The 288,358-nt window shown below is 40.4% G+C and overlaps 5 protein-coding genes and 1 long non-coding RNA gene across 22 annotated transcripts; 2 read left to right on the top strand and 4 right to left on the bottom strand.

The window, feature by feature from the left end:
- The first annotated feature begins 80,085 nt into the window (after positions 1-80,085).
- Positions 80,086-85,619, top strand: EIF3F (eukaryotic translation initiation factor 3 subunit F). Its single transcript, XM_048946791.1, has 8 exons — positions 80,086-80,389; positions 80,464-80,534; positions 80,672-80,751; positions 81,791-81,928; positions 83,776-83,867; positions 84,075-84,211; positions 84,324-84,437; positions 85,196-85,619. The coding sequence occupies exons 1-8, from the start codon at positions 80,101-80,103 to the stop codon at positions 85,271-85,273; spliced, it is 999 nt and encodes a 332-aa protein (XP_048802748.1). The 5' UTR covers positions 80,086-80,100; the 3' UTR covers positions 85,274-85,619.
- Positions 81,935-92,112, bottom strand: LOC125694076 (uncharacterized). Its single transcript, XR_007377377.1, has 3 exons — positions 91,690-92,112; positions 87,950-88,101; positions 81,935-82,570 (listed from the first exon to the last, which is right to left on the bottom strand). It is a non-coding gene; the product is annotated as an uncharacterized LOC125694076 (long non-coding RNA).
- Positions 92,113-92,147: 35 nt separating this feature from the next.
- Positions 92,148-108,040, top strand: ANXA7 (annexin A7). 3 transcript variants are annotated; one of them, XM_048946787.1, is made up of 13 exons: positions 92,162-92,260; positions 95,948-96,002; positions 97,558-97,756; positions 98,064-98,162; positions 99,296-99,336; positions 100,265-100,367; positions 100,645-100,739; positions 101,969-102,082; positions 103,326-103,496; positions 104,960-105,130; positions 105,239-105,314; positions 106,476-106,588; positions 107,079-108,040. In XM_048946787.1, exons 2-13 carry the CDS (start codon positions 95,949-95,951, stop codon positions 107,199-107,201), a joined length of 1,359 nt encoding a protein of 452 aa, XP_048802744.1. In that variant the 5' UTR covers positions 92,162-92,260; position 95,948; the 3' UTR covers positions 107,202-108,040. The 3 variants fall into 3 exon arrangements, with proteins under 3 accessions (XP_048802745.1, XP_048802744.1, XP_048802743.1); XM_048946786.1 differs by having other exon boundaries at positions 99,293-99,336; XM_048946788.1 differs by lacking the exon at positions 97,558-97,756 and having other exon boundaries at positions 92,148-92,260; positions 99,293-99,336.
- A 2,528-nt stretch (positions 108,041-110,568) lies between these two features.
- Positions 110,569-155,621, bottom strand: PPP3CB (protein phosphatase 3 catalytic subunit beta). Of its 4 annotated transcripts, XM_048946774.1 has the most exons (14): positions 155,445-155,621; positions 141,900-142,100; positions 139,618-139,742; positions 136,456-136,567; positions 134,945-135,090; positions 127,697-127,836; positions 127,522-127,599; positions 127,333-127,427; positions 125,772-125,897; positions 123,779-123,856; positions 119,397-119,481; positions 118,332-118,429; positions 113,221-113,250; positions 110,569-111,535 (listed from the first exon to the last, which is right to left on the bottom strand). In XM_048946774.1, exons 1-14 carry the CDS (start codon positions 155,512-155,514, stop codon positions 111,357-111,359), a joined length of 1,563 nt encoding a protein of 520 aa, XP_048802731.1. In that variant the 5' UTR covers positions 155,515-155,621; the 3' UTR covers positions 110,569-111,356. The 4 variants fall into 4 exon arrangements, with proteins under 4 accessions (XP_048802731.1, XP_048802732.1, XP_048802729.1 ...); XM_048946775.1 differs by lacking the exon at positions 113,221-113,250; XM_048946772.1 differs by lacking the exon at positions 155,445-155,621 and having other exon boundaries at positions 119,397-119,478.
- An 8,674-nt stretch (positions 155,622-164,295) lies between these two features.
- USP54 (ubiquitin specific peptidase 54) lies at positions 164,296-259,975 on the bottom strand. Of its 11 annotated transcripts, XM_048946746.1 has the most exons (24): positions 259,846-259,944; positions 258,436-258,609; positions 213,529-214,390; positions 210,995-211,087; positions 200,969-201,103; positions 198,542-198,655; positions 198,334-198,416; positions 195,865-195,970; positions 193,138-193,284; positions 191,178-191,327; positions 189,535-189,703; positions 187,662-187,832; positions 183,436-183,567; positions 182,817-183,197; positions 181,164-181,394; positions 180,069-180,212; positions 178,882-179,055; positions 175,850-175,969; positions 174,425-174,617; positions 170,836-172,283; positions 168,383-168,501; positions 167,410-167,550; positions 166,455-166,641; positions 164,296-165,732 (listed from the first exon to the last, which is right to left on the bottom strand). In XM_048946746.1, the coding sequence occupies exons 3-24, from the start codon at positions 213,673-213,675 to the stop codon at positions 165,074-165,076; spliced, it is 5,244 nt and encodes a 1,747-aa protein (XP_048802703.1). In that variant the 5' UTR covers positions 213,676-214,390; positions 258,436-258,609; positions 259,846-259,944; the 3' UTR covers positions 164,296-165,073. The 11 variants fall into 11 exon arrangements, with proteins under 11 accessions (XP_048802703.1, XP_048802706.1, XP_048802699.1 ...); XM_048946749.1 differs by lacking the exon at positions 258,436-258,609 and having other exon boundaries at positions 180,069-180,208; positions 181,163-181,394; positions 259,846-259,975; XM_048946742.1 differs by lacking the exon at positions 258,436-258,609 and having other exon boundaries at positions 259,846-259,975.
- A 7,325-nt stretch (positions 259,976-267,300) lies between these two features.
- On the bottom strand, positions 267,301-282,109 carry MYOZ1 (myozenin 1). Of its 2 annotated transcripts, XM_048946619.1 has the most exons (6): positions 281,915-282,109; positions 279,729-279,830; positions 278,308-278,489; positions 269,779-270,013; positions 268,494-268,650; positions 267,301-267,648 (listed from the first exon to the last, which is right to left on the bottom strand). In XM_048946619.1, the coding sequence occupies exons 2-6, from the start codon at positions 279,802-279,804 to the stop codon at positions 267,417-267,419; spliced, it is 882 nt and encodes a 293-aa protein (XP_048802576.1). In that variant the 5' UTR covers positions 279,805-279,830; positions 281,915-282,109; the 3' UTR covers positions 267,301-267,416. The 2 variants fall into 2 exon arrangements, with proteins under 2 accessions (XP_048802576.1, XP_048802577.1); XM_048946620.1 differs by lacking the exon at positions 279,729-279,830.
- Between the last annotated feature and the right edge of the window lie 6,249 nt (positions 282,110-288,358).

Below are 288,358 nucleotides of genomic sequence, written 5' to 3'. Positions count from 1 at the left end.
GGTTTTATTTCATAAGGACAACTTAGCGGTGAAGGCTGAAGAGCTGGCTTCAGATTTCTTTGAAGAAATATTTCTAAACAATTTGGACAAATCATTTAATCTTAGTGCCTTCTACACTGCAATTCAAAATTTAAGAGTAGCATTAATGTTCTGCCTTCGGGAATCCAATATCTGATTCTGCAAGGCAATGGCAGCTTAAGTCTAAATCAACAGAACAACCTAAATTGTTGTCCTACTTGTTAGCACAATGCACGCTCTACAACAGTGCACAGAAAGGCAATTTGTAATTGTGAGTAAAGTTTCCATCTTTAATAATTTTTTCTTCTTCCTTAAAATGAACCAAGCCTCTAACCACTGCATGAAAAAGGGTGCAGAGTACTTACCAAGGGCAAGGTGGGGATCCCAGGCACCAGGGGGTCAGAGGGGGTTCAGCGAGCGTTGCCCCAAGGCAGTGACTCTGGGACAAGGCACTCCAGCAAACGGACAACCAGCAAACCAGACCGGCACCCAGAAAGGAAATGTGTTTGGCAGGTAGGATACTGTCAACATTTGGTCAAAATTGAGCTCTCTCTGCAACACATTTCAATTTCAAGGAATTGGTGACTTGCTAAATATATTGCATTGGAATTTTTCCAAAACATTGCAGTCACTGGAGCAAAACTGTAATGTTCTTTAGTGTGTATCAACATTATCTACGTTTCAGATAGTATTGATCAGTTTAACAAGAAGAGTTCTGATGATTTCTTGGTTTCATGCACTGGCTAGGAATGCTCATTCTAGTGAATGATATTTGGGTATAACTTGGGTAATTTGAGTTTTTGTTTTTCTTAAGCTGATGGTGTATGTCTTGCTTGGCAGGAGTCCATCTCAGCTAGAATTTCCTATGTTTTGCTTTGGGACCATCTGAATAAAAGAGGTACTTACTGTTCAATACCTCAAATAAAAAGGCTTCAACTCCTTCATTGGATTTAAACCACAACTGACTCAGCTATGCCATTAAAAAAAAACAAAAACAACTACACAATGAAAAGCTTATTTGATATTAGAAGGACAAGATATTCCCCATGGAAACATATTTAGTATTTTGCTAGATAGATATAACCAAATTCTAGTGACAATGAAGAAGCTACTGTAACAGTACTACAAAACACAACTTTATGCAACATATATATGCTTGTCTTAACTCCTTAGGACATTACAGTTCTGCCACTCTGACAAAATATTTTTCCTTTTTATTTAAACTGTAGTAGGGGCTTGGTGATTTGCCACTAAACGCAAAGTCAATGTGATTTGTTGAGTTAATTTAACTTATAAAGAAACGTCCTCCCCTGAGTAAGCTCCTAACAATATTTTGTCAAGCGTGTACTGCTGTACTAAGAACTTGGAGTGTTGCACTTGCTCAGAAAAAGTTCTCAAAGCCACAATGCTTGAACTCATTTTGCTTCACTATGTACATTTTATGGTATGCACAAGACAGATAGATCTGTTGCATGGCTAAAATTAAAACTCTTTACATAATGAAACATTTTTAAAAATCTTGCAAAATTGATTCTAACAGCACAGCCACAATTCAACCCATAGTTTCAGCTGTACTGTGACTGTGCACACACAGTAATGTGTATGTTCAAAATACACTGCAAATTGAGCCAGTGTAGAAGAAGTCAAAGGACTTCACAAATGAAGGTTTTTTGTTTTTTTTTCAAACCTACAATATATTCAGCTTCCATTGCTGAGTTAATTTTGTTGAGCTCATACAACATTTTACTTTAAGAGTGGCATTGTTGATAGTTAACAGGTAGTTAGTCTTAGATTCAGGATGTAGATGTCAAATTAAGTGAGAATAAAACAAATGGAAGATATTTGAGCCAAAACTGGATAAAGGGAAGTTGAGTAGAAGTTATTGCTACAATTTAAGAGTGTGAGAAATCACTCCACAATGTCATAAAGAAGAATTACACCATATTGTTTTAGGCCAAGGGAAAATTGCTGTCCACTTCTTCTCAAGCTTACACTTCATTATTTTATTCTTTAGCTAGACTGAAGGTAAGGGTATTTTTCTTTGGTTACAGACAAAATGCATTTGCCCTAAAATGACTGGTTGAACTATAAAATTCTGGGGGCTAGAATGAGATTTATCTTGAGATTTATTTTGTTCAGGGCCTAAGAAAGGGAAGCAGTGATCCTGACTGTACCCTACCACCAATGCTGCAATACAGAAGATAAAAAATTGCCCCCTGTCCAATTGATACCGAATCACATTTGGCTACATACTAAAATTTCTTTGCCTATGTACCAAAGGTCGATAACTCCCTGAATGTCGTATGAAGCTATACACTGAACATTCCTGATCAAAACCTGAATGCATATTGATGTTCTGCTTAGTTCACAAGACCCAGTTCTGGACATCCCACAAAGAAGAAATTCTGGCAATATTAACTTTGGCTAAGAGCTGAATTAATGATGGGAACCTAAAATGCATTTAGGCAGTGCACTTTACAAAGAAACAGGATGACAGGACAGTTTGCTTTATTAAACTTGCCTGCCTCTTTAGATCCATGGAATCAGAATCAGGAACTTGGAGGAATGGTTCTACTGGGAGATCCAGGTTTGCCCTTATGATATTTGTCCACACTATGTAAAATTCACATAACTTAGAGACCTAGTGAAATGGCTAATAAACAAAGAGGACATCAGTGATGAAATCAAGTCTTTAACTTCATTTAGTACAGTAGTTAAAAGACAGCTTCAGTTTTTCTTCCTAGCTATGAGGTATTGCATCTATCAAATACAGCCACTTAGAAACAGGAGGTACAGTACCTTTTCATCCTTATCACCCTTTGTTGACATCCAGACTGCTCTAAAAGACAGCTTATAACTTTGCTCATTCTAGTCAAGGAGCAGATGACCTGAGAAAAACACATAAGCTAGTGCCAAAATTAGGCCCTTTTCCTTTGACTTGGTTTCTAGTGAGAAAAGATCCAAGACAACAAATAAAGTTAAACACCATTTCCTAAGTCTGGATCTTGTTCTGGGCACAACACAAAGAATAATATCCACAGATCTTTACAACAATGGGGCTAGGTTTTGGTTTATTTGTTTGGTGGTTTTGTTTTGTTTTAAAAAGCTGTTTTTTTCCACGATACAGAGATTTCCCACAGCACATACTGAGGTATCTGATCAAAGTTTTAGACTCTTATTTTACAGTCCCTGTCTCTTGTTTGTGAGCTCATCTCTCTGGGAATTAGGCTATAAAAAAAAAAAACACTGAAAAGAACAAGATGTTACAAAGGAACTTGCATGAAAAGCAATTTTGCTATTTTGTGTTTTAAATTTTTGCTATTGAAGTGTTTTAAATCTAAACGGCTTTTCATTCTGACTCCCAAACAAATCATTTTCATTCATGTTTAATTAAAAAAACGAACAAACAAACAAAAAACAATATAACTGTTCAAGGAGAATTATTATAGATGAATTACTACTGCCAATGAATCATTCAAGCTTTCAATAGGAAAGCACAAAGCCTGTCAAATAAATAAACATAATATTTAAGGGAGGCCAGGCATGCTATCAAATGGACAGATCACTTCACCTAACAGAGAAACACAGGAGTTACTCTGTTCTCAAGCTACAATGTCCTTTATCAAAACACTGTTTGTCTGAGCACTCAATGCCCTGTTTGTAGAGATTTTGGACTAGCTCACAATCCACATCCACAGGCAACCTGTTTAATCAGACTGGTTGAACCACAACACAACCTGATGCTGCATACAGAAGAGATGCACGTTCATTTTTCTGACAGTTTGAGGTTTTTTACCCTTCATTCACCTGTACTTGCTCCACATCTTGCACAAACTTCACTTCTAAGTCTCTAATGTTTGGTTCTTTTTCTGTTTCCATGTGTCTCTACGCAGTAATGAAAGCTGAAATTAGTTTTTCATTGCTTGTATTATAATATGAGAAACAATTATCAATTTTAAACACCTTACAAACACATAATATGTACAGCTTTTAAGACTGCCATTTTAAGAATCAAACGTTACAACCCTTTTCACTATTTTGATCTTTCTTCTTTTAGCATGCTCAGTAATCAAGCAGCACTTTGCCCAATAATGGCCACAAGAAAATCACAGTAAAAAGTGGAGCTTTCACACCAAGCCATTTTAAAGGTAACTCAAACTGGAATAAACTAACAAACTTTCCAAAAATGGACTTAAAATAAATATTCAGAACCCAATTTCCAGCATAAGGAGGGGTCTAAGGCTTTTCTTGAACAATATATTGTCCTATGTAACAAGAGTTACATAGCATTGCATACATTGCATTAATGGCAATTAAATATTCACTAACAAACTGTAGTTGGAATTCAAGCCAGCACAAACAAAAACTATCGTAGCAAAACAAACAAAAAAAAAAGGGGCAGACACCTTCAAGAACCTACAATGGAAAGCTTTAGAGGCATATTAATGGATTTCCACTCAACAGCTTATTACAGAATAAGTATTTTCAAATGACAGCAGCATGCCATTTTAACTATGAATAAAATAGTATTTTCTCAACTCTATTTACAGACTTTTGCAAAGCACTGTTCAAAAACAGGTGTTTTGTTCTATCCATATGCTATATTCTCAGAAGAACGTTATTGACATTTTCAACTCCAGATATCCAGATAGGCCCAAGGTATTTGGGAACACAGCTGTTATTTGCAATTTCATATCTTTCAGCATTTGTGAAATTATCAGTCAAAGAAAGAAGAAAATTTGTTTTGACTTTTCAAAGTAAGTTTCTGAAACACAACAGTTGGAAATAGGAGTGTGAGACTGACATTTGAGGCATGGTGTATTTCTTTCAATATCACTGTCCTTATACTTACAACTTTTTGTTGGTATCCTGCTACTTATACTTTTTATCAAACAGAAAAATGCCCTCAGAACATCAGCCATATAAGCACCAAAGCTGGAACGCTGCACTTGAAAGCATGAACCTCTGCTGCTTCAGGTTAAAAAGATTTTGTCCAACAGTTCAGAGGAAGCAGCCAATACGCAAAGCTCCATATGTGGTCTTGCTCTGGGCTCTGTAGAGCCATCATTTACTACTGAGTGTTATTTTAAAATGATACTGTTGTACCTGAGTAAAGATTACACTGGCTTCTCTACCCTTATCCCTTTTAATGACAGCGATTCAGTATTCAGTGAATTCAAGGTGTATTTGACAATGAAATTATTTCCAAGGGTTGCAAAGGAAAATGAAGTATCTGACATTTAATAATACGTAAGGAAAAATACCTCTCCGCAGTGTTTATGACTGATAGCTTTACATTCATCTCCAGAGAATTCACAACAGAGAATGAATAAACACAGCCATGCAGTGATGCTAGAAAACATAAGAAAATACAGGCCACTCCAAAATTCTCTTGGAATTCCCTGCTCACCTTGAACAAGCTTGTTAAATGGGTATATGTATATCTCAGAGATCAGTGTTTCTCAAACTCATTCAGCAGCTTTGAGACAAAGAGTATTGTTCAGACTACCCTCTACATGTGCCTAACTTTGGCGTTGTGACTACTGTGCAATTTAAGACAGCAGTGGGCACTTCAGATTACCTAAACCTCCATACCATCAATGGAAGACAATAACAGCGTGCTTATGTTGCGCACCTGTAAATAGCAGTTAAACATCCAAACACCCAAAGTGATATTCCAAGTAGGTGCTAAGATTCTCAACCCACATAACACACGAGTTTCAGTGCTGACATAAGTGGGTACAACATCAAACTGAATTATAGGTGAGCTGGATCAACTTACAGCTTAGCTTAGTCTCATGTTTGAGGACAAACTTCTCTGTTGTTCAAGAACCTTCCCAACTGCCTCTCAGTAATGCCACTCTGAGACACATGAATTTGATAATGAGCATATTAAGTGCAAATATCTACAAGTCCAACCAGTTACACAACTGAATTTTTTAAGACCTGTTCAGTATTTGCAGGGCTAATCCCACAACCTCTTACTTCTTCTTTTTTTTTTTTTTTTTTACAATTTTTTTTTTCTTTTTTCAACCCGGAGAAAGATCAGGATAAGTACTAGTCTTAATGGATACATTGAAAATATTTTCAAGAAATTTCTTTGGAAATAAACAGAAACTCCCAACAGCCTACTGACCATGTACCTGAAAGACAAACTTACATTTGCAAGAACTTGAAGTTGAATAAAAGCACTCCAAGGAAAGGCAATATTCCAAGGAGATAATGAAGTCCATGGATTTCTCCAATAGTTGCTAAGAACTGTTCAAGGACCTTATACATATCTATAGGAAGAAGCATGACATGACTTCAAATCACAGACAAGCTGATACTGAATGGGCACAGGCTACATGCACATCCTTTCAGCCCCACGTCCACTTTTGCCCAGCCCTACAGTGTGAGTTCACTCAAGCTAGCTATTCACAGCACCCTGGAAGACAGAGATCAATAATAAAATCCTGAGCCTTTCATACCTTCTTTAGTTATCTAAATAAACACTAGTAATTTCAAAATCCATCAAAAACTACTGTGCTCTGACTTGTTTAATGACCTTTAGGGAACACCATATTGCCTTTAGGCTAGTTCCTACATCCAGCAGGCAGCTATCCAAAGGTATTTAGGCACCTACAGATACATGAAGCCTCCTAATCAGATCTGCATTGTGAATTAGGAGTCTAATTTACTTAGGCAATTCTGAAATCCCATTTAGCATCTAATGACTCTTAAGCAAATAAATACTACCGAAAATCTGACTCCAGGTCACTTAAAGTATAAAGATTGTAACAACAGATGACAGTAGTTGATAGTCTAAATGCAATGGCTACACAGCTTGTCAGACGTGCAACTTGGCCTTTAATTCCAGAGGTAAATCTCCTGGAGAAGGAATGAAGGACTTACTAGAATATATATGAAGAAAACTACGCCACTATAATAGAATGGTATAATTATATATAATATTGTGCATGTACACAATTTTACTAACATTTCCTCCAAGGCAGAAGATCGCATCGTACTATCAGTGAACATTCTGAAAAAGCACCAAGTGGTGCCTCAAACATAAAAGGACTCAGAATGATTTCTTCAGCATGGTGCAATATCAAATTAAAACTACAGTCAACCAAACATTCTTCTCTTACCACTGTTCAGGGATTCAGCCTATTGGAAGCTGTCCTGTGAGCAAACACACTGCTGCTACTGCTTGAGCAGCACATACCTACACTATATCCTCACACTGTGCTTCCACAGAAGTGCCACAGTAGAGTCCCAACAGCTTAAAACAAGACTTTTGATTCCACTGTTGATCCAGCAGACATTCTTCAACCATCTATCACAGCATGCTAGCAAGAGAAATGAATGAGTTTATGTATGCTGGAACCAGTACAAGTAATGGTTTAAAACCAGTCTGGTTCTGTTAAAGTCAAAGTCGATGAACACCAGCAGTGTCTATGAGCTTTTTTTTTCTTTTTTAAACAAAGCCTCTTCTAGGCACATCACAGTTTCATTCCCAGTAGCTAAACTGAAAACACAGTGATTTTGAGATGTGTTCTTAAATGAAGTGTTTAAAAATACACAGTTCCAGAATGCAATTGAAAATTCCTGTCTCTTCCCTGAAACATAGCAGAGCAGAATTGCAGAACAATGTAGTTCCCTCATCAGGCCAGCCAATCCACATAAACACAAATGAAATTATGGCTCACTGAAAAACATTTCCTAGCTACCCACTAAAATAGCTCCGAGAGGCCAGGTCCATACATGGAATAAAATGCCTTTCACTGCAGTCCTAAGCCAAACTCTCATCTGGAATGACATTTTAGGTAACATAAACAGTTTAAGGCAAATGTCGAGTAGAGCAGACTAGTTTTATACAGTCTGAGCAACAAAACCGAGATACGCACTGTACTGAATTAAATTCTTTATATTATTTCTACTTAAAAAGGAAATGCATTGATTGCAACAGTTGTATAAATCTATCTTTCATGACAAACACTTCCTCATTTTGCTTTAGATTTCACCAAACAGCAGCAGCATGGATCAAAGCAAAGGCCCTGCTCATTTGAAAAAGCATAAAAGCTTTGCCCTTCCTACTCTGCGAGCTGCTTCACTGGTGACTTCTGTCCTCCCACCACTGCTGCAATGAACTTTGAACAATACTTAGAAGGAGCTCTCAAGGTACTTGACTCAGACGCAGACAGATTCTTTTCAAAACACCTGCAAGGAGGTGGGATTTGCATTTAGACACAAAAATCCTCTAATACATTTGTATGTATTCAAGGCATGAGTAACTAAACCTTGTAACTTCCTGCGGCACAGAACAATCCCCATTTTATATGGGAGCAGAGGGGGGAAACAAAAGAAAACAATTGATCAGCAAGACAGCACCTAATAATGGACTGTTATTATGCTGAGATACTGTATGAGTATGAGATACTGTTTGTATCTCTCAGCCCTATTTCACAGTTTTTACTGAACGCCTGAAAATCAGACTTCCCTGGCGAGCTGGGCAGGACAGTACAGGCGCAATTGGGATGCTTCGACATGTATATTCAGCACAGCCTGCAACACCTGCCTGCCACACCGCCTTCTGTTCACGAATTGGCTGGCACAGGATTGAAGGAGTTTGCCTAAGGTGACAGAAGAACGTAAGGATCCAGAGCCCCTCACTCTAAGTACCAGCTTCATGCTTTCCCTATTGCTACCTATGAAATACACGGCAGAGAAAACAGCGCAACACATGCTGAGGTGCAATAGGACATTCTTATGTTTAGCCTGGACAACAGCAAAACACAACAAGCAATTGTTGCTAACTATTACCTTAGATAAAAGTGCAGAATTGCAGCAAACACACACGAGTACATTCATGCCAGCAAAGAGAGAGAGAGTTTTCTCTAAGTCAGAGGTCAAGAAAACACAAAAATAATACTTTAGAGGACAAACTTCTTGCAGATTGTCTGGAGACAGCAATTGCAATCACTGATCCTGAATAGCTGGGTTTGACAAACATTTTTTATCTTTATTGGAGAACTTCAATGGATGATTTTTGATTTTTACGCTTTGCAACAGACATTCAAAGCAGGACTTGCTGCATGGATTGGAATTACAGCCCACTAGAGTAACGAGTTACAACCATGAGTTCTCAATTAAGATTTATGTGGCACAAATGATTCTAGGCTTCAAATTGTAGAATTTGATGCTTCAAAAAATTTCCTCTGATGCACTGCAGAGGGAAAAATAGTCCTCCAGAAGGAACCTCAGTACTGGCATTAAAGAACCTCTTCACTTTTCCTTTTTCAAGGAAGTTAAGGGGGGGGAGGAGGAGGGGGGAAGGGAAAAAATACCCTATTTAATCATCTGAAGTACCTACTAAATCATTTTAAATGCCTGAAGAACATGAATAACAAATAAATTAATTTAGATCTGACCATCTGAGCCTGAACCATCCAATCTTGATCAGCTTTAAAATACCACATATAAACAATTTTCAAGGATGCTCAGATGAGGGATGCTAATTCAGGTCCCACTGGTGAAAGAAGAGGAAAGATAAAAAGGAATTTTGAGAGTACCCACATTACACAGATGCAGTTTTGAGGGATCAACTCTAGTGAGAGCCAGATACAGAAAGAATTTGTGTAGATTTCTGTCATCACTGAACAATTTCTTACTGCCAGTGAGCCCTTGTTACTCAACAAGATGCTGCTCAGGATGGGAAATATAAAGACCAATGCCAAGGGTTCCAAATAGAAATATGACAATATGTAAATAATACTCTGAATTTAAATTCTGGTAGATTGATCAATAAGAAAGAGAAGTAAGAGTGTAGTATATCAGGCTGAGCAAATCAGGAGTAAAGGTATTCTGGATTACACTGACATCTTTGCCTTGTCGAAGGAGTCAGTAGCTATATTGGATTATGTCACCTGAGACTTTAAAATATAATCATACATTTCTAATGAAAAATTGCACATGTGCTCCATATTACCTTAATTACAGACTACAATTACAGCAGCACCACAACTGGGATGAAATCACTATAACTGAACCTCTCCGTATTCCGTTTCACACAGACATTCCACAAGAGCCTCATGCAGCCTCAGCTGACACAGGTCTTCTGCAAATTCAAAGTGCACAACACGAATTCTGTCTGGACGTAAGGAGAGGGCTTCACTGGTCTTGAAATGGCTCAAAAATGAAAGAACATTTAATTTCTATATAGAACACAAAGGTTCCTTGAAGCAGGAGCTAAAAATAACTGGAAGCATTTTCCCTTAGAAAAAATGCACAGCCCTGTACCCTCTGGGAAAACACTCATCAGTGATCACTACAGACTCATGATGATGATGTCCTTAAAGCCACAAGGACTGACTGATACACTGGGACACCCATATCTCACAGAACATGTACTTCAACAGCAGCATTACAAGGATGAAAATCTGTTCCTAACTATTCCAGATACCTCCAATTCAAACTCAGAGGAAGAGGAAATTCAGACTCACATTTTGCTTGTCCAGCGTTAATAACAGTCCATATTGATACTACTACATGAGAAGCTCTAGTGATAGCAGATTGCCCAAATCCAGGTTAAAACTTTGTTCTTAATCCAGACTGGTCCCTAAACCTGAGTCTAACATGAACCAGTTACATAAGGAAATCACCTCCTCACCCATTTCTTAAAAGAATTCAGCAAGAACCTGAGGAGTCCGGGTTGTAAAGGTTCAAAGAAACTCAGATTCTCCTCCTGCATTTTGCATTCTCCTCAATGTCCCCTTCCTGTGGTTGCTCTCTCTCTTCACAATGAAGCACTAAGACACATTCTCCATGGTATTTATAAAGTAATAGCTTGCACAAAGAGCACCCCAGTACAGTAACACTTCTTAACCTATGCTTAGTTACGGAAACAATGAGCACTTTACCTGTGGCTTCACTGGCAACACAACACATCACATTTGCAGTTCCTCAGTGAGGAGGGCAAATGTACCCTCTTGCTCCAAAAGCACCAATCCCAAAGTTCAGAGATGGAGACCATTCTCCAATAGTTACTCCCAAGGCAGCAGAGGATGTAATAGAAACTTAATTTATATATCTGGGAGCCTAAGGAGAAAAAAAAAAAAAAGTTTTCCTACCTCCCCTAAGCTTCTCAAGGAGCCAAATCAATTAAATTGGTTATCTACTTTGAGGCAAATTAAAAACATTACCCAGAAGAGGCACATTCACAGCATTAACAAGATACATAAGGAGGGAAGCAGGAGTCTAGAGCTTGTTTTTTGTCTGGAACCAAAGGACAGGGTACAACTTTATGACTTGTTTCCTAGGCAGGGAATACAGCCCTGTGCCCTGCCACCAGCCAGGCTCTGCAGCTGCCCAGCCCTTTCCTCCCACCTTAGCACAGCTCTCCAACAGAGCACTGGCCCTTTATCCAAGTCAGCTTTAACACAGCAAGCCTCTGCCGTGCCACTAGGACCTGATAAAATGAAAAACAAAAACCTCACACACCAAGAAATTGAACTGTTCCCTGATGCCAGAGTAATTACAATCAACAGCAGGGAAAAAAAAAAAAAAAAAAAAAAAAAAAAAAAGAAGAAAAAAAAAAGAAGAAGAAGGAAAAAAAAGGCTGTTCTCCAAACTCCTTCATTTTCAATGGCCCAGAAATTGCAAAGCCATCCATGTGACTCTTGAAGGACAAAAAAAAATTGCAACTCAGATTTTTTTCCACTTAGAGCAAGCAGTGGCAGCCTAGCTTCAAACAAAAAGACTTGTTCAACATATTTAGTTAATATTTACTGACATAAATAATATCTTGCTTAATGGTTTAATTTACTTAACGTTGACTTCCACAGCAAAATACATAAAAGCTGACCTTTCAAGTTCTGTGTCCTCTTTCTCTAAAGAAAAATTCCTAAAGGTCCGCAAAGTATTCAAAATAGTGAGAGAGGTGTTTGAGATTTCTTTTGCTGCCTGTCCTCTTCATTTAAAAATGTCACTTGTCTCCTTTTTGAGCTCTGCAGTTTCCTTAGAGGTCTTAGATTTAGACTCTTTAAACCATTAATGTGAGCAAGCTCTTACCGTTTGGAAAATAGCTTTTCTCCCCAGTATTTTTCCACATGTTTGAATGCTTGGGTTTCTTGTTTGCTTGTTTTAAACTTTTAAGCGAGCTGAATAAAAACACCTCTTCCCTGGAGAGTTAGTCATTTTTTGTTCTCTCAGTAGCCTCGAGATAATTCTACCTGATAATCAGTTATGATCATACATTCTGGCAGAAGTAAATAAATAACAGAGGAAACAAAACATGCTTTTTCTCATTTAGAAGAAAAACAGAGGCAGCAAAAAAATAGGGACCTTTCAGCCTTTTTTTTTTTTCACATAGAGAGAAAAAAAGGAAAAAACACAAAAATATGACAAATGTACTTTTTATCCTCTAGAGACTGCTTAACAATAGGTTGCAAAAGTCTTCTAAAGGACATTAAAATTTCATTCATTTAGTTCATCCACTTTGCATATAGGGGGAGGGTACATAAATAAAACCCCTCTGCTCGAGGACAACCATCTAGCAGGCAGTTAGCTTTGCAAGTGTATCATAAACAAAATTTTTAGATTCAAAATTACATTATCTTATAAAATATTAAAGTGGCAGGAAAAGGAAATTATCATAAGATTTGCATAATGGACTAAATTACTTTAGATTAAAATCACTGAAGTACTAGACAGTTTTTTTAATAATTTATTTATTTGTCTAGATTAAGGAAATAAAACAGTTGCTGCATGAGATACCAGCAGACAGCAGTTTTGTGCACCCTCAGTTTCTTGTTCCTCAGGCGGAGTCTATTTGTTTCCTATTTTTCTTTGCGCTCCTTTGCTTGAGTGGTGCCAGCTTTCCTAATTTGGACATCCAAAAGTTAACCAAAGACTTGTTATGCAGATTCCTTCCATAGTAAATTGAGTTGTAATAACTCATCCTTCAGAGAAGCCTACAGTGCCACTGTTCAGTCTACAGAGTGAACTCTTGTAAGACAGACTGTCATGTGCTCTGGTTGGAATACTGGTAATTTTCTAGTAGGAACACTACCCATCTTACTCCAGTTCACAGTGAGCTTTGAATACAGCCCTTCTCTCAGCATAAACCCAAACTTGCAGGATATGCCACATGGGCAGCTGCCACAACAAAAAACAGTTAATTCTGCCACTGCCCTGCTTGAACTGACTGAAGAAAACAAAAAAAGAGGGACAAATACTCTTTAAGCCCAGACTAGGGGCTGGTCACCCTGTAGTAGAATAATACTAACAAAAATTATGTAAAATTGTATTAGTACATTGGAAGGGTTCAAGCATGTAATTCACACACAAGGATGTGAGTGCTGTGTGCAAAAGGAGTGAAATCAGTATCCCCATGGCTACAATGCTGAAATTCAGGAAATACCAGCTCTGCTTTAGCAACCACCGTGGACTTTGCGATGATTGGGACTGTTAATTTAACTTATTTATGTGGCAAGTAAGGCAAGTGTTCTGGGGTAGGAATTATTTTGGGGAAAGTGACAATCTGCTATTTTAGTTTTTTTGACATGCAGTTATCCAATGTACTGAATGGATGTCCCTCTATTTCACCATGTCTGCCTCACAGCCCCTGTGCTGTTACATGTTCCAGGAGCATGGATGACTGTCCTCTAACCTTGGCCATACCAAGACACTCTTTTGCATGAGTTCTCTAAAGCCATTTTTCTCATATTCAGATCTGGATTCGTGTTAGGCTCCTGAGTACCTGAGGCATCAGCACTGTACTGAGCTGAAGTTAGAACACAGCACTTCAAGTCAGTAGGTATTCCACCACCTAGCAAGAATCCAGAACGGCTTAAAGGAACAGAAGTTCTCAGTGGGAAAAGATAGATTTTTACAGGAAGATATGGTTCACAACCACTCAGTGGCTATGAAAGTGCTTATCGCAACATTTCATGGAGGGGAAAGCAAAGCAGAAATGAAAGATAGCACACATGACTTCTGAAAAATCTCATGACTTCTGGACTCACACAAAATACTGACCAAACTAAACAAAACATAAAATGTCTCAATATTTAGATCACAAGCTTATGGTAGTAAAGACCATTAAAACAACTACAGCAGTGAGTGCTTTCAGAGGTAGTGTCTCACATGTCCATTGCATTTTCTGTTCATGATTACTCAGAAAACACTCCCACAATCCACAAGCAGAAATTCCTGTACTCCAGGGAATCCAAACGCTTCTGGGGTAGGTTACAGCAGATGCTTGGAATTGTGCCTCCTCTACATTATAGCCAAGCAAGGGGATATCATCTGAGTTAATGCCTCTATACAATTGCAGAGTGCCAGGTATAGGCAGATCTCTTTCTCACATTTACTCTTACAGGTCCACCAACTGCCTGCCCTGGGTGTGTTACCATGATCAACATGCACATAGCAGGACTGCCTCAAACTGAACCACCGACATTGCTTCCCATATCATTTATGTTTTCATACATATTCAAATATTAGATGTGGACAAAACATCCCCCTCTTGACCAGAAAAAAACCTACAGCCTCGAGCACCAGCACGCAAAAAACCCCGATGTTCTTACTGTACAGCAGAACACAATGTTGAATTTCAGGCAAAATTTCTGAAGCTGCATCATAGATGGGAAAGTGGAAGCATAGAAGAATGTTGTGTAATTTACCCGTCACCCTGCTCTATATCAGTAACAGAGCTGGAAATAGAAACCTCCCCTATTAACGATACCACATCAAGAGGCATGACAGGTGCTTCACGGAGCCCTGTTCCAAAGCACATGTAACTAGAATGTGGGCGTAGTGTCTTGGGGAGGCAAGAATGGGTGCTGAGACATGCTCAGTGAGGCTTGTCGGTGAATGCTTTCCCCTGCATCTATCCTGTAAGCAGTCAACAGCTTACAGGAGGTGAATTCTATCATTCTGTCTGCACCTATGTGATGACAAGAGGAGATAACATAACAGTGACTTGCTTCTGATAGAGCCTTAATAATGAAAGGCAATAACCCCAAGGTTCTTCAGTCAAGTAAAACGGTCTTCGTTCCAGTGGGAGCCTTCCCAAATACAAAATGAATTCCATTCTGAGATCTGACCTTAGTTTACAAAGCCATTAGAAACAGAATTAATTCTGAATTAATGCAAGGACGGACCGTGGTTTGTCAAGATGCCAAGTCAAGCAGACTTTCCAGAGCATTAAGCTTTGCTTGAGCAGCTAACTGTCAACCAGTAACTGGCTCAGCAACAATGAGTCTCCTACTGTAAGGAGGTCTGTAGCAGCCAGCAGCTCACGAAGGCACGATTTCTGTCATTCACTTCTAGCAGGATCTGGTATGTCCTTGTACTCACACCTTGGAATTCACAAAAGACTTCTGTTGCCAGGTGACCCAGTTCTTGTTTTAGCTGACATGCCAGAGAAGTTGGCATGACATTCCTGAAGGTCATGAGTTTATATAAAATTATCATTATTATTTTCCAATTCAACTGCTAGATTTCACTTGTAAAAATTTCCCTGAATTAACTTGTGTGTGTATAAATCAGATAGAATACAACTGATGAAACATGAGCCACTGTCCACTAACAATTATTTTGCTTTAGCTTGAGTAACTGGGAACATATTAAAGCATATTTAAAGCCTATAATCTCCTGAAGTTCCTACAGACTTTTCTGCCTTCTAACAAAGATGGAATTGCTACAGTACTGGCAAACACTGGCAGAGGACTAAAAGCTATGATACACAGGAAATTATTTGTCATTAAATTTTAGTCTTACTGTAAAATAAAAGGAACTATACTATCTAGAAACATCCATCATTTCTCTTCTCTGATAGCTTATAATCTTTTCTAAGAGAAGAAGGGCATGTTGGGAATTAGTATTTCTTACGGCTGAACCACAAGCCAGGCTTTGTAAGTCAGATGATTATTAACTTTTTAAAAACGAATGAACAAAACAAAAATACTCCATATTTCACCTAAGAAGGAAGCAGGATAAAACTAGCCAAAAATAGCCAGAATGTCTGCATCTGGGACACTTGGCAGCAGTGGAGGTGAGCTGTCTGCTATTGTGCAGGACATTCTGCTGCACATCGTGCTGACTGTGGGATGGCAGTAAGGGGCTTCCACTGCCAGAGCCTACAGCACTGCTTCAAAAGTAACAAACAACTGAAGTGCCACTGCAGCATTTCCAAATTCTCTCACACTCCCTATCAATTCCAGGCCAACTTCTTTCAATTTAAAAACCAAAAGGGGAATTCATTTAACATCCTGTTCTGACAACTCAGCCCAAAGCCTTCCTGGATGAAGCCAATGAGATTGTTTCCATCAGCTCCAGTAAGTTTGGATCAAGATCTTGGGTCGCTTGCGCTGGCAACAAGAACCTGAGGCTGGAACGCAGCTAAAAGAGCCTGATGAAGTATGAGTCACAACATACCACAGCTCACAGTGTCTGAGCTCTATTGAGTGCACTATCAGCAGCAGAACATTTGTTTGGGCCAACACAATGAACGCATGCCTGACACCATGGTTTTCAGTGAGCACAAATATGCAAATTTGAGTGCTCTCATCGCTTGTTTGTTCCAGTAAGAGACAAAGCAAGACAGCAAGAAAGAACAAAAGTGAAGGCTGTGAGATGGCAGAGGGTTGTTGACCTCTCTTTACCGGTGCCTCACAAAATAGCCAGCGGTTATCCCTCCCAATCTTACAAAAAGACACATCAGAGAAAGTAATGTAATAACCCTGTCTCCATGGGAGGAGATGGCAGGAGATGGAGGAGTCCAGCGGCGATGCTGAGGTGCTGCTACTTCTGCCAGCAGTCTGATTGCAAAACAAGACATCAGGATTCCTTTTAAGCAAAATTCCACCCAAGCAAAGGCAGACATACAAAATATGAAAATCGAGGAAAAAGACTTACCAGCAGGAGTGCCCTGAGTTAAAGCCAGCTGCAGCAAGAAGGAACACCCCTGCCTCATTCATTTCCTGCACTGAACAGAAAGATTTTATGCAGAGCCTGACTGCTAAGTCTATTCCACTTTCCATCTTTCAGAGCTGAATAACAGGATTCTCTTCTGTCCCTCCATGGCTAAGAATCTCCAGCAAATGTATTTGCTTGATATACCATTTCTCATAGATTTCTTACTGCTTGTTTTTTTGCACCAAGATACATGTACCACATTTTTCACCCAGTCAGAAATAAAACATGAACAGCATCACAGAAGTATAGTAATCTCTCATTCAGTATCAGAAAAGACTCATTGCCAGTCATTCTTCTCCATTGGTATCCATTTGGTGTACAAAGACATTTGTTGACCTGGGAACTCTAATACAAAACAGCCTTTCAGAGTTTTCTTTCTTTCATTTTTCCATGTAAAGAATTTTTAATAAAAAAGCACAGTCTTGTGATTAAAATACTGACGCTATTTTAAAAGCAGTTTTCCAGAGACTGCCTAGCAAGCTGAAGCTATAAATGATATATATTTGAAGAACATTTCTAATAAAAACTTCATTGTTAATAAAGGGCAAGTATACTCAGGCTTGAAGATTTGTTGTCACATGTATCAGTCTTAAAAACACTCAGCCTGCATCTTATGGTGAAGTTGTTAATTCCTTCTTGCAAGCAGTTTCAGCCATTTTTTCTGTGTATCTCAATATATCTCTATGTATTCCTCTATATATCTCATGATTGAATGATTAGTGTGTTATTTATGAAAGCCTTCATTTCACAGGGGGAACCCTCACAAAACTAGACAGTCAGCTAAGAAAGAAAGGACAGAAAGCCTGTGGTTTTCCTACTGCTAGCTTTGTTGCACCTCTTCATGGCAAGAAGGAATCGCTGAACACATACATCGCCCATCTGGGCCAGATCGCAGACCAAAGCCTAGCTGCAAAGCCATGCACAGGGAAAGGCAGCAGCCCTTACTGTCCGTGCCCCCACCTTGGAGTCCATGTTAGCAGCACAGTGCCCCATTGCCTCTCTGGCCCCTCTCTCTGCCCTCTTGCCCCAGTCTTCTCATGCACGCAGACCAAAAGTGTGCTAGGTCAATGCCATCTCTGACGTGTTTGCACAAGGCCTGCTGTGATCAGGACTTTGGTCCTGGTTGGTGCCAGTGCTGCCTGAATCCAAGCAATGAAGAAGAACCTGCTGCAAAAGAGGTCGAGAGCACCTTACAAGTACAATAATATATTGTTCAAATTACAACGTTGCCGTGATATGTGTAATTAAGCACCACTTTTAGGAAAACCATGGCACAATTTGTGCAAGCCTTCAAATCATCCAGATATTACAGCACTGAGCAAAGGCTGTATTTTGTTCATGTGCACCTTGTGAGCAGATCCAAATATTTTGGGCTTGATGAAATGTGATTTCCAGGTTCAAGATCTACGAATCTACAAGTTTTCACACATTTGTATAGTTGGCTGTAGAGACTCCTATTTCACAGATATGTGAAGAGTGAGGTGTATGGGCAGCTGGGAGATAGCCAATAAATTCTTCATGACTGTGTGTCTCCCCTCACCTGGCAGCACCAAGCTAGCCTTGCTTGGTGTGTCTCATCTCATAGGGAGTAAGCCTTCTGCCACAAATTTGCTGGACATACAAATGTACAAGAGAAATCTCTTTAAAAAAAAACCACAAAACCACACACACACAAAACCACTGCCCCCAAAATAGTTTCCTTGGTTACTTACCCAACAAAAAGACTCAGAATGGTACTGCAGGGAAAGTGAACAGGAGGAAACTGAAGCAAGGTTCCAGAGAGGAAGCAAATATTTACAGTCTTTGTTCTTTTTGAATCTTTTATAGGAGCCCTACAGGTTCTTAGCACTTATAGTGAGCAGTTTTTCCTCTGCTGTTGTAAAGTCTTAGCAGAGGAAAAGTATCAATAGATAAGATAAAAAGATAAAAAATAAAAAGATGTAAAATATTTAGAGGGTGCTTTTAATAATTAATCAACCCAAGAGCTTTTCAGTCTATCTATACTGACAGTACAGCCAAACCTTTGAAGAGAAGAAACAAAACTAAGTATCCGGACGCCTATTAAAATGTGCCATCAGAGTGCTGTTCCTGGCTCCCTGAGTGTCACACTGCATCAAAGAAGCCACAACACCTGACCACTTTTTTCTGAGATCGTAACTCTGGGGCATACACAGCTTTTAATGGCAGGCTTGGCATGTGACATATTCCTTCCTTACTTCTTTGTGATGCTGACTTGTGGCAAACACATTTCTGAGAGGATTTCTCCTGTGAGAAGTACCTACATGGTCACAAGTACCTACAGAGCTCCTAGCTCTGGTCAGGCTGCCCCTCATGATGACCGTACCAGCCTCAATGAGGAGTTAAGCAACACATTGCCACCCACATTTCAGTGTCCACCAAGCGTCTGTGGAGCTCTCTGCTGCATGACTGCCTGCTCCCTCAGTCCAGTCCATGCTCTGTGACTGACTCATCCGCAAAGCACAAGAATGGCTTTCCACAAGGAAAGCAGGCAGTTTATATGCAAATAAATGCCACTCATTTTTTTTTTTTTTTTTAAAAGCAACTGTTCCCAGGAATAATACTTAATCTATAAAATTCTACACAATTATGAAGGAGAGCTACAAATCAAATCACAGCAAGATATCTTACTTGAAGAACTGCTTGCAAGTAATTTTTGTCATTACTCAGAGCATGTTGCAAAAAGGAACAGGAAGAGTAGAAAACAGTTGCCTGTCGAGCAGAACAGACCTGGCACAATCTACTTCTACCCCTTGTTTAAATGACGCCAGGGATATAAGGATAATAACTACAAATTCTCCTAGACTGGGACAGTTTATTGAGTATGTTATCATCTATGACAACTACCGTGCAAACTCTCAGATGAGTTAACCTCAATATTTTCAGGATAGTGACAGCTACAATCCGATATCACATCAGCTAAGATGCTGATCAGCATCTTCGATAGCTGATCAGCTTCTCTTCTATAGCTGTTTTTCAGCTTTTCTAAGGTATGAGCTCGAGCTGAGCAAGGACTAAGGCTACCTCTCACACCACTACTGCTGTTGACATGGCTGGGCAAAACTCCAAGCAGACCATCCCTAAATCTGGCCTCTTCCTCTCTTAGGTCTCACATGACGATCTGGCCCTGCGTGACCTGGAAGAGCCATGGCTATGATTGCAAAGGGCATGTGACTGCAAGGGCCTTGGCCTCCTTGTTTGGGCACTGCTGGAGACTTCTCTAACAGCGATGTTGCTGGCTCTGAAAAGTGCAGAAATGGCAAAACTCCTAATGACAACTGCCGCTTCTGACCTTTACATGCTAGGATCAATATAGACATAGGAACAAAGCAAAGCAGATTGGCGTTCTGTTGAGTCTTCCTTTCTACAGCCATCTTCATCCCAACTGTGTTCATTTGGTTTTAGGAAAAGGTAACTACTGCTGTTGAGGTGAACAAGTACTGCAGTGTTTATTCAAGACCACAACAGCCTCAGGGTCTTAGGGCATATTTCATTGATACTATGTAAATAATCAATTATTTGAAAGACTGGAATAGCTGTAAACCAGACCTGTAGGCAAACCACGCTTTCATGCATGCTGCTAAGTTTCCTGTTTTTTTTTTTTGTTTGGTTTTGTGTTGTTGTTTTTTTTTTTTATGAAAGCAATGAAAATCCCCAGCCATTACAGCACTGAGTAACTTTCTCTTGGTTCTCAGGATAAGAGGAAGTGGAATTCCTTCAACAGTCATCCTAACAAAGAGTAATTTTATCCAGAGTTTGCTCTCTAAGATAAGGCTACTCACTTCAAAGTTTGTATTGTTTATCAAGAGGGCGAACATCAATAAACTATTACAATGGATATAAAAGACAGTTTCTTGTAGATCTAAAAAATTCCTTGCAGAAATTGCATCACGGCTCCAGATCTTATTTCCCTCAGCTGTAAAATGGTAGCAAGGTTGCCTGCTATACTGGTGTCTCCAGATAAACAGATTTAGCACTACAACATAATGCTAGGGAGACTGTGCACAGGATATGGGACTAAAATTCTTTAAAAATCAATCCAGATTGTTTCCTCATACTGTGGATGGGTATGAAGTCCAAACCTTCAGTTTTACATTGCACACATTGAATAGGTGTAAAAAAATAAAGGAAGAGGGAATGAGAAGACAACACTTACTGACATACAGGCATTTGTACATCTAACATCAGACATGAAGTGTCTCACTGGAGAAGAACACCACAAAATCAGTTCCTCTATCTAATAACCCTTAACAAGTATTATTTGTTTTTACAAATATGTTCCATGGCATCTGTGACACAGGGATCCAAAATTATTTAATTATGTTTCACGTCATCTTAATAAGACCATAAGAAGGCATACATAAAGATACCATTCCTTCTAGCTTTTAAACAACATTTATTGCTGGGACAGCACATAGCAACACTTAGCACCCATACACATCAACGAGAGCTAGGCCAATCCGCACTGGGTTGGCAAAGCTCTCGCTGTGTGACCATCACTGATACCCAGGCTACAGCCTGGCATGGACCAACTCTTACACAAAAACAATGGTGGAGTTCTGAGGAATGCAAGCATGCATAGCATCAGTGGGATAGCTTCTTCAAAAGACATCTCTAGTGGCACTTCTGCCTTTGCTGCCACACTTGGGTGAGCACTGTCAGCTGAGTGTGAACACGTGGCATCATCACGTCCTGAACCCTCTCCCAATACCAGCTCAGTCCAACACCTGCGTGGAGATGGATCACAGCTCATTCTGCACAGGAACAGAGGGTGAGATCACACTGAAGCTGAAGGTCAGGTTGGTAAGTCCCTATTAGACATACAGATTAAGTGCCACTCACTCAAGGAAAAGGAAAGCTCTGAGTACTTAACTTTGTTGAAAACCAGCCTTTTGTTAGGGTCCCACTTCAGAAATCTTGAGCATCGAGTAAAAGCCCAAGCATATCCCTTTACACAATAAGGGCAACGAATAAAACAACGCACCAGTGCCAGAGAACTTCAAAGGCCTGAATTAAAAACAATTTGCAAAGCACACCGGCCATTATCCTTGCTGCCAGAGCACTTCCTAACGCTGGATAAATCCAAAGCAGAAACTCACCAAAAAAAAGCTTCTCTGTCAAAAACTTCTTGTCTGCTTTTGAAGGCAGAAGCATTTTCCACAGCCCCATGGGCAGCTTCTACTATGCCATGAGTTACACTGAGCAATGAAAGTGCTGATCCTGCCATAGCACTTGCGCTAGAAACAACACGTACTGTACAGCCTAATTCCATAATGCTCATTCTCAGATATAGCCCCACAGAAGTTAATGGGATTATGGAGGGGCTTGAAGACTTCAGGATCTGACCAACAGAACCTCTGGGTCACTGCAAAGGACTCAGCAAAAAAAGAAAGCGCAATGACCATTCATCTTAGGAGATACACACTGCAGACTTTGCTCAAACAAAACCAGTAAAAACATCAACAGCATGGCTCTGGTCTCCATCAGGTCTGTTCTGTGGCCAAACAAAGAGGCATTCAGTGAAGCGAAGGACGAGGAAAATGAAAAAGCAGCAGTGAAACACACAGGCACAGATCATTAGCCAGTGTAGCTCTCTGCTGCAGGATACCATTCAGACAGCATTTTGTATTAATATCATAAAGTAATTGGCACACTGGATATAGCAACACAACAGAATAAACACATGCTGTGACCAACATCTGCTGCCATCAGTGCGCAGAGTGCCTGCACACGCATAGGCACCACAGCACACACACACACACAAAGCATATTCTTACAATCAGGACATGTAACTCACGTGAAGGTTTGATGTTCCTGTCTTTTCCCCTGGGTTCAGTCTCCACAAAAGCCATCAGCTCCATAATTCCACATTTGCAAAGTGCTTGCAGAGTGCTTTTCCCCCCACCCCAAGTATTTCCCCTACCCTACAAATAGGGAACACAAGAAGAGACCTGCTCATCACATGACCTTCCTCAGGAGGGCATTTCCATGTGCATGCTCTGAAGTGCCTGTGCATTGAACAGAAAGGGCCCATGCAACACACAGTGCATGTCCTCCTGACTCCAGGTCAGTCTTTGGGGAGCGCATGCTGCATTGGGCACCATTTCTTTCTTCTTGAACACAGGTTAGGCACGAGCTCATGTGTATGAGTTTATCTTTGTCAGAAATCCAGTGCATTACAAAGAAGGCAGTCACTGTGTTTTGACTGCCTAAATATCAAAATCTCCATTTTTTATGGAACTATCCAAATGATATTGGCTTTATTGAACAGATTTACCTTTAAAAGTACTATCCTTATTTTAAGATAATAAATGCAGTTACTGAACCAGAGAAGCATAAAAGAAACAGGAGTCAATAAGGGCACCAATATGACACACACCTATTTTCTGTCTGTGCATACACATAGCACACCCAGCCCTACAGCTGAGGAGGCAGCAGCTCCATGGGTAACCTTGAGCAGGCTGAGCCTCCCCTTGTCCTTCCTGAGCCTCCCTGGATGAGAAGGATCTGGGACAGACACTGCTTCACTGTTTCTTTTTTATGGCACAGAAGTATCAGCTACACCAGAAAACAATCTTTCAGTGGCACAATTCGTAAAAATGAAATACTAATGTACCAGACACTGCCTTGGAAGAGCAGCACGGTCAGCAGCACTAGGCAGGATAAAGAAGCAGGAACCTCAAGTAGGCAAACATTGCTCTTAGGGAGGAAGAGTGAGGAGCGCCCTGCTGTGCACAAACCCTTCGGACAGCCCCTGCCCAGAGCTGACCCCTCACCAGGCTGTGCTCAGTGCCTAGAGGCACAGCTGGGGCAGACATGAGCGCAGGGCACTCACTGGTTAAAAATCAAACGTGGGTAACAGCAGGAGCTCAGGCAGTTTGCTGAAATGAGATCTGCACAGCAGGGCATGTGTGGCTTTTCTTCATTACTCTAATAGCCTAATAAATAAATAAAGTCCATGGCAATCATGCCGGTGATTTTTATTTTTTTTTCTCCTCTCTTTTCCAAGACACCTTAGGAGAGAGATGGCTATACTGGAGCTGCAGAATCCAGTACTGGAAAAAAAAAAAAAAAAACAACCGAGAGCTAAACGAAGCCCTTTCTGTGACAGGACTAGAACTACTGCAAATTCTTAGCACCTGAGCCACCCACCATTCACAAACACCGGCAATACCTGAAGCTAGCATGTAGACCTCTACAGAGTAGCACACCAAATACAACCTGAACGCAAACGGCAGCCGCCAAGAGCAGCCGGCAGCCTCCCCTCCAGCTGGGGACGCAGCGCTCCCGGCCACGCACCGCGGCCCCGGCTTCACCCCAAACGCAGTGAGTGCGGTACCCGGGGCCGCTCTCGGTGCGCCGCACGCAGGGCAGCTCTCGTGCGCTGCTGACTCGGTAATTGCATTATCTGCAGCCGCTGATGAATGAACAACCGTAATGCATACATCCTGGCCCAGCTCTCCCGGGACAAGGCGACGCGGAGTCTGAGCTCCGGTCCCGCTCTGTGCCGCGTCCGAAGGGCACGGAACGTGCCCGTGTGCATTCCCTTTCATTTTAAAAGCAACGTTACGTTCTTTCTCTATTCCCACGGAAGGAAAAATAACATTTCTATTTACAAGCAAGAGAAAGTCCTTCTCAAACCTACTTCTCTACATCTGCGATGTATTTTACCTGCAAACAGTGAGGCTTAAACAGAAGCTTGCAAAAACTACGGCGTACCGCGGATCACATCTACACCGAAAGACAGAGCGAGAGGCCACTACCCCGCAGCAGAACGACCCTTTACAGAACCTCCGTCTTTACGGCTATTGAATAAAATGGAGCCAGAGAGATTTCCGCGGCGCAGCCGCCGCAGCAAATGCGCGGAGCTCATCCGCTTACCGCCAGAGCCGGCCCCACGCACCGCACCGTACCGCAGCTCCTCCGGCCCCGCGCCGCTCTCCCGGCTCCGCCGCCGCTGCTCCCCGGCAGGCGGGGGCCGATGGGCGCCGCCCCCGCCCGCCCCCCGCCCGCCCCCCGCCCGCGGCGCGGCAGCCTCCGCCCGGCCCAGCAGCCTCGGGCCCGGCGCTGCGGGAAATACGAAACGAACGGGGATCCCAGCAGCGAACCGCGCTGCGGGGAGGGTGGCCCCAGCCTCTCGGCGACCTGTTGAGCGCGTGCCCGCAGAAGACGGAGTGGCTCTGGGGGCTGCGGGTGGCAAGCTGTGGGCATTTCGGGGGCTGGGACGGGACTGCATCCTTCCTTGGATTTACCGCGTGTTATACAGCGAGAGGAGAGAGGCGAAGGAAGCTGGGAGAAAGAACTGGGAGATTGCTGAATGCTTCACCCGGAAAAAAATAAATGGAATCAAATAGAGGAGAATGAAAATCCTTACTAACTCCCTGCTGCACTTGCCCTGCGTTATGTGAGATTAATACTACAGTTTAGTTTCGTTAATGCTTAGAGGCACTGCATCGGCTTAGGCACTCCAAAAAGTGAGAGCAAGCCAGCCCGGCACATGCACAAAACACACCAGTGGATCTAACATCGCAGGGTCTGAGTGAACTCCTTTGTGTGAGGAGGAAACGCAGTGGACAGGGAGGGAACTTCATCCTTCACAGGCTACCGTGCCATCTTGCCATCCCTTCCTCAGCAATTGCAATTCTTTCTTTTTCTCCTTCCAAATTCTTTTTCATCTCCAATATGCTAATAGCTATAGAAATCTCACTTATCTGTCTTAACTTGAACCCATGGATCAAAAATATCTGCAAGTAATTCAAAGCAATTGCTCGAAGAAATGAAGTAGACATCAATCAGTTGATGTGACAAAAGATCAAACGTATTTTAGCTACAATTGCCAGAAGATGCAAAGGAAGTCCGGTACCAAACTTCACTCCATTTGGAAGGCCAGCTGGAAAAAGCCCTTAATTTCAGGGCGATGAATGTGCACAAAGGCAGGCGTTCTGCCCTCCAGATGGGGACGGAAGTTGCAGCAATGCACTGAGCAGCCCTTGGCTTCTCACAGTCCCCAGGGAAAGGAACGTGACCATAATCGCAGAGCAATCAGCCAGCCCAGAAATCTCAGAACTGAAACCTGGCCTGAGTAGAAGACAAACAGTGGGGCAAGAACTCCTGCCACACCTGTCTGCTTCTCTGACCCAATGCAAGCAGGGCAATACAAACTGTGGCACCCTGCCAAACCCACTTAGGCACCAGCCCTCACCTTACCCAGGCTGAATGACATCAAGGAGAAAAACTGTTGAGATTTTACCCACTGATTCCTCCCTCTCCCTTGCAAAGGACTCCCTGTGCTGCAAGAACAGCAGTCGGGGAAGATAATTCAAAGGCCGGGGGTTGACCTAATACCTGAAGCACTCAGTTTCAATTTAGAGACTCACTGAAGTGGAGAATGTGTGTAAGGGTGCACATGTGTCCATATGCACACAGAAGAGGCAGAACTCAGGGTGAGCATAAGGCAGGCAGCAGCCAAGTGGATGGTACTGTTCATCCCTCCTGACTGCCCAGGGCTCATGAGGTCTGTTTGCCTGTACAGAATTGGTGCCTTTAGGGACTAGCTCAAGGGCTTCAGGTGGATTGGAAGCGTGTTAGTTGGTCCCTAGAGCCAGGAATGTCAGTGCTGAATTAGAATATCTTCTTTGTTACAGGCTTGTGTGCGGGGAATCATAGAATTGTTGAGTCATTAAGATTGGAAACCACTAAGATCATCTAGTCCAACATCAACCCACCACCGCTGTGTCCACTAATCCCGTCCCTCTGTGCTCCACCTGCCCTATGCCTGAACACCCCCAGGGACAGTTACTCCACCACCTCCCTGGGCAGCCTCTGCCAGTGCATTGCCACTCTTCCTGAGAACAAATTTTACCTAATATCCAACCTGAATCTCCTCTGGTGCTACTTAAGGAAGGCAGATAGGTACTAAGCACAACAGGTCTGTGCATCACATATACACTGGAGACACAGCATGAAGCTGTGGTACACTACTGCCTCATTAGCACACCCCAGGGCAAGAAGTCCTGGGCCTTGTTGTGTCTGCACTGTTCATGGACACCTCTGCTATCCTTAGGAAGCTGCTTTCTGGACCTTCTGCATCAGTACACGGACTTGATGGGATCCCAAGGAATGCACAAATGACTCCTTCCTGCTTGCAGCAAAGACAGACACTGCTGTGGTTTAAGCTGAGCACCAACATCTGAGGAATGGCACCAGATGTTCCACCTCCAGCAGCAAGCAACTGGAAGTCAGAGCACAGAGAAAGTAGGACTGCAAGTGAAAGCATACTTAAATATACAGCCCAATACTCAAAGCCTGTTGAGCTTCTGTGAATATCCACCTCAATTAGAGCAGACATCCATCAAAAGATGCCCCAAAAACAAGCCTGTACCATCTAGTTCATACAGATAAAAACCAACCACAGGCTATCTGTGAGAAGCCAGAATTTCCTGAAGAACAGGAGAGGGCTTTGCACAGTACCACTGTAAAGGTGACTTCACAGATGCCCATCTCTTAAGAGCTTTGGAAGCTACAAACACTCATCTCCTGAAATGTCCTATCCTGGAGATGCCTTCCCGCTTGTGCGCCTGCTGTTTTAAAGAAGGCACAGGGCTGGCTGCTGTGTTTCCACTTCCCAGATGGCACAGGGAGAGAAGAGCATGAGAGACAGCAGGTATGTTGCAGGGCCAGTTGTGTCATTGGGAAGTGAATCCAGCTCCTCCCATGAGAAGCCAGAGAGAGCAAAGGTGCTATCACCAAGCACCTAATGGCCTTCCCAGTGATACTAATGGGCAGGTATTTAAGGCTTTGTTCTATGTGCTAACACAAAGCCTGCACCACATTTGCAACCCTGAGACATTACCCAGGAGCTCTGGAATTTTAATGCTAATCTAAATAACCTCACAGAAACAAGATAAATGTAATGGCTAAATAGCTGGTATGAGAAAACAGAGATAAATGGATTACAGCACAATGCAGACAAAAAGCAATCAAAAGAAGATCAGAATCTTTCTTACTGGGAAGACTTTGGCTACTATACACAATTGCTTTATTTTCCCCATTACACTCAAATTTTGAACCATGAACTGAAAAAAAAATTGATAAATGTGACCATTCAAGAGTCAGCTAGTGTTTGAGTCCACATACAGGTTGCAGGAGCTGTGATACAAAAGATGTAAAATTGCAAGTTCACAGTGACATATATTCAGATGTAATAAATATGTAGGCACAGATAATCCTAAGTTATTGAAGTCTGTGAGACTTCTGAGATCATTTTCATGAAAATGGAGGTTTATCACATTGACCAGAAAATACCCCAAAATGTGCCTCTGGGGTATGCTGGAAGAGGCACATGTCAGCTCTTTTCAGCCAACTGCTGCAAGATGGTGGAATGGGGATGTCCTAAGCAGGGTGGCATGGGAATTGGACAGGATCACTCTTCGTGTCACAGCCTCAATGTGAGGCACCTGTGCCAGGCCTCCCAGTCAGCATTACACTGCTCAAACCAGACACACAAAGTTGCACTGATTCCATGAAGGCATCCAGACAGAACAGCTGCAACATTTTCCAAAGGCAAAATCATAGAGTGCAGTGAAATGGAAATTGTATTGTATTTTACATTGCTAACAGAGGATTTACAAGCACACAAGCTATGTTTGTTCAGTCAGAGTTGAAAAGGAAACCAGAATCATATGAACCATCCCTCTAATCCATGGGCCCAGTGAACAGGATGACCCCAGCTATTGTCTCAGTACGTGTGGCTTGGGGTCCTTAATCCTTCAAATTACTGGCATGGTGCACTCGTTCTGTGACAGCTCTTTCCAACCTTCTTCCTAACTCTACTGTTTTGTTTTCTGCTTGAGTAAACAGCTGTGGTAAAAGTGACATGCTTGCCTTCTACTGTCAGGGTGAATGGGCCTGGATCTACTAACTTTGCACAGGCTAACAGGGTAGCTGCTCTCTTGAAGGGCTCCCTTCTGAGGTGATCTTGAATAGTTTTGTGATACAGTCTTCAACCTTGGAGGCCTCCAGCATTATCTGTGGTACATGCTGAAGCATCCCAGCTGATACAGGAAAGCTAAAAACAGCCTCATCTTCTGTAAAACCTAATAATCAAGATTTGCACTTGTTCTTTGAGCAACCCTTATCTATCCTTGAAAGACTGAGAGTTGCTTTCAAACCATTTAGAGTCTCTAGAGAGTTTCAATACCTTCATTCTTCATAATATAAATGGAATCACAGTAAAGAAACCATAGTTCTTGTTGATGTTGATAGGAAAACGTGAAGTAAGCAGCATTCTGTCTGTGCTTGCTCCAGAGACTTACTGGAGAGAGAAGACGAAGACAACCTTGGTATCTGTTCAGTTCTAACTGCCAGGAGGAATGAGGACTCTTAGTGTTGGTTTAGCACATCTTTTGCTGGGAACCAGGTAAGGGAAGAAGTGGGCTTTGACACTCAAGACAGCCTCTACTGAACAGAGAGATAGTCTGACTTTTCCTTAACTGGCACACCATGACAGGCTATTCCTTCTCTCTGCCTGGTGGATGGGGTAACACGGAGGAGGAAGTACTGACCTAATCTTTCAGAGACCTGGCACTGCTTCCAGCTTCGCCACCACTTCTGCATGCAGCCTTTTATAAGACACCTCTATGGCACTGCCTATATTTCTAGACCCTTCAATTCAAGCAGGGTCTGCCACGCATACTAATTTCCACCAAGACATTCCATTCCTTATGCAGAAATTCAAGGAAGTTTGTATTCAGCTGATAATATTGCAGACCACACGTACAAGAAACACGTCCTTCCTCAAAAGGAGTGTCTTGCTGTGCAGTTGTGACAGGGTGTGTGGGCGCATATTTCTGCCTGGCATAATTAATCATTAAACAACTTCAACAAATGATTCTTCTTTGGCAGGCTGTGCAGGGTCATTCAAATACATAAACACACACACAAACACATGCGTACACATAACACAAAGCCACCTTTGTTAGTTTAACACAGTTCATTACTTTAACAGGTAATGTTTTACTCCTTGATAAGAAGTAGATAATGCTTAGAATAAGGTTTTCCATACAAACAGCAATTACTTATGATCCCGAAAAGCTTTCTATAAATGCATTATAATGATTTCTCCCTGTTGTGAAGAATAGTTCTGACAACAGACTAATGTTTCAAGGAGCACAGAGACTCTAAGCATATTTCCAATTTTGGTTTAAGCAAACCTCAACGTATTTTTTCTTTCACTGATATGTTTATGTCTCTAATCAGAATCTATAGGTACAACCAGAATGATAAGATCTAATCTAGGGAACAACAATCACTAGTAGGGGGAATTTTTTTTCCTCTCTCTGAACACAGCAAAATACCAAGGCCCATCCTCAAATCACCAACCTGTAGACCCTCACACAGAAGCACTGGCTGCCAGGTTCACTCCTCAGCAATTGCACTTGAAAACCCAAATCTGGGACAGAAGCAAAGCAGTTATTCTCTGCTAGGAGACAGTTTGTTTTCTGACTGTACTTTTGTAACCAATGATGGAATCTTCCTCCATTCACAGCAAGCCTAAAGCATTTGCAAAGTGAAGGAACATTACGCAGCCTAGAAAACCAGCGCTTATTTCTGACTGAAAAGTAAAGGGGAAAATTTGGGGCAGCAGTGATTTAAGTTCTCACAACTGGTTGACCAAAACTCTGAGATTTGAACATTTGTGTTCATGTCTATCTCAGTCAAAAGCTTTAAAACTGACAAGTGCAAAATAAGTTCTGTTTATGGGATGCCTAATGTTCTGAGTTATTTAGATAATAAAATGTCATTGTGTTAGCATTTGTTTGAAATAAACTTATACAAATGACAGAAAATTGCTGAAGAACAAACCCTCCAGGATCCTCTCCAGGATCTCTGTTATACATTATGAACAAACTTCTCCATGTGGGAGCGTCAGTGCTTTGCATCGTATTCACAAAGGATCAAAAAGACACATTTTTATGACATGCACCTTGTAAGTACATAGAAATATTTCTGCTAATTAATTTGGGATACCCTTAGTGACTAAGACGGGAGTCACTGCTCCTCCGCAGCTTTCAAGTGGTTTCAGATGGAAAGCAAAGCTCGTTGTTTCTGAGAGAAAAACAAATGCCAGCATGCAGTTTAAAATCAAGCCAGGGACACAGGACAGAAACCTGCTTCTCTGGTCCCAGTCTGAGGCCCTGGTACAAACCTTCACTAGATGCTGCCTGCATAATCCTTCCTGTTAACACAAACATAGACACTTTTTGTATTCCAGAATAGAAATCTGTTCTTTTCATATCTCTGAATTACCCTCAGAACTCCCTTCATCATTTCCAGCCATTGGCACAATCTGTTTTATTTCACAGTCCCAGCACTTCCATTAGTTGCTAGCCTAGTGCTTTCCTTTGGGATTGCAGCATTTCAAGAAACGTATTTGTACAAAAGCCTTTGTCTGAGGGCTGTTATCAAGACCAACCTTATCTATGACAAATAAATCAGCAAGTGTTTAAAACAGGTAATAACACAGTAGAAGGAGGAAAATAGAGCTATCACCTAAGGATTACAGGTATGAAAATGCACTGGCTTAAACATTGTTCCTATGGGGATATTTCAGTGGCGTGTATTGAATATTGTCTTTGTGCTCAGACTGTTGTAAGACAATTCCTAACAAAGCAGCTTCCTTATTTAGCCAGCCCTTTGCTTGGTGACCCCAATGGGAGGCACAAAGACAAACAGACCAAGTGCCACTTAGCGCACACTGCAGGAGGACAGCTCTGGGGACTGCTGTGAAGCCCAGGGTGCTGGGCTAGACTGCAACAGTGACTCACGTGCCAAGGCAGTCTGACTGCCATTACAGCCCAGAATCTTGAGAACAGATTCTTGTCTATTATGTAAATGCCACAAGCATTGAACACAATTGGTGTACAGCTGGACTTAACAAATACATTCAGTTATAGCACCAGTACAACTCCTGCCATTCTGATTGTGGTAACCATTTTAAGAACATTGCCATGTGTCATTTTATAGCACTGTGTTCAGGGAGCACACTCATTTTCTCTTCAACTAGAACTTGGCTGTAATCGATATAAAGACATGTTCACTAGCAATTCTGATAGATGCAGTCTGACACAGTCATATCACAGACTGGCTTAGGTTGGAGGGAACCTTAAAGATCATCCACTTCCAGGCCCCTACCATAGGCAGGGCTGCTGCCCACCAAATCAGCTGCTCAGTGCCCCATCCAAGCAGGCCTTGAATGCCTCCAGAGATGAGGCACCCACAGCTTCTCTGGGCAGTCTGTGCCAGTGATTCACCTTCCTCTGACAAAAACATTTCTTCCTAACATCTAACCTAAATATCTCCTTCTCTAATTTAAAGCCATTCCCCCTTGTCCTATCACTATCAGACCGTGTAAAAAGTCAGTTCCCCTTCTGCTTGTAAGCTCCCTTCAAGTACTGGAAAGCCAAAAAGAGGTCTCCCAAGAGCCTTTTCTTCTTGAAGCTAAACAAGCCCACGCAATTTAAGATACAGAGAAATATAGGTCTGCAAGTTTTATTTATAGAAATGAAAACCTATGTATGTTTATGCATGCGTATATTGTTGTGCTCATGCCACACAATGCATTGTGTAAAAATCATTATCTTCTGTGAAGATCACCTTCTGGTGGCTTGAAGCTACACAGATTAAAGAAATTGCTTTGTCTTTCACTGCACACTTAATTTGCCTGAATGTTAGCTATTACGGTAAACAGATTGTAATAAATGTGGCCTTGGAAAATTTAATCCATTTCTGTTATTTCCCTACAGCTTAAGTCTATAAAATGTGCCCAGTGGCAAGGGAAAATTAGCTACGTATAATAGAGAATGTCTATTACCAGCTTATCCATGGTTCAAAACAATGAAGATACACATCCCTTCATGATCTGGGTACATCTACAATCATTCCTCATCCCACGCCTTCACTGACAAGGTGAAAACAGTCTTTGTCAAGAGGAGAAAGATGCAACAGACACTACTGCAGCAGAATCGGAAAGAGACCATGTATGTGGTTTGCAGAAAATATCAGATGTTAACATAATTTGAATGCACTTTTCATATAACCAGAAATTGCTTGAGGAGATTGCTTGAGCCTGTTGTCAGTGACACAAGCCCTGCTGCATCAGGCTGTATGGGGCTAAATTTCCAATGTTTGCAGAAGAAAATAGGTTGAAAAAAAGACTGCCCTGGCAAGAAGAATAGTGATCTGATGGCTACTCTGGAGACCAGCTCTCAACCTCAAGGTGTACCTCCTGCCACTGCTGCCAGTGTTTTTGATGGTGCAATTTTGGTGAACGTGTTGAAACCCGATGTTAGCAACACACTTAATGACTATGCTACAAAATGTGTTCTGTCATACCTTTGAGTTGTAGCAGCAGGATTGTAGGCTGAGCTGGTTTTACTGCCAAAAGTCTCAAGGCTCAGACTAGAAGCAGAAAAGGAGAGGGAGTCAAGAGGTTTTCCAAACCTCTAGCACAAAGCTAGCAATATTTTTTTCAGCAGTGATAAAAAGAACAACCCCACACAACTCTCCATTCTAGCGGGAAAAAAAAAGATCAGTAAGCTGACTGTAGAAAGCAAAGGTGTAATTACTGCAGGTGATCAAGCTGCAGGGCGCAAACACATTTTAAGGCCTACCTTTCCTTCTGTTAGCAGGGAGAAGCAGACAACAGGAGCACCATGAAAGTCCAGCTGCACCAGAGTTCTCATGCATGGACAAACAGTCTGTGCAGAAGGGCATATGCACAGGCCAGGTTCCTGAGACATAGGAAGGTCTAGGGACACTCAGTAAAGACATGGCTTTTTCCCTAAGCATGTCAAGGGCTGTACCATTGTGCCATGGCAAACTGACTGCAGCACAGCTGCTCTCATTTGAAAGAGGGAAAAACAGGTACAAGGCAGGCACTAGAGGAGTGATCTGTGCTTTCATAGGTTGATCTTCAGGTAAATCAACAGACAATAGAATTCAGTCTTTGGCAGAGACCTCAAGATACTGCTGTACTGATGCCACTAGCAGTACCAGTAAGGCCACAATGCAGGGCAGTGCTCTGAGGCTGGGCAAAGCTGCTCTGACCCAACATAGCATGAGAGCAACAAACAGGACTCTGGTGGGTTTCTGCACATCATGCCTGCACCCAAGTTTCCTTTGTCTCAGAAAACTAATGGATTGAAACCACACTGAAAAAAGCCCCTTCATAAGTATGAGTGTGACAACACCAACTCACACTGCCCAGGGGAGCATACAAAGCAGACACAGAAGACTGAGAAAGACTTCATTGCTTCCTTATTCATTTGCTGCTGCATGCTTCTGTAAATTGCAAATTCCTTTTCCTGTCTCTTCTAAATGTTTATAAAGTTGTGTATATTACTGAAACCCAACAATATCTTCTTACACATACACCAATTTGGGTTACTACTATTAGGAAAGGAAAAGTCAACTTATCAACATCATAATTATTAACAGAAATTGCATAGATGACATGCCACACAGTATGTTAATTCCAATTTTTTTTTATTCAATTCACTACTTTAGTTTTCAGGAACCTTAGACAAGGCTATATGCATATAAAAAATAAGTGGGATGCAGCAACAGGCTGTAGTCAGTAGAGGGAAAACACCAGGACTCTGATTTTAGGCAAACCTCTGCTGGCAACATGAAAATGTCTAGCACAAGCTTCTTATATTCTTACTAGATGACATCCTAAAATGGTCACAAACTTCAGCCTTCATCATGAAACTCACAACTCTCTGTAAGTTTGTGTTTGCGTTTGTTGTTGTGATTAGACAGAGTAGCAAGAGGAAGGCAGATCAAAACCCAGTGTTTGAGTCTTGCTAAACTCTTGACCTCAGTGACATTAATCAACTGTAAGTCACAAGTTCTACTCCCTAAATGCTTGCTGTGTTAAAAAATTACTTATTTTATTGCTATGTCAGCACACACTTATTTTCTTTGTTCCCTCTTTCTTGCAGCAGGCTTATTATGAACCCAGAAGAGCCATACAATTAAGCAACTCAGATGCTGAAACCAAATGAACATCTCAAAGCAGCTGAATGTTATTTGTACACACGCTGGAATGTGCAGATACATTTGCATCACCTACATGAAGCACGCTTTATTCAAAGAACAAGAGACCAAAACCCTGCCTTGTGAAACTCCGGTTAAACTGATGCGGTTAACCTCAAGCAGGCTACACACTAAAATACATTCCAAAGAGCATAGTATCAACAGAGATCTGGCAAGATCTAGTGTAAAATAAATCACCACGTAACCAGTTCCTGTGCAAAACCAAGAGGCAGTGTTCCCCCTATCCTAGACTGTACAAAGCTGCTCCATATTAAGGGAACGGCCTCTCCAGAGCGTGCCTGTGTGTGGTCTGCTCGCCCTGTGCAGTGCGACCAGCAGCTCATGTGCATCAACCACGTTTGCTCAACTGCCATATGTGGCCCCAGGTCTGTGCTGCCGAATTACACAGGCGTGGTCAAGATTAATGGCACTGAGAAGTAAAGGAACTGCTCAAGTCACAGGGGGGCTTTGGGAAGGGTACCAAAAGACAAGAACAGTTCCTCTCATGTTAGATCATGCATTCACTCTAATGGTACAGGACAAGGAAGAGAATGCCTACTTATTCCTAGAAGTGTGAGAAAACAGGTTTGATGAGTACATTATGACTAGGATTTATAACACAATAAAAATGAAGAATATTTTATCAGGAAAAGATCATAATAAAAGCATCACTAGAATATTAGAAAGCTTGAGACAGTAACTGATAAGTAAATAGCAGGAGAGTAAGAAAAAGAGCATCCCTTACGTTAATCTGCAGAGCTCTATGAACTTACATTTCAGATTGCATCTTTCCCCTAAAAATACCTGTAAATTGTTTACAAGGTACGCGTACCAGGACACAGATGCGCACAGAAACATTCTATGTGGGACTGGGGATCAGCAACACTCAAGATTTGTTGGCCATAGTCTTCTTCCTTCTGCCATGTCTCTATACCATTTATCGGCAAATATTATATTTTCATGTGTGTAACAGGGAAAAGCTGAGTTTACACAGCTGCTGAGTTTGCTTGTGGTGCCCGGCCCAGCCCTACAGCACAGCCATCCCACCCACAGACATGGGAACTGGAAGGCAGTGCTCAGCCCTGTGCCTTTTACTCAAGGGATCAGTACATGCTGACCAGTGTCTGAGATCTCTCAAAACAGAAGAAAATACTCTTGAAATCTCTCTCTTTTCTCCTGTTTGACCAGACCAACTATGACATACTGGTCATTTGCTGCTGATTACAAGATGTTCTCTGGAGTGGGGCACCATTTGGTTGTTCATCCTGTCCACTGCACAGACAAGGGTCATGAAAGGAGTCCTGAAACCTTTCTGAAGCAGAAGGCCTTCTTACATAGCAAATCTGCACATAAGAGGAAGCAGCAAGCAAGCAAGCTTTCATACGACTTGGCTTTTCAACTTTTTTTTTCCGCTTGAAAACCTGTATATATCGCAGCAACACGGATGAGTAATAGACAGCGTAAGCAAACTTCTCCACATATCACCACCCCCAGCACTTCTCTGCCTGGGCTGCAGCTGTGACAAGAATTATGAGACCATCCAGGTCCAGTTTCTGTGTACATCATCAGCCTCATGCAGTTCTTCTAATGCTCAGCCAAGAGAGGTTTGGAGACGCCTGGTCATGTGCACAGTCATTTTGAGTAGGGAAGAGGATATGATATTGTTTTTAAAAATGGCCAAAGGCAACAGCAGAAGTTAAGTCTACTTCCTATTTTTTTTTTTTCTCCTGACATTTATAATCAGCTGTATGTTTTTAGCTTCTTGGCTGCTTCAACATATTCAAGCAGTTGTGGTAGTCAATGGCATTTTGTATTTATCCATTTTTGAGGCAAGGGGCAAAGGCTGTTCCTTTTCCATTTAGACATTATTGACTGTCTCTCAGCTGAGATGGATTGCAGCCACTCCAGTGAAATATACTTTAGTGAAAAACCACTCTGAAATTGCAGCTAATGGAGAACAGTGCTGTGTGGGGTTGGTATTTTCATTACTGTGAGTACTACCTTCTCCTCTGTGTGACAGCACTGCTTTAACGCCGACTGAAATGGATCATGAGGGCAGTGCCAGGATATAAGTGTCAGACAGGAGATCCCTAGGAAAGAGCATCCCCCTCTAACCCGGGACCCAGCAGCCTCTTCAGCAGCTGGCAGAGCAGATAGGTACACCTCTGGAGAGGTGATTTTAAACAACCTCAGATATTGTTCATGAAGAAATTATCTCAAAGTATAAATTAGCATTACTTGATATCTCTCATCCAAGTACTACCTGGATTGCAATTTTTAGTAAACCTGAAACGTGATGCCACGGCAATTATGTCTTACTGCAAAGTACAATGCATATAAAAGCAGGATATAGTGTATATTTGTGTATATATACAGATCTGCAGCACATAAAATCTCTGCTCACTGCTAGGGTGATAAAACACTCGTACTGTGCTCTCAGGTTCTGTGACATGAGCAGAGCTCGTTCAGTGAATTATGACATTGCATTAATTCATTTCAGGCCCAGCTATTAGCAAGCACAGCTACAGCTCCATTTCCATGTTCTGAGGTTTGCACATACAATAAATCACCATGGCAGCAGAGGGATTTATGGGGGCAGTTCCACACACACCATTTCATACATCTATCAAAGGCTTGTTCTGCTCCTTGCCTCAGCCACCACCCACAAAAATCTCTCTGAAGCTGCAGGTTCTGACATGCTCAGTGGGTCATGTTATGCAACTAGAGAGCGCCAGCGGTACCAAGGATTCGCAGGACATTTTGGAGAAATGCTTAACACACTCTTGCTGCTGCCTCCTTGTTCTTCCTTTACATTCCCAAGCACGATCAGCACACTCACATACTGAAATCAGAGTTAGGCAACCTATTTGTGTTGACCATTCCTACATCTTAAGGCCTTCCCCATGTGCCTGTTACCCTGGCATGGTGGTTTTAAGCAAGCAGGCACATAATCAGCAGATACAGAAGAAATTCCTCTCATCCCTAAGCAGTGCTTAGGAACAAAACAGACAGGACAGGGTTTTCAGAGAAACTCAGGAGCTGGCCTCCTAAGTCTCATTAAAATTGTCCAAGTGACTTCATCTTTTTTAAAAATACTAGCTGTAATTATTCAAAGAATGCACCAGTTAATATATTTGGATGTCATGACACTGGTTTATAAAAATAGGAGCCTCAACCAGGCTCCTAGACCCATACTGAGGCACTGAGGTAAGCATCCTGGTTTGCTGAAGTGCTGAATACCAGCCACTCCCACTGACTCATAGCATGTGCTCAGCACCTTGCTAGAAAAGCAGGCTCAAATTAGAGCAGTGAGATGAAACTATTAATCAGCAGAGCCTCAAACCAAACACAGTTCATCAGGGAAAGCAACGAACAGAGAAACATTAAGACAACAGGGAAGAGTAGAAAGATTGCTTTGCAAAGACAGCTTTGGTTTGCTTCAGGAGACTTTCCTTCAGAAGTTTGACATCATTAGCATATGTAACAAAAAACAGTTTCACAAAAAAGCAGCCCTTTGCTTGAGTCTGCTAGGACAACAGTAACACCAGTTTCACATAATGCACAAGGCATCCCCAGAGACTAAATCATGCACTAAATCATGTTGACAAGAAAATCAAGACAGAAACCATGCAGGAGAGCTTTGGGAAATAAATCAAAAAGACTAGGTTGATTCTGCAATGCAGATCAGTGGTTATATAAACCAGTTTCCTCCAAAGTCATTTCAAATTGCTGCTATGGTATGTAAAAATGTAGAAAGGAAGGACAGAGGCAACGTGTCATATATGGCTATGAAAAATAAATAATCCTTGCTTAACAGCTTGGCAATTCTGTCCTGACTATGTCACCCCACTGCTATTGCTTCAGCAATGGGTGCCTGTTGAATATAGCATGTTTCTCAAAAATGTTTGAACTACCACATGCATTCCTAGCTTGCCTTTATATAGTTTATAAAAGGGTGAATGCTTGGCCTCTTTACAGAGACACATGGTAGCCATAAAGGTTTTCCAACTAGCTTCATGAGAATTCTCCAAGTCAGACGAGGCACAGGACAGGTCTACAAGAAACATCTGTTACCCAAGCCCCATTCTCTGCCACTGTGCTGGGGCTTGAGCCACATGTCCCAAAAACCTCTGCTCAGCCCTGGGAGCCAACTGCACCCTGAGAGCAATGAAAAACAAGAAAATACATCAAAGCCACGAGGCTACCCTCAGTCAGGTGGAGGTTTGTCAAGCTTTGATGGTAACAAGAGGCCTCCATGATCCTTCCAGTCTTTAGCATGATCAGCGATTCTGGCCTACGTAGCTTGGTAGATTTGTTCTCCTCTATAATTATATTTGATACAATCTTATTTTGACAAGTATCTACTCCAAACATACTATTATTTCTCAATATATTTTTCACAAAGCCCTACTTCATCTATTTTGCACCTCATATTCATTGCTTTAGGCAGTTCCCACCCCATTGTCCTTGCACTCCATGTTCCCAAGACAAGACATTCAGGGAGTAAGGGAAAAATGCATGAAAAAGGTGGCATGAATAACAACAAAGATGGGTGTGCTTCCATAAATCAGTAGTCACTATGGTCACAGATGGCCTCCAGCTTCAAGACTATCAGGTGACAGTGATTTGTGGGCAGTGCAGCAGAGAAGAGCCTTGGGGAGGCTTGAAGGACAGCTGGGGGTGGCTGAAGTGCAGCAGCATTACAATAGAAGGTGCCTGAGTGGAAAAAAAGCAATCAAACAAGGAGATACTTATTGATGGTACAAAGCAGAGGCATGGAAAATTGGGGGCAATTGCTTAAAAAAAAAAAATAAAATAAGGGTGAGGCCTTAGCTATTGAAAAAGAAACTGCTTCTCTGGCTTTGCTTATGCACCAAAGCTGATATTCTTCTAGTGAAATAAGATTTTTGGCTTGTTTTTGGATATCTAGCTTAACTAATGTCAACAAAATTTTTCTTTTCTTTCATAGAGAGATGAATATCCACATTCTGAAAACCATAACTTTCACCAGGACAGCAGAGAGAGCTGAGTATATTAGTATATTAAGAAACAAGGTACACAAGAAATTAATCTGGTTCAATATGATTTAATAATTGGTATCCTTGCTTAAACATAGCATCTTTCACTATTACCATGCTTCGGTTTGGGTAGTTCTTACTGAATCCCAGCTGACAGTTGTGCTACTAGCAAAATCCTTTGGAGCAAGTTTTGTAGACAAAGATAGCATCTCTTCCTAAATCAAGTAATACAATTGACAAAAAACAGACACATTTCTGGTGATGTCTGCTTCCTAAGTCTTTGAAAGAAACACTCCATCATTCCCAGTGCATTTACTCTCTCTGACCCTTTGACACAAACCTGTGACTATGCCATTCAGCTTGCTAGCAATACAACTACAGAGAATAATGACAGCCTGGATGAGACACAGGCATGTACAGACTTCTTAGGATATGTTCAGTCTGCTTATGTGACTGCTTACCTCTGTAACAAAGATGTTCTTTGAAGAAGTTTGTTCCAAAGGACCTACCATCTAAGAAGCCAATATCTAATGTTTCCAATAAGCACTGTTCTGGGGTGAATCTCCAAGCCTGAGCCCCAGCACACTCTAGGCCTGCCAGAGACATTTCAGTTGCCTCTGGGAGTGAACAAGAGAAGGGAGCCCCATTCAACTATCACTGAAGAGCTAGCAAACTGTTACCTAGCTTTTCTCTGCATCCACGAACAAAAAAGTGGTAAAATCCTGTTTGCTGATTACCTTGCATTTCTAGAAAGATGGAGAGTAATTTCACACCTTTCTTACTACCAGGTACTGAGGATAAGCATTAAAGCATAAGATGCTATGGCTTTAGGAGGCACACACTGGCTCACCTCTGCATTACGCTCACCTACAGCACCTGCTCTGTTTTTCCAAGACCAAAATTCTGCTTCTGGGCACGTATCAGAAAGTGACAGCCCAAGTGGAGTGCTGCTGTTCAAAGAGAAACTTCAAACGAGCTTACTGTACTTGAAATACAGACACTGCACACCGTTACCTTGAAAAATAAAAAAGAAAGGAGAGAAGGAGCACCTCGTTGTTACTGCCGTGGTAGGACAGTCTCTTCCAGCAGCAAGTATCTGCTATTGTTACTTAATGACCAACTCTGACTTTAGCGCTTGTAATGAGGAGGTAAGTGGGAGGCAGCAGGAGGCTTTCCCAAACCAAAAGTTTGTGTGTGCAAACAAGCTGGAACAAGGCCAGAACTGGTAATGCAATCTATGCACACATGAATAAATCTAAATGCTAGCTGCTATTTTCCCTCCCTCAGCTATTTTGAGTTTGTGTCACAGGGGAGTTTGTACATGGCTCATACTTTTTCCAGTTGTAGACTACAAAGTGCTGCAAAATCCAGGAATCATTTAAGGACAAATTTCTCCAGAATCAAAAAGCAAATAAAGTTGCAAGTCACAAGGCCTACAAAATCCCAATCCAAATCCAACACCCAAGTGCTGCTTTCTTGCTCTACATCTGAGAGAAGAGAGGAAACCAAAGGCATCCAAAGCAACATTAAGTCTTAGTAAGCCAGTCAGTCCGGTCAACCTGTGAAAAGGTGATCTAAGGGAATACTGAGGTTCTTTTGGGACCCCATCTAGTAATCAGAACAACCAATGTCTCTTTGGAGCCACAAGTGCAAGTTGTTGGAGCACAAGTGATGTGCATACATTATATTTTCCCTTCCTGTTCCACAGAGGGAAGATCTTGTACATCATTGGTGCCTAAAAGTACAAGTTTCTTTATTTTCCCTGCCCTGTTTTTCAGCACGCATGATGTTCATGAACCTATGTAATACAACCTCAGAAATCCCAAGAGAAAAGTTCTAGCAGCAGCAGCAGCAAGTGCTCACCTCCTTACAGGAGAAATGGACATAGAATTGTCAAGTAACTGATAGGGTCTTAATTGCTTTTATATAAATGCCATATTCTGCCTGTTTTCTTTCCCCTTTCTTTTTTTTTCCTAGTTTCTTTCTGTACTACAAGGTATGTTTGCTCTCCTTCACTGTTTGACTTCCTTAAATTTCTTTTTCACATAGCTTCTCTTCACAACCAAACTCCCTTTATTCTGACAGAAAGTATTTTCTATCCACCTGCAAACTCTCCTAAATGAAACAGCCTTGCTCTTTGCCCTATGTGATTATCATTCCCATAAAAATGAGTAATATTTTGTACATACTCTTCCTATTTTATCCAGGCACCTGTGAAGCACGCAGCACAGAGGGGTGGTTTTGCCTTTTCTATAGCAACAAACAGCCTTTCTGCTTTAGAAGCAGCAGGTAATAGGTTTCACACAGTGCAGGGTCAAACACATGAAGTGTGAGTGATCTATCACACATAGACTTCTTTTTACACTCTGTTATCAGATGTACCTCTTTCAGAAGATGTCTGTGTAGATCCCTATTATCCAAATATAAACACAGAGGTACTTAGTTCTGAACCCCAAGACTCAAAGTTCCTACAACATTCCAACTTTCAAATGACTTCATGTAATCCCAGGTAACCTAAGAGTCTATTAATTATTCCTGTTGACAAAGGAGGAAGCCCTTGAAGAGACAGGTGAAACCTGCTCAAGGCCAGCTAGCACGCAGCAGAGCTACAACCATTATTTTCTCACCTCATCAGGAGTCTCAAACCATGCAGGCATTTGTGAGCCTGAGCAAAAGCTCAGCACATGCAGGCAGAGGGCAAACTATAACCAAACATAATTAGCTTTATTTTGCAAAAAGCATTGCACTTAGTGGGCTCTTTTTCTACTGCTGTGTATCAGGATAATTCAATGGCCGCAGTTCCCAAAAACAGTGCTGGTGCAAGTTGTAACACTCACAGCCTTCTACAAAGTACCAAAATCAGAAATGTTTATTTAAAACTGACACTCCAAATGCACAAATCACATATCTCAGCGATATAACCATCAAATAAATTAAGCGTGGTGAGAGAGAAAAATGCTTTTTTTTTTTTATTTGCATGGCATTAGGAATGCAGTAGCACAGAGCTAAGAACACAGCCGCACTGGGGAAGGAGAAGAAATAAAAGAAAAAGAACAACAGCAACTGCAAAGAGTAAAAACTGAGTGTCCGTGATTGCAGGTGCCTAACGTGAATATTCTTGAGCCTACATGACTTTCCTCACAAGTACTGAGTGCCCACAATATATAGAATTTTTGAAAATGGCTCTTAAGTGTACATGGATATCAATTTCAATACATCAGGGGTGACAATTTGTCCAAAAGTTACTTCCCCCCATCCCATTCAACTCTAGCATCAGTGGTGTCAGCAATTTCTCTTTTTTGCTTAGTTTCCCCAACAAAAAGGAATGACTTTCCTGTATCTTAACATTTTGGCCTCCCTGGTTGTGTAACAAGAGATATTTAAAACAAGCCAAGGATGGGCCCTGTGTAGGTACCATGGAATGGGAAAATGAAGTCAATCTACCACTGCCTTTTTGGTGGCAAAGGAAAAGGGCCTTCTCTGACTCTACTTCCCCCTTTGCATAATGCTGGAAAGATTTACCCCTCCACTGTAATATTGGGGGCGATGCTTTTTCTTCCTTCCCCTCACTTCTCCACAGATAGAAGCAGATCTTACACAGATTCTTCTTTTTAAGATTGCTGCTAGAAAGCGCTTCAGAAAATAATTTCTGTTTCTTAGCACTTCTGCTGAAGGCAGCACCAAGAGCCCAGGCTGGTGGTTCCAGGGAGCAGAGTCTCCTTACCACAGCTTTCAGGTCACATCACACAAAGCTGGAGCACAAGGAGAACACTGAAGCTTCTCCAGAGACATTATCTGATGGGAAAGCACAGTGTATGCCTCTCAATGCCATCTCTCAATTTTATGGCCAGAACTGAGGAAGAGCTATTGAGCTCCATTACAAACTTGTTTCCACTTTGTGCTCTAAATTAAACTTAAGTTAAATATAAAAGTCCCCCAGCAACCCATCACCACGCACCCCACCTCCCACATGCACACCCTGTTTTCTTTAAGATAATTTAATTCCTACATAAAGACTGCAAGTCTTTCAAATATAATGGGAATAGGAAGGGTAAATATCTTATAGTCTTGTTTCAGAGGAAGAGGGTTGTTAAGTACATGCTTTTATATTCCACCTAAAGATTGGACCATACAGATTAAAGTTCATGCTCTGTCATATCTCAAACATGGCTTTTCAAAATAAGCACAAGCCTTTTAAAGCAACAGCAATAAAGAGCAGATCAAGTATCAATCTGTTTGCTCCCTGCTAATCCATACTTAGTACAGCACCTAGTACAGAAACCTTGCTCTCCAGCTGCTGGTTGCACATTGCAAATTTGCATTTGTTACCACTTTCTGCAAGTTTCACAAACTGAATGAGTGCAACAGTATTTGAATGAGCACTGGCACAGGAAAGGAACTTCATCACTGAAGTGGTGCTCCAGCCTCAGCTTTTGAGGGGGGTGTGAAGATCATAGTGGTCAGTACTGATCTGGCAAATGCAGGGCTTCTCCTCAGCAAGAGCTTCTTACAGCTATGCAAGGGACTTTCTAGGTGCTAGTGCTCCAGCCAATGCAGCTGCCACAGAGACTTTTTTTTTCTTCACAGCCTACAGTCTTCCAGACAAAAGATACTAAAAGCCTCAGGGACTGTAAGCCAGCTCTAGCCAATTGACAGCTGTACTATTTATCAACCCTCTGAGAATCTGTCCCCAGATGAGCTATGACTGTCATTACAGCTGAAGTTGCATAGATGGCATGAACTTTGCTGCTACATGCTGCTACATCTTCTATAATTTTGCCAATGAGCATATCCAATCTCAGTTTAAATTCATTGGAGGTTTTCAATGCAGTAAATCACTGCAGCACGAGACCGCTAGCTCTGACAAAGAGGCATCAGCCTAGTTTCTTCTATGGGAGTTCCAGAGATCAAATCTCTTCCTCCTGCAGCACATCCCAAGAGGCCTCAGTGAATGGCTTTCCCCAGAAGAGATGACCCTGGATCTGCTCAACAGTGATAAGAGTTCACTGAGGGACAGCCTTTTCCTTGCTTTCCTAAGCAACACTGATATCAAAATCAGGCTTGATACCATAAGAACACCTGGAATCCTAGATAGGCTGTTTTAAAAGAGGAGCATGGCTTTGTTTCATTAGCACTGATACAGCCCCAAAAAATTCTTCAACAACCTGCCTTCTTTCAAATGGTTTGTGCTGGCAGCTTGTTCCTATGCACCTCTGCAGCTCTATAAGCCAAATGTTGCCTCATTCTGTGCCTGCCGCTCTCTGGTTTGGGCAACGGGGCAGGAATTGTTTTGAAGCAATCCCTCCTGCTCCCTTCCCCCTTCCAGTAATGAAGGGTCTCAGAGATAAGCTAGGAGGAGATGTGATGCACTGCAATCCTCCCACCACCATGTATTATAGCTCCCTGTAAGTTACACACTGGCAGTTTGGCTTTGGGCAAGTCCCTTTGACCCATGCTCATTTCTCTTGCAGTTCACAGAACAAAAGGTGGGATGACACTTACTGGCCTGAAGATCCTGGAGTTGGACCAGACATGGCACAGCATCTCTCCAATGAAGTCACCAGAAATACTGCCCACCACAGTTCCCACTAATGCCTGGTGCAGCTGTCAGCTCCATGCGCTGTGGGCTTTACATAACCACACATATTGCCACAGCATTAAGCCTGTTTGGAAACCTCTGATCTAGCATGTGTTGATTTGCATTATAAAGCATTTGATATCAGAAGTCTACAGGAATTAAATCCTAGAAAATGTGGACATCATACTGCTGTTTGCTACCACAGTAATTACGTGGCTTGCACTGTGGTTTTACAGCTACTTTCCAAACAAACAATCAGGAAACACGAAGGAATTTTCTACGCTTAAATACTGTTCATGGAACAAGATCACCTCCAGCAGTAGTGGGAACTACTGCAGTTCTAGCTGGAATAAATGCCACAGTATTTTTTTTTTTTTTTTTTTTAAGAGGAACAGAAATGGGTTGATAAAAATTCTAATCCACATGATCTGCATTCAAGGACTCCGTAAAAGACTCACTGTTCAAAACATGACAAAATTACAATACTTAGTCATGCCATTTCCATTGTTCTCACCACTCTTCTGGAATCTGCAGATGTTCAAACATTTTGCAATACAGACAAACCCTCCCATCACTGTCGTTTACTCATCTTACTATCAAGCCATTGCTAAGCATTTCTGATCCCAAAGATCTGTATCCACGGAGCAAGAATGTAGAGGCACTGCTGGGGGCTCCTCATGTCCCAGAAGCCAGAAGGACCACTTGAACAAACAGCAACTGTTTCTGCCAGTAATCTCTCCAATTCTTTGTGAAAACAACTCAGTCAATGTTGTTCATTTTTATTAAAGAAGAGATCACTGGGACTGATGGAAGAAGAGTCTAAGGTGAAATTCTTAAGTGATACATTTGGTTAGCTACCAATGACACTGCTAGGAATAAGATGGCCATAGAAGATGTGAGGAGGCAAAGGCAGTACATAAGTTATGAAAAGGGACTGTTTAGTTAGATAAGAAGCTTGAAAAAGGATACAGTTTCATATCATACTCCCAATCAGAAAGACAAATCTTTTTTTTTTTATGACAGCAGAGCATTACTGTGAAGAGACAGTACTAATCATAAGGCCCTGAAACCTTTATAGATTAACTGTGCTAATTATAGTCAATTGCAAGCCACATACTTAAGTCCCAATGGGATGCACAGGGACTATATGCTGAAATCTACAGAAGAGGAACATCCATAAAGGTATTCTAACACCACTTCTCAGAAAACAGCTGTTCTATACCTTCTTTGGAAGATCCAATTCTGAAGCTATTAGGGCTGCTTGACATCTGATGCTCAGTTCTCAGCAGATTTAAAAGTCCACTCAGCCTGGGAGTTCTCCCCTGAAAGGGAATCCTCCTGAATCCTTCTTTCTTCTCCAGCTCTTCCAGCAGGAAGCACAGCTGGGAAAGCTAGCAAAGACGTAACAGCTCCTCTGTTCCCAGCTTTGGAAATAATGGGTCAGCAACACTCTATAGAATTCTCTGAGAAAGGTGCTCCAATACATTTTTTCCGGGACAACTTCAGCACAGTTTGCCACAAAGCTGGGAACCACTGTGTTCCCTGCAATCCCATCTTCTCAGCCCTAGTCCCATCTGCATTCAGCATTTAATTACATTTGAGAACAGTCTCACGGGATACGGGTCTTTAAGGGTGCTGGTGTTTCCAATTAATTCAGAATCCCACTAGATAACATCTGCTCACAGACACACAGTGGCTGGCACAGAGCACAATGCTTGACTACCATTTCATACACACATGCCAAGAATGCCTGCAGATGGAAAGCAGAACTTTGTTAAAACTCACGAAGTTTTTCCCCATAATTTAAAGATCTATTTTGAACACTGTAGCCAAACATTTGTAGATATACCCATACAAAGAGAAGCCCTCTTAGTTTACACTGGATGACAATCACTCCAAATAAAAAGGGCTGCCCTATTTTTATTGATTGCTCAAAGTGACTAACTGGGAATTTTGGTAATATTTTCAGAGATGCTTTTATAGTAATAGGGAAGCCATTTTAGACTCTGCACTGTGTCCTCCTTATCTTCTGCCCATCACTCCACTGTAAATATTCAACACCCTCCCTTAGCTAGGGCATGCTGTGAGGCTTTGCTCAACTTGTTTACTCATCTCTCTTAGCTTAGATCCAATTTTTGGGAAAGTCCTAGGAGAAAAGCACTCAAACCCTGCTGAAAGTCAGGAGAAGTAGGCATCTGGGCTGTTGCAGCCTTCCTCACCAGCATTCATTCAAGGAACTATAGGAGCAAGGCATTAGGTATAGCAGAGTTTCTGGTCCAGCCTAGAGTTGAGCTCCTCAAGCAAACAACTGGGATTCAAGCAAAACAATAGTTCTCAGACTACTAAATTAGATTATTCTGAACTACATGACTGCAAATTAGGGTTGCTGGTACCCAATCTAGCTTAGATAGGTCTCTTTAGAAGTAATTTTCTCTCTACCTTCCTCTTGGTCATTGCCAGCACTGCAAAAAAAGAAAAAAGGCAAGTGCAGGATTCTGACAAGAGCACAAACAAAACATGGGTCAAGAGACATAAGAACAAGAAAATTCAAGCATTTTATTTTCTTTTGAGAAAGTGCTTTCAGCTACAGCATCAATCCCTTCTTCAACTTATTCAGCTCTTCCTTGGCTACAGTAGTCACGGACCAGCAAATATAAGGCAATGCAATGGGGAAAAAAAGAGGACAAATCCACTTGTATGGGAACTCCACTAGCCCATGGTATTATTTGAGGTGTGAATTAGCCTAAGTAGTTTATCCCCAAGTCATTTCCATTTTCAAACTCCTATGCCAGCTAATTCTTTCCAGAGGCAGAAAGCCAATTGCCAAATCTTATCTTAGTAGTTAGTTAAGCACAATGCTACACCTTGAAAACCCATTTTGGGTGAAGAATTGGGCTTAGAAAATGATAAACAGGATAGGAGAGTTCAATGCTATGTAACCACTCCTCAAGCTCCTTACAAAAATAAACCACTACACCCCTAAAGCAAAACCTTGACCATGCAAGATACCAGAGCTCTTAGCTTGAGCACTCTTTATACACAGCAGGAGGAGATGTTATCAGGAGCAGGTCAGCCAACAGAAACAGCTGCTAACACAAAACACGTTTGTGTCTGATCCATTGTTTCTGAACACCCAGGGAGAACCAGAGGGTGTCCCTCACTGGAACAGAACGACCCCATGTAACAGCAAGAAGCTTTGCAAATATCATTAACTACTATTGAAATCAGCAAGACAGTGAAAAAACAATGTGAAAGCATACGTATGCTTTATCACAGCTCTGCCACTGCTCCTCCCTACAGGCAAGCACTGTCCCAAACAATAAGAGGGAAGGAAGCTGCTGTCCAGTGCACTGCAAACTGATGCAAAATGCACAGCAGGAGCCTGCATCAGACTGAGGTGCCAGACACAGCAAGATCTGGTGAACAAGGGTACATGGGGACAGGTATCATGCCTCACACAGACAATCCACATTTGGAGTAACACTGTTTCCATACACACCCTGATAGGCTATGGCCCACACAGGTGGGTTTCTGTAGTGTGGAAAGCCACCTATGCCAATGGAAGATGACTAAGTGTTTAATCAGAATAAGATACAAAGATGTCAAACTTGGTGATGATCTTTGGCACACCAAGAGCCATGCAAGAGCCTGCAGAAAAGTCACCCAGAGGACAAGCAGGAGTTATGTTGCTGTAGGTCATGTGGCCAGAATAAGTAGAGGTATAAAATAGGGAAAGTAGATCGTAGAGGAGAATGTAAGAAGATATGAGATGGAGCGGTCCCACCCAAGGATGTGCTGCCAATATTTTAAAATAACAGCTCCCAGAAGCACCACCTTGTCACGTGAGGGAGCCCACGCAGCAGGAGCGGCCGTGCTGCAGAGAAGCGCTGGGTGGGTTGAGGAATGTTTGCTCTTCCCTTGTTTTTCCCCATTTAAACAGCGTTTTCATAAACACTACCAAGGAGGGAAGTGACTCCTCTTGGCAGACAGGTTCCTCCTAGTTAAATTGGCTGGAAGCATGTATTCTCTGCTCCTGAAAGCCAGAGTGAGAATGCTTGATTGCTGTGTGCAGTGCTCAGCAGGCACAACCCAAAGAAGCGCTGGAGCTCTATGCAGGAAGTGTGTGATCCTTCCCCTGCAGTTCTCCTTCCCCTCCCCAGTTACCTGCTCTTCCAGGGTAAAGAGATGCATTTTAAAAGCAACATAGTTTTACATTACAAAATTCTGTGCATGAACCTCAGATAACTGAGCAATAACCAGAAAATGCAGTGTGGCCTCTTCGACCTTTGCTGGTTCCTGACATTTCAGGGACTACCCTGCTAAGGCACCATTGCCCCCAAACTCACAGATTGACACAGACTTACAGGGTGCAATAAGAAGGCCTGAGACTTGCCCCACAGCCCCTCTTGTTGGGCTTTCAGTTGTTTCTTGAACACTGTAAGTCTTCAGAAACAGAAGAGATCCCAATTATCGGTCCCACACCAGGTTCTGGGAAAAAAAAAATAAATCAGGACTCATCAGCTCATTTTATGCTTGGTAAGAAGGGGACAGATTAATCTATCTGGTATCCTTCTGCCTTTCATAATTCATAGCCAGGTGTTGAGTTGTCCTCTAGGGAAGGATCCTTCAGGGCTGAGATACTGAGGTATTACAAAGCAGTTTATGTTGAGGCTTCTTGTGATTTATGCGCTGTATGATCAGCCAGAATCAGTCTCTAGGGTTAAGCTTGCAGGTACTAGTTTGCCATAGACAGAAATAGTAAGTGATCTAAGCAAGTATTTTGCTGTTTAATATATAACCTAATTAAGAGATTATAATGTATTTAGGAAGCAACGTAAGGTCCATGCCCTGTAAGACATTTCTTCTAATAAGGGAAAATCACTTTTGTATAGGTTTAGAACGATTAATGAAAGGAAACCAGCATTAGAAAAATAAATAAGAACCAAAACATGCAGGAATTTTGGCAAAGAAATAAAGAGACCCACTAGCAAATGAAAACAGCACTGTGATCTGGGCTGAAAATAGTTCCTCAAGGAAATGTATCATCTTTGGTATATTAGTAAATCCATGTGCACAGCATTTGGGAAATGTCACACAGTGCTGAAGATGCTGAAAGAACTGATAAGAGAAAGTCAGTGTTACCATCAGGTATTCAAAAGGGTCAGGTTTTTCACCCTCGAGTGAAACAAAGGTAATCTTGTTTCAAAGAAAGCATGATGAGAAGAGATTCGTGCTGACTGCAGTGTAGGACTGCTCTTTGCGGCACAGAAAATAGTGACAGCAGGCAAAGCCTGGCAGCTTAAACATAATCTGCACTAATAGGCTGAACTTGTCTAAAGGGCCCGAGGGAGGGTCACAGCCAGAACCCACAGTCTGAAAGGGCTAAAAGTCAGCTTTGGCATCCTTATCAGAATCCAACCATATCCCATCAGAGCCAGGAAGAGGAAACCTATCTGTAACAAACTGCTTTCTATCCAGAACACACACAACCTGAGCTGCTTTGCCTAGCCAGCTTCCCCAGCAGACAACAGCATTCCTTGTTTCATGATGCTGAACACCCTGCTCTGCATTTTGGAAGCAAATCATTATTGGTAACTGGAGGCCAAGACTTCTAGCATGCAAATAAATCACACCAAAGCACCAGGCAGTCTCGAAAAGCTGTATTGAGTTTCTACTCTTCCAACTGCAGAGCATCTGTTTCTATAGGCGGCAGGCTAGATGGCAAAGGACAAAGCACAAAGCAGAATAACACTAATATGCAGTTTCCCACGGCTTGCATCAAGTTCAGCAATGAGCTATGCCACTGCTGCCTTGAGCCAACCCTGATGCATCACTCAGCTCTCCAGAGCCACCTTCCCCTTAACCCTGCTAACAACAGCACCTGCCAGGGGTCATGCTCTGCAACTGCAACTCAAAACCACACACCTTCAGTTCAGGAGGAGGAAGACACCAACCCTGATAGCTGAGGACTTCAGAGGGAGAGTTTGTTTTGATATAAAAGCGTGAGATAAAGCTCATTTCATTCACTTCTTGCAGTTGTTCATTTACCCACAGTATTTATAGTTCATACATCATTTCCAGTTTAAATGTGCTGACTTCTGCTTGCCACTGCCATTTTTGAACAGCAGTTACTAGGATCCTCAACAGATAGCTGAAGAGCAACTTTTTTTCCCCCCTCCTCTCATCAAGAAGGAAATCTGGCTGCATGAACCAGACAGAAGGCAGGTTCTGGCCTATTTCAGAGGCTCCACCTCAAGAATTCCCCTGCAGGATGAGGCCTGGCTGCTGACAGGATTGAGTCGGTGTCTGATAACAGCACTGGATTGGAAAACACTACTGACTGTGTATCCACATGCATAAAGCAGTATTGCAGTTGTAAGGCCTTTTTTTGTTTAAGTACAGCAACCTTGTCTAGTTATCACCCACCTTTCAAACTTTCTCCTTAAGCTTTTCAGTCTCAACTGCTTCTTCATCACACCAGGAGGAGGTTTTTCCATTAGCTTGCACCGTATTCTCTTTTTTTAAAATTGTTTGTCACTACAGCCAGCTTAGAAGCTTTATCTTAAGTGTACTTTAACACAATTTCACATCAGCTGCCAGGTCTTAGTAACACAAAGAGGGCAAAACGTTTAATACAATTTTGTTCCTGAGACACAGCTCTATACTATGTGACAGTTATCGCAGCTTGCCAGCATAAAGCAACCTGATGATCTCAGGTGCTTCCTCAGATTTTGAGTCATTTGTTCAATGTTTCAAGTTAGTGGGCAAAGTAATTGCTACATGAAGGATTTCAGAAGAGAAAAAAAATTTCAGCTATTACACGGCATAATTGAATATTCATCACATCAAAGGCAGTGATCAAACACCTTTTGCAAGGAGGGTAACATGAAATGACCAACATTTTACTTTACACAGATAGTGATGCAGTGAATGTCACTGCTGAGCCCATTTAAGCAGCATACTGTAGATAACAAGGCCAACCTCACTGTTACCTCACATCAGAAATTAGGAGTTGATAAGCATATTGATGTAGTCATTTTTAAAACATACATTTTAAGTGTTCCCTGAGTCTAGCAAGCCTTAAGGAAGCAATCCCTATAGAGAAGATTCAAATAGTTATTTTGTGCAGTGTTACTAGGCAACATTTGGATCATCTTAAGCAGCTGCCCACACTTCCACAGGATCAAACAAAGGACAACACCACACAGCTATGGGCAGAGCTGGACCCCCACAGTGCAGACAACAGAGAAGGCAGCAACATAACTGTAGGAGTGTTGCATAACTCCCACTTTGTGCAGATTAGGTGGTACTATAGGAAGCCTATGGTCTTTTAAGTCTCCAATATGCTTTTCGTCTCACAAAGTTTTGTCCTACTTGTACAAGAAAGTGACTGATTTCTCATTGGTTATCTCTCATGAAATCATTTTCATGTCTCCAACTGAGGACAATATAGCTATCTTTTTAGGTTTCCTTTCCAGATCTGCAAAAAGATGTGAGCTAGTCAGACTCTGGTAATCTCAATGAAGCAGTAAAGATTTTTTCCTAGAGCTTTTGCATCATTCTTGGGCACAGACATTTTATGACCAGGTAAAGTAAGAGGTCCATCTTCCTTCAGATTTAGCTTTGGAAAAAAATGTAAGCTCAGTTCTTAAAGTTGGGAAGCAATGGAAGACGATAAAGTACCAGCAGGTTTGTCATGTTACTGTTACAAGTGCTCTATGCAAGGAGTATGAACAGCACAAATATTTCATAGCAAATAGGTGTAGGAGGACCCAATTAGCAAACCCACATCCCTTTATTTTGCAAAACACAACTGATTGACACATCTACAACTACCTTACTAAAGTCTCTACATGACACTGTACTTACTCTGTACTTGATTCTGTTTAATTCAATGGAACTATTCCTGAAAAGTTGTCAACTGCATTGGGAAGTATATAGAATATAAATGGATTTGCAAAAGTTGTGGTTCAGATTTTTGAGTGTGCTCAAAGTCATGGTTCTAATTAGTTTTGCAAAATACGCTTGAAATCTCACATTAAAAATTGCTTGTGACAACAGAATTCCTCAATGATTTTTCTTTTTCCTAGAATTTCTGCTTTAAAAATATACCAGACTTTGAATTTAGAAGTGAGCTTTTCCACTATTTGAACTTCTGGAAGCATGAGTTAATTGACAATTTTAAAGGCAGCCAATTCAGTCACCAACCACTTCATGTCCATCCTCCCAATCTATACAGTATCCACCTGTGGCTTACTGCACGATTTGAATCACACATGAGTACACAAAATAATGTGCAAGTACTGATGCAAACAATTTACAGAGATTTCAGTCTTCTCTTCCCAGAAATATTCCTGTAAGTAGAAAACTGCATGGTTAAATACTAATAAATGGCAAGTAAGATTCAAGGATTGTTTGCTTTGCAGGTTGGTTTGTGTTTTTTGTGCCATCTTTTATTCTTGCAGAAAAGAAACTGGGGCACGTTCTTATTTCTACCATGCACAAATCCAATACAGCTGAGCTGTTACCAGCTTATGGCCTGAAACTGTGGCAGCTCTTTTGACCCAGGTACTGGGATGACTAACACCAACCAGGGATCCAACCCATTACACTCTGTCAAAAGGGGAAGATTGAAAAGTGATTCCCACATTACCAGGTTGTGTACTTTTCTTTCTATTCTTTGTCCACAGTTTTCTATTGGTCTAGTTCATAATTTAGTAATTGGAGTGACATTTTACATTTGTTTCTACTGTTATGCAAGTCCCCAACACCTCCCCCCAAATTTCTTTAGATTCAAGTTTAGAAACAGTACTCTGCCTACTAGACTCTACAGAATTATACCACCTTCTGTGGCATAGTAACTGATGAGGTTGTCATCTGAACAGATCAGGGGAAAAAAATAAGCAAGAGAAAACCAACTCAGACAAATAAAAGGCTCCAAATCTTTGCTGCCTGTTAACACAGAGCTGTCTCAACAGAAGGCTTGCTGGATCCAATAGCACTGGATGCATAATACCCACTGTAACTGCTGTGATTATCAGTTTCATGAAAACAGTAGGATGCAATATACTGAATGAATATCTGTATTTGTCACAATCATTTAATACAATAAAAAGTCAAAATTCCTACCCTGCAAACTGCAGGTTGTCTGCAGGGCACCATGAAGAATCAAAGACTCAATTGCATCAATTGTTACTATAGTAGAATCTACTTTTTTCCTGAGTCCATGTCCAAGGTGGAGCAACGGCCTCATAAAAGACTACTACTCTTACCATATCCATTAATTACAGTTTTAATGATTTGTTATTACTGTTTTTTTTTTTTTTTTTTTTTTAAAAAAAACAAGGTTATTAAAGGCTGTTGCTATAGCTTTATTCAGTCTGCTTGCGCAGCTCCCAGACAGGTGACTCTTTATAATGTAGTATTTTGCATTTACCATAAAAAACAATCCTAAACTCACAGATGCCTGTTCAGGAAGTGCCTAAAAGAGGACATAATCTTCAGCTGAGATTTCTGAACTATGATTGCTGAGCTAATCTGAGCCACAAACACATCCACAACCCTAGCTAAGGTACCACATATTAAAGTTCCACCTCCTGAATGAGAGTCCTTAGCATTTGACCCCCTCACGCAAGCTATTTTTCAAATCTGACCTAGTCTGCCAACTCTTTTAATCCACCAGCCTTAGAGAAACAAAGGAAATACAACTCACAGAGTCAAGACAGGGAGTCCCACATGATAACCTGAAGGGCTACAAAACAAAATTCTAAATCAATGAGAACTGGCAGTGACTTCATGCCAAATATTTCACTAGCATAAACAGATGCAGTTTCCAAAGCTATGCCAAGTTGTGGCCACTTACTCTGAGAACATGACCTTTTTCACTCCAGCTATTCCTACTCCCCCCTGCCCACAGTCTCTTCTTTGTTTTGGCACACAGCCCAGGACCACATGAACCAGTTATGCTGTTATAATACTCCAGTCTTAGTTTCCTGTAACTGGTAAAAAAAAAAAAAGTCAAAAGACACATCATGGAGGCCTCATAAAGAGTTAAAATCTAAAAAGCACTCCTAGAAAAAGAACAGGTTGAAAATAGCAGCAAGGGGCTAGATCTTACAAGACATAAAATGCTGAAAACTGAGGATTCAAGCTCAGTTTGACTGTAGAAACAGTACAGGAGGCAGTACAGTTTCAAACATGCTTCAGGACTGATCAACAGTAATGAGTTCAAAACTGCACTACATTTTGGTCAAGCAAAGTGCTCAGCACGCAGGGATGTTTGTTAGACATCAGACTAAAGCTTGAAAAGGGATTCAGTTAACTGTTGCTACACAGGGACTTTGTTAATTCAAAGATGCCTCATCCAAATACCCACATACTCAAGGACTTTAAGTCTAAACAAGCCAATAGGTCAGAAATGTAGGCTTTTCTCTTAATCTAATAGGGGGGAGTTAAATGTTATCTAGATTAGTCACCATTTAAGGATTTTGCTGTCTCTTTTCAGGCCGCGTCTTCAATTTCTCTAGGAAAACACTTAAAATAGCAACTTTGAACAAACTTTGAATAAAGCATCCTTATAGCTAAGACTGTTTCTTGACTTGCAAGTCCATTTATGGTCTGAATCAAGACTCCTATCTTACATCCCTCCTCTTCCAGTTGAACAAGGATTTGACAGTCTCTCTTGCAGAATGTCACTTGATTTTAGTTTTATAACCTAGCAGTTCACAAAGATCTTAATGTCAAGCTGCATTAGTACAAGACTTATTGGATTAACAGCTCTGACAATAGACCCAGCCACAGAGAGCACCCCACAGAGCAGTAGCAGAGCAGATTTCCACTCCCCTAGCCAGGACCCAGCTGGCAGGTATAAGTATGCTTCAACAACACATCTCTCTACATACTATAACTCTCTAGAAAGCTGCAGATATGTGATTTATGCACACAGAGTCAAACAAACAGAGATAACAGTAAGACACCAAGATATAAAAGCAGTCCTCAAAATGAGAGGCCCACATGTTGGCATCCACCACTGAATCAGCTATTTTTCCACTTCACAGAAGGTCACTCTGCTAAGTTGCAGAGCTGGTAAATTCAGTTATACATAGCTTTTAAAGAGTAAATAATACATGTATAACTAGATATATGTGCATTCTTGAAGCTGGCTTGTGACTGCCAAGGCCATTTGGATGTAAATGCTAATTTCATAATGGTAGTCTGTTGTTCTCTACATCATACCTGCAATATCAGGCCTTTAGAACAGAGGAACCCTGAGCAGCTTGAACACTGGCAGAATTAACCATAAATAACCCATTTCCAATGGAAATGGAAGTTAGTTAATCAAAGAAAACTCACATCACAAATTTGTTACAAACAGCTACCATACACATATGAAGGCTTAGGGCTAACAAGACATCATGGGCTGTGTTTTGTCGGTTTCAGATCTAAATTCAGAATAAGTTTCTATGGCAACAGGATTGCTAACCCATGTGAGTTCTATTCCAATTCATGCTGAAGATCACATTTGGCAAACCTAATAGGCTATTGGTTTACGTGTAGTTGTTTCTCCATTGGAGGATATAAGTACCTTTCACATGGGTTGCAGGGATTACATGGCTTTTACCTTTCCACATGCTGCTTCTTTTAATTATAAAGATCTAAAGCCAAATATTTTTAAAAAAATTAGTGGGGCATTAAAATTCAATTAAAAAAAGTAAAGGAGGTCAGTAGTTGCACTATTGAGTGGCTACAGAGTCCCTTCTATTACTCTTCCTACTCATATCTTCTCAAACCGGCACGCAGAGGAATGAAGTATCTTCACTTTCCAGCTGCTGGAGCTCTGGTGTAGAGGAAAATGTTCACAGTGCTCCCAAAACCTGGCTCCGTAGAGGGCAGCACTGGTCACCAGCACCTCTTCTAAATCAGAATTATTTCTTCACAGTTAAAAAAAAAAAAGTTAGCGCTCCTCTTTTAAAAGGGATATTTTACAGCAAGCACACTCCCCTTAAGGAATGATGGCTGTTTTTCAAGAGTTTTTACTGGCTTCAAATTGTGAATTATTTTAAACTATTAAAACTTGGCAGTTGTATTCCAAATGCAATCAATTTTATAAGGCTGCTTAAATTAAAAATGAAGTTAAAACTGGAAAAAAAACAAAAAATATTTAGCAGTCCTAAAATGGGAACTTTACATTTTTCCAAAAAAATCACTAGTATAATCAGTGATAAGCTAGTGATATAAACTAGTATATCACTAGCATAATTAAAACTTGCCTACCATTTCAGCAATCCTTTGAAGAAAACTTAAGTGAAGATAGAGAGCCCTTATCTGACACACAAGGATGTTTCTGACTGGGGAAAACACTCTAAGTCCCTTCAGTCTCAGAGTTTAGCACTGGATGCTGGAGGAGCAGGGATGATGAAGACACTTCCAAGTATTTAAAGCTTGCAAAGTGAAATATAATTTGAGCTCGTAGTCAGATGTTGTCAGAGAGGCTCTATCATTCAGAAGCTATTTGAGTCAGTAAACAGTCAGTACATTCATCACTGCAAAACTTCTATGAATTCTGACTGTTCTCAAAGCCTCTCAGGAAGGGATTCTATGTTCCAAGTTCTATCACTTCATGCCTAAGCTCATCCTCAGGCTGCTCACCACCAGCCAGTCCCCAAGAGGTAAAGGTTCCAGGACCCAGAGGCCCCCATTGAAACCCTGGCCCAGTCTGAGGAGTTCTTGCAAAACCATTTCTCCACCAAGCCCTGCCCTGGACATGGTATCAGCAGAGCAATTTAAGACAAATCATTGTCCACCTGCTGCTTACGTATTAGAGTCTTTTCAGATGTTTGTACATGATATGCCATTTCCTTATCTGGGTTGTAAGTACAAAACATGGTACCCTGGCCTTTTAATTTCAGCAGAGAATTCTCAGATATTTGTGATTTATTATTCCCCACCCTAATTTCTACTGCTTTTGAGTGTTGTCTTCAGACAACATAAGATGGCACTAAGTTGGTATTATATATTAGTTTTAATACCACAATTATTTTTTCTTCAGGCTGATATCCCCACTGAGAAGAGGTTGTACTCAGTAGCCGTATTTCTCAGTATTTTTCTGCCCAAGTTTGAGTGACTGAACAGCTAACTCATTTATTTAGCACATGAATAAGATTATTTTATATATATATATATTTTAAATACAAGGCTTTGCACACAAGCCAATTTGAAGCTGTAGGGATCCATCATGAAGTCTGTTCAGAACAGTAGCTTCTGAGACAACTTTATTTTCACAGAGTGGAAACTCCACTAATAAATCCAAGGTTCAGTAATTTTCTTCCTTTACTGTCTGCTGTGCCTCTTTTAGTTCAGTGACTCTCCACTTTCAACTACACAGCCTTCCAAAAGCAACACTTTCCTGCTCAGATTATTAGCATGTAGCATCTCTCCCTTAAATACACAAAAAAAAAGTCAAGAACTTAAATCACACTGCAAGCTGGAAGTACCACAGAACTTGGGGGAGGGGAAGATTCTTCATAAAGCTTTTCAGCAGAGCTATACAATTTGCAAATCAGTTTTGTTGTGCCAACCACTAATTTGTGCTTTCATACTGTGATATTATTCTGCAGTTGCCAGCATATTTAGCAAGACAATGCTTTAACCACATGATCAATTGCTTTAGAAAGATAATAGCATCGATCTTTTTAAAGACAGATTATGTAGATTAGTCTTCATATGATTTTGGATGTTTAATACAACACAAATATTTTCAGCTGACATTGCCCTACATCCCATCTTTCACTTCCTTTTCTACATACAGCTACAAACACCTGATTCTTGAATGAAAAAAAATAAAGCCAGCAGTTTAGGGCAAAAAACCTGCAAAAAGATATTTGAGAGCCTAGTAACAGTACAAACAGAAGTCATCTCTCTGCTATGGGAGAACCAAGCAATTTCACCCTTGCAAAAAGTCAGAATTCATGCTCTGTGATGACCTGGCAAGTGTCATTCCTGGGAACAGGAGGTGGTTTTGGATATTGGTAACCAGCTGGAGAAAGCATTCTTGGTAGATCCAGCTACTTTTTCCTTCTGAAAATAGGAAGGAGGGACCAAGAAAATTCCAACAAGTGGTACAAATTCTTCTAACAGAATTCAACACATTTGCAGGAAAGCATTAAACAGAAAAATAAACAAAACAAGAAAAAACAGGATTCTTTTAGCTCATAAGAACAGTTGTGACTCTATGGGAGTTTCCTTAAACTGCAGCACATGGATAACAGTGCATTATGCATTACGTATCACGTTACGTAAAGCATGACACTGAAAAGCAACACAAAGCACAGCAGCTCCCCATACTGCACATTATGTTATGCAAGCATAGATAACAGCATGGTGATGCTATTCAGCATTCAGTGCTTAGCCTTTAGTTCTGTGTTTTTTTTCCCCATTCCTTTCCAGCTTTCACCTTGCAATAGTGCTGGTGAGGAATCTTAAGAATGAAGAAAAATCATAAGAGTGAACAAGAACAAAATACAACTTAGGCTACTTCTCAAATACGTCTTTTGACAAGTTTGCTCAATTTGGGCAAATCAAGATCCCTCTTAACTCATGCCACTATCAATTAACCCACATATAACCACCTCCTTCCCACTGCTTCTACAGAAGGGCAGATTAGATACGTATTGTTGCCAGCCTGGCTACAAGCTCATTTCAGGCAGCATATACACTGGATCAGCCTCCAGGAAGGCCTTCAAACATCCACCAACAACTTAGTATCTTCACTACACATGGTACTGCTCTGAGTTTGCTGTGATGCATCCTGAAGTCTCTTGCAAAAGCCTTTACCCCCAGCACTTCCATAAAGAAAGCTCTCTCCAACATACACATACAGCTTCTTCCAGAAGAGGTTGAAGTCTTATCCTCTGCAATGGTGCTACATTACAGCTCCATAGTGGGGATACAGATCCCACCCCCCACAGCTTTAAAAAAAAAAAAAACAACCCAGCAATTGCCTTTAATACACCACTGGGGCTTCTTTGCAGTCCCAGGAAAACCCAGTCAAGCAGCTTGGCCAGAGCCAGCACTAGCTGATACACTAGCCAAACCACAACATTCACAGAGCATTCTCTCAACTGCCTGCAGGGTTATATCTTCTGGCAGAATGCAAATGAGCTAACGGTCTAGAAAAGAACAAATCAAACAGTGTAAATTTAATAGCATGGGCTATCAGGTTTCCAGGAGGCAGCAAGAAACCTATGGTTTTGTACCCTGCAAACCACTGTGCTACCAGAACCAACCAGTTACTGAACAAGAAAAGCAAAACAGAGATGGAACCATCTGACAAAACCACATCTTTCACTTCCACTCAGCCTGGGCAGTTTCCTGTACTGCCCCCTGCATAATGTGAATGACAGAGTGACACCAACACTGCCTTCACTACTGAGAAATATTTGTTGTAAATGGTGAAGTGATCCTGGGACTTCAAGCTTGTTCATTTTTATTGGTTTGTTAAGTGCTTATTTGGGAAAGATCTTTGGTGTTTAATTCACAGAACTTGTTTGAGGTTACATAGAACACCCACCACTCTTCTGACATTAAGTAGTTGTCAGTTTATACGGCAAGCATGGATTGTGTCAGCCAAGCCAGAACCATTCTCCATTTACATGTGGTAGGAACTTCCAGAGCCAGTTTTTTTGTAAATAGGTGAATATTATTGCCATCATTTAATATTACTTACCAGCTATCAAGAGAAAGGATATATTTACAAATTGGCTATAATCTACATTACATGGTAGTTAATGGGCACCAGATATACAAGATATAAAGCAAGGAAGTATGCATTTGAATCAATACTTATGTCATGCCGAGTCTCGCATGTCCCATAGGTGCAAGACCAAATTGACAAGGACTAACAAGCAGGGCACAGTCAGAAATAGACTGAATGTAGCTAACTGGGGAATTCTCTTATCTGTTGTCTTCTGCCAACAAAGCTTCCCTTGTTTTCTGAAAGTCACCACTCACTGTTCCCTTGAGAGTATGATTTAAAAGAGTAAAACATGTAAACCATCTTCTTCCTGCTTGTAGGCCATCTCTAACAAAGTAATATATATGTAAAAGACAAAAGAAATAGAATTATTTTCTCATCAGTTTAATTCTCTAAAGAATGAGATTATTCTCCTCAATAAAGAATAAGGAGTTGCATCTCAAAACAACTTAAAACTAGATACTTTAAATCTGAACCCTTACTAAGCATGGAGTCAACTCAGAAAGTTCTTGAGTAGGAATTCACTGGCTTCTGCCTACTTCAGAAAATGTTCCCCACTGCAAAAGGAAAATGTTAATCCCCAGAGCCCACAAACTGCATTACACTGTTAAACAGTATGATCTCTCACATGCCTATCACAAACCACCTTCTCTATTATCCAGATGACCTCTGTTTGCTGATCAAATATTTGAGTATTTTAACAAATTTAGGACTCATGACTATATCTGAATTTTACTAGTGCTCACCCTGACGGAAGATTAAATGAAGAATAAAGGGAAGGACTAGATGCTAAGTTCAGGTACTTCCATGTCTTCTATAGCATTCTTATTTAGTAATTTCCCATTCTGTGGCTATTGCTTTGATTTTCTGAAGAACTTTATGCTCAGCAGAACAAGCCTGTGTAGTTCCTGTCAGCACTCCCAATCAGCTTTGCAGTGACTTCTGCTGTTCGTACCAAAGATCTCATATCATATTAGAACTGATTCAGATCTCCTCAGGAGGTATCATGGCAAAAGGGAACTATATAAATACACACACATACAGTTTCTCTCTAGCCAGTTGTTTAACAATTGCCAGAAAGCCCAGGCACACAAGAGTCTAATACTGAATCTCCAATGTAGAGCTTTACTGTTTATATTCTATTAATATCTGATTATTTTGCAAATATGATGCTGAACTGCTTCTTGGAGAACTCCTATGAATGAATTTTGAACCAGCAGACACGAGAACTAACAAGCCAAACTGCTTTCTCAATCATGTTTTAAACTCAAACAGGATCCAAAACTCCAAACTAGACTCCAACTTTAAAAAATAACTTGGTCCAAAAGACACAAATCCAAACTTCGAGAGCTATTCTGTTAAAACTTTTTTCAGCTGGGGATGGTGTTGAACTGCTTTAATTATATCAGTTATCTTTTAGATAAGTGCTAGATATACGCAATGTCAAAACAGAACTGTATATTCCATGTAATCTTTAGTTATTTTTTTGGAAGCTCTCAGTCCATGCCAGTAGAAACCGCACTTCCAGGACAGTAAACTTAAACTGGACAGAAGAGGATGATTACTTTTTTCCCCCTCACTTGCTAATGCAACAGAGTGCACAATGAAGAAATACACATTAGAGAAAACAAGCTTTTCCCCACCCTCCAAAATATGTCTGGCTGCAAAAAAAGAAAAACAAAAACACCCCACAACAACAAACCAAGGTAATAGCATTTAGCTGATGTCACAAAGAGTGCTTTGCTTTACACAGTTCAATTAGGATACACTCCCTGCAAGTGTTGAATCAGACTGTGCTCCACAGCTTGAATATTGAGCCAGTGGCCAAAATCTTTAGATCATTTAATTGGTGACAACATTAATACTGTGCTTAAGGGTCACAAGAGCCCTCTTAGCCTTATGAACCAAAACATCACTATCCTAAAGAGTTTGTAACTGCATGTAAGACAGAAGAAAAAAGTATTTATCATACCTATAGATAGGAAAATAGACATAGATACATAGAAAATACAGACAATATTTAGAACACGATTAAAAGTAGTTTGATGTTAGACCCAGGTATTTAAACCACCACAATTGTTCACTTGATTTTGCCAGACCCTTCCCTTCTCCAGTATAACAGAAACTGAGCATCCTGTCTAGAGAATAAAAAGCAAACTCAGCAGGAACAAGTAGTAGACATCAAAGCCAGCTTCTACAACCATGATTTGGAGGACTGGGAAGGTTACAAGCCTTTTTCTTGCAAGCCTAACATTAAAACTAAAGGAAATCAGGGATTGGTTTACAAGTCAGCAGGTAAGCCAAGTTAATTCTTTGCAGAACTGTAAACACAATGCTTTCCTGAACATAGGCAGTTTCATAGAGCTTTTTTGAGAAGCAGCAGGAATTCAGTAGAGGAATTAGCAAGTAGATATGCTAAGACCAACTTCATATTTCTAGCTCTGTCAAGGATTCTAGCACACTGTCTTGTAGTTTTGTATGTTTCCTTCTTCACAAATCCTCTCTCTTACTGTTAAAAGATTCCCAGCAGCAATGGAAACCTGACCTTGCTGCTCATCCAGAGTCTCAGAGACACAAGCAGTACTGGTTGTTCTTTCATCTTTTCCTTGACTCCTGAATCTCTACTAGAACCAAGACAAAAGCCTTCTCACCTGATATACACAATTTTTTTTTTTTTTATAGACAAATCCCCAGAATGCTTCAGCTTTGATGTCTTAACATTAGCAGCACCATCATTAAATCAGTTATCCATTAGACCAGATATATGAAATCAAATTCCAGGTTTGTTCTGAGGTTCTCAAGGAAACACTTTAGTCCTCCTTCATCTCAAGAGGACGGACAACCTACTACAGAATAAAACTACAGTACATATATCTTCAAATACATGGTAACATACATGCAGAATTGACAGACCACAAAATGCTACCTTTCTACTGTCACATTTCCCACTCTAAATACCCTCAAGTATTGATTTTCATTAGTATCGAATACCATCCCAACTAAACTGAGAACCTCTGAGCTAGCTGCTGGCATCAAATATCTGGTGACATTTTGAAGATTTATCCTAAAAACTAATATATGCATAAACAACAGTCTTGCATACAGAAAGCACAGCTCAGGATGCTCTACAAACATTGCAGACTCTCAGCAACTCTGGCTTGCTATTTTGTTTGCCAGCCCTGCCTTATGGCTATTTCCTGCAAGCATCCCTTCTTGTGGGATCTCAACAGTGCCACCCACCATGGTGTCCCATATAGCTTTGCACAATCATTTAGATGGCACTCCTCTTGACCTCTCCAAAATGTAGATGAGGCAGCCAGAGTTCAGAGTAGAGGCAAAGGTTGGTCTCTTGAGCAAGCTGGAAACATCAAGATCACCTATGGGAAATGTTTTGAATGCCTGGATGATCAAGTTGCATAACAAGTTGGGGAGTGCCCTCCTGGAATTGGTTCCCTCCCACTGAGCCACCCAGAGATGTTTGGATTGAGGGTGGATCTATCAATTTTTGAGATGCTCACAAGGCCAGTCATTAAGCTGCATTTCTTGATTTGAAATGGCAACAGATGACACACAAAGGAACTTGTACACCAAAACTAATATGAAATAACATTTTTTTTTATCCTTTCAGGAGAAGAACTTCATGGCATAGAATATCTTACAATTTCTTCTAGGCCATTGCAAAGAATGGTATGTATTAATACAGGCAAGGGTGCTGGCCTGGAAACCCAAACTGACTGAATGTGGTAGTTCCTATTCACTTGCTATACATTTACAGCTGTAGAGACAAGGAAGACCTACAAAGAAGGTCACTTCCCCAAATAAAATCTTCAGAACAAATACAATATAAAGCCATCAACTTTGATCTATTCAGACTTTGTCATATGAACAGGCAACTGGAGAACTGATATACAGCAATCTTTGTCTCCTCCTGCAACTCAACTGCGACCTCAGGTCCAATCACTTAAGCATATTTGCTTACACCATGAAGACATATCAACTCATCAAGTTATCCACATGGGACAGAAATACCACTGAGTCCATCAGCAAAACTTAAAGCAGAAAGTGTCAGGCAAAATGGAAGATGCAACATGAACAATCCCATTAAAAAAAAAAAGACAAAACCTTCAAGTTCATTCTAATTAAGAAAAAGCTTTTGAATTCAATACTGACTTACCCTCATGTTGTATTCTGATAGCCAGGTGGAGTTACGATAGCTCTCACAATTTTCTAGAGAGAACACTTGTACATTTCTCACTAAATTAGCACTTAAGTAACATGTAGAGCAGCCTGATCAATGCTTTAGAAGACTCAGAAGAGCAAGTACAGGATGAAAAAAAATCTTACATGCAACAGGATACTTCAGAAATAATGTTTTGGATACCTCCAAATGCAACTGATTTAATTAATAGAGAAAGTCTTGGATCAAATCAAGAACATCTGAAATTCCATTATTAGATGGATCAAGATCAGCTGTCAGAGCACTAAGGTCTTCATTAACCTAAAATGCATCCCATTCATAAAGAAATTTCCAAGTTTATATATATTTATGATCTTTTATATCCACTTACAGACATAAATTATATAAAGACTGTCAAGAAAAAGGTCCATTTGTTATCATCATCTTTAATTGAAGAAGAAATTGCTTTCATTTGTATCCTGCTAGATTTTTGTAAGCATACTCTGATTTGCTAGGAGAAGCAAGAGCAAAGCAATCCTTATGCTTCTTACTGTGTCTTCACTCCCCTCATTCCCAACCCACACAACAGTAACTGAGTACAGGAGAGGATCACAGATCTCTAATATAAGAACACATCTCAGTGATGTTACTGCTATGTGTATAGCATCTCTAATTGCCAGTGCATTTACTTGTGCTGAAGTTTGAACTGATTTCAGGATGGAGAAAACTGAGAGACCCAAGAACATCTTCAGGTAAGATCATATTCTTGGCATAGAAAACACTGTTAGAGCTGGAGTTACAGGCATGATTTAAGCAACAACAAGCAAGCCCCAAAGGGCTGACATCTATGGATTTAGCAGAGAAAAGACACAAGATTTTATATTTTATCTTTGGACAACACAACACACCTCATAGTTCTATGAATGTATAATACTTCTGTTTGGTCAGTTGCTAGAACATCACACTGCAGACAGAACCTCTCTCATAGATATGGTCAAAAATTGAAAAAAAATTTTTCCCCCTCATGCCCTGTCTACATACTGTTTCTTAGTCTCACCTGACTAGCACAGTAGTCTGGCCACACACTCACCAGGACTAGAGAAAGCAAGAGCTTTTAGGCTTCCTTTCCAAGGGAACATGGAACCCAAAGAACTCAAGGCAAACTACAAACTCTCTAGGTTCCTAACATCCCTCCTCCAAAAGCAGAAGGACTTGGCTAGAGATTTCAGATCATTGTATCCTGTTCAGCTGTTCTGTGTTGCTCAATACCTCATTGTGTAATGTGCAAACAGGTGATTTCAATCAGTAACTGCAATTTCCAAAGGGGGGTATGTAAAATTTTCTGATTTACAGATTACTGCCAGCAGTGGTTCTATTCTGAGCTTGCATACAAATGAACTAAGATTTCCTATGTGCCAGGAATGCTGCAAGTTCACAGTGCTCAAGAATAAATAGTGCTTGTATACTGGTTTTGTACAGTAAATGCTTTGAATCTTGCAGATGTCAAATTAATGGCAGCCCTCAAAAAAAACCCTAAAAGCCACCAAAGAAGTTATCCTCAGCAATTTAGGTTTTGTTGAATTGAGATGTTTCACAAGGTAAGAAATGGAGAGAAAAAATGGTGCTAAATGACAGCAGTGTCATTTGAAACACAGTGCCCTGAGCTTATAGATCACCAGTTAAAATAACACAAGGAAGAATAAAGTCTGAGGTCAAACCTCAGACTAAGAAAAAAAATTCATCCCCTCACAGAAAATAATATGCCTACTCCTTTAACTACATTTTCTTTTCAGTGCATTTCCTATCCAATAAGCAGCATTTCTTTCTTGTTGCCTAAGCTTACAGAGATGGCTGGTCTCATATTAATGCTTAGTCTTTTTCCAAAGGCAAAGTCTCCTCAGAGGAACCACATCTAGCTTCTGCTAGATGAAAGCTTGATGGCTTATTTATGTCCAAGACTTCTTGCTGTTAAGTGCAGAGCCTTAGCCCAATTTAAAATCAAGTATCATTTTTATTCTTCCTTCCTTGGAAGCTAAACAGTTGTTATATGTAGCCTATGCATTGCTGCATCCTGTGGCACGTTGCTATGGTTTCATTAACTCAAAGCTGAAACCAATACACCAGCTTTTACCACAAACCTCTACAGTTTTTTTTTTTTAATGACATAAAAAGCCTCTTCTTCTACCAGACCCCACAAGTTCTAGAGCAAATCAAACATCCCCCAACAGCATCTGTAGCCAAGCCACACAAACCAAGCAGTTTGCAGTGCAACAATCTTGTTCAGCATGGGCCCAAAGCAACTCCCAGGAAAGAGTGGGAATGAGGTTTTTCTGGCAGTGTACTTTCCTGAGCACACTCTTGAAACCTAACACTGCTACATATTTAGTACAGTCAGATTTCTAGGGAGTACCAGATGCTCTTAAGCTGAGCTTTTCAATGTTTTACCCTGAATCCTACCTTCCCAAGAACTTTTCTTGCTATTGCCGTGTCTACACTAACCTCATTAGAATTACATCAGGATAGTAACTCAACAGAATAACTATAAACCCAACGCAGTGTTTCTGAAACCTGAAGCTCAGATAATAGCAGTAACAGTTACGGAATGAGATTACCTGTTACTTGGATTCAGAGATGCTGGAGATATACAAAGGAGCATGAATCACACTGCACTATTTCTGTGGGCACAGGCTACGCAGGAGCAAATAAAGCAAAGCTCCTTCTGAATTTTGCCTGGAGAAGAGGCTCAGTGTCAAAGCTAGTCTAAATAAATAGAGCCACACATACAAACACTTGCTTCTTCAAATTAAGAGATTTTTAACATCATCACTTGCTCTTCTTTCCTCACCATTCCTCTCCCCCTCAAACTAGAACATTTTATTTCATAAGACAGCCTGGTATCTGTTATACCAGACAGAAGGCCTCTTCCAGGCATGCACCAAAGTTACTGAGATAAGAATCTGCCCCAGCCTCTCTTGCAGCAAAAGCACCACTAGAATATATTTAGCTTTTGCCTTGAGCACTGACACTTGGTATTTCTTAACTTGAACAAAGCTATCTAGACTGACTACCTGTTTCCAAAAGAGCAGCAGTTGCTGTCTATGTTCTGGTAAGATCTGTGATGAGAGTCTGACTTAAAAACACAGGCCTTCAGTTCTGGTTACAGGACAAGCATGTCTGTACCCCAAGAAAGCTTTCTAGATTGTTTGTCCTCACCTCCGCTCACTGTCAGGATATGAAAAAATGAGAAGTACTTAAGCCATAGTTTCACAGAAATTGCCCTAGAGCAGCACAGTCAGGTGCTTTCACAACAGCCAGAACTAACCATCTGCTGGGCACTGCAGTCCAGCTCTGCCTTTGCCTCAGAGTCCCAGACCTCATGTCTACATCAGTAGAAAACGCACCAAGAAGTCTATTCGGTCTCTCACCAGATCCGAGATTAACAACAGCCCTGTATGAGGACAAAGTAGGCCAGAACTGGCAAGGTGGAAGGAAGGAGAACTTTAGCCAATTAATCTCAGTCAGAGGAGCACAGTTTTCACAGTTCTTAAATTTCACTAGCAACTGATTTTTTTTTCTTTTTTTCCCCCCAAGCTGCAATACTAGATGTGCTATGGAAAGTGTGAATGGACCAATGCAACAAAGCTTCTTGATCAAAAGGATTTCCACTATTCACGTTAAATAGAATCCTTTATGAGAGGATGGCATTCAGCTCCACACCTGCTCTGAAGAGGTCTATTGCTGACAACAGCAGTACATACAGCAAGAACTGAATCAACTCTGGAAGGTGTCTGCTGGGACTTCTAGCTGGCAGAGCAATAGGACAGAAGGCATGCAGCTTATCCACCCAACAAATCAGAGCTAGTGAGCTGCCCATCCCATTCTTTCAACAGTGTTATTAGCCATGCTGTCTAGTGCTTTCTAGGCTAAGCATCTGCTGGAGCTTATTTTGGCTCAGTTTCAGGTCTCAGCCTTGTTCTTTGGAAGGTATTTTGCCAAATGAAACAGCAACCTTTTGGCTCCAGAGCTTGTGAGCAGATATTTAAAATATTGTTTTTGTCAAGGACAACTTCTTTTGATGGGCTGCAAAAGAGCCAAATTCAACTGAAGACCTTATTACAATCCCTGGAAACCTCAGTTTGATTTTGATTAAAGGACAGTGGAAAACAAATATTTCACCCTAAATGGAATTGTCTTGAGCCTCTTCAAAAGTCCTACCCCAACCCTAGACAATCATCTCCTGCGGTAACAGCATCTGGACGTACTGCCCAAAACAATTAAGTGCCATGTTCTGTTTGCATAGCATGAGTCTTGTTCTGTGCATTTGTTTTGTCAGCTGAAGGCAAATTACAACAATTAAGGATGCACTCAAATCAGTGGTGTTATAAACTTGTGAACAGAATTATGTTTTCAAAAACTTTTATGCAGGAAATACAGTTGCCGTTCCCATGCTGAACAAAGATGATAAAGACTGAACAACAACACCTTAAGTAAACCCTGTTGAAAACTGGACTGCACTATGAGTCACTACGCAGGCGGTCATATTTGCTCTGAGTTACCTCAGATGCAACAGTTCTCAGTGGAAGGGATATTTTTCAACACTGGCACAAAATATAACAGGCAGCTTCTATGAGCAAGCAGACCGAAAAAGGCACATCAAAATTTGTGTTTTGAAGGAAAAGGCAAAGAGTCTAACAAGGGCTTCTGCAGTGCTCTGGCTAGCATGCAGTCTCACCCAATTTGAAGAGTTCTGTCCTAGGATTCACAGGCACCCAAGGCTAACAGGTGCATCAGGGGAAAGCTATAGCACCTTATAGAGACAAATATGTAAGTTGTTGGTAAGTGAGAACTAACATACCTGCAAAAAAGTACAGAAATGAGAGTGCTCCATGCAGCACCTTTTCACCCACAGACCCAGACTCACTGTGGGTAGCGGTGGGACTGATCACTTGACTACCATCTGCCCAAATCTGCTTTTTGGGACACATCCATCCACCCTCCCCTAAATGTAATAAGCCAGATCTACACTACAACTATTCAGAATGAACACTCTCCTGTCTATTGACATTATCACATGCTATTCCCTTGAAAATAGAAATTTTCAAGGGAGTAGCACACTAATCAGAACCTGGGATTCTCTGCTGTTTATTGGTTCCCAGGTGCTTGTCCTTTTGTGCAGTTACATGCCAGCACTACAAACACTGCCGTCCAGCAGTAGTTATGCTGTCTGACTAAGTTAGCTTGAGCATAGTAAATGACAAAGCTGCCTGAGCACAGAAATTAAGTGGCCCCGGTGAGAATTATGTATTAGTCCAGAGAAGCTGCTGTACTAACATGGCCTCAGGGCCTCTTGCATTTCTACGTATTAGCCACTGTAGTGGTCTTACCATGTGTGTATGCTCACATGTTGTTATTTTCCTCTTGACAGCAATGTTTGATTGCCATCAGCTTTCAACACTCAAACATCCTAACTATAACTCTCAAAAACGTGCAAGGGATTTTGAAATTCAAAGGAGAACTGAGTGAATGCATATTGACTATAATACAGAGAAGAGTATTAATATTTGATACAATGTAATAATTAAAAGCATTTTAAAACTCTAAAAGCTAATACCATCACTTACCTCAGGACTCCAGCAGCATTTAAAAAAAGAAAGCAACAAACAAACTCAAAACCCAAAAACAGAAAAACAGCAAATAAGGCAAGCCTCACAACAAAGCCACGTGTTTGACATCACAGTTCTGGTGGCAATACTGTAGAAACAAAGAGTTTAGGCTTGAGAACATCTAAGGCCAAAGCTGCTCACACTTCAGCAGTTTTCATTCCCAGAGCTTGCTACAAACTGCATTTAGGAATACCCTCCTGAAAGCCAAAAGGCATAAATGCACCCAAACCACTGACTACTCCCAATTAATATCTGGACTGTAAATCCTTTGGAGCTGTATGTCCTTTGGTGGGCTACTGAATGATTAAGGTTCCACAACACAATTCTGTTTGCACAAGTTTCTTGCAAACTCCCTCTAGACTCATAAACACTGTTCTGTTTCTATTTAAAGATGTTTTCTGCATTAGAAGTATAATCCTTTGATAACTCTAGGAATATTTGGAAGAGATTAGAAAAAAAGATTAAAATACTAAAGAAAGCAGTTGGGCATCCCTGAAGTTGATTGTTTAGATGAAAAAAAATGTGGAACAAATAAAAGGCCAAAGTGACCGTGGTAATAACTCCCAATGTTGATTCAAATAAATTAAAAGCAGTCCAGGAAGCTTAAAAATCTAAATGTGTTCTCAATTGATCTTTGTTCTTTACCGTGTTTAATGGTCAGCTGTTTGAGAAACCCTCTGGGGGTTGATTTCAAACTGAGAAATGGCAATCTACTGGAGAGAGAGATGCTTTTCTTTTCAAGAGACTGAATTTAAATGCTGCTGAAAGGCTGCAGACTGCCAGTCTCCAAAACGCTTCACAGAAGAAATGTGGAGAAGTTTTTTTTCCAATCCCTCAATTTATCTGCAGTACTCATACATCACCCAGGACTGAATATTTAAGCATCTAACAAACTAACAATTATTTCCATAATTCTCCTGCAAAGAAAGGTGCTACTAGCATCCATATCTTCTGCTCCTGCAAGACTACATTCCAGTGACCAGTACTTCATTCGGTCCTCTGAGCTTCCAGGAGCTAGAGGTGCAATGACCGAGGCAAAAATCTGACTTAGTTTCACTGGGCATTACTATTATATATCCAGTATCCACTGTGATGTTTCTTAGTCCAATGTTCTAGAATTTCATTTTGCTTCAAAGATGCTGTGCTATCCCCCAAACTTCTCTGTAGCTCCTGTTCTTCCATTTCTAAACACTTATTCAGCTGTTGAAAATATATATTTTTAAAGTAGATAACTTTTTTGTGCTATACAGAAAACATATCTGAAACTGCAGGAAGAGGCATGCTCAGAACGACACAGAGCCCATGAATGAACTGGAACATGGTGATCAGAGTACAGAAGCAAGAACAGAAAGGCAAGCTGTCAGCACAACTCCCCATTCATTCCCAAATACTCAGAATACAGCTGCCCTGCTGCTGGTCAGCACTATCACACCTTCACCTCCCAGTCCTTTGCTTTGTGCTGCATCCCTGTTTTCACAGGTTAGAGCTGCACTCTGATGGTTTGTATTAAGCAGGTCAATTGAATGCTTACACTGGACATCAACGCTCAGCAAACTCTTCTTGCAATCAATAAGGAAAAAAACTCTCCAGAAGACAACTAAGGGCATCTACATTGCACTGCATAGTGGTGCCAGAATTGCCTTCTGCAGGCATTTACTTTAGCACCAACCACAGAGCAAGCATCCAGAGTCCAGGCTCCAGGCACAGATCCAAGACAGAAGATAAAGTACAGAAATATTCCAAGTCCATTTTCCTTGGCCTAACGTTATTAGAAAAGCATTGCCCAATGACTTTTCAGCTACCTAATTTTTAAAGTGTCAAGTGAGATATAAGAAAAACAAATTCAAAGTAGTATTTATCAAGGCTGCAAAACTCATACCTTTGACAGATATCTTGAGGAACTTCTCACAAGAAAGTCAAAACAATGGCTTTTTCCAGGTAGGCATCTCCTACCATTCAAAAATATTTCGTTTCAGAAAAGAAGGGATTTATTTCTCATATCTGCTAAGAAGGGTCAACCAACAGTAAGAAACCAAGTGCAGAAATGCAGAAGATAGTGATTTTTTTCTGTCTTTAAGATAACGTGTACTTAATAACCCTGACCTGTCTGTTGAAAGGCTCTACATAATATTACAAGACATATACAGCTGAAAAGTATGACACCGGCACCTATGTTTTAAAATAAGGCAATTTATTCATATTTGGCATAGGAAATTGCTAACATTGGGAGAGGAATTTTACAGTATTTTCAGAGAGACAGATGCACTGTAGACTTGAGAGGGCGCAGAATGAAAGACAAATTTCTAGACAGAGCTGGCTGAGAGATGACTGGGCCTGGTGAAGGATGTGTCACAAATTCTGGCTCTGGCAGAAGGCAGCCTTGCTGGCAACTATGGAAACAAATGACCGGGATGGTATTTCAGTGATGGATCAGCTCTCATTATTTGTTCCAGTGCAAAAAAAGATATGCAAAGGGTTGTCATCCAGAATAGTACGTGGCAAATTCCAAGTGTTTGAGAGAATTAGGACAGAAAATCCCCAGAACATCTAAAATCCACTCTGGAAATGTTGAACTTCTCAGGTCAAATTACACTAGGCATAAGAAATCACTTGGGAAGTCACATCTGTAAACAAAGTTCAGCTTTCCATAATGGGACTGAAATTCTCACCAGAACAGCCTAAGTACTGTTTGTGTAGTCCCCTATCTGCCACAGTAACTAATGCTGAACAGAGCAGTGGAGGCTTGCGATTCTGCTGGAGCGCTGGGCAGCTTAGAACTGTGCAGATCAGTCAGACCAGTCTCCAGCAGATCACTCAGCCAGCAATGATCAAGACAGACCGATTGGCAAACAATATAGAAGGTGAATTTATATGTCAGTGCTTGGGGTATTTCAAATCTAGAGACAGACTGACTAAGACAGCATTTAGCAAAAGCACCCCTTGCAAGTACTATAGCACAGTCCTAGCTTTTCTGATATAAACTGATAAAATGCAATCATATTTTACTGCTGTATCTCACATCTCAGCAGCATGAACTCACCTCAGCTGAAGAATTATTTATGCTTATTATGAGAAAATACTACAGATAGCTACTTTCTCCCTCCTAAGTAGTCTAAAATTCAGTCTGTAGGTCAGGAAATGCACTCTCCAGATCCCTCTCAAAGCTGTTTCCTTAAAGAGCAAAGACTTTCCTGTCTTCCCTCACCAGATTGTCTGTGGATGTCCTCTACACAAACCTAGCCAATCAAACATCAGTCAGATCTGACACCTGTGGAAAACTGAAATACAAATGTTAAATGACTTCCCAAAGTCAGTGGCAGAGATGGAGTGAAATAACATTATCTAATTGCTATGAAACACTACATTGGAAAAGCAAAGATACTACCCAAAGCACGTCTCTGCTACTTGCTCAGTTATACAAATGACTTGTCCAACATAACCCAAGGTGCCAGCAACAAAAGCACAGTGGGCACTCAGGTCTTCCAAGCCCCAATACGGAAACCATCCCCTAAGTTTTATTACTCGAGTTCCTCTTCAGCTCCCATTACTGCAAGCAAATGAAAATCTTTACTTTCTCCCTCACTGTCCCTATATTCATCACAGTGTAGCTGCTTTATACTAGAAAAAAATGGAATGCAGAGCTGTGAACAGTCAACGCTATCTGACTCTAATGGCATCAAAAATAACATCAGCATTCACAAATAAACACCCTGGAGTCTACAAAATAGCAACATTTTTGCCATTCTCTCTCTAGGCAGCTTCCCTACACTACTTAGATGAAATATGTACTTCCCGATCTAGTCACTTCCCTTCTGCATGCAGGTCCCATCTCAAGACACAGCAAAGCAAATGTTTGTGCCGGCAGACCCAGCTAACAGCTCCAGTCCTAAAGGTCTGCTAGGGTTGGATGTAATTCGGGTCTAGGCTCCGGTGGATGGGAAGTGCTGATGTTGACCCAAGAAACACTGAGAAAAGGACACACTCATCCACGAGAAGCAAAGCTGGAAAATTATTTTGTAAAAACAAAGGGCTGGGACAAATGGCACATTAGCTGTTACACATGTTGCAGCTTTTTAATATTCGAAATCTGCCTGCACAACGTCTTCCACTTTTATCTGCAATCAGTGACATTAAGCCTCATTTTATTCAGATGCCAGTGGGTTTGCAAGGACACAGCACCGCCACATCACAAGTGCTCCCACATCGAGCGCAGCAACAGCCAGGTACGGCCAGCAAAAAATAATAATAATGAAAGAAAAGCCAGGAGTCATAGCTAAGCCGCCCTTGCTTTGCACGGCCGAACGGCACTCCGCACAGCCCACCGCCTGCACTCAGGGCCGCCGCCATCCCGGCTCGCACCGACCGCCGGGAGCCGCAGCCGCGCCCCGCAGCGCCCAGCCCTGCGCGGGGCCGCGCCGCCACCTGGTGGGGACGTGCGGGGCTGCCTCTGCAAGCACGGCGGGGGGCGAGGGAACGGAGAAACGCCGCCCAGGGGGAGTTTGAGTTTCAGTACGAAATGCAGCGCAGTCATTCAAGACAGACTGTACCTGATGAAGAAGTTGGAGAGCTCTTCTCTAAGCCTTTCAAAGAATACATTTGATTGCGTAAAGTTACTGTTAGCTGTATCTCTACTCTGCATGAAAGCACTACATACAATTCTAAAAGATAAAAAAAACGAGGCAGAATCCCCCAAAACCTTTAAAACCTCACATCAGATCCACTGGGCAAGTGATTGTCTTGAAACAAAAAAAGCTCATGGTTTATACTTTCCATTTAACAACTTTTCCCTCACTGAATCATGCAATCATTGAGGTGGGAAAGCCCAATAAGATTATTCAGTCCAACCATCAACCCATGTGACCATTTCAGATCATGCCACTCAGTACCACATTCACCTTTTTCTTCAATACCCCCAGGGGCAATGGCTTCACCAATTCAGCAGTCCATTCCAGTGTATTACCACTCTTTCTGTGAATAGGTTTTTCTAATATCCAACTTGAATCTCCCCCAGTGCAACTTGAGGACATTCCCTCTCTTCCACAATTCAAGAATTTCCACATTAGTCTGAGCCAATTATTATTGTACAGTTGGGGGTTTTCCTACAGTGTTTTTTATCTGTATCTGGCCTTTGTTCAGTAGGTATCTCTGTCATACTAGAATGTGATGGAAAGTACAGCAGTAATAGCAGATGGGAACAATTCCACCTGCAGCAAATGAGAACAAGCCCAAATGCTACAGGCATGGACACAAAAACAAAGGAAGAAAAATTGCTTACCTTTGGAAGGCCTCCATTAGATAGAGATCTCCAGTGATATACCTTCACCTCCTCTGCCAACCCTTAGATAAGGTCTGTAAGGGGTGGATCATGGTTCCATCCCTTCCCATCACTCAGATGCATTGCATGCACCTGAGCTCCCCTGGGCTGGCCCTGCCTTCCACCAGGTGCTCAATCACCGCTTCAGGCCATGACCCAGCATTTCCACTACACTCTATTTTCTCATCTTCAGTGATTTCAAAGTCCTGGCCACTGAAGTCTCTGCATACATTTCTCTATATTAAGTTTTCACTACAAGTTATTCTGTGAAGTTACTTGTTTTCAAGCTTGGATTTCTGTATTTCTACGTAGCAGCTAACAAGCACACAATAGTTGCCACCATGCAGTTTTCTGAACACCTGATGAAAACTTTCATTACAAGTAACTTTAGAGAAAGTAAGCACGTGCAACTAGCACCATACCTTGTCATTTTTCTGTAGTACTGTGATTGCCATACTAGCATCAACCTCAGTAGTTCCTCACATTAGTACAGGCTCTCTGATAATTAAAGTGGCCCAATAAAAAAATAAATACCCAAAGAAAAGGTTTGAATTCCTTTTGCTAATACAAAGTCAAAAAACACACTAGAAATTAGGCTGCCAACAGTAGCCTTTAATCTACTGGCAATCACAAATACACAGGAAGCAGAGGAGTATCTAAAACACTCCCCTAAGGCTGAATAAGAAACTACTAATTTTTTTACTTAAAATCAAGCAAACTAACTAGATTAAAAACAAACAAGAAATAACAGAAGACACTATCCGTAACTATTTCACATTAGAGCCCCTGGAGAAAAGGTAGACCACACAAATCCTTGTAGAAATTAGACAGACCAATATATTGGGAAAGACACTACAACAGAAATGCAATGCTGGAAGGAGCAGCACAATGTAAAGGCACTATAAAGGAAGGGAAGACAATTACTCACCTGTAACAGAGGACTCCAGGTTCATAGAAGAAAGCTTCACCAAGAAGAGACCTCCAGAAAGAGATCCTTCCCACTGGCAATCAGCCCTTAAATGGGGTCTAAGAGAGGTGCAGCCAGGCTCCACCCCTTCTGGTCACACAACTGAATTGCCTTCACCTGTGCTCCCAGGGCTGACCCGCTCCTTTCCCCAGGTGCTCAATCAGTGGTTCAGGCCATGACTCAACAGTTATCATACAGTCCTGAAAAACACAGATAACCAACAGACAACTAAAGTGCTGGCAACATGACCATGAGAAATGGCAAAGGGGGAGTTCCATGAACACAGTGAAAGCTGGAGACACAGACCTGATGTTCCAAGCAGGAAAAGAGACTTCCATCCTTCGATCCCAAGAGATTCAGAAAATCAGTCTTGCTATTCTCTTTTTCCTAATTAAGATTGACTACATGAAACGCACATCAAATTCAGTGACTGACTTTTCCCTTGGTAAAAATAAATGAAAGGCTGTCCTAATTTCTTAGGCTCAACAGAAAATTATTCTTTTAACAATGGGGGAAAAAAAAAAAAAATCAGTTCTAATTCCATGAAAGAAATCAGATAAAATTATATCCTGATATTGGAAATCAATTAAATTCTAAATATTTTATTTTACCTGTAATGCAATGCAAGATTTTTAATGCAATGGAAGTTTTTTTGCCTTTCAACAAGAAATGATGTTTTTTTCCAGTAACACAAGCAAGATGAGGTGATAGCTACTGATAAAATGCAGCTGGCATAACAGCACATGCAAAAATAATGATTCAGTCACATGTAAGAACTGTAAAGAGAAATCATACAAAAGCAGGGCTAGAAGGTCAATTACATTCATTGTCAAAATCAGATACGGGGAAGCCAAGCAAGGGAAAGTGGAAAATCAGAAGGTATCACATTGATCCACATTCAAGTGACATTGCATCCTTTGTTTCTCCTGCAGGCAGGCAGATCTCACTGTGGTGGGGTGATACACAAACATCTTATGGCTGTGCAGAGATGAACACCAAGTTTTCAACTACGGGCACTATCAGTATGTGCCACCGATAACCACTCTCCCCTAACAGTAAACTAATAGTTTGTGAAAGAATATTAATTATGAAGATCACTACTTTTCACTAGTCACAGCAAGGAAAAAGAAGAAAAAGTAGCTTGGACACCTTTGCGCGATGCCCAATGGATTTTTTTACTTCTTAGATGACAAGATTTATACAGTTTTTGCATCAGGAGGTCTCTGCACTGATCTCTGACTCCTGAGGTAGAGGCTACCCATCCTGCCTCATTATGTGCACTCACCAGCATGGTGCTCAGCAGCCTGATATCAGTTTATTAAAAGAAGGGTGTCATAGCTGCCAGTTTCAGAGCACAACTGCAGCTCCATATTAAGCTGCCCAGTTTTAAAGGTGGAAACGCAAGCGGATCGTAAAATGCCTTGCTCAGTGTGCAGCTGACCATGCCATGTCAAGCAGCAAAGCTACTTGATGCAAACAAAAGTAAGATGGAGCGTCTACTTTCTAACAAGCACTCCTCACACATTAGACTTCACAATGACACATCAAAGCTCCAGGAGCAGAAACATCCTAAAGCCTTATACAGTTTAACCCAGACACACCCATAGGAAAGGAAGGAGGGATGGTGAAAGCCTGCAAGCAGGAGAGCCGGTTTTTACTGGTAAGCACACCAGGAAATGCTTTTATGACCAGATAAAGCCAGCCTATGTTCCTATGCACTCTCTAGTGTAGCTTTGACACGTTCCCCAGTTAGATAAGAAAATGGGGCACATGGGGAGAGAGCATTTTTGTTTTATTGTGCTGCTCCCAATAGGTTCAAGAGCTGATTGCCAGAGATTGACCTGGAAGTCCTTCCTGACTGATGACATTAACCCATCAGCTAATGAAGTGGACAGGACTCTAAAGCCCTGCAAACTTTTGTGTTCTATAGCACAGGGCTTAGCTGCTGTAAAAGAGTCGGAAACCAAAAGGCAAACATTTCAAAGACACTTGAAGCTCTCACTGTTTATCGGACATTAAAAACTGCAGTGAAAAAGTTCTGAACGGAAACAGTCACACATTTGTTATTTATGATACAAGGGCGGGGACAAGATAAGGGGAGTGCCAGAGCAGCCTCGACTCCTGACCGCATGCCGAGTACGAGCGCGCAAGGCAGACCCCGCCCAAACGGCGCAGCCCCGAGGCCGCCCTCCGGCCACACCGCCCGCCAGCACGGCTCTCGCTCTGACAGACAGGAGTTAAGAGCGGCGCCAGCCAATGAGAGAGCGGACGGGCACGGAGGCGGAGCGTGCGAGGACCCAATGGAAGAACTGCCCGGCCCCGAGAGGGTGGGAACAAAGTTAAGCTGCAGTCACCGGCGGCGTGCTCTACCCCAATCGGAGCGTGGGCCTACGATCGCTCTGTCCGGATTGGTTAACGGATGGCAGGCGGGCCTTAGCGCCTTCTTTTCCCCAATAGGAAGGCGGCGGAGCGTGATAGGCGTTCCGATTAGCCAATTGTCGTGGTCTCGATCTCGTACCCCTTTCTCTTCGCAAAATGGCGGCTCCGGCTCCGGCTGCAGCCGCGGCTCCTCCCGCGGCCGCCCCGGCTCCCAGCCCGACCTCCGCTCCCTCTACACCGACGGCGGGCGCGCCCCCCTCCGCCGCGCCCCCTCCGCCCGCCGCCCCAGCGGCACCGCCACCCTCCGCGCCGCTGTCCGCCGCGCTCTCGGGTCCCTTCCCCGGCGGCCGCGTGGTGCGGCTGCACCCGGTCGTGCTCGCCTCCATCGTGGACAGCTTCGAGCGGCGCAACGAGGGCGCGGCGCGGGTCATCGGGACGCTGCTGGGTAAGAGCCGCGGAGCCGGGGGCGAGCAGCACGCCGCCCCCACGCCGCCCCGCTAACCGCTGTCGTCCCCGCAGGCACTGTGGACAAGCACTCGGTGGAGGTCACTAACTGCTTCTCTGTCCCGCACAACGAGTCCGAGGATGAGGTACGGCCACGCGGCACGGCGAGGTGGGGGCCGGGGCTCTGGAGTAGGCTGTCCCGGTGGGGCTTCGTCCTGCGTTGCCCTCCGCCCGGGTGTCGGCGCTCCTGCACCCTCTGACTCTGCTCTGTCCCCTTTCCCAGGTGGCTGTTGATATGGAGTTTGCCAAAAACATGTACGAGTTGCACAAAAAGGTGTCTCCCAGCGAGATCATCTTGGGCTGGTAAGTTCTCCATCTACAAAAAAGTTTGGGCAGTCATGTAGGTCCCTCAATATACCTGAGCTACATGGCTGTTGTCACAGGCTGAGAAATGGAATCAGCAGTGAGGTCTTGCAACTCTTGTTACAGTTCTAAAAGTGCTGTCATTCAGGATAGGAAGAGATGCTACTGCAGATTTAAGAGCAATTTTGGTTTTCTAGAAGAGCTATCACAGACAAGAGGGTTAGGGAATGCTTACATGGATCTGTTTGAATGTAGCTTGTTTGAATGTTTGCATCTGTTTGAATGGATTTTACAATCTGTAAAATAACTGACCTAAGGGAGAAGACAAAAGTACCAAAGGCCTGGTGGGAAATCAGTCATGTTAGCCTGAGCACGCAGGTATTCTCTGAGGAAAGATGGAAGACTTGTGCTGGGGTATTATAGGAAGAGAACTCATCTGTGCATGGATAGCTGGCTTTGTGTGTCTTTTGACATCCTCTCCAACCCTTTTCTGTGGAACAAAATCCTGCAAGCACAGAACTCTTTGCTTCCTTGACAACCTCTAATGGCATAGCAAAGTGCAGTTCTCATGACAGTCACTTTCCTATGCATGCAGGAAGTTAATTGCAGAGCAATTGAAGGAGCTAGATGAACAAGCCCTGCTTCCTGCACAGAGGTGTTTCATTTGTTTCTATTTGTTTTCTACATCTACTTTGCTGGTCCAAATTTGCTTGGCATGCTTTGATTTACAAGGAAATAAAGATTTGGTCCAGATCATAGTGACAAGAAAATTGACTGTTGGGTGTCTGATGGCAGCTGTCCTTTGTGACTGTAGTATAACACTGGCCCTATGCATATTTTGGGCATGTGTGTTCTCAGCCTATGATTTTAGGAGAGCCATAAGACTACACATGCCCTAGTCAAAATACTAGTCTTTACTATGTGTCTGCAGCTCAGTGCTTAGACATTAGGGTTTTAGAATACAAACCTGTTAAATATCAACAAATGCTGGGCATTTGAACATTAGAAGAATGCTCTTTCAACATTTGCTTTATTCAAGGTATGCAACAGGTCACGACATCACAGAACATTCTGTCCTGATCCACGAGTACTACAGCCGGGAAGCGCACAATCCAATCCACCTCACTGTGGACACAAGTCTCCAGAATTCACGCATGAGCATTAAAGCCTACGTCAGGTACTCTGGGACAGGGACTGTCTGAATTACTAACAGACATCGTATTAGGATAACAAGGAATGTAGCAGACTATAGTTTTGGACAGTATTGTGCAATAGCTGAACCACAACTGTGAGCCAGAGATCAGAGCATTCTTCCTACCAGAATGTCTTGACCATTGCACATAAGTTGAAAGCCTTAACCTTTCATAAGTTGGTTTCTCACTGGGGGTGAGGAATTGGCTTAGTTAACCTCAGCAGTGTTCAGAACATCTTTGCAATGCTTCACGGGAATAGCATAACTAGCATCAATGTTCCATCCAAACTTCCATCATACTGTCTGAATGCTAGTCTTTACTCACTGCATCTTAGTGCTCAGCAATTTACTTATACAAGTTGCACTATTAGCACACTCAGAACTTAATTGAAAGAGCGTCTTCTTGGTCAGTCTTTCTTCCCCTCCTCCACTTCCATTTTTATTAATTGATAATGGCGACAAAATATGGAGAAATGAAACTACTCTGCTTCACCTCACTGTTCTTCCCAGTGGCTGCTGAATAGTTCTCCTCCTTCCAGGATAAAGCCCCAGTCTTTGTAGCAGAAATCATGCTGCTTCCTGACCGTGCATCTTCAGAATGGAAGCTGTTCTGTGACATCTTGTATGCTGAAAGCATAAATGAACTTCAGATAGAATCATTTGATTTACAGAGGACCTCAAGGTCCTCTTGGATGACCTCCTCAGGTCATCAAGTCCAGCTCCCTGGTAATGAATGGTGGCACATACAGCTTGATCATGCTGCTCAGAGCCCTATCCAGCCTGACCTTGGATGTCCCCAGGGGTGGGGCTTCCACCACCTTTCTGGGCACACACACACAGAATCCATAAGAACTATCAGTTCTTATGGCAGTCTGCACCAGTGCCTCACCACCCTTATTTTAAAAAATGTCATCTTTTTGGCCAATCTAAATCCCCCCTCCTTTAGTTTGAAACCATTTCCCCTGGTCCTATCACAACAGATTCTGCTAAAGAATCTGCCCCCTTCCCTCATATAGCTCCCCTTTACATATTGAAAGGCTGCTTTCAGGTCTCCCCAGAGCCTTCCCTTCTTCAGGCTGAACAACCGCAGCTCTCTCAGCCTGTCCTCATAGGAAAAGTGTTTCATCCCTTGGATCATTTTTGTGGCCCTGCTCTGGATGCATTCTAATAGGTCCATGTCTCTCCTGTGCTGAGGACTCCACTCTTGGATGCAGACTCCAGGTGAGGCCTCACCTGAGCAGAGGGGCAGGATCACTTCCCTCTCCCTGCTGGCCACACTTCTTTTGATGCAGCCCAGGATACGGTTGGCTCTCTGGACAGTGAGGCACATTGCTGGCTTGTGTCCAGCTTACCATCCACCAGTTCCTCCAGATCATTTTTGGCAGGACTGTGCTCCATCCTTACATCTCCCAGGTTATAGTGATAGCAGGGGTTGTCACGACCTGGGTGTAAGACTTTACACTTGGATTTATTGAACCTCATGAAGTTTACCTGGGCCCACTGCTTGAGCCTGTCTAGGTCTCTATGAATGGCATTCCATCTCTCAGGCATGTCAGCCACACCAAGAAGACAGTACTCAACTTGTCATGCACTCATGCTGATAAATGTCAGACCAGCTAGGAACACTTTTGGATGAAAATTTGCAGTTAATAATATGCCTGTATTGATTTCCTATCCTCGGTTATATGTGGTCTTAATATTGCTGATTTTAGGGAGAATGAGTAACCTACTCATGTTCACACTCTCGTGCTAATAGAGATCATTGAGATGGAAAGAAATTATTTATTTCCTTTCAGATATGTCCATGCTGAATTTATGTATTGTTTTCCTAGTGCCCCAATGGGAGTCCCTGGTAAAACTATGGGCGTGATGTTCACACCACTGACAGTGAAGTACGTCTATTACGACACAGAGCGGATAGGAGGTGAATGCTTTCTTCCTATTATGGTTCTAACTATTGTGACGCTGTTCAAATGCTGTTTGTTTATTAATCCTGGTAAAATTACCACTCTGTGGGTGTCTCACTGTCTCACTGAAACTAATGCTATCCTAAAAAGGCTTCAATAAGTTAAAGTCTTAAGCTGCTTTCTGTGTCAGTCAGATTTCTCAGTGATCCTTGTTTTGCTTTCAGTGGATCTCATAATGAAGACCTGCTTTAGCCCTAATCGAGTGATTGGCTTGTCCAGTGACTTACAGCAGGTGGGGTCAGCCTCAGCCAGGATTCAGGACACCCTGGGTATGGTGCTACAGTATGCAGAGGATGTATTGGTACGGCAAACTTTTTATGAGACTGAAGTTTGATATAAGATTATACATCTTGTTGTTATGGGGTATTTTTTGCTGAGTTTTACTCATGCTGAAGTGTGTTTCTTATGCATAGTCTGGCAAAGTGGCTGCTGACAACACCGTGGGGCGTTTTCTGATGGATCTTATTAACCAGGTGCCAAAGATTTCACCAGAGGACTTTGAGACCATGTTGAACAGCAATATTAATGTAAGTTAATTGTCTTCTTTCTAAGTGTATTACCAGCAGTTTTGAAAATGTCATACAGACACAATTTTGTTTACGAAAAAAACTACCTTTTCATACCAACACGGTCATAAAAAACACAGCCCATTCCTGTCTCTTATGTTTTAAGAGCTGAAGGTGGGTAAGAGAGCTCACCATAATTAAAAACAATGGAAAATAAGAGAATTACTTTAAAAGCACATATGAATTTTGCAAGTAATCTGAAAGGCAGCACAGATTCTTCTTTTAGAGTGCTGGGAAAATATGAATTACCACGCTTCATGCAGTATAGGTTTTAAGGATAACTAGTGACTTTCCCTGCTTTCTTTGCCTGACATGAAGTTCTGTCTCATGGCAAAACACATAAGAGCACGAGGAAGGTTTCATTGTGCTACCTTATTTCCGTAACAAATTTTTAGAGAGCTAGTTTTCTGAATCTGTTATTTGCCCATAGTCTGCAGGACCACAACTAATTTTTAATTTTGCTTACACCCTTTGACTCTCCTGGTTAATACTGGTGGACTCAAAGTTAAAATTTCACAAGTGCTGTTTCATGTTCCAGGAATACCAACGTTTTTGTCCTGTGAGGGAAGCATTCCTCAGGGTAGGACTTTCAGGACTAGCAATAGTTCCGGTAGCTGATTGTAAAATGCTTTACAGGCGTTAAAAATTCACATCTCCACAACAGGCTGTCATCTTTGGTAATATTTCTGATGACTGTTTTTTTTCTTTTTTTCTCTCAGGACCTTCTGATGGTAACCTACTTGGCAAACCTCACGCAGTCACAGATTGCTCTCAATGAAAAACTTCTGAGTTTATAAAGAAACTTCTGCCACCTTACACTTCAAAGAGCCTCAAGAGTGAGCAGATACACACTTTTCCTCAAGAGTGAGCAGATACACACTTTTCATGGTGATGTTACAAATTCCCTTGGACCTTAACTTAATTACCTAAACAATTTGGTTTACATCTTCATTTCTGCTTCCCTGGAAAATCCCTGACGTGGTTTAGGAAATGAATAGGAACTCCTGCAGTTTGGATGAGCCCAGTATTTTAAAATGGAATAAGTGAATCTTTTGTCTTCTGGGTTTATCTGTTTGTGTAACAAAATACAGCTTTAATGTAAGAAATTATTTGAAATAAAGTTCAATTGTATTGGCAAGAATACCTTCTGTTCAGAAGAAGACTGTTCTCATTTATTGCATAATGAATCCTCCTTTGAAAGAATCAGGAAAGAAAACTAGAGTGGATGCAAATAATCTGAAATTTGGCAGCTTTCTCTGCATTTTTCCCAAAAGTTTTAAAGCACACAGGTCGTGGCATCTTGCATTGCACATAGTACACTTTTCCATGGGGGAACTACAGAATGGCCACTGGCCTATAACTGGTGCTGTGTGTATGGCCTTCTCCGATGAGGTATGAGGCAGTGAATTCCATTTACACTGTGGTATTTGTTGTATGCATATCTGATCCTTTGGGAAAGGAAATAGAATGGAATTCCACCATCGTGAAGAGGGGGTTCAGAGTATTAAACTAGCAGCTAAATGTTCAGAGTATTAAACTAGCAGCTAAATGTGTGGTTGAAAGGGCTTGAAAAGCGCTCCTCCTGAAGTTTTCATGTTTGCAAAAGAAGAAAAATTTCAGTGAATTTTTGAGATTAAAATTTAGATATTATCAAATAGGGATTTTCTGTTTCATAATGACTTTCAGCTGAAGGAAAGCCAGTTCAAATTGCAACTTTTTACAGTCTCAGCTAGTAATATTACCTTTGGACGTCTGTTCAGCTGTACTAAGGTTTTCCCTAATGCTAGCAGTATCACTCCTGCATCATTCATGCTTATGTTCTAATGACCATTTCTGACACTTTCACACACATCTGTTTCAGTAAATGGACTGAAAATGTCATAGAGAAGCCAGCAAAGTCAGCATTCCTCCTAAATACCTTTGTGCAAGATTTGCCAGATAATCCAAGAATGAGAGACAGCTCACATCTCTTTAAATCCTGTCCTCGTGGTTCCAATGCAGGGAATTCCATGAACCGTTCAGCGCTAAATTCTAAGTTCTGATCACAAGGGCAAGGTGCATAAAGACTGAAGGCACAGCAAAGACTTCATTTCTGAAAGTTATCTGTGGGCATTAAACATGTTTATGCTCAGCTCCTTTGTACTTCTCTAATGCTTTGTTTCCCCTTCTATAAACTCAATATTTGAGCTTTAGCTGATTAACTTACATTTTCAGGTCACGTTCTTTTTAAAATAAGCCTTGAAATAGGTGGAGGAAAAGAGTGAGCAGCAAAGCTAGATGAGCCTTTCTTAACCACTGCAATAAGCAGAGGGAAGAAAAGCTTAATATTCTTCTCCTCATTTCTTCATTTTGTAATAAATCCTTGCTAATCTCAGGACATTAATATGTGAGAAGAAAGATCTGATGTAGAAAGATTAAAAGTTAAATAGTCTAGGAAGCTGCTTTGCACAAAATGCAGTGTTTGAGAACATCAATTTGTGATCATGACTACAGAAAATGTATTGTGCAGTTAATCAGTCCTGATAAATACTGAAGACTAACGATGAAGCACTGGATGGAGGTTATGGAGGTTATGTCTTCCTGAGCAGAAAGATGTACTGCAAAGTAGAGGTATCAGAAAAGCCCACAGTCCAAAGGCTGACTTGTATGGTAGACAGTACAGTAACAAACAGAACAAATTGGAGTAGAAAAATAAAGGCTGCCCTCAAAAACTGTGTGTTTGATTCCATCCATGCTGGCACTGGGTGAATGGTACATTGTAAACATTGCTCTGACACAAGAATTTTCAAGTTTCCATGACCACCCTTGTGAAGGACAATGTTGCAAGCAAATTGTAGCATAACGTATCATTTTGCTTGGCTAAAAAGTAAAGCCTAGGCTGTATCATTATTAGGAGGCTGAAGAAAGAAGCATTTGGAGTTTGAAAATGTAGACAGGAAATCCTAAAGGCCTTCTATCGCTCCACTTTATTGGATCTCATATCTAAAAATTTGAAAGTGCTTAGGAAATCTGTTGGGGAAAGCTTGGGAGTTGAGAAACATCACCAAGGATTTCAAGCTCTAATTTGATGTTATTTGTACATCACTGAGGTCTTGGATCTATTAGGGGACTTTTTCCTTTTTTGTTTGTTTGTTTAGGGTTCAATACTCCAAACAGCTTTGACAAAGTTTAACTTTTAAGAGTCTGACTTAATCATTTTTTAAATAGTCCAGATAGTTCTCCAGGTATGCATATACCTGGAATATATACATATTATATACAGCATGCATTGTATTTAATTATGTTAACGCCCTCATAGCTTAGATAGAGCTGATCCTGAGTTGTTACCTGAGCACGAAGTTCTCCCTGAAAACATGTTTTCCTCAATATATATAACATTCAGAGCAGAGTTTACAGTTACAACCGATTCCCTTGTTCTCTTTGGGTATACTGTGTGCTTAGAAAAGTTAGAGAAATACATAAAATCAGCCCACCTTGCTGTGTCAGGCCTTCTCAGAGACAGAGTCCAAGTCAGCTGCAACATAGGGATGGAGTTTCTCCAAAGCGTCTCTCGGCAGTATGATGAAGCAAGGCAACCTTGTGTTCACCTTGTTTCTGGTGAGCATGGATGGTAACCTGTGGCAACCTGCAGTTTAATAAGCACAATGACATTATGCTTTGCTCTGACTGATTCCTAGTGTAATAAAACTGCTTGTTTGCCTCTTTGAGCAAGAGAGTATTAGCTCCACAAGCACATGAGAGTACTCTGTGTTGCTAATCAAAACCAATACTTGCAGCATGAACTTTGTTAAATAGAAATACCTTCCTAAAAATTGAAGGAACATTTCTTCACTGATTACACTTTCAACAACAGGACCTCAGGCTTTGTACCACAATGAAAATTGGAGGTATGTGACTAATTAGCTTCCTTGTGTGCTCTGTTGTGCTGTAAAGCTTGCAAACAATATGAAGGTGATTCTTCAGGAGAAGCTTTTGGATAGGCGGTGTGCAACAGCCAGGTTTCTTATGACTCTGTAAAGTGCTTGGGACTGATGATGCACAACAGAACAATTCTGGTAATGATGGTGACTGTAGGATTAGATTAAGGTCCAAAGAGAGCCCTTGCAGACTGCATTGTGCTAGTGTTAATTCGCTGGCTAAGCTAAAAAGCAATTAAAATTTGACATTCTAAATTCATGTGACTGAACAAAACAGTTAATACTATGTGGTGTTTCTCTGCGTACTGAAAGAAGTTTGTCTTTCTTGTTTGGGTACACTTAACAGCCACTGTGTTGTTGCTATCTTCTCTGGTTCCCTGTATCCACTAACTTTACCTTAGGAGAAGCTTCCTGAAACACAATTCCAATTCTTTCCTATCTTGACAAACCACATCTTAAAATCTTTTTAAATACACCTAAATGTATCTCCTTTGTCCTTACTGAAGTTTGTTTCATGTTCTTCCTGGTATTTATACACTGTTACAGATAGCATCATACAACAGCCTTCATTTTGCTACGCTAAACATAATACGCTGTATCTTCTGCTGTGATCTATGATCACCTAGCTGCACATTTTTAACTTAATTTCAGTCTTTCTACTTGATACAGACTTGTATCAGTGTGTAGATGAATGGATATAAGAATGCACTAATGCTTTTCCATTATAAATTCCTTGTTTGCCTCTTGGTGTCTGTCATTTACTGTGACTGAGCACTGTCCTAATCACCACTGTTGTCATTTGAACTCTAAGTTACTACTGAAATTGTTAATTTCAATGCATGACCTGGTATTGCGACAGCTTTTAATTAGAAAATCTAGATGTTATGATCATCTCCCTGTTTCTCCTGGTTTGGATTGCTCTCAGTGCTGGTGACACTTCAGTTTCATCAGCAGGTATCATTAGCTTGTTCCCAACTTTCGTGCCATTCACAGTTAAGAAGAAATTTGGAACTAATCCAGGCCAACTTAGCTGAATTCTACAAACACCCTTTTCAACAAAGCTTTTATGTTTACTTTCAAGTTCTTTAGCCTTGGCCATGCTAGTTTGCGTCTTCTCTATTTTAACTGTGGTTCTTGTCACATTCTCTGTGAATATCCAAGTGTCATCCTGATCCACTGTGTCCTGAAATTCACCTTTGACATGAGCAACATCTTTTTGTTTGGCTTAGGCCTTGGAAAATGGAAATAAGACTAAATTTTCAGTGTTGCTGAAAATAACAAACAACATTTGCTGTTTGCAATTGGAAACTTAAAATCCTTGCTGCTAGAATTACAATTTCATTTGCTGATTATTTCAGAATGCTGGGATGAAGGTCACTAAGTCTGCACTGTCAGCTGAGTCAATTAAGTTTCTTGGCAGAACACTTAAGTCTGCTGCAAAGAGGAAGTAATGTTTTAGTGTACAATTTTGTGAACATGCCATCTATTAGTAACAAATCTGGAATGGGCGGTTTTAATCTTCAGGATTTAAATGTCAGTGAAGAAAACTTGGACACGCTGCTCTTTCAAGTACTCTAGCAGAACAACCTGCTGCTCTCCTTGTGCACTCTGAGTAAGGATGAAGTGTATTTTTGGTGTGGTTCTACCCAGCAGAACTACAGACTCTGATGGCAGTCCTGAGGTTTGTGTGAAACCCTCACGACTGCACTACAGTGGGTGGAGTCCTAACATGACTCATGGGTTAGTAACTCTCATTTGAGCAGCTAACCAAACACATCTCTTTGTGAAGTGAACTGTGCTTGCTCTGCTCTCTGTTCTCAGGGAAGGTTTACTCAACAGCTAACTTTGACTATCTGCATTTTAATTAGTGCAGTCACAAGGCAGTGTAACAGGGCAAATATTGTTAGTACCTAACAGACTTGGATCACTGCAGTATCCTGCTGGTTTGTTATACTTTGACCCATGGTTAAAAGCTGACCAGGTCTTGCTGCTTACTGAAAACTGTGGGAAAGTTGTGTTTTTTGTTTGTTTTTAGTTTTAAACTCTACTGGCTGAAATACAAAATCAAAAGCAATGTTTCATATCATTTGTGATGCAGTATGCCAAGCAGGACATATAGCACAGACAAGCAGCAATGCGTTTAGTGTCCTACATCACCAATAATAAATTACCCAAGGAAGTTTTAGCTGCACTGACAGCACCCAGTATGATGAGGTAGGTGAGAGGAAGTCCCTCTGGAGCAGAATTCTGTCCAGTATCATGTCTGAGAAGATACAAAGATATTACAAAAAGAGAAGCATGAGTTTGTCTCCTATTTCACTGACCTTGAATTTACTAACAGTGGGAGGTTGTCTTGACTCTCTGGGATTTAACACACTTTCCTAAATGCACTAGTAGCTGTAGTAACAAACCAAGAAGATTCTTTGAATACAGGGAGTGAAGCTAGATGACAACAGTGGTTCCATTCCATTCTTTAGAAAAAGTCATTCCAGATAGTCTTTGATTATGAATATAGATGATTCCTTTCCTAAATAGTTCAATCTCAAACAATCCACTAAAAGGAAGAGGAAGAATTCTGTTTTATACATGTATTTGGTTTCCATGGAAGCAGGAGTTTTAATATGTACCTGTCCTGAAAGAAATAAGCTTAACAGAGGTGAAGTATACTAGATATACACTGAAAATATCTCTTGAAAAATGCTGTGAGGATTAAATTCTTAAAGCTGTTCCTGACAAGTTCTGGGCAAACAAGGCAGATATAAGCCCAATATTGCTGAAGATAGGTCATTTATTAGAATTTTTATGCATTTCAGATGCTTTCCATTTGAAGTGGACTAGCATAGTAAATAATTACCGACCTATTTTCTGCTGCCTGCACTTACTGCTCTTTTACAGACACAGAGACCAGTGGTTTTACTTGGCAATTGGCATTCAAGTGCCACAGCAGGTTACAGCAGAAGACTGCTTGCATATGAGTGGTGTCTGAACCGCTAATGCATGCATTTCATAGCAAAGTATGCAGAAGTTTTGAATAAATGCAATTAACCACTGCATAATATCAGGGATGGATCCTTCAGGAAGTGTATCATGCTGGTTAGAATATCTTACAAACGCTTAGCTCCAGGGTAAAGGAAGAAATAAGTGTATCTGGTGTCTGTTCCAAATAGAATATGAATAAACATAACAGTAGATGTAAAAATAGAAACAAAACACCAAGTGTGCTTCCCAGAGCAGTTAGTTGCCATAATTTATATTTCTTTCTAGGGAGAGGAGCGTGGTAGCCAGGACAGCCCTACCTTCATGCCCTCTGGGGACCTAGATCTTGTTCTCAAGTCAACCAATGCCTTTGATACACTTGGCCACGGCACTGGTCTGGTGGTCCAGACGACACGGCTCATCGCCTGCCAGCTCCCGGACTCCATCTAAAGCTTCATGCGCTTCTGAAAAATAGGTCTGACCTAAATCCACACGTGTTTGGGTTAATTGCACCGATGCCAAAGGGAAACCGCGATGCGGACTTTCTACTTCACGGGCCCGGTGCCCTCCGCGTGGGACGGCGCCCCGCGGCAGGGCTGCGGGACTGGGCGCTGCCGTCCCTGAACGCAGCTCCTCGCCGTTCCGAGGCAGCGCAGGGAACATCGCGGCCCTCAGCGAACCGGGGCGGGCCGGACGGCTGGCAGAAGGGGCGCCGCGTTAGCGGAGCCGCCGCCGGCCCGGTCGACTCTCGGGCGCGGCGGTGCTGCCCGCGGGGAGCGGGGCCGGGCCGGGGCGGACCCGGGGGCGGGGCGGGTCCCTCCCGGCCACACGGCCTCCATTTTGCGGTGTAGCTGCTGCAGAGAGGCCGGAGGCTCCGTGCTTTTCCTTCAGGTGAGGCGCCTGGGGGCGGGCAGGGGGAAGAAAGGCGATCAGCCCGGCGCCGCGCGCGCGTCCCCCGCTCCGGGCCCGGCCGCTCCCCGCGGGAGGCTGCGATGGGGCACGGCGGGACTCGGCGGCCGGCAGGTGCCCCGCCGGGGGAGGGCGCGGTCCGCTGGGGAGCGGGAACCAGGTCCCTCGCCGTCTCAGGGCAAGTACCGAGAGCGGTACCGCCTCCGCGCGGACGGCCGGCCAACAGAGCCGCGGCCCTGCGGCGAGAGCCCGCGGCGCTGCGTGACCGCACCGAGACGGGCGGCGGCTCCGGCCGCAGGCGGGGTCCTCCAGCCGCCGCAGGGCGGGATGCTGCCCGCGCCGAACCCCGCGTTACATCGCCGGAGTCGATCCCGTCCAGAGTCCCCGAAGCAAATAAAAACCGTCCGAACCTGCGATTCCGACGAGAAAGGCCCGCGAAGCCTCGGGATGGCGGCTCCCATTGCATTCCGCTGCGGGACGCCGAGGGAGGGCCGGTATCGGTACCGAGCAGAGCCCGCCCTCCTGTCGGCTGTACGGGCGGCAGCGGCCTCTGCCCCGCTCCGCGGCTCTCGGGCTGAGCTCGGAGCGGGAGCAGGCGGTCCGAAATCAGGTACTGCTGTTGTGAATACGTGTATCTGTAAGACGGGATATGACGAGAGCTGCTTCGGTACGCGCTGCTGTCCGGTCGGTGCGTTCTGAAGGGACTTCGAGTCCTGCTGTCGGAGAAGCCCGTATCGCCATACGGCACTGTGCAGCCGGCTGCGGAGCGCCTGCAGGGACCGGGGCTGAAGTCCTTACCTGACCCCTTCACCACAGTACGTCTGACCAAGAAAACGCTGTCACTTTTCTGAGTTACAAACACAAGAAGTAGGAACTGGGGTCTTGCTAGAGCTGGTGATCACACGAAACGCTGCCAATCCCGGTGCCGGCCCCAAAACGCACCAGCAGTTACCCACGTCCCAGAAATGGAACCCACGCAGTGCCAGTAAGGAAAGAGTTAAGCACTGCAACAGGCCGTGTACGTCACAGGTGTGCACGGGTGGGTGATCTGCTAATCACAAATACCGCCTTCCTTGCAAAGGAGGCTTGGAAACCAGAATCCTAAAAAGCTTTTGTGCCAGAATTTGTTTGACAGCCAATGGGGAACATGGCTGAAAAAACTGACTTCATTCTACATTAAGTATCTCATCAATCAATTTAAACACTGGTATGTTTCAGTACAGATAAAATACTGCTGGGTCCCACTTGTATACTAATTACACTTTGTACAGCTGTTGGAACAGCTGACCTGCAGCCACCGGCTGCTGCTGCCTTACAAAAAGCAGTGTGAGCACAGGAGATGTGATACTGTGCACACCTGCCTGTTTTACAGGCTTCACCTTACTGCCTGCTTAACAGCGTGACTTTGATTGAATTACACGGAGCGTAAAGCTGCAATAGTTTGGAGGTTTTTAATGGCCAGTTTTGCTGACACTCTGTTTTCCCATTGAGTGGAAAGAGTGACACTGAAACCCAAAGGAAGTGTTGGCAGTTGTCTTCTTCCTGAAGGGAGCTGCAGCCCATGGTTAAGTAACAGAAGTGGAAGAAATGTGTGGAAAGCCAGAATGAAAAGTCAATGCACATAGCTGTCAGTAGTAGATACTGCACAGGTACTGCCCGTGTGCTTCTTCTGAGGGAAACATATGGCAATTAGCAGTGTTTATGATTAAAGTGTTTACAGTTATGATTTCCAAGTACACCTCACACAGTTCTTCTCCTTTTCTTACGAAGAAAGCCCCCTGAAGCAGTTCTCCTGCTTTATCACTGTGAGACCACATGGCTGTACTTATCTACAAGATTGCTTTGGCTCTCATTTGAACTAACCTGCTCTAAGTTTTAATGTTTTTCACAGTAAGTCAGAGGCATTTAAGGCAGCATTTGTGGAATTAGTGGTACAACACAGCAAGAAGATGGCTTTCAGATCCATTTGTTTGCCTGTGGAATACCTAGGAATGCGAATAGTTAGTAACTGTATTACAATTCATTTTTGTATTTCCCATTTTCTTTGATTTGTGCAGCTAGGACACTGCCTCATAAACATGCAATGAGTAACTCCCAGTCCCTGTCTTCTTCTGTTTCTAATCCCCCAGTCCTTCTATTAAGAAAAGGATTGAAATAGTTATTAGCAGGAAACAGAAATCTCCTGCACAAATGAAGTAATGCAGGGGGAGTACAGTAAGATGTGGGGTACTGGGGAAGTAGCTGGGAGCTGAACTCCTGCCTGGATGCTTCCTCATTTTGGTGTTTTGTTTGAGCGTGAGGGCAGTAGTATTTTGAAATAACAAACAGAAATAATTCCATTGGCATAAAGTATTTGTAGGGAGGCTAAGATTGCTCTTTCTGCTCACGAATTTTGAAACAGCATCTTCACTTATTTTTAAAGGATTTAAAAAAATGAAACAGATCCCCTCCCTTTCCAGCCAGCAGCTCTTGCACAAGAGACAACACGCCTGGAGCTGCTGTGGAGGTCGGTTCTGTGTGAGGCCCCCACCCAGCAGCTCCTCCACCTCTTTCCCTCTTCAGTTATGCAAGACAGGAATGCCTCACGGAGGCATTTTTTGGCAGAACAGTCACTTAAAGACTGAAAGGCCTGCAGGCTCAGGAAACAAACACTTGCAAAACTTTTCTATGCCCTTTTCTTCAATTTATTGTATGTCACGTGTAAGTTTGTATTGTGCTAATACAAACCTTCATCTATAGTGTTATCTTCTTATGCTTAAATAAGCTCTTTGGATTAAAATTCGGATCTTTGCAAATCCTTTTCACGGTGCACTGACCAGCACTGGGCGCAGTTTAATTCTGCAGGATGCACCATGTCATTACCATCAGGAAAAGAAACACTGAGTCATTTCTTATGTTTTGGAGACAGACAAATGTGGGATCTTAATAGGGACTCAAAGGTCAAAGTAATAGACGTGTGGCTGCTGAACCACCCTGGTCCTCCCACACTTGAGCTGTCCTGCTTACTTGTCATACTTGTTACAGCTAGCATCAATTCTGGCTTGTGTTATTCAAGAAGTTAGAACTTCTTAGTTTAAACCCCATTATTTGATCTTTGAAATCATTTTGGTGCATGCGTCTATTTCATAAGAACAGCCAAAAGCAGACAAAAGATACATTTCTATTAGATGGTTCTCTGTGGGATACATCAAGTACTGTTCTCCTCTCAGGAGCTATTCCTGTGAGTGAAGGGGCACAGGCTGACAGGATACAAGCATGGAATTGAGCCTAACTCTTCTGTCTCTGTTCTGACACAGGCTCAGCCCCTTCCTGCTGAGACTTCAAGCTCTGTAACCTGTATTTCAGAATTACTTTTGGAGGTTCAGCACTCTTACTGTGCTTCAACATATATCTGACCTAATTAAGGTAGCATGTAATTACAAAGTTGATGATGCTTCTCTTCTGAATTCTGCTTGCTGTTCTGTGTAAAGAAAATAAAAAGTATTAAAAAAAAAAAAAAAAAAAAAAAAAAAAAAAGGAAAAGGTTTGTGGTTTTGTAGCTGATGAGTACTTTTAGCAACACTGAATGAAGTAACTGAGTTGCTCAAGTAACGTCACAGTTACTAAACCAACAAGTGGCAGCTACACACTCCTGTAGTGACTGACAGGGAATTTTTTTTTTTCTTCCAGAATGTCCTACCCAGGTTATCCCCCTTCTGGCTACCCTGCTTTCCCTGGCTACCCTGTAAGTATGGCTTTTACCTGTGTTGCATTCCCAGTGTATTTAGAGTCAACATCCCTTCTTACTGTATGCATGTAAATAGCAGCTGTTTTTATCCATATATCCGTCTCTGAGTGTGACTTTACCTTTATCTCAAATGAACTCCAAGAAGGAAGTCCAATATATATTTTATAATATCGCCCGTTGTTCCAGAGGGTGGGTGGCTGCTTCTTGTTCAGGTTGTTACCTTGATGTTTTTAGTCATTTTCATTCTGTTTTGTTTTCTCATGCATATAGCTAACTACCTCAGCAAAATGGTGCTTTATTTATTGATTTATTTTTAAAGCATTGGTAATTGCTAACAAATATGAGGGTCTTTAGGAACAGGGTATTGTCTGAACCAGCGTCTACCAAACCACCTGTATGCCCACATCCTGGCCATTTCGTTCAGGAGTAAAGCTGCTGAGCAATCCAAGCTCAAGAGCCCAGCTTTCCCACAACACTGAGTAAATATTTTTCTGAGGATATTGGACACTTTAACTTGACTTTGACCCCCAGTCCTTCAGCCACAGTACTTTATTCCACCTTCAGTTCATGACTGAATGGACTGAAAACTCCAGTGAAACTGGAAGGCTGGAATGTATCAGGCATGGTTGATGTTGCAGTGTTTTGTTTTGTTTTGTTTTTTTCAAAGCTCAACACAACATCGTGCTTTAATTAGTAAGGCACTGAGCATAACGTAATTGTGGCAATACTATTTATGCAGTACTTGACTAGACTTAAAATAGAGCTCAGCCCATGTCCCACAAGATAGTGAAAAACTCAAAGAATATGCAGTAAATTCTTCAGTTATTTTGCTTTGCAATTTACCCAGACTCCCTCTGAAACACCAAAGTCAGTCAGACTAAAGAGATAACCGTGTCAGAAGCCAGACTTTCTTAACTTTGGGATTTCTTTACCCCATTCAACGTTCTGCTGAACCCTCACAATTGTCTCTGTTCATTGCAAGGGAGTTGGACTACATGACATCTAAGGTCCCTTCTAACTCAAATGATACTATGATTATTTTTTAAGCCGGCATCTAAAATCTAGCAGCTTCGGTTCACGAATTTAAAAGACCATGTAGATGCCAGAGTAGCCATGCTAGGCTTTCTAGTCTGCAATAGTGCAAGAAATCAATGTGAAATTATTTTCTGTAATATTGATAGTCATCCTAGCAGGCCTACGGGATCCTAACCTTGGATTTGCAAATCTAAATCCTATTAAAATCTTTTTGTTGAGTCTGGCTGAACAAGGTTAGACTGCACTGCTGGGGAAGGGGATCTTCCTGGGCACAATGGTGTGGTGGTGGGGATCTTGGGACAGCCAAACCTGAGGAAAACCTTTGAGCTAGATTTTACTGCTAGGGAGATGCAACAGAGGACCCAGCCAGAAGGCCCGTGTCTAGGTTTAGGGAATGCTGCTGCTGCTCCTAAGAGCTAAACCTAATCACGTTATTACACATATATGGACATTTTAGTAGCTTGAGTTTTCACTCTGTAATAGAGTACAGACATCTCGTGGGTTCTTTGTATTTCAGCCCACAGGACAGGAGTCTGTCTATCCGCCCGCTGGGCAGTACACCTACCCTGCTGCTCCTGGAGGATATCCTCCAGCAGGAGGAGGGAGCTTTCCTGCAGCACCACCCAGTGCTGGGTATCCAGAGGCAGGAGGATATCCTGCCCCAGGGGGCTTCCCTGGAGCTCCCCAGGCTGGAGGAATGCCATCTTATCCTGGAGGTAAGATCCAGCCCTTGGGAGTTATTTCTGTTGTAACCAAGTCTTTGTGCTCGGGAAAGTAGTAAAGAAAAGCAAGCGATTGTTCAGTGATCAATTTAGGCAGCAGGGTCTAGACAGCCAGATTGCTACATACCAATAAGTACCTGCATGCTAATAGCAGAGTTTTGATGGCTTTGGGTTGTGAGCCACTGCACAGATAGAGAGAAAAGAAACAATCTCTTGTGCAGCTCAATGCCGTGGCTCATGTTGTGCCAGAAACCAGAAATGCTGTGCGCTAAAATCTGTTATCTGCTCCTAACTCCCACAGGCCCTGGGTTTGGCGTGCCTCCCACTGGCCCTGGCTTTGGTGGCTATCCCCAGCCTCCTGCCCAAAGCTATGGTGGAGGTGGACCAGCACAAATTCCTGGTATGTGGATGTTTCCGTGCCATATGTATGATACGTCAAGAATCCAAGGCTAAACCAACAGATCCCAAGATAGATAGTAAGAAAAAACAATAGGCCCTTAGCTTTGTTACTGTTAGCCATTGAGGTCTGTATGCTGTGCGTGTCCTCTCACCTTTCCTGACAAGTGAAGAGAAGGTGAGAATCACCTTTATGTGCTGCATTCAAAGGGGATGGCTGTCAGTGCTTAACGATCGTGATGTAATTGGTTAGGTGCTTATCCTTCTTCAAACTGCACTTATCTGACCAGAAATGTTAAATTGGGAATCCACACTCAACAGATATCTGGCAGTTCTGCTCATCTCAGAGACATGGATATATTTTTCAGGAACCTGAGCAGATATGTGTTCACAGTGATCCCAGGAATTACGAGGGAGTGGAAAGGAGAATGCACACCGCTGCTTAAACCCAGTGCATTGTTCTTCATGCTTTGAGTAGTCAGTTACCATCAAAAACATTTTTGTCCTGGGATGTCAGTTGCGTCTGCAAGAAATTCAGAGCAGCAAACTTTCTTTTAATGATTGCTTCACTGACTTTAATAATTAAGCTGCCATTAAAACAAGAATAACTGTGCATATGCACTATAGATAAAAATACCAGTTTTAAAAAGTGGTTGCATCTTTTGTATTCACAATGATTTTGAACATGAAATGAGATTTCTTCAGTTCTTGCACCAGTGAATTCTCAGCATTTGTTGTTAATATGCTGTAGACATTTTAACATAAATAAAATGACTCTGCCAGAGAGCACGGGACGTGCATTCCTCATTTGCATGGACCATCTTGGCTTTCATCAATGGCAGCCATATTTAATAAGGAGAGATTCTTCCAGCTCTCACAGCACCAGTAAATTTAGCATTTTTATTAGTGCCTCACTAAAGTATCTACCAGAATGCTTCGTGATTGCTTCTTCCCACTGTTCTCAATGGCAAGAGCTTCAGTTATAGGTATTGTTACTTAGCATATAGGTTATTGCTGTGGTAGACCTGTAACTTACCATGTTTATAAATGGTTTTACTTTCAGCTTAAGTAGTGTTTATATAATAAGAACAAACATAATTAATCTGTTTATCTTGTTATTTCATTCATTTTCAGTAGGCTATCCTGGTGGACAAGCACCATCACCGACGCCTGGTCCGGTATGTGCTGTGTGCTCTTTTATCTTAATATAATAAGATCTTAATGTTGCTTCTCTATTTTTTTCACCTTGCTGTTAGTGGGAGATTGGGTGTATGGCAAATATTAGGGAGGAGGCCTGAATACGAGCTGGGGATGCGTCACAGACAAACAGGCACTGATGGCTGAAAATGTATTCTGATATTATTAATAAAGGTTGTTTAATAACAGTCCCTCATTTTGTCCCCAGTGCAAGGAAGAACTGCTATTAGAGGCAGTTCTGGGCAAAGGGGAACTCAGGTAATACAACCCTGAACGTCACTGCATCACTGCAGCACTCAGGTTGTCTATCACAGAATTTCAGAGGGGCTTTCTGCTACAGGGAAAAAAGGAAAAAAACCAAAACAGAGTATGCATCTTGCCATGCAGAAAAGTAATTGATTTGTTGACATTGCTTTCAATAGGATTCCGATTTACTCTATAATTTGAATAATTAATTGAAAGTAATAAAATGTAAGCTGTCATGTATTTGCCTACAGGCATTTTAATACAGTGTTTCTCAATGAGTTTGATATGAAAGGGTATGAATTGGTCCTACATTATCAACTGTTTCACACTGACAAACTTTCCTTTGGTGTAAAAGCAATGAAGTCATTGCAGAGTTCCTGGCCACACTCAGAATACACCCCAAACAAAACCATCAGTCAGTATCTCTGTATGCTCAACATGCAGGCCTGCATAAAGGCATTGCTCTGGCAGTGGTGGTCAACCAAAGCTGTTCAACACAACTGTCACCCTGATTTTGTGTCAGAGAAAAACGGTGAGCCAGCAGAACAAGTGGAACAAACCATTCTGTGACTCCTCCCTCTGAAGTACTCACTGCTAAGCAGTTATTTAAAGTTGAATTAGTATTGTGCAGGATAGCTAGTTATACATCGCTTTTGTTTTCAGCCTGCAGCAATGGCTCAGTACACTCAGGGCACAATTCAAGCTGCTCCAAACTTTGATGCTGGAAGGGATGCAGAAATTCTGCGCAAAGCTATGAAGGGTTTTGGTAAGTAAGCAACAGGCATTACATTTGTAACGTGTTAATGCCATTTGGTGCTTCAGTTTGTACCTAACCATAAAGGTATTCATTTTTCCAAAAGCTCATCAAAAGTCACACCAAAAGAGATTTAGTAGAAATCTCTTTACAAAGAAAATTTGGTAAACAGACTTAAATGATATTCATGCACTTATTATATAACTATGCAAAAATGTGAGATTAAAAAATGCACTGCCTTAGATGGATTATTACAAGGTTATTATTACATTGCTGTTCTGTTTCCAAGGGACTGATGAGAAGGCTATCATTGATGTTGTATCTAACCGCTCCAATGACCAAAGGCAAAAAATCAAGGCAGCTTTCAAGACGATGTATGGCAAGGTATGTTCAGCAAACAAAACCCATCATTTCAGCTGATGTGTAACTGCCAATTGCATTTTAGTCTTGGAGAGTGGTTTGGGGCATTTATTAAATGCACCTCTTTGGGTTATATTTTTCACTGCATACCATGTAGACACCTGGTATTCAAGTGTTCTGATACCTGGTAGAAGTGAGGGCATACAGCAGTCTGGCAAGGTCCCTCAGCAAAGCAGAAACTTTTCTGAGCTGACAGTACTTAGAAGACAGAAATTAATTGAGATTAAACTGTCTTACTGTATGATGTTCCTGAGGTTTTGTGCACAAATATTAGTGCTGAAATAACTTTTTTTTTCCACTAAAAAGCCAACTGATAAATTGGTTGAGGATCACTGCTAAGGCACAGTGCGCTGGAGTAACTCAGCTCCATGCCATTATTGCTGTAACTCCGCTCACCTGAAAACTGCAGACACGTCTACTCCTGTTGCCCCCTTTATGATACAAAATGGAAGGTTCTTTTCCAAAGGAGTCTGTCTTGCAGACACTTGCTTTCAAATCATTTCTTTTCTGTGCTTTTTGCTGTTACATTTTTATCTGCTTAGTAGCACTGCTCTGAAAGAATCACAGAATCCTTAATGGTTAGAAAAGACCTTGAAAATCAAGTCCAACCGTCAACACGTCACCACTGTGCCCACTGATCACATCCCTCAGTGCCACATTCCCACATCTCCTGCAGGGACAGCGACTCCACCACCTCCCTGGGCAGTCCATTCCTGTGCACTGCTGCTCCTTCAGAGAAGAAATTTTTTATAATGTCCAACTTGAATCTCCCCTGAAAAAATCAGCTCTTTCCCCACCAGGCCGAACTTGTTGGTTTGTATCTAAAATACGATAAGTAATTCTGCAAGCAGCTGGAGCTGTAGGGTTGGAAATACTTGATGCAGGAAGGAACTGAACTCAGCACTCCTTCCTCAGTGAGCACTCCAGTCACTACAGAGTTACAGATGTGTACTGCTATCTGTTTTACCAGTATTCTCAAAGAGGGGAGTGATGGCCGTGCTCTTGGTGGCTATTAGGGATTCTCAGGAGATGGATAACAATGTAATGTGCTGTAGCAAACAAAAGCAGAAGCTCATCAGCTGCTCTAATCTGGGGGTGTGTGTGAAAATTTGTGCCATTTGAACAATGTTTTAAAGTAATTTCTAACTCCCATATTATATAACAATGCCCTTTTTGTGTTTCTAATTGGACAGGATTTAATTAAAGACCTGAAGTCTGAATTAAGTGGAAATGTGGAAGAACTGATCCTGGCACTCTTCATGCCTAGAACCTACTATGATGCCTGGAGTTTACATCATGCAATGAAGGTATGGTTCTCCTGTGAACAAAATAGTTCAAAACCATCTAAAAATGCTCATTCAAGAAAACAAAATACCTGATCTCTGCACTGTTGAAAAATCCTGTGGAAAACAAATCTAGGGACTGTTGAGATTAGAATTCTTCTCTGCTGCATGTGCCAGTACTGCAGGATTGGTCAGTTTGCAGCAGCTGTCCAGCAGGGAATGAATGCTGCACGATTGAATTTTATTCTCTGCCCCTCTCTTGGTCATTCTTTTTGCTAGAACCTAATGAGAGCCAGAGTTCTTTTAACCAATAAGCACTGTTTACACTGAAGTTGCATACCTCTCCCTGCTGGAAACAAGCCATAGCTACTAACTGATAGTTTTAGATAACCTAATTTTTTTTTAACAGGACAAAAATGAAGGAGTATTTTCTTAAGGTCAGGGGATGCAAGAATCTCTTTGGGTGTTAAATCCACATTAGGGGTTAGGTGAGCTAGCTGATTTAACCTTCTAACTCAGGTAAACTGGTACGTCCAACTTACCTGAATTCCTTGCTCGAGTGGCAGTGGCTGACTACTGGAAACAAGTCACTTAACTCAGATAGCAATGCAGATCTCTAAAGAATACGGAGCACAAATGAAGATCTAGCTTTAGTGGGAGCAAGACCCACACAACCATTTAAAAAAATTAACCATGTTACAGTACTACTTAGAAGGTTCATATAGATTTAAGCCTACGTAATCCTTGCTCGAATAGTGATGGTCATGCCAGTGGATGTGTCTGTACTCAGAACCCCCAGATAAATTCTATCCTGAGAGGAAACCAGCTATGAAAAGTTTCTGCTGGTCCTCCATGCAGAGGAACCAGTCACCTTTGGAATAAGAAACGCACCTTCACAGTATTTACATGCATATGTCTGACTTTAAGGGCTATCAGAAGGCTCTGCCTTCCTCCAATGTGTTCCCAGAATAAGGTTGCCAAATTATTTTTTCATTTTCTTCTTAAACCTACACTCTGTTACCTATGGCTGACATTGCCATAGTAGACAGGGTATTATTTTAAGCCAGTGCAGAACTGAGCATTTCAGAAATCTTCATTCCATGTTCAGCATTTGGTGAACTTGGTGCTTTCACACCAACTAGAATATTGTTCTTACAATAGGAATCGTATCCTCTTTTAAAATAACAGCTGATTGCTTATTTTTACAGTCAAACAAAATGAAGTAGGTAGTGCTTTGTAGTTATGCCTTCTTTTGCTTTGCCTACAGGGAGCAGGCACACAGGAGAGAGTGCTGATAGAGATCCTTTGCACAAGGACAAACCAGGAAATACGAGAAATAGTGAACTGCTATAAATCAGAATTTGGAAGGGACATCGAACAAGACATCAGAGCAGACACTTCTGGACACTTTGAACGGTTACTTGTGTCTATGTGCCAAGTGAGACAATTTTTATTTTTAAGACATGCACGTGCATTCCTTACATATATCCATAACTGTTCCATAAATGAATTGCCTGTGCCTGCTTAGCCAGAGACAGAAGCCAGCCCTAGACTAATTTCCTTTCTAACAAGATACAACACCTCAACTCCTCCTCAAGGAAGAATTCCTTCTTATCTATATGACAGATTGAGCGACTTAATCGAGCACTCTGTATTCCCCACAGAAGACCTGTGTAAATACTTTGAGCAGATGCAATCAAATAGCACATGCTGTAAGCAGTGCTCCATGCTGCTGTTAAAGCCAGGTGCTTTTCTTTTTTTTTTGCGTAACATTATTTGGGTAATTTTGTTAGGATGACCCTTATAGCACGTAAAATATCTGTGAGAGTTCCCTCAAGCAAAACATCACCTTCCAAATCACATTGTAACCCTCCCTTCAGATAACCAGCAGTACACGTGTGCTACCACTACACTCCTGTGAACACTGAAGGCTGCTTATCTCATGTTATTTACTGGGGCTCTTTTTGTATTGAAGAACAGTAACTTGCTGTTATCCATGTTTAGAAAGAAATACACAGCATGTGCAACTTCCCACATTTTTCTGATACACCTGCCTTGAATTTCTACGACTCTTCTCTACTCTGTTTGCTTCTACCTTTATGAGAGCTCAGCTATTCACCAGGCATTTGAGTTACAAAATCAAAGTCCACAAGAAAGCAAAGCTTGAAGCTCATGCTAATTTTTATTTTGATAAATCCAGTACAGTAACTGACAACCACATAATTTAAATATTATATTAACAGCTACAGACACAATAGTATTTAAGAGTGTGTATTTAGCCTACTCAGCCAATACATTTAGCAGCATCCATCCATGCACTGTGCAGCAAGAATGCAAATCCCAAAGCGCATAAAATGTCACATAAGCCCTACTTGACATATTACAACTATAGTAAGTATTTTCTGGATACATTCATAGTTGAAATTAGCAATTCTAAATATAATAGAGGACCTGAGATATTTCAGGTGTGCATATTCAGAAAGGTAATTCATTAGTTCATTTAGGAAGATTCATTGCAACTTGAAGCCTAGAAACAAATCAAGAGAAAGCTTTCATTATTAAATAAAACAGAATTGAGTGCAGTTCCTGAAAAAGACCAGATGAAAATGTATTTATGGGTGAAGCAACATATGAGTGTGTACGTATATATATACAAATACACACGCAGTATATCCACAGTTTAAACCAAACCCTACGGACAAAGTTTTGGGCCACAATTGTATTTTTTTCTAAGAAATATTAATCCAAATAATAGTTTTAAAGCAATGTAATGTATTTCTCACTGGTATCACTCATCCTACTTCAAGCTTCGGAGATACACGCTTGGGGTCTGTACTCCAAGCAGCGAAAGCACAGCTTCTCTGTGCTACTTCCTTTGACTTCTGCTAACCTTGCTTTTAGGGTAACCGGGATGAGAATCAAACCGTGGATTATCAAAAAGCTCAAGAAGATGCTCAGCGTCTTTACCAAGCAGGTGAAGGAAAACTCGGGACGGATGAATCTTGCTTTAATATGGTGCTGGCAAGCAGAAGTTTTCCCCAGTTGAGAGCAACAGCTGAGGCGTATTCCAGGGTAGGAATTCTTCACTGACTTCAAATGAGTTTGGTCAGCATATTTTGAACTAAGGTTCCAAATGTTGCTGCATTTTGTGATCCACAAGTTAATCTCATTTATTTGTAGATTGCTAATCGTGACTTAGCAAGCAGCATTGATCGAGAATTTTCTGGAAATGTGGAACGTGGCTTGAAGGCTATTTGTAAGTGATACTTTCTTCCTTACTCTTATCCCCTAAGAATTTAATTTTCTAAAAGTAATTGAGGAAGAATCCAATTCAGCACTGGCCATATGGCAAATGAATATACAATCTGAGACCCTATTACTACAAAAGTAACTTTAATTATTCAGATTATTCACTTTGCACTTGGAGGAAACAGACATCTAGCTGGGGGTTTGAAACCAGAGAAGGTTACACAGAAACTACTTGTCTAGAAAGACATGTGACTACACAGAAGCAAGGGACACTGCTTAGCACCGGTGGTTCTGTGTTTCAGAGCCCTGCAAAATGAAGCCAGTGCCACTAACAGAGGCAGAGATAGCTGAACCACCCCACATGTGATCTCAGACCCACCATGAACCTACTTTTAGGCATGGTTCACTCTACAATCCTCTGCCACCACTTACCCCTCAAAAGCTCAACATTTCTGAGGAGAACATTACCAGAAGAGAAGACCTGTTCTGATTTCACTAATCCCTGCCAACTTATAGAAAAGCATTTCAAATTTGTTATGACTTCTGACAAGATCAGTATGAGTTACTGAAGTGAAACCAGTACTCTGCACACCAGCTCTACCACTGTTTACCAAACTGACAGCATTTCTGCAGCCATAGTGATTAAAGGCTATCATACTAAATAAGTTCTTCCCAGATTATATTCTACTGAAGTTCTGCAGGAAAAAATGATCCCTGAGGATCACATAGAAGAAAAAAAAAAACAGTAAAAAAAATCTAACAGATTTAGCAGATTCTGTAGCTATTTGTGAATGAAAACTATTTACTTTTGTACTTTTGTTACTGGGGGCCTAGCAATGGAACACCAGTAAAAGTGCTCATATCCTGGTACCAGCTATGTAAGGAAAAGAACTGGAAACAACCTGTTTGAGAATTAAGGTTTCAGTCACCTGTAAAAAGCACTTTCAGAAAAGTTAACTGGTAATATCTACAACTTTTCTTGTGAAGTAATAACTCATTTGTTCAGCTTCAAAATAAACCCACTTTAGCAAAACAGTTCCTGTAATCCAGAATAACAGAATCTGTATTGACAGCTACCTGCAGCTGACTACAACATAAATCCTGAACTGATCCTGCCAGTATCACTGTACAATACTGGAACTAATCCTAAGAATATACCTTCTTGCAGTGCAATGCGCCTTCGATCGCCCAGCCTTTTTTGCAGAAAGGCTTTATCATTCTATGAAAGGAGCTGGCACAGATGATTCTACCCTCATCAGAATTGTAGTCACTCGCAGTGAGGTAAGAAACCTTCTCCTCTGTAGCCTTCCACTCCTTGTGAGGTCTATCTTCTCTAACCACCTTTTTATGCAGTCCTTCTTTCACAGCTGTAGCAATCATGCATTGCAGTAAAGCTTCCATCCATTTCAGATTTAGATGAACAAAGTTTTGAAGACAGGTTTCATAGAATTTAAGTCTCTGGCTAAATAGCAATGCTGCTTGTCTTCCTTCCTCACTGTGGTTGTTTGCCCATGTAGCAGAAAAGCATCTCAACTTCAACTCTATGAAGTTAGGATACTACCATGCTACCAAAGCAAGGAACAAGCCAGCCTCTGCTTTGGGAGCAGCTGTAGAGGGACCAGTTGGCTTGTACAAATTACAGAACTGATCAGTTGCACACTGCACCCTTGACTTGTGTTCAGCGTGAGGAAAGAGATGCACACTTATATCTAGGAGTTAAAATCATACTTTGTATTTAAGTCTCACACTTTCTTTTATCTTCTTTGCACAGATCGATCTGGTGCAAATTAAACAGAAGTTCACAGAAATGTATCAGAAGACTCTGGCTACAATGATAGCAAGTGATACAAGCGGCGATTACAGGCGTTTGCTACTGGCAATTGTTGGTCAATAGAAGACAGTTACCTGGTTGTTTGTTTTCTTTTTTAAAACAAACCGAAGGACATGTAACATGCTTCATGCAGACACTGACTACTCTTGAGCGTAAAAGAATAACATATAATCAAACACGCCTTCTTGGTGATTCATTAAGCTTTTTGCACTTACACTTGCCTTAATTTACAGCACATATTACTCTTTATTGTATAATAAAAGATATATCTTGTCTACTAGCCCTAAGCCTTAGGTTTGTTTGTTTGCTTGTTTTTTTACCCAGACAAAACCACCTCCCCTCTTACAAACTCCTGCACAATTACTTCCTTGAAATCTCTAAACTTAACTACAGAGCTAACTGCAGACGACAAAAAAAAAAGGTTCTCTAATAAGAATTCTTTTCTGTCTTCCCCTCCTAACGCTGAAAAAAGCAGCAAGTGCTCAGTTTAAGCCACACTGTACAGTTTAAGCACCTTGGCAGAAGATGACTATGCCTTCTCTATGTAAGTTCTTAAATTAGTTATGATTAGGAGGTAGTTAGCATTGTGCTTAAGGCAGCAATAGAAAGGAGAAGCAATTTCAAATCTAATTTTGAAGTACCGCCTTGTAAAAAAGTGGGTTATATTGTTCTCTCATTGTTCAGTAATTTGCTGTAAGCAAACACTAACACTACAGAGCATGTGTTAATCCAAGTTGAAAGTGACAGCGACACACACAATACAAATGATGCAGCAATGGTTTCAGAGGATTAAGGAAAAAAGCTTTGAGTAGTGCATTTGTTTTTATAGAAAACCACACTGAATCTGTCCCCAGCCGTAAATTTAATGGAAGCATGAAGTCCAGCAGCTAACAATGAGTTTCCTAACATTCCCAAGCAATGCTTTAACTAGTGAATATCATATATAGGCCTCACACACAAAAAGCAAAGCTCTTTTTTTCTTACCCCTCTAACAAAACCAGTAGCAGCTGGTAGAATCCATTCTTATATGGCAAATCTTTCATTGTACACACGTACATAAAAGTATTTGTAAAACAGTAACAGATAAAAAAATCCACCATGCAAAAATCCCTCAAGTATTTTCACTTCTATTAAACATTCAGCATTATGTCTGCCACTGAACTAAATGTGCGCAGACAATGCGAACTGGGCTGCCTTCCTGGCTCAGCTCAGCAGGTGGCAGCAAGAATCTCAGCAGCACAAAGCTCTATTGAACAGGAGGCCAAAAAACCATCCTCAAACACATTCTGTACTTTCAGGCCTGCTTTTCAGATTCGCTAAAATGCATTCACATTTCTCAGAACAGCCAGAACACCTCCCCACCCCCACCACCTCCCAGCTCTTCTCCTTGCAGACAGCAGCACTGCAGAAACCACAGCTCTTTGCTTTGCTGTTGCATCCGTGGGCTGGCAGAGCTATTGCCAAGCATTTCCCCCTCCCCACTGAGAACAGACTAACGCTAAGGATATGCAGAACCTTCCTCCCACTTAAAATCCTGGAAGCGGAAAACAAAGCGAAACAACTTACAGTTTTCTGAGAGGCAGGATACCTTTTTTTCCTCTTCAACAATGCAAGAATTAGAGACAGCTCCAGACTCTACCTTTCAGAAACAGCAGCAAACAAGGAGGGATTACTTTCTAAACAGAAAAAGCTCACAGGCACAATTCTTTTACCTGACTACTTGCTTAAAGGCTGACAGAATGTACACTGTATGACAAACAGCTTGACAATAACTTGACAATAACATTTACTGCACCTCTACCCTCATATCTGGCAAACACTGCTACTGACAACAGCTGGAAGGGGATTCTCAGGGATGTGAGCAGAGCTGTTGCACAGCAATGCCTGCCACATGAGAGCCAGTTCTCCGTCAGACAGCAAGGCCTTTTCTCACAAAGATTTGTATTTTCTCTGCGCATACAATTTGAGCTAGCCAGAACACTGAGAATGAAGACTGCAGTATCAAACCATGAATATGCGGTCTTGGGAAATGCTGTTGGTGCTTAGAAGGAAGGTCCCATCACAATGCTCACTATGTAAAACCTGGGCTGTACTGCACCACCAGGTGGCTGTTCTGCTCTGACACACTGCACACAGACTGCACAGCTCACGGCTGTGGGTTTCAGAAAAAAAACAACTTACCATTTGTTAACTTGAACTTCTGCGCACAGACTTTGAGAACAGTTTCCAGTTACAACGCATCTGCAATAAAGTAAAAGCAAACATTAAAACTCCATTAGTGTCACATCAGTTGTGTTCTCATCTCGCTCAGCAGCTTGTCCTACTTACAGAGAACACACGAAAAGCCCTAAATCAGGTATCTGCCTCGACTGTCGAAACAGCCCCATCCCACCCCCAGTGCGCCCCAGGCTCCACCAGCACCACAGCCCTCAGCTCAAAGTGACACACGTGGGACATGGCCGTCCTCATGGCTGCACTACCCAGCAATGGAGACTGGCAGACAGAAGATGCTCAGATATTCAATACATGAGAAATAACGATTAAAAAAAATGAAATAGAATAGTATTTACGTTAAATGATTTCTCCGCAAGCTAAATCTCACCTCGTTGGCTATTCCTTCAATAGCTTAGATTTGGAAGAGCATTTCTAACCAATTTTCAGGGTCAGATGAGACCCCAGTATGCCAAATAAAACCAATACACAGGGATAGGAGCCGCAGCCCATGCACAAAATTTATTGTGTGCTACTGTTTATAAAATACTTGAATAGTTCAGAACATGCATAAAATTCCAACTCAGACGGGGTATGTACAGATCGTACTTCATGGCAAACAAAAAAAGGAGATGAACTCTAGTGACATAAGTTTCAAGTTGTGTTCCAGGGGATGAGAAGGACACGTAGCAAATGTCAAAATATTAACAAAGTACAGTGGCAATCAGTACAGTCCATTATTTGTGAACAAATTAGCACAGGGCTTCAATTTTTATTTTAACCAAGCAGTCCTGTAGATATCAAAATACATGCAGTCTCGAGTTTACACTTTCACTAATGCCTTAGCAGTTGAACAGAGCAATTGATTACGCGCTGCTTCGCCTAGAACAAAACCTATGTCCGATACAGTTTCAGTTTCCTTTACAGCTTAAAAAATAATGACAAGCTTGCAGCTATTCAGCCCAGTGATTACTAGCTACTTATGCAACCGCAGTACTCACAATAAACTAAAAGTACCCATAACATCTACGTAACCTATAGATGTACAGCATAGGTCTATATATTAAGTATTTGCAAAATGAAAACATGCATACACAAAATACAATGCCAAGCTTTACAGACTTGATATGAATCAAAATTTACTTAAACAATGTACAAAGTTCAATTAAAAGTACCTTAAAATTAACACTCCCATATTTTTCTTACTTTTAAAATTAGTATATATAATTTTTTTTTTCTTTTTTTTTAAAGTTCAAGGTGGGGGAGAGTCTTGAAAAAGCTGGGCAAAAATGTTTCTAAATTAAATATTTTTTAAAATCTGTGTTCAAGTAATAAACATTCCTACATAGAAATCTTCCAATAAGCTGTAACTAAAAAATACAGTGAATACAATATAGAATCAGCAACATCTAAGGAGTAAACCTGAGGTCAGCTTTTTACAGAATGACCAACTGAGATTTTTTTTGGCATTTTTTTCTATTTAAAATACAGTTGTTTTTTTTTGCAGCCTCAGAAATTTTAAGACCATTCTAATCTATTGTTTTAAAGACAATTCATGAAACCGATGTCCATTAATAAATAGTTAGCTCTTAGGGTCGTATCTGAAAGTCTGATTTAAAAAACAAACAAACAAACAAACAAGCTACCTCTACTGAAAGAAAAATCCCATTTGTAAACGTAAAGTGTTGACAACAACAAGCATAAGACGCTAGTCTAGGGGTGCTTTAGTGATAACAGCCCGCTGCCTTCCTCCCAGCTCTTCTGCAGACGCAGCAGCCTGAATACACAAAGGATGCTCCCAGGAGGTCGGTCACCACGTGAAGAGAGGGGCTGTTGTCTCAAAGCACGATGCTGTTCTTCAGCAGGGTCAGGCAGATGGTGCTCCACCTCCTGATAAGCAGTCACCTCGCTGACCCCCCTGGCTATTTCGTCTGTTGTCACATCAAAAAGCAGTAATCTAGGAATTCTCAGGCAAGACATAAGTGAGTAAACCAGAAGTTGACGTGGTCACTGTGCATTGTTGTTGCCAGTTCCATTGTTTCCATTGGCATTTGTTGTGTTTATAGTATTAATACCATCTTGCTGAAGAGCATCTTTTCTTGGTGGCATTCTCTCATTGATCCTATCCAAACCTTTTGCTTCTTCAAAACTGCAGATTTTATGTTGCGGAGAGAATCCTCGTATTGCTTAACAAAATGCAAATTTGATATGTCAGTAATGGAAAAAGAAGTCGAAAGCATATACTTTTTCTAATAAATGATGCTTAAACACAGGTAGGAAATCAGCCACGTAAATGTATGGCTCTGTATCTGTACTAGTAAAAGCTGCTCTAAGCTGCTCTCCTGATACACTCAATGGTTCTCGTGACCTGAGTTTATAACAAAAGGCACAGAGTATGGCAAATATTCAGCAAGGAGGAATCAAGGTGCTTAAGCCCACTTGATTGCTTCTGCATGTCTCTAGGGTGGCTGGCTCTGAACACCCTTTGCTCCCGCTGCCAAGCTCAGCTTAACATCCCTATGTCTCAGGGGAATGCCAGTGAGATGCAAGCAGCACAGCGAGTGCAGCGGAGGCAAAGAAGCAAAGGGTCACAAAAGTAATCAGAGGTTTACGTCCTGCATACACATTGATGGCCTGATCCTGCGGTTTTCATGCAGGCAAAACTGCAGGATATGGGTCACATTCTGTGCTAATCACATGGATGATGGAAATGGACACGACCACAGTCACTGGGTTAGCACTGTGTTTAACAATGGCACCATCTAAATACATACGTATTTAAGATGCATATAGAAAACAAGTATAATTTTTCTACTGATTATTTTAGTGAACGAGGTCTGTAGTTTACTTCAGACCTGAAAACAGCTAACCACATGGTAAGACTGAGTTCTTTGGGATGGAATAATTCTTTGGAGACATGAGCACAGCTTTCACTCACAACAACGGAACATCTTACATGTGTGTGAGAGAACAGAATACGGCCCTTGTTTATAGTTTTGGAGATCTGACTTCCTTAATTAAAAAACAAATGATAAAGTTATTAATTAGTGCTTCACAACCAAATCTGAAAGCACACAAAGGCCACAAAGGCAGCTCTCCCAATTGCTATGCTGTTTGTCATTCACTTCATTGAATATTGAGCAAGAGGAAACTAAAGCATCTTTGAATAAAACTTCAACAGTCTGAAGTTGAGTACTTGAATACCAAATAACTGGATGGCATTTTACTCAACACAGCTAAAAAGGGTGCACAGATAACAGCTTATTTAGCACAGAAGCACCAATAATCCATGGAGTTTAATATGCCTTGTACTGGCAGGATGGCATATATACAAGAAATAAATTTGGTCATCAAATTATGTATAAAATCCATAGGAAAAAAAACCACATTACATTTGTATGTCTTGCATTATCAGATGTGTTACGGAAATTTAAAAAATATATATATGTTCAAAGCCATTAAAAATAGATTTTATGAGAAAAGCATGCATAAATAACCCTCCTTCCACACGTAACCAGCCCCCCCAAACAAAATCTTGCAGTTGAATGCAGAAAAAAAACCACTAAACACTATCATCATAAGGACTTCAAGACAACACCACGTATCACAACATGCTATTATACAAAAACCTACTGCATATTTTGTAAAAATAAACAAAAAAGACCAAGAAAACCCCAAGAACATCCCTAAAATATTAAAGATAATCATCATCCTGGAGCCAGAAATGAATGTTACATGTAAAAGGGATGAATCAATACAGTTGATTCATCTCTGCTTGTGCAAGTTGAAAGTAAAACACACCCACACAGTACTTTTGAATTCCCTCCCAGACACCACAGATCTCTGCCAATGGCAAAGACTCTGATCATACCTTTTTCAGCCTCAATTGCCTCTACAGTGGCTGTACAGAAGTGAGCAGATGCATGCAAAATGAATGAGAAAGATGAAGAGTGTAATATCGCACAGCAGAAAAGGCAATGATCAATTTAATATAGAACGCTACGCCAGATTAGATTAAAATTATTTAAAATTATAATTAAGGTTCTGGGGGTTGTTTTTAAGCTTAAGTGAAACTTCTCCTACATTTTAACTATTACAATTTATCAAGTCAAAGTATACCAAGAGAAACACTGATTACTGGAACTTCATTTACGTTTTAAACTGTACATTTCTATGAGATTATTTCTTTTTCTTTAAAGAAAGCAACATAAGATGTCAATTAATGTTAAAGTTGTGGTATGGTTAAAAAGAAAATCTATTTGAGATTAACTTTCTGAAGATTAAAATGTATTAGTGAGCTTCATTAAGTTACCAAGCAGGATGTTCTAAAGTAATACTATCAGTGTTCTGCTAATAAGAAAATACTTTTCTTTTCACAGTTAACTCCCTGAAGTTAAACTTGTACGTCAATTTCTCACCATATTTTACACTTAAATGAGTATCCCTGGGAACCAAAACGTGAAATTTAAACTACAAAAGACAAATCTAGCAAGTCATATTTACAAAGTCTCATAAACTGCTTGGTTGAACCAACAACAAAGCCTAGAGCATGAAGAGCTCTGCTTGTAACAGTCTTGGTGGATAACTTCATGTAACATGAAGAAAAATCTAGCTTACTGGTTCTACTGTAATAAGTAACCATGACTAACGTGGTCATTTCTGAGGTTTGAGATTTTTCTGTTGCTTATTGTTTTAGATCTAAAAGTCAAATCTATAACGTAAGGTTATGAGGATTTCAAATTCAAACTAACCTACTTGAGCAGACCAGTCAAGCAAAATACTTGTAATTAAGATCTAAACTGTAGCTGAGTTTCAACGTTGCTAACAGCTTACTGCCTCCCCTTCTATCTGCCATGCCTCTAATCACCTATTCTAATAAATTCTAATTGAAAACAGTACCTAGCAGTAAACCAACTTGCACAGTGCTAGATACTGATGAACAACAATGGTTATTAAGCACTACGCAAGTAGGTTTACCTATATTGAAGTGAATGCTAGGAAAACTAGCAATTTAGGAAAAGATGGTGTTAGAACAGAATTTGTCCAAGTGAATTAAGTTTAGTACTTCTCATTTCCTGGCCAACACAAACCAGACACAGCAGATGTATCAGTTGCCTACACTCTGCCTTAACGTTACATAAAACCTTCATTTCCAGAGATACTCTTTAAAAAAAATAGTTGCTTGAATTCCTATTAAAATACTGTGGAATAGATGAGAATAATGCAGCATTTTAACTTCTACATACTGCACATTCCCAGTTACAATAATAATAATAGTAATAATAATAATAATAATAACAACCCTACACAACTCTAAAGGAGCAAGGGCAATCCCGGAGTTATACCAAAAATCCACTGGAATGGATGGCAATTTATGTTTACATTAGAGAAAATAAACTTTCTCAATTTGTAAAAACAAATTAGTTTAAGAATTGCTTTGGAATATCACTGAATACAAGATACCAATTTGCCATATAGGTACAAAACTATGTGATAAGAAACACCTCTTTCCACCATTTCCTGTTACCTGTGAAGTCTTTGTTTTCAATCTTTTCCTGAAAAGATCACGAATACTGATTTATCTCTGTAAATTATGTAGCTTGATCATAAATACAGATTTGAATATTTACACCTAAGTCATTCTACTAGTACTACTTTAGTTCCAAAAGTATCTTGGAATATACAGTGCACTTAAGAAAAAGGTAACTTCCACCTTGACACAAAAGAACAAACTGACTGGAAAATGCAAGCATTTGAAAAAACACAATTTTCAATTTGGAAAATAATTTTGTTGGATTCTTTTTTGCAGGTACCTCTAGATTAAAACTGTAACCTTCATAAGTCCTGATTAACCTAGGATAAATGTTGTATTACGCTAACACATTAGTTAAACTAGAACTCTTTGTTCAGAAAATTCACTTTCACAGTAAATTTTAAGTGACAACGTTGAAGGAACCCAATGGCATTTCCATCCTCAATTCCAACCTTGTCCCTGCTTTACTTAAGGGACAGATCTGACCAAAATCCTTACAGATGAAAAGAATTTAGAGATATACAAAGGCTGTCATTTCTCAAGGTCTATTTTTATCCTAGTACATTAAAGCTAACTGGAAATAACCTTTGATTCTTTTTAAAAATATATATCTGTACATTTAGGGGGAAAAAAAAACCAGACTTTTTCAATAGAATGTAGTTCATAGAATGGCCTGGGTTGAAAAGGACTATAATGATCATCCAGTTTCAACCCCTCCGCTGCGAGCAAGGTTGCCAATTTTGCATTAATTTTTCACAATTACCTTTTAAAAATGGATTTGTCTTTGTTTAACCTTTTTTACTGTAGTTCAAATTTCTCGTTTACCCTCAGATTCATCTGTTTTGCGGTAAGAATCTGTTCAACCATTTCCCACAGAGCAGCTCAGTTCAATGGACTACTACTTCTGGTGCCCCACGCAGCACCGCGTCAATGCCTTCAACCTCCACATGTATGGGAATGGCCTGTTCCTTACGAAGCACAGGAGGCCTGGCTGAACGGATGCTTCCAACAGCAGCAGTAGCTGCTAAGATTTGAGAGGAATGTAAACACACACTCCCAATCCTGATAACTTCCACAGCTTTTTATAAATGTATTGGTAAACAGCCTGCTTAGATCTGAGCAAATTTTATCGTGAGTAAAACGGGGTAAGCAAAAATAGTACAGCAATGGATACTATTTGTTTTCTCAAATCTAGAGATTTGAGATAGTTATTGATAGCCTATTGATCAACACACGTGCAATATATTTCAAAAAGTAAGTAAAAATTTGTTCTAGGAAATCTTAGTATCAGTGACCATATTTCTGCTGCGAATATGAATTCACTGATGTGATGGTTACAGTAAAGTATCAATTAGTGAAGCTTTATTTTATTTTTGATTTACTTTCAGTTCTGCAACTAAGTGTAACAAATCCAAAAAGTTCTTTCTGAGAACTGAGTTAAATCTGTAAAAACAAAGTTAGTGGAATTAAGGAGAACTGACAGTCAGCAGGAGATCTTTAGCACATCAGCATGATTGAACAAGTGATGTATATTAATGTAATGCATCAAGGAATATTGCCATCAGAAAATTCTAGTCAAGAAAAAAAATAAAACACCCACAAAAATCCAAAATGCATTTTGCAGACTTTCCAAACATCCCACATTTTCAGTAATGCTAGAAAGCCGTATGCTTTATGTTAAAAAAATTTTCTAGTCAGTTTGATCCTCTCTAATATTTGCAATGTAACATGGTTAAAAAACTGTTAAATGAGTGAGAGGAATACAAACTCATTTTTTTAAGCATAATAAAGTATCTTATTAAACAATGAAAATTAAAACTAGAACATATGCTTTTGGAATAGTTGGATGGATTAGGAAACGTACACCACTTCTTGTTATAGACATTCACAAAACAATCACATACATACACTGGACATATAAATTTACTTGTAGACATTATATGTCCACTTAGAAATGACTTAAAATGAGACATTCATGTTTCAAAGCTATAAAAGAACAGCTTTGATTGCTTAATAGTAAATGTTTAAAAAAAAAACAGCAACAAAAAATTCTAATAGAAAATTTAAAAATATTCAAATGAACAGCCTAAATCACAAAACAAGAAAAGCAGCTACTCTTGCAAAACAGATTGTGTAAAAATGTTATTCAGTTAATCAATATATCACAATCTTTCAATAGCTATAAAATTCAGTGGTCAAACACAACTGTTTTATACTTTCTATTAAATCTTGAGGATAGCAAATAAAAAGTCTGAATATCTTATGTTGAGTGCTGCTGATATGAAGTCCACTTTCAGATGGATCTATTTTAGTTATCCACCACTGCAAACCTGGACTTCATTCTTGTAATACATTTGGTACAATCTCACAGCATTGTCTCTAAGCCTAGTTAATCATTTATGGGTCTTGTGAAAAATATGATCCAATAATTCAACAAACTAAAAAAAAAAGAAAAAAGAAAAACTTTTACAAAATATTCAATGAGCCAGATTACAGGTGTATTTTGTATAGAGTTCTTTTTATTTTCATGCAAAAAATATATGCACACTTAGTAACACCCTTTTATTTTGATTTATTTACAAGTTTTAAATTCAATCCCTTTATTCTCAACTGATTTTATAACAATTACTGAATAATTTTCAAGTACATTATTGTTCAAAATGCACAGACAGTGTGCAGCAGCAAATGCAGCAAACCTCAAAAACAAGGTGCTACAACATTGCTTCTACATCAAGAGACAGACAAGTGTCTGGGATAGTGGTTTAATTTTAACACTTATACAGACATACATCTATACCTAGAGAGAGACAGACAGATCTAAGAAAGCAGCTACATCTGCAGAGGAAGGAAACAGCATGTTACAAGGACAATTCAGGGAGGTCAATTATACATAGAACATTTGACAAACAACATAGAGAACAAACTTTGGCATTAATTACCAGGGTACAAAACGAAGCACATTTCAATCTATCAATGGAGTGTAAAATGGAACTCTGCAGCCTGTTGTCGTTTGTTAGGATTGATACCAGTGAGAATTTGACACTGTCAATGAAAATACTAACAGATACATAGTAAAGTCATTTTCATGGAAAGCAGACGAGGATGCAAAATTACATTGCAATTTTTGTATCTGTTACGACCAAATATCTTAACACCAGATCTACTAGGGCACCCCATCCGCACCATCTGAAGAATTGTAAACTGAGGATGCTCAAAGCCTGAAAACTGTGGCCTGACACTGCTAAACTCATTTGCTTTTAGTTTTATACCCTGGTTAAGTATCCATTTCACATTGCCTGATTAACACATAACATTCCGCCTGTATCAGCCGCTAAGACAAGAACTGAAAAGCATAAGAAATTCCCTGCATGCATTATGTGTAGTGTTAGCGAAAGAGTGAGATGTGCCCCAGTCCATCTGAGGCACAGCAAGTTGCATAACATCATTACCACTTTGCAGGGTCTGTCGTCCTCCAGCCAACACTCCACTAGGTAACATTCCAGTGGGAGTCAAACCCTTGAGTGTCAGCACACTTTCACTCTCCTCCCTGGTTTAAGAGAAAATAGTAATGAAAATGTAAGTATCTGCTCATGAAAACTGGTATTCTCTATTGGGGAGGAGGGCCTACTTTTACTGTGCTTTATGCATGTCAAGACTGATGCAAATTCAAATTCAATCAACTAGAAAGGGGAAAATATTTCTATGCCATATTCGTCTCTCTCTGGTATCTAGAAACTACAAATACTGATTACTTTTGAACCAACGTAGGAGCAACTATTCACATGCAGACTTATTAGCTCTGAACGTAGCAGTGAATGCCTCATGAGGTACTGAATGCAACTCAGCACCATAAAACAACCCACAGTTTCACTGAAAGCATCTGTGCTCCAGGAGAGACCAATTTCAAAAAATTAAGCCTGTTTGAATACTTATGCTCTGTGGAAAGACATAAATACGCTATGCAAGTACTATAACATACTGATGTACTATAAGAATACTATATTTTGAGTAAATACAATTTCTGTCTAGCTTGGTACAAGAAAATGGGATCAAACAAACAGGACAGTTCAAAACAACAAAAGAAAAACAAACAAAACAAGTCCTCAACTTTCTGCTATGACAGACACTTTCCCAGCCAGCCCGGACCTTCACTTTCACGCTTCTCATTTCAGTATCTCTATTTTTGTATTGTCCTTCTCACTGTTGCAGTTAATCTATAGAATCATTACAGTTGGAAAAGATCTCTCAGACTATCATGTCCAACCACCCACCTGCTGCCAATATTACCCACTAAACCAAATGGCTGGACACATCTCAAAAAATAACAACAAAAAAATATTATTTAACCAAAAGTACCAACATCAGTGGGGTACACCAACATGCAAAATGAGATTCTAAGGCACAATGACCTCCCTGAAAAAATGTCTGGTATCTATTATCCTGGAACAGAGATGTGTTTTCCTAGCATACACAGATTAAGAAGGATTTTAAGAAAGCAGAAACAACTCAAATACCTGAGAACAGAGAAGACTCTTGCCATCTTGCCAATTGCACGAATTTTGTTCCTGATTATTTCTTTCCGTGCAGCCGCTGTACCTACTTTCAATGGAATAAGAGAGAGTCTCAAGCTCATTGGTATTTACAAAGCTGCCCTTTTTGAGTGCATCAAATTCAACACAAGTATTTCAGTTCAGTACTCTTCCCAGGAGGTCAGTACCCAGCACTCGGGGACACAATATTACAAATACAAATTCAGAATACTACCAAAACCATAACAACTTCTGTGTCCACAAAACAAAAGTTCAGGATATTCACAAAGATTTGATCGAGCTGGCAAGCATCCAGAGTAAAACCACCGTTACAGTGTAGTAACTACCGTAATTCCTTTGCTTAAGTTTTATAGAACCCTAGAATCCTCATAAGTTGGAAGGGACCTTTAGAGGTCATGTAGTCCAGCTCCCCTGCAACAAACAGGGACACGCACAGCTTGATCAGGTTGCCCAGGGCTTGCCTTAAAGCCTTGCCTTAAAGGCCCCAGGGATGGCACATCAACCACATCTCTGGGCAACCTGTTCCAGTGCCTCACCACCCTCACTGTGAAAGACTTTACTTCCAACCTAAACCTGCTCTCCTGAAGCTTGAAGCTCTTTCCCCTTGTTCTGTAACCATACACCCTGTCAAAGAGTCTGTCCCCTTCTTTCCTGTAGCTCCCCTTTAGACATCGAAAGGCTAGAAATCACTTTCTGACATCTGTGTATCAAAATACAGGTATGTAACTTGACACAGAAGATAAAGAAAAAAATATATAATTGCTAATTCTTGCACAGCTGACTGAGAGAAAACATGCTGATTTGCTTGATTTTATGTCAACTCCCCAAAACATACACCTGCACTCACAAAAAACTCAACTAAAATGCCAAAGAACTGCAGTGTGACCTTCCTTACTGATTAATTCTATGTTCTATGTCACCTTAGGTTTGCATCACTTGCAGAAATTGCTAATACCAAAGGCATGGAATAAATACTGCATGTTCCAAATGTCATTTGTAATAGATAAAAGTGAAGATAAAACTCTGAAAGAGGCTTTGGATTCAAATGAGAGCTGCCTTTGCCTGCGCTGATATAAAAACAGAGGTGCCTCTCTTCAACATTTATTTTTGTTCAACGAGAAAATGCCAGAGTCATCCTCCTTTCCTTTTGAGGACAACCCAGGTCCCCTAAGCAGTACAGGCAGATGTGGGGACACCAAAACAGCACAACTGTCAGATTTTTCAGACTGCCATTGCAAGAACACAAGGCTTTTTGTCACACAAGAGTGGATGGACTTCCCATCCTGAACACCAAACCAAAGAAAATACAAGAGAAAAAAAGGCAGGAAGAGAGCTCTGTGCAAACACAATGAAAGAACCCTGGGGTATGACAACTATCCGTCAACCCGCTGAAACGGAATGAAGAAACCCACAAACAACTAAGTAAAGCGTTTTTAGACAAAGGAACAACACTGATGAAATACAGACACCAAAAAAAGTGGTGGCCCAAGGAAAAAAAATGCACGAATAGGCCGAAAATTTTTATTTTTACTGGAAGTAACTTATCTGAATTTTTAATATTTGAGATGTTCTTACTTTCTCTCTCTGAATATTATTGAAGAGCAGTATGAGATCCGGATTGAGAAGAGAGGTCTTTCAGAGTTTCTGAAAAAGGTGGAGCTAAATGAAGGTCCACACATTTTCCATGTTTTCTCTTTCCATCATTTCTCTCAGTTTTCCTCCTGCATCACCTGTTCACTCCTTGAAGGCCACTGCTGCAGGGCTGTAATGCACAAGCTGAGCCCATTACAGGCGCTGCTGGTGCCCATATCTCAAATCTGGTATCACTACGCCATTAAAGGAGAAATGCTGGTTTAGAGTATTGTTTTTAAATGATCCTATGCTGTTCCAGCCTTTCAGAGGGAGCACAGCCAAGAAAAAAAGCCAAATATATTACTCCAGGCAGCGGCACTATTAAACCCTTGTTTGTTCAGAGTTAAAACAGCAAAGTAGCATCTGCTTGCAGGAGAGTGTTTTGATTACACCCTAACTAGAGGGGATATGATAGAACTCTCCCACTGCCCATTCCTAATGCCTCCTCCATGGGAGTTCTATAATGCTCATACTGTTACGCTCCAAAAAATTCACATAAATGTTGCAACTAACCCTATGATCCAATGTACCAAATGAGAAATATTCTTTAAAGTGGCTGATATATACAGAGAGCAAACAGACTAGAAGGTAAGTAACAGCCAGAAGAATTTTCCTGCACAGAAATATCCACCTTGGGATTTCTGAAAAGTGGGTGACAGACTCAGAATTTAAATGAGTAGATGACTTCTTAAATTTTGCATCAAGTCATCTTCAAAACTGCACAGACAATCAGAAGTACCTTTTTGATATCTCAAATGAAGGAAGCTGAAGTACTGTACACGCCAGGTTTTGGAGCACTATAAACACATTCCATGCACAATCTCAGAAAATGCTCACAATGAAATTTTTAAAAAAGCACAACAGAGGACTGAATGCTCCCTACACATGCAGGGCCAAAGATATAATTTTAGAAATAGGTAAAAGAATGAAATTCTACAAAAAGGAAAAAAAAAAAAAACAACAAAAAAAAGGGAATGGAAGAAAGGAGGAAAGATTCATGCACAGAAAGACAGATGTCTTGGAATATGACTTCTGATTAACAAAATACATAAGCCTTTATAAATGTCGCTTTAAAATGGGTAATAAAATGAAATACTGTACGTCTCTCAACAAAAATATATTTTCTGCATTAATACTTGTACCAGCAGGTTCTACGAAGTCATATTTCAAAACATTCCTACTGTCTGATCTGTACCTTTTTTATTGCCATACATGAGTCGCTCTTCAGATGGAGAGTCCAGAAAAAAAGGAAGTGAATGATGGAGAAAAAGATGAGTGAGACAAATCAAACAAAGGTATTTAACCTGGTAATGGTAATAAAGAAGGAATGGAGAAGAAATATGAAAAAAGAAAATGGAAAAATGCAACACTTAAAAATGCATTATTTGAATAAGAAGTGGAATTGTTGAGTATAAGTTAAAATTTGATGATAAACAATTGAAACTTGAAAGTCAACAGTTAAAAAAAATTATTCACAGAGAAAGATAAAGCACAGACAGTACCTAGGAGGCATTAAGAGATATGCATCAAGCAAAGAAATTGTTAAAGGAGACAGAAGAATAAAATAAATCAAATAAGGAAACTGGAACTACTGCACTGAAGATAGGGCATATGCAACCAGGTGATGAGCGCGCTTTGGCTGGACCACCTAAATCCTAGCGTAGCAGAACACCATCAAGCCTCAGCCTGCAGATGTTTGGTGTAATTGCTTTATCTTCAGTTCAGTAGGATTACGTGCACAAGAAACATAAATTCACTGTCTGCAGGATCACATCTGAGACTATTTCTAATTTTCCACGTTTCTATCTACAGCCTAAATGGCAACAAAGTTCAAGTGGCTCATAATTAATGCATTTCAACCTAAAACACACAGCTGCCTAAGCACAACACAAATCTGCTACTGAATTTTTACACAGTAATTGTCAAAGATTAAGAATTGGATGATGTCACTAACATCTCTTTTAATTTATTTTTAGTGTTACTCAAAGGCTGTCAAAATGTTCATTCCTTCCCCCCAGCCATCAATCAATTCAGCAAATAATTCTGTTATTGGATGAAATGAGGGATGTCTGAAAAACTTTCAGATGTGACATAGAGCAGTACTGTAGGAAAAGAAAAGGACGATGTGCTAAGTCTTGATGTTACGTGCCTCTTCACCACCAGTCTAATGTTGCTTCTTTATCATCACATTACAAACACCTCCTTAACAACCCACTGTTATAACAGTTCACAAGATGTTATTTATTACATATGTCAGTGTTACGCAATGTACACAAAGTTCATTAACTTTTATGCTTTAACTCAAACACCAAGATTTAAACTTTTATTTCATACTTTGTTACAGTACTTTGCCATAAGAAATATTAGATCTGACTTTTGACTGCATCAACTCTTCCCCAAAGAGCAGACATTAAGAAATTAAAGAGCTTAAAAAATTCATAATAAATATAAAACACCAACAAATTCTGAAAAATTTTCAAACATTTCAGCTTTAAATATGTCTTATATGAATTCTTGCAAAGGATACAACTACTTCTTGATGACAGACACGAAAATAAAATTCCCTTTCCTCCTCCAAAATACTCATCATCTAAGGAAAAATTTGTAGGCAATTTCCTTCAAATTTCAGGTAATATATTACATCACTTTAAGTTAATTACTACTTCAGAAGTTATTTCCATGAAAAAAACACCATATCTAATATTAAACCCTACCGTCAAATTGATCTTCTCCCTCTGTCATCAGTTCATCATCAGAACAAATGCTCAAAACATTCACCAACATTTCTGTTACTGTACGTGAAAAAAACAAACTTCAATTAATTGCCTCAAGAATTTTAAATATTTCCAAGCACACAAGATGAAACCAGTCACCAGCAACTGTAGTGAATGAGCTTCCCACATGATAAACTCTTCTCTGCAATCTGGTCTCTAAAACATATGCTGTCATAGAATTTAAAAAGCTCATAGAGATAAGCAGTCAAAAACCTCACCACCTATCAAAGACATGGCATGGCTTTCTTTCCTATCTCACAAGGAATTATTTTAGATATGAATTATCTTCTTGTACATTAGTATTTTTTTACATCATGGCAAGTCCATTTCAATTCAATTTTATGCAAAATTTACCGATATGTGAAAATATTGAGACTGCTCAAATTCACGTAAAAAAGTGAAAGCTATTCCATTCCTGGCACCTGCAGGCACCAAGCAGAAGCACCGAAGCAGAAAAATATTATGATAAAAATACGATGTAAACTGCTTGTCAGTGTTTAAGGGGAGTTTGAAAAGACATAGTGGATACTCAAACTTGTCTCAATTTTGCTGTTTCTGGGAACCTCATTATTCTACCACAAAGCCTTTCACATATATATCAGGCTTTTCTTTAAAATAGTCGAGCTTCTCCCACCTTCGGAAGCACTTAGAAACCCATTCCAGAAGTTCAATCAGATGTTTAAAAACTTTGTAGTTTCCTGCCTACATCTGTTCATGACTAATTCATATGACCCTTGTGTTATCTGCTATGCCATTCTTCTCTGTTCTTGGTCAAGAGTTACTCTCTACTTTGCTGAAGAAGTAAAATGAATAATTCTGACTTTAACTGTGTAGACCAACAATATTGACAACATGTCCTTCACTGGAAGTTGAAGTATGCACATACCCAAAGGCCAAGACAAATTACAAGGTACATTACTTCAGCAGTCTTAGGCATAACAGACTCATTATCAGCATTGTAGAGAAGTAAAATAAACAACATGAACATTTTTAATAGCAAAGGGTTATTTAATGCATCATCAGGTAAGACAAGGAGAAACAAAAATCTCCTTCTAAATGTCCTTGGTTTAAAAACAATAAAGAAGTGCTGAATGGACTTCCTAAAGACAATAATAATCAAATATAGAATCCTAGGTCTGTATGACCATAAATACATAAATATCTAGAGTATTTTTCCAGGAAATGTAGAGAGCTTTCCAGATCTCCTTCATGAAAAGAGCAGTTCCTATCACAGAAGCATTTTAAATAGACCCCAATAGCCTCTAACCTCATTGCTTACTAACTGGAGACTACTTGGAGTTCTATTATCCTAGATTTAAAGTTATTAACTCTAGAGGGGAAAAAAAGGACCTGTGCTAAATTATCTTTTCAAGAAAAAATATAGCAGAAGTAATTTATTTTAATGAAGGTCAATCTGTTATAACTACCTAATAAAGTTAAAATTTTACAGGAACATCTCAACATAGTTTACATCTATAGCCATACAAGATTATTAATTATATATGACCTAGCCTTTTGTAGAATAAGAACAGTTCTCATGTCAACTTTATTTGATGCCCAAAAGTAATTCTTAACAATGCAGGTAAATATCTCCTTAGCGGAAATTATAGTTTCTATTAAGATCTTTGCTTCATTAGATCCAGTTTAACTACTTGCATTGAAACAGGTGAAGAAAACAACCAGAACTGTGCAGCAAGTTGTACACGACATATCTTCACATGCCAAACAAAAACCCTGAAATCAGTCTAAAAACTTCACCAAATCTCTCTATTCAAGCATCCAAGTATTCCAACCAATAAAGACAAACGCAGATAGAAATTTTCACAAAAATAATGAATTAATTAAAAAAACCCAAACAACCCAAACAAACAAAAAACCTTCCTGACAACAGAGAAATTGGAAAGAAATTCATTGTTGTGTGATTTTTGCCTACCTTTTTCTCCAACAAATGGCAAGGACCATGTAAAAACATCCATAAAATTTGGTAGCCAGTAAGGATGAGGAGAACAATTGAATTGACGAATATTCATCACATTGTTTTCATATTTTAAAACAGCAGCTAAAATAAAATTCAGACATTTTGGAAAGAATGTTTAAAACTTATGAAGTACTACAAATGTAAAGTCACAGGTTTGTTTTACTTCTATTGTGTATTACAGACAAAGTAATCCCAGAGATAACTATGCTTTCTTTTGCAATATTTAAATGATAGATATCTAATGGAGACCTTTAGACTGTATTTTATTCCAAGCATCACAGTTTAATGTACCCTTACATGTCAGATTGTGCCTCTACTATCCTATTAAAAGTCCATAATGAGCAATAATTTCAAAAGTTCCTGGAAAGATATGATTTCAGCAACTTTAACAAAACGTGAACTCAGAATAGCAGCATATCCAGATTCAGGTTCTACACTTGCTGTGTGTCTTCCCATATTATAAGCCTGCATTCTGAGTCCCTGTTGTAGAGTGTAATATAACCACTGAAATTCAGAAAATCAAAGAAGAGGAAACACAGAGAAACTCAGCACAAACAAACAAACAAACAAACAACCAGAAGCATCCTAAGGCTAAATAAGTCTTGGTTGTACTTTTCCCTACTTAAGTTTGCATTACACTGGGAATAGGTGATGGGAAAAAGGATTCTTAAAAATATCTACAGAGATGGCAGAAAACCAGAAAGCCAGCACTGCTACTTCTCCTTTTCTTTACTCCTTTACCTTTGATACAAGTAACAGCAGCTCATCTTACTCTCTAGACAGTTAATCATCCTACATAAGTGGTTTGAGCTAGGTAGATAAGGGTTTCAGAAGCAGAAAGGAGAAAATGCAATGTACTGCATAGGCAAGAGGTGTTGGATTCAAATTAATGCTATTTGTGCTGGAAAGCACCCAGGCAAATTTTTAGTATCTCCAGCTAAGAGGACTCAAACAGTTTGGGCAGAACTCTAGATGTGTACTCATCAGGGCAGACTAGAGAGGGAGAACATTCCTTGACCTGCTGTCTGCACTCGTTTTAACTGCTCCACAATAACACTGGCCTTCTTGGCCGCAAGGGCACACCAAAAGGTGGCTTTAATCTGCTGCCCACCAGAACACAGCTTCTTCTCTGCAGAGCTCCTTTCCAGCATACACATACTGATCCAGGCGGTTATTCCTCCCCAGATGCAGTACCCTACACTTGCCCTTGTTGAACCACATTAGGTTCCTCTCCACCCAACTCTCAATGGTCTCAGTGAAGGCAGTACAGCCTTCTGGTGTGTTAGTCACTTCTTGCAGCTCTGCATCATCAGCAAACTTGCTGAGGGTGCATTCTATCCCTTCATCCAGGCCACTGATGAGTATGTCACACATTCTTCTACACCACATAACTTTTATTCAGGATTTTTTGGTCTTTTACTAACTGGCAGAAAAATTTTGATATTAGATTGCTTCTTTAGTAAGACATTTTAACAGCACATTTTCATTTTATGATTTATTAATTACAAGTTCTTACCTTTATTATTGTAGACATCCAGGTAATTAGGTGCTGAAAAAATTGTTATTAATGATGGAAACCCTGTAGTTTGACTTTTCCTGTACATTCTATAACTGTAAAATCAAACAGATTATTTTACATCTTACAGGAATAAGCAATTATCTTTCATTTCACATTGTGAATTATTTCTCAAAGGGACATACTTACCCTGCATCTTGTGCTTCGTGTGCTCTAATGATTGACAACAAATTATTATTTTGCAAAAATTCACAAACTGCTGGATAGCTGTGAAATGAAAACAATTGTGAGTAAAATAAATCCTCTAAAGATATGTGGGAAGACTTAGTATTAAAATATTAAGTAGATTCTAGCATACTCTCACCTATAAAAGTATGAGCATCCTCTGACTGTATTGTGACTGAAGTGCTCTGGTGAACTTTCATTTCCAAAATCTTCTGAAGGATCTGACCACAGTAAGTCACACATTGGTCCAAATGCTGGAGGTTCTTTGAATCTATCTAACTGTTTGAGAAAAAAGCAAAGCACAAAAATACTCTGAATATTAAATCTGTAATTTTTATACATTTTTTAGGCTACATATCCATCAATACCAAGCATTTACAGAATGAAATCCAACCATATCATAGATAAATAGCTTTTTATATTCGTTCTCTCCTTGTCATGAAATAAAGCAGAGGCATGCCAAAAGAACCCAACCTGTTAAGAGCAATAAGGTTTATTAGTTGTAAGAAGAAGTGAGATAAATTCCAGACTGATGGATATGCATAATATAAAGTCAAGTTACAGGCAAGGAACAAGATGGTCCTTTTTCATGCACATGCCGCATCTACCAATCTGGAGACACTACCAGGAATTAGCCAGGAAGAGAAACAGTACAGAAAACAGGAATGATAAAAGAAAAGCATGAATAATTAGCACTGACTATAACAAACAAAACATGTCTTCCAAAAAAATCCAACCCCCAAACCAAATCCCTGAAGCAGTCATCTCCGTAATGGATCATTCAACAATGAAGAGATGACTAGCTCAGCCATCCTGGTCTTCTCTCATACAGACTCTATTTCTCAACTACAGCCCTGGTGCAATGGGCCATGTACATTCTGGAGGGTCTTTTTTGTTTGCTTTTTTTTCTTTTTTCTAGCTGCTTCTTAAAAGATTTTCACTTAGAAACACTTGTTTTAGCAGCCTATACCATTGCTGGTAACCATAGTGAAAAGGGCCAGTGATAAGGACAGTATCATTTGTTAACATAAAAGGAAAATACCCTGTTTAAGTAATAACATTCAACGAATCTCTGATGCCCCAGAAATGAAATCAGTTTTCCCAGATTCAATGTAAAGTTTATTTGATCTTTATGTAGCTGGAGTTTGTTCACAAGATGATTTTATCCAAGAAATGTAGGAACGGTTCTTTGATGGACAGTGCATTTATCTCACTTTACCTCCCATACCAAAGAAGATGACTTTGATGGTACTAGAGAACACTTAACTCTTCATGACAGGTTCGAAGGGAGGTTTGGTGAGCACCTGGTGAATTTGAGTCTAACGGTCCATAGGAATCCATTCAAATATGGAACCAGCAGTAGTGCCAAGCTCTCTCATGCCCTGGAAAATCAGAGCTCCCGAGGCTGCCACCTGTAACATAAGTGGAAAGGTCCAGATCTTTACAAACTCCTGCCAGATAATGGCAAGGCAGGTATTAACTGAAGTTGTTGTTGGAATTTATTCAATATTAAAAATCCAGTGGTTTAACGTTTCCCACACTGGATGATAAACCCAGCATTGTATATTCCTTTGAGATTGAAGAAATCAGTCCATCAACATCTGCAAGTACCTGAATTTCTGTAGATTAAACCATCAAGTTTCTAAACCTCCAGCAAAAAAAATTGGGTCTAGAAAGTAACAGAAGCATTCAAACAAGGAAGTTTCATTGTTTCTTGATCGATGTTTCCTGCAACATAGAAGGCTGAAAGTCTAGAAAGCATTTCTAAGAAATTTTTTCTTGAGATAGATAGTGTTCAAGAATTTTTCTTATGACTTTGGCCACATGGTTAGAAGGAGACATTATAAATGAAAAGGTTTTGCTGCTGCAAGCAATGCAATTCTTCCAAGCTTGTTTCTCATAGCATTTGGAACAATAATGTAGATATTTCTTGAAGTAAGGAAGTCAGCTTTTAAAAAAATTAATATACTTACATGCACATCAAATCAGTTTGTACTTCACTAGACAATCTACCAAGTGGCATATTTCTCAAGACATTTCAGAACTTAAGAAAATGTCACTTCTACTCAACCCAGATTGTATATATCAAATCAGTAAAATGAGCTTAAAGGTTTCTCTAAGTAGTGACAGCAATAAAAATTAATAAAGGACAAGTCAACTCAAAACAAGCATTAATGAATAACCATTTCCAAGCACGCTGTGACTATGACAAAGCAGAATCTCAATACAAATTAGGTTAATGTATTTCTAAGCAAGATTAAAGTAACTGAGAATTGAGACAATTTTTTTCAAGAATAAGAATCACTATGTCTGGTGTTAAAAGAGAAATGGGTATCGTATTTTCTAATGGACCACAAGATATTTAAATCTAATTAATTTCCAGGTACTGAGAAGTCAGGGCTGCTGCACTGAGGTGTACCACACCTCCATACAGATGAGAAAACTGAGGAATAGCAAAACCTTGGGGGTAGATGAAGGTACAGCAAATTAAAACTACTATATCTCTGAAACAAAAGACCTTCACGAAAGTTTCATATACCTGAAGACACAGACATCAATTTTAATTAACCTGTCCTAATTTTCTGAGAACTATTGTGTAGTAATATTCTAAAAACCACATGAAGGTCAGAGAAGTGCAGCAGCCAGATATTACTAAAGAAAAGGAAATTTCAGCATATCACAGAGAGAAAGTAAGGGATTATAAAGAGATTTCTTGGAGCGCCCCATACATTTCAAGGCTCTTTACTGATCAAGCCTACGTGTCACTGACAACTCAACAGAAGAGTGATAACCCACCGTAAATCAGGAAAAAAATGTATATCTCTCTGCCTCTCTTCTTTAAGAGATAGTTCAATTTTATGCAAACATTTCCATATCAATCACTAGGCACAGAATCAAGATTCCTAAAATACTGTTTCAGCAGAAGGCTTGGCAGTATAAATCAACAAAGCAGCATCTATAAATTGATGGTCACGTGTCTGAAAGAGACACTCTACCAACACAGCCGTAACATCAGGGTGAATGAACTTCACAGGACAAAAATTGGAGTATTACAAGTTTCACAAACTTGCAATTTCCCAGAAACAAGAAGCACCTGCAGCAATCTTGATAGTTAGGCTTTACTGTCACGGCTACTACATCTGTCCTCTACCAGAAATGAGTATGCCAAAAAAATAATTATTTAGTTCACGTAGTTAAATAACTTTCCTGAAAGTCAGTAACACAGACAGAAGTTCATCCAGAAAAAAACTGCATCTACATAGAATTTTTCTTTATTTCTGAGTAATGACTAAACTGCTTTAAGCTGTGATTTCCCTTCATGTGCTGGATGCTGCTGCTGACTGATTTGCAGAAGAGAACTGTCTCCTTATAAGAACTTCTGCTAATAAACCAGAAGGCTCGCAATAGTATACAGTTGTCTTGATGTTTACAGAAGTTGCTTCACACACCACATTTGTATCACAAGTGTATGGTATTTTCCTAGATAGAAGAAGAGGATTTTACACCACCTATTTAATTTAAATACGTGTACAATATCAGTGTATGCCAAGCTCTAATGCAACTATCGAAGCCGCTGCCAACCCATGAAGACTGAATAAAGTTACCACATGATTATTCAAAAAACAAAAAAAGGCAACATTTCTAACAACACTGTCTTATATTTATAAATGTGCTTTTCATCAGCAGCCATATCCAGTGCAGATCTCTACATATGTATATAAACACACGAGCTTATAACTCATCCTAATGTAGCCTTGAGCATTATAAAAGCAAATGTAAAGACCAACATAACAGAATTACTTTCTAATTAAATTCACTTGACACTTTGAAACCTGATTAGCTCTAAGACTGAGACTAAAAGAAAAATAAATTGCAATCCCTTATAACAGACTGTTTTTGCACACAGTTTCCTTCATGCTACTTTCCAGAAAGCTCTGACAATCTTCCTTTGCATCTGTGATGCAGGAAGAGCTAAGGCCTCATCAGAACAGCACAGTTTACTAGCCTTTCCTTATCACTTCTCTCTCTCTTTCTCTTAACATACAGACATCTGCATGTTAAGACTACCTTGAAAAATGCAAAATATCTCAATACAATTTCCCATTTCTACCACAGAACTTGTATATATGCTTCATATCTATTTCTACCATTTTATTCTTCTCTCTCATCATTCTCCTTGACTGCAATATTCTAAGTGAAATACAATGACGTTCTCAGTCTCCAAAATGGTCCAATTCAGTAACAAAAAACCCACAAAAAACAAATGATTTAAAAGTGAGATAAACTGGACAGCAGCCTCTAATTCTGAGGAGAGGGAGAAGTAAAAATGGAGTGCAACCAACAGAGACAATTCTAAGAAACAATAGACAAGAAAAGACAATACAAAAACAAAGGGGGCTATCAATATTTACAAATATTAGTACAAAGCAAAATTAGGAACATAGTTTTTCCATACCTCTGATATTTTGATATTTTTTGAAATAAGCTCCAACATACCCTTGTTCCATATGTATACAAACTTATTTTTTTCTCCTGTCTCACCTGTAATAATCCCAAAGTTTTCGTAGAAGCAACTATTTCTATTCTACGCTGCTATGAGCTGCTTTTCAGCTGTCACTAATCAGGACAGGAAAACGGGTATGATTTCCAAACACATCAAGCAAAATACAAACGTTGCATTCATACCTCTGATTGAAGGAAAAAAGAGGAAAGCCAGAACACTGGTTCAAAATTACAAGTTTCTGTAGCACTCAGATTCTGTTTTGTCTTTCAGCTTTTGAAAATTCCAATGGGGTAACAACCCCCCTAATGCCACAGCAGCATTGCTATTCGTACGCTCTAAGTAGAAGTAATAACAGCCAAGATGCCCAGCTGCACTGATAAAATCGGCTACAATTAAACAATTTCTAAGAAAATAGCACCTAGCACTTAGAAATTTCTAAGAAAATAGAAAATGTGGCACCAATCTATACCTGTCATTTCAACTTCAAAAATTGTGCTTCATGTCCCATTCAAGTCTACAATAAGGCTGCTAGCAACCATTGGAAACTTACACTTTCATTCAGCAATCTGAAACCTTCTTCCAAACTTACACGCTTCTGAATCCTTTCAGAAGAGATTTATAACTATTCCCACGTATTCTGAAAATACTGCAACAATTTCAGTTTTTAACTTCCACAACTGGTTAATGGGAGCACTTCTTCCTTAAGATCTGTAACTCAATTTGTAGGTAAAGTCTTCTAGGAGGCCCATCAAATTGTTTATAATTATTTCATTTTAATCTAAGTTCATTATGAATATAAAACTTAATCTTAACAGTTGCCATAAAACTCAATCAATTCTATATCAAGTGTAGCAATTAGATTTCCTGCTCGAAAATACTATCAGAGTTTCAACTCCATTTTTTCTTTTATCATAGCCTCCATTTCTTGTACCAAAATTCCTATAATGAAGTAAAAGAACTATAAATTCCCATCAACAGGATAAATCATTACAAGTAACAGAATGTTGAGTATTGTAATCTGGAAACACATTTCAAAGGGTTCGCAGCTCTAAAATCCACTTTTGTAACCAAAATGCAATCAAACAGCCTCATTTTTCTCTGTATTTTCACAAATTGCAAAATATATTAAAAATAGAATTTCTTTTATTACACTGTAAAAGAAATTCCAACAGGAGGGGAAAAAAAATCTTCTTATATAAATGCACTAGTTACCAAAGCCACTGTACTAGGGATATTACTCTAAATATCTAAAAACTGCAGGTTATCCACAAATGTTCTAAAACTAACATCACTATCACAAAAAAAAAAAATACCCCAGTAAATTATTGTTTTTGTTTTCTCTTTTTTGCATCTTTAATGAAGAAGGTACAATTTTCTTATTTCTTGTAGTTTAGAGAAAAAGTACAGGAATGACTGCTGAGCCATGACAGATACTATAGCCTTCCATGACCAAGTAGTACTGGTGTATTTTGGCAAATATCAAATCTCTCAACAATACAAGTGATAACAACTCCCAAGCAGATAGGCCTTTAGAGAAGGAATGTGCACCTTAAGTTACATAAGATTCACTTGTCCAAAAAACTTTTCATAACAGAGAAAAAAATAAATGTTTTTGGTCCCTTCAGAAGCTTCTGTTTCCAGTAGAACTTATTTGGTATAACCAGTTCCTCCAAGGATTTCAGATACCAGAAAAGACACGACTACACGTACACAAAGAATTTTGGAAAACCACACAAAATGCACTCCAGCAGTTGATTCAAGGCAAAGGAACACTCTTTCCTCCCATCTCTCATCTCCTTTCCGTTGCCCCCCCCAGTGAAACACTACCTGGAATGACCTAGGGAAGGCAGTAATTCTGCTCAATTCATTATTTCTAGTCTTCAAACAACTGGTTATCTTTTTTTAAAATTTCCTATTGAGTAACTCAAATGTTGAAAATAAGACCTAGCAATAAAACAACATTCATCCCAGGCTGTTTGCCAGTATTTCAAAACCTGAATAATCAGGACTCTTTCTTGGCAGAAGAGCCATGTCCTGTAGTCAGGATGTCAGCTGAGTTAACTAAAATAAGTCAAAAAAGAGTATGCAAGAAGGAAAGCAACTGTGTTTGAAATTCTCAGATACAATCTTGACCTGACAGCAGCACTCTACAGAAGCTGAAACAAATGTATTAGAAAAAGACATCTTATGTCATCACAACTGTCTTCCCTTTAAATTGCACACTATTAACCACTGAGTGTTTCAATTATTCAGTTTTTCAAAGTTTTCAGTCTCGTCACTGATACAGTCAGCACTTTTCCCACAGTGGGAAGCATTCTATAGCTGTTAAGCAAATACCTTCCATATCTGTCATTTTAAATAGCAACCCAACTTTGTAGTAAACATAGTTTCATACTTTTTCAAAACAGAAAAAAAATCCACATGCTCAAGAGAGTAAAAATAATTTTTTTGAAGAAATATAAGAACTGAAATATGCAAATTGATTTACCAAATGATTTCAAGACTGCAATTAACTTCTATTCCTGAAAGCCACAAGAATTTCAGTTCTTATCTAGTAAAAATTAAAAGCTCTATTTAGATTAGATATGAAGCTCTTACATGTACTACACGTCTTAGGAAAGAAACTTTGTGGAGTTTTTGAGGAGTTTTTGTGTGGTCTGCAACAGTCCCAGCTGTCCCCACTGAGATGTACAATGAAAAATGCACTAGCTGGGCCAAGCAGGAGCACACATAAAAGCCCTTGGTCTCAATTTCAGATCTTGATTTACACTTCCATAATGGACAAGAACAGAAAATAAAGTGACAACTTCACAAACATAAATTTGTTTATCATCACACAAATACCTGTACTTCCACTTAGTTTCAAATACACAAAATACTCACTCTCCTAATGTCATCTAGTGTATTAATTTCTGGTGAAAGTCCACCATGAACACAAAGAAACTGTTGATTTAAGAGAGCAGCAAGAGGGAGGCAATCAAAAGCTTCCATGCAAGCATCATAGACTCTTTCAGAGTATTTTATTTTACCTGCAAGAAAGAAAACACAAATTAAGAATTTTGTGTTCCACAGAGAGTGCAGTCTAGTGGATCATAAATGTAAGAGTGAAACTGACAAATTATATACTCAAAACAAATACTGTTGAGTTTAAATGAACATTTCCAAACACTACAATAGCAAGAACATTTTTAAGAAATTCTCTTCCAGAACTGACAACTGTTTTCCATTTATTATGGTGGTTTTTTTTAAAGTGTGGAGAAACTATTTTTATTTAAAATAAATAAATAAACATCATAGAACTATGGGAACTGCTCCAGAAGTAATGCCTTCTATTTTATTATGTTGATTCATGACAATGGAGGCAGATGTTATGAAGACAGCAGAGGGTGAACCTCCTACCAATATTCTGTTACACTACACTGTGATGTGACATATAGTAGCAGAGGCGCAGCCTGAAAAAGCAATGTCAAACATGGAAGTGCATTCGACACAAAGGTAACTGAATCCCTCCATGTGGAAAAAATGACACCCATTGACATCCATCAATGCAGAACATTTATGGAGACACCAAACAGTGGATGTGAGCACAGTGAGGCTGTAGTGGAGCATTTCAGCAGTGGTTACAGTGGGCCGCCTCCACTGGTGCAGATGTTTACAAGTGCAGCATGCAGGTCTTCTTCATTGCTGGCAAAAACGCACAGCTAATGGAGATGAATGAGTTGAAAAACAATGTCTTGTACCTGGAAATTTGCTCTATCAAACAGTGTTACTGTGCTCTTTGTATCTGTTGTAGTTTCCATGGAAATCAATAGGAGGCATTACCTTCAGAGTGATCAACATATTTTGTGCTACACAACATACCTTAAAAAGTACTGAGAAGTTTCTGACTTCTCATTTACAGTGAAATGCTAAGAAGTGATTATACATTATATCACATAACTTCTATCTTTGTTGAAGACAGTTTTATCAGAGTAAACATTCCATTTATTAGTGCATCAATACTAATATGGACTTTCAAAAGTAGGAGCAGCTTATGTCACCACGAGTTACCTTAGTAATATAGTTAAAATCAATACCCAAATGGAAATTACTCAGCAGCAGAGTATTGCTAGCTTCACAACTCTTGATTACAGCCAAGAAACCAAAATAACTTTCTTCTCTCCAGTATTTATGCGTTAAAGTTTACTCCATAACATATCTTTACAAACAACAGCCTTCTACATACTTTAACTCCACTGCCACACTTAACAGCAAGCAGTTTTACAGAAGTTAGCTGGGTTTCCAAAAGTTTGCAGGACTTTCATTATACTAACAAACATCTCTCAAGCAAAATGAGAGACTGGAAATCATTAGGTGGAAAGTAAACTAATGTTATGTCCTTAGGCAATACTTACATTCTTGTTTAAAGGTAAAATACTCTGTTAGGTGTCTGCATTCATGGTTGCCTCTCAAAAGAAATAACGTGCTTGGATAGAGAATTTTCAGGACCCATAAATACAGCACACACTGTTGGAAAACAAAGACATTCAATAAATTACACTTTAAAACCTGTTACTACTCAGGCACTTTGAGTAAGAATGCCAACAGCTTCAAATATAAGAACAGCTCAATATGCCATTACATAAATACAACGCCACTTCTCCCGACCCAACACAGCAATTCTGGACCAGAGCAATACAACTTGTTCAGTTTCGTCTAGGCAAAGCATGTCTCAGTGCACAGAATCTGATTTCATACAGGAAGCAGGCATATGCTAATGGAAATAAATGATACACAAAATCCATGAAAAATCTGTTTAATTTAAAGACATCTTGTATTTTTTAGAGTGGTTTTTACACCAAGAATTTACCATTTCTGCCCCCCAAAAAAGGAAACGCTGCTTGTTTATTCATTGTTCAAGCAGCAAATTTAAGGCAGTAGAGTAAATTTTCATACGTGATCGTTACTGCAACATCAGTAGCAAACACTGTCGGGGCAGAGCTGCAGAACATGCACAGTTTTTGAAACTTAGAGCCTGTTACCATCCAGCACTCCTGAATACCCAAAGTGCATTTCTTAAGCTTCAAATCTAATTTTTGTATTTTTAACTGAGCACAGAACAAATTAAATCCCAGTAGTTCTGGACCACCTCGAAGTCATCTGCAAGTCACTACTATTTTTTTCCAATCAATATAGGAACCCTGAAGCTATCATTCTTCAAAGTTACTTTGCATAGTACGGTAAGTACATGAAGGAAGAAGGAAAACAAAGGAAACATACATTGAAAAAAAAAAAAAACACCAAGGACTTTCATTGAGAAGTTCAACTAAACTCATTATTGGTTTTTCATCTTAGCAAAAATATACAAATTAATCATTTTTCTATGTTTTTGTAACTGCAAAATATCTTGAGGTCCTGCAAGGTCCCCAAGACTCTTTAAAACTACTTCCCAGCAGAGTACATTCAATTTGTGACAAAACTGCTAATCATCAGATAAATACGTGAATTCATTTGGCAAATTCTGTAATTGTGAAATATTTCAGCTTATTCAGTTTGTATGAAAAACTTATAGACACTGGCAATCTTAAAGATTTGCAACAGACAAGTGTAAAAGCAGTGCTTTTCTGCCAATAAACAAGTGTTAAACAAAATTGCTGGGATTTTAAGCATGGCATCTATTAAGTCAAAAAGAACATTTATTGTATTGATCCTATACCAACATATACATTTTTTTATTATTATATACAAACTAATTGTCTATGTCCTATTACTTTCAGTATAGAAAAGAGGAACTTGTGCATATTTATGGGAAGAACTCCATCTTGATCCCAGTATCTGCTTTATACAAATATAGTACAGCATGTAGTGAATTTTCCCACTAGAAAAGATGGCATTTGTTTAATTGAAAATGGTTTACTACTGAAGTATCAATGCAATTAAAAATGTTTTAGGATAGACCGATTAAAGAATTTATTAGAGAAAAATCAATTTTCACTCTTTGTGCTTTTAAAGATCTTACCTTCACTGTTCTGTGAACAGACAATTTTATCAAAACTATGTTACATTTCCAGTCACTAAGAGAAACTCTGAAGTAACCATATATGAAAACTCCCAAATTCTACCCGGAGATTAAGTCACATTTCCTAAATATGAAGGATTAGCAAGCAAAAATTTATCTAGATTTTTTAATTTAATTTTTAAGGAAAATGTTGGAAGCAAAGGGCTAAATTTATTATTTTAACACACTATTTTTTCCTTTCTCAGGGAAAGGTGGGCACAAAGCACAGGCCCACCGCCGTGTACTTACAGCATTTCAACTTCATTCAGAAAATCTGCCACATACTTTACTGCTGTTCCTACAGCCACTTTGAGCAAAAAAAGACACAGATTACCTCAATGAAGAGAAGCATATTAAAAATCCTGGAGTGGTTTTCAAGAGTATATTTAGCATATCTTTACACGTTCCACAACTCTATTTAGCATTCCAAATATTATATTAAAAATTAAATTATAATAATATAAAATAAAACAAATGAACCTGTTCCAATCAAAATATTCAAGCACATCCATTGTCCACAAGGTTTTCTTAAGTGTAATGCTTGAAAAGTTGTTTTGTTGCTACAGTTCATCGTTGCTATGTAAAAGTCCTTGAAAAGAACAATTAAATTCTTTGTAATCACCAAGAACAGGCCACAGAGACCAAATGAATATACAGCACATTTACATTGCAATTCTTCCTTACAAATGACTTTCTGAGGCAATCATTCTTGCTGCATCTCCTGTTTGTCTGCTGTCCCTGAAAATTCCTTAGTGCATGTCATTCACAGTACATACACATGCCCACACATAATTTTAATACAAAACCTCATACACCAAACATTGAAAAATGCTATTTCAAATGGCATGCTACTCTATTAGATTTGGCATCTATGAAGAGATCCCCAGCTGGCTCAAGAAGAGTAGTTAATTGAAAAATCATACATCTGGAACACTGATATGAATCTGCGAATATCTCTGATGTGTAACACGTCTCATAGACATGCTGAAAATTAAAAAATTATTTGAATTCAAAATACCTGAAAAATTAATGGCAGATATACACATGTCATCCTTTGGGAATATCTGTAACCACCCTCAGAATTTTAGCAAAGAAAAATAATAATAATAATTCAATAACATTATACATATAAAAGGAGTCTTCTTTGTAGAGATAAATATTTTAACACACTGAGAGAAGGACCTCTCAGACACGACTTTTGGTCTCCAAAAACTTATAAATGCACCTTAATGCATATTCCCAGAGAAGCAACATTATACATAATAAAACTACAGAATTCAACTGTCATAAAACCCAACTGCAGAAAGAGGAGGAGAAACAAGTAAGTCTGGTGATTTCAACAGGACAGTCCAAACTGCTGGTCAATATCCTCCTGTAAGTAGGCCTTTGTAATAGAAGGAAGCAGAGCAAGGATGAACACATTCACATGTTACAGCAGACCTAAAATGTCATTTGCAAATCTCCACGAAAGCGTGCTTATAGAAAAATTTAGGACAAACAGATTAATATATTCAGTTACCTCTATACTAAAATAACCTCTGTCTACATAGTCACCGAGGAAGAGGTATCTTGTGTTAGCAGGTGATCCTCCCACTTCAAACAGCTTCATTAGATCAAAGAACTGGCCATGTATATCACCACACACTGCAAGCAAAAATTTTGTTCAAATTAATTTAAAAAAATCTAACAGAAAAGTTACTAAGTTATAGTTACGTAAACAGCCACAAAGTACTTCTAATAAAAAGACATGCATAAAAAAGAAATAACAGAAGTTTTTGAAGCTTCACCTTCTGCTGCTCACTAAGATACTGTTCTCACTACATGTAGCAATGCTCATAACAATCAGATTTGCATCTGGCAGACTGTGGAATATTTTTCAAAAATAGTTAATACACAGAGCATTGAGGTCTTGAAGGCTGTCAGCAGCTCTTTCCTGTCTCCCCCAGCCCCTTATGTATCTTCACAGATCTGCCTTCGTATGCATTTTGAAAAGGTATTGCAACGCTGCTCTGCAACAATTTGCTGTTTCCACGAGGGACTGAAAAAAGCAGGGCGAGTATGCCTTTGTTTTCTATCACACCTTTCAACATCATCATATCTTCTTTTCTACTCTTCTCCTTCAAATAACCACGATCATTATTTCAACAGTGGATTTTTCTTGTGGTTGTAGAATATAAAACAGTACAAGATCAGTGGTCAGCACAACCTAAGGCACAAGTGCCAAAGATAACAGCTGGGAAGACTCTGAAGAGCACGCAGCAATGCCAGGTCATCTTGCAATTAAAAAAACAGACAAACAAACAAACAAAAAAACAACCAAAACCTAAACAACCTCAAATGGAAGAGACAACTGCTCCTAACTCCTAATTCCCACAAGAATTTCCAGTGCAATGGAACTCAGGAGTTGCTTTCCTGTTTCTGCAGGGAGGTGCTGCTGATAGCACTTGAGAGCCAATGCCTTCTATCGACACAAAATGTCACTGATCAGCAGACCAACAGTCTCTCGACTTCTTGGTGTGCATCAGTAAATTTGGGGTGGGGAAAACAAGTCCTTCTAATTTTGGAAAGAAGCATCAGATGTGGCACTTGGCATATTGTTATTTCCTTGGAGTAAAACAACTGTCACAAAGACCTACAAAACATTAGACCAAATAAAATGCATCCTCTTGTATGTCACTTCTCTGAAGATATTTACTCAAACTCTGCAAGAACATTCCTCTTTTTCAGATTCCAATATACCAGTAACACAGGGCAGCTACCCAAATGAAAGGAAAGATAAAAATCCTAAACATATGGACATTAGTTTTGATCTAGAACTTGAAAATATTCTGAGTTCAGTCATTCAGTTATTTGTTTCCACCAGGCCAGTAGTTTAATTTTCTTTAAAATGCCAACACCCACATACTACTTCCATGTTTTCATTTGCCTGACATTAACAAATCAAAGCAAGCCGATGCCCTGAAATAAGCATCTGGAAACACTTAGTTTTCCAAGGCCCATTTAAAAGAAAGCTTTCAAGTTAAAGACCACTTGATTTGAACACACAAAAAAATAAAACCTACATTCATTATTTTAAATTATAGATACGCAATATAAAATATTTTCTATGAATCTGGATTTTTTGTAACAACAACAAAAAACAATACATTAAGGACACTAAGTCCATCTTTCTCCAGGTCAAATACAAACAGAACTAGTCCAAGTACGAAAATATTCCTATAAACACTGCAAGTCAGTTTTGTATCACAGCAGATCACTCCCATTACATTAACGATGGCAAAACAGTCTTAGCTTCCCAGTACTACTACTCTCATAAGAACACCTTTTGCACTCAGTCGTCAATTTCGCCTACAGAGGAACTATAAGGTGTATTTTTCACTCAGAAAACTAGGTCACAGTATTTGCTTCAAACAACAGCAATTAGCTGCTCTTCACATATTTAGATTTCAGAATAATTCTGAGCTCACTTATCTGTTCCGGGGAAACATCTCTGCTCCCACTTACATCACAGGAATTAGAAATTCATAATTCACAAGCATTTCACTACTTTCTCTTTTGTCATTTTAACCCTGCTTACTCAGTTTTAATCCCCAGCAGGTTCAATGCCTCAGTTTTATACAGTAATGAGCAGTGTCTTTTTTCAGGCCATCTGAGTGCTGCTAAGCAAATGCTGCGTGAGATTATTCAAAAAGATTACACAAAAATTTTATTCTAGTGATCCTTAAGAAAAACTATACTAGTGAAAAAAAACCTGAATATTTTCAAAATTTAATTATTAGTGAAATAATCTAGAAACATTACCTGTAATTGGTGCTTCAACTTCTATCATAGTTTTTTCTCTCCGTAATATTGCAGCACCCTCATTGATGATTCTAAGTGCAATTTCTTCATCCACTCGACCTTCCTTTATCAAGTGGTTCTTCAAAATGTCAACCCTGGGTTTTCCATCTGTGTCAAACACTTCTTCAGATGTCAAACGATGCGTTGGTGGAAAAGGGACAGCTAAAATTTAAAAGAAGAAACATTAGTCGCAACAATGCTATTCTGAATATATATCCCAACGGGAAGAAACAGAACTGCATCTATCATGGAACAGCTGTTAACCAAAGCAAATTTACCTTCCAGTCAACAAACTCAATGACACCAACAAAAAATGGGATAGAATAGTGCTTTCTGCATATGTATTAAAAGAATTAACACCTATACATCTGAATAGAAACTACAAAATTACTGAAAGGCACAGCAGAACATACAACATTTTAGAGAGTCAAAATTGCCTTTGTTCAGGAACATGATATTTCTCAAATACACTAGCATTCTCCGAAGGAAAAAGTATTTGGGATGCAGGAGATCCATTTAATATCCACTCAGACTTGCAAAAGGCACTTTAAAATATGGCCATCATCAAAAACTCTTCAAAACAACAACAAAAAACCCCACAAAGGTAGTAACAAAAGGATAGAAAACTTTTTAAAGGTTTGTAAGAAAAAGGAGGTGACGGCCAGCATGCGGAAAGGAAGGTCACAAGATCACCCCCCTAGGATCTGTGCTATTTAACATATTCATAAATTACAGTGAAAAGGAGGTCACTCATAGAGGGGTGCAGTTTTCAAGAGACAACAAGTATTCTGAATAATGAAGAACTGTGCAGGTTATAATGAGCTCCAGTAGAAATACCGAATGGCTCAGCAAGAAAACACATGAAATATTAATAAATGTGAATTAATGAAGGAAATAAATTCTAACTTTACATATAAAAATCACAAATTATAAACTTACTACTACTATTCATTATCAAGGTCTTCCCTACTGCTCTAGAAAAATACCCAATTAAGAATTACTAGCCAGGGAATAGAAAACTAAGTACGACCATTATGCCACTGATAAATGCAGCAGGCAATTTGGGTTCACTCATGTTATTAAGGGAAAATAATAATTGAAAAAAAATAATTAAACAACAACAACAAAATTCCAATGTTTTCTGCTACAGGATTAACAAAGGTAAGCTAGAATCCTTCAGCCTAACATTTTGAAAACTAAGGGGGACTGTGACACAGATCTATGGCAGCATTAATGGACAAGGGGAAACAACTCTCCCTCAGCCTCTGTACAGGAGAAAGGCAGCAGGACGGAGTCCGACAGTTTGAAGTTCTGTCAGACTGCTGATTAAGCAGCAGAACAACTTCATACTCTCAGAAAAAAATCTGCAATTCTGGGAGCCTGTGGCATAGCCATCATGAATAGATGAAAACCCTTCATCAAGCCTGTTTTCCTTATTCCCCTGTTGTACTGTCTCCAAAAGATTTAACTGTGAATTGAGGCTGTCCACATACCTGACACAACTCTAGAAATGTCTATAAGTATCTGAAATCCGGATCCTGTTTTGTGGATCAAAAGAGATCCCATGTGATCCATATCTCAAAGAAGCAAAGCACATGAGAGGTCTGAATTGGGAACCCAACCAGGCTTAGCAGCTGCCAAGACTGTGATTTGACTGCAGCCTACATAGGAGTGTAGAATATCCTGAGTTAGAAGGGACCCGCAGGGATCACTGAGTCCAACTCCTGGCTCCACACATCACCACCAAACATCCAAACCTGATGTCTGAGAGCACTGTCTTGAACTCCAGCACTCGGGCTGTGCTTGCTGCCCTGTGCAGCCTGTTCCATGCCCACCGCCCTCTGGTGCAGACCTTTTCTGTAACCCCCAGCCGCCCTCCCCTGACGCAGCTCCATGCCGTTCCCTCAGCCCTGTCGCTGTCACACACAGCAGACCTCAGCGCTGCCCTCTGCTCCCAGAGGAGCTGCAGCCGCCATGAGGGCTGCCCTCAACTCCTCTGCTCTGACCTGAGCCAACACAGGGACCTCAGCCGCTCCTCACACACCTCACCCTCCAGATGCTCCGCCATCTTCGTAGCCATGCTTTGGATGCTCCCTAACAGCTTTCTGTCCTTCTCACGCAGTGGCGCAGACCCGCAGCAGTGCTGGAGCTGAGGCCGCACAGCACAGCAGGACACCCCTCCCCTCGCCCGGTGGCAGTGCTGGGCCTGGTGCACCCCGAGGTGCGGGGCCCTATGGCTGCCAGGGCACGCTGCTGGCTCAGTGAACTTGTCTGACAGCAGCAGTTCATTCCTGCACATGCAAAACGCATGTGGGGATCACGAGAGAGGAAAATATATCAAAATTCCCACTAAGCAGTGCACCCAAATATCATCTAGCTTATGCAGGATTACAGGTGATAAAACTAATCTAAAAGATATGTAATATATATATGTGCATATATGCATTCAAAGAATGAAACAAAAGGAGCAACACTGTTCAATTCCTCCCATTTAAATATTATTTCAAATGTGATTTAAAAAAAATTAAAATAGGAAGAAACATTTCTACTGAATGGAGATCCAACTGCACGAACACACTTGCAGTTTGTCAGTTTGCATTCTCTTTCCTTAGTTTTCAAAGCAAAACTTTACATTTTAAAATCTAAGCTGAAATACTAAAACATTGTCTGGCTTCACTGAAGTTGACTTCTGGACTGCTAGCAATATACTGCTACCTTCTGTTCTGTGCCTTAATAAAAATCTATCGGTAAAACAACTGACACATTTTGACTGAAATGCAATTATATTAGAAAATAAACTGCAGAATTGCCTGTTTTTTTTCCTCTAATAACGTTCATAAGTAAAAAGATGCTGAAAATCTTGCTTTGACGTTACACAGCATAGAACAAATCTGGCATTTCAGTTTTGGACATAAATGCTTTACTAAGTAAACAGAATAGCTTTCCTTGCAGTCCCCTCTAGTAGTCACGTTCCACTTGGAAGTGTTAAAATGCTTTGTGATCCAAATCTAAGAAATCAAAAGGCATCCACTTCTATTGCATGTACAACAACTATTTAAAAACCTGAATCTGCCTCTGAAAAGAGAAACCCATCATTCCAACAAGATAAATTTAATTCACCTCTGGAAGCATTTTACCATGACCAACACCACTTCAAACTCTTGCATTTGCTGTTTCTGAGCTTGACTTTCCATCCTCCATATTCTCTAAATGTTATTTTTGCTTTATTTGGTAATTCATATTAATCTCCATAATAACTTTCTAGACAATCCCCTCTCCTTTTTACACACTATTTGTGCCACAAAGAACAAACCAGCTCTACATAACATAAACTTCAGATTAATCAAATATTATCTAATAAAGTAGGTCTATTTCTCTTGAAATATTTTTCCAGATATGGTTTTGATGACTGAATTTTGGCATAAGTGCTGTGGTACTAATATGACCCAATTGCTGTATTGCACCATCTAGAATTAATAAGTGATACTTCTGAAGGTTCACATGAAGAAACCGAGGAGCAAAAAACATGAGAAACGAACTTGATGAAGGTCACAAGGCACAGATGCTAAGCTCGATGAAGAACTTATGCTTCTGAATTTAGGTCCATGTCAAATGCAGTTGGTGCAGCTACACGAACATACACGCTGTGAATATCCACGAACGAATGCACACAAAGTGAGCTGGTAGGTGAGAAAGTCAGTTACTAAACAGGGAAGACACGTCTGTTTGCAGGTATCAAGTTCATGTAAGCTTACAAAAGCAGGTGGTTCCTTTGAGGAGAAGGGACCATGAATGCCTTCAGTACTGCCAAGTTGAGCTCATCCTTTTATGCGATATCAGACAATTCACCTGGTAGATTTCACCTACACTAACTGTTGCAAAAGCATGAAAATCATGCCTTCACAGAACCACAGTAATCAACACCAAGACGCAGTTTTGTAGAAACTGTGCTTCATTAGCTCTAGAATTACTCCTGGAAAATGACCTACTTTGGTGAAAGACAAACCTTTTTACTTTCTGGAGATTTTCTGAATAGATGCAGGACATGGCAGAGAACTGGATGTTGAGGTACCCAGTTTCACTCTCGCACAAATCATTACTGATGCACTGTGACAGCCAATGGCCTCACAATTCAGAAAGATGGTGCTGACCTCTTCTTTGTGACATTTGGAAGTACTTCAAGGGTTCTAAGCATGTGGCAGGGAGAATTTTGCTTTCTTAACAAAGTTCCAGGTAATATTTTTTAGATTAGATTCTTAAAAAAAAAATAAAAATCTATTTCAACCAACTATTGAGTTCATCTAGAAAGCTGCATTTTCTGTGAGAATATAAAGACCTCTTCCGTCTGACCTTCTGTCCAACGCCTGGGAAGAATTGCACTAAATTATTTTAATCAATATCTGTACAGAAATTATACTTAAATGAAAAACTGAATATCCAAGGCTTGCCTTTAATATCCCAAAATCATGAATGTTAGTATCAGAAGCCTTAAAATTATTTCCCTGGAGTTTAACACAAATCTTTTTTTTAACAATATATGTACTGCCCAAGAAGAATATCTTTTAGAATAATCTTCAGAGAAGGAAGAATAAAACACAGCTAGTGATTTAACCTGCATCACTCACCTGGAATAAATCAGCAATACTTCTTATAAAAATTGATTCTTTCCACTTCAGACCTTTTGTCTCAACAGTTAACACTACATTAGAGCTTATACCTTTGAAAAAAATACTAAAATAACATTTTAGTAGGTTAAGGATGACCATTTTTGAAGCATGCAGACCATTTCTGCAAACTAATGGGTTTAATTAAACCTTTGATGAAGTAGTAATGGAATGTCATAGCCTAAGGAAAAAGAATTGCAGCATGATGTGTTCCAAGACAGAAATACAATCTGTGTGTTTCAAAGTCTTTGTGCAGAACCTGTGCTCTTGGGACTGCAGCAGAACAGTAATTAACAGTAATTACCCTAAGGAAATAACATGGTGTTGGTCATTAAAGGATTCCCTTCCACTCCCTGCAAAGCTAAGCAACAGATAAGCACCGAGATGAATTGCTAAAGCAGTACACACTGTGCTACAAAATAACAGACTACATCCCATCGGTAAAAGTAGAGATGTTAGTAACAAAGACAACACACCATGACTTACAACAACATACAGGATTTTCTAAACTCAAACTGTTGCTTACTGGTAAAATGTAATCAATTTCACTTTTAAAATATGTACGGGTGGTACAGTTTTAAGAGCACTGATTCAAAGCTTTAAACATTAAAGTCAGGGAAAGAAACAAGGAGTAACTTGGTTTTGTCAGCAACAGGCGATGATTTTTTTTATTCCTATTAGCGTTCATTTGCAGAGAAGAAAAGAAAATGGAGCTTTATATCGTAGTGCTACTTAAAATAGAGATCACAAATGAAAAAAAAAATCAAACAAAAAACCCATCCCACTTCTAAACCTAATTCTATAGATGGACTTTTACAAATCTCTGGATTCATTCATTTACACGTTACAAAAAAGCGTGCTATAGAGATCCAAAACTCGTCATCAATCCAAATGGATAAATTTGCAGCACGCTGTGAAGAGGTTCAGAAGCAGAAAACCTACATTAGTGTGGCACTTCACTCAATGCAATAATCCCTGCAGAGAGGTGCAGTATGGCAACTAACACAAACATGCTACTTCCAGACCCAAAGCAGATCTCACATTGCCTAGTAACTGACTACAACAGTAGCTGCTAATAAAGTCTAACATGTAGATGCTGTAAATTTAAACCACACTGGTATATATGCCCATTTTACTAACTGTGGTTAAACCTGGCTTGTATCAGAGGCACCCTGTTGGAGAAGGTTAATGAAACAAGATGAGATCAAAGCTCCTAGACAAATGGTAGGAAAAAGTACAAGGGCTCAACAACGTACTCTCACAAGCAACTATGGAACTGCTCCTAAAATCTCCAAACTTAAATAATTCTTTTTTTTGTGTCTGACTTTGAAAGAAAAATGAGCCCTTTTTCCTCTATACTGAGGACTCCACGTCACGTTCTATAAACTGGGCTTTGGCTTTATAAGCACACCCAACTCCCCACTTTCCATTTTAAAGGTGTTTTCGGTTTCACAGATAAAGCCTCAGTTCACATTGCCAAGGTTACTAAACACAGACATTGGGTTTGTGTCACATCTCCCAGTTTAATACGAGGGAATAATATGATGCACTGGTGGTGGATACACGTGAAACAAACGTTGCGTCTCCCACAAACTGGTAAAATGTCAGAATGGTTTCAGCTGGATGGGACACTGAAGACCACGTAGTTTCAAGCCCTTGCCATGCATCTCTTCACTTAAGAGGTGCTCCAACCTTCTGATCATTTTCATGGCTTTCCTCTGTACACACTAGAACAGCTCCACGTCCTTCATGTGCTGGGGGCTACAGGCTCAGATGCAGCACTACAGGCGGGGCCCCATCAGGGCACAACAGAGGGGAACAGTCATTTCCCTCGCCCTGCTGGTCAACTCTCCTTTGAAGCAGCCCAGATACTGCTGGCCTTCTGAGCTGCAAGTGCACACTCACTGCTGGCTCATAAAGGCATACAACTCATAAGTGAATACAACTATGGCGCTCTGTGAAGAAAAGCCAGCATTATTCACTTCGCCAGCATTGTTGTCTGTGTTTGCTGTTTGGCTGTGTTCTGTGGGCTTCTGGGGGCTTAGGTTCTATGAATGCATCGCTAACTATGAACCAGCATTCAGAAAAAACAACAAACCCCAATTCCTAGTTTATCTTCTGGTCTGTCCCTGGAGTTTCCACCTCTATATACTAATATCTATATGAACCAAGAAGAACATCCACGACTACTACTATAAGGACAAAATACATCCAATTGTCCTCTTTCACTTGGTAGGACATCACGCGATGAAGAAATAGCACGAAGACATCACAGATGGTGGGGCTACAGACCTGCAACCTTGACAGTATTACTCAAACACTAACACATGACAGCATCTTCTTGAATCAGAAAGCTAGTATCAATAGCTGTCAAAAGATACAAGTTATCCCACTCATCCCAAACAATACAGTACACATTCTGTGAAGTCAGTTCCTTGTGGATTATAGCATTACTCTGAAATGCCACGAAAATTATCCCTTTATTCAAGTTTCTTTAAAGGCATGTCTCTTGCTACAGTGTCAAGTGTTCTTAAAGCTAAGACAGATGACCCTGTCGACCTCGAAGCTTAGCGAAAGGACTGCAGGCACTCTTTCTTTCATCTCTTGCAGTCTTAAAAACTCCATAACATTATGAATCTCAGATGAAACCACGGTTATGCCTAACATGCCATGCTGCATTCACCTTCTATGCTGAGCTTTTTTTCCATTAATTTGGTGAACGCTTTTGAAAATTTTTCTCAGAAAGAAGTATTACTTGTCTGAAAACCACTAGAGGACCACCTTTAAAAATGACTACACTGCATTACAATAGGAGATTATTTAATGTTTAAACATGCTTCTTCTCCTGATACACAGGACTTTCCCTCACTGTGCTTCATGTTCCAAACAGGGTGGCTTAAGGATTTCCTCTAGCAAAGTAAGTTTCATTACTGCATGTAATTGCTATGAATTCCACAATTTAAATCATAAATTATGGGAAAAAGTATTCCACCTTCCCTCATACTCATTTCAGGAAAATGTTGTTCAGTACTGCTGTTCTCCTTTTCACTGGAAAACAGAAAATGCAGTTATTTCCTGCTAATCTTTTCTAGTGAGAACTGATGTAAGCAGCACCCAACAATCCCCCTTGCTCATATACCCCTTCTCCAAGTTACAGATTCATAATTTTCCATTCTACCTCACACAAAATCACTCTGTGCTGCTGAACGTATCTCTAGATAAAGAAGAAAACCAGGATGGGGGACCAAAAATTACATGCTGCCATTCCAGATGAACATTTAACACAAGACATAGGAAATGGATGCTGCTGCTCTCTCTTTCTCTTTGTCCTAAACTGATCCTCTAACGATCCCTAAATTCCCATCAGTCTGTCCAACTGTCACCAAACTAGTATTTTCAGATACCACCCATACAGACCTAATGTTTATTTCCAGATCTCACCACAGCAAAGGATGTTCCTCCCCTGTAGTCTCTACTACTCGGCCTTTGTCACAGCTGTGTCTCCTGCAGCTTGGCAAACCACCCGCTCAGTCTAACGGAGGCCTTCTGAAACAGCTCTGGAAGTTCACTACCATAAGTGAGCACTATTACTTTGCTATTCATTCTGCTTTCTAAATAATTTAAGAATATATATATTAAATATATCGGGGAAATTCTTTACCCAGAGAGTGGTGAGGTTCTGGAACAGGCTGCCCAGAGAGGTTGTGGATGCCTCGTCCTTGGAGGTGTTCAAGGCCAGGTTGGATGGGGCCCTGGGCAGCCTGGTTTAGCATTAAACATGGAGGTTGGTGGCCCTGCATGTGGCAGGGGGTTGGAGATTCGTGATCCTTGAGGTCCCTTCCAACCCTGTGATTCTGTGATATATAGACAGATGTTAATCTCCTTCAAGTATAGAAGTTTATTACCCAGCAATGTATTTTCTTTCCTAACTAATTTTGATCCCAAAGAGGACATTTCCTCCTTTGTTTACTTTAAAGACTCCGATGAGGGAGCATGATCAATGGCTTTGCCTGGATCAATCACATTACTGGCTCCTCCAAATAAATGCCAAAAATTCCTCTGGATTTCCTTCTATGAAAACTGGACTGATTCCTATTTAATACCATATTTCTCCAAGGACTGAGTCAGTCTACTCTTTCACAAGTGCTGTGAGTCTGCTTAAATTAAACTCACTGATCTACAGCTCTTCAGTTCAATCTGGAGCTTGGTAAAAACGCTGCTGTGCTCCACTTCTCAGACTTAGAAGATGAGTTATGCCACAGGCTACAGAAAATAGATCAGCAATTTTGCACCTGAAAACCCCAAAGAAAAAAAAAATTCCATTAGAAAAAGAATACCACTAGAAAAATATCTTCTGGTCCCAGGATATACACTCTTTAAAATTCATACTGTTGGTATGTTCTGAAACCATTTACATTTCTGTGAGACTTCTTCAGTCCCATTCAGAAAAAAAAAGAAAATAAAAAATTGACACCTGGGAAGGAGTTCTTTGGCTCTTCCATCACAAACATGGATGAAAGTAGTTGCCAGATTTCTGCTCTGGCCTTATCATCCCAAGCCTCACCCTACTAAGGGTGAAACTAAGGCAGACGTGGGTTTCTTTGTTTGCTGCTCGTTCTTGTTGTTTACAGTTCATGCATTCTCATTACTCCCTCGAAACATGAGAAAGAACACATACGGCTTTTCAAACATTAACTCATCAGAATTCTGTTCCATTCCACTTTCTCTCCCACATCATAACTATGATTTTTTTCCCCCCAAAGTTTTAATATTCTCTTTAATAGCCTCCTCCTCTCCTCAGTCAGTTTTGAATCAGGCTAGGCAGCAGCATAAAGGCATTCTAAGGGTCTAACTGTATTTTCAAAACGGTTGTCCAGCTGCCTGTATACACCTATCCTTTCATCTGTGTGTTTTGTTCCTTTTTAATTTACATCAGACTCCCTATTTTGAAGTCAAATGTTACAATTCTTTTTCTCACACATGGACATCACTGCCAAAAAATAGCTATTAGTATCTTAAGTTAGGATCCCGCTCTAGGCTAAACCATGAGCTACTTCTCGTTGGGATTTGTGGAGTAGTTGAGTTGCTTCAATAAACATCATTTAATAGCTAAAAATGACCATCTACCTATCACACTTCATCATAGCTTTTATTCAAAATAAAGGTATCCTGAAGTCTCCCATCACCAGGAAAGCAGACATCATCTTCACAGATGTTGACCAAAGGCAGTCACTCATTGCAAAAATAAAGTAAAATCAGAAGAACCAGACAGAATCATTAAATACAAACAGCAGTTCGAATGCTATCTTCCACAAGACAGCACAACACACTAAGTGTTCTTCAGAGACAAAGAGGGCATCTCAGAAAGCATCAAATCAAGAAGACAGGTACCTTTTCTCATCTCTGTCATATGCAGCAGCAGAAGCCCGGCCATCCGATGGCCTGGGGAAACCAAACGCCACAAACAGAATCATACAATCACTGAGGTTGGAAAAGATCTTAAAGATCATCAGGTCCAACCACAACCTAACCATACTACCCTAACTCTGACAACCCTCTGCTAAATCACGGCCCTGAGCACCACATCCCAATGGTTTTTAAACGCATCCAGGGATGGTGACTCAACCACCTCCCTGGGGAGCCTATTCCAGTGCTTAACAACCCTTTCTTAAAGAAGTGTTTCCTGATATCCAACCTAAGCATACCTTGGCACAACTTGAGGCCATTTTCCCTTGTCCTCTCACCTGCCACCAGTGAATCTATGCATTTCAACCCTGCAGCTAACCATTCATTTAAAAGAGAAGCTGCAAGTACAAATTACTTAGACACAACTTAACTAAGAAGTGGAAAAAAAAAAAAAAAAATGTGAGCTTTTAATATACTATAATACATGCAGACACCGATTCATAATTCTTATTTGGAAGGAATGCAAGGCCAATGCAGCCAGACGGCACACGGCGCATCTGAAGCCACGACTGTGTTATGTATATGTCCAATATGAACATTCTACCTGATAACATGTCAGGTATTTTTTAGACATGGGCATCTCTGACTAGTAGACAAATATACAGGTCAAAATATAAAGGAGGCCATATCCTAATTATTACCCCAGCTTTATTAATCAGTAAATTATTTGTATGTAATTAAACTAATAATTTGATTATTACATTATCATACCATTAGTAACTAATGTTTTTTTCTTGAGTATCTCTTGCCTACTTCTGCCAACATGTATTAATAACAAATAATTTAATTTCCCACAGCATCTTATTTTTGATAGTCTCTGTTACTTTTCCCCTTTTCCACCAACAGAGAAAGAAAAAGCTGAAATAAGAGCAACAGATAAAGCAATACAAATACCAGCAAACGTTAAGTCCTGAATTCATCTTTCTCCCTCAGAAGATGTGCTGCACGGAGAGCATGAGAAAAATACAGCCCAATGCTCTACTGCACAGAGACATCAGGTAACAGCACTGCATTTTTCTTCCAAGTTCTGTGGCTGTTCTCAGGGAACTGAGATGTTATAAAAGAAATGCCTCAGCAATGAGAGGCAGAAAACCTGGATGCCTCAAACAGATTTCTTCTGGGAATGGAGCTGACAGCATCCAAGAACCCCTTATATGGTTTTCCAACCAATAGTGCTTTTGAATTTTGGTGAAAAATGATTGCTTTAAGCAGATTCCTAGAAACGTATCCCAGTAAATAAATTCATTAATATCTATCAGTGACAGACTTGATACTTTGTTGAAAAGCTCTCAATTCTACAATGATTCTTCAGCATTTAAAAATTAGAAAGTACAGGACATTATTTAACCATTCAACAGTTTCACAAGCACACCCAGTCCATGCATTTTCATCAGAATAAATTAATATTTTCTGTCCCCTGGCACACAGTGCTGTCTTGACAGAAGCAGAGGGCCCACCTATTTTCAACTAGCATCACCATCCCTGTAATTTGTTCATTGTGTCATACGTAAGAATATGAGGAGCGCTCCCTGTATGTGAGAGGTAGCACGTCTATTTGTGAACAGAGATGTCACATTTTAGCATGCTTTCAACAAATGTATTTCTGTTGCACAGATGCACCCGCTATGCCCTGACACAACCTGCAATCCTGCTACACTGGGGTTGCTGTTGAAATATTTCAAGCTGCACAAGCACCTCACTGGGGCAGGGGGTGGTGGAGCCATCTGCCCTTCATGCTAAGAACACAGCTCAGCACAGCTGCCCGGCTCCCTCCAGAACCCCACAGTTCAGCACAGCAGGTATAGAGCAGGCAGGCTGACAGAAAGAAGAGAAAAATGCCTCTGTATAAACGCTAAATTGGCTGTGATTCTTCCAGATGAAGGTACCAAGGCCTACTTACCTTTAACACGCCTCTATCCCACACAGCCAGGTTCAGAGAAACACTGTAGCCTCAGGCTGTGATCCTGCCAGAATGAAGCAAGCCCTAACTACCCCTTCTAGCAACCAGAATCACAGCCATCACCTAACAGAGCGGAGTTACAGAGTCTTTGGAAATCAGCAGGCTCTTCCACATCACCTGAAGAAATTATATTTGTTACAACAGACTACAGTAGAGGTATAAGACCTCAGCAAGCCTAAACACCACTATAAGTTTAGCACCAACAGCCCTAATTAACACAGGTCCCTAATTTACCAGTTCTATCATTTTCTACTTTCACTATGTGTTCAGACAAATCAACAGGTTAAGCAACCCCCAATGGGTAGCAACTCACTATGAGCAAAGGTTTCCAGCAAATTGGGAAATGTGCAAATTTCCAAAATGTTACAGGCTTCCAAGGGTTTAATTAGCACCTGCTGAAGAGAAAAGCATTCTCTTCATTTCCCAAGACAAACCGTTCAGCTAAATGATCAGGATCTCTCCTCTGAAATCAGTTGGATTGTGTGCTCTTAGGAATGTCAGCCTTGCAACCAGACTGCTTTGTACACAGCCACAGATTTCCAGCTGCCCCAGTCTGCTGCCACAAAGCCATGCTCACAGTGCCACAGCCAAATGCAGCACCATGTCAGACCTCTGGGTGCTACCTGTCATCCAAGCAACCAAAGAGCTGAAATGCTCATTGCTGATGGCATCATCCAAACAGAAAGGTTAAATCTAACAAGTACAGTGCTACAGTTGCAAAGGGTTACTCTCCTTGAAATACTAAGATGACATGGTCAGTGAGCTGCTTTTCACAGCACTGTGGTCGCCAGACAGCCTCAGTGTCACACAGAGCTATTTGCACATCAACGTTTTACCTTTTCCTCCCAGCAGCATAACGTTTGGCTTGTAGAGACTTCCAGTAAAACCCTGACACCCAGGAAAAAAACGGATCAAGGTGAGTCCGTCCATCAGAACCGACCGCCAATGGCAGAGGCTGCGGCTCTTCTTTCCCGGCATCACGACCCGGCATCAATGCGCAGACGGCAGAGAATCCCGCAGAGTTCGAAGGGCCCGACGCCCCGGGCGAGCAGCCCCTGCGGGTCGGTGCCAGGCGCGGTCGGGCCGCACGCGGGGCCGCGGCACAGGCCTCGGGCTACATAAGGCCGCCCGCCCGGCTCAGCCCCACGCAGGGCCGGCCCCGCAGCGGCCGCCCGAGCCGAGCGGCGCCTTCCCCCGGCGGCGCCCAGCGCAGCGTCTACCCGCGAAACGAAGCCAGCCCCGCTTTTCCTCGCCCCGCGCCCCCGTTCCCCACCTGCGGGCGCGGTCCCCGCCCAGGGCCACCCGTCCCTCGCCCACCGCGGCCTCCCGCCGAAGGTCCGGCCGGCCGCCCCCGCGCTCCGCCGGGCCGGCTCCCCCCCCCCCCTCCCGGGCGGCGCGGGGCCGCGGCTCGCTCACCCTTGACGGCGCGCTCGCTGGTGGCGTGGGGCGGCAGCAGCAGCACCTTGCTCCCCTCCTTGGCGGACATCGCTGAGCGCCGCCGGGCTCCGGCGGCGGCTGCTGGGCGCGGCGGCGCCTTCGTCCGCCTCCTCCGCCCGCGGGCTGGCGGGAGAGGGGCGCGGGGCGGCGGGCGAGGCGCGGGCGGCTAGAGGCCCCGGGCGGCGGCGGCCCGGCGGAACATGGCGGCAGGCGCGGCTCCCAGCTCCTCGCGCAGCGAAGGGACGGTCCGCCTCGGGCCCGGCATGCACCGCGCCGCCGCCCCACGAGGGGACTGCGGGAGCGTGGCGAAACTCCTGCCTCCGCCGAGCCGGCGGCGCGGCCGTAAGGGAGCGTGGCGAAACTCCGCTCCCCGCGGGGCGGCGCGGAGAGGAAGGGGCGGGGGCTGCGGCCCGGCGTCGCGGGCTGCCCCGGCCCGGGGAGGTGGCGACGGCGGGGGAGCCGGAGCGCCCCGCCGCTTCCCCGCCCCCCGGGCTGGGCGGGCGCCGGGCTCCAGCCGAGGGGCGGCGGAACGGCGCGGAGCCGCCGGCCACCATGGAGAGCTCCGCGGGGCCGCCCCCGCTCCGGAGGAGCCATTTTGTGAGGCGGCGGGCGGCGGCGGGCCTGCGGGCTGAGGCAGCTTCCGCCCCGCACCTGTGCCCGCAGCGCCCCGGGGCCGTAGCCGTGTGCGCGTAAGGCAGCTCACGCTCTGCCGCTATTCCATAATAAATCGCCGATTTAGAAAACAAATCAAGAATTCCCCCCATCCCTCCCTAACAACAACAAAAACAGTATTTGTTGCTTTCCTCTTGATTTCAGCCTCTCTCCTCAGTTCTACCAGTACAGAGCTGTGCAGATTGCAAGAGCTCCCCAAGGCTAAAAACGAGAGAACAACGAGCAACCAACCCAACCAAGTGCCCTCTGAATGAAACACCCTCTGACTATTCTGTCTGCCAACGAACCCAGCCCTCTTTAGCAGGCATCTATGCATGTACATAAAACGATACCTACACAAACGCACCACACATCTATACAGCTGCTGCTTTGCATTATGGCTAATAAGTGAGAAATGTGTAAGAGCTGTACTGAGCTGTGCTACTCCCCACAGTCAATCAGAAATCATGGAAACACTGTTCCAAAGCCAAAGTTCACAGCAAAGCATTGTTCTTGCCCTACCCAGGTCAGAAGGAGAAGACCAAGAGCCAAGAGGGATTCAGTACCCAGTTTGAGCACGAAAAGCTGCTTGACCACCAAAAATGTATAAAAAAAATAATAGCTTACCCAAGAGCTTGGTTTGACATTTTTAAGTTTATTATATGACCAAAACAGTCCAGGTTAGAAATTTTGAATGAAATATCACTTTAAAAACATTCATCAGAAGCTACTGCTAAACTTAAGGGAATCAGAATTATAGCCATTTGGGTTATTTATTAATGAACTACTTAAGACTTCAAAGCAGATTTAGTAAATACAATTCTATTAATTCACTGTCCATGAGTTAAATGTGTGCATGAACACAAAGAGCTGGGATACATTAGAGTACGTACCACAAAGAAATCCGGGATCACTACTCTGGATTTACTGCTAAGCTCCCCAGTAGTAGGAATTACTACTTCATACCACGTGTTCTGCAAATGTCTGTCATTGTACAACCAATTTAAAGGGTCTAGTTCTTAGCTGGAAAAAAGCTCATTTGCTTCAACATCATCCATATCAGTTCAGAACAGGGAGACTATGGGGTAGGGAAGGCAGTAAGTACACACTGCTCCCAATGCCTTAGAATTAGCATGAAGTGCACCCACTCGAACAAGGATAGAATAATGAACTCAGTCTTATAGAATGAAGTGAAGCTCAGCCATAAATGCAGTTTTGATGTTTGACAGTGTAAAACAACAGAGAAAAATTCAGTTGTCCCATATACTGCCAAACACAGAGAAAGCCTGAGACCTTGCATGGTATAGCCAGGTCACTTTTATCACCTCACCTGAGGCAGAACTGCAGAAAAGATGCTCTTTCAGTTGCTTCCTTCTCTCTTGAGCCCACAACTAATGCACCTTCACATCCCTAGGGATGTGAAGTGATGGGCTGACACAAAACCCTGAGTGAGGAAAAAGCATACTACGAAGGCTGCTCAGAAAATAATGCCCCTTATTTTATGATGTCGGAGGCAGATGTTGGTGATATTGGCAGTAGAGGTTGAACCTTCCCACCAGTATATTACATTTTGTTACCATGCAGCAGAGGGGCAATCTGACAAAGTGCTTCATATGCACTTCTATGTCAGACACCAGACATGAGAGTTCTTCCATGTGGAAGAAATGGCACCCACTGACAGTCACTGATACTTTCTGAACATCAGAGGAGACCAAACAGTGGGTGTGAGCACAGTGAGATGATGCATTTCAGCAGCAGCAATGACAATCTGCACCAATCTGACCAATCCACTGGTATCTGCACCATTTTATGAGAATGGCATGCTGTTCTTGTTCATGGTTGGTGAAAATACATAACTAATGGTTGTGACTAGGCTGAAAAATAGTATTTTGTAGCTGAGAACTTGCTCTATGAAATAGTATTATTGTGCCCTTTGTAGCTGTTGTAGATTCATAGAAATAAATAAGAGGCATTACTTTCAGAGCAATCTATAGTTTTGTTCTGATGCTATGATGAGAGGAAATGACATCAGCTTCCAGACAGCATACCTAGTGGTTACCATGCTGAAATACTTCCAGTGATAGCCAGGAACCCTTTCTTCTTTCTAGAAGGGACATTCACTCACATTGCCCCAGCTTACCAAATATAACTTCATAGTGAAAACAAAGTGTTTGATTCACTACCTCTCGTCTTCAACAAACCAAACAATTTGTACTAGCACCACAAGTAGCATAATGACTGTTGGAAGTCAGTGGTATTACTGAAGTACAGCCCTGAAGGCAGAAGTCAGCATGCCTTCATAAAGCTGACAGTTTACCTCAAATCTCCCATAAATGCCACTCAAATAAAAGCATTACCGAAAAAGCAGAACTGCATCTTATTTGCCATTCAGCTTTGCCACCAAGTGGCCAACTCATTCCACACATTTTAACACCCACTTTAAAAAAATAAAAATGACTGCAGTTGATTTGTATACCGATCTTCCTCTAGCTTGCACTAGAATAATTTTTGAACAGCTGCTCTCATAGTGAAGAAAAAAGCCAGCAATAGGCGCAGGGAATAATCAAGCCACTCCATCTTAATCTGTACCATAGAGAGTAGAGTCATTTGGGATACAGATATGTTTGCCTTCCTCTTGTTCCATCTGAAAGCAATACACATTTGAGCTGCATGCAAAAGATGTTTAAATAAATAGGTGTTATGTTAAAACAGATTTTTCTGACACCTCACCTAAATAGTACAAGATATAATAGAATATGTATTTAAGTAAATAGTCACCTCAGACAAAAAGTCCAGGCAGAAGCTAGATATATAAGTGTGTGAAATTCAGTATTCATCTCATGCACGAGGTCAGAACAGTCCCTTATGATTCTAATAGCGACATATCTTGAAAACTGGCACAATGCATTGTCCCAGAATCATCTAATTACCCAACGAGGACTTTTTGAAAACTCTAAGAAAGAAACTGAATCACAGGAGAGAGAGAGAGATATATTCCAGACCCCAAGAGAAAGGATGCATAGAGCAAATCTTGCAGAGATAAACCAGGTCTGAGAAGGGAAGAATAACATAAGGAAGGCAAAACTTTGAAGAGCTTGTTCCATTTCATTGACTCCCAGTAGTGACTGCTTGAAATGGTCCTTTCTGAATTGCCAGAAATGGTATTGTGGTTCGTATAAACTGTGAGAGTGACTCAGTAGAAGCCACATTTTAACTCAAATGCATTTTGACCTATTGCTGTACTGTGTAAGTATTCAATACAAGTACTTGAAAACTTTCTCTTAGATCTACACAAGATTTCCTTGTTCTCCAAAGACAAGTTTTTATGGCAAACTGTATTATTCATACCATGCAGCGTAATTCAGAAAGATGGAAAGCATACACTTACGCCATTTTCTCCAGCATCATGAAATTGTTATCACCACAGCACTGCAGTTGCCAAATGTCAGACAAATCAGTGATTTGGGAGGAGACCAAATTATTCCTTCAACCTCTCCTTGACATTACAGTAAGTCAGCATGCTCAAGGAAAACGTTCTGACCAGCCATGTGGTTGCCAGGAACACACAAGAAAAAAGGCCACAAGGCTTCATGGCTGTTCATGAATTACTGAGGTAGGAGACAAGCTGCATTTTATAACAGATCAAATCTGGGAATCATTTTATCTCACTAAGTTTCCGTTTCAGTAACAACTAATTGCATGGGATTTCTCTTCCCTATAAGGCATCTTGTTCATGGGTCAACATAACTCAAAGTAAAAATTCATATTTTTACCTCATAGTTGTTTTAGAGTGATGGGGTGTTTTTATTTTTAAATAATGTCCTTTAGGTAGGCCTGCTTACCTAGAATACTTTGTTAGCTAGGTCTCCTGCTTGTGGAGGCTTTAAGAAAACTAGAGAATACAAAGGAGGGCAGGAAAAAGCAGAGTGAACTCAATTTTTAGAGTGAATAGAGGTGACTGGCTCATAGTCTATTATTATCATCAAGACTGTAAGATAAATGAAAAGAGGGAATTGCTTAGTCTCAGATGGAAGAAGGAGCAATAGCTTAAGGCTAAGGAAGGAAAAGTTTGAACTAGATAAAAGAAGGGGAAGGAATGCTTTATACAGAGCAAGCGAACAATGTTTTCAGAAACCAATGCAAGAGTTTGAGGTACTACCACTGCAGAGGTGTGAGATGTAAATTAGAGATGTAGTGTTAGGTTTAGGTTAGAAAAATATCACCTAAAATTTTAGGGTTAGGCTAAGTGCCGCAGGCCAGAATGCCTTAGCCTGTTTTTTTGTGATTGTGATAGTATGCTAAAAAGTCAGAGGCCTTGACCAGCTTTCAAAACACAAGTCTGTACTTCTGTAGCCAGTTCACTGAGGTAACCAGAGTGTGAAGGAAATATGCAGGAAGCAAGTGCAACAGGCTAAAACTGTGGTAGTTGAGTAGCTTGCAATTTGTACTAGCAATCATCTGTTAACTCTGGTAACTCTGGTTTTTTGCTTTTTTTTTTTTTTTTTTTTTTTTAAGTCAGTGCAGTTTCCCAATATTGCACAAAACTTTAAAGCGACTCCACCAGTGATAATAACTGTGGAAGTAGTGTAAAAGGTGCATTACAGATCCATGTAACTAGGCTTGAAAACATTCTGAACAGTGATTTGCAGTGCTAAAATGCTAGTGGCAGCAAACAGATGTGTAGAAATCTTACTTTTGCTTTTTACCACTCACAGTGCTAAGCAGGAAATGGCACAGTGTTAAGAGACTCCAAAATATACCTAATGCAAGTGAGGGATCTGTAAAAATGTAAGTGCATTTTTAAACTTTGCCTCAGCTGGTATAAACATCAACCTGGCCGTTACACCATTTACCCTATGCCTATTTACATATTATTTTGTATGTATAATGTTTCTGCATAGTTTAATTTACAGTGGCATAAATATTATTAGTCCTATAAAGATCACTGACCACCCTCTACATCAATCTTCCCTTTCCAAAAGCAAAAGCAGTACCCTGGTTCTGAGGATCCTTTCTGCCTAGGAATTATACACAGAGAGAAAATTCAGATAGACCCATTGCCAAGCATTCTCCAGAAAGATGGAAACACCTAAGGGAGAGATGCAACATATATATGTTTTTGTTACTGATCTTTTTCACTCATCTATTTCCTTCAGTTCCAACCCACTTAAATTCTCTTTTCTTTCGCTTTCTTTTTCCTCTTCTCTCTCTCCCGCAAAGTGATTCACAGATCTGCCTTCTCTTCACTGAACTATGCACTCAGTGCATAATTAAGGTGACTTATTAATTCATGACAAAGATGGAGTTAGTTCAAACTGCCAAAACATGCAAATAGATGAAATGACATTAAATGCAAGATGGTCCAGTTACTGGGAATGCTTTCTGTACTTTTTACCTCCTACCCCAACCATCACTGTCAGCAATGTTAGGAAACACAGAAAACATCAGAAAAAGTTTCCTTCCTCTCCTTTCCTCTTGGCTTCTCCAAGTCCACACACCTTAATGTGGGTGTTGCAACCTTTGTTCATGAAGAACTAGGCACTTACCTTACACTTCTCTGAAGCAAAGTTCATTTTGTGTCTGACTGGTGCTGGACCCTCTAGCACATGCTCCACTGGACCAAATCAGCTTCTCAGCAAGTCAGAGTATGTTTTCCATAAACAGCATGCACAAACATGGTTGCCTTCAAGAGAAATAACTTTGCTAGGTAGTTCCTTTTTCATACACAGAAAGATTATATTTACATATGTTTGCTACTACTAGAACACTAAATCCTTATTATTGCTCCTCTTTTCCCCCTACATAGCCAGGTCTAAATACATTACAACACTTTGAGAGATTGTACAAATGCAGTGAATGTTTTACTTTCAGGAAAACTAGAATTATTTAAGATGCAGATTTAAGATTTTTTTTCCCCTCCACTGCAATTCTATCCCCTAAACTACTCTGCAGCCAGTAACAGAGGTATTTAGGAAGAAAACCATGGTTACGATGCATCACAGCTTACAAGCTTTAAGAAGAAATACTGTTCCAAAATAGCTGCTAGTGGAAGCTTCCTCCTGTCTTATGGGCAGTGATTTTTAATGAGCCATTGAACTAACACAATGTACTTTCTAGGGTACAAATAGAAATAAACATCACTGAGGGGACAGAAAGTTTGCAGTTAGTGAAAACACAATGCAAGACTTACTAACATCACTAAGACTTGCAGGCAGAAGTTACAGAAGTAAGGGTCGGTCTTCAGGATTGCATTTCCTTCCATGTTAAATGTATTCTTGAATCTACTTTGGTTTATTTCTTAGTCTGATATATTAGCATACTGCTTGGTATGGAAATGTTTCAGAAGTTATGTCCTAATTTGACCACTTCAGGTCTCTAGTTCAGTTAATTTAATACTAAGCAGTTAGTATACACAGATTTATAATCAATTTTGAAACATAAGAGTTATAACAATCAGTGCAAAACAAACAAACAAAAAAAACCAACCACCACCAAAAGAAAACAACATAAAACACCAACACTTTCCTTTGAAAAGAAAAACTGAATAACACCAGTGCTAATATGATGAAGATGAGTTGCCTAGGCTCAGGATTGTTCTGCACATTTTACAGAAGCATACTTCCTTCTTCCCAGTAGCTAGGATTATTAATAAAAAATAAACATATGTGTTTCCTTTAGTTGAAAATGTTTCGTACTACATTTTGCTTCTTGAATAAGTGGCTTTGTGCTTTATTTTGGCAGATTTTTGTTTTTGTTTCAGATAACTGAGTTCAAGACTACTCAGAGCCTCACTCTGTACCCTGACTCTTTTAGAGCTATAGTGAGAAAAGCAGAAAATATTTATGTCCTCATCTGTATACTGGGGCTACTGTAACTTGATCTATTATAGGTGTAAAAAAAGAAAATATATATATATAAATATATATATAGACCAATAAATAAATAAATAAATAAATAGACCAATAATATATACCAATGAGAGTAGCAAATGCAACAGGAATGTTTCCATCAGATGTGCACCACACAAGCATCCACTTCTGTTCTGCCTTGGAGCCACTTCCTATAAGCCAACTTTTACTTCCTCAGCTAGGAAATTCAGTTTGTTACCATGTGTCTATGAGCAGCCAAAGAGACCAACAGGTCCATACCTGTGCGGAAACAAATCTTAATCAAAACCATTGTTTCAGTATAGTAATACTCCGTTGATTTATTTTTAAACAATTAGTAAAAAAATTAAAAATTAGCAGCATTGTTCAAAATTTCATATTATTAAACTGGCTAAACCACTCTGAAAAAGCCAAAACTAGGAAGGGAATTTTGGAATGGTAGAGTACAGAAAGAAAGGTTTGTGTCCCACCCCTAGAGCTAGTGGGGTCAGTAATGTACACAGAAATGTGCAATATGATCCCAAAGGAAAAACATGATTCAACGTTACATAGTGACATGAAATTGTAACAAGTCAACATAATAGCAATTAATTATTCAGAAACAAGAAACTGAAAAATGATGTTTAGTGAAATGAATGAAATTCAAGCAGACTAAACAGCAAGAGCAGATGAAATCTTATCAAGCACCAAGGTGCAAGTAATGAAATGAAGTGGAAATGAAAATTATAATACTCACCCAGAACACCAGTGTGATCAGATTAGCAAGACCATGCACTAGAGGGCAGTCTGTATCTTCCACTAGCTGGCCAGGATGGAAGGTCCTGATCTACAGTCCCATTTTTATGTTAACATGCAACAGCACAGGTTTTAACAGCTTATAAGCAGCACATCTTGTTATACATACAGGAGCAGGAGTGGAACTCTTGTTACAATGAGATTTTTCATGACATCAATCATTTCTATATATCCTCTGGATAAGGGTAAGAATCCTATTTACATACATCTTGCATAGATTCAATAGATGTCGCCACCCTCCCCAACCAGGAAGTTTCAAATACTTTACAAAGGACATGTAACTACTGCCTGTTAGGAAGGGAAAGTTACAGGAGTGTAAAACATCAAATCTAGGAACAGAACTACACCCTTGCGATGTCCTTGGCTCTAAACACACACTTATTATATAAACTTTGTAAAGGAAGCATAACAATTTACTCAGTGCGTAAGAAAACAAGCAATTTCAGATCAATTCATCAGCAAAGGCAAATGGCAAAAAAAGCTCATAAACAGGTGAGTAGAACTATTTTCATAGGTTTATTTGAAAAATACTTACAAAAGCAAGTATGTTTGACACTAAAATAGTTAAACTTATTCTGTGTTTACATTGGTGTCATTAAGCGTGCAGCATTAACAATCTTTTCTGTTTGAAGCATTGTTAGTTTGCCTTAAGGAAGTGGGGAAAAACTCTGGTTTACCAATGAACAATGTCTCCCTGCCACTTCCTCAGCAGCAACTGCAGCTGTGATCTCTGAAATGAGATCTCAGTACGCAGAAAACTGGGTTTGTTTCACTAACTTCCAGCTTGTCAAGTGTAGATTTACTGGAACCTGGGAAGTTGGTTAGTTTATTTTTTCCCTATGAAGGAAAGAGAAGAGGAAGGAGAAGAAAACAAAGTAATTGGCTTCGTATGCAAAGAATTTATCAAAGCTACATTTCATGAAAAAATCCTTAAAAATGTCCTTAATTAACGGCCGTCTTCCTTCAAAACATGCGTATACTTTTGAACTTACCCGTAAACCAATGCCCCTGATGCCTAACATTCCTACAACGTTTTTTGCTAGAAGAGGCCAAGACTATAATAGCTAAGATTCCCCATCCAGACAGCAGTTCAGTAGTGTCAGAAAAGAAATACAGTGCAATTAGTTTCCACATATTACATAGCTACATTGTAAGACAAAACTGGCACAGGTAATTGATTGAGAGAGTTCGCTGTCTCCATATAATCCACACTATAGCAACTGCAATAGTCTGTTCACAGAGTGATTTATCATGGTGCATGGAGTGGATGGGGCCTTACCACCCATTTTTCTGCACAGTGCCAGTAGCTGCTGCTGCTCGAGCCAGCATATTTCTGTGTGCCTCTGACGCTGAAGAAAAAGCCCCATCCTTCACATGCACTGGCAGCATCCACCTTCTGCCTGGCTGAGGGGTATAGCTGTTTTGTCGCCAGTCTTCTTCTGGAGGCATATCAACTCTCCTTGGACCCGGGGCCTTCATGGAGGAAGGGGGCACAGGACAACCTTGAGGGGCACCGAGGTCCCAAGAAGGCTGATGCGGTATTCTTAAAGTGCTGTAGTCTGTGCTGGCTGGCAGCCTGCAACTGGTGACATAAGACTCACGCATTTTATGTTGTGAAGGCTGTTGGAGGAAGCCTTCCTGTAAACTCTTGCCTGGTTGGCCAGCACATTTCCTCCAGAGTGTCATTCGTTTATCTGGTAATGTTGCTGTTTGTCTGGCAGGGTAGCTCATGTTCAGCCAATGGCCAGAGACACTTGACGCTCCACTTCCAGAACACGGATTAGGAAGAGGTTTTTGCCCCTGGGGGAGGGTGCCTCTGGGTGCACAAGGAAGACTGCCACAGCTCAGTGCCATGCCTGGGTAGTCTTCACCTTGGAAAGCTTCACCCCTGTCAGGCACAACCAGAAGTTTCTGGATGATGTTCTTCTGATCTCCTAGGGAAAAAAAACAAAGGGCTTCTCAGTTATTTTTTGTGTATTGTTGCTTCCTCTCAGAACTTTCAGCTGGCCAATGCATGACAGAAGATAAACTTCATCACTAACACATCCAGTTAATGGTTGATGTGTAATTCTGAACAAAAAGTAATTGCAATCTTTCTATAGCATTTATCTTCCTCTCTGCATTTTCTACTTATCCTACTTCAGTTACTACCACAAACTTCGCAGGGCAAAAGATTTCTTTAATCGCCATCTCGTGTCATCAAGGAGAAGCCCAAAGTACTTCAAGGCTGGGAGATTAAACTGGTTTTGATATCTTTCATGGGAAAAGTAATTCACAAGTGGAAAAATGCAGAAATTAGTTATTTCTACTAGCACAGTTACATTCGTGATTTGCTGGAACTAGTAGCTTGCAGATATACTTTAATACATGACAATAATGTGGTGGGTTTTACTGCTGCTAAAATACTGAAGAAAATATCTCACAAAGATGTAAACATGAGTTCATATTAAAAGTAATTATAATGTTTCCATAAAGATCATTTTATGTCTACTTGGCATAGAATCACTGAACAACTCTGAAGGGCAGAAGAGGAAAAGAATGTGTTTAATCCTTTCAGATTTCTGGAGATGGTATATTGTGAGAAAGGCAAGATCTGCAGCGATATATTTCAGCAATATTTTTGATCACGAACGAGGATGAAAAATCCTGTGATTACCTGATGGTTTACGTGCCTTGCCCACCATGCTGGGCATCAGTACATCATGGGGTAGGTGCTGCACCTGGTTTGGGGTGTGCTGGGGATCAAAGGGAAACACAGGAGGATCATGGGGGAAAGGAAGGGAAGTGGAGCTGGAAGAACGGTGGCTGGTTTCCATTGGCATTTTCCTCACATTTGGTGCTTCCTTTTATAAAATGAGAAAGGAGAAGAAAAAACATAAAGTGATGAGTAAACACAGAGTTGGGTTGAATCAAGCAACAGTGGTGTTGATCCAAGGAAAAGGATGAGTTGCTGGAGAAAAAAACAAAAAAACGAAAAAAACACCATGCATTTGTAAGTGAAGAAATACAAACAAAAATTGTATCAATCCAGTAAGGCTCTTACTGCAGTGGTGGGCTACTTGGGAGGATTATTTGATTGGAATATGCTTGCATAAATATTCCAAGGAGATTTGGTATATACCAAGACTGAAATATACCAAGGAGAAAACAAAACAAGCCACACAAACCAGTCATAAAGGTTTAGTTCACAAACTGAATTCACAAAACAAGAGCAGGCCAGTAAGCATTGGAACTGATTATTATAGCTGGTTATGTTGCTCATCACCAAGAATAATCTGTTACTGTTTTCCTTACTGGCAGTTTTTATCTTCCACTTATCTAATTAACAAAAAGAAAGTAAAAAGTTTATTCTGAATGTCTTTGTGTACTGGACAAGGAACTCTAGCTCACATCTTACAGTTGCAGAAGGTATTACTCTTGACTCCTGAAAAAATGACTTTGTTTAAAGAAAAGCTCATTCTTCTTCCAGAAGGAGAACAGAAATTGCAAAGACAAGCTTTCATTATGGCTTATTACTCAGTTGTTTGCTTTCTTGTTTATAGGCTACTATATGTAGTCAGAAAACAGCAAATCTACACGCTCTTTGGAAAACTGCACATCATTCTACTTACAAAACTGTGAGAAGAGACCAAGGTCTCTTCCCTGTTCGAGACAACTGTCCCACTGAGACTGCGAGCAATGCGACGGAAATTCTCTGCACTGTACATTTCCTCCTCTTCTGGTTCCCTGCTACGTTCTCTGGTATATGTGACCTGCAGAAAATATTGGAGACTTCAGAAAAGGCTTTCTGTAACACCAGTTTTATGTAATTCTTACAGGAAATAGATCACTACGTATTTAAGAGATTCTGCCTTGAAATTCCATGTTCTTTTCCTTTTTGAAATGCTTCACACAAATCTTACCTTAAGTACTTAAAGCAAATGAGCCTTTTGCACCTGGTTATACAAAATGTTCTTTATAATATCACTAAAGAAAAGAAAAATTATCTCTTTTAGAAGTATCCAAAGCCAGGACAAAAAGGTTACCATTTGTTCCATTTAATGAATATGAAAGTTTTATAGGAGGCACTTGTATCAATACATATTCTTGTACAGGCACTAAACTACCAATGATTTAAACAGATCCCCCTCAGAAAAAAAGTATATTCTCCCATCTGAAGTGACCAAAAACCAACTACAACAAATATCCTTCAAAACATGCTGTGATTTAGTCAAAACGGGAAAAGAAATCTGTGCTTCTGTAAGTGGTAATACCCAGAAGCAGTAATCATAAACTGAAATGCAAAGCAGTACATGTCAGTATGTTCAAAGAACATAGATCCTAAAAGTCTTTATGGGTATGTGACCCCAGAGTCAGAATGGAGGTAATGTGGTCACATGCAAGGTGCATGTAACACGAGTCATTCATGTTTTCATTAATCCATTCTGAGCTAGGTCGCACTTTAAATTCTCTTTAATAGCAGTATCAATGATCTCACTATCTTTCTTTCTTCATAATATATTCTGCCTCTCCCATTTAAGTTTCTTTCACTTGCATAGGCTAAGCATTTCCCTCCCTAGAGCAACTTAGTAAACATATCATCACCTTGGAGACAGAAGAGACAGTGGAACCATACAGACTGCGCTCGATCTCTGCTGTTGGGGTTTTCGAGAGACCCATGCCAGCTGTAGTATGCAGCTTCCTCGCATTCAGGTTTGCAGATACTGAGAAGGAAGTTGTTATGGTTAAACTCTAGGCTTATTTCTACATTACAGAACATTTTTGTTTATTGATAGAGACTTTATACACAGAATGAGAAGTAACTGCAGATTCTTTCAACATCAATATATTAAACTAACTTTCAGCACTGTCAAAGGAAGAGTCCACCAAGACGCTTGCTCCTGTTTCACTTCCCCCTCTACAAACTCCTGGGAAACAGTGAATTTAAACACTCAGTAGAGCCAAGATCAAATGATTTAGTTGCACATCAGTGCTTGTTTGATATAAAGCCAGGTTAGTTTAGTGTGGCTAAATGGACAGAAGATAGCTACCAAGCCAGTTACCTAAGTTACTTGAGATAAACAAGACCACCAACTTCAGTTCCCCACATGTACATCCACTTGTTCCCACTCTGTGCTACAGGTTGTCAGCCATTCTTGTCCTGGTTAAGTAGCTGAAAGTGCTATTTTCAATAAAAACCACTACAGTTACACTTTATTTCAGTGTATGACCAACCAGTTATACACTAAAATATCTCAAGGAACATACAGGCAGATCAATGGTCTAATAAAAATGGTGACAAGGCGTCTATCTATGAAGGGAGCAAGGTACTGGTAACAGCACATTTCCTGCACTGAGGAGGCATTTGGAGGATTGGGTGTCTGAGCCTCTACTCTGTTACAAAGCTTCAGTAATGACACACAGACATTTTTACCATTAATTTGAATACAAAGGCCTGACAAAAACCATTAACATGTCACCAATGGCTTAAACCCTATTTCAAAATAAAGAGGAAATCCAAGTTAAAAGTGGGAAAGAGCTATCCCAGACCATTTTCATTGAGCTTATTACAGTAGATGCACTGGCTCAAACACTTTGTTTCTAAACAGCATCTGCAGAACTTAAGAAAAAAGTATGAAAGTCACAGCAAACCAGAAGTAAAGACCTTGAAGACAAACTTTACTCTAAAAGGATATCCATATCTCATTCTTCAGATATGCAGTGAGAAAATAGGCAGAAAAAGTGTAAGCTCAAGAAATAGGACGTTTGATGACAGAATCTGAAGCTCCAGTTATCACTAAAGCAACTCTGTTCTATCCTGCTGGCTTTCCAAAAAGAGTTCCCAAATTAGTGTGCTATAAGGGGACACACACATAAGACATTCTGATCCAAGCTCATGCAAGAAAGTACCTGTGAGGCTGTAAGATCAGATCTTCCCTAATTCTGAAAGAAAACCAAAAGAAAACACGAAATGGCTGCCTTAGGACCTGCTCTATCAGCAGAGTACAAGATGAGAATTGTATGGAATACTTGAGCTGTTGAATTAAAAAAAACAAAAACAACAAAACAACTATTCAAGAGTTTTACAATGGCATTCACTCTAGATACAGCCAGACTTGATTTGTCAGGAAAAACAGAATTTCATACCTCTACAGTTGCACGACAGGAGGAAATCTCGTGTGTGTATTCATTTCTATTCATTTCTATTTTATTTGTATACATACACACTTTGGTGCCTGCCAAGTTTTGAGCAGCTTTATATTTGGCCAGAAAAATTTACAACCCTAATACAATGACACAGATCAAAAACAAATTTGATTCAGTTGAAGCAGTTTGCTTCAGAGAAGCAGTGTTGTCCTACCCTAGACAGAAGATCAGAACAGCTTATGTGGAACTGGGCTGCTGTCATCTGACTCTAATGACTGTTTGCTGCAGAGTCAGAGCTGTTCTCACCACCAGTGCCAGAATCTATTCATCTGCTTTCAGCACCAACTAATCTACAAGGTCTCAAGGATTTTAGTACAGATCATGCACCCTAATTACCACTTTCACAAATAATTTTCCAGAATTCAAAGCAGATATCCCTTAGCAAAAAAAAAAAAAAAAAAAAAAAAAAGAAGTTCTCAGACCTAGCAATGCTTTTAAAAGTTATTCCCCTATATCAGGAGACTAAATTCTTAAATACAATACAGTCAAAGTCACAAATCTGTATAACATTCACACCAGGAACAGAAACAGTTTTAACAAACTGCAGAGGTGATGTAGGATAGTAGAATTCAACAGCCTAACCTAAACAGCTAGCTTCCTACTCCAAAGAAGATCAATTACGTCTATGTTGTTTTGAACAGATTTTGCTGTTTGCCAATATCAACAATTACTGCAGCCTCTACAGGCTGCAGTATCACAGTGCTTTTCTACACCTCTATGCGGTTAAAATGTTTTCAGAGTTCTCAACCTAAATTTGTACCCGTGTAATTAATCTGTCTGGAAAACAACCCCTCATCTGTTATGGAATATGGTGGTAGGTCAATCAAGAAAAACAACTGCAGTATTCTTACCTGAATTGTCAAATGGATACCTAGCACTGTCCTGTCTTCCCAAGAAAGGTCTAGTGGCCTGAGATGCCTGCAGACTAGTCTGATAGAGGGATTCCAGTTCTGAGAGCTCCTGTTCTGTGTCTTGATTCCACTGTGGATGCAGATGTACTGGGATCCTGCTCAAGTCATCTCCAACTGCTCTCTGATCAGAAAGGGATGGACTTCTGCCAGGTACAGGAAGCCATTCAGTATTCTTATTATCCTTTTGAGAACTGTAATACCTAGTAACATTATCCACCCAGCAGTCCACAGGCATAGAGGCAACCATGCTACTAGTAGCTCCATCATCCACCTGTTTCATTCCTCCATCATGACAGTGCCTTTCCAGGTAGGGTGCAGGGTCTACTAGATTCTGTCCACCTCTTCTACACAGCTCTTCACTGATAGAACAAATACTCTTAGAAGCAACATGCTTACCCTCCAGAGAAACTACCCCATCCCTAATATCCACAGTTGAATGCAATTTTTCAGAAGATTGGGTTTTGTTCTCTTGGTTTTGATGGATTAGCTGTCTGTAATCAGAGAGTGAAGGGTTGATGGAAGACTTTTGTATTTGCTTTGGAGACGTCTCATTCTGACATACTGCAGAAATCCAGCCTCTTTCATGAGTACCTTTCCTCTGGGAGACTGCATGCATTTTCTGAAACTGCTCTGCCAAGGAGCGAACGTGTCCCTTTGTACTAAAAGCCTCAGATTTGCAACCTTCTGCTATACCGTATTCATCCTGTGAGGGTAATAAAATCTCATGACTGTTTTCTCTGGAGTACTTATTTGTTTTCTGCAAAGGATCCAGGGAACACTGCTGCGAAGGGGATGAAGTTGCAGGGGACATTTCATGATAGCTCCCTAAATGATCAATGCTGGGCTGCACTGGAGATACTGAAAGTTTGGAACAAGGACTGTGCTGGTTATCCTTTTCAGGAGATGCTGCTTGTGGTGGATGTGGACAGGGAAACAGTGTAGGCAAAGACCCAGAGTTTACTGTGTTAGTCTTGGATTTGTACTGAGGTGTGAGAATGGGTGCTATGCTATGAACCTCTTCTAACTTACTGCTATTGCAGCACTCCCTGTACTCTTTCGGCCCTGTGGCAGTAGTGTCAGTACATTCCGCACTATGGTGGGCATCATTCTCAGTTCTTGCAGACCTCTCTGCCAACCCTTGCCTATAGGGAAAAGAGGGAACTTGGTCATGAAAATCAGAAGAAGCAGACTGGAAGTTTGGAGAGATCCTGTTGGATGGATTGCTTTCAGGAGGGGACAGGGAGGAAGACTCTGGATATAATGATGAGTGCAATTCATGGCAGGAAGCAGGTGGGTGGAAGAAAGAACTGGACCCAAATTCCACTTCCTTGTTGGGTTCCAGTGGTACCTCCTGGCTCAGCAGTACTTGGAACGGGCCAGTCTGTTCACTAAAACACACAGAAGGGCAAATAATTAGCAGTAGTCATTGCTTATGCTTACCCCTAGGGTGCAGAACTTACCCTGCACTACATATTCTTCAACAGACTTTTCTTTCTTTTGCCAACTGAATTGTGATGGAAGACTTTGCATTCAAATTCAGTAGATACAGAAATGATAATCCTTTGCTTCTAAGTATGACTTTCTACATTAATTGATCTGCTGAAACCGTTTCACATTTTGAAGAGTACTGTAGTACACTTATGCTTTATGGAATCTTTCCCAGCATTCTTACAAAGCACCCTATGTACTTTAACCAATAGACTGTGAGTGCAGGAGGAATAACTGTGTAAGAACAGTAAAAATAGCATTTACATAAAATGAACAATTGTTTCCAATGTTAATATATTAGATTTTTTTAAAAATAAATAATTCAGAAAAGTTCATGATCTGATAACAACCTGATGGTATTTTCATAAGGTCCTCTCTATCTAGGCAACTATGTAGAATAATTTGACAAATAGAAATAACAGATTATAATCTCTCTCATATTGTCTTTGTATTCTCAATTTTAAGATACTTAAGTTAAATAAATTACCATTATTTTGCAATAATATATATTCTAGGTAAACTTCTAAATAATAATTTGTATTCTTCCTATATATCAATATAAGACAATTATGTTCTTGGGTCATACATGCCCTCACACTTTTCTGAATTTAGTTTAGCATTTCAATATGCAGATGTACTAAAGAGTTCCAAGTTCATGCGATTGTGAGGAAACAGTAAGCTACTAACAGCTCTGACGGAGACCCTGAGGAAACTAACATCAATCTGCTTTCTCCTTGAGATGTACAGAATTTCTCGTATGTGTAATTAATGCATGTAGCAGAATGACCTTGTCTGTGGGTAACTGCAAGCCTTACACTGTCTACATTATTTACTTCAAAGCAAGAATACAAGACACTGGCTATCAATACATTCTTTCCATTGGCTGCAATATTTACTTCAATAAAACTTCTGGAAAAGTAATGTTCTTTTCACAAAGCAACAGTAAATTCAGCATTAACAAAATTCAGAAAGTTTCATTTTTTTCATTTTCTTAGAATCTATCAAAATGCACAATTGGGGCTCTCTGTTTCTTCTCCAAGAAGATATAATGGACCCTCTGACAAAAAGATCATTCCTCATTGCATAGAACTCAACTACTGCAGGAAAAGCACATTATGAGCTATAGCCCAGCAGTTGTGCAAATTCACCAAGTTTTAGTATATAGTTTTATTTAAAAAAAGGAAAAGATTCTCATCTGAGATTTCATCTACATTTTTAATAATAGAGCATGTTAGAAAGGAAAAAGGAAATAAAAGTAACAGTAGAAGAAATGCCCTAGAAATTGGATAGGGATGGTCTTGTGCTAGGAGGGAATGGTATGGGAAGAAAGAAGGATCAAGCTGCATGCTAAAGAGGGTAGGAAGAAGGGATCAGTTACGGCAGAGAGTTAATTATGCTAGAGTTGAAGTCTTTATATGGAAGAAAGAATCATGAAGAGTCTGCTAAGCCAGTCTGCAGGAAGCTGGGAAGCACAGAAAGGAAATGAAGAATGACAGAGCACCAGGGAGAGTAGTCAAGGTGACAGGATAAGGATCTGGATCCAAGAGCTGTACTAGAGCACCAATAGATAAGTGGACTAGAAAGAAAAGACCAATGTACTTGACACTTCTCAGAGTACAGTTGGTTGCTGTTTCCAATATAAAAGCAGTTATTGCAAGACTTTTATCATAGTATTTCAGTGTTCTGAGTCCTGAAACTGCTCCCAATGGCAGACAGCTGCACATTACATCTTAATGTCCCTTCTCACCAGGTTACTATTGTATTCTTTCTCACTATGCATAAAACGTTAGTGCTGCCAAGCACTGACTCCATTTCTATCACAGACCACATCTTGAACATGTGCACAGTGAACTACTGAGGAGGGAAAAAAAAAGGTAGCTGACCCTCCTAAAATATAATTCAGCCTAAACAAAAAAGAAATAAGGAGAAACACTGTAGAACTTGGACTATCCAGAGTAATATGTATAGTTTTCTATTTCTTTCCAGACTGTACTGCTCAGATGCAGCTCAGATCTGGGTCTAGGCGATAGACTTGGACTACCTTGTAGACTGGGACACGGTGCCACCCTGCGGTGGGTGGCAGGTTGGCGACGGCAGCGGCTGCGATGGCTGTTGGTGCTGCATGCGATCCTGGAGGCTCCGGGCTTTTCGGATACTGATTTGCAGCTTCTTATCGACTAGGGCTCTGCTGTGAGTGCTAGAGTTGGCATCATGCATGGCAAGTCTTAGTTTAGCTAAAATGCAAAAGAAAACATAGCAGAAAAACAAACAGAAAAAAGGAATAAAATTGAAAAAGAAAAAAAAAAAGATGCAGCAAAAACATAAAACATGGACCATGCAAATACTGCCACAAAAAGATCACAAGGATGCTACTGACTCCATTAATGCACATTCAGCTTAGCCAGGTGTCCAAACAAGTTAACTGAAACTAAACCAAAATGAAGTAAAATTAATAATTGTTTAAGTATGCTTCGGCCCAACTTCTCATCCCTTTCACACAGGCTCATTCCAGTCCTACCATACTGCTGCTTCATTCCTCTTTTCTCCTGCTGTATAAGCCATACCTAGCACTCCCATTACTTAGTGGGTGGCAAACTTGCCCATGGCAGGGTGGTTGGAACTAGACGGTCTTTAAGTTCCCCTCCAATCTAAGCCATTCTATGATTCTGTGCAAGGATACCCAGCTTGATTCTGAAATTGAGCACATACCTTGCTGGAATGGAAGCTAAGTGTGCTTTCACAATAGCTGTATATTGCACACTACTCTGCAGCTCACATAATTTCTAAACACAAATGCAGAGGAACCTACCCTGTCTGCGGCCATTCTACACAGACAGAGAGGAGCATGGGGTGAGACAGCCAGCCAGTCACAATGGAAAAAGACCAAAAAATAAAAATAAAATGAAATTACATAGCACACATTAAGTGTCACAAGGCATTTAAGCGCTTCAACACCCTAATGCTTTTTCTTTCTGAGAAGTATGTACAGCACAGCTCTTAATTTTTTTTTTTAATTAATTCAAAGGACTTAGGAGCAGACTAACCTTTTTCTCCCTATTTTACACCCTCCATAAAGAACAGCCATTTGTAATTTGGCTTGAGGATTGGGAAAAATTGTTAAACGAAGGCCAAGTAGCAGAAGAAGTTACCATGCTGGTGCTTGCTGAAATGCAACATTCAGCACCAAAAAAGGCACATCCGCACCCCAGTGCTGTTACTACCACAGCACTGGAGAGAACAACAGAACAGATGCAAACATGAAAATATGGAGATGAAGATAGGGCTAAAATCCCATGAACAGAATGCTTGACAAAAGAAAAGATTCTGTTACCCATCACTTTCCTGAAGACCAGCTGGATCCCTGTATTATTACCTGACCATTTAGCATGATTAGAAATTTCAGACTTTCTTACAGTGTTAGCAAACTGTCAAAAGCGCAATAGCTGAAGCGGTTAGAGTTACTTACATATAGCTTCGTTACAGAGAGCCAAAGCTGAAGCACAATCCCCCTTCTGCTCCTGATTCAGTGACTCTTCAAAGATTGAGTCTGCCTCCTGCACGGATTTCTCAAAGCCATCACTCCTCCCTGCAATGGGCAGCACCCTTCATTGTGGTTTCATTCTTTACAAAATCCTCATTTACACTTATCCCATTTGTGACTGCTACATTGTTTCACCATTGGCAGTAGACCTTTCCCTGGGCATAGCTGTGCATATCTCAAACCAACTACTGTAACATCTAAACTTTTCCTAAACAGGAATATAACTTGGGCATCTTGATACACTTCACACACACACACAGATACAACGTGAACTAGACTTTTTCCTCAATCTTTGTCTACTTGAGAGAGTTGTACTGGTTTAACACATTATTTTCAAGGCCAGCTTTGTAAGAGAGATGGTGTAGACATGTCAGAGGTAATTCAGATGATTTCTAAACACTAGGAATTACCTTGAATTTAATTCTAAATTTATCCCAAAATAAATTAGTAAAACACAACAGGCCAGGGCTTTTCTTGCACTAGATTATCATAAGTCTGCTGTCAGAAATCATCTGACTCTTCTTCAGATATCCAATTAGTTCCACATAAAATGTCTTCAAACTGAAACTACTGAGATGTCCACAAAACAATACTCAGACTTGAGTGCAAGTGCATATGACTGCAAAAAATAGTTCTGTGATTGCACTGAATGCATACTCTCAATTACTGAAACACAGAGAATATGAAAACCCAACTGTCTTGCAGCTTTGAAAGAAGTAAAAAAGAAAGGGACAACAGTCAAGAATTCTTTTTACAGTAGTTTAGACAACAGCATCAGAAGGGAAAAATATGAATCATTCTTGGATACAAACAGTAAATAAGAAACACTGAAGAAACATCCAGTTCTGAGAGGAGAAAATGCTCAAACAAGCTAGTGTCATCTATTAAACATTATGCAAGTTTCATACTGAATTGTTCACATTCAAGTGAGGCAGGGCAAAATAATATTTTATAATATTATGAAAATAATAATAAGACTGTTTCACTGAGAGGTGGGTTCCTTTTCTAGAAGGTCTTTATTACAACAGAGAATACGAGTATCTTTCTTGGCCAACAGAAATTTACACCTTCTCAACTCACGTAACAAATACTATGGTCTGACCTGTTCTCCAACTGCACTGCACACAAATGGAGAAACATAAACCCATTAAGAACCCATATGAAAAGCAATTACTGCAGAGAGAAGTGAGATTTGTTAGAGCAGTGAGTTAATCAAGCAGCACATTCAGTTTCAAAATCAAGGCTACTGAGGCTCATAAGCAAGGCCAGTATACTGAAGTTCCACGAGTGTAGCAATTTACTTGAAGGAAAATGAGTCACAGGAGTCCTGGAGTTCTGTGCACCAGCAAATGTTTCAGGCAACCTAGCAGTCTGCTAACGTTAAGCTATTACATCTCTAGGATGGGGAAAGGCTTAATGGGAACAAATTAAAATTTTCCTTCTCAGGTCAAAGGCAGTAACTCAAACATTGTACTGAAGTCTTTTTAGATAAAGAAATATCCTAGTTTCATTTCTTCTTACCAGTGAAAAGCTAAGCAAGTCTTGCTTCTACCAACACAACAGAAGAACAAAGAAGGCTAATGTGTTGGAAAACTATGCTATTTTCCTTAGGCAGGAGAAGACAACATCCTCATGCTCAAGAACAGGGGCTCACTTTTCAATTTTTACCTCATTAGCACTTTATAAAAATAAATCCTAATGCTAATAAAAAAACCAATTGTCTACTTTGGTACATCAGAATTTGTAAACTGGTTACCTGCAGGTCACAGTGGGACCATAAAGGGTAACCTAGAAGCTTATAATACCAAGAAATTTTAAAAAATTACATTCAGGTGATCAGTCATCCTCATAAAGACCATATTAACTGGCCACCATAGGTATACATAGTGACATTCCAACAATTGGAGTTGCTGTAGGCTGCAGAGTGCCAGCTGTATTGCATCCAGAGCTCACACTGCTGTGTGGCGTCCTCTCTCAATCCTTCACCTCTGTTCTGCAGCACACAAACACCTCATTTCCTTCTCTGCTACAAGAGGTTTGAGTGAACAGTGTAAGGGTCCCAGGAGGTCTAGCAACATGGGAGTGTTTGGGAGGACACAATGCCTCACTGAGTCTGCCCCAGCCACAGTTAAGCATTCTACCAGGTTTCTCTCAGCCGGGTTAGCCAATCTCCTATTTGATTCCTCTTACTGGCTAATGAAGACTGAGAATAAAACAAAGGGCACTACACTTGAATCCTGTCACCAAGCTCCCTCTGTTACAGTCACATTCTTCCAGTTAAATCTCCTTTTCTGTTGCCATCCGTTACTAGAAAGGAGAGGAGTCTTGAAGAAGACATATTAAGACTTAATATTTGTCTTTTTAGATTTTTTTTCCCTCCAATTCTTGTCCTTTACAAAAGATAAATGAATCAAATCCTGCTCAGATTTTTAAGTACTCTACCCGCTTAAGCTTGCCCCAGTACTTGTTGTCACCCTTGAGCTGCAGCTGTACAGCTGAACAGAGAGGGAGAGCATGAAGTATAAAAGCAGGAACAAATAGAATTGCTCAGGTCAGTGACGCTACAAGAAAGAAAAATAAAGAAAACAACAACTTAAGTGGACAAGCTATGCTGCAGGTGGATCTGAGGTATCTGAAAGGTGTTTATTCCAAAATGCTGGGGGAAGCCTTAAAGCTAAATCTATATATCACTACACACAAAATAGAAAGGTGCAATTATTAACATCTCTGCATTAGAAACTTTTACCTTGTTGTCAGATTCAAGAAATAATATAGTTAAAATGCCAGTTTTCTGTATGCAACAAGTTTGAAACTGATAGCGTTCCACTATGTCAAGACACAAAATTGCAATACTGGGAGTGGAGAATGGGGAGAAAGAGTAGGAAAGTAAGTTCTAAGGTTCAAAAAAAAACTTCAGCACGATAATCTTGCAAAATATACTGCATTCAAAAAGTTACCCTGATTCTGTAGCTCATCTAGATCCATGAACCTGCTGGGACGGGGATTAAAGCCCATCGCTGCCTCCATTTCCTTTTCTCTTTTCCTGCGTAGTTCTTGTTCATGTGCTCTTCTTGCCACCTCCTCTTGCAATTCATCCAGTTCACTCTTTAAAGGGGCAAACATCTCCCCACCTTCCAAACAAAATTTTGTTTTTATAGTAAGATCTCTGAAAGTATCCATTAAAAGACAAAATAATGTTAATGGACAATAAAATCGCCATTAGTGAATAGCAGACTGACCAAAGACCACAGAATTGCAGACCACAAATTCTGTTTTGTTCAATTTTACTTTCAATGGCTGCCCAAGCCATTTGGTTTCCAATTGTCTTCTGTGTCGGTGGCTCTGATAAAAGCGTTACAGTATTAGTTCACAATCCCCAGTAGCACAGCCCTTCCCTCAATTCAATGACACAAGAAACAGCACATGAAACAGAGAAAAATCTGAAGAGAGAATTGTAAGTTGCTGCTGCAATCTTGAGACTTCTTACTGTGCTTGGAACTGTAACCAATGTTATGTCAATGTAGCCAAATGAAAATGGAAGGAAAAAAGGCTTATGTATGAGACAACACAGCAGAAATCAATCTTCTGCCTCACTTCAACTTTGACCTGTATATAGAAACTACCTTCCCTCCTTACTTTATTCCAGAGAATGTCTGGGTAAGGGAAAGGATTTCCTCAGAAGGATAATTGGAATGTGTATCTGCAAAAAAGGTCAGCTTTAGTCCAAGTATCCTGTAGACACCTAATCACTTTCGTGGAAATTTTACCATTATAAGCTTCTTTTCAGGAGTCATCAATCCTATAAGTTATCATGAGTTATGCTTGGGAAGACATTTTCAACTAATAGCAGAATACTGAATTACAGGAAAGAAAAGGAAAAAGTTTTATTTCATCAGACAAATCAGCCTTTGTTGAAAATGACACAAGAACAACGTGATCAAAAGGAACATTCCAAGTAAGTTTTTTGCCATTTCCTACGGTAAACCAAAGTTACTACTTGTTAAATTGTGTTGTTATATTCCTCTATGTTTCAATTCCTTTTTTTCATAACTGCATTGTAAAGATGAACATCCAGAAAGCAAGAAAAAACAACTCCTACATGCTTTAACTCACAGAACCACTACTACTGAGAACTTTACCTTACCATTTCCAAAGGCGCGTGGGCTGGTTGCCCAGCTTCCATTGGATGAAGTAGGCTCCACTTCCAGTATGCTGCTACTGTGAGACTTTGGGATGCTACGCCAGGCAGGAACCAATCCACCTGTTCGTTTCATATGAATGTCCCTCCAAAAAGAGTAATTACAGTTCACAATATTATTAAACTCTTTGGGAAAAGTTATGTCTACATTTTCTCTTATCACAAAAATATTTACTTGCATTTTACTTTTATAGTTCCGAGGGGAAAAAAGAAAAGCCTACCACAGAAGATTATTTAAAGAAACAGACAAAGAGAAAGCAAATAAGCAAAAGGACAGTAGTTCTTATATTTGCATGTAAATACAGCAGATGTCTTGCAAGACTTAAGTGAATCTCTCAAACTAACAATCAGAGAATCATAGAATGACCTGTGTTGAAAAGGACCTCAAAAATCATCCAGTTTCAACCCCCTGCTATGTGCAGGGTCGCCAACCATCAGACCAGGCTGCCCAGAACCACACCCAGCCTGGCCTTGAACGCACCCAGGGATGGACATCCACAACCTCCTTGGGCAACCTGTTCCAGTGTCACCATCCTCAGTGGAAAAACTTCCTAAGTTCCTAACCTTCCTAATCTTTGACAAGGTCAAAGATTCCTATGCAAGACTATCAATTTCTGAATTTGTACGCAGATGCTACGAAACAATGATTTATCTGAAAGAGAATGACCAATCCTAAGTTCATGTTAAATTTGATATTTGAGATTTTAAGTGGTAGACTAAAGGTATGACTATTTCAAATGCATCATTTCAGTCAACGTTACGCGTCTCATTCATTTATTTTTCTTTTCATAACTCATCATCATCAGTAAGTTATCAATATACTGACAAGAAAAGGATCAATCTCACTCAGATCCGTATTTCCTCTCTATTTCTCCCTGCCTCAATGAACTTGCCTTACAAGCTAGGATGATTGTTTTGTGCTGTTGGCTTGCTTTCGTGGGGCTAACTTTGGCTTCTTTTGTTTTGTTCTACAGCATTATGTAACACAGCAAAACAGAAATGCAGACTTCACTCCAAAAATGAAGTTTGTTAAAATCTACCTGTGGGTGCTTGAGTTTTCAGACAAGGGCATGTCCAGACTAACTGGGCTGCTGCTGTTGCGTTCACTGCTTTCATATCCAGACTCCATCCTCTGTATCAGATGAGGATGTTGATCCATCACATGCTGGGTACCACGGCTTAGCACAGGACGCTTGTATCTGACATTTGATTGGCTTGATCTTGTTTCTTGGACAGTATGTTCCTTGACCTCGTTCTCCATAAGCTCCTTACCTGTTGAGATAAAAGAAAATAACCTAGTAGAATATCCAGACTTTCAGAGCAGCAAATCTACATATTTTTGCTCCTTGATTATGCTTATACCAGAAGTAGTGTCTTTAAGTTTATTTCAAATTAGAAATAGAAAGCTGAAAAAAACAATTTACAGCATTTCTGTTACTTCTCAACAAATTTGGTTTTGAATCTCTTCCATTTAGCATTTTATCATATTTTCCCAAAGTAACAATCCAATCTGAAAATCCCTTCCTCCCCCAACAGCTTGTATCTGCACAAAATCATTTAACAGTATATCCAACTGTGCCTTTAGTAATTCCAGTTTATACTGTACTGTCATATTAACTTCAGATGCTACACTTTCTACCTTTGTTTTCCTGCCATTTACAATGTGATGAGAAACATTTTTACTTACAATTCTTCCTTGTTGATTTTCCTGCATGTTCTCATTTGCCTCTTTGCATCCTTTTTCTTTTTACCTTTTTCCTTTTTTCCCTTTGCTTTTTTATTCCTGTTCTGTTTATTCCTAAGCTGTGCTCTCTTCTACCTTTATCTTCCCTCTATACATTTATTTTTGCTGCCCAATTCCCTTAAACTTTTAGTTCCTTTCAGTTGGTGACAGCTGCCCCTGCCTCTCAAGGCTCTAAGTTTTCTGCAAGTGTCCTTGTTAACTACCACTCCACTGCCAGTCACACAGATCTCTTCCTTCTCATCTACACGCAGTAAAAAGCAGCAGTTCCAGAAGCATACCAAAAGAAAGAAACTGGTAAACACCTATTCTCTACAGTGTTAACAGTTTCAGGAATATACACCTCCTGAATAAGAATAAAGTGACTGTACTACATTCATTTACCAATTAGGGGAAGGGAAGCAGGGGGATGGGGCAAGGGGAAAAAAAGACATGAAGTGGTTCACAACAAATTCCTTCACCTTTAAGAAAGAGTAAAACCAAGGACAAAGTCTCTATATTCAATTTGCATAGCTGCTGCATAAATCATCATAAACAAATGCTGGTAAGTCATCAGCTGCTCTTATCCTCATAATGGAAGCTCAGCACTAATGCATGAAGTATTTGCTACGCCATAGTTTAAGCCATCATGCAAAAACAATCAAAAGAAAAACCATGACCAGTACAAAAGGCCACTCCCAAGTAAGGAACTTCCAAATACTTAGCAGTGTAGTATTGAGTCCATTTAAGCAGTACAGACAATAAAGTTTCCCTTATTATTTTCTAAAATGTGAAATGTAACATGGAAAACAAACAAGTATCACACGTTCAATATCCACAAAGAAACTTCAAGGATGTGAATCACTACCAGCCACATTCAAAATTTCACTTCTCTATTTTACTTAAATGAAACTGAATAGCAGAATATTATAAATTCCACACCTCAATGTAAATCTTTCTTCTCAACCTCTTACCTGCCTCTTCAGAGAAAGGACTAAGTTGAGTGTATCCACAGTGCTTCCTCTTGTCTTTACTGAAGATGCTATCTATATTAAGAGACTCTCTCTTGGGTCTCCAGCTTGGCCGGTACCTGCTAGATGAACTGGATTTAGACTCACTACTGGTACTCTCAACTTCCCAGTCTCTAGAGTGCACAGAGAGGCTTTTTGAGGGCCGTGTTTCTGCCTGATCCATATGACTCCCTCCATGAGGGGAATTTTGGTTGGTTTGAGAAATCTGCTGTGGTCTGTTGTGGATCATATTGCTCACTGTCTCCTTAAATTCCCTTAGTCTGCTGGTGCTGCTGGATGGCTTGGGGGCAGCTCTGGGGGCTTGTTTCTCCTTCAAGGTTTCTCCTGTAGTTCAAAAAAAAAGAGAGCAAAAGCCACAAAAATAACTTCAGATTAAGCTAGCAGCCTTACAGCATCTTCATGCAGTTTTTGAAAAGTAAAACAAAAGCAAAAAAAAACAAAAGCAAAAGAAAGAGACAAAATGCAGGCAAAGATGTAACAAACAAGGAGAGAAATGTATATACACAGTGAGGATCTTAAAAATCAGAAAGAGATATATTTTCAATAAAACAGAGATTCTTGCCTTCACTGTGGTATCCCGATGACTGAGTCTCATCTCCTTTTCGCCGAGACCGGCTAGAACTCCTCTTGCGGTCTGCCAGTGAGCTCTTTTTGGAAATGTGCCTCTGATTACACTCACTGTCAGTCAGGTGCCCTGAAAGGACAGAAGAACACAGTTGAGATGACAAGAGCCTTTGGACTGATCGCTATGTGTGCTGAGAACAGTAGGGCTCTTCTGCTCCTTAGGAGCTGCAGACTGTCCAATGCTAACTGTCAGGTTTGGTTAAGCTTTTCCATCCACAAGTTTCTGGTTTTGTCTCGGAGAAGGGAAGTCTGGTTTATTTTTGTTTGTTTTGTTTTAAGGTTATCAGTGATACATTCCCTCCAATGACTCTGATAATGAGAGATTATCCAAAAGGAGAACTCTAAGGATACCATTTCTTTGCTGTCTGAATACTTGCTCAGTTTTAACAGCCATGAACAAAAAAACTACAGACAGCTTGTTTGGCATTATTCTGTTGAATGAAGGCTTAAACGCATGAGCAAGTCAACGTCTAAGAAAAAATTACTGCACATCATCAGCATCTCTACACTAATTCTCTATCTGCACTCTCTTGGCCTGTAGCAAAGTAATTTGAGTTAGTTTAGGCTACAAGGAAGAAGCCTCAGTTGGCTCTCAAGGGCTAAGCCAGCTAATTCGCATCCACCACAAGCTAAGAACATACACACATCAACAGCATGGATCAGCTGACACACAACAACGTCCCCTTAACTACAAGCTCACGTGTCCTAGCATTTTCTCTTGCATATGACATATTCCCAACTTTCCTCAGATAAAATGTGACTTAAGAGCATACGACAATTAATTACGTGTTTTCTGTATTACCACTTATTTTCTTAATTTTACAGTTCTCACACATTCACAGTCCTAAGCCTTCAAGCACAAACACACGCATGGCTTTACTCACGTGAGTAGTCCCAAGCAGAGATGCAGGATAAGAAGGGAATTTATGAATAAGCTACAAAGACTTATCTAGCCTTAACATCAACAAATTTCACCTTGTACAGGATGACAGCAATGGAAAAATCTGTACTACTCAACAGTGGATGAACAGCCCCCAGACTACGTAACTGGCTGTTTTGAGCCTGGTCCTTTTCTAGAAATTAACACCAAAATCAACAACACTTAAAGTAGATTTTACAAGTAAAATCGTACTTTTAAACAGTTGAAAAAGTAATACACTCCAACTACAACTGCCACAAAGGTGCTACAAGTACGAGTGGGAAGGAATCCAAACAATAAAAAGCAAGCTACACAAAACTTGTGTTTCTATTCATTTGCAAACTGTATAAAGATTTTGTAGCTAAATTCTTTAGAAACAAAATAAATAAAAGAACTACGGGAATAAAAGAGAAACGCTGACAGTGAAGACTGAAGATGTACAGCATTTAGGTGACTGAGCAAGAAGCAGTCAGTTCTTTGGGAGAAGCCATTTACCCCCATAGCATGGACTGTCATGCATCTTCTAGGGTCTGAAGGAACAGTAGTATCTTATACCTTGTAGTGGTGTCTCTCAAGATAAAAGAGGATTGCGTTTCACTTCAGAGTGCACAACTTCTCTAGTGAAATTTTGTTCCCTTACAGCTCTTTCAACTTAGTAAGAATGGTCAGTTAGCACTCTTTGTGCCTGCAAGAAAGACTAATTAGCTTAGAGTCTGTCTTCATAGACTAATGAAAGAACATAATTCAGCCTTGTAAAAATGAAGGCTGCTAGCAGTGCATACATATTTCTCCTCTTCTCATAAACCGCAAATTTTGTCATAATGTCACTGAATGTTTAACAGACATAGAAGAGATTCCAAGAATCATGAGCCTGCAACACACACACGTTACACTGTTTCTACTTGTACCCTCTGGAACAATGACTAAAACCAGTGTAATGCATCAATAGAGGAACTAGCAGTCCCAGAATACAGTCAGAAACTTCACACTCATTTCATTAACTTCACTAAAATAAAAAGGCAGGATTTCTGAGTGCTCAACTGCACATGTAGAAGTGTGCCTTGCTGAATGTGTTCCTAAATGCCTCATCCTCCATGTGTAGGATTGCTTCAATGGCTTCATAAATGGCAGTATTCAAAAGAAAGTTTCACTGGGGGGGTTTTCTTTTCTTTTCTTTCTTTTTTTTTTTTTTTTGTGTCAGGGAATGGGGGACAGAATATGTTAATAGAGAAAGAATGAAATCAAACAGATTAAGACAGAACATCCACTACTCCCTCCCACGGAAATCTCAGTTGCATGAATAGGGTACGCACATTTTTCTCAGCAGCACAGGTTGGCAGGAGCAAGAGAGGGCTCATGCAGCCACCCTTCATGCTTTCATCCTGAAGAACCCAGGTATCTGAGGTCCTATGACCCAATGCTGGTCCTTCCCAGAAGGGCGATGTGGGATAGGGTCCAGAAAACTCTGGGCTGAAGCAGTGGGGTAAATGGCCATTAAATGTAGAATCCTGCTCTTGCCCAGAACGATTCAATAGCAGCAACAGTTGACAGGTCAATGTGGATGGCTTCTTAATAGCCCCACGGATCACCCTTTGATGACTGAACAGTTGCATAAGTTGGCAGACTGGCTTTTTGGAAAGGTTTCAGGAAGGCAAAAATAAAAGGGGAAAACATCCAGACAGGTGACTAGCTAAGGGGATACATTGACTGTAACTAAAGCAGAATCAGGGAAGATGAGGAGGACTGAAATTAGGTGGTGAGAAATGGTCCAGAACTGAAGGGAATAACATAGGACAGAATCAGTGGGAGAAGAAAGAAAAAGAAGAGGAGAGCATCACTAAAAAATGACAGAACAAAAAGTTTATATATCGAACTTAATCTGCTTACATGGTGGCAACCCTCCTACTACCCTCCCCTTCTTTCTTCTTAAAAAATAGATTTGTGAAAAATTGTACCAAGGGTAATCTAATACAATACACTTTCTGCTACTTTTGCAGACCATACAAATAATACTTCACCAGCATTTTCATTTTTGGTTTTTCAGTAATCTTTGGATCAATGTGAATTTTGTTTCTTCACCACTCTCCAATTCTGCTCCAACTTTCCCTTCTTTCTCACACTCTACTGAGGACTATTACCAGAACCTGCAGTGCTAAGTATTTGCTAAAATGTTAGAAGGATCTTCAAGCTATCTAAAACCACAGTTTACAGTTACTTGAACCTCTGCTCAGAATAAAAAGTCTTGAAGAAAACTTTGAAACTTTTTTTTCAGGTTGCAATGCGAAACGCTTGTACCATAGATTGTTTCAAATGGACGAAAGATGTCTGTGTCACAAGATGTAACAGCAACTACTTCACAACCAGAAGGACACAGTGGTGTATTAGCTATTGACCCTGTTGCAACCAACAGTTGCTGATTCAAAGTTATTCCTCTTAGAAAGTCTTTAAAAGAACATTAAAGTAACGACAAACGGACTTAGCAGGTCATATTTCTGATGCTTGAGAAGTGCATCCTTAACTCATGCACTGCTTTTTCAGAAGTGACATTAGTACTGCATGCAGAAGCAGGCTGACTGAGATCACTGGCCATTACTAATACAGATCTAAGCTTGCAGACTTCCAGTTCATTTCTTTTCCGCAAGAGAGTCTTCAGGCAGACTCTTCAGCTGCCTGAAGGAATATGAAGACAGACTCTCTTCCAACTGTATGTTCTCACTTGTCTCCATAGCACAGGCAGGAAATCATCTTATGCTCCTCCCTGGTGCAGTACATACACTGCTATGTACTGCCAACACACACATACACAGGAAGTCCTCGGTACTCAGTTATGGGATATTCATGGTGAGAGAAATACCTTTCCCAGGCAGCTGCAACTCCTGAAACAAACTTCCCATAGATGAGTAAGTAGAACACACATCACTTACAAACTGTACAATGGTAGTGCAAAACAAACTCCAAGTTCCAGAATTTTACATGACTAAGAGAGCAGGTAGATAGGGGATAACACAAATAGTGTGTGTAAATTTTTGCCTGGCTAGATAAAAGTCTACAAAAGCTAGCCATACACTTAAAATTATGCTAATCTTAGGCATTACAATGGTTAACTGCAAACCAAAACCAAACAGGAGAGTAAAAATTGTTCACTAGTCTGTTATGGGTTGCATAAAAAGAGATTATTCACTGAGCTCCACTGTAGTCACCATATTTAATGACAATGACTACTGTGATATAAATTTATCTGCTACCTGTGTCCCTGCTGCTTTGAGAAGCTGCATCATTGTCCACGTTGTAAATGACCGTTCCCTGTGAGTCAGAAGAGAAGTGACTGACCACAGACTCATGGTGTGCCTGTTTGTAAGGATAGCTGTCAGTAGAGGAATCTGTTCTGGTATCACTTGAGATGGATGGTTCTCTCCCTGGAAAAGAAATTAATGTCAAATTTCAATTTCTTGTGGTTAATTGGAGATTCACCAAGTTTTCTGCAATCAAAGAGCAGGTTACTCATCATAACCTTCTGAGTTCTATCTGAAAGGAAACACCTTTTAACATTTTTATATGTATGTATTTTTATACTTAGCTTCCTGAAGTTGTTTTAGAACACAATAATATTAGATATTGAAGGGACACTGAGCAGAAGCGTTTGCAATGTATTTCCTGGAGACCAAGCAGCAGAACTACAAGGCCTGTTACAGCATATATCAATCTGATGCTTGTAGAGGTGCTCACAACTGATGGATAGCAGTGAAGGGCCTTCCCCCACTCCAGGCTCCCTGGTTTTCTTCAGAACAGGAAGATATATTTATAAATTGAAAGACATCTTGAGTGAGAAGTTTTTTTAACAGCCTTTATTTGCATTTATTTTAAGAAGAGTTGGAGATCTGTTTCATTACTACCAGACCATCAACATATAACTAAGACGACAGCAGATGTTCTCTATTGATTTACTGATTAGGAAGCATAAAGCTAGATATTGTCCATGAAAACCATAAAACATTCTTAGAATTACAGATGTAAAAATAGGCTAAAAACCCAGGAAAAAGCTGTATTTCTGGTTTTGGCTTTACCTTGTTATTCTTGACAACCAATAAATCCATTCTAATATAAAATACTCTCTGCAACCATCCAAAAACAGAAACAATTTTCTTTGCTAAGCCATTACTGTATAAAAGTAAACCCTGTTTCTAGTCTTCACCTTATCTGGATTGCAATTGCACATCTTTCTCTGAATACATCTATTGCTCATTGAATTATATTACTGTAGGCTGAGGTCCTACTTTAACATCCAGAATCATCCAGAAATTCAGTAACCCAGCAGCCCATCACACCACTAACAATACGTAGAGCAGTTATCACCTCTGAAGCAACTTATTTGGATACACCTTTCTAATTCAAAGGACTACCTACATTACACAGAACTCAGGAAGTAGAAAAGCATTACTGGCATCTTTAATGTTAAGTCTTACATATCTACAGTTGTAAATTTTTATTATTATTTTTTTTAATGAAAAAGGAATCAACTAAACATCACCTAAATGCATAAGCCTTTGCCAAACCCTTTTCCTTCAGTTTCCCACAAATTAGTCTGTATCTCATAAGTTACTTTAAAAAAGACAAGCCAAAGGTTGATAACTGCACTGATTCTTGCCCTCCCTTCCTGCCATCCCCAGTATTTCTTCTCCTTTCCCTCAGATTCTTTCACCATCCCAAAGGATGCATTCGTGATGTTTCCTTAATGTTTCTTTTCCCTAACTTCTCTCCCAAGCTTAATTCTGCAGCTTCCTCTGACTGGAATGATTTTATCATTCTGTTCCTGATAGAACTACTGATGGATTTATGAACTCAGCCCATGAATTCATCAGTTACTGTTCCTCTTTACAGCCATTTCACAACAGACCCTTCAGTTCTTTTTTCCATCTTTTCTCTAACTTTTATTTTTATGCTTGAGAGATTGCTATCCACTGGAAGAGAGGTTCAAAGGTAAAATACTGTAAATTCTCCTAAGAATTCCAGATCAGCTTTGAAAAGTAACAAACGCTAACAGAAACACACTCAAAATAAAAACTTTTCACACACAACACTACAGAGTAAAGGAATAAACATGCAGTCCAGAGCGTTTACCTGAGTCTTCACTATCATAGCACGTCCTACTGTATTGCTGCAAATCCACTTGAGGGGGCAAGTCTTGTGTTGATACTGGAGTTCCTCGCGGATCAGCATACAGCAGCAGTAAAGGCTGATAATGACCTTTAATACATTTTGTCACAACATCTTTCCATTTTGGACCAATCTGAATTAACAACAACAAAAAATATTAAGACAACTGTGTCATAATTTTCTACAATAAGGACTCCTTTCCCCCCCTTCTATTTCTTTACTGACATTCTTCAACTTCTTCCACATCCAGTACTGAAGAAGACACCTCAAGACTACTAGTAGAAGTTGAAAAATACTTCAAAAAGGAACATTACTTCTAAAATGTAACTGCAAGCAAACTATCTCTTAAAACTGGCATTTCCATTCCTCTGAGACTCAGCTTATTTGAGAAGTAAATTATCACTCACAGCATCAGCTGATCAAGAACACATTTGGAACACAGTGGAACCAGCTCAGCTAAAACCAAGATATTCACTATTTTGTGACTAAACAGCCATTATTTTTGCTAAAAGTATAACTACAAAAATAATCCTTCCCTTTCAGAGGGTTTGGTTTCTTTGTTGTTACTGGTTTTTGTTTTGTTTTGTTTTAATAAAAGGCAGTTCATCCCTTCAAACATTCAAACTTTGCATCAGTCAAAACAAAAGACCAGTTAACAAAGCTCTTTAATCCTTCCACCACCATAAACAAAATGAATGGTAAGCAAAAAATTACACCTCTAGCATGACAGCAAATTTAAGCCAATGCTAACCACTTTGGAGTGTGAACCTCCTCTGCTGCTAAAACAAACTCCATAGCATTTTGAAAAATGAGGTAATTACCATCACTATATCATCTCAGAAATATTCCTCATATACAAATACAGACTTTATTAAGTGCACTGAACATCTTTTCTAAAAGAAAAAAACCTGCTCCATATACAGTTAATTCAACTAAAGCACTGCAATACCTATCATTGGCATTTTTGCTGCAGACAAATGTGACTGAGAACAAATGGAAGGATTAGTTTTCCCTTTGAGACTGTGCTTGGCACGACTACAGGAGAAAATTTTCCTCTCTCATGTTTGAGCCTCCATGACAAGAAGGAATAAAAGGAAAGTGGTGTGAAATAAAGTAAAACAACCTAATGGGATGTAGTAACACTGTGCCAATATTCTAGCACTAGTATATGGAATGTCAAGGACTTCATGATTGGTGAAAAGAAAAGAAAGGAACAAACAGGTGGAAAATTTGTTGTTGGCAACAACTACTGGGGAAGATTGGCATCCAGATAGTTCAACAAACAACCCCAAAAGCCCTCACTAAATAGCAATGCTGCTCCTCAGCAAGGGAAAGAGAAGCATGTTAGCCTTGTGCACAAACAACAGGATTTCAAAAGACATGAAAGGAAGAACATCAGCCAACACAACAAAACTATGAATGGGGTGCTTCTGAGATTTCCGGTATGCTTTTCCAAGAACGCTTTATTTACTCATGAAAAGGTACAAAGCTATGGGTTTTGAGTGGGGAAAATAGATTAAATTTCTCAAAATCTTTAAAGATCAGTAAAGATTTGTACACAAGTAGTTAGCAAATTTCAAAGAGACTTTTTCTAAACATTTTCTTACCTCTTTGACATGAGCATCATCAAAGTACATCCATTTACGAATTTTAGTTTGGAAGAAGAAAGTAGAGTAATGCTTTCCATAGTAACAAATCATTCCCACCAAATACAGCTCTGAGTGTTTTGCTCTGTCATCAGTTACTCTGAAGAAGAGCTTCAAGAAGGGAGATAAGGAAATTGAAAAAAGTCAAAAATCAATAACATAACCCAGCATCTTACATATTGCCTTCCGGTTGAAGACCATAAGGTACTATCAAGAAGCATCAGTTGTTCTTACTTCAAGAGACAGAAAATAAGACAACAAAGACTGAAGTAATTAACCAACATTCAACAAAAATAGAGACATAAACAAGGAACAAACCAGCAACTGAGCAGGTGCTCAAGAATTGAGTCAGTCTTGGAGACTCTAAAAAAAATCTATAGAAGCAAAACTGTGCACTGTCCACATACTCTGTGTTATGCTTGCTGATTCTATGAAATACTAATTTAATCTGTTATTTCCTCTCTACTTTGTAGAAACAATGCAGCTCTGACACTAAACAGCTGGCATTTATTTTTGACTCAAGCAGACTTCAATTTAAGATAATATCATGTAAAAGATGAAATGAACATACCAGCAGGTCAAAAGAACTTGTCCCACACAAAAATCTGTCCTCTGATATTAATTGATCATGTTCTATTTAAAAATATACTGTGGTCATTTTTAGACCATTTAGTGCTTTACTGTGCAAGTACTGCATTTTGTGTACAATCACATTTCCGTTAACGTGCTCTGATTTTAAGTATTTTACTGTAGTATCTCAGTGCTACAGTAGAACACAGCTACAATTCAGTATATACACCATGCAGCACTAAAACATGATATAATTTAGACTAAGTAAATCCTCTAAAAGACAAATCCTATGGATGCTGTGCACTACTTAATTTAACCTATCAGTGAATCAAACGATGTCAGCCATCATCTCTGAGACTGCTGAGTTTTAAGTAACTCCTAAGCATTACAACTACACATTTAAATTAAAAGGATAAAGAGTTAAATAACCATAAACCATATTTTATCTTCATAAGTAATAGAAATAAACTTCTGCTCTACGAAGTGAAAAGTGTACAGAGGCATTTTAATAAAAATCAGCACAAACGACAACCTAAAATTCCCTTATACATGTTTTTATTCAGACAAACTGTTTCTTGGAGTATTTTTTTCTTATTTTTAAGAACCACACACAATAACTTAATAAAGTTGAGAATATGAAACTATACCGGTACTTTCATAGTTTTTGAGAAGCATCTGGAAGCAGATCAGATCTTTGGATCTGCCCTGCGTTTATAGAAGCTGAAAAGGTAAAGGTAGCAACTTTTTATTTATTATTATTCAATCTATTACTATGAATTATTATGTGCAAAGTTGTGCATTTGGAGGTAATTAAAATGCATAGGTCCCTCTGACAGTAACATTTCCCACCTATTCCCATGAAAACTATAACAAGTGCAAAGATAGTAACACTCTGATAAAGCAAATTCTCAGCTACAAAGCACTATTTTTCAACACAGCCACTACCATTAGCTGTGCATTTTCTCCAGCAACAAAGAGGAGCCTGCATTCTGCGCACCTAAAAATCTGCACGGAGGAGGTGACCCACTGTCACTGCTGCCACTCCCTCACTGTCACATCCACTGATTGCTCACCATAAACATTCAGCAAGCGCTGATGAATGGCAGTGGGTGCCATTTTTGCTGCATGGAGGAATTCAGTGACATGTCTTTGCTCTACATGCATTTCCATATCAGACATCATTGTGTCAGACTACCCCTCTGCTGCCATCTGTCACACAGCAACAACACGTAACAGAATATCAACAGGAAGGTTCAGCTTCTAAAGTCATCCCACCCACATCTGCCTCTGACATCATGGGCCAACAATAGGAGGCATTACTTTCAGACCAGACCTCATATGAAATACTCACATCTCCCAGTTTAAGGCAAGTGCCCAGGCTGTGAATAACATCCTCAGCCAGATCAGAGTGGTCTGAATCCCAAACCAGGCCAATGGTGATAATCTGTGGGGAGTTCATCAGCACACGACGAATACGTATCTTTTCTCCACAGTTACTCTGAAATTTTAAATAAAACAAAACATTGAAAATAAATCTGTTTATTGTAATGTTAGTGCTAGGCATTAACAAGTGCAAATTTCAATAGTACAGTTGCCACTGCAGATCTTCATTGCTTATTTTTTGCTTTGTTTTCCTTTTTTTCTTTTCAATACAGCTATCTCTACTTATCAACCAGCCATTTCCCCCCATTCTCTGGCCAGAGCACTTGTTAGAGATAAGCTTGCTTTTGAAGTTAACACATTTCTCAGAGGTTCCTCTGATCCATTATCTGTTGGAATTACAGGCATCTTTAAAGCATCACGAAAAAAACTCCACCATCTGAATTAAGATATTATCACTGTAATTCTAGGAAGCAGAGCATTATCTTTTTATTTTCGGGACAACTTGAAAGTTGAACAACTTTGAACTTTTTCTGAAGTCTCATTAGAACACCCGCTTTCCCCCTGGGGTGGGTCACACAAAAAAGATCCCAGAAAGAAAGCATCTTCAAAATGAGAATAGTTTCTCATCACTATGGGGAACAGTTTCTGAATTTAATATTCTCATTTCTGGCACTACAACTCTGGAAACAAGGACATAAGGAGCTCCTTCCCGACAACAGTTTATAAAGTTAACCAAGTGCATGTGTGGTTGTGGGGTGTTTTTTTTCATTCCAGATAGAAAGTTAGAACATTATGATGCTTACACATAGATACCAGACATTTATATCAAAGATCACTACATACACATTTTGCAACAGACATTCAAAGTGCAAGCAATTCTGTGGATTATCTCATCCAAGCAAACAAAAAACAACTATCTTACTCTCAAATAGTCGTCATCTTTGCTCCTCCTGCTAACATGAGCACTTTTCATAAGACAGGAATAATACAAAATTCTAGTAAGTCATGCTAGTGAAGCTTCCAGTAGTCCAGCCTTAGCTAAACATCAGTAAGAATATTTCCCAAACAAACTAAGGAAGGGTCAGCAAGAGCTGGCAAGCAATTTCACCCAGCTGTTTGTTTACAGTTACAAACCATCTTCATCTTCAAAAAGACCAGTCTTAGTCTTTCTACTAAATAATAATGTTTCAGTTATTAAATATCTTAAGACTTCTGTTGTTTCTTAAAACATGAGCATCTTCATTTCCTTTACTGAGATGAGTAAAACCACATATTCACCAATAAAAAAGAATTTAATATTTGAATGGAGACTAAAAAGGAATGTTTCAAAGTCAGAAGCTACAGAGGGCTGGTGGGGAGGGAGATAGTCATAGAAAGGAAATGTGTACAGCAGCCACAGGGAATGGACACGAGATTCCTGCTAGAGCCTGCACTGCTGGACTTCAGGCTCAGAGGCACTGAACAGTGGCATTACACAAAGCAACAATTATGCAGCTATTCCCTGCATCAGTCAATACGTAAAGAAGTTTGATGATGGCTGTTACACACTTAAAGCTCTGGATCTGAATGTACCCAAATTAATAAGATATCAAACTTATTTTAGAACCAAATCAAAGCCTTATGATTCGAAGGGGAAAAGGTTAGTTTTGCATAAAACCATTTTTATTTTTCTCAAGCTGATTTATTGGATTTTTACTGTGTAGCAGTATGCATTTTTAGGCAACAACATTAAGAACAGCAGCCTATGTTTATCAACTTAGCATATACAGTAATTGTTTTTAAAACGTTATGTACCAGTTAAATGCAAATCATCACACATTTTCTGGTCAGCACCTCCCATACTCTGAACAGTATACTTCATTCAGAAACTTGAAACAATACCTTCTCAGGTTTTCTGGGATGGTTCCTGCCTTTGACACAGCTCTCACAGGTATACCGGCTAGCCTACAATCCCTCACCATTGGAACAACCTCTGACAATAAGTGTCTGTTGTTTTCTCTTCCCCTCTGATCAATTTTGGCTACATGATGCAAGTACAGTACCAATAGGAAAATTTATTCCAACTGAAAAATTGTGAATGGAAGATTACCCAGGCAAAACAACTGACCTTCTACAAGCAATTGTAGTAACTGGTGCAAAAGTTATACTACTTGTGCCACAACATGGTACTACTGGCAAGATTCTTTAAGAAATAAGTACACCTTTTCTCATGCTCTTATTACAGGTGGTACACACTGCTTTCATAGGAAAAAAAAAAAAAAAAAAAAACACCAGAGAAACTGGATGAATTTCTGGAACACTCCTTCTAGAAAGCCTAGTGACTCAAAACCACTGCCAACATGCAGATCTCCCATAAAAAGATAAAGTTCCCACATTCTCTTTCACTTCTGTTTCTTTAGTCAAGAAATTTCTTCATAGGATCAAAGAATAATTGCAGCTTCATACGTTGGCATTGGAGGCTTTAAAAATCTTCAGTGAGGCACTCAGCATCAGCAGTTTTCTTTTTCTTCATTAAATAACTGAGAAGTACTGAATTCAAACCCAAAGAAAAATCTCATCTATCCTTTTCCTTAACATTCCTTTGACCTATATCTTGAAAAATGCTCATGAGTTAAAAAAAAAAATACATACCAGTGTAATCTGTTAATTCTTCTGTCCTGTCTGCCCTGCTCAGAAGAAAACGAAACATACTAACCGGACAATTTCTCAGGTCTCCCATAGTGCTGGCATTCTGCAGTAGCTCTCCAAACATATCTGGAGTGGGTTTCTCACGTCTCTCCAGCATACAAATAGCTTGATTGCTTCAGCATAAAGGATAGGAAACAAATTTTAACAAAACCAGAAAAATACAAAGCACATTAAGAGTGTTTCGCTAAAAGGCTGAGAACCTTAAATTGCACAACACTTTTTATATTTAAGGTTGTAGTACAGAAAAAAATCATACGATTAAAGATGCTCCACTTCAGCAACCACATTAGTGAAGTAGCACAGTAAAGCACATCCTTACTGAAGAAACTACAGGTGAAAAATAGCGCAGTATTCAATTGATGTAACTGTCCATGTTAAAAGAAAAGTAACAGTAAGTACACAAAAATACAAATGGCCTCAAGCTTAAGAGCCATGTCTAAAGAGGTAAATAAACATACTACTCTTTTGGGGCTTTTTTTTTTTTTTAATTATGTGCAACTCAACATTATTGAGATTTTTTTTAATATAAAGTATTGAATACAGTTTACATGACTATTTTGTTGCTCTTCTAATAAATGTCAGGTAGCAGCCACAAGGAAAAACAACGTATTGCTTTACATTACTCAACTAACAGTTTTCAAGACAACCTTTTGAGGCTATGCCTCTCATGCAGGACAACAAATGAAGAGTTTTTCATACCAGTCAAAATTTCAAAACAAACAAACAACAGTTTTGCCTCTAGTATGTTATGGCAGGTTTTATCTGAGCAGCAAGGATGAGAAAAATCAGCTTCCCTCTTCTACAATTCATTCAGCAGAACTGTAACAGAGCTAGAGCAGCAGTTCCTTTAATGAAAGGTCATGGCAATCAGCAACTAGAAAGGCCAAGTGTTATACCCATCTTTAGCACTGACAAGAAAGAGGAACTGAGACTGGTCAATCTTGCTCTACTACTTGGGGAGACAATGGACCAAATATACCCTTGAAAATCACCTTGTCATAAGAATGATAAGAAGGTGAATCACAACTGCCAGAAGATTTCCCATGGACAAGCTATGCATGACTAAGTTGACTAATTCCTATCACAAAAAGATAAGCTCTATTGACAAGAGGAGAACAGTGAGTTCTCATTTGGTCTCTAGCAAGACTTCTGAGTCTTCTATATTGTTCTTGTGGCCGAACTGGGAGGTGTAGACTGCAAAGGTAAACTCTCAGAAAGCTTACTGCATTTTGGGCTGTATCAAAGGAAAGGTGGACATCAGACCAAGGGAGATGACTATTCCCCTCTGTTCTGCCCTGGGGAGGCTTCATCTAAACTACTTTGTCTAGGTATGGAGCCCCCAGCAGAAGAAAGATGTGGAGTTGTTGGAGCAGGTCCAGAGGAGGGCCAGAAAGATGACCAGAAGGCTGAAATGCCTCTCCTACAAAGAAAGGTTAAAGGAAGCTGGGCTTGTTCCGTTTCGAGAAAAGAAGGCTTGTGGAGACCTCACTGCAGCTTTCCAGTACCTCAGAGGAGCTTATAAGCAGGAGGGAGACCAACTTTTTACAAGGTCTAATAGTGATAGGTTAAGGGGGAGGCAGTTTTAAACTAAAAAAGGGGAGATACAGATGTTAGGGGTACATTTTTTACTCAGGGGATTGTGAGGCACTGGACTAGGTTACCCAGAAAAGCTACAGATGCAGCTCCCTGGAGCAGACTCCCTGGAGGTTCAAGGCCAGATTGCATGGTGTGATCTGATCTAGCTCCTGATTTAGCAATTGGCAACCCTACTCAAGGCAGGGGGATGGAACAGGGTGATCTTCAAGGTACCTTTGAATCCAAGCCATTGTATGAATACAAAGCGGACCAAAACATAGCTGGAACTTCAGGCTCACAGAATCCGCAGTCTGTAGTGTGCGCTCATAGTGATGAATGCCAACAAAATTACTGGGCGTTAGCATGCAAGTTGAGCAAAGTAATTATTTCTCCCTATTCAGTAACCACTAGGACACATCCAGAGCATTGTGACATTACTTTTATGAGCCTCCCAACCCCTTCCCAGGACAACAGATGTATGTGGAACTGGACTGGAATAAGTCCTGCAGAGAGCTAGGAAAGGGTTGGATATATGGGGAAAAAAGAAATAAAAATCACACTGAGGGGCAAAGCTCTGGAACAGCCAGTCCAGAGAGATAATGCAATTTCTATCCTTGAACCTTTCCAACACTCAGCTGAGCAAAACTCAGAACAGACTGATAAAGCTTTAAGTTAGCTCTGGTTTGAAAGGGAATATGGACTAAATAGAAAAGACGCATTGAACCATGCCTAAGTTATTTTCTGTTCCACTAAACTCTCATGCCCTTTGCAGTGGTTATGAAGGCTCCACCAGCTCTGAACAAATCATCTTCCGGACAATTAGCGTTATGAAGGTGAAGATCAAATGGCAACAGTAGCATAAATAAGTTCTCTTCCCTGTAAAAAAAAAAATTGAACTCACCAAAGCGATGTTGTGGAGATATAATGTACCATCTGGATAAAAGGTAATGGGTCAGAAGTGGCACCACAGCTGGTACAAACACACTAAAGAGAGAGAAAAAGAATTGTATAGGTAAGATTTTTTTTTTTGCTGGTCCAAAGCTACACGTCTTCAGATTAAAACATGAGGCTGAGAAGCGGCGATTTGTGTAAAACAGGCATCATCTCACCTGCTCAAACAAAGTCATTGCAAACTTCTGATGCGAAACGCAATGCGGTGCAGTGCAAATATCTTCCTTTGTCTCATCCGCAATGTGGAAGTGAATTCGCATTAGCAGGTTTTCCTAGTCCAAGAGGCAAGAAAGAGTGAAGAAGTAGTAAAAGAAAATGGCACATCCGACTTCTAAATGCTACACCAAATAACCATTTCTTTTATTTACTGGAACAGCTGAAGATTGTCATTGATCACTCTGCCCAATAATCAAATGTGAATGGATTTGACCAAATGGAGCAGATAGAACAGCTCCACAATTTTACATTGGTTGCTACTAAGTTCTCCTCATCAGCACCAAGTAACCCTAAATCAATTTCTACACTACACAGGAGTTTCAAAATATGACAAATAATCTACATTCTATGAAAGAGGGGGAAAACTAATAAATGAAGTAGATTAAGTTCCACATGAAACAAAAGCACTGAAAATTTTCTAGACAGTGTCATCTGTTTTAAATAAATCTGAGGATTTATTTTCCTCTCCTCACATTGCTAGCAACATTTAACTGGAACGAACAGCAGAAATCTGTCTCTTCCAGCAGCAGTTTTCACCACCAGCATGACTTGCACTGATGGTTGATAAACATGCAGCAATCAGGTGAAGATTAATTACTAGGTAAAACAGCTCTGTCCTAGTACAATTTCCCCCTAACTCAGGAATCTAAGATCTTCCTCTGCCACTTAAACTAAATCTCTGCCTTTAGGGCAGAAAAGGTTAAGTGAAAAGCTTGGGAATTATCTCTGCCTTAAAGCTTAACCTCAAAACAGAACTTCTGTCAGTTTTAACTGCTTTCATGCCAGTACAATTAACCTAACAAACATGACTGTGGTAACTCCTCCTGTAATATAATATGAGCTATTTAGATTAGATTTCTCAAGAAACAGACTAAATCTGAAGTTCCCATGTTGTACTACATACAGACCTCTGCATGTGCTCAGCTGCACACAGATTTGACAAAGCTGTGTTGGCAGTCTCCTATACAGGCCCATCTCTTCTGTTTCACTTTGAAGCTTTATTGTTACGATCTACTCCCATTTTGAGCAAGCCTATTAAACTATACTGTTTTTCTATACCATTACTCTGCCATAGTACTCCACAAACATAGAGTAGCTTGCTATCATAATTCCATTAGCAGTCCATTTAGTCTAAGAACTACAACAGTTCTATGAATTTATCACTTCACAATAATTCCCTACATCGCAACTGTCAAATTAGGCAGATACAGGACATGAAAGATTTAATACATCCACTCTGAATGGCATTCTGCCTGAGCTTTTACACTGTAGTAGTAAAACCAATGTTTGTAATTGGATTAAGAAGTAATATCTTTCTTAACATCCAGGTAGTATGCATACACCCACAGACACCATTTTCAAGAAGGAAAGGACAAAAAGTACCTCCTACTTAAAGAAATACATGAAAATAAAGAAAGAAAAGAAGAAAACATGAACATAAGAGAAGAAAAAGTTCCTATATAGAAAAAAAAAAAAATCAGTGGGTCAAACTAAAGATTTAGGAGTTGTGTGTTGACACCCAAAATCCTTTTCTACTTTTGAGGTGATCCTTAAAACTAATATCCCAAATCACTCTTGCAGTGCCTACTGTATCGATATCACCTAAGTGAAGATGATAAAAGAGAACAAATCTCATTGGACACGTACAGCCTTGTTCACAGAATTGCTAGCACACAGTTCTGGCTGGACCAAACATCTTCAGTGAACAGTAACAGTCAGAATGGCACAAAAGCGAAGCAAGAACAAGAAAAGTCAATGGGCCTAGCCACAGTACAATACAGAGTATTTTTTCACTGCACAGTACTCCTTTTAGTACTACCTGAACACACTTTTCTTCAAAAAGCTTAAAATTCAGACCAGGCCTGCAATATAAAATTTTGAAAGGTATATCTGCTAAGAGAAATTTGGGAAGAAGAGGGCCAGGGCAGGACATGGCAGATCTTCACCAAGATCTTTACCTACATAAGGGCTATAGAAGAAGATAAGCCAGCAACCAACTGAAAATTTTGTTGGTGCAGATGAGAAAGCTTGATTACTTTCTTTGATTGAGAGCATTATGTTTGTGAGGTTTTAGTATCATACCCTGTACCAGAATTTTGAAAAGCATGGAGATAATTTTTTATTAACAACACAATTTCCATCAAACATATACTTGAGACTACAAGAAGAATATATGAGAAACCGAAATTTAAGTATTGATATTTCCATTTCAAAATCATTAGCGATAATTAAAACAAAAGCTGGTTCCCCCACTGGACACCTAAAGCTTGGTGACTTATTTGAGGTCTATCGCAATTGGGGTGGGGAGCTGACTGTGTAGTGGGAGAGTTTGCATCTATGCCTTCTGATAATCTTCCAGTTATACTCACAAAACATTCAGCAGCATCATCCATAATGCCCAGCTGGAACCGCTGCTCATCCTGAAATGTCTTTGCCAGAGCTGTGCGTAGGGCATCTGAAGGCAGCACTTTCTCACTGCTACATTGAAACTGGTTGAAGATACTCTAGTAAGAAAACAAACAAACAAAGTTTAACCACTGTATTTTCAAATACACAACCACTAAGTTGTCTGAAAACAAACAAGAAGCTTTTAATTCACATTGACAAAGCAATAAAGATATTTGTACTGTAAAGGAACTACAATAAAAAATCCTAGGGGTTTCTCCTTTGAAGCTGTTATCTATCTTCCTGGTGCTTTCTTTCTTTTCCTTTCAAAGAACATAGAGACAAAGAAGGCAGGTTTGGGAGCCCAGGGCTAGCTTTCCTGCACGATAATCATCCTTAAACCTTCCTCCAACTTTGATTCCTGAAACAAATATAACGAACATCAAAACTTCTTCACTTTTTACTCCTATTTTCCCAGCTTGACTTTCTAATTTCACATCAGTAGCATTCTCCCTACGCGCGCTTTTTTCTTCCCTCTCTCAGTTGTGGCTTTCCTAACTTCTTAGCCCACAGTGTGTTGTTTGCAATCTTTCAGGAATTTATCTACTTTAAATAAGCACAAATAGGTAAGAATCAGATGATGACTGGGTCAGCATAAGGAGAGGAAAATGCATTACACGAACAACAGCTCCTATCTATGGCCAGCTGTTCAATCGCTTCCAGACACCTGTTATTTTCACACCTGTATATCTCACAGCTCATCTGGGTAATGATTTGCAACAAGTAGTCCTATAAAGAAGCATTATAATTGTGAGTTATCTGTGTGAAAGTTCAACATATATTCCCAACCGAATATGCTCCAACTTCTATTGTGTGCATAATCTCTGACACATTTTCTGGTTTAATTTTCATTGTGCCCTCCTACAAAAGAAAACAGAATATGGTACACAAGCTCCTCAGTAAGTGGAAAATTCTAGACCTTCTTTTCAAACTGTTCTTACTCTAATTTTTATGACAAATGAGTTTCTTCATCAGCGTTGATCTCAAAGTTTTATTTGCCTCTAAAACTTTCCACAAACCTTCTTAAAGATCACACAAAAAGCTTGTTCTTACTGCAATTAAAACAATATCTTCAGTTGTTAACTACTTGACTTTTCTGCCTTCTAGACAAGTACAAGAGAATGAGAAAGCTAGCTTCAGATTGGTTTGTTGGCTTGGTTTTCTTTCCAATCTGTGACGAGAACCTGTAGCAGCATTCATTCCTGTTACTTCTCCCCTTAATTACTGAAAGCTTCTCTCCAGAGTACTTAGAGCCAATATTCACTAGAAATAACTGGTCTTATTTGCTTCATATCAGGAAATGAACAGGTAAACTGGGACGTCTGCTTAATTCAGCTGCTTTGAGGAAGATGAAAAAATGCAGAATGTCCCAGTCGCTGCACAGCCACACAAACGGATCTGTGTCTGCTTCATTCCTGGCTATAGAAATGGTAGAATTTATAATACTGACAGATTATCTAAGACAGATGTAAAACATGCATCTCTTCACCAATATTTTTATTTTGGTAATGTTTCCAGAGTTGATTGATGGATGAGGACCCACCATGCTAAAGACAGGTAGCTCTTCTGATACCACATTTATTAGAATATCAGGTAATGACAGGGAAATAAAGAGTAGGCTGTGAGGCAATTAAAGTCTCCCATCTCATGAGTTACAGGCAATACCTTTCCTCAGCTACCTTACATTTACACATACAAAAATGGAAAGAATATCCAAGCCGGTCCTTAACAATCCCAATTCCAATTTCTGTCCCACTGACAACGGAGGAAGTTCCTTATTGTTGCATTAGCAGATTTTTCTCATTTCAGCAGACATCTGAAAACAAAAGCAGTGAAAAACAATTCCACCCTATTTAAGCTCCTCCCTTTGTGGGATTTCAGAGCACCTTGAAGCATTCATGACTGTTCTTCAGAAACACGTTCATTCTGGTTATCTTGGTCTCAATTTATAGATCTGGAAGCTGAGACACTTGCCTAGCAGCTTAGCAGGCAACTGAGCAGCAGGGAACTGATGGACAGGTCATAGTTTGCCCCTAGGAGCTCAGAAATGATTGCACTTTTGGCAGGGGGAGAATCAGCATAGGCTCCTCACGAGTTAAAACCAGAAGCCACCAAGCAACCATATTTCTGAAAAAAGCATACTTCACTTTTACCTGTAAAGTCCATAATAGGTAACAAAAAGATTCAGGAACAAAAATGTGATCCTGATGATTATAAGCAGCTCTTTGAGTTTTCCAGAAAACCTGCCTTTTTTTTTTTTGGCATCACAAAATAATTGCAGACTTCATGAGCAAAGAACAAAGATAAAAAAAATCTTTTAGTAAATATAACAGCCAAGAATTAGGAAATCACAGTTATCATAATCTTACAACAGAAATAATCTAGCAGCATTAAAGAATATCACAAAGAATTTTATTACGTATAGTTAAGCAGCAAAAGACCCCAGTATTAGATAGAATGTCCTTCAATACTTGGAATGGCATAGAGCACTATGGTATAGTCTTCTTTAAGTTATGAAGATTAAACTGTCTTAAAAACAATGAACAATCTTAATGGTCAAATCTTTAAAGTCCTTTGAAACACATCACATGTGTCTTGCAGGAAGCCCCAAAAAACACCTGAAATAGAGTCAGATGCACTTTGAACCCAGTGTTGTTGCTGGCTTTGCCTTTTTCTTTTTTTACTGAAGAAAAGCAAAACAAAAAAAATCTTTGGGGCGTTCTGAGCAAGATACGGGAGTTGTTCCCCCTTCTTATTTTTCAAGACGCATTCTTTGCTCACCTTTTCTTCAGAGCAGGTCTTTCTTGTCTCTCAGACTTAGGTGGACAGGTGTGGCACTTCCTGCTGTTTCATCGTTTTAAGTTATCTAAGCTGGATCTCTCTCCTTAATTTCAGATCTTGCCCTTGAGTTACACTGTTAGTCACTTGCACATGTTCCCCACACAGGTCTGAAAGCCAGCTGGGCACAGACCAGGAAAGCACTGCTGGTCCTGCTCCAGGAGTTTTCAGGACACCGTTTCTCTAAGTGCTTCTGGAGCTTAATGGAAGCTTCATATATGAAACATTCAAACTCTGCTCTCTTTCAAAAGCTTCTTCACCTGACAGTGAAAAGCTCAGTGTATTTACAGTGCTTATGTTGTCCCCAAATGGCCACATTCCAATGCAGTTGAGAGTATCCTTAAATGCCACAATACGAAAAAGACACTACTAAAAGCCTTCTGAACAAGAAAAGTCTTTCCTATTTTACCACTTTTCAGCAGCTCCAATCAACAACACAGCAGAACTGAAAAATGTATTTTTGTACCCGGATATAAACATGTCCAGGCTCAGCATAAAACAGAAGCCATTCCTAATATTGAATTAACAACAGGACTTGGAATTCTATACTAATGATCTGTTACTGGAATGTTGGAAATAGCCAATATAGAAGAGTACAAACATGGGATTTATCAGACAGGACACACGTTTTCTAATAAAACTTCATTCCTGAGCCCTATTTAAAGAGACCCATCTCTTTCTCTCCTTCTCTACAAATCTTCAAAGGTCTGAAAAGGTAGCACAGACAGAAGAATTAAGAAGCACAAACAGAATATAACCAAAATGAATTGCTGAAGCCAATCAAGTTGCATCTGGTCCATGCCCAAGTACTATGTCAGGATCAGCTATATTCTTCACATAGTTGGTCTTAGGCCAGCTTGCTCAGAGGCATCCAAAACTGGAAATTCCTTAACCACTCCAGACAGTCTGTTCCAGAGCCTCACTTGGTTTATTACCATTCAAGTGGCTTTTTCTTAGTTTCTAAATGGAAGCTTCCTGTTATTTCTACAACAAGTTTGGGCTTTTGACATCTGCCAGAACAGGGGATTGCTGTGTCAGTGCTCTCCCAGAATAATCTCCTCCAGTTTGGGAAGTGTGGGAATCAGCACAAACTTTCTGTAGCTTCAAAGTAGAACAACTTACAGTTTGAGACAAAGAAACCTTATTATGCAGTTACTCAAGTTAAAATCTGGCTTTCTTCCTCAGATTTCCAAAATTCACACATATTATCATAAAATGACTCATACTTCATTTGGTTACAGTGTAAGACAGTCACTATGCTTTGAGGTAGTTCTGGGATTGATGTTTTAGACTTATTTTTAAGACTGTGAAGCTGAAATAACTGTGAATTCCCTTACCCTCCTCTAAAAGATCTGTTCCAAATTATCTCTAATAGTGCCTGCATTCACTGTTTCCTTAGGAAAGAAGTATTCAATTTACTTGGGGTACATTGACATCTCCAATGTGCATCCATCCAGATTGATGGAACAAGCTTAGACTTGGCAATAACTACTGAATCAGTCCAGTGCCCATGCAGTATAAATTTGAGTTCTGTTCTTGGCAGCTTTCTGAGAACCAACTATTTTCCTCCAGCACTGTGCAGAAGCTCCTTCTGAATGGAGACAGCACTGCATCATGATATTTCTTTCACAGAATAGAACACGTTCCTCCAAAATGCTTTACTATTCCCTGTGTTTAAAGTTTATCTTTTAGCAAAAACTCTCCTCTCCTGATGCAACTTCCCATTCAGTACGCCAACATATAAAAGAAATCAATAAAAATGCTGGCTGCTAAATTCATGGTTGCTTCTCCCAACCAATCTCCTAAATTTCCACCTACCTTATTTCCATTAGCTCACATTTCTCTCTCTCTCATTTCCTCATGTTATATTTGGCTTCACTAGAGCAAGTAATACTGGCCATATTTGTCTCTTCAGATCACATTCTAAACCTCCACATCTGATAACAGCCAGCTGACACAATTTTTACAGTCTAATCTATGTTGTTATTCATACTGTACCTTAAACATTAATGTCACCTCCCAGTATGGATTTTAAAGTCATACATCACCTGGCTACTAACAAAATTAAGTAAAAAGGCAATCATTAATTGGAAGCTTCAATTACCAGTTTATTAACTCAAGAAACTGTTTTGCTGCTAACTACTTTTGTCTGGGAGTTAACTGCAAGTGCCAAATGGAAAAAAAAAAACAACAAAAAAGCAGATTTTTTAATATATATATATATATATATATATATATATATATATATATATATACATACATATATTAAAAAATACAATACATTGTACTCTGACTCTTTGCAATCAACTTTTCACTTAATGTCTCAACCCCCTTACAAACGTTCCGTAAGAAATCCCTACACTTCTAACAGGTGCCTAATCAGAACCATGCATCATTGCCATTCCATTTCTTTAAGCATTCTAATATCCTATTGTTCTCAGTTTTCACCTTAGAAAACAACAGTCCACACAGAAAATTCACATTCTTCCTGCTTTTGTTGCACATGACAAAATCACAAAAAAGAACAGCCCTGTTGGAATTTATCAATCAATAGAGTATTCTTCTTTGCAAACTACAAAAAACACCCTGTCCGATATCCTGGCACTACAGAGCTCCCAGTACAATCCCTGGAAGGAGAACAAACTCTCTGTGGCACGCTCAGCACAGTGAACGGATTTCCCCCTTCCTGCTCCCTTCCAGCTGTGATAAACACACACCAAAGCAAAGTCATACTCTAGAAAAAGGAAAGCGTAACAGAATAAAGTAGACTTGAACACCAATGATAAATCAAAAAGCTGTTCCAATTATGCAGGCAAATGGCATCGCAACAAAGATACCTACTGTACCAAAAAAAACCCACATTCTATTACGCTATAAAATCTCAAGGAACCGTGTTTGGGATTCCAGTACAGAGTCTGCAGCTCTTCCTTATTTTATTGTATTTTTTTTTTACAGCTCTTGATGCAGTGTTCTTTCAAAATGGACAAAGCTTATGTCTGCAATTAATTCACAAAGACAGCCAGGTAGTTTAGCAAGTTTTAAAACAATTCCACTTTAAGAATTTATGAAATGAATATCTCCAGTGGCACAAAACTAAGATGCGATTTGATATCCGATATGACACATCACTGTCCTGTGATTGTTCTTTCTATAAATAAAATTAAATTTATAAATAATATTTATGGAGATAGCTGAGCGTTTACAGTAAATACTGTGCATGACATCAGAATCCCTAGAAACAGTTGCAGCAAGCCAAGCACGTATGAAAGAATAACTGCTTCGTTGTTTTTCAAAGGCTAAATTTAGCCTAGTGGAGATTATCTTCCTCTAGAGTCATCAGGAAGAGAATGCTCCCCTTAAAGCAACTGTTCACATTTAGGAAAGAGCTTGAACCCTCTCTGCCCAACACAGCAAGTATTCTGCCAAGGCAAGCTGGAGAGAAGGGGTGGGATGGAGACTCTTTTCCCCAGGTACTGCCCCCTTCCCAGGCTAGGCTCGAAGCAGAACATGCCAGCATGCTTTGGAGAAAAGCAAACACATCCTACGCCATCCTCACTCGGTCCGGGCAGAATCTCGGACAGGTCCACCTGGCAGCATGCAAAGCTAATTACCTCTCCCCAGACCCTAATAGGAGATTTTCGCATGGTATAGAGCTCCAAATTCTTGGCTTCCCACTGGATCCAGCCATATCTTCTCCCTCATCTTAGCAAAGCCTAAGGCAAGATTCAAGAGAAAGAGGATGTCAAAGACCTACAGGCTACGTTGGCAATACCCTGGGAGGACAACAGTTACAGGTTTCCAGTGCAGACAAGAAGACCAGAGCAGGGAAAAAGATGAGCAATGACGGGAAGGGATGATCTGGCTGCACTGGGACACAATTCACCTTGGTGATGCCTGCAGTAATAAGTGCATATTAAGCACATCATCACATTTGTCATGTACAAGTTTACACATACCATGCACCAGACAGTCTCAACTCCTTCAGGAAAAAAAAAAAGCAGTTTGAGAACCACTGATCCAGAGGGCAGTAGAGAACAAGTAAATACTTGAAAACAGCTTCCCCCCCTTAACAGCCTTAAGGAGTTCAAGAAGATGAATGCATTCATCTCCATAATATGAGATTATCCCTCATGCATACCCAGTTCATGTAGGAGCCCCGTTCTCCAGTTGCATGCAAGATAACCTATGGGTCTGATGTCTGTGAGGGGCTTTTTGGTTTGGTTTGGGGGGGAGGAAGGGTAAGGTGTACATCCCCAATTTGACTTAGAGTATTATATATCTGGATACTATTTGAATCGGTAACACCATGAATATCAGGGAAATCTTTGGAATATTTACGTATGGCATCAACATTTTACACCATTTAATAAAAGGTGGAGACTTGCCATTCAGAGAATACCAAAATTGAGAGATACTTTTAAGTTAATGAACATAAAGAAACCAGGACTAAAACAGTTCTGACTTTTAACAAGCAGATTTCTATGTGTTTTTCCTCTTGTATAGCTTCACAATAAATGTAGGTAAGCTTTCTGAAGGCTGTAGAACAGACTCGGGTAAAACACTGATATTTCCCATGCAGAACAGGCTGTGGCTAGAGAAAATATTAACATTATGGTTTGGGTTAAAGCCAGATGAAATTTACTTACTTTGTTGAGTACTAGTTACTGCCCACATTCAGAAATAATTCTCCAGCTAATTCTTTACTTGGTTATATATTTCTTTAGTATTTTTCATTGTATATTGAATTTTGTGAGCTACTGGAATTCTGCACATCATCAGATTCAAGTATTCTAAAGTGTGCAAAAGAACTTCCAGGATTCAGTGCAATGCTGGAAGCTTAAGATTACAACACCTTATGGCTGCACATGGCATTGGTAAGAACTACAGAAAGGAAGCAAAAAAAATCCTAGAAGATACCTGTGAGCAGGAAGAGAGAACAGCAAGTTTTTGTAAGGCTGCATAATTTAAAAATAAGTATATAGCTGCAGGCACACAATTAGTGAATGCAACCACTCTAACAGTTAAAGGCTTATTAATGGCACACTGCACACTTCAGCAAGACATTAAAAGCAAGAATCATATCAACAGGACAAAATATTATTTGATCAAATGCCTGCTTTTAATACATATATTCCAGAGATTTTGCCACCCTGCAGTCTTACTGTAGCACTTTCCTCCTCTAAAACCCATACTGCTATTCCAGATGCATCTTTGTTCACAAGAATCACAGGGGCTGAAAGGGACCTCTGAAGATCAAGTCCAACCTCCCTGCTAAAGCAGGCTCCATAGTGTAGGTTTACATAGGAAAGAGTGCAGGTGGGTTTTGAATACCTGCAGAGGAGACTGTACCACCTCTGTGTGCAGCTTGTTCCACAGCTCTGTCCACCCTTCTGTAACAGCTACATAAATATTCATTCTCTCCTCTTTCACAGTGTCATTTTTTCCCCTCTTTCTCAGTCCAAAGACATCAGCTACTATCTTTATATTAAAACAAACCATATCTGCCTTAGAGTCCACTGTACTTTCAGCCAAATGGCATCTCCCTGCAATATCTTGCTGCTTTGTTAAACATAAGAACAAAAACTTTTACTCATGATAATTTCCCAAATCCTGCTCTTTCTGCCCTTACTTACCCAAGAATGCTATTAATCACTTGGCAGTAGTACTGGAGGGAATTAGCTTCGAGTCATTTATCCCACTGAATTTCATGAACTCAAACCAAATGAAAATACTTAGTTTTGTCATTTCTCTATAAGGAAAGAGATATACTCAATATTCCATCTTTTCTTTGCTTACATAGCTGTATTTCTCACTTTGGATGTGCTATCCTTCTCCTAACAGACTCTAATATCCTCTTCTAAAGATATTGCTGTAAAAATCCCTCTCATCATGAGTTGACACAGACTCTTCTTCAAAAGGAAATTGCTTATCTCCTTTCATGCTGTAAGAGTTTGCTTTTCGCTCTTCTTTTGCAATGGAAAACCCCTCCAGAACATCCTAAAAACTCCCTAAGTAGCTAATTTTGAGGCTATCTTGACCAGAGTACCCCCAAAAATCACTCACTAGAAGACTGCTATTACACCATAAATACTGCCTGTGAACTTCAGATGATCTCAATTCAAACCTTGCACTCTCAGTTTTGCCATAAAACATGCTATCTCCCCTTTTCATCACTGCACACAGAATTCATAGTACAATAAAATCTCCCACAACAAATTTAAATATTTACTAAGATTTTACAACCCATTTATGATCAAAGAATATGACTTAGTCATTTCAGAAAAAAAAACAAAAAACAAAAAAACATTGCTCAGGAACATTAAAGCTGGAGTTCTCATTATGTTTTGCTTATGACAATTTCTCCCACCAGGCTACAGGGGCAGCAATGAGTTTGCAGAAGAATTTAAAAAGGAGGACACACACACACACACACACACACACACACACACACACACAATCCAAAACAGAAGCAATAGAAAGTAATGGGTAAATACAAACAGATGTAGGACTGTACAGTTTACTCAAGTATGTAACAGTACTTGAACACCAACTCCCATCTAGATCTTAATGTCCAGGCAGCATCTGAGATAGATATTTTATCTGCATCTAAAAACAGAATTGATGTTTTCTAAATCAGAGACCAAAAAGAATTGAGCCACTTAATGCAGGCATCAATATTTACAGTAGAAAATACCTTTTAGCTTTATATAATCGAAAGTTTTGAATAGAAAGGCCTTTCATGCTGACATTTAAAGCAGCCAGGAAGGGTGAATTCTGAAGAACATACTATCTATATATGATAAAATATTTCTAAGCCAAATGACAATTTAGGAAAAAAGGATAACAGTGCTTTATTATTTGAAGTGATATTCAAACATGGAGGCTTGCAATGATCTGCACTCCACTGATGACAGAGTTCTATCTGCAACTTACCTACAACATTTTCCACGCTGCATCGCTGAATACACTTAAAAAATCAGCACTGACAACTGCATGCTGCACCTAATCAGATTTACCTTCGGTCTTGCTAATTTCCAGCTGGAAGCTTAATTAGACATAGAAATACCACAGATATTTCTATTAGTTTAAAAGAATTATTTTCCAATCATTACCTTGAGAGCACAGAAGATGCAAGAATCTCCCATACATTTGTGCGTTGAGATTTGTCGGAAACTCCGTCGGAAAATGTCAAGATGCCAAAGAACCTGAAACATACAGAGGAGCACAGCTGATTTTATGAATGCAGAAAATAAAATACTGCATTGAGCTTTGACTAAAGTTGCACACACTAAACAATTCTAATAGTACATTAACCCCAATGAACATCACTTTTAACAGTGTCTTTTAGCCAACTGCAAGTTGACATTTTCATCTTTCTCAAGAACTGTACCACTTATATACAGAAAACTACAGCAGGATGCTGCCCTCAAATCCGTTTCACGTGCTTTGGACTGAATGCACATTGCTTTGTGCAGCAGTGCCACGCCGCAAAGCTGTGCAGGGCTGTAACAACCCTGAGATGCCCAGGTCCTCTTATCCCACTCCTCCTCCCCCTTCAGCCTCAATGCTCTGAGCAGAGAGGGCAACCATCAGAAATGGAGCACCAGCAGCGTGTGCATTAACAAGCTCCTGAATGTCAAAACAATGAACTGCAAAAGTCTCTTATGCCCAAATCCTGTCGTTAGAAAGCGCTTTTACACACTGTGATGACTGACAGATTTCTAACCCTAACCAGTGTGGACAGTTACACTTTTCTTTCAGGACAGGTTATTGAGGTGATGATCACAGCAACAGCATAAGGCAAACTTGGCTGGAACAGCAAGCACCAAGCATTTGGTGAAATTTAACTACCAACCCTGGGCAATCATATAAATTCTCATCTGCACAACAGTGCCAGCGCTGACCCAAGGTGTTTCACAGGCAGCTCCTCATGCTTGTTGCTGGCTGCTTCAGTGAGCACTAAGTGGGCTTTCCTGCCAGCCCTGCCCTCAGTCAGGACGCAGAAGCCCACACTGAGAACAGCCCTGACCTGAATTGCACTGTGCCAAGCTCCGGGCAGAATGCAATGGCTCAGGCTGCCATGTGACTGACTGAACACTTTGTTAGCACCAACAGAGGGACCAAACAGCTAACCAATTAATTTGTCCTGAGGAACTAACTAGAAAAACAGCATTCTGAAAAGATAAAAAATGTTCTGTTTTCAAGAAATGTAAAGTATCTGCAACAGTTTGTTAACAAGATCACAGCACCAAAATACTACCTAAAACTGAACTACAAAAACAACACTTTTAGGGCAGATTTGATCTGTAAAGTTTCCCAAAGTCTCAGAATTGTTCGGCTTATGTTTTTACTCAAACTCTTCCTGTACTTAAGAGCCTGGGAGGCAATATAAGTTTTTGGAGCATCTGATTACATACAACATTCCTGAACAGCTACTGCAGGCTTCACAAAAAGAAGAAAAATACATTTAGGAACTAGTCCAGTTTGTCAGTGTAATTGCCTTTGGAGCTTATCTTGAATATTTATAGAAATACTTAAAAGTAAAGAACAATAAACATTCAAGAGTCTCTCAGATTAACACTCATTAAAAAATTAAGACAAAAAACAGGAGTATATATAATATTATAAAATTATTAACATCCTGGTTTTTTAAATAATAATGATAATAAATATCAAGCTTTGGCTACAGGTATTTCTGGTATTCTCTCACAGAAGAAAACAATTTCTGAAGCACACTGAAAGCCAGGTCGCACGCTTCTACCTTCCTATACAGCACACAGCTGGCATTGGGCTCTACTTCAATCTGACCTAGGCTCAGTAACTTGGGATCAGGAGGCAGCCAGTGACTGCGCTGTGCAGCTTAACAAAAGCAGTTAACACATCACTGAATACTGCCATTTTCTTGACTTATTTACCTTCATACCTAGTCCTGTACTTCCAGGCATACTAAAACTACAGAATGTTACTAACGTCTGTGTTTGTATTAACTGCATCACCAGGACATCTCAAAGCCTGAAGCTAACTGAGAAGCTAATTGTGCCCACAAAAAGAAAGCTGCAGTGACACAGCCTGTGCCACCCAGTCAAATCACATGATGGGAATGAGACTGAGGGCTGAAACTCAAATAGATGCCCTGAATATGTAAACAGTGACAATACAAGTATAGCAGCCACCCCACCGCATTTTGACACAGAAGAATTGTTTCTTCTGGGTAAAAGAATCTAAACTGTAAATCAGCAGTAAAAAAGAAAATTGGACTGCATTAAAAGGTGATTGTATAGGCGTTATCAACCCTTTACTTGGATTGGATCATAAAAAATAACTGATTTACTTTAAGGAGCAGACATAATTTAGATTAGAAGATTTAATGCAACATTCTACTACAGATTTTCATCTTTGGTTGGCAGCTTCCCAGTTTACACAAACAGAAAGGATTCAAGTATCAATGCACCAAGAAAAACCGAAACTTACAAAAGCTTTTCTATGATGCAATATACATGCATTTCCAAACTTGGTTTTATTTTATCTAGGCTTACAAACAATTACAATGCCAAGCCCGACTGCATTTGTTGCACATCACAGCCTAAGAAAGTATTGCAATCGACACAAAAAGGAAGCAGAAATTGTTTACAGTTTGCCCTCTCACCTGCAGAGCGCTGTTCAGGAAGCAACTGTTCTGCCCCGGCTCATTGCTGAGACCTTTACTGGGTGCTATCGAAGTTGTACTTCGTGGAGTAAACATCCCCTGGACGTTCCCTCGGCCCACAGAAAAGTAACTTCTTTTCCAAGACATCTTCCAGTGTTAGCTGCAGAGCACGTAGGTTTTGGCTGGCAGAGTATTTCACTTGATCGGATCTCTCCTTTCTTTCACCAAAATTCCAAACTGGAACAACATCCAACCTTCTGCACGTTATAATTTAAATGGAATTTCTTCTTTTTTCAGGACAGCGGTAGTTTGTTCTTTTAAACCCAGCCCAGGATACTATTCATTCGATGCTTATGTATGCAAAAACCTCCTTTACAAGCAGCCACAAAGTTTGCAAAAGGGAAGGAATCCATGGTCTTACAAGTTCATCTGTTATGCTGTTGCTCCTTTTTCTAAGTGGGCAGTGGCTTCAGGGAACAAATGGCAGATTAAGGAAGTCCCAGAAATGCGAGAAGAAAAACCAACAGCTAACTTGCCCCACTACTCCCTCCAGAAAAACAGCTTCACTAATTCTTTTATAATCCTTCTATTGAAGGTGGGGAAAAATCCAATTAGTGAGAGAGCAGAGAAACCAAAACCAAAGCAAAACCTTTGCAGCTCTGTTTCAGTTATTTCTGTCTTGTGTGACGAACGTGGCATTATCCTCACAGGAAAAAAAGCAGCAACTCCAGAACTTGAGAGCAAAGAGCTTGAGAGCAGCTTGGAGTCTCCGATACAGTTCCTCTAATTCTGCACGCAATCTTTAGAAGTTTCTCCTCCTGGTGCTCCTTTTGCAATTGGAATGCCCAGCCGTGCCAGAAAGCTTGAGAGAGAAAAATAATCAAAGGCTTGCGTCATTTAATTACTCTCTTGGCTTTGCGCTGTTCTGCCAAGACCAGCGTTGCCTCACCTCCCACAGTACACACAATCTTCTGAGACAATGAAAAAAAAAAAAACACAACAAACCTTCCTCCACCCAAAAAATAAAACAAGGAGAACACAGAATTCTAAGAAAAGAACGTTAGAGCAAGGAGGGCAAGTATGGTGAAAGAGTTAAGTTAGATTTAAAAAGAGAAAAACTAACAACATTTACATGAACTCCACACCAGTCTTCACACACACCCTTTGCAATGCTTAAGTGTCAAGCTTCTAACAGATCTCCTAGCAATTCATGAAGTAGTGGGAATGACAATATGAATGTTAATAAACTGTTGATGCCAGAATTTGGACTGATCCTCAGATTACGAGATGAGGAGGGACACAGAGCTTCCCAGCAGCTCAGAAGACAGAGCTATCTTCAAACAAAATACTCTCCACATTTCCCTAATCAGAGACGTTTATCTATAAAATTGACATTAATAGAATATGCCTCTTCCAAGAAATAGTGATGCTTCTGAAGGAGCGAAAAGAATCAGTAAACTGCTCTGCTCATCTACTTCTCATCCTTCAGAAAATCAGAATTTAAAAAACAACAACAAAGAAGCAGCAGCATTTGTTGTAAGGAATTCCTAGAAACAGGAACTACAAGAATTTATGGCAAAATATTTTTATTTCTTGGAAGACCATTCCACCCCTTTACTGAGGATTATATAGTATTTTCCTGGTATCTCACCAACAAGATTTATGACTATCCCATTTTTGGTAACAGGATAAAAATTGGGTACAACTATTATGACCAGTATGGACAAGACAAGTCTATTCCATGTGTTCTGAAGTAGTAATTGCACTACAGTACAGTACAAAACAGGTACAGGCAGAATTCAAGCATCAGCAAAATAACTCAGAGCAACTCCTTATGAAGATGAAGATAACCTGGGTATCTGTGGAGGTACATTTTTCACCTTCCCCACAGTTACAATTTTTTTCATCTTCTGTCAAAAAACAAAGAATTTCCTCATCATCCACAAATGTGTTACAGCAGTTCGATCCATTCCCTTCTAGTAACCTTGTTTGTGCTTTCATTAATCTCATTTTGCAGATTTCAATGAAGGCTTTGTGTTGCTGTAAGGCGGGCAAGCATCTATACAGAGATGAATATTGTTCATGGTTGCCAGTATGCCATGCAAAATGCTCAGATGTGCTTGCAAGCTTGCAGACACAGACCATTATCACGCCAGTCACACAACATTCCTGAGCACTGAACGTACACAGGACTCATTTCAAAGCATTTTCAGCCTCAATCCCCTTTTCTTTGCTCAATCCCATAAATGAATCACAAGCCAAACAAACTGTGTGAGGTAAGTAAGTTTCAGGCAGCAATGCAAGGATCTCTGTAAACCACTGCTCCTTGCAGTAGGTGCGGTAGCAAGAGATCAGAGCAGGATGCCATGAGGAATGAGCTGAGGCAGCAGACCCTGCACTAAGTCACACAAAGTCTCTGAGCCACGCACCTCTTTTCACAGCGCCTGGGAAATACAACCCAAAACACGTGCCAGATGGACAGGTGTGAGCTGCAGAGAGTAAAACACTCAGTGGATTTCAAATCCAAGACAAGATTCTGCTCTCAAATCAGGCTACAAAATTCCGAGCCAAGATATCTCAGTTATTACACAGTGAACACCTTTTTTCCCTGTGGATTTTCATTGTCTTGGGACCAGAAATAGATGAGAGACTTGTATTTCATCTATCATCACTAGGGGAGTGCTATGACGGTGGGGCTCACACAGACCACACAAGCTTTTTGCATTCCTACAGAAAGGACTTCCTTTCCCAGGTTCTCATTTATAAACTCAGCCTGCTCCTTCAGCTAGATGGCCACTGCAGAGTTAAGAGAACAAGAAGGAAGCTGTAATCCATAACCACCAGTTAGACAAAAACAGATCTCTGGAGATAAATGGCAGCTTCACACTTTACCAAACACTAAAACTATAAAAACATTATACAACAGCTACAAGATGGAATCCTAATTCAAGTGAAACGTACACGAGACAATAGTCGTAAGGATTGTTTACAGACTCACTGTGCCTCTGTTCTACCATAAAAAACCACAAAAAGGATAGCGAAGCACAAGCACGAGAAAAGAATGCACGGAGAGAAAGCAACTAGTGAAATACTCTGCAGCTACCACCAGAAAGAAGCTAACTCCTATTTTAAAGGTGCAGCACACCACTCCAATAAAGAAATAAAACAAAGGCACCTGAAGCAGCAGTGGCTGTAAGGGCACAGGCAGGAGGTGCTCCACCAACACACTGCTGCTCCCAGGCCTGGAGTGCGGGTGTCACAGACCCCAGCCACTGTCGTGAAGCGAAACCAATTTGTTTTCTGAAAGGTAACCACTGTAACATTTGCACAAAGAAAGTACGTGCTTCAGAGCACAGCGTAACTAAGTGAGAAGACATTTTCATGTATTATTTCTGAGTAAATACATTTCTCAGACTTTAAAGACTGTTACCCTATTAAGAACCCATAGACAACAAGTATTTATTTTAATAAGATATAGAAAATTCCTATAATTGCACTGCTGATAGAGCTTCCCAGACTCCTGCAGCATTTTAATGTTAGGCCACAACAACTGCAGCTCCATACAGCTCTTGTACTGCAAAATTAAAAAAAAATAATAATTCAAAACCTGTAGCTCCTGTATGACCAAGTGCCATCTCGGCATGAGCCCAGGAAACACAGGGTGAAGTAAAAGAGAATGGCATTATCAGAGCTGAGAACGCTGTTCATCCAGAACAGATATAATTCTCACTGCTGAGTTCTACTACTACAGAAATATGAGAACAGGAGTGCCAGATGCAAAAGCATAACTGATGCTCTTGGTTCATTACTCCTAACATTATCTTAGAGACACAATGAACTAAGGCAGACAGCCCAAAAAACTTTTAATGAACTTGAGCCTTGACTATTGTCTGAAGAACACTATTCACTGGAACAAGGTACTAAATTAATCCAACCAGTCTGATTAAATATTACTAACTAGATCCCTAAAAACACTGTCCTGACATAATAAAAATATAATAATATAGAATAAATTAGTAACATATAACTTGAAAGTGGAAATTAAACGTGCCAGATATTCCCTTCAATTCAGCTAGTTCTCCTACCATTGTGAGCATCTTCTTTAGGTACAGAGGGCTCCCAGCCCAGGCCCAGAGAGCAGAGCAGAGCACCCCCAGACAGAACACCAACAGAACATCTCCAGCTGCATCCTTCCTTCTCCAGTGAGATCCCACTATTACACTTTAAGGGGAAAAACTGTCATGATCCTCTTACTTACATGTCATGTCTCTACACACACTTTGGACAATTGCTTGATGTGTCATTTCAGAGACAAGGCAGAAATAAAACAGCCTAATTAGGGAAAGGAGATGATTCCATTTAGCTCTAGGTACAGCTGAAAGCACCAATGAAGTATTTATCACACTTAAATAAGAGCAGTGGTCCAGAACTTATTTTTAATTAATTTTATATATCTGAAGAAATGCGCAAAACAAAGTAAATGCTTCAATGTGTTTTTAGAAAAGAATGGGCTCCTCATCCCCCATGTGCTCTAACGTGGCGATAGGTAACTGATTACTGATGCTGAGCGTAAATTCCACTTTCTCATACAAAACCATCTCTGAAAGCCTGACCAGGTGAGAAATGAAACCCACTTGTTTTGTTACAAGAGAGAGACTGGGCCAAGACAACGCCTTTTCCGTGCAGCTGCTTTCCTGCAGGGCCACCTGCCCTGATCCCATGGCTGCTGTCAGCCCAAGGAAGAGTTCCCACAGCCAAGAAGCTTGATAACACTTTATCATGGTTTTACATTTCTCGTTTTTTTCGGGTTTCAGTATTCCACATCAAAACATCATGTAGTGTATGGGGCATTAAAGTGTCACTGCCCCAATCCCAGGTACCTATCCCTGTACATTACAGCAGTCACGGGATCTGGCCCTTCTGGGTGGGGGGGGCCGCTCTCTTGCTGCCTTGCAGTGGGTGCTGGAGGGTGCTTTCCTAGCCGTTCCAAGCTTTTCAGGTTGGACTTGGTCCTGGGAACTCTCTCTCTCATCTTGTCTGATCTATTAGTCTCAATTTCAATTAAATTGTATTATATTGTGTTATCTTGTATTCCGGTATCATAGTAAAATAAGTTTTCCTCCATAGATTGTTGCTGCTGTTCTTTTCCTCCCTTCCTTCCTATTTCGTGGGACTGGGGGGGGGAGGGAAGGGCAGAGGCCTACTGCCCCCGTCACGGGCATAGATTGATCTAGTCAACTCTGTGACACACTTTCTCTATGTAATTGAAATTATGTAAGTATTGGTTGATTTCTGCAGACAAACGTGATTTAATCAACGCAGATCTCATCAATATTAAGACCATCATTTACAGGTCAGGCCTCAAAAAATATCCAGCTTTGCATCTCAGTTTAAGCTCAATCTTGGAGGTGATAAAACAGAGGGACAGAAAAAGCTTTCATTACCTAATAGCCATGAGGCTGGTTGAAGCAAAGAGTGAACAGCACAGCAATCTTAAAGGTAAACATCCCTGACAGATATCAGCTGCCTCAGCACCAAGCAGGAGATGCTGTCCTCTATTGCACATCTCATCTCTGAGATTCACAGATAGCTGGAAATATCGTGCAGATTTTTCCTTGCACACCTAGATGAGAGACTCATTACTAGAAGGTATGTTGATTCCCATTCATTCCTATCTGCAAGAACCTACAGTGCACATGGGACAAGAAAAGTCTTTGCTTTATGTGTGCATTTTCCTCAGTCTTGATTGCTGTGCCAGATGAAAAAGTCTATGATGCTTTCGCTGCTGAAGCTTACACCCACTTTTTAGCCTTCTGCTTAAAGGAATAACTTAATTACAAGGCTTTCTGCTAATTCTGCCTACTGGGTGGAGCACAGAACTGACAGCACGACAGATTCCTGCAACATCCTCATATTGCTCTTGCTTATCTTTCATTCTGCTGTTGCACAATTTCTATCTGCAAAGCTCTGTAGAAGTGCAGCAAAGCTCAGAGCATCCACTAGCTCCCTGGCACCACATTAGAAAAAAAACATCCAGGGTATGTGGGAAGTTAGGAGAAACGGTCTGTAGACAAGACACCAAAGGGACAAAGCTTCTGGGAAGTCCCTCTGCTCAAAGCCAAAAGGTTGGCATTCCTCAGCTAGCAAACAGCTTACTGTTTCTCCAGCTTTAAGAGAGAAAACCCTTTCAAAAATGAAGCAAGAGTGTATGCTTGTACTGATTTCTCAGACTAGTAGATACAAGGGAAAAAGAAAAACAAAAGCACTCAATGTTCCTGTCAGCAGCTCAGGCCAACAAGGGGTGTGGAAGCATTCTGCACAAACACCCAAAAGCAAGACTGCAGGCTGCTGAGGTGAACCAGTTTTATGCTGCATGAAGGCAGTTTATTTCTCACTGCAAGCAGCAATGCTTGCAAGTATTTCATCAAATTATAACAGTCTCTGTCTTAAAACAATGAAATGAAATGCCATGAACACTAATCTAATCTGAACCATTTGATTTTAAGCTTGACAGTCAGCCAAATCTTTCCAAAGAGCATCTCTCTCTGTTAAAAAAAAAAAAAGTGGCAGAAAGCCACAGGGTTTGAACTGAGAATTGTTCAGTGACAGCAGAGGGCCAGAAATCCTTTCCTGCCATAGCTTGAAGGTAGCCCTCCTCTGCTTGTCCCTACCTGCCTGCAAGTGCTTCTGCAGGGTCACAGTGGCTCAGCTGTCACCTCTACAGTCCTGATGCAAAGCAGTACATCAGGGTGCTGGAATCTGTCTTCATTCATTCCAACAGACAGAGTTCTGTTCATAACAGAGAAAAAATGTAAACCAAGTAGCTATGGAAAAGGAAAAATAGGATAGCCAAGGCTAGACTTTCCTAAAGCAGATAAGCAGACCCAAAGTACCCAGTTGGATCTCAAAAAAAGCTGTTAAATACCCTCCCATAAAGAGCTCTATCATGGCAACTATTAGAAGGTGGGTTACAATACAAATAAATAAATCCACAGCTGCAAATATCTAAAACTAGCATCACAGCCTTTCCTGATCAAATGCACCTCAACCTGCAAAATGATCTACAAGCTATGGGGGAAAGCAACTCTCTTATTAGAGACTACAGATTCTAAGAGCGCTGTGTGGAATAATCGAACAATACAAGGCATCTGTTGGAAGGCAAACAATGAGATATGAGGTCATAACTAGAGACACAAAGGCCATGCTATTTTGTATGGGCTTACTGCCAAAACACACTTCACTCCCCAGATAAAACCTTTACTCATATCAAAGATGCTGTAATAATAACCAGTGACCTCATGCATCACAGGACCCTCAGCACACATTGGCTGGGCAGTTTGTTGGAGCGGTGGCAGCCAGCGCCCAGGTGGTGCCAGCCCCTTGGGAAGCACCTTGTACCCCCTGCCACACAGCCAAAGAAACCATTACCTCAACAGTTTTCCTCTGACACTGAGGTGGGAAGGAACAGACGCACAGTTCAGAGAAGTCAACTAGACAGATGTCAACCCTCCACAGTTGCCCAGCTCTGTAAGACTGCTGTATGGTAATAAAACCACACACCTCAACACAGCTGTGTGGAAGAGGATTTCTGAAGCACATCTCCCAAAGGTTTGTATCACCTTCAACGCGAAATGCAAGTCTACTCTCCAAAGGCTATCTGTACTAGGCTTGGTACTGAATGTTTCTGAAGGGGAAGGGGAGAGGGAAAACCATCTCTTTATCCCACTCCATATGGAATACGTGGAGTTAGGATAAGTGCAGTTCAAATGTTAGGCAAGAGCTCAAAAGCAGCAAAACATCACCATTCAATCCTGTGTAACACAGAAAATCAGAACCAACAGGAATATAACAGTTGTTAAGCAGACGGTGAAATGGAAGGGTCAGTTTTATCCTAGCAGACACTGAGGCAACCTCCATCACCAGTTATTTCCTTCCCCAGACTTCACCTACCTAGGCTTTCCAAGAAACCTCAAGACAAATTCAGCACTCGATTCAATCTCCAAATATAAACAGTTTCCTTGCAAAATTCTGGATTTTACTGCCGTCAGCCAGAGCAACAAGATTTCAAGGCTCTTTTTCCTGTGGCACCTTTATTCACAAGGAAATAATCCCATTCCTATTCCAGTAACACTACTGACCTAAGAAAACAATTATTTTCTACTTTGACATGCAAATTCTAGCCTAACAATGACTGAAGAGCGCCCAGAAGCTTTCAATAGCATTCAGTAGCATTCAGCATCACAATGCTTTATGACTGGCAACTTGAAACCTTAAATCCCTGCTGACATTCTTTTCCTGACCTTGCAGACTTTTCCTGTATAACAGCATCCCAAAAAAAATCGTGGAAAATTCAACCTCTTCTAGTAACTATGAATTCTGTCAGTCTTCAACTCTCCATTCCTTAAAGCAAAAGGCAGTAGCTACCAATCCCAATTCACATGCTGTTCACATTACAGCACCACAAGTCCCCCTACTTCACTAATCCGTGTCATTGTATTTCAATTTACTAACATTTGTAACAATGGAACGTCCAAATACATAAACACCCACACAGAACAAAAGAGACAGATAGGCAAGAAATTCATTTTGCAGAGAAATAAACAAAAAAGAAAAATTCCAGCAACACTAACACTTGAATTGCAAAGGAAAGATAACACATAATATGCAAAGACATGATGAGAGCAGCAATAGACTTTGACCAGGCAGACAAACAGTCTTTCGGCAGAAAATAACCTTTCTGGTGATGTATTCAGAACCCCAAAGTTAAACACCACAGCACACTTGTCCTTCTCCAGAGAGCAGACCTGATAGCACCCAAAGGCATTAAGAAAAAGTAGGAAGTAATTTCCTAAACCTCAGGACGTTTGGGGTATTACAATAACACCCACAGCTCATTCTCAACCTATTAATCCACTAATTTGTTTTATCTATCCCACTATCACCACTTAAACCAGGATGGCTTCTCACATTCTCTTTCTTGCCAGTCTATTACCTTACCAACAAAGCATGAGCAGAGTGAAGAAAGAAGGATCAGCAGCAGTTCAAGCTGTCTAAACCTAAACATCTAAACCTTTTTTCTTGGCTTGCTAAAATTGATAAGGAGTGCTTCCATGCTGCACAGCATTATATGGATTGGTATTTCCACACAAAAATATAAAACAATGCACCCAGCATCCACAACATGCTGCTTTTTCCCCTCTTTCATCTGCACTGTACAGCTATAAAAAACACTTCAGCAGAATCACGAGTATGCACATGCACACATAAGCGCTTAACAATCTTAACTTGGTTTTAAGAGCATTATTTGTTAGTTTTGAGAAGTAAGCATAACTAACAAAAGGAAAAACTCATTTTTGCTTGATTTCGTTTTGTATATAGATGCATTTTCTGCAAAATGCACTGAAGCTTTCAGAACTTGGGTAGGAAGAACACCTGAACATAACACAACAGCTGAATCCGAACATTGTGTCTCTCTCAACAGAGGCCAACAGCACATGGGAAGAGTTAAACAGGTAGGGAGAAATCATACCTTTATATCCTCCTATACCTTACCAACGGCCTGGAACAGCCAAGGAGGGGGAGTAGAAATCAAAGGCTGATTCATTGTTTTCTATAAAACTAGAAGACGTGATTCACTGTTTGTTGTAAAACTAGCATGAGAAAACATCTGATTGATGGATTTAATGGAAATTACAGAGGAGAACACACTTTTTGCAAGCTGGTGACTTGTTCCCCCCCTTCTTAAACAGGAGGCAGAGACATAATCAAACCCTAAAACTTTACATTAAGAACTTGTACAGCAGGCTCTGGTTTCCCTCTGGCAAACACAGCATTTAGAATACATTGTCAAAGCCTCTGCCCAAGGTTCCTGCACCCAAGAACACACCCAGTACTGTGCCCCTCCGCAGCCGCAGCCCCAGCCATCACACGGCCCCATAAAGTAAACACCCACCTTCCACAGATCTGTGTGTTATAAAGAAGAGAACAATAACACATGAATGCACAACAGCCCTGAGCTCAGGCTAAATATCAAATGCAGAGAAAATCATGCCTCTATTCCTGCAAATACAGAAAAGGAACTCATGTGTAACAGGATGTACAATTGCCTCCAGTGCCAGAAATTCAACTTTCACTGACAAACCCCTTACAAATAGACAATTCATTCTGCTTAAGTTTTGACACTACCAGTTGAAATAAAATAATAAGTGAAGTGGTCAGTAAAAGATCTAAGCATTCTCACAATACATCTTTTCATCTATAAAGATAATCATAACACATTTAAAGCATGACCATCCTCCTAATTTAAATGGTTTCAAGCTCAGAGAGTGTAGATTAGGTTAGATAGAAGTAAAAAGTATCTTGCAGAGAGGGTGGTGAAGCACTGGAACAGGTTGCCTAGAGATGTGGTTGATGCCCCATCCCTGGAGACTTCTAAGGTGAGGCTGAATCAGGCCCTGGCTCTGGGCAGCCTGGTCTAGTGGTTGACAACATTGCCCACGGCAAGGGGGTTGAAACTAGATGATCTTAGGTCCTTTTCAACTCAGGCCATCCTATGATTCCATGAACTGGATTGAGCTGCGCACATCCCTGTTCGTTGCAGGGGAGCTGGATGATCTTCAAAGGTCCCTTCCAGCTCTACAGGTTCTATGATTCTAATGAAGGACAAACTGGACCATACCACCTGTACTTGTAAACAAATGTGTTTATACTGTTATAAGCACTCTGCAAGATGTGCCATAACAACTACACTGGGAGACAAAAACTCCTGACATTGACTTCTCAAGCAGCTGGAAAAAGCAACCAAAAAAAACAAACCCAAAACCACCTGCAAATCCAGTTCAACTTATTTCATTGCATGAAATTTGCAGTAGGAGGTTAAAAACAGGCAAAGGGTATTTTCTTTAACTTTCATATACAAAATGTTAGCAAAACATGCATTTCAGGAACTAAAACATTACAGAAAAGGCACAGCACACACAGAAGGAGGTTTTACGTGAGCAAAGCAGATTGTATCCCATAAGGAAGTTTTCAGAGATACAATTCCTTTATTTTATGTTAGAACAGAAAGCAAGGTGAAGCTGTTAGATTCTGATACAAACTTGGACAAAACTGACATCCTTCAATACAAAATCTGAATTCAAATTTCTAAGACAATTATTAAAAGATCATTTGTATCAGCCTTAACAGAAGCTACTATTAGGCAACTCTTCCATGCTAGTTTTATAAACTTATACAACTCTTCCCTTACAGACTTTGATACCTTAAAATCTTGGGATTTACTGAAGAAAAAAAAAGAAAAAAGCAGTTGATTCTATAAAATGCAAGAGCCATTATACAAGTACTTTATATCAAATATAGGCTCATGAAGATATTACTGTCTTCATTTGGAAAGGTTAATCCATCCTCACCAGAGAAATATTGTGGAACTACCAAATATAAAAAGGATTGTGTCCTGCTGTGGCCTGAAGAGATCCACAAAGCATGAAAGAGATCCTTGTTAAGTACAAGCAGGCTCTGTCCTAACGGGTCACAGAAGCAGAAGCTGTGCAAATGTGCTGTAACAGACAGACTGGTTGGGTGTTGGGGAAAATAAAAGGAGAATGATGCCAACAGCCTTGATTTATTTTTGCTCTGCCTGGTGATGAAACAACACTGCTGAGTGGCACCAGAAGCTTCCTTCAAAATAAACAGAAAGTGCTCAAGAGGAGGTACACATCACCAAAGTCATCTCTGCACATTATTTGCTCACTGGCGGAAGAGTGTGAAGATGCAGTTGAAAAAGTTCCTTCCTTGCAATTTAAAGAAGCATGTGAAATATCAAATTAAAACAGAATTCTGTAGGTGTCTGAAGAAGTTAAAACATTTTCAACCAGCTGGTAAACATGGAGAGAAAAACATCTTTAAGTATTTTTTTTTTATTGTTGCTATTTTCAAACAATGAAAAAGAGCAAGTGTGAAGGAAGATCCACATTCTTCTGTACCAAAAAACAAGGCCTGGCCCAAAAGCACAACCCAGGCAACAAGTTTTCAAGCCACTGACTTCTACACTGAAAGACTAGCTAGAGGGAACAGAAGCCTTGCTGAGCTTCAGAAAGATTTCATCCTGGGCTCTATTGAAAAGGATGCTTACTTTAAGAGATTTAGTTTAACTTCAGTAGTGTTCAGCTATTTCAACACTGCTGTGGGTTTGAATTTTACTGAAAAGCAAGTAGTTATTCCTGTTATGTCCCAAGACTGATTGCACACCGATGGGTGAAAATACTTGTGAAACTACAGACAAGGGGTATTTGGCTGAAACCTCCTAACATTCCAGTGACCACTATCCATGCTGCCATGTTACACACCTGTTTCTAGCTTAGTACAGCCCAGAGCATGTGACATTTAGAAAGCACAGAATATCATACCATTCTAGGACTAAGCGCTGAGTTCATCTTTTTTTGCCCTTGTAGAGTGAAGCACCCAGCCTAAATTGATGTCTTGTGCTCCTCCACAGCACCCCAGGGAACGAAGCCAGGGGCTGAAACAGAGACACTACGGGGAAAGGGCTCAGACAAAGCAGTGACAGCAGCTTGAAGGGCTCTTCTGCTCCATCACACACAGCAAGGGATGGGGATCTTGCTGGTCTCTGGATGAGACTGTTCACATAAGAGTTTACTTACTTGCTTCTGACTATACCTGAGATCCCCGAAGCCCTGCAAGAGCATGGCTGTGCCATTCAGCACCCTCAGGGGCATGGATATAGCCCTGTCCCTCCTTGGGAAGATGCCATGGAGGTGGCTGCTCCAGGGCCCGCAGGTACTACAAACCAGAGAGGCCCAAGTTGGCCTCAGACACAACACAATTTCTGCCAAACTTATGAGGCCCCCAGTGACTGACAGACCGGGAAGCAGAATCACAGCAGGCAACAGGAAAGCAGCACACAAGCACAGCTCTGTTTTGCCTTCCCTAGTTCTCAGGAATGTCCACCTTTAAAAACCACTAGCTTAATACCTAGTTCTTACTTAAATCAAAATTGATCTTTCCTGACGGTAAAACCTTTTAGGGGGCCCTCCACAGGAGAAGGCTCAGGCACCTCAAACCTGCAGAGGACCCTATTTCCTGCTAGAGCAACCCATGGCGGTTTGCAGGGCCTGCCTCTCCCCACAGCCCCCAGGAAGGCTGCCCAGAGCTGGGCCCTCCGCCTTACAGCCCAACCTCACGCTGCCCACATCTCCTGCTAAATCCTGTCAGAGCAAGAGCAGTCGATGCGCTCCAGGCCCAGGTCTCCAAGCATTCTTACACAGAACAATGCAACTTGTTTTCCCCAGAAATCTCCAGACAATACACTGGCAACACAGAAAGCTGCTGAAGGGACACAACTCTCACACGTGCCAGAACAGGGTGTGAGGAAGATTAGCAGCTTGGTACAAAAACAAGCACAGATCCAGAACACCAGCAAGACGGCAAAAAAGCATAACCAGATTTGGTCCTGCAAGTCCTCTCCCTTGGAATAAGCAGCCTTCACAGAACTATTATCTGACATGTGGAAAGGCAACACAACAGCTATCCTTACTGAGAAGGCGTCAACATACTGTGATACTTTCAGTCACTGCATTACGCCACAAGAAATGCTTTGTTGGGAAATCCCAGATACTATATTCTCTTTCAATATTAGAAGAATGTGTTCAGACATACTGCTACTTAATATTATTATTATCCATTGCTTAACCAGAATTACAACATATCCCTCTTCCCTACACACACCTGTAAGGGAAACAGGAAAAAAACATAAGATTCAGTCCAGATTAAGAGCCTGTGCATCCTTCCTCTGATTAATAAATCATACACACATGTGCATGCACACGCAACCAAGTGGCTGACCTGGAAAAATCTTACACTTCTGGTCAATCAGGATGAAGTTACTGCATTTGAAGCAGAGTTACTCTGAGCTTAATCCAAAAATGTGTGATGCTGGGTATGTTTTCTCTACTGGCTTGGAGGAAATTCTTCCCCACTTTTTTCCCCCCATTTCCCTCAAGTTCCTCAATTCCAATACACTGTGGTGATCCAGGTACTCACTGATTAGGACAGGAACCAAAATACAAATCTTTTGGAACAAAGAGCTGATTTAAATTTGAAGTTTGAAGAAAAATGTGAAATTACACATGCATTAACAGATCAGTCAAAACATTCTTACTATCCAAAACATGAAAATCTGAAAAAGATGAAACTGGAAAATGTGTGAAACAGCACAGCTCTGACACGCAAGCCTCTGGAAGAAGTAATCTCACAGCTCACATCTGTGACAATTCCCAGGAGTAACAGCAACCGATTAACATCACTTGGCTCTTAGTAGAGCTGAAAACCATGTCATACTCCAACATGTTCCCACACAAGCTTTTGTTTCAGCTCCCTTCATTTTGCTCCCCAATTACTCAAATTCTACTATTCCTCTTGCATAAAAGTAGTTTGCTTCTATTTATTCAGAAGCATAACATGAGCATAACTTGCTCTCACTCAATGAAATATTCCACTCTCCTGTGCCCCACTCTTCCTGCATTCACTTCTAATGGCCTTTAAGTCTAGCACAACCTTGACATGCCCATTTCTAAGCACAGTAGTAAATCTTGCCCCCGTGTTGATGACAACAGCCTGCACCAGACATTATGTTTTAATGCAATGGCTCCTGTTGTATCTCCCTAGGAGAAGATGGAAACATACCAAAAACATTTACAAAATCATTCTGTTATCCTCCAAATCGTTCCTTTCCTGCCAAGCATAGAAAAGCTCAGCGGTTAGGCAGCAGGTGTGCCAGAACCATTGTTCATCCTGACAGCCACCACAGTATGTTTCCTTTTCTCCTCGAGCTGTTTATCATGTTTCTCTGGCCTTACACCAGGAACTCTCTTAACTGCGCTTAGCTTGCTTTGTTTTGTAAGACACAAAACACTGATCAGTGACTTGAGCCTGTAGGTCTTAACTGTGTTACAAATGAACAACTTCAGGAAATAAAACACCATGTCCACAATGCATTGAAATTAAAACATGAGATTCTTGAAGTGAACGTTTTTTTTTAATTTCTGGCTAAGAAAAAAAAGACATAATTAACAGCAAACAGGTTCCCAAGGCTTCTAGACCTCCCACGATGTACAGCACGCTAGCAAGAAAGACCCCCTGAACCTTCTAATAGCAGATGAATACAAGCAGCTTCCCAGCGTGTTTGTTTCAGCTTGCAAATTATCAGCTGGGCTGGGCCATCCCTCTGTCCTGCTCTCAGGAGCATTCCACATTCAGCAGATACCAGGCAACAAAAATCTGACCTTGCATCAAGCACAAGTTCATGCCTGCCTTCCTGTACAGTGAGCCAGACAGAGGTCATGATGCAGTGCTCTTGCTATCAGTGGGAGGACGGGCAATTTCTGAGGGTGACATTTTACACATACAAATGAACCAGAAATCAAACTGCCACCAAAGCAGGGAGGACACTTTCCTCCCCATCCCAGTGCTCTCACACAGCCTGTCAACATCCCTGCCCTTTGGCCCACAGGAGCAAATCCAGCTCACAAAATTAGTACGTGGGGGGATGGGAAAAGGAGAGGAGAAGGGCTTGCCATATTTCCTGCTAGTTTAGTGAGCTGAATTAACTTACCAAGAAATCAGACCTGGGGACAGGAGAAGCAAACAGCAAGGCAGGAGCACAGGTTTCCTCCCAGCTCTACATCAGCTGCACACACACCCAGCTGAGTTCCATCTAAAGCTACGTCCCATCTCAGATACTAGAACATGCAGAGATCACAGAAAAGATATTCCTTCAAAAAAATCTGGAAAGCACTTGAACAGGTAGAATGTGTTTATCACACAGAATGACCAGCAACGGAGATGATATGTTGATTTTTTTTTTTTTTTTTTTTTTTCTGTTTTCCTTTTTTTTTTCTTCTGGTGGCAGATTCTAGAACTGGATTTATCATTCAGTGGAATTCAAGCCTCTGCTTACTATCACCAAATGCACATTAACAGTTTGTGATTTCCCCACATTTACAGATTTAAACAAAGACGGACTTCATGCTAAGCTGCAGCAGTGAGAGCTATAGAAGTTACAAGTTACAATACCATGCCAAAATTCACCCAATAATTACTATTTATTTTGGAAACAGAACACTTTACAAAAGGCAGGGAATCAGGAAACCAGCCAAAACATGTCCCTACTTTCTCAAGTGAAAATGTTATAAGTAATTTTTAAAGCCCTACATACATGTTATACCTAATTTCATCATCATCATCTTTCTTTCAAATAGAATTCAAGGTAATGAGTAGAAGGAAACAACACTGCATCCCTATCATGTTAAAAAAAAAAAAAAAAAAAAAAAAAAAGCAGTCCTAAGAGATTCTAATACAGTATACTATAAAGCAACAAGGATGGAAAATGAATTGTCAGTAACCCCTTTGGTTGCTGCACAAACATCAAGGTGAGAAGAGATTCTGACTGGCTTCATCTCTGCACTCATCATGGATACCAGCAGTCAGTAGCAGCTCTGGTATGACTGACAGAAGGAAGCTTGTGGCTTGGAAAGTGAATTTCAGACAGGCAGAAGAACATATATAACATTTACACACATGAAACAGTGTAATAAAGGAGAAACTAAGCATGCAAAAGTAGATTAAGAACAAACTGAAGCAACACTATTTCTTTGCAGCTTTGAAACAAGGACAACACATACCGAAAAGTAACATTTTCTACCTTTCATTACAAGGTACTGAACTCCTGTGAGAACTCAGATTTTATTTAAAAAAATAAAAATACTGTCACAACAGTGGCAACATTGAATTCAAACAACTGACTTAAAAATTACTAGGACCTACCTTTAGGAGCCAGTTTCTATTGCATAAACTCTGCATCAGTATTGCAACAAAAGCTGGAGATCAGAGCAGGCTGAAAAAACTCTCAGAGGACATTCTGTTAGAGAAATTGCTCTGAGTAATGCTATGGCATGGAAACATTATTTAGGGGAGGAGGAAAGAACTGGAAGAGTGTGGGAGGGGACGACCTGCAGATGCAAACAATAGGAAGCTGTTCAAAAACCAAGGGCCTCTCTTAACACAGGAAAGCCTAATCTGAGAAGCACTGCCCCCCGCTGCCACCTACCAGGCAGGCAGCTCTGCCAACAGAGATAAGGCCAGATAGGCCGATCCTGCTTACCAACAACTTACTTGGGAAAAAGGGCAACCAAAGAGAGGAAAGTGCCTAAGACCTTTCAGAAAAGGGACCCAGTTTGGGGAGGCAGGAAAGCCGGGCTGCAACAAAGTACCTCTTTTTACATTGCAAGGCAGGGCTCATCTCCTAAGAGTGGGACAAGCAAACTGGAGTGGTTTCTCCCAGTTGTTTAGTTAAACACGAAGGATGTTGTCTCATGGGAGGGGTTGATATCCAGGAATGACATGTAAGCACTGAACAGAACAAATGAGAGGACTTAAAAAGATTGCATCAGTTTTGATCTCCTGGTTTAGAGTGCTGTGGCTGCAACACAAACATAAAATCAGTTTTTCAAAGAACGATTACAGTAGGACAATTCCTGGAATCATCCTGTGTATCTCTAAGCCCGTGATGCCAATCAAGAGGAAAAAAAATCTTGTCCAGAGAAATAGTTTCCAATCCCTGAGCCTGTCATAAGCTCAGTTATTTCAGCTTCAAAGCAGCACTACTACAGTTATTCTCATACTCTCACAGCACAGCTCCTCGGACAGCAGTGCCATCCACACTCAGCATCAATTTCTTCCTCCAACACGGTTGCATTCGCAGTGCAGACAGGGGGAGTTACAGCGTATAGCCAAGACCAAAATAACTTGAAAGAAAACTCTGGTTATGTTATGAAAAACAATGCACCCCATTGTCTTTCTGTTCTAGCACAATGTAATGCTAACAAACAGAATCGGATTGAAATATAATAATGTTTTGGACCATACAAGGTACTGAAGATACTATCCCCACCGGGACCATTTACCTAATAGAAACAAACAATGTAAAAAGGAAGCAGTTAGAATACAATTAAATTCTTCTGCCTTAAAAATAACCCAGTCTTGCAGGAAAGAAGGGGCTGAGCCAAGTTTTAACCATGTCTGTCCAATATAAGGTAGTTTTGGTCAGATAGAAACAGGAGTAAGAGCAAGAAAGGAAAAAAATGCATAAAGCATAACACTAAGTTGTATTTTACCTTGTGACATTGGTGTTCTGTGACACGTGTATGCTAATCTTGGATCAAATCATTTTTTAAAGTGTCCTAACAGTAGCAGAATTGTGGAAAAAAAAAAAAACAACCAACACAGTGCAATATTGACTAATCATGCTGGGCTCCAAATCTGTTCTACAGCCACGCATGGTTAAAACAGCATGTTAACTCCACAGCACTCTTTCCTCAGCTTTTTCTAATGATGACAGACTGCAATGCAGTTCACAATACCAGTGCAGACCTTTTTCAGGCAAGGGCAATATGTCGGTCCTCACTTTTATCATTTGTGAAGAATGACAGAGTCTCCCAGGCATCCTGCATCATTACTTGGACCCGCAGGTGTCCTTTCAAATACCAGTATAAGTCTTACTAGCAGTTAGCAACCCATCTGTTTAAGAGGCACTATGTCCAGGGCTCAATGACCTTCAGTTGGCAAGCGTCCTTGCCAAGAAAACACTGGTCTCTATGTTCCCTTTCCTCCTTGTTACCCTGCCGGAGGAAGCATTTGCCTATTCCTCCTCAGGCACACGAGGACCCACGTGACTGCCCATTTCCTTGCTGAGAAGTGGGCCAACAGTCCTGTTCAGGAGCACTGAAATCACTCATAGTAAGGGGTTGGTGGTACAATCTTTACAAATTTGTTTCAGCCTCAGCTCCCACCATTTCAGAACTCCCTTCTCAGCTTTTTACTAAAATTCTTCAAGTGACCAAACATACTCAAGTAACAGCTGGAGCTGTAGATCAAATTGTGGCTATTCCAAACACCTGCTTTTACTCCCTGTCCTGCAGCACATGGATAGCAGGAACCAGCAGTTACCTGCCTAAACTATCCCCAGCTCTTCAACACTTAGTGACCAAAGAAAGCATTAATAGAAGCTCTTTTTTAAAGCAAGTTCCACAACTAAACTAAAGGTTTAGAACTCACACAGCGTTAAAGGAGAGGTAGGGATTTTTGTACTAGAACAAGTCCCACTGCACCAGGCAGAAAACAAGGCTCCACTCCCTGCCACCAAAGAGCAAACAGCTGGGGCAGCAAGAAGTCAAGGAACACGTCCTGAGCCGAGACACAAGAGCACTGCTGAGCTTACAGAAGGGCTGTGCCAAACACACAAGCTAAGCATCTGACTCACTCCCACCAAACTAAGAAAGCATTAACAGCAATTACCACATTTCTGCATAAAATAGGAAGGAAAAAAAATAAGTGTTTCCACTCCTCCAACATCATCATTTCACCCAAATTAGGATAATATAAGCAACTCCCAAACATCTCTGGTCAAGCACAGCTGCCCTTAGGGCTACAAAGAGCTAATAGCAAGCTAGCAATTATGCAGTCATCCACAGTTGCCTTTGACTGAATCAAGGCAAGAAAACCAGGCAAGATGATAAAGCAACAGAAACAAACAAGGACTCTTTCTTTCCATTCCTTGCTTTTGTTTTGCTTTAAAGATCAGTAATCTGAGGAGCAAACATATTTGCAGACAACCCTATCTACCAGCGTGTATGCCTACAGAACACATTCACAGTTGGCAAGATAAACAGACACTGTCTAAGAAAGTGAGAAAAGCATATGTTTGAAAAATTAATCTGAAGAACCAAAGTACAGATGACAGAGCTGAAGTAACCACTCTTAATACTGAAAACAGTTCAACATCAGCAAAGTCATATGATTTCAGCTTGCTCCTGCCATCACAGATCACACAGCTTTCTACAAGTAAAGATGACGCTAGCCGTTCCCTTCACCCCTGAATAGCTTTCCACCATAGCAATCCCCCTCAGAGCTTTAAATGTCAGCACATGCAGTGCAATTTAAACAACATTAATGTATCTACATGGAGAAATTTGTCAGGAACAAATGATTTGGGGTGATTGCCATGCCACACTGAAAATGCAGTTTTTGACTGAGATGGTTCCTGTCCTCCTTTCACAGCCTGCTCGCTTCTGTTCTCATGCACTGCTCTGTTCTGCAGATGGCAGCCTGTGTAAGACCACATGACAAACTGCTTCACGAGATCAATCTGGGTTAAAAATAAAAAGAAGATAAAACAACAAAGGGGGCTGTTTTCATAGCTTCAGTAATTCAAAATTCAGAGGAGTCCTACAGTAAGCAGTTTTAACTGGCACAACCAAGACTAGAAAACTGCACGGGGTACAACGACAGAGAAACAGCAGATGGGGTGGCTTCTCCTACCACCTTCGCTACCAAAGCAAAGGTACCAAGTTTTAATTCCTTGCATAGGTAACTTAGTGTGTTTTATGACACAACTGTGCCAACCTAACAGCTGCTTCCAGGGCGGGCCCGCTCCCATCATGTGCCCCTTCTGCTTCCTTAATGCTTGTGCTGGCAGCCCATGAAACAGCCAGTACAGAAAGAACAACTGGCAAAAAACAAACATTCTGTCCAAGATCACTTTTTCCATCATCTAGCTCACTCAGAATTCAGAAAAGCCATTGAAAGAAAGAATTCAGAAAAGCAATGGAAAGCATTGGCCTGAAGACAGATTTCCTTAGGTAAACAGCAAAGTTGCCCCTCAACCTACATTCAGATGCCTGTATGGCAATCATACTGAAGGTGCGGCCTCACACAACTGTGAGATACACCAGACTGTCCATCTGTTGGCTTTCCCCAGCCTCGTGCTTTCAGTGCACGGAGCCCTGAGCCACAGCCCAGCCCCATGAGCCACCCTGGCAGGGCAAGACAGCGTGGCACCACTCGAGCGAGGGGAGCCTCCTGGGAGCCCTTTCCTGAAGGATAACACAGCCATAGCAGAGCTGTGGCAGATAAGCACTTTGCTGCACTGTAGGGAAGACCAGGTCAGAATAACCACTGTAAATGAAACCCTCAGTTAATCTTTCCTAGCTTCCTTGTCGTAAGCAAGCCAGTGGGTTTTGTCTGTTTGTTTTTACTTCCAACATGTATCTCCTGGAATTTCAGTAAGTCTGATTATCCCCTTCATTGGAAAAATGTTGAGGTCAAAGTAGTTAATTCTGAGGACACACAGCAGTGACCACCAACAAATTTTAAATGCCTTTTGGAGGGTTGAGGGGAAGGCTGGCTGAGGAGCACAGCTACTGCTCCCCACTTCAGTTGCAGTTCTCAAGAGGGGAAAAGACCAACAACAAAAAAACCCCCTAATAACAGTCTAACAAACTTTAGGGCAACGTGTTAAAAAAATATTAGGCAAACACATATGCTGTACTCAGCTGACCTCCTCCACATGGCAGGACAACTGCTTCAGAACCGTCTGGAGGGAAAATAAAGAAAAAGCAGGGCATAAAATACTCTGTCAGACACAGCCTGCAAGCCAACGGAGATGCTGATGAACTAACGAGAACCCATCCTGCTTCCTTCCTTGTCATCTGAGCAATTCTTTTAGGAAAATCAAATTACCTAGAGCTATTAAAGTCACTTGTAAATTACAAGATGAGCTAAGAGCTCCTTTACTGTTTCTCAGTATTTCTAATGAATCAAACATAGAATTTCTTTGGCAGTTATGAACAAGGAATCAGAGTTTTCAAGACCATGTGTTCTACAAAGCCTGGTTAACACACATGCTTACCGTTGATGCCACTCCACCTTCCTTCAGGCTCCCAGCTGCTCACCCCAGCCCTCACACAGCCCACTCCTAAGCAGCCCCACAGGGCCAGAGCAGCAGGGCCAGGGAAAGCATCCAGTGGGAACAAAACAGCCCAGAGGAGATTTTCCTCAGATCTGCTCTTCACTGCTCTCCGTGTAGCCCTTGAAGTATTTGTGCAGGATGCCTGAGCATGGCAGCGCCAGTTACATTATTTGAAGAACAGCCTGTAGTCTAAATCAAAATCTCAACTGGCTTTAAAAACCTTCCTGAGAGCACAAAACTGAAATAATTCCTCAGCGTACAAAGTCTGGTAACTGGCTACCAAGAGCACTATTACTGTGATTCCATGGTGAAAGCTTAAGGTTTGATAAATGAATCTGGCCCATTTACAATCCTAAATGTAAAAACAGCTTGCATACAGTCCACCTTCTCCACGTGTCTTCTTTCTTACATATTTTTGGAAGGTGGAGAGGTGCTCACTGATCCCAGCCTTCCTTTTGGCAGTGACTCAGTGCTTCACAGTAGCTGCAGCACAGAGAGGTGTGAGAGGCCACCAACAGTCAGAGCTTAGAGAAACACTGGCAGCAACCAAACTCACTCTGCATCAAAAAGGGACCCCACAAATACCACAGATAACTGCATTCTTGTTGGCACAAGAAGAGCAACTCTATTATGTGCTTATTCCGAGTGGCAGCAAAACACAGGAGTTGCACAAATCCAGCCTGGGTTTTGTGATTTCCACCTCAGTACATGAATCAAATCCAAAGCAGCAGTTCATAAACACCCTACCAAAAAAGAGAAGGTAAAAGGCCTTCCTGACTACCAGCAATGCGCAAAGCTACAGATGCCTGTTAACCAAGCCTTTATTGCTTCTCGATCAAAACACAAATCCTTCAAACGAGTGCGATTCTGGGCTGCTCCAAAGCCACAGACAGGTCTTCTGTTGCCTGCACAGGTAAAACAGATAAAAATGGCTGGTTTATGGCCCACAAGACATAGCATAACATCTGTTATCTCATAAAAGGTTGTGGATGCCCCGTCCCCCTGGAGGTGTTCAAGGCCAGTTTGGATGGGGGCCTGGGCAGCCTGGTCTACTATTAAATGGGGAGGTTGGTGGCCCTGCATGTGGCAGGAGGGTTGGAAATTCATGATCTTTGGCGTCCCTTCCAACCTGGCCATTCTGTGATTCCGTGAAAAGGAATCTACTGTGGCTTAAAACACAACCCTGAGACATTCAAGAATTTACTTACAGTTTGACCAAGTCAAGAATCAGGAAAGTAACTTTCCTCACATAAAGCAGACATGGCGCAGATCAGTGTAACTGGAGCAATCACTCCATATCTACTTTTCCCAATCATTAAAGAAGTTTGTGACAAAAACCTATGACATCCAAACTATAATCCTTTCTATACTAAGACCTCTGCAATCGTGTGCTGCTTGACTGAAGCTTGCAAAACATCTTAAAGACAATTATGCAAGATTGCTTCAGCACCTGCATCAACTTAAGTGATGCTTCCAAGCTCTCATCTGACAGAAAAGAAGATGACAGGTTGGAGGTGGAAAATTCACTTTGGAAACTTAGTTATGTCCATACAACCACCAGCAAATTCTCCTTGTTCACATTAATTTGTCTTCTTTGATATTTTAGTTTGTAGGCTTTGCTAGTTTACTTTTGTATCAATTTAGCAACAGAAAAAAGAAGATCACAAAACTGTGGTTATGAAGAATGTAAGGAGACTCACAACATTTTATCTTGTATCATTTTAAATTTCCTGCCCTAATTATTTTCCTGTGTCTTATTTTTAGTCTGTCCTACAGTTGAACCGTGGCAGATTGACATGCAGTTGGGATGTATAGCACAGAACTCCCAAGAGCACTAAAATCCATATCATGATATCGATGGGCGGAAAACAAAAGTCCACGACACAGGCAATTTCAGGAATCACCCTAATCAATGAATATATATATTAAATACATAAAAATACTTTAAAACCAATTTTAAATCTGCAATTTATTAAAATGATTCCTCTATTTAAAAAAGAAAAAAAAAACACCAAATAGCTACTATAAAGAGAAGCAACAGCATTTCTTTAATTACCTTTCTTTCCACCTTGAAGCATTTTCTATATTCCATCAGAACTGCCACTATTCCTTTAATTTGCTCACATCTACAAACACTGCTGCAGAAGCCTAGAATCCAGTGACTTTTCCAATTATATATACAATCACATACAGGCAAGTTTGTTTCAGAGCTAGCGAAATGAAAGTGGCCTGAGATAGTGAAATATCACCAAGCATTAAAGCAGCAATTTCAGGGAGGACAGAAACAGCTGACTCCCTCTAGAAGAAACAACGAGCCGCTCACCAAAATTCCACAGAAAGCCACATCCATCATAATAATAGGTGCTACAGTGATAAAACACACCTAGTTAAGGAGATTTTCAGGTAGAAAAGTAATTGAGCAGATTTAACTCAGCAGCTTAATCCTGATGTGCCCCGGAGGACTTAGCTGTTCACCTTTGTCTGGCTTCCTAAAGCTGCATCTTCTCTTCGGAATACAAATCCGCTCCTGACAGAACATCAGTACTCTCTATATAAGCAGGGCAAAAAAAAGTTGTATTAACTGAACACTAAAGCATTATGACCAACATCAGAAGTTCCTTGCCCCCATATGCGAGGAGCACACAAAACACAAGTATGCACCAGTATACCCAAACAGAAAGACTTCACTCATCTAAAACCATGCTCCATTAACATTCTTAGCCCCTTAAAGAATCCCACTGCTGACACAAGTCACCAGGGACAATGCAGACTCCATACCCATGCAGGATGCCTGCTACAAAGAGCAAAACAGAATACCAAGTATGAACATCAGCATCTATATATAGACAGCAAAAACAACTTCTGCTGCATACTGATTAGACTGAAACACTGTCAAGGCAGAAGATGAAAGAAACCTGCAGAAGAGATGAATTCCTAGGTGTACATTCAACACTAAAAATGGCAGGCACCATGACAATTACATACAGCCATACATGGAAGTCTTTTTATTTTCAAGAAGAGCTACTCCAGAATCCAGTTCCATAGACTTCCAATTAAGTCTGCTTTGGAAGCTAACACATGAACTCAGTATGGTAAAACATGGAAAACTGACCTGTGCCTTTCCAATTCAAGGCTTCAGGAGAAGTCCCAGTCTACTCTGTTAGCACAGGGATACCAATGAGACCTTCAGCTAGCCAAGAGACAAAACTGAGGAAGTCCTGATTCACTTTGTGATTTACGTTACAAAAGAAAATGAGAAGCCATTCTGTCAACCTTATCTGCATCCAAAATTTCTCGAGTGGGAATTTTTCTTTTAATAGTCCTTTCTGACTACTTTAACATATCTGGTGTAAAGTGAACAGAATAAGGCAGAAATAAGAACTGCAGTCTGAAAGTCTATTTAGCATAAAGATTAAACAAACGTTTACAAACAACTTTGATTTCTTTTCTATCCTTACTGCAAAGAAAAAAAAAAAAAGACACCCACAACAAAGGCCACAGCCAGTGCTCTGCCTTCACCTCACTAATGCAGCTCCCAGGTGCAGGCAGATCCAGCAGAATCACTTCTTTATGTGCTCAGGCACTGCCACCTCACCACCAGGGGCATAGCCATCATCTGCTTCTTGGAGGTGGCCACAATCTCATCACCGGCACCAGGGGGAAGGCAGCTGTGAGCAGCCCTACAGCCCTCCTGGTACTACTGCCACCTGTATTTTCCCTGCCTTCATTTACCAAATTATCACAAGTGCAACGCAAAATCACGCTGTTGTGAAGGGCAATAGGTGCACAGTATAATTGCCTCCACGAAAAACAGAAGCAGTGAAGGCAGTATCCAGTATATGCTTAGCCAGCTCAGAAACAGTTTAAACAGGTAAATGCAAACAGAATGTATGCTACGTATGGCCGTACAAAGAAAATGCATATATACACATATATACATACATATATGTAAACATTCAGAGAAAGAGAAAAAAATAATTAGGCGCCATGCACAAAGCACGTTCTGTCACTGTAGTTTTCTGAAGGAGAAAATCATTCGCTGGCTTATATAGCAGCGAGCACAACGCCGCTATGCCGCAGAAACCCGTTCACGAGAACCAGCACAGGCTGCAGCGGACCCGCAAGAGGAGCCCTCCCGCCCCGCTCCCGCCCCTTACAGCTCCCGCACCCCCCGGGGCTTCCATCGCCTTCTTCACCCGCCGCCGCACCGCCCGGTCCCGCCGCGCTCAGCACCTCCGGGACCGCGCCCCACACCGGCATCTCCCGCCGCACCGGCGCTGGCACCTCCCGCCGCCCCGCCCGCCCCCTCTGCGGCGGCCGGCGCTCCCTCTCACGGCCCTGCGCTCTCACCCACGGGCCGGGCCGGGCCGGGCCCGGCCGCACCGCGCACACGTGCGCAGCCTCCGCCGTTTCCCGCGGCGCGGGGAGCGCGGGAGCGGCAGCCTCAGCCCCGCCTCTGGCAGGGTGACGTCACCCCTCCGGCCGCGCACCTGATCCCAGGGCAGGTCGCGCCTTAAAGGGGCCGCGCCCGCTCGGGTGAAGGCCCGCGGCTGCGGGAAGCTCCGCCCGAGTCACGCAGCGCCGGGGAAAGGTCGAGCAGTGGAAGCCCCGCTGCGCGCTCCTCGCCGCCACCCGGGCGGCTCGCTGGGGGCTGCGCGGCTGCACACCTGAGAGGTGGTGGCAGGATACCGCATGCATCGCCTCCCCTTTTTTATCTCGTTTCCTCGAAAGGAAACCCTCAAGCCGGGCGCACCTCTCTGACACCACACCCGAGAGCGGCGATTCTTGAAGCAACTGAAGGCGCTTGTTCCCTTATGCCCTCAAAAGGCAGCGCCTGTTGGCATGCTGTCAGGGTCAGGTGTAGAGCCACGAGCAGAAAACACCGCTCACATCTATGTCAGACAGGTACTGTGCTGCTTCCAGAAGGAATCAACCAGCTCAGCATGGCACAGAACTGACAACCGCGGGCTCGCACAGCCGCAAGCTGGCACGTGAGCACCGCTCTAACAGTAAGTGACACAAATCAACCTGCTGTTCCTGCACCCTTCCCTAACCAGAACCAATCACACTCTTGCCGCGCCCTGCTCAGCCATCACCTCTATCACAGAAACGTGCCAGAGGACGACAGCCTGAGAACCAGCACCGAGACACGTGCCACGGAACACGAAGTGGGAAATGGCAGCTACTGATACAAAGGTTTCCTATGCAAGAATCAAATCTGAAGACAACCAGTAGTCCCCTTACTGCATCACCTTTTTATTGCCAATCAGCGCAGAAAATGTTGCATTGCAATATACCTGATCATGAAAACACATTAGCCTCTCTCACGCCAAGGAGAGATTGCTGACTGTTATCAACCTGCAGCTATTTAGGCACTTTTTAAAGTTATTATTTTAATTTCACTACAATTAGCATGGCACTGCTGGAGCAGACTGCCTCCCAGGATTAATTGCCACCTCCTCCAGCAGCCAGGGCAGCTTTGTGCAAACCTAGTCCACTGTGCCTGCTCCAACACCTCACCAGCAAAGCACCAAGCAACGTGCCTTACCTCCCCAGTTCTCACACATTTTGTCAAAGACAAAACCACAACAGGAGAAAACATCATCCACTGGCCAACTAACACAGAAAAAATATTTCCAAACAATTCCTTGATTCTGCAGAAGTCTCCCTACTAATTTGGTTCTACCATCAGTCATAGCTACACTTATCCAGATCAACGCTGGCCTTCAAGTAGTGCTGGCCAAGCTACACTTTGAGACACTATGTTATATCCTCACATCAAAGATGTTCCTCTTGCACTTGGACAGAAGTTACATGCTCCCATGGTTTTACGTTGACATATGCTAACGCTATTTTTTTAAGTGGTTAAATCATCTTAATTGAATTGATATTGACTGTAAATTAAACAGCAAATGTTAAAACACTTTCAGAACCAGCAGATATCATCCTCAGCTCTCTTGTCTCAAACAATAAAAAAAAAAAAAGCTTTTTGCTCTTTCATCTATCATTCAAAACTGAGAAACAGCATGGAATGATCAGTTGTATCTACACTATAATTACAAGAAACAATGTTCACTGAAAGCTGGGCTGGCTGCTTGTTAGTGAGTTTTGATTTGGCATCTCACTCTCCAACACATCAACAGTAAACATTCAGTGGGGTTTTATTTTCAAGTATATTTCAAAAAAAACAACAAAACAAAACAAAAAACTTTAATTATTGATAGTATTCCAAATGTCAGTAGCCTAAAAAAGTAGATGTCATTTCAGAGCACGAGCTGCTAGGTTTCTAATCCATTTACCTTAATTGCAAGGCGGCAGTTCAAACTCCACTTCACACTGAACATGGGTGTATCTGTCTCAGAGTCCATGTTTATGTGCGTAACAAGCCCGCACACTGCTGAACAGTAACAGAGCAGTGCAATTGAGCATGGTGGTCTGCACTCAAGGAAGCAGTCACAGCCAGGAAACTACAAAAATCTAACAAATTTACTGACTCATTTTTCACATCCATCAACTATCAATATCAAGCATTAATATTCTTACAATAAAGGTAAGCCACATCCCATTTTGGAAGTGTATCAACGCCCACTGCGCTGTTAAGTGTCGACCTTCCTTCATTCTCAGTTGAAGTCTATTACTCAAACTTTAGATACTTTGAGCCTTCACTAAATTGCAAGTTTGAACTGTAATTCTGCAGAGTCTTGTTAACATCATACTTTAATTATACTTACAAATAAAGCTTCTATTATGTATCCTAGTGTTGCAATTTAACAAAAAGAAAGAAAAATGCCAGGTTGCTGCGCAGCATCTGAGAGGAGAAACGCCCTTCTGTGATGCAAATGCTGTGGGAAGTCTAAACTGGTATTAAAGCTTTGCTGTACTGACCACTGCAGAGAGACTTTAAGCTGTCCTGTACCACGTCCTAACAAACCTTCACCGTTGCTCCAAACCTCTCTTGGTCCCTGCCTACTGCTCAGACCAAAGGCGCTGTATAGCGTACTTAGGTCACATCACACACAGCTCAGCTTCGTCTTTCCCTGCCGCAGAGCCCAGCACTAAGAAGGCTAGTCAATGACCAGCAGCCCTCTGCTGCTGCAGTGCTCCTGGCTGCCAGGCACAGGAGGAGCTGCCCGTGCCTGACCCTGGGAGCTGGCACAACCTGGCAGTGTTGCTGTGCTCCTAAGCCCTGAGCTTTCTCACTCGGGTCCTCCGAATTGCACTAAATGCTGCTTTTCCATCTGTATCCAAAAGCATCAGTACTGCTCAGAGCTAGTCCATGAGGTTGCAACATCTTGTCATTTTCTATACTACGGTATGTATCTATTATATATTCTTCCTACATAGCCATCTCATCCTTCCTAAACCAGAGCATACTATTGGAGTAATCCCAGAGACTTCAGCATTTTTTGGTATATCTTTGAAAGATAATTTAATCCATCAGCAATAAGCAGTGTTACCTTGCATTTGTTACAGTAAGGAAGATATGCATTCCGAGTATCTACATCATTTGCTAGATTCATACAGTTAGCTCTAAATTTTCAATTTAAGAGTAACAATGTCTGGCTTTCACAGTTTAAAGGAACACCATTTAAATATGACCAGAGTCTGAACAAGCACAGATCTATGTGCTCTTCCCCATGTATTTGTTGGGAAACTAGAAAGCTACATTTAAATTATCAGTGTTAGCTATAACTTCCCTTGCAGATAACATGAACACAATCATCCAGCTTGAAAAGCAAGATTTGCAAAGAAGGAAAAACTCTGTAGGATGTTACGAGACATTTGGCCCATAAAGTTTCCACATCAGACACCTCCCCTGCATTTAAAGGCCGCTCCTCACCTCTTGTCCAGCTGTAAAAACTTCCATGTTCCCACACTAAAACATCTCAAAATGGCAGTGAAGTAATAATACAAAAACAAATGCAAAAAAAAGTTAACTGAAAGCAACACACAGTGAGTTAATAGAAGGAACACTGGAATGATGGAATTCACTTCATACTTAAACAAAAAGCTCCATTAAAAATTGCTTGAAGCTGATGCAAATTCCCCTCTCAGGCACAGAAGTCAGGTTTGGCTTGCTACACTGCACACAGGCTGTTGGCTTCGACTCATGCAATCACTTATTTTTGTTTGAGAAAATAGGAACTAAAATTGCTAAGCAAGGTAATTTCCAACTGTGATGATTAAAGAAGTGTGTTCTAGGGTATAATAATGCAAATAGAGAGTTGAAGTATGCTAACAACACATGTTACAGCCTCAGGTAACCGAGGCTGCGCTCATTTCTCAGTGGAGAAATTCGCAATGGAAATTGGGAATGATGTTATAAACAAAACAATTACCTATAGTACACTCCTTGTTTTCTTATGATAATTATATGTTGAGTCCCCAAAGTGCTGGACTGACAACTGAAGTCATTATGAAAATGAGAATGAAATATAAGTTCATATTAACTATGCTTCTCAAGATCACAGTGTAGGAAGAGAAAGCTGAAAATCTTGTGTGATGCACCTAGACGCAGCCAACAACACCAAAGTGAAGGCTGCTGAGTTAGGAGGAGACTTTAAAAGCAGAAGGACCAGCAGTAGGGAGGCTGTCCTCATCATAGGTGTGCCTACGGGGTGCTGTCTCCAGTAAATCACCTCCATTCATAACATGTTCAGTTTTTAAAATCACTAACGTGAAAAACAGCCAAGAAATATCTACATCTAGCATTGATCAGGTTTAAAATAGTGTTATTCCAAACACAGTTAAAGAAAATGTCTTATGAGAAGCAACAATTATTTTAGCAACAGGATCTTTTGCTCCTTGCCCAAGACCTAATTGGAAATTTTCAGGTGAATTTGTCTTGCCCTGCCTCTCAGGGTCTTGCATCTCAAAATCTCCTCCCTCAGCCTTTATACACACTGAAAAAAATTACACTCACCAGTTCTTTTCTTGGAGCTTGCACACCTCTCCTTCTCCCATATTCAAATTATTTGTCAACTTTTTCAAACTCAATTTTCCACACTCACAAAATAAATATTTTATTCAATAAATAATTTGAAGATTCTGCTTCCGGTTAGCTGAGCTCTACCTTCTTGAATGGTTTGCCCAAACCAGATACAATGCTTCCACTGAAGTCTTCTCTGTAATAAAAAGATACTGTTCTATGTTTTAAATGCTACATTCACGTTCAGCCCTCCTAATGCAACGCGTCCCCTCCCACAAAGGTAAGAACTTCAGAGTTGCCTCCTATTTCCTCGCTGCCTGCTCCGCATTCACGTATTTCACAATTTCTGTTACCAAGTAGTACTTATCTGCTCTTCTTTATTTGTCTCAATTTTCTTCAAATAAATTTTGGACTCATGCCTTATATATCTGCTTTCCCTTTAAGTTTGGGGGCATTTTTTAGTGAAACTTGGTAAGCACACTCTCTATTCTGTCACCAAGGTCATTAATGAAAACACTGAAGTGAACCAGAACAAGAACAGATGCAGCAGACCATGCTGGATCCCCATTCAATACTGCATTTCATTCTGACAGACAATCAATAATAGCCACCCACTGGGCACAGTCATGCAACACATCTCACTCCTACTCTACTGTACTTCCTTTCAGGACATGTTTCTTCACTTGTTAAGATTACTGCATGAAAAAGTGTTGAAGACCTCATAAGATTAAGATACTAACATTCATTAACATTTTCTTGTCAATTCACCATGTTAATGGTTAACAGTTAAATTTAACTGGTGTAATGATTTATTTCTAAACTTCTGGTGACTCTAACTCACGTGTTGTCTTTCAGAGGCTTCTACTGTTTACATGAGTTTAGTACAATAATTTGCTCAAAATGCTGAAGACAAGGAACAGTCTATATAATTTTCTGTGCCTCCTTTCCTGTCTCTGCTTTTCATTTTCACATCTTCCAGCATCTTCAGTAACAGCTACAGGTACTGAGGTAGCTTTGGTCAACTGAGGAGAGAGGGTTTTTGTTTGTTTTAAATATGTCACAGGATGCAATTCACAGGTACAGCCTAACAAACAACTTGTGCAAGTGCTATGGCTAGCTATGGACTTGCCATCCAACTTAAATGTCCTCTCTGCTTTTTATGTTCTTCTTGTGCCAACTGCTGTTCACTTATATCTCTCTTCTGCTTATGTTTTGAAGACATTTTCACAGTATGTGCCATCAAGTACATCTTACAAAATCATGCTGCCTATCCAAAAAAAAGTGGCACTCCAGAGTCATGCAGGCAGAACCACGCTGGCAGCAGCACAGAGCAGCACAGAGCAGCCCACAGGCCAAGCAGGCCTCCCTGGAAGGGCAGAGCAGGCACGTCTGGTCTGGGTGGTTATCTCTAGTTCAAAGGCCATACAGAGTCTGCACTCAGACAGCAGAACACTGAAGATGGGACTGCAAATACAGACTAGATTAAAACCTGACACTGATGATACTGCAGATGTTTTGGCTCTACCAATCTATTTATTCTGAGTGCACACTGCACAAAAGCACAGCGCCTTCTGTACATTCCTGCATTGCTACACCACTGCATTTAGGAATGTTTCTCACTGCCGTCACCCAAAACGTAACTACATAATAACACAGCCTCATTATAGAATATGCGAATGTGGCAGCCTGAGATTTAGATGTGCAATTTCATTATTCCAAAATAGCAACAAAGAGCAGGAAGACAAAAGTTTAAAGACAGCAGCAGCTCCAGCACAACTCTGCTGATTTCTGCCAGATGACAAATATCTAGCCTTCTCAAGTCTTCGGAAGGCTATTTATCATGAACCCAAACTGTTTATTTCCTTTTCACAAAAACATACAATGATTATACAAACCAGAAAGCCCTTCATTATCTTCTGTGAGTGCTACGCATACTCACAGCCCTCTAATTCTTTACTGAAAAAAAGAAAATAAAATTCCCACCTTGGCATAAACAGCAGAGACAAAAATAAATAAATAAATAAATTAGGACAACGTAATACAGTTGCAAATTAATACAAAATGATGCCCTCCTAAGATTGCCTACTCTTTGTCAGACACACTATAGAATTTTATGGTAATGCTTCTTAAACAGCAGAAAAAAATCTAGCCAGTTTAACACTGAAGAATGGAAATACTACTGCAACTTAACATGGTAAATTAATATTTAGCTTTTGGAAATTATCTGATTGAATCCAGGTAATAGTATGAATACAAAAGCTATTAAAGGAAAAAAATGCTATTCCAGACATAACTTGGTTTGTCTCCCATAGCAGAATGATGCTAAAATACTGATTTATCATGACTAACTAAGATACTGACCAACGCTGCAACTATTCTGTCACCGATTTACAGCTCACCACTATTTGCCTGATGAAGTAAAGTTATACAGACAAATACTGAGCCTCAGTTGGTGGGATTTGGGGGTTTTGTTTACTTTTTGCTTTAGGCACACAAAGATGAAAATACTGGAAACTAACAAGAATGTCACAAATGAAACTGCACTTTTTACTGATCCTGTTAGCAATACCGAACATCAATCACTATTAGATTGCACTTTATGGGCCAATTTAAACTGGGCTGGCATTCAATACATTTTGAAAGCGACACTAAATAACAACCATGTCTGATTTTCTTTTAATTGAAATAGATTGCTAATTACTGTAGCTTCTTTAATATAATAATTCCAGCCAAGAGCTCAAGAACTCAATGTGTTCAGGAAACTTAACATGGTAAGAGGCTCACCTTGCAGATGTGATTTCCACTGCTGCTTTGTTTGTCACAGCTATTTCCATCCATTGAAAACAAGAATAGTAGGAAGAGACATTGAAGCAAGTTCCTAACATCATCTTTAAGCTTGCAAAAATTTAAGAGCTCTTTTTATATCAAGTTCACCAGTCCACTATATGATGAGCTTTTGTGCTTTATTCACAATCATATTTGGAATTCAGTCCCATTTACTATCTGTATTCAGCTCTATACACTATGTTTGCTCGCACTTGATTTTAGCTCAGCTTCATCCTGTCTATACATACACATATATAGTCAGAACTCACAACCAGAAATAATTACTGCTGATTAATCTATGTCCAGAGAAAGACTGAAATATGCAGGTCAGCATCTGAATTGAATCTAAATTCTCTCTAATATATAGATATCCTCACAAGATACATCAGCAGGATTATCTGTTGATTCATAAGAACTCAGTGTAATGGAAAAAAACCCCACCAAACTTCCCCATGTGAAGAAATGAATTATTTCTGTAAGAAGGCAGACAATGCAAGGTCTGGTTCCTCTTCTCACCCATCCAGCGATGTGACAGCACTGGAACAGCCAGAATTCTATTTCCGGTTCAATGCTAACATCTTCCAGCACACCAAGCTTCTGTGTCCCTCTATTCTGCTTACCTGCATAATACCATGCTAGAGTAAATTTGTTGAGATCTCTGGCCAAAGGCACCAATGTAGCATTCCCATGAAAAACAAAAGGTGAAAAAACATTCTGAGAGCTGACTTCATGTCAATGAATTTTAAACTTCAAACCAAGAGAACACTGCCTGCTTATGTAACAAAGACGATGAATAAATCTTCAGCCACTTCCTTGCCAGAGAAAGCTTTACTTCTGGATATCCATCCCAGCAAAGGAGCAGTACCACAAGAAGAAGTCAACCCCCATTCCAGTGAATATGAGCCTGCATAACACCTACACACAATTTATGGGAAAGCTGGAAAAGAAAGTGATGCAATAAGGACAGAGTGGAAACTACAGCTGTAGTGGCCCATTCCTCCAATATTTTAAGTGCTGTCATTTTTCTCATAATGCCAACTCACCCATGCTTAACTGTTTGAACGCAAACTAAACCTGATTGCTGAAATAAGAAAAACAGCACATTTCTATCCTATGCAACAGCCTGCATTCACCAAATAAACTGAACCTGTCAATTTGCTCTCACTTTTACTAATTTCCCCTTAGATAAGTCAACAGCTCCACAGCTTTAAAGTTTGCTACTCTGAAAGTGAAAAGTTTAAACTGATACACTTTAAAAAATTAGATAACTTCTACAGATCAGTTTAAGAAATGTGCTTATATTTTACTGAGTAAACACAACTTTTGCCCACATTATTACTACTGAAGACACAGATGTTCATTAGCCCTGCTTAATTGGGCACAGCAAGAATTAATCTAGAGCCAGGGCAAAGACAGAACTTTGACAACATGCTGCCTCACTACAGCCACCTTCCACAAGGAACCTAAAAGGCTGTGTGGGATCATTAAACACTAATTCACTCCCAGTAATGGCTGACATCCCCCACAAAGAACAAGGCTGCAGTCAGAGACTTCGGGTAATTGTGCTAAAAATTGGTATGCATCAAAGACTGTATGTAGGTCACAGATCCCATAGACAGACCTCACAGAGACCTTCGAGGAGCACAGAAAATTAACAAGTAGTGCGTGCATAAAGCCATTACCCTTCTAAAGCTCTACTCTTATAATGTATATGGAATTCTTGCCATTTCAGCCCAGAAATACTAAGGTAGAACTGAAAAACATGCAGCATGAAAAGATAAACAGATAACTAAGAAGAGAATCAGGGAGCCTATGAGGGAGGTCTACAATATCATGTGTGACTCTGTGTTATTTCACAATAATGTGATCTGCCAAGCAAAGAAACTGCGAGGCCAGAAGTTAAAGAAACAAGGATAGAGGAACAAATTTGCAATACAACACAGACTGAAATTTTCTACCACAGAAAGTCATCTAAGTCAAAATACAATTTAGTTCATAAAGATTAGTGCAGGACAGGTCATCAGAAACAATACACAATTATTTTATGGATGCAGGTACAAGTTCAGGATATCCCTATACTGCCAGCTGGAAATACTAAAAACCAACCAAACACAAAATCCACATGGCTAACAAGAGATGACATTCTAGATTTGCCTCAGTTTTTATAATCTCTCCCTAGGTATTGTTCAGGTCACAGTTCACACTGCTTGACCAGCATGAGTGATGCAACCCTAACCAAAACCCCTTCCTGAAGTAAGCAAGCCAACTCATAAATAGCCATCCACACTGCTGTCACTTACCAGTCTATCAATGCATTAAAACAATGAGGCAGGTAGGATCAAATACAGGAGGTAGGCTCGAACGTATGGACATCAGTAGCAACAGGTATAAACTTAAAAGAATGACTATCTACAACTCTGCCATAAGACTGAGGGCAAGCAGGGGAACAGAACACCATGAAACTTGAAAACAAAGCTGTTCTGGGAGGCAATCAGTGGGGAAAGATAAATAAATGAAAAGGAATGGTGAAAGTTTAAAGCTTCAGAAGCATAAAATGAGTGAACTGGAGGGCAGCCTCAAAGCCCTTTACTGATTACTACCAGCTCAAGGCGATGGACTAAGCAGATTCTTGTTCTAACCCATAGTGGTAGCTCCAGAAAAAAAAAAATCAAATGTGAAGAGCAAACACAGCGCAAGGGCTCAGAAATGTTGGAAGCCAAAATACCACACTTCTACTTTTCTCTGTGTTTTTCTTTACCTTACTTCAAAGTATCTGAAAGAGCCAAGTAAGCAAGCTAATGTTACCATACTTAATAAATGAGGCAGACTTAGCATAAAGTCCAAATACGTAAGCTTAGAAAATTAATCCCCCAATTACTTAAATAACATTATTACTTTTCAGTAGTACATCTCAAAAATTTACGCCATTTTGATTTTACCTGATCAGCTTTTCTACTAGGCAAAGTTACATTCCTGACTAAAACATAACAGCTAAATAAGCAGCCCAGTAACAAAACCCTCATCCTTCAGAACACAAAGCTTTCAGTGCTGGCACCCTGGATATACCTTGAAATCAGAAGGTTCAAGCAAACACATTTTCCTACTACTCCACTCAGTGGGAAATTCACAAGTCAGAAAGCACAAGAGAACAGATTCCAAATATAAAAATGCCCATATTTCCAATCTTGAGTTGTAGCCTAAGGCTGTAACAGCTGCTGATGTCACAGAAATTCCCTCTAGAGGAACTTCTGCCTGTAAGAGAGAGCTTACTCAAGCTGTGGATGCAGAACAGATATTGTTAAGATCACAAGTGCCGTTCTACTTCATCCTACTCTAAAATTTCATATAACTTCTCCTGTATCTACAGCAATAGAGGAAGAATTTCCCTGATGACTCAAGAATTTCCAAAGCAATTTTGCCTTAAAACTACAGAAAGATAGTGATATTTCCTCCACTGAGATGTGTTTCTTCATAAGAATGTCACATGTTTTTTTGGCTCTGATATAGTTTTCTCAAACCAACTTCCAGTTTTCAAAATAATGATTTCAAATGTAGCAATCTGCCAACAGGGCCAAAAGATAAACAAGCTGTGACAGTAAGTCAAAAGAAGATTAGAGAAAGGCATTGCTTTTTCCAAGAAACATGCAGATAAATAACAAACAGATGCATATGCTTCCTCTCTCTCCTCAAATTCAGAAATCAAAAGACATAAGCGAATGTTGCTGAGGCAGAAGAACACTGTTTTCTGTCTCCAAAGTGATTTGGATGATTATAGCAAGCAGGGCAGAACACTTCAGGAACTAATAAGCAACTAGTTTTTGCTTTGTAAAGTGAAGATGTGAGAAAAAATGGATTCATGTACCTGTTTGACCAATAGCTTTTTCAGGAAGTTCCCATTATTCCTATAAAAAAGGTATAATATCATGTTTCAAAAGCCAGAATTCAAGTGTTGCAATATTAGTTCTGTCTAGACTTGTATGTGTAGTGCTCCACTAACGCTATCATGTTTTTACTACGCAGGTCCTCCAAAAGCAATGCCTCCTATTTCCATGGAAACAACAACAAATACAAAGAGTACAATAAAATTATTTGACAGAGCGAATTCTCAGCTACAAAACACTTTTTCTCAACATAGCCACCACCATTAGCAATGCATTTTCATCACCCACGAGACAGAACGTGCACACTGCACTCATAAACACCTGTACAAGTAGAGCTACCCCACTGTCATCTCTATTGAAATGTACCACCCACCACCTCACTGTGCTCTCATCCACTGTTCAGTCTCCAGCAAAATTCAGTAAGCATCAATGAATGCCAAAGGGCACGGCCATTCCCACATGGAAGAACTCCATTACACACCTTTGCTTCACGGGCACTTCCACGCCAGGCGCCATGGTGTCACATGGCAACAACACGTAATGGAAGATTGGCAGGAAGGTTCAGCCCCCACTGCCATCCCACCAACATCCGCCTCTGATGTCGTGAGCCAACATAATCAAATGAGGCCTTATTTTTGGGGAAGCTTTCATAGATCAGTCATAAAATCACCTCTGAAGTTGACTGGAAAAAAACAATTTTTCAGAAGTGTGTGGACAGAAGACTTCTCCATACAGCAGTAGGAAGTACTGCCTATCAGCTACTGTTGCAAGCAGACTCTTTTTGAGAATCTTTGAGACTTTTTTTTCCTTCTGAGATGGGAAACTGCTTGTGAAATGAAGGATTAAAGACACACCTGGTCAGTTTAACAGATGGCCTTCACGTCATCAGGCTTTCATTAACAGTTTATCACCCTCCTGAAGATCAAGAGTTTTTCCAAAAGCTCTTTACAGGTTAATGCTCTTCAGTTTGACAACACTGACCTTCATATTCACAAAATATTGCTTATTTTGTTTGTTTGTTCCTTGTTGTTGTTTCTTAGAACACAGGACGATAGCATAAATATTATAACTGTGTAACTACTCCTCTAGTCAGTATGAATGGACATAGGGAAGAAATTTCAAGCCATCGTTTCTACAACAAAATTCTATTTATTGCCTACCTATCCACAGTCCTCAAGGTGGGAAGGAATAACAGATTCATGATGAGAGGGGGAAATGTGTGGCAAATTATTTCTTAAATTACTTTACAATTGTCACCATGCACGGAGAGCAGCTGGCTCTCACTTAACGCATTCTCAGCAGAAAACTTCTTAACACCTACCTCAGTGCAACATAACTTGATGGAGTAGAGTGGCTGTGCTGAACAAAACCTCACAGTACCAGCAGCTTTACTAAGCCAGGCCCTGTATCTACAGCTGTCCTTACAAAGGCACAAATGAGAACCAGAGATCTGGTGTTCCTCCAATAGCAAAGACTAACGCTGAAATGTAAAGCAGGTAACTGTAACCCTGTGACTTCCAGCTGGCACTAATCTCTTAATAAAGCCATAGCAATCTGTAAAGACACTGTGCTAATTTCTAAACTTTGCCTTTCTCATGATCTACTCACACTGTTAAATAATAACAAATGTTAAAGAGGAGTGTGATGAAGAAGTAAGCCAGAACTACAGAATAACTGAAGCTAGAAAGGACTTCAGAGGAAGTCTCTGGTCTGATGCCATGCTCCAAGCATGAGTTCAACAGGCAGAGATCACACAGCAGTGAGAATTTCTTATTTACAATAGCCGGATATGCCTTTGAAAATGAACCAAGAACTGCATTTCCATTGTTACATTGAAGTAAACGCTGAAATTCATTATACCGAAGCAAATATTTGAACACTGGTTACGGCCATTCTCAACTATAAGCAATGACGATGTAATAATTCACATCTTCTCATAATAATATGGACCCTGGCATTTAGCATTCAGGCCGTTATTCAAATTAATTCCAGACAAGCAGGAATAAAAAGAGAAAGGGAAATCTACGAACAACTTGTAATAATGTTGTGCTTTCTCATGGATACCATAGGAATAAAGTGAACAGGTAGAGACACGGGGAAAAAAAAGCACAACTGCTAGCGTAACAGTTTCCCAAACAACCAGCAACAGTTAAATCTGAAGTAAAACCATTCAGATACTTCATGTTTTCTGCTATGAAAGCACAAATAACATAAATAACAAAGAGTGTTTGAAAATGTTATGACTGAGTAGAAATCTTATTTTAGGCTTTGGAGTTGCGTTCAAACAATTTTATATACTTTTTGATTTATTACACAGACATGAGATAAAATATTTCAAAGGTTAAAATTCATTGATGAAGACTCATCAATCCCCTGTACAAACAGTACATACATTCCCTTATCAGAGGAAAAAAGTTACACAGATGTGTAAGTGATGCCCTTAACTGATACTGAAGCTCAGCTGTATTTGTTGAAGCAGAGTGCAGCAATTCAGTTGGGCACGACACCACAAAAGTCAGCTGTTTTCCACCTTTTCAATCCCAAACCTTCACACAGACCTTTGCAGAGTAATCTTGGAAAAGATCTGTCGGTTCTGCTGCTTCTGCCTACAGATATTCCCTGCGCACAGCCAAGTAAAGCAACTTCAACTTGAAACGTCACTCCTTATCCTTAGCATAGAAAAGCTCACTGCTCTGGTTGAGATGACAGCGCTCTGCCTCCTTTTGTGTCTGTGAATGCTGCCAGTTCCTACCCCAGCAAGGACTGAATGCGGTGACATTGCTCAGCAAACAGGCAGAGGAGAGCTGATTACAAGCAAAAAATGAACAAAGAAAAACAAGCGGTAAATAATTTACGTGATAATTGTATCACTGAATGTAATTGATAACTGTTAACAGCAAAAGGACTGACTGCCGAAATAAACTCCTAAACCACCTTCCTGCATCTCCCAAAGAGAAAGACATTTGCTCTAAGAAAATTATATATTTCTTCTCAAAAATAAAAAATAAAAAGTAATTCCTACATCAAACCCCCATCCTGAAACGCAGCTATCTAAGAGATGATGATATCGATACTGTTTTGCTAAGAGGAAAATTACATTCCCTTCTTCCCTAAAATGCCATTGTTAAGAGACGCATCTAAAACTGCATTTTAGAGACTTTCCTGAAAAGTAAGTGGAAGTTGTCTGGCACAGAGAATTCAAACAAGTTCTGAGGAGCTTCTAAACACTTCCAGTGAAAACTGCTATTCATCCTGCAGCACTGCCAAGCTCACACTGCAACATTCTTTCCTGTCTCTCTTTAAAAAAATAGTAATTACATCTACATGTCAAGTCCATAAAGCATCCATAATCAAAAGGATTCTAAAGTTTCTGCTGGCATCTCCTTTTGCTTTAAATATATTTCAAATGTACACAAACTCTCCATGTATCGTCTATAATAAGTACTGCACAATGTTTCACAATAACCGTAACAGAACGCAAAGCACAGAGAACACCGTACTTCACTAATTACAAGTTTTGTGAGAATTTGCTGTGTATTTATTAGAGTGTCTCAGGTAGAGCATAATTAAAACCTTTCAGAGAGCAGGAAGGACATACAATCAACAAGTTCTTTCTTCCCCTTCCATGGCCTATTTCCTTGAATAATGTGCAGAACTAGTGAAGACATTAACCTGCTTCCATGTCAGTAAAGGCCACGTATCACTGTGCATTAGCTGCTGTTTATGGATCTATTCCACTGAGAAAAGCAGCAGGATTAGAAAGAATGCTGTTATCCTATGCTTTGTGACACTCTGCTCTCATTAACTGCTTCCTGGAATATCTTTATTTTAACATTTTGTGGAAGTGCTTACAGAAGAATCCTCCTCTTCAAACAGTCTCCCACATCTGAATCACACATTCATATTTTTAGCCCATTCATTACTTTCAAATGTCAAAATGTAATAAATTGCATTTAAGTAGAACATCTAAGAATTACATGCACCAAACATTACCTACAACAAATACCCACTTACATTTTACAGCTGTTATAATTAATAAGATAGCTGGTATTTGCTTAAGAGAGTAAGATGCCAAACCAATTTCCATACAGATTAAAAAAAAAAGTTTCCTTTTACCCAAAGGCTTCTTATCTGCAAATTGCTCCCCATACACAGCAAGCAACACGCAGTTCTATGTAAATGTGGGTAAGCCAAACCGTACTATCTACACAATTAGTGTCTTGCCTAGAATTGGTGATCAGTTATTATTTATTACAGATCACCCTATCTGCTTCGCCACTGGCATAATTAACCTTTGGCACAGCTATTACTTACTGCTTATTTGCAATGTTTATCCTCATAAAAAAGCTACTTTTGTGCCAAGGTTTATACCATTTTACAAGCTTAGTTACAGTTCAAAAATAGATGTCTGCAATAAACTGTCTCACTGCCTCTATTGACACAGGAGGGGAAAGCAGCTGAGTTTGATACAAAAACAACAAAAAGCAGATTGTTAGAGACGACAAGGAAAAGTAATTCCAAAAGAAGAAATGTAATTCTAGCCTTCAAATTTGAAGGATTTCAAGCTTGATCAAATCTACACACCAAAAGAATTCCAGTAGAACATAACGAGCCAGGGCATATTACCAAATAATTAAGCAAAGGATCATTATGGTTCATGTCCTTTTACAGGCAACCACAATTCAGTGAACTTCTACCCATAACACAGAATGGTATCATTTCATGTTGGAGACATGTTCAAAAGAGGGCAACAATTACAGCTAAGGTCTAAATTTTAATAACCTGATTCCTCCAACTAAAAAGAAAAAAAAATAAGACTCAGACACCTGACATTTTCTTTTTATGATAGAAGTCCCAGAGAATAAGTACAGCATAAAGGAGTAGTAAGAATTACTGAACAGATACCAATCACGGTCAGTAGACCAGAAATGCCATACAAAAAAAGAAAGTGCTCCCCTAAAGTGTGGTGTTCTATCCAAAAAAAGGGGGAGAAAACAAATGGGACAAAAGATCTCCAAGACAGCGGGATCATATGAGCCTCATTTCAGGAGAAAGCAAGCCAACACATTCTACTTTACACTGCCTACAGAGGCATCTGACCAAGATCAGTTTTTCTCATCCCTGGTTCAGTTTTCAACATCTTCAAATAAAAATCAAGATATCTCAAAAATAATTACATTCATACAGATTACATGAAAATTGATGGTCAGGAAAAGGAAGAACTGATCTGCAGTTTTAGTGAGGGAGAAATAGGAAAATTCACCTCTTACGTGGTCTGAATTGTTAGCAGGTAATCAGCAGAGACTGTCCACAGTGCTGTCTCTCATTACGGTGAAAAAGGGTAAGGAATAAGAAGACACAATCAAAAATACATAGGAATGTCAATGTTATTCTTTCTGCAGCACACGGGAGCCATGACCTACACACAGGAACTTGTTCTAATACCCTTACAAACTGAGAACAACATGGATAAGTATTTACATTTCTTAACCTCATCCTGTTAAGTTGGTTGCCTAGAAACAACATCTCACCTCAGAACAACTGGGAAAACTGTGTTCTCCTAATGCTTATTCAGAACATTTTGTTGAACTAATTTCATTAAATTTACGGAATAGAAATAATTTCCCATTATACTTTTTACAACATTGAACACATTGAACACATTAAGAACACATTTGCTCTTCTCCATGAAGAACAAATGAAGTTGGTGTACAATAATGATAATATATTCTGAGAAGTCCTTCACAGATAAATTCAGACCTGGATACGACACACAGAAGGGTTGGTGGGGTGACTTGGCTCCTAATGATATTTCATTTAAGTCCACTTTCTTAGCATCAGCACAAGTTATTAATAACTCCCAGTATGCTACTTAGTTCTGCGGATTCATTTTCCCGTTAACGGTAGCAATAAATAGGCTCCTTGTTATTGGTTTTAAGATAATGCTGGATGCTGCCATATGGATGGGTTTGTACAAGGGTTTCTCATGAAAAGCCAGGGAGTGTAAGAAATTGTTGCTATATTTAACTGCTGTGTCCTCACATGCACAGCAGACAAATGGAATGGACAGCGTTCCAGCATCTGCAAGTGCAAATGATGCTCAATATTTACTGCACGTTCTGTTTAAGAGGACTACAGGGACTTTAAACAAGACAACATATGGATAGATCAGAGGATGGGTAATGGAATACTGAGCTTTTCACTCCTAGGTCACTAGTTCAAATCTAAACTGTTCGGTAATGAAGGAGGCTATTACCATCTGACAGTCTTGGCCTCTGCAAATTGTTCTGTCAGACTCTGCCCATTTCCCATCAAGCTCAAAATTCACCATTACAGTTTGCATTCCTGCAGATTACTTCACTCCAGCAAAGTAATTCAGCCTGATAAGCAACTTCTTTTTCCTTGGATCCTATCCCCAGAGCAGAAAGCAGAGGTGAACAGTGAAAATTATACCACCTGTATCACAGCACTTAGTTCTGTGGATAAATATGATTTCTATCTACAGACTGCCTACTGATGAAGACAAAATCCTAAGGACTAAAGACTGCCCATTACTTGACTTGCAATTAGCAGGAAAAGAGAGAGATTTGTGCAAGATGATTAAAATTCCTCAAAAGTCACCAGTAAGATTTCTCGCTGCTCCTCTTGCCATCAAGCATTCACATCTGTGCAAAGAAATGGTCTTCAGTGATGGAAATACACACTAAATTTGGAATGGTGACTGCAGCTGCTGTTGACAGAAAAATAAATTAAAAGGCACATATTGGATGAAGGCATGAAGTAGAATATCTCATTGGACAAATTAAATTGTTGGAACGAATGCAAGTAGAACATGTTATAAAAGTAAAGGACATGTAAAGAAGTTATATGAGAAAAACAAAAAGGTTGCTAAGTTCTACAAACACCAATAAGCACATCTCCCACACAGCATACTTTTATTGGATATGAACACTAAGTCAAGCACACAATAATAAAAACTCACAGCTTTTTCTTTTTTTTTTTTTTCCTCCGCCTTTCATCCTCCTGCCCCTGTTTGCATTTTGTGTCACCTCCTACATTTTGCATAGTTGCACTGTAAGTCATTTGGGACAGCAGCAACCGTTCTTTGTATCAGTATGCTTACAAAGCTCTCAAATACAGTGGAGCCTCTATAGTGACCATCATGGACAGAACCTCCTATAATTATCATGTAGTACCTAAGAGCTCTGCCACTATTATTTATCTTTAGGCAGCAGTGTTTCTTATGAAGCTCTAAAAACCGAGAAATACAAATACTTTCTCATCTATGAACCCTCCATGAAAAATTCACAGAAGATTGAATGCCTAATAACATCATCAGGACCAGATAAAGAAGGATTTAAGCTCCCGTTATCCTTTTTAATGAACTCGTGATGACAGTCCAAAAATAGACTATTAACCCAGAACTGAGAGAAAAACTGACATAATTTTACCTGTACAGACTAAAAGAGATGAACTGAAATGCTTTTACAGCCATCAGCAGCACAGTTTCCAGCTTCTCCATGATACCTGCATGTTTATCTATACTGGACAACTCAAGTGCACTCCTCTCCCATCTCCTACACAAGAACATGGGGGGGGAAGGCTTCTTCACAGGCATTGCTGAGCTGAGGGAAAAAAAGGTTCTTCTCTAAATTAGTATGAATGACATGCAGCATGCTTGATTAGACACACCTTTGATTAGGTGCTGGAATAGAATTTAAGGAGCATCCAGTACACTGAAATTACCTTTAGCTCTATCTCTCCTTAAAAGAGGACTGATTTCCAAAGACTCACTCATTTTTTAAGCCCCAATACATTTCTAGCAATCATTTTTAAAAACCGCCATGTTAAAGTTACACATTACCTCACCAGTTCAGTTTTTTGCACATCAATATGCACGTGCCTATCTAAATTGCTATTGTGTTCCAAAGCTGCTATTGAGCTCCACGTATTCTGCAGAATAAAATGTTCAGTCTTGGATATGTTCTCAAGTCAAGAACAATACAAACCCATAGACAGGTTTGTTTTCAGTGCATACTTTTTTCTTCCAAACCTCACGAGAGATTATACTATTACCCTTCCCATATTTCATATGTGTATTTTCTTCACAATTTTAACATGGAGAATTTGTTCTGAAATCTGAAAAGCTGCCTGGATTCCCATCACACGCACCATCAGGCACTAAAACACTCAGAGCAGCTGCCCTCGGCTGAGGCCAGAAAGCCATTATCTGCAACTTTCTGAAAACAGAAGGTGAGTGCTGTGTGGTTTATATTTAGGGCCGTAATCCTCGAAATCCCACACGTAATCCTCCTCTTCAACAACGGGCTTCAAATGGAATCAAATACAGGAGAAGCAAACAACTTCTGGCTTTAAAAGTAAAAACAAGCGCGTGCTTTTGCTTTCCTTCAGCCTCATTAGAGTAAATGCAACCGCACAGCTTCTTCTCACCAACAACTGCGTAAGTTTAAGTTACAGCGGCAGCAACCAAGTTATTACCCGCTACACGGCAGCACCAGGGCTGCTCGTTCAGAAGCTCCCTGCTACGGAAGCCCCCCAGGCCGCGCTGCCGCACAGAGCCGGGACGCTCGCCGGCGGCGCTCCGCGAACACATATGAGCATCCCCTCACCGGGGTTTTTATACCTAAGGGAGCGGACCGCAACTATTCCCGAGCGGGGAAGCAGCGGCACCTGCCCACCTGCCCGCCCCGGCCTCCTGCTCCCACCAGCTTGCGGCGGGACGGGGCAGCGCTCACCCCCGCAGCCGTAGCCGCGCGCGGCCGCGGCGGGAACGCGCCGAGGCGAGAGGGGCGGGGAGCGGGCCCTGAGCCCGGCCTCGCCCCAGGGCGGCGAATCCCTACCTGTCGGCGTCCCGCCGCCACACGCAACGCGCCCTCCCCTCGGCCGCCCTCATCTCCCGCTGCTATAGCTACGGGGAGCCGCGCCGGCAGCCTCTCGCGAGAAGCGCCATCTTCCCGCGAGAGCCGCGGGCCGCGCCGGCGGCGGGGAGCCTCCTCTCGCGAGAGTGCAGACGGTCTCCCGTGTGGCCGCCTGTGGCTTCGCACCTGGGCGTGCCGTTCCTGTTTCCCGCAGCCTGTGTTTCTCAGACAGGGCAGCCTTACCCAGCCTGTCCTAACGCGGCCCTCCAGCTGTGCCCGCGAGGATCGGAAGGCGGGCTGTAGCGATTCCATGTGCCTGTGGGGTGGCTGAACTCCAGGAAGCCGTGTCAGTGCCGAGGTGGCTGCGCTCTGGGCAGGTGCGGGCCCGGCCTGCTTGTTACTCGAAGCACTTCACTGTAGGATCAGCGCCCCGAGCCGCTGCAGTGGAGCTTGCTGGATAGAGCTGCCTGGATATAAATGTCTTCTTTTTGCCGGAGGCAAATTAAGCGTGCTTGCAGAGCGTGTGTAATTCCTAACGATTGCAAAGTGCAGTATGAGCGCTGTGGGACATGGCTATAGCTAAAGGGAGCAGGCCAACACGGTCACATCTACCAGAAGTTTGCATGGAATTCATGTCAGAGATGGACTTGTTCAGGTTAGAGCCATAGCATCACGTGTTCAGCACCACGTATTCAGGTAATGCGGGCATAAAGTAGATCTGTGAGAATTCGAAATGCTTCTTGAATAAATTTGTGGTTTGATTTTCTGAATAGGTAATAGTAGTATTTAGCTCGCATTCCTTGGGTTGCATTAGCTGCACTTTGTAGTTTTCCTGTTACCAGTGCTGGTAAAATACTGACTCTCAGGCAGCAGTAGTTTTGGCGGTACCCAGGAAACAAATTTCAAGCTCGCTGGAGCAAACAGCGGCTTTCCTATCAATTTAGGATTGTGCATATAACAATAGACTGAAGATGACTGGGGGGAATGCCCTTACCTTGGACAAATAATACGTCCCTGTTAGTGTTAAATAACCTCAATAATTCATTTATCTGACAATAACGTGAAGATGTGAGGACTAACATTCTTTCCTTTGTGCTCTTGTATTTCAGTGTTCCCAAGGTCTCAGAGATACTTTAACAATCCCAGGAGGCATACCACCAGTTCTGTAAGTTGTGGAAGAAGTTCTTTTTAACCAGCTGTTGAGCCCTGTTTAACATATAAGAAATGAGTTGATGCCAGTGTCCTTTATTCAAAGGATGTATGTCTGTATGCCAGGATTACCAACTTCTGATAATTCAGGCTTATCTTCAACAGTATACCAGATGTGTAAAATATGCTGGGACTACCTTTTGTTTTGCCCAGAGCAAACACAGCATTCTAGAACAGTGTATATAGGTGTCTGCTCAACTGTTGTTTCTTCTGCGAACAATAGAATGATCTGTAGCTGCTGCAGTGACATTTCTATCACTACTAAAATAATACAAAAATTATTTGTGCATTTAGAAGGATACTTATTTACTCTTCGTGACTTCACAGAATCACCCGGGTTGGAAGGGACCCCAAGGATCATGTAGTTCCAACCCCCCTGCCTAGCAGGGCCACCAAACATACACATTCAGATCAGGTTGCCCAGGACCCCGTCCAGCCTGGCCTTAAACACGTCCAAGGACGGGGCATCCACAACCTCCCTGGGCAGCCCGTTCCAGGGCCTAACCACTCTCCTAGTAAAGAACTTCCCCCTAACATCTAACCTAAATCTTCCCTCCTTATATACTTCCTCCTCCATTTCAGTCTTTTGCTTCGGGAATCAAGCCAACTATATTAGGAGAGAGAGCAAATAAAGAAGGCCTCAAACCTCTCCTGGGGACCAGAGATAATTAAGAGAAACATTTAGAGAGAGTGGGTATAATGAAGCCCTGAATCCATGCTAGCTTCAAGCCCATTATAATATGACTGTTTTTTATAATAGAATATGGAAGTAATTATTCATCTGATTCATTCATCCAGGCACTGTGGAGTTAGACTAAAGCACTCTTCAGTGTAATTGAATTTGTACAGCATCTGTGAGCAAGGAGTTCCTGTGCAATATGGCCTGTAGGTTGTCCTTAGGCTGGTCAGCAAAAAGTTCTTTTTTTTTTTTTTCCTTATCCTTCCAGGGACCACTTTGTTTTTCTGTGGTGAGTAATGTATAATAAGATTGATGCTTAAGGCAGGAACTTCCCCTGGTAAGAAAGGGAGATCTACGGAGTCCTTATTTACCCTTTCTATGGTGGGGTATTTTGCAGAAAATGCTTTTCAGTACAGGGGGTTGTTTATCAGATAGCCTTTTTCAGTGCTCTTAATGCCCTCCTTGTACTGTTTCTTCTCTTCGGCTCCAAATGCAGGGACCAGGAGAGAAGCAGCAGTGCTGCCCATGGCTCATTTAGATGTTTGCCAGTCTTTCATAATATTGTCATGTCTTCCCTGTCCAGATTTCCAAGAAATCTGTTTCCGGTAAGCCCTATTAGAAGAGGAAAGAAGAAAAACTATTTTGGTTTGGCACTAAGAGCAGAACTTATAACCATAAATTAATTTCTCCTTATTTCATGCATGTATTTGTTCACTGTAGCCTTTTGAAAATGTTCATTCAACTCTGGCTGCAACTATACCTCTAATGTTTTCCTACCTGTTTTAAAAGGCAGCGGTCCTTATCTGCCTTTTTTTGTTTCTGTTTTTTGGCTTTTTTTTTTTTTTTTGGTGCCAGTTCTATCTGAAAGTAGATTCCATAGAATTTTCTTTAAATGAAAAACTGAAACTAAAAATATTTGCACAATTTTGTTATTATTAATGGGAACTATAGAGAAATAATGGGAAATAATGGGAACAAAAAGAAAAGGAACTTGCAGTTTTTTGTTTAAAGAGTTGGAAAATGTGCATTGAGAGTTTTGATATGAAATGTGATGGCTGCTCCAAAAATAATACTTCCTATTTTATTATGCTGGCTCACAACATCAGTGGCAGATGTTGGTGGAATGGCAATAGAGGCTGAACCTTCCCAGCAACATTCTGCTACGTTTTGTTGCTGTGCGACAGATGGCAGCAGAGGGGCAGTCTGACAAAATTGTGTCTGACATGGAAGCACGCATGAAGCAAAGGTGTGTCGTGAAATTCCTCCACGCAGCAAAAATGGCACCCCTTGATGCTCAGTGACACTTGCTGAATGTTTATGGAGAGCAAACAGTGGATGTGAGCACAGTGACGCCGTGGGTGATGCTTTTCAGCAGTGACAGCAGCAACATGAAAGACGAGCCATTTTCCAGATAGCTAAGCAGGCTCGTAAAATGCATGGCTAATGGTGGTGACTATGCTGAAAAGTCGTGTTTTGTTGCTGACAATTTGCTCTGTCACCCAGTGTTTCCACAGAAATAAATTGGAGGCATCACTTTCGGAATGACCTTTGTAAGTGATGTTTCCAGAACATTTAATTGAAAATTTAAATGAGAGCTTACATGTGAGATATTTTTTTAAGCTAACAGTGGTTACCTTTAGCATTCCTTCAGAGTATTTTGTGTAGTCCTCTCCCCTTTGCTGCATGTGTTAGCACAGCATGTATCAAAGCAAGAACTTAGACTCATTACAGTATCATTTAAGCTATATTGCAAACAGAAGATGATCATCAGGTAGATGATAACATTTCCTGTGTGATTAATACATAGCAAGAGGTGTAGCACAGAGGCACAGCTAATTAATTACACTAGCTGAAGATACTTTTACTAGTATCATATATCTATATGATGCCATGGATATAATTAAATGGCTTGAATCCCACATACTCAGCAGCTCAGAAAAGTTGTAAGGTTCCACAAAAACCCAGTTCTGCATGCATCTGCAGATTCTGCTTATCTGTGGTCCTGGTCAGGCACATGTCCAAGACGTGTTGAACGACTTGTTTTAAGTCAGTAAGCTGCAATTTGAGGAGTTTGGCATAGATTAAATTGCATAGAAACATATTAATGTACTCTGAGCTTGCAGTCTGGCTTGCAAATTTGTCTAATACATATCCAAGAGGAGTTAGCATACAAGCTGCTGTTGATGGGCAGCTGTGAACTCCGTTAGTTGCCAGAGAAGTACTCATACCAGCTTGCTGTGCCAAGGAGCAGTCCTTTGGATGTGGGATGTTTGCCAGATGGTCACACCTGTGGCAGTCAGTCTTCTGTGGAAAAGAACATAAACTTTAGTCAGGGCAAGCTAAGTAGGAGAAAAAAAGTCTTTAGTGCAATGAATGTTCAGGCTCTGCACCAGGAGACGGTACTCCACGTGTGGAGACTAGGGCCATGTACAAACATGTTTTCTACGTAACTGAACAATTGGTTTCATGCTTTGCCTGTCTGATGCTACCCCTGTGTAGAAGAGATGTGAATATATATAAATGTATGCATACCATTTATACATATGCAAAATGAATATATGTCATTTTGTATATTGTAAAATGAATACATTTTATGTGTTCACAGTATGAATAAAGAAAACAAGTCAAACAAATGAAGCCATATTCTACTAATAGCTAGAAACTGTTCTAACCTTTGTTTCTGAGCCACTAAGCCTAACGACAAAGCCATCTCCTATGCTCTGTCAGTAACAACAAAATGTAATCCCCAGATGTTAGTTGTATGAATTATATTCTCATCACCATAAGGATGAGCTGCTTATGTGAGGCAGTCTATGATGAGATGGAAGGCCTTCGATTAGGGAATATGTTGCAGGCAAATGGCAGAATTTCTGCAGAACACAGAAAAGCATACCAACTGTGCCACTACCTGTCTTACAGTTTACAGGTATAACTTCAGACAGGATTTTAATACGTACTTATGGATAGTAATATTGAGATTTGTTCAACTCCTTTCTGTTGTATTAAATGCAGGGAGTACTTTTTAACATGTTTTCAGTATGGCTTGGATGATTCTTCATCATACAAGTCTCACTACACGGAGGAAGCATTTCAGAGCTTGGAAACGAGGATAATACTGAAAATACCTATGAATGTTAGAAGATATTTGTTCTAAAATTGAGTGTCACAAAATTGTAACCAATCTTTCTTTTCATGGGTCAGCCCCTCTCTGTTAAATTCTTTTTTGGCTGCTGTTCCATGGAATGTAAGTTTAATGTCTGAGAGGATTGTATCCTGCCTTTACAAAAGGGTGGGAACAGTATTTTGTTAGGTCCTTTTTGTCTGTGACCGCTATGATCCTGCTTAAAAGCAGATGGCTGAGTTTCCATTTGCAGCTTCTAGTTTGTGGAGGGAATCCAGTATAATTAAATCTTAGAAAATCCTCTTATTCACAGTATAAGTAAATATCTGACAGAGGTGATTCCCCTGAGCCTACATCATAGCACAAGGAAAACAGAGCAGAAGCAGCTACTAACATTCTCTTAAATATTTGAACATTTTGGACAGACTTCTGCCCTGATTACATTTGCTGCAAGCCTCATTGAAATTAACAGAGTTGTGCCAATGATTTTTGAGACAGAATTTGGATTACTGATTCTTCTCACTCTTAACATTAAACTGGATAGTGATTGAGGTAGCATATAAATTGCACTGTGTAAACAGAAAGATAGTAGTTGTCTGAATCGTTGTACAAAATGTAATGTTAGATTTCCCATTTTGTACTAGAAGCAAAAGCACATAAATTCCACTTAACAGGATTTGAGGTTGAAAGTGTACTCTCAAAAGAAGAGCTGTATGCCTCATTAAGCAGATTTACCAAAACTGAAGGATCCTCTTATGAATATTAGTAATGATAGCAGTATTAGTGATAATTTGCAATTATACAATACTAATTCCAAGCATGTTGCAACTTCTTATCCCCAGTTAGGGTTTGGAATAAAGAAGCACACGGACAGAAACTCTTGTCCAACAGTATGTTATGAACCAGAGAGAGTTTCAGAAGTGTTTCTAATCCTTTGACCTACTGGTGGATGTTGGCCCCTTGTATGAAGGAACTTTGAGAACGCAGAGCCAGAGAGCACTGTGCTATTTCTGTAATTCTTACCTTTCCCTGCATTTTTATTTAGTCCTTCTTTTTTAGTCATTTCAACTCAAACTTCAAGTGCTGTGTAAGACGAGGTCATGATCTTCTCCGGAGAAAAGAAATATGGCCTTATTGCTTTTAAATGTATTCACTAAACTGAGTTCCAAATACATCTTTATCATTAAATAAGACATATAATAAACTTCAGCAGAATGTTTAGGAAACTACTCATTCATCACTTCTGCAGCTTGATGTTGCTAGCATAATTTTTAAGAAATCTCCAGGTAGCCCTGGCTGTAGCCATTTAGAGGAGAGGAACAAAGCCAACCTTGTAGCTACATGAACAACAAAAAACATACACTATTATAGGGATTTCTCATCGAGGAGGAAAAAAATCCTGAACAAGAAATACTTCAGTGGAAACAGTACCTGCAAATAAGTTTTCTAGCCCTGCTTGTAAGAGGAAATGTTGATCCAAAGAATTGAGCAGGACAAGGAGCTGCAAACCAGAGTCTGTGCAGGCTAAGCCAGGGTACAGTGTTGAAAGTGCTGTATGTGTCGTGTGTCAGAGTGCAAATATCCATGAAACAAAGCATTCAGTGAAGACAGCCAATGCTCTTGATTTGTTTTTCACAGTGACTGGTTTTCTTCCTGTGTGTGTTGCACTGATACAACTGTTGACAAGAAATTGAATCCATTCTGAGGCATATTTGAATAAGTGTTGCACTGTGGTGGTTGTCAAAGTATTTCTGTTGTAATGAAGACTTCTTATTGCTTGATCTGTAGCTGTAGACAAGTGATCTCGTGTCAAAGTGCCTCTGTTCTCTTCCAGCCCATTGCCTTCTTTTTCTAAGCTATTGCTTATGATACACTGTGGAGAACTGGGGTATTTCAGATGGTACTACAATACTGTAATCTGCCTGTTACATCAAGAGACTCAGTTGCTACTTTATCTCTGATGCTGTTACTTGCATCGTTCCCTCTGAAATAGATCATTCCTCACCACCCAAGGTCTTTATCCAACTCACCAGGATGTATGTATGCCTTCATGCCTTGATCTACACCTGCCTATTTGTGACTGTCCCAGACCTTTCTTCTCATGCTAACAGCCTTGTTGTGAGACTGAATCTTTCATTATTGCTACTGATTTCATTATTGCTATTGATTCAGCGGCATTTTTAAAGAGAAAAAGCAGAACTTTTTAATTTCATCTTGGTGTTTTATTACTTGTGAATATATGACAAATTCATTATGAAGCAGACAGGCAGTACTTAGCATTGCTAAACAGAAAACAAATTGCTAATTTTGCCCTTTTTTATGCCCCGGTGAATAAAAACTTCTTTCCCTCAAACTGTTTCTGACATGGATTAACACCACAGCGAGCATTAAGCTTAGAAATCACCAGGAACTTGTTGGGGTTACAGGCAAAAAAAAAAAAAAAGAAAGGACTCACAGGACTAGAGTTGCACTTTTCAGCTCCTTTCTACCATCTTGCAAATAGAAAGGGCTAAGAAAAAAAAAGAAAGACTTTGTGGTAGGGATTTACAGCTCTTCTGTTTCACCACTTCTCGGCACATTGATGTCGGTCTGGTACTCAGAGGACTCTCCTGAAGGCATCCAAGGTATTGGGGTTCTGTTGAAGGAGGGTCTGTTTCTGAAATTTTGATTATATAACACAATAGATTCTGGAAGCAAAGGGCAAATATCGAACTGAGGCACTTTGAAGGTCATCCGTTTGGCTGCTTTCTCATAACCCCCATATGGCATGGCAGTCCTGGCAAAGGAGAAACAATGGACTTAGTGCAGAGAACATAAGTAAACAATGGGATTTAGAAAATAAAGAATTAAATGCATTGAAATGGTATATTTTACTGCTGTTGCAATTAACTACCAAATCCTGCCCAAGAGCATACATAACTATCGTCTGTGTGCTTAGAAAAACAACAAAAAAGGAAACAAATCCTCTCTGTTTCTGTGCACTTCTTTAGTTTTTGCTGCATAAGCCTCTGTAAAACCATACAGTTTTCGCACCTGAAGATATCCTTTACGTTTTGGAGGCAGAGGCTGCATTACTGCAGAAAGGATGGGGTTTGTTATTTCCTAGGTACTGATGTTCTAAAGCTACAAAAGCAAGTGCAAACCATAGAGTGGTTAACATAAGATTGTTGCTGCACTAGAGATAGCAACAATCTACTAAACTTTCAATTCACTACAAACTTTCAGTTCTTACCAGAAGCAGCAGGAAGATCCTGATTCTTATCTGAAGTACTGGCAAGTATATGGCTTCTGATATGGAGTATTTTTCCTGAACTTTTGAACTTTAAAGAGCTACATTAATAAGCAGTGGCATGCCAAATGTGAGGAGAAAGAAAGGGAAATAGGATTAAAGTCCTCTTATCCTGCTACCTAGGTCTATAAGCAGAATTAAAATCTCTAGTTCTTAATGTATTTTCTCTTTAAAGGCCTCCAATCTTTTCACCCACAGGAGACTGCAATTAGTAAAATGACACGCAACTAATACTAATTTACGTTGCACAACACAGGAGAACCATGACCCAAACTATTGTGGTTGTTATTTTCATTCAAAGTAAATGGAATTCTATATCCCAGAAGACTTACCTGTTAAAAGACTTGTAATGGGGGAAATCAGCTTTGGGACTATATGATAATAAGTCAATGGTCATTTGACTTTTGTCCTCAGGGCTGATACCCATTGCTCGTTCCCAGGGGGTGATGTAAGTTTTAAACAGAGGTTTTTTGCCTCCTGATTTTCCATCTGTAAAACAGATGAAAGTAAAACCATCTAATTAGATGACAAGTGCCCCAAATACCACACCTTTCTTGCTATTGAAAATCTATCTTGCCATTGAAGCTGAAGCACCCAGAATGCATGGTTAGATTTCTCTAAATGAGCTACTTCTGTCCTTATCCACAAAATCAGATGTATCACAGTCTAAGAGCCACTCACTCAGGAACTTATTTTAAAGCATATATTTGAGAGTTATATTTTCACTGTTCCCTCTGGATGCTCAAAACCCTCATCTCTTCACTATTTCAGGGAAAATTCTTGGGAAAGGCAAAATGCTATCTAGTTTCACAGATTTCTTTCTCAGAGGGATATCCAGAAGTATAAAAGCCAGATTTGATATAAAATGGACATTCTTCCAGAATGTAAATGGAAAACCTTGGATTTTACAAGTCACTCAAAGTAGTTGGTCGCTTATGGTACCTATCCACAGTTCCCAAGCAAATTTGCTTTTTGTTGTTAAAATGCCATTGGAACTGTTAAAATAATTACTTCATCTGCTGATTTTCATGCAAGGGATTTGATTCCGGAGCCTTCTGGTGAAACTCAGTGGAAGACAAAAATAAATCAGGACTAAAATCAGTGGAAGATACTCTGCCTCATAAAGATATTGCTTTAAGTGATGATTAGTAGATAACATTTAGAGATATTGCTGTTTCTTTCTTAATATTACCCAGAATATGCTGTTCATTCAGGTGAAGACCTTATTTTGAAATTAGGATTGATATTCTCGAGTCTGACGTGTCAGGTCAAACTACTGAGCTAAAAAGCTACTCCTGCTGTCTCCGACAGTGTTCAACGTGAAACCCTTCAAAGGAAAGGTTTTAGCTTGTGCTGTACAGGCATATTGCTTACTAACCTTAAAAACTCAGGATTTTCCCATCATTTCTTTGGTTCAGTCAAGGCAGGTATTTCTGCTTTTTGTTTATGAATGAGCAACATGGAAACACTCAGTCAAAAACATCTTAAACTTTGCAGGGGAACTTAGTTTGTAAGAATACAGGTTTTAGTCAGTTTCATTTACTTGTCTCCAAGAGTAAGACTGGCACAAGCTCTGATAGCTTTATCTATTTCTTGCTCTTGCAGAGAGATACTTGCCTTTCTCGGTACCGTGACCTCCTTCTCCAGCACTTCCAGCAGATTTTTCTGCATGCTCCCCTTCGCTGTCTCCAGGACCTCCTTTGCTTCCAGGCCTAGGAGGAACAGTGGAATAGTGCTGCTTACTGGAGCCATGATGCCCTGCTGTCACTCCTCCTACCATCCGCCCGTGGCCATAACCATGAGCATCTTCTCCATAATGCCCTCCTGGTGGGATGAACCTCTGAAAGTGATCCTAAGGCAAGAGAAAAGAGTAGAATTCCATGTTACAGGACACTGGTTACTCACACTTGCAGGATTCAGTCCCAGAATGCAAACCCCTGACTCCCGGGGTTCTAACCAGCTTTGTCCTGATTACAAAACCAATGGCAGAACTTTGTGTGACTTATTCTCTTTATTCAGTTTAGAAGCAGTTTTAGCAACACGGACAACTGAAGGACACTTTTAATTGGGCGGTTCTGTGTACTGTTCCCAGCAGTGATCTATATGAAATACAGAAGGAAATAACAGCTTTTGCCAGAGAAGGTAAAAGTTCAAACAGAGACACTGTTCAAGTTGTGGAAAAGCAAAATGGACAAGAGATGGAAATTGTTTCATGTGGGAGCTAAGCATTAGAAAGCACAACAGCAGCAGGGTACCTATGGCAATATGAAAGCCTGACAGATAACTTGTCAGTATGGCTGTTTTCCATATATATGAAAGTCAGCATGGGGAGGTATTTATACTTTGAGATTTACACTAAAGAGCTAGAAGCCTGGTTTATGTCTTTTTTTTTTGGAATAGAGGATAGGCTACAAGTATGCAAATATACCAGAAATAAAGCTGAAGGTTACTGAATCTGTCATTCCTCATGCTGCAGTTCTGCTTGTGTAAATTCCTCATGGCCAGTCCTTGGGAGGCAGAAGTGCTGATCTGAGAGCTCCCAAGGGGTTAAGTTTTTCTCAGGGCTCTTACACCTAGTACAGTTTAGCAAAAAGCAGCTTTCCAGGCTGTAAACAGGCTTCCAAGGCCAGCTGTTTGGTCAACTAAAAATAGAAGAGAAGTAAAAACCTCACAAGGCTCTAGGCAGAAGAATTATCTAACCCTCTGCTCCGTGTGTCTCCAACAACAGTGTCCAGGGTTTCACAGCAGGTCACCAGGCTGCAACCCAGGCAGGGAGCCAGCTGCAGGCTGAAGTGGCAGAGCTGGTGCCCCCAGGGCCTTTAGGGACTGTCCGTCCTTCTCCTAGCTGTAGGGAATTCCCTTTTTAGGAGTAGAGTAGATAACGTTCCCTGAATGTCAGGAAGCACTAAGAAGGGAGAGGATTGTGAGTGTGAAGCTTAAGCTGTGCACAGGATCTAGCAGGGCAATCTGTTCAATTATGTGTGGGAGCTATGTAACTGTAAAAAGGCAAGCTGAAACAAGGATTTTTTTTTTGAGGGGTAGGGGTCAGAATGAGGTTACTCTCAAAAGCTTAATAGACATGGAAGATTAATGCTTCTACTGATATGCTCAGTAATTTCAAAGCAGGATTTTCCTTCAAGCTTCACCCACGCTGCATGCCCTTCCTCAGAATTAAATGCTTGTTTTTCTTCTCCTGTGCTAACTTACATTCACTTTTCTGGGGAAAAGAAAAAGAGAGAGAGAAAAGAAAAAGAGAGAAAAGAGGGGGAAAAAAAGGATCAAAAAGCATTAGGAGTATAAGGATAACCTGAACCACAGTAAAATGAGCTGATTTGAGTTTGTGCACTACAGCAGTATTTGGTGTGACCAGGCAGGGGCATCATTGCCATCTTGTGTTATTTTAAATTGCAGTATTACCACTAAACTGAAGTGAAATTTTCCGAAACACAAATTCTGCCTCAGGAAAGCCACAGTTAAATCCTGCTTATCTGCAAATTAAATTAGTTTGATTGGTCTCAGCCTACTTTGTGATTCGTCACTGACCCATTAGCAAAACATCCTGTGTTCAGGAGATATAACCATTCAGATAGGAAACAATTTTCCATGTAATACCCCAACTCTACTTATTTACTAGAATAAATTGTTTTCTTTACTTTTGGCTACCACAATGGACTATCTTAATTCAAATTTACAGGAAAATCTATTATATAATAGAAGGCAAAGGCGATCTATCCTTTTGAAATCCTGAGTTTTGGAGCAGAGCTTTGACATAGTCAAAGTTTAGTAAGTACAACTTGGTCTCTGGTCAGGGTCTTCAGAGAGAATTATGGCTTTCATTTGGGTGAAATGCATGGCTTGTGCCTTTGGTGGCAACTTGCATATTCAAGATGCATATTCACATCATAAAAGTCACCTTGCAGGGTTCACTTATCCTGTTGGTGGAAGTCCCAGGAGAAAAGCCCGAGAGTGTCAACTGAGAAAGCTGATAACCCTTTTCTCTTGGCCCTGGGGACAGATCACAGTCCTTCTGTGTTGTGGTATGGTTAACTCTGTTTGGGTGTTGCTGGAGGTAGGAAACAGTCCCAGTCCTTATGCATCCCTAGATTTGCCCTATGAAAAGAACAGTTGTGGAAACTTCATGTGATGCACAGTCTCCTGGCTCACCTAAACAATTTGTGCTCGTGTCTTTGAAGACCTTAGCACTAGTGGGAGTCTGGTTCTGCAGGCTGAGTGCCTGGATCAAATTAATTCTGAATTCTCTAGGACTGCTGCATGTGTCTCATGAAACATAGATGATGAAAGATGATCCAGCTAATGGAGCTGAGATCTCTAAGTATCTCAATGCCCTGACGTCACTGCAGGCAGTCCCTGGGAGGAGACACCGTGTGCTTCCCATCAATTCCTTGCTGTGCCCTAAAGAGAATGATTGAGGCCAACATATGTGTTTCTATTTCCGCCTCAGTGATAAAGAGCTTCCCAAAGACTTGATGCCTATGTGGTTACTAACAGTTCTGAAGTTACTGTGACTATGTCCTCTCAGTAGCAGCCACTCCAATGTTCCTTTATGGTAGGATGGCTGATTTAAAATTTAGACGCTTGAATTTGAGAGTAGGGATCACTGGATAAGACTGCCTGATGTTTTTATGAAAACGTAAGGAAAAGGGGTTTCCGTCAGTCCTTAATTTGGTTTTGCACTGCCTTAAGCCTGTGATTCACTTTTTATAAAAGGATGAATATAAACTCAGCTGTTAAAGTATCTTAAGCTATTTTGATTTTTTAATCATGTTCCCCCAAGAGGCAGTTAGGTTGGTTCAGCTCCTGCTTTCTATTTCCAGCTCTATTTCTGACTTGCTTTTTAACTTTACAGAAAGAATTTTTCACTTCACTCTCTGACTTTACCCATCGAAATTATGTTAGTTTTTATCTCATGCTACAGGTGTTTTAAAATATCTTACTTGCGTGTTTTTGTCATCCTTTCTACATTTTCTCTGTGGATGAAAGAAATTGAGTTTCTGAATTTCTGTCTAAACTTTTCTCACTGCGCTCCAACAAACTGCTGTGGAGAAACAATGTCTCTTCCTCTCCACCTTTCTACTTTTTCCATGCCAGTTACCTCTTGAACAAGAAACCATCAGATTTCATATTCACTTTTATACAGTTTAGGACTAAATTGGGACCTCTAAGTCTTGCTTTAGGTCTTCTGCCCCAGTCCAATTCCAGCACAGCAAAGCTCATTTTATTGGAAAAGTTATATCTCAACTGGCTCGCTCCACTCATGTCACACCCTTGGAGTTTTTTATATCTCAGCTTATTTAGTAAGATTTGTTCAAGGAGTTTAATATTCCCAGCAGAACAGACCTCTAAAAAGAGTGTTTTTCCTAATATTTTCACTTAAAACTACCGCCAGTGATCTTTGGCATTCCACTAAGTACATATATTAAAAAGCAAACAGAGCCAACAGCTTATGCTTGTGACACAAGTCAAGTAGCTGCATGGTTGCTCTCCTATTCTTCCACCCTTATACTTCCCTTGAAATGTTATATAATGTTTGGCCATTTCACATGTGAGATCTGTGAGGCTGTTAGTGTATTTTTGTCTGCTGCAATGCACCGTTTTAGGCATTGTAACATAATCACTTCCATTTTCTACCTGTCACTTCTTCTTACTCCACTGGGTTCTTGTTAAGCTGCAAAAGAAATACGGGGTGTCTCCTGTCACTATTCAGAAGAACAGTAATCCAGTTCTTTAACCCTTTTTCAATGCCTGTGTTTTGTTTCACGTTGTTCACAATCTGAAGAGCCCTCCTGACTTGAAGTCCAGTAGAAACTACCTGTCCACACATGTTCAGCTTGTCTTCACACAGACATTGTCAAGATGTGGGAACTACCTTTACTGTAACTCATGGGCTGTGCTGAGAGTATATTAAGGTGGGTTTTTATGTTTGTGGGTATTATTACTATTTTTTTTTCAGATGCATGACAGCTGGTAATTGTCTACGCAGGTATTGGTTATTCCATCCTGCTAATGGTTCAAATTTAAGATGTGGTAGGCAAAACTGAAACAGAAAAAAAATAGACACAAATCACATCCCTCTACAAGACATATTTTCCACATGTAGCTCAAATCAGACCACAAATTTTGACTTGCAGAAAGACTGTTTTTAAGGGGTCTCACTGGAAGAAAGACATCATGATAGCAACATCCAAAAAGCATAACTATGGTTTTGTTTTCAGACAGTTCCCATCTAATGATACCAGGAAGGTCTTTCACAAAGCTTCTGAAAGCAGAGGTGGGACTTTGTAAAGAGTAAGGGCAAAAATAAGCGGGGCTGCAGGGCTAAAAAGTGTAGTTTCAATTGATGTTGATGTATTTGAGGACAAAAATATAAATATTATGATGTGGAGAAAAGGTCTGTGAACTGCTGTTCTAATTCTGAGCGGTAAAGTGCAATTTAGGAGACCCAGAGGTAGAACTCAGACTCTCTCTGCCTCAGTTTCACTTTTAAAATAACAGATGAAGTATTTCCTTCCTGTAGTGATTTGTCAGATGCTATGGCAATCAAGCACATAGCTAACTAGAATTTTGCAATATTCTTTAGTAAATAACAAACTGCACCTTGCGACTCCACAGTGAGGTTGATAATATTCTCTGAGACATGGAATGAATCATAGTTCCCACAGCACTGTGGCACAGAAGGAGGTAGGGAGAAGAAATCCTTCTGATTTAGTAGCCAGAGCCAGGCAGAGCTCCTGCATGGTACCAACAGGGAGAACATGACACGAACTCTCCTTGTTTGTCAGGATGTCAGTGTGCTAAAAAATGTCAAACTCAGTTCTTGCTAAAAACATGTCTGTATGCTGTATATTTTCAAGAGAAGAGGCACAATATTGAGGACTGATACACAGTAGGTGGACATGTAGCAGTGATAAGAGGGAGTGTGACATGTTGTCTTTTACATGGGCTATCTGACATTCATGCACATGCATTACGTGTGTTTTCTCCGCTAGAAATAAGGATAGTGATCTGATTGCCCTGTGTGGTTGTTTGAGTGGATGAGGAAAAGGAGGTGGAGGGTGGAAGCAGGAGAGTGGATCAATGACATGACTGCTGAGATCTTTCACCTTGTGTGGAAGGTTTATGGCCATAGCACAGGCTGTTCTGGAAACCCTTATATGGTTTGGATTTATTTTTAATAACCTTTCACTTTGTCTTGTTTTTATATTACATTACCTTGCTGTTAATCTTTTTTTCTGGAGGGAGAGAAATCATCTGTACTCCATTCCAACCCTTTCTTGCTTTGCTTTGCTGAGTGTTTCCTGAGAACTTTCTAAGACCATTAAGAAATCCATGATATAAAAACAAAAAAACACAGCACCAGCTTTAAATCCCTTCACAACTTGAAGGCAAAATAACTACTCAGGGATGAGTAGCAAAGGACATGAAAATTAACTGGGTGGAGGAAATGACTGGAAGTAGTAGTAGGAATTCTCTACTCTGCTGTTATCTTCCTCTCACTGTTCCTTTTCATTTAACCCTTCTTTTAATCCTCCTTTGAGCAAAGCCAGGAGCAAGAATTGAAGGGACCAGATTGCTAATCAAATAGTGCAATCAAAAGGTTTTTTTGATGAAGTGGTTTGATGCAGAGGTCAGGCATTTTCCTGATGGCTTGGAAGATAGCAGTGAGGCCACAGATCTGCTGCTTTTATCTAGCTGCCTGATAGCAACCAACCCTCCAAGGGGATGGCTCTGTTGTTGAGATCACTCAAGTTTTCTTCTTGCTGCTCTGGCTGCCAGCTGAGGTGCTAATTTGTGCTGGCTGTGATGATTAGAACAGTCATCTACAAAGGCAATGGATGCGGTCTGGCAGAGTCCTTGCACAAAGTGCACAGGGCAGCCAGCAAATGGTAGCAATTATGTTTGTGGTCCTATTAAAATGGCCTCAGTCAAGGGCAGTATGGCAGACTGAAGTCTTCCTGCACTGACCAACAGAGATTTGTTACTTGTTCTGTCAGCATAGAGAAAAGGTAGCCCTGAATGGAAATCATAGAAGATTTTAATGTGGAGTACCAGCTGCTCTTTGGAGACCCTACATTGTTCCCATATAACAAAGCCATGAAGAAAATCCTAGCCTTGTTAAGACCTTGTCTAATTCCCAAATACATTTTTCCACAGCAAATTTACTCAAAGAGCAGGAGAGTATGGATGTCCTTGCAGAATAAAGGTACAGGTTCACTACGAAAGGGTATGGAATGAATGTCAGATGTGGATGAATAAACTTACTGAAAAAATAAAAACAGCTAACAGAGAATTAGTGATTGTCATCAGCCTTTGTAGCATTAGTCTTGGAGAGACCCAGTACTTCTGTTAACTGCAGTACCTCTGTTTTTGCAAATCCAACTCTAAGCTAGTTTATCACAATTCATGTTGTATACTCACGCTGTATTTCTCTGATTGGAGACCCCTAAGTGACACCTTCAAATTTTTGCACGTTTGGACTTCAGTCTTTTCATTCCCTCACCTTATTTTCTCACTCCTCCTGCCATCCTCAATTGCAGCAACCCTCATATTCTGACATAGGAACTTGGCCCTCAGTACATTCTAGGAGCTCTGGGATTGCTGAGTATTTATAACATCAACTTGCATTTCTCTAGGATTTCCATCTGCAAAGTCTAGAGTTCAACACACTCTTCATTCTCACATCTTTTCTAAGAGAGCTGATTGAGCTGCCTTAAGGCACCAAGAGATGAAGAAACTGCCACAGTTCAGCAACATGATACGTTTTTGCTGTATCTCTGATCTGTCATCCCTGATATATAATCCAACCCACTGCTACAATTTTAATGTTTCTTTTCAGACATCTTTCCACATCCTGCTTCCCAAATTGTCAATTTTGGGAGTCGAATACAAAGATTTACTTTTGAAAATATCAGAGAGCTAAAGAATAGAAGAATAGCTTTTTTTTTTTTTTTTTTGGCAGAACATTTTCTTCAGCTTGACTTTCATCTTTTGCTCAAGTTTTCCAAGACTGGAAAACAGATGCCACAAAGGGACAAAATTGTACCACCAAATAAAGCTTAAAGAGCATCAGAAGATGAGATGCTGCATCCAAATGTTGTTTTACTGAATTCCTAACATTATATAAAAGGAGAGTTTCCTTTAGTAAGAGTTCCAATATCTTCAGAAGACTTTACTTCAGGCAAGTAACTGAAGAAAGATTAAATGAAAGAACTAATTCATGGGAAAGAGGAAAAAAGGCATTGTGTCTAATAGGAAGATGCACTAGAAAAAAGCCAGCCATAGCTTCCAGCAAATAAAGTGAATAAATTGCAGTGTCATCTTGGAAATTTCTATCTGAATTTTCATTTATGGAATTTTGTGCAGAAACAAGAAGGGGACTGTGCCCAGTTGGAGGAATAAAATTGTATCCAAGGCTAAACATAGAACCTCACCCACTGCTGCTGAAGTCAGACTTGACTGGATTGCTTCTGTCTTGCAAAGAGAAAAGGGGATGGGTACAGCGCCCTGTGCAGTTCTGAATGCCTGATAAACATGCAGTCCTCCCTCATCACTCAGTACTATGTTTTCCCATGCTGTTGTTTGCATGATACCAAACTATTCACAGAAGGAAACTAAAGCTGCTGCCAAAAGAAACAAACAGGAGGGGAATCAACTCTTTGAAAGGGTTGATAACTGCAGAACAAGGGGAAATGGTTTTAAGTTGAGGGAGGGAAGATTTAGGTTGGATAATCAGGGGTCAGGGGGAAATTCTTTACAGAGAGAGTGGTGAGGTTCTGGAACAGGTTGCCCAGAGAGGCTGTGGATGCCCCCTCCCTGGAGGTGTTCAAGGCAAGACTGGATGGGGCCCTGGGCAGCTTAGTCAAGTATTAAATGGGGAGGTTGGTGGCCCTGCCTGTGGCGGGGGGGTTGGAGATTCATGATCCTTAAGGTTCCTTCCAACCCTGGTCATTCTATGATTCTGTGAGTCTGTGAAACAAAAAACATATGTGTTCCTCTAATTTGTTTGGGTTTTTTTCTGCACTTCTTTGCCCATACGCATAGAGACAGAAAGAACAGAGCTTGTGAACGTTCCATTCCTGTTCCCCCTTGATGCACAGAGCAGCTTTGCAATTTTAATTTCCAACCTACCACAGAATTGTCGGTGAAGGCATCAGGGTTATTCTCATAAATGAACTTCTCCACCCTCAGTTGACGTAATTTGAACATCTTGGATCCTTTGTTAGTGAGGAGAGAAAGTTCTTCCAGCATCACATCTCTGGGGATGCTGATCTTCTTCCCCAGGTTCAGCTTGGTCACCTCTTGCGGCATGACTACAAAACATACAAATGGAACATGTTAGGAAGTGCTCTGCTCCAGCTCTCTTGTACATTGCTTCAAAGCAGCCAAGTTCTCATGTAAGTTAACTTTTTTAGGACACTTTCATTTAAACATTACCTTGAAACCGCGGCAAGATTTAATGATGTGATTGTATCTTTTTGTTCATTTGTTTTAAGGGGAATTTTTAAAAGGCAAAGTGATCGAACTTCTCTTCAAGACTTAACATGCTGATTACTAGGTAACTTGCTTTCCGTGTAATTTCGTACCACCAATTCTCTGTCAAAGCTATGGATTCAAACATTTTCAGTATAAAAGTCTTCCATAGATGCAGCTAGAGCCCTCCATCTGGAACCAAGCAACTTGACTTATGTTTTTTTTTCCTATCCTTATTAAGCAAGGATTGAACCACTTATCTGCCTCAGTTTCTCATTCACAACAGAGAATAAATCTTCATCATTAAACTGGTATAACATTGGCATAAATCAATTCTCATTTTAATAGATGTTCTCTAGAGAAATTTCCTGTTTTTTAGCAAGCCAGTTCTGTATGACACTGGGAGAAAATGCCTTTAACTGGAAATTGGATTTTTACTTGCTTGTTTACTTCATTGCAGGATTGGGGAAAAATAGAAAAATAAATACAATACCCTAACACAGAAGTTTCTACAGTCTGTTTGGGGACCTGAAGGAAGTGGCAGCACTGAATCATTACTTTTCCAAACCTCCAAAAGCATTCCCCATACTGTTAAAAGTAAAGAGATGATGTCAGTTAAATGCCACCCTATTCAATATTCATGTTTTCTGTAAAAAGAAAAGTGTCCTGGGTTATGCTCTTTCTGCTGTTACCCCCCCTGAGAGAAATTGTCTTTTTCCATAAATGAGTGCTGGAATCAAAGGAATTCTCTTGCAAAGAGGAAAAAGAAATTAGAGGCAAAGATTCTAAGAAAGAGATTAAAATGGAATATAAACAGACATTGCAGCATCAATGCCCAGAAAAGATAATATTCTCTTTCTATTCACATAGGTACTGTGTGAATGAAGTGTTTAATAGGAAGTTACAAAATGTGTTGTGGTTAAAGGCTCAGCTTTAATAATATCTGGGGCCCTGCCTCCTGGTATGTTCAATGCATATCTTACCCTAGGATTTCAGTCATGTAGAGTGTGAAATTTTGACAGCTGAAATTCAGATTGAGATCCAAACAATTCTCATGTGTGCAGTTTTGCATATCTTACCTTCGTGTGTCAGCTTCCCAATGAGTTTTGTGGGCTTTTTCCTTTTAAGAGGAGCAGGAGTCCCTGCTAGGGGCATTCCCACAAAGAGTTCTCTGCTTTGCTCTAAATACACAAGGAAATGGAGAATGAAACACTGGAAAGGTATCTTTTGCCTATCTTTTAGTTGCCATCTACAGTTAAGAGACACATGGCCTTCATTTCACACACAGGTTCTATTCTGTCCCATCCGCATGAAGGAGCAGAATATTATGGTATTCTTTGAAGACATTGCATTAGGACACAAAATACAGCAACAGGTCACAGCAGAAGCATTGCAACAGCACCACATAGCAATTTCCATCCAAAATAGACATTATAGTTGCAATGTGGCAGTCTCCCAGCACACAGATGTGCCACAGTGGTACTCTGTTACCTTGTGCTGCAGTAACAAAGCATCAGTTTGAAAAATTGCTCTGTCATAACATGCTATAATACCATGCAGTTATCATTTGGAGGTTACATATGATTTTGGATAAAGATATTCAGTCTGTCCATGGGATATCTGGGAGCATTTTGAATAATGTGCCAGTTTGATTTGGATGTTCTGACAGTTTTATGATGATTAGAATATTCAGAAACTCACTATACCACAATTCTTGCAAAACAAACAAACAAAAAACCCTGCGTTGTTCTGATTTGTTGCAGGAGGGTTGGAGAAAGAAGGCACAGGCAAACCTATTAAAGCAAAACTTGTTTGTCCAAGTTGTTTGAAGTCAGTTATGTATTGTACTTATTATACTTATGTATTGATCTTATCATGTATCATTTTGGAGGGGGGGGAGGAGAGGAACAGGGAAATTTCGTCTTGTACTCTATTTTCCATCTTTGTCCCCAGATGGGATAAAAGTAGTTTAAAGTCAGGGAAAGCTCAGAGAAATCTGAGTAATTCCACTTCAGGCATCTTCAGTCCCTCTTGGGGGTTATCACACATAACACAGCATAACATAAGTAGGTCTAATGTCTTGCCTTCACTTTAGCACTGTTAGTGCCCAAACAACAGCATACAGGGAGACAGATCCTCATATAATACAGTACAGTGGAAATATAAACAAGTAATGATCCATTGGCTTCAGCAAGAGAATATGGTAACTGATCATCTCTGTCCTTGCAGCTTTACTTGCTTAAAATTTCAGAGCAGAAGACACTGAACTATGAGTTATATTTATACAACTATAAATATAGTTATATATATAAACTAGCAAGCAAAGAAGTAGCTCCAGGAGCTTGCGCGCTGCCCTTGTTGTGCTTGAGACATTTTTATCTTCCATGTGTTTTGCAGTTTTATTCCACCATTGCTCCTTTTGCAACATGATTTTCCTGTGATGAGGTGGCAACAACAGCTGAAAGCCCAGCCCCATTAAGCCAGCTCCAATCATACTGCCAGATACTCTCTCAGATTATTTGTTTTCCTTTCTGATTTCCAAGCTTTTCTCTACTGAGATGCTGCCAGTGTAGTTCATATTGTAGAAGAGCCCACCCAGGCATATTCCCTAAGCAAATGTGAGCAGGTGCAGCCATAAAGCATGCGCTGCACATTCTCCTCGAGCAGGCAGACATCTGCTTGGCTATATAAAAGAAGGAGGTCTTATTTGACAGGAAAGGGGCAATACTGCCAAGAGTCAGGGGTTGGAAGGTTACAGCCCATCTAATGGGCCACAAGACTGGCAAAACAGAGGGAAATCGTCTGCATGCCCCAAATGTGGATTCCTTGGGGCAAGACAGGAAGAGTTGGCACCATTAGGGAACTGTGCCCCTCCAGTATATTAATTCCCAAGGAACAGTCTGTCCCTTTCTGCTGTCCCTCACTGATCCATCAGGACTGAGGAGTAGAAAACCTACTACCTGGAATGAGTTTAGCATAGGAAAATGGCAGCCGTCTTCAGTATTGGCAGGGCCCAAATCCGCACCATGACTACTGCTCTTCCTGCTACCCCGTCATGGGATGCTGCTGGAGCCTCAGTCCCCATCTTCCCTGCTATCCCATACACAAAGTCAGGCCACAATTACTCTTTTCTCCCTTGAGCAATTGTTCTGTCTTTTCCTACATGACTCTGCAGCAGTCATTTGATTGTTTTTGCTACAAACCAAACTAGTCATTACACTCTCCAGCCTCTACTCTAAATTATTTTTTTTCCAGGTCAACTCACCTCAGGCTTGCAGTGCCACGTTCAGACCAGCTCATGCACCTGCCCCACAGCTCAGCAGTGGGCCGTTTCCTCCCAACCTGTCTGTGGATACTGCTGGGGAGGCTCTTCCAGCAGCCCCACTCACCCAGGGTACCTCCTGGGTGCAGGCAAGCTCTGCCCAGCACAAAGTGCTGATGCAGAGTGCTGTGAATTCGACTCTTGAAGTCTGTTTGCACAGGCATCCTGAGGTTATTAATAACTGACAGCTCAGAGTGCAGAGTCTCAGATAGCACTGCCACAAGCCCTGAGGAAAGGGGAAAGGAAAAGGTTGCTCCTTGGGCCTCCTGCAGTCCCTGCCTGAGTACTCAGGAAGGCCAGGCACTCCATACGTTCCTCACTCCTTCTGTTCAAATCAATATGCCATTCCTCTTCTTCCCTTCCTTCTATTGCATTTTAGTAATAGTTTCTCAATATTCTTTTTCTCAGGAAGGCCTCAAAAAAACAATCTGAGGTCATGCTCTTCTTTACATCCATCTTCTGTCCCCTCCCCTCTCCATCATTAAACTCAACCTCCTCTAGGTTCTTATATATAACTTTTAAAATGCCAGGCATTCAAATAATGCACCACAAAGCATGGAAATAAAATAATCATATGCATGAAATAAGAAGTAGTGCAAAGTCTAGAAAGCTACTTAGAGAGACTTAGGAAGTAGCTTGTGCAATGTGTGTGGGAAACCCAGAAGAATCAAACTGCAAGGAGACTCATTTCTGGATTCATGGAAGAAATAAGATTGGTTGCCTGCACATTATGTAGCTCTGTGTGTGCAAATTACTCTTCTCTTTTAGCTCCTGCTTGCTTCTTCTGAGGCAACTCTACCTGCTCCCCCATAATCATTTGGGTTTTCCTTCTAGGATGGAGAGAATGTATCTCATCCTACTAGGTTACCCAAAGGTGTACATACCTTTCAGATTTCATGTAAAGCAGAAATCCTACAGAAAAGGTTGTCTCCTCCATTTCACATCAGGTCAGAATCAAGCTGTCCAATAAATAAACCTAGAATCTAGTGGGGGAAAGGTAACACAGCATTGTTTGTAGTAGAAAGTCTTCAGCATGCAGAATTGCAAGTAAAATTGATATTGTCAGGATATGGGCACTTTCTCTTTTTCTTTGCACAGCTGTTTCTTCATGCACCAAATGAGTATAAAACTTCCCAAAGTGATCAGTGTGTTGAAAAGCACAAAGCATTAAGACGGCTGTACCCTTTATATGTGAGGAGGAAGTAAAGACCTATGGGCACATCTGGCAATCTGCTAGCCTAAATTTTCCCATTTTCCCCTCACTTGTATCCACATCACCTATGTGTTTACTACACATTGTGCCTATAGCACAGCACTTAATCTTCTCCATTCACATCTGGAGTAAAACGTAACGCTTTGCTATAAGCTTCCCACTGTCCAGACAAGTGTTGCATTCTTCACTGAAAACAGCAGATACACCAGAATGACCCATGGGGGCCTATTTCTTTTCAATAATCAACTAGAGAATGTGATTTGATTCGATTCGAATGCAAGCCACTGGAACAGGCTGCCCAGGGAGGTTGTGGAGTCTCCTTCTCTGGAGATGTTCAAGACCTGCCTGGATGCCTACTTGTGTGACCTGCTGTAGGGAACCTGCTTTGGCAGGGGGGTTGGACTTGATGATCTCTGGAGGTCCCTTCCAACCCCTACAATTCTGTGATTCTGTGATTCTGTGATTTATACTATGGGACACAAAGCTGAGAAATGCAGCTCCCACTATTTGGCACCTTCTTGCAGCTGCTGAGACAGTGTTTACTCAGCCTCATCTCTACTTGCTTCTAGCAACTGTTTTCAGGCCATTTTATAGCTGCTGCATTATTTTTCCAGTCATCTCCAGTGCTTTCATGTGCACAAATTATACCTCCAGGAGACCAAAATCCTCTAACCCCATCCCAAGATGCAAGAGACAAGTGAGGTTAGGGGCAAGGCAAATACAGTGAGATGTGGGACCTAAGATTGCAGCTGGAGCATACTGAACAGAGCCAGAGCCTTGAACACATACGGAATGTAAGAGAGGATTTATCCTATTAGTATGGCACCAGGATTTGTAGGGCGATTTGGATAAAGCAGTCTTGTGTCTGACACTTCACCACCAAGGCACATCTTTAACTGAGATTCTCACCTCCTACTCTGTCTTCAGATAAAACTATATGTCTCCATTTTCAGTTGCCAGGCTGAAAACTAAATCCTGCTCCTTCCTTCTCTCTATGCAGTTTCCCTGGGAAATAGAAATATGTAGTTCAGTAATCTAGAAGCATCTTTGGCAGGCTTAGGAGAGACTGCACTTGTGGTCCGCCATGTTGCCAGGTTCAGCAGCTTAATGGATTTTTCCACTGGTGATACTATTTCAATCTGTTATCTCTGCTTTCAGTAATAGGATGAAAACAATGTAGATAATAAGTAGTGTAGGGCTCTACTCGAGCCTCGAAGCTTTAAATCACTAGAAGACTTGCTTGATGAGTCGCATGGGTGTTTTTTGTTTCTCTTTTTGTTTGTTTTTCATTTGTGTTTTTGTTTGTTTCTTTGTGTTGTTTTGTTGTTGTTGCTTTTCCCCATCTTGGATTGTGGTGAGATTTGGGGGCCAAGTTCAGTCCTTGCTTGAGTATGGAGTTTCCACGTAGGTCAGCAAGGATAGTACGTTTCCTGCCTCCAGGACATTGCAGTGCTTCAGGGAGGAGTTTTTAATCATAGAAGGAACTGCCCACGTGTCACTGTGGCCACCTCCCTCTTTCCAAAAATACCTTTTACTTAAGTGGCCTCAGGAACAGCCTGCACAAAGCATTGCTTTCTCTGTCCAGTATACTCAACATTCATTTTTGTGCTGAGTTCCCACGTGCCTAATTTCAAACGATCTGACTCCTAATTGTTGATGTCTGTGAAATCATTTCAAGAGCAGCAGATGAGATCTGTCTCATTAGGTAGCACTAGATGGGCATAAGTAAGAGCCAGTCCTCAGCAGGGCTGTCTCCCAAGCAGATTTTGACTATGTGAAAGCCTGGCAGGCAGAGTTTGTCTGACAAATAACCTTCACTGTTTTAATTTTCCAGGGATACAGAGTGGCTTTGCTCCTTTCTCTCCCTGGAGCCCAGGACTACAACACAGTGAATACATTCATAAGCAGAAGACTTCAATGTAATTTGATCTGTTCTAGAAGAAGTTGCAAAAACATTCACGTTGGTTTTTGAGGAAGGAGTTTTTTTATTTTCAAATATGTCTTTTTATGTTATTTTATTTGATAGTTTAAAATATGTATTATATGCTTAATCTCTTCCAATTTTATGCAGACTTGCCTTGACAGTATTTTGTTGTAGCAACACAATAGGACAAATAGTTAATGCTAGGCTCTCTCCTGCCACTACGTGGGCTAAATGCATGATGAGATTTAGGGCTGGGACAGAAATATGTAGGATTTGATCACAATGCTGGAGTGGGTGTTAGAATAGCTGGCGTAACTGTGGGGTGTTCCTTGCTGGGCAGCCTGTTTGTCTGCATGCTCCACGTGCTGCAACCCAGGAATGCCCTCTGTGCTGCATCAGGCCTCCCACTGCCAAAACTCCCTGGTATGAGGCTGGTCTTCTCCTCTGGCACGTGGTACTAAGAAATGTCGTATGTGAGTGCCAAAATTGGATAGATTAGGAGGGAAGGATTTCCTACGATTTTACACCCTCCAGATTTAACACCACATCAGGTGAATGCCAAAACTCCAGATAATTTGGAAAAGAACAGTGGCAACATCTAGTGGCCGTTAAAGCTATAGGTCTGTACTGCCGGCAAATATCCTTACTCTTTGTATATTCCGTATATGTGCTTGGCATGCACTTTGCTGGACACTTCTCCTTCCAACTAGAACGATTGTTTGGAGGCAGGTATCCCTACTAAGCACCTTGGTACTTTCTTCTTTCAAAACGCTGAGTAGCACACTGTAGTCCACTTTCATCCCTAGTCTTCTGTGTAGCCATTCAATAATCCTTTGGCTTTGCTTTGGGTCAGTAAACTCATAGCTGGCTCCCCCTCCACATTTGAAAGTCTGTTTTTCTGGCTCCTTCTGACATGACCTGCTGTGAGAAGAAATGACTCTCACTTGAGAAGGTTACAGAGGTTAACAGGGAATTTAATCAGAGCCCTGAACACAGCAACTGTCCTGCAATGTGTTAAACCATCTGGAATAGCTCGTAATCCTACTATGTCAGCTTTATTAAGCAAAACAAGATGCAGTCCTAATCTGTAGCCTGTGCATCTGTAGACTTATTTCTTTGGGAACTGAGTTTCTGGTTGGACTTGAAGCTCAGTTTGGCATCAGCAGACTTTTTTACTCATTTGTGTGTTTCCCATCCACAAATCAATCAGAAATATGCTGGATGGTTACAAGGTCCACCTCAAGACCACCATGCAAGCAATTAATCTGAGAAACATCCATAAAATGATAGCTATACCAGAGCCCAGTCTGCAAGTCTGATCCTACAGCTTACCCCTGCATCTCCAGTAGGGCTCAGGAATTTCTACTTGTGAGTGATATACATCTAGGAAAAAAGGTCTGCTAACACTAGACCTAAACTGAGGGCAATGAAACTCTCAGGACCCCAAATTGAACAGACTTTAACATGAACTGGGTTAGTGTTAGAGCTGGAGGCTATCCTTAGTGGATTATACTTGGTCTTCTGACTGATCGGATATTCTGATCTTTCAGTTAATAAGTTGAATGGTTGTACAGTGTAGATTTGTATTTGGACTTACTGGAGCTGACAAACTGTTGTTAACACCAGATTTACAAGCAGGGGATAGTAGAGGAATGCAGGCTGAGCCTGGGAAAGATGACTACATACATTTTAGGTTGTGCCAGGTGCTGTGCCCCATCCTTGCAGCGTAAAGATTTGGACTGATCTTTTGCTAGGATGGGATTGTTAACAGCCCTACAGCTTAGGACAACAGGAATTTGCAGGGCCAGATTTCACACTGACTCCTCTCTGTTCTATAACTGAGACAAGAAGAGGCATTTGGAAAAGACTCACAGCTGGCACCTCTGTGGATTCCTATCTGGATTTTTTTCTGTTGTAGACATAGATCACTGGGCTAGAGCAGAGCAGGATTATGAAAGGCTATGCTGAGAGTGGACAGGCACAGGCAGAGCAGATTTTTGTATCGGGCTGTGACACCAACCATAAGGCAATAAGTAGTCTAGTCTTACTAGAAAGTGAGTGCTTTATAACTTGTAGTACCAAAGTTTACATCTCATTTAACTTTTTGCTTTCAGGGTCTTTTTTTTTTTAATGTGTAGAAGCTTTAAGGCCAACTTAAGCCCAAGTATTTTTGTTGTCGAGACTTCCTATCCTTTTTTTGGACTCCTTATGTTCTCATGGCTTTAGAAGTTTGTGGTAGTGCTAAACTGCATGTGAGGTGAACAGTACTTCCTTCTGGGTGCCAAGCAAAGGTGACAAAATGCCACACGTAAAGTGCATATCACAAGTTTATTCTTCTGCACAAACAAATAGAAAGTGACTGTAAATTGCAAAAAAAAAAAAAGACAAAACAGAAAAGGAAAATGTACTTCCAAAAACGGAGACACCAAATCTATTCACCTTTTGGGGTCACATCTGCCACCAGACAGAGCACTGCTGTGGAACTCCCATTTTCAGAGCACTGATGAGTATCCTCTATGAAGAGGGCCTGATAGGGTGTGCTGGATATTATAGCAGAAAGGGAGTAAATTCAATCAGAGAACAATCCTGGATGGCACTGTGCTTGTGTCTGGTGACAAGTGACTCCTCATCACATCAGTCTCTTCTGAGATAGTTCCTCTCAGCTGCTACAGGAACTTGAGGTTATTCCTGGCAAGTGTTCCTATACATTCAGAGGGAAGAGACTGACTTCTGAAGCCAAGATAAACCCTCATAATTGCCATAGCAGCATGCTAGAGAGGAGGGATGATAAGCAGTTTTAAATCAGAACACACATAGATGTTTTCAGATGCTTAACTAGGGGATGCTGGGGTATGGCCTACCGCTGCAGCTCATATATTAGCAGGTGGGAACTAAAACTTGTCCAACAACTGTTTACATCTGTGCTTGTTTAACAGCTGAAGAATTTGAAATTTGGAGAGGTTCAAGTGAATTGTATATGATTCAGCTGTTACCTAGCAGGCAGCCACATTAGTTTCATGAGCAGACCCTAGCAGACCTGCTTGAAGCCAGCAGTTGTGCAGGCTTCTTCCCTATAGCTTAGCAGATGCATCTCAGCATTAGTTCACATCTCACATTACTTGCAGCTACAGGCCTTGTTTGAGATACTCCACAAGCATTATAGGCCTCATCTGCAGCACCTTCTGCTTTTGTGGATCCTGCTCTGTCCTCATAGGATAGGTAGCTTTCCTTCCAAACCTGGCTTTGAACC

This window comes from Lagopus muta, chromosome 5, assembly GCF_023343835.1.
Source record: "Lagopus muta isolate bLagMut1 chromosome 5, bLagMut1 primary, whole genome shotgun sequence".
Lineage (NCBI taxonomy): Eukaryota > Metazoa > Chordata > Aves > Galliformes > Phasianidae > Lagopus > Lagopus muta.
Note: the sequence above shows the minus strand (reverse complement) of the source record. Positions and strands in the feature narration are given on the sequence as shown.

Excerpts from the sequence above, each read along its gene's own strand:
- EIF3F (XM_048946791.1), top strand. The coding sequence starts at position 80,101 with ATGGCGGCTCCGGCTCCGGCTGCAGCCGCGGCTCCTCCCGCGGCCGCC. Across the intron at positions 80,390-80,463 it reads GGTCATCGGGACGCTGCTGG|GCACTGTGGACAAGCACTCG; the intron begins GTAAGAGCCGCG and ends TCGTCCCCGCAG. Across the intron at positions 80,752-81,790 it reads AGCGAGATCATCTTGGGCTG|GTATGCAACAGGTCACGACA; the intron begins GTAAGTTCTCCA and ends GCTTTATTCAAG.
- ANXA7 (XM_048946786.1), top strand. The coding sequence starts at position 95,949 with ATGTCCTACCCAGGTTATCCCCCTTCTGGCTACCCTGCTTTCCCTGGC. Across the intron at positions 102,083-103,325 it reads GTTTACATCATGCAATGAAG|GGAGCAGGCACACAGGAGAG; the intron begins GTATGGTTCTCC and ends CTTTGCCTACAG. Across the intron at positions 105,315-106,475 it reads ACGTGGCTTGAAGGCTATTT|TGCAATGCGCCTTCGATCGC; the intron begins GTAAGTGATACT and ends ACCTTCTTGCAG.
- PPP3CB (XM_048946774.1), bottom strand. The coding sequence starts at position 155,514 with ATGTCCGCCAAGGAGGGGAGCAAGGTGCTGCTGCTGCCGCCCCACGCC. Across the intron at positions 135,091-136,455 it reads TTTTACCTTTAAACAAGAAT|GTAAAATAAAATACTCTGAA; the intron begins GTAAGTATTGCC and ends TCTTTCTTGCAG. Across the intron at positions 119,482-123,778 it reads GGGAGAAGATCAATTTGACG|TAGGTACAGCGGCTGCACGG; the intron begins GTAGGGTTTAAT and ends TTCCATTGAAAG.
- USP54 (XM_048946742.1), bottom strand. The coding sequence starts at position 213,675 with ATGTCTTGGAAAAGAAGTTACTTTTCTGTGGGCCGAGGGAACGTCCAG. Across the intron at positions 167,551-168,382 it reads CTGTCTCTTCTGTCTCCAAG|GTCACATATACCAGAGAACG; the intron begins GTGATGATATGT and ends TATTTTCTGCAG. Across the intron at positions 166,642-167,409 it reads TGGTCTCTTCTCACAGTTTT|GAAGCACCAAATGTGAGGAA; the intron begins GTAAGTAGAATG and ends ATTTTATAAAAG.
- MYOZ1 (XM_048946619.1), bottom strand. The coding sequence starts at position 279,804 with ATGCCCCTAGCAGGGACTCCTGCTCCTCTTAAAAGGAAAAAGCCCACA. Across the intron at positions 268,651-269,778 it reads AGGTCACGGTACCGAGAAAG|ATGGAAAATCAGGAGGCAAA; the intron begins GCAAGTATCTCT and ends TCTGTTTTACAG. Across the intron at positions 267,649-268,493 it reads CATTACAAGTCTTTTAACAG|GACTGCCATGCCATATGGGG; the intron begins GTAAGTCTTCTG and ends CTCCTTTGCCAG.